This window comes from Perna viridis, chromosome 7, assembly GCF_037379345.1.
Source record: "Perna viridis isolate PV_CMFRI_1.1 ecotype Kerala chromosome 7, ASM3737934v1, whole genome shotgun sequence".
Lineage (NCBI taxonomy): Eukaryota > Metazoa > Mollusca > Bivalvia > Mytilida > Mytilidae > Perna > Perna viridis.
The window spans coordinates 47,276-335,633 of record NC_142451.1 but is presented as its reverse complement, the minus strand read 5'-3'; the positions used below and the strand labels follow the sequence as shown (position 1 = coordinate 335,633).

The 288,358-nt window shown below is 33.3% G+C and overlaps 5 protein-coding genes and 6 long non-coding RNA genes across 58 annotated transcripts; 8 read left to right on the top strand and 3 right to left on the bottom strand.

Annotated features, from left to right (window-relative positions):
- The first annotated feature begins 4,270 nt into the window (after positions 1 to 4,270).
- On the top strand, positions 4,271 to 19,889 carry LOC148610849 (uncharacterized). 12 transcript variants are annotated; one of them, XR_015923997.1, is made up of 7 exons: positions 8,637 to 9,249; positions 9,827 to 9,890; positions 11,589 to 11,733; positions 14,591 to 14,715; positions 15,420 to 15,519; positions 16,444 to 17,797; positions 18,134 to 19,889. It is a non-coding gene; the product is annotated as an uncharacterized LOC148610849 (long non-coding RNA). The 12 variants fall into 12 exon arrangements; XR_015923995.1 differs by lacking the exon at positions 11,589 to 11,733; XR_015924000.1 differs by lacking the exon at positions 9,827 to 9,890 and having other exon boundaries at positions 9,049 to 9,249.
- Positions 19,890 to 30,211: 10,322 nt separating this feature from the next.
- Positions 30,212 to 40,073, top strand: LOC148610848 (uncharacterized). Of its 3 annotated transcripts, none has more exons than XR_015923988.1 (5): positions 30,212 to 31,019; positions 31,560 to 31,629; positions 34,033 to 34,136; positions 34,397 to 34,582; positions 37,164 to 40,073. It is a non-coding gene; the product is annotated as an uncharacterized LOC148610848 (long non-coding RNA). The 3 variants fall into 3 exon arrangements; XR_015923989.1 differs by lacking the exon at positions 37,164 to 40,073 and having other exon boundaries at positions 30,212 to 30,543; positions 30,818 to 31,019; positions 34,397 to 35,221; XR_015923987.1 differs by lacking the exon at positions 37,164 to 40,073 and having other exon boundaries at positions 34,397 to 35,221.
- A 16,213-nt stretch (positions 40,074 to 56,286) lies between these two features.
- Positions 56,287 to 165,332, top strand: LOC148610844 (uncharacterized). 9 transcript variants are annotated; one of them, XM_088590585.1, is made up of 5 exons: positions 60,551 to 62,606; positions 63,219 to 63,474; positions 65,147 to 65,202; positions 162,924 to 163,006; positions 163,957 to 165,332. In XM_088590585.1, the coding sequence occupies exons 2-5, from the start codon at positions 63,227 to 63,229 to the stop codon at positions 164,869 to 164,871; spliced, it is 1,302 nt and encodes a 433-aa protein (XP_088446711.1). In that variant the 5' UTR covers positions 60,551 to 62,606; positions 63,219 to 63,226; the 3' UTR covers positions 164,872 to 165,332. The 9 variants fall into 9 exon arrangements, with proteins under 9 accessions (XP_088446714.1, XP_088446719.1, XP_088446711.1 ...); XM_088590587.1 differs by having other exon boundaries at positions 60,551 to 62,984; positions 63,282 to 63,474; XM_088590588.1 differs by lacking the exons at positions 60,551 to 62,606; positions 63,219 to 63,474 and adding an exon at positions 56,287 to 56,385 and having other exon boundaries at positions 163,957 to 165,329.
- On the top strand, positions 69,703 to 102,396 carry LOC148610847 (uncharacterized). Of its 8 annotated transcripts, XR_015923968.1 has the most exons (8): positions 69,703 to 70,719; positions 74,193 to 74,382; positions 75,495 to 75,581; positions 79,767 to 79,853; positions 81,520 to 81,598; positions 94,710 to 94,826; positions 95,492 to 95,704; positions 100,910 to 102,396. XR_015923968.1 is itself a non-coding variant. In XM_088590594.1 (4 exons), the coding sequence occupies exons 1-4, from the start codon at positions 70,611 to 70,613 to the stop codon at positions 77,088 to 77,090; spliced, it is 477 nt and encodes a 158-aa protein (XP_088446720.1). In that variant the 5' UTR covers positions 69,703 to 70,610; the 3' UTR covers positions 77,091 to 78,514. The 8 variants fall into 8 exon arrangements, 2 of the variants coding, with proteins under 2 accessions (XP_088446720.1, XP_088446721.1); XR_015923967.1 differs by lacking the exon at positions 100,910 to 102,396 and having other exon boundaries at positions 95,492 to 99,126; XR_015923969.1 differs by lacking the exons at positions 69,703 to 70,719; positions 100,910 to 102,396 and having other exon boundaries at positions 73,772 to 75,188; positions 95,492 to 99,126.
- On the bottom strand, positions 102,846 to 106,125 carry LOC148610846 (uncharacterized). Its single transcript, XR_015923990.1, has 3 exons — positions 104,690 to 106,125; positions 104,167 to 104,279; positions 102,846 to 103,281 (listed from the first exon to the last, which is right to left on the bottom strand). It is a non-coding gene; the product is annotated as an uncharacterized LOC148610846 (long non-coding RNA).
- LOC148610845 (uncharacterized) lies at positions 130,345 to 153,816 on the bottom strand. Of its 14 annotated transcripts, none has more exons than XR_015923979.1 (11): positions 153,582 to 153,816; positions 148,753 to 148,898; positions 147,588 to 147,758; positions 146,893 to 147,029; positions 145,335 to 145,449; positions 143,163 to 143,281; positions 137,642 to 137,832; positions 136,842 to 136,951; positions 134,391 to 134,490; positions 133,471 to 133,600; positions 130,345 to 132,016 (listed from the first exon to the last, which is right to left on the bottom strand). It is a non-coding gene; the product is annotated as an uncharacterized LOC148610845 (long non-coding RNA). The 14 variants fall into 14 exon arrangements; XR_015923980.1 differs by having other exon boundaries at positions 147,605 to 147,758; XR_015923978.1 differs by having other exon boundaries at positions 147,659 to 147,758; positions 153,582 to 153,813.
- Positions 165,333 to 180,482: 15,150 nt separating the features above from the next.
- LOC148610843 (beta-1,4-mannosylglycolipid beta-1,3-N-acetylglucosaminyltransferase brn-like) lies at positions 180,483 to 191,779 on the top strand. Of its 2 annotated transcripts, none has more exons than XM_088590584.1 (3): positions 180,483 to 180,535; positions 185,984 to 188,659; positions 191,072 to 191,779. In XM_088590584.1, exons 1-2 carry the CDS (start codon positions 180,498 to 180,500, stop codon positions 186,921 to 186,923), a joined length of 978 nt encoding a protein of 325 aa, XP_088446710.1. In that variant the 5' UTR covers positions 180,483 to 180,497; the 3' UTR covers positions 186,924 to 188,659; positions 191,072 to 191,779. The 2 variants fall into 2 exon arrangements, with proteins under 2 accessions (XP_088446710.1, XP_088446709.1); XM_088590583.1 differs by having other exon boundaries at positions 185,984 to 188,913.
- Positions 191,780 to 209,936: 18,157 nt separating this feature from the next.
- On the top strand, positions 209,937 to 215,924 carry LOC148610842 (uncharacterized). The gene is made up of 3 exons (XR_015923966.1): positions 209,937 to 209,995; positions 210,612 to 210,714; positions 214,951 to 215,924. It is a non-coding gene; the product is annotated as an uncharacterized LOC148610842 (long non-coding RNA).
- A 30,634-nt stretch (positions 215,925 to 246,558) lies between these two features.
- LOC148610841 (uncharacterized) lies at positions 246,559 to 259,511 on the top strand. 2 transcript variants are annotated; one of them, XM_088590581.1, is made up of 3 exons: positions 246,559 to 246,654; positions 257,692 to 257,802; positions 258,247 to 259,511. In XM_088590581.1, exons 1-3 carry the CDS (start codon positions 246,631 to 246,633, stop codon positions 259,180 to 259,182), a joined length of 1,071 nt encoding a protein of 356 aa, XP_088446707.1. In that variant the 5' UTR covers positions 246,559 to 246,630; the 3' UTR covers positions 259,183 to 259,511. The 2 variants fall into 2 exon arrangements, with proteins under 2 accessions (XP_088446707.1, XP_088446706.1); XM_088590580.1 differs by lacking the exon at positions 246,559 to 246,654 and adding an exon at positions 254,561 to 255,899.
- Positions 259,512 to 277,681: 18,170 nt separating this feature from the next.
- LOC148610840 (uncharacterized) lies at positions 277,682 to 280,690 on the top strand. Its single transcript, XR_015923965.1, has 3 exons — positions 277,682 to 277,727; positions 278,689 to 278,706; positions 280,548 to 280,690. It is a non-coding gene; the product is annotated as an uncharacterized LOC148610840 (long non-coding RNA).
- On the bottom strand, positions 279,725 to 286,866 carry LOC148610839 (galactoside 2-alpha-L-fucosyltransferase Sec1-like). Of its 5 annotated transcripts, none has more exons than XR_015923964.1 (3): positions 286,775 to 286,866; positions 283,317 to 285,052; positions 279,725 to 281,671 (listed from the first exon to the last, which is right to left on the bottom strand). XR_015923964.1 is itself a non-coding variant. In XM_088590577.1 (3 exons), the coding sequence occupies exons 1-2, from the start codon at positions 286,797 to 286,799 to the stop codon at positions 284,082 to 284,084; spliced, it is 996 nt and encodes a 331-aa protein (XP_088446703.1). In that variant the 5' UTR covers positions 286,800 to 286,866; the 3' UTR covers positions 279,728 to 281,671; positions 284,063 to 284,081. The 5 variants fall into 5 exon arrangements, 4 of the variants coding, with proteins under 4 accessions (XP_088446703.1, XP_088446704.1, XP_088446702.1 ...); XM_088590577.1 differs by having other exon boundaries at positions 279,728 to 281,671; positions 284,063 to 285,052; XM_088590578.1 differs by lacking the exon at positions 279,725 to 281,671 and adding an exon at positions 282,785 to 283,063 and having other exon boundaries at positions 284,063 to 285,052.
- Positions 286,867 to 288,358: the final 1,492 nt, after the last annotated feature.

The following is a 288,358-nucleotide window of genomic DNA, read 5'->3' as shown; positions in this document are numbered from 1 at the left end:
AATAACGTCCAATAACTTTCGATAACGTCCAATCTTAAGAAAACATAACTATATAAAATGAAACAGTGAAATGAACTCAAGAGATATCAATAAAAATGAGGCTTGATGAACCATGCAAATTTCCAAAAGTTGAGGTACACTAATGGGTGGAAATATGCTCCTAATTTTCCTGAAAAATGATTACGTGTACTTGCTGAAAAAAGGCGTTAACCCTATAGTTTAATAGCCTAAACATTTAATTTTATATGACATTTTTGATCATTTTATTTACATTTTTTGAAGATTTGGTGGGTGTACATTGGGACAGGCATCACAAATAAAAAAAAAGATCATATATATAAACTTATATTCCTAATTTTAGTTGTAAAAGTAAAACCTTGAGTTTAATGACTTGCCATTACTAAACAAACACTAAAAATATAATATGGTAATGTTGTTGTACTACATTAGGTCTTTAACGAAAATGCAGATTGGTTACATGCAGTTTCCAAGTTTCGAAATCCAGCCTAGCAGGGGGTCAAAACATTCCTTAGTGTACCTTTGTTTCGTTTGTTAATCCCAAGTCATGCAATAGAATACCGCTATTGGGTTTCTGTTGTCTCCATTTTGAAACAAAAAAAAAAAAAAAAAAAAAAAAGAAACGGTATTGATGATACGGGTTTAAATTTATCAGGAAGTTACCCAGGCTGTGGATGGCATATGTCAATTTTCGTTTATAAACATTTCTTGGTCATCACAAGTTCATATTTTTGTAGAAATAATGTTGGGTTGTAATTATGAAAATGGTTGGAATACGATAAATTACATAGACAACACTACAATATTTAAGATGAAGGAAAATAGATCTTTGGTTTGTTCAGTTTTAAGTTCATTTGCTGAGTGAAACTTAAATATTCATTCTTAGTCATTTTTCATACAAAAAAATCAATGTTCTATCTGATATATTATTATGGGTCTAAATCTGCTTTGTTTTCGAACAGACGGTCTCTTAAATTAATATTAGTACCAAACAATGCTTTTTGGTCAGTATTATTTAGTTGCTGTACTGGGATATCAAAATCGGTATAACCTCTGTTGTAGGTACGGATATGTTGATAATTACGTAATATTTTTAGATAAATAGACGTGTATAGAATTACAGAAGTTTACTTTGCCCTTCAGTTTATCTCTGATATGGATTTAAAGTTTGCATTAATCATTTCAATTGACATGTTCAATGAATACTTAGTATTTACAATCAATTATGCTTTGATGTGTGAACAATATAATTCTATTTACTTATCTCGTCCAAATGTTGGCAATAAAGAGTCTTATTGATATTTAAAAGGATTAATCAAGGGAACCAAGGTTATAGCCGTAATCAAAAGAATGTAATCCTCTTCTTTTCTATAAAAGTTGCTCATAAAAAGTTAAGTTCGGGGTGGACAGACGAGGAAAGGAAAACTATGACCTGTTGAATAAATCAGTTTCCATGGTGCAGATGGATACACCATAATGATCCACGAGTTCATGATGACAACTATAAAACTTCTGTAGTGATGACTTCAATCTTGTAACAACATACCCCTGTTCCAGAAGCCTATTTGTTAGAGTTCTAGCCGATACAAAAAGTCTGCGTAGTTTCGGAAAGCTCTGGCATAACGTATGAGTTGTGATATGAACACTCCATACGCAGGTGCTGAAGGGATGTTGCCACAGATGAAAACACTTAATACAGCAACATGAAATCAATCAAATCACATTATAATTGACCTTACATATTTAGTCTTTAAAAATCAAACCCTCTCTAAACGCCGTATCAAAAGCTGCACTAGATTATTTCATGATAATAAAAATAAAGAAAACAACAAAAAACAAAGCAATAATAACAACAATACAAAATAAAACAAAAACGTAAAACAAATAAATAAAACCTATCTAGACAGTACAAGATGTCAACATTGAAACGATATGCAGTGAGACAGCTAAAAGACTTTTCAAACCTAGTTGTTGTTGATTGTATGAAAAAAGTACATCACACAAGCAGTTTCACATAATACCGGACTAAATAATACTTTCAAGTACATCTAAAAGGGAACTTGAAAAAGCTGTAAATCCCAGAAGCTGTATTACTATTATGTTCCGTTTCTGCACATTGAGACAATTGGTTCTCTTTTCCATCCAACAGGCACACGTTCAAAATTGAAATGAACATGGGTACTGACCATTATTGTCATAGCTTGGTCATCAAATGACAGTGATTCACACGGTTCATATACGTGACTGTAATAGACCACAACGTATCTCGCAACTACATTAGGTGAGTTGGCTGCCTTTTCTATGTTTACAACTTCTTAGTAGATATCAGACGTCTGACCACTAATTAATCACTGGATTCCTTTCTATAATAATTTTCAATCGCATAATGCACACTTGCTTCAATTAGCATGTCATTTAGGAATAAAATTTTGCTCTTAGTTCTTTTGATACGTCTGAATCTGCTTTTGTTTTTGTAGTTTATGACACACATGCACAATTTTGATAAATCAAATATGGTTTTGTTTTTGAATTATATTCACAATGAGGTATGATCGGACTAGCAGCCGAATTAAGAATAAAAAGAACTTCGTAAATTTTAGTAAATTTCAGATATGTATGTAAGAGTAATCAAGGGAACCAAGGTTATAGCGGTAATCAAAAGAATGTAATCCAGGGACAACGACCAGACATGGAAAACAGATATAGACAACAAAGAACATAAAGTAACTAAAATCATACATACAAAGTAACAAAAGTAAATGAGCAACTCGGACTCACTAAAAACTGGGAGCATGGACCAGGTGCACCGGTAGGGTAAGCGTCCTCTGCTTTTCTAGAAACACCCGCCGAGTTGCTCATAAAATGTCAAGTCCAGGGTAGACAAACGAGGAAAGGAAAACTATGACCCGTTGAATAAATCAGTTTTCATGGTGCTGATGTATACACCATAACGATCCACGAGTTCATGATGACGACCATAAAACTTCTGTAGTGATGACTTCAATCTTGTAGCAACATAACCATGTTCCAGAAGCCTATTTGTTAGAGTTCTAGCCGATACAAAAAGTCTGCGTGGTTTCGGCAAGCTCTGGCATAACGTATGAGTTGTGATATGAATACTCCATACGCAGGAGCCGAAGGGATGTTGCCACAGATGAAAGGAAACTTGACAATTCTGAATGAAAAGTCATCACGTTTGTCGTAAAGTTTGGTCAATAGTTTTCCTTTACCTTCGATTTCTAAGTGTAGGTCAAGATATGAGGCTGACCTCACAGTGTCTGTAGTATCTTTTATCTTAAGTTCTTTTGGGTAGATGCGATGTATCAAATTTACACCAACATTCTCTTAAATAGAATATTTTGAGAATTTTGATAGTCTTTAGTACAGGCATTTTTACTTCGTTCCACATCTGGAACATATTTGCGATTTTTTTGTTTCATTCCCTTTTCTCAGCGTTATATATATATTTGTATATTTGTACACATTTTGTATTATGGTCACCCCTGGTCACTTATTTCACGTTTTGACCATGTACCTAGTTACTTGTACAGTCACAGGGAAACGTTACACAAAATTTTGAAACGTGCACTGCAAAAGTAAAAAAGTGATGTATTTGCTTCGCTGTCCAAACTGTGACCTCCAATATATTTTCACAATGGTTTGAACGAACACAGGGGTGACATTACAAAAAAGCATTTACTCCCTATAAATCATTGTTTGAAGTTGTCAAACTACTAATTTAAACCAAATGTAAATCCGAATCGTGGAACAAAATACGATCAGGAATGATCGCAGAGAGTGAAGCGAAATCCAAGTCTTATATTCTCATGGATTTAATAGAAAGAGAAGGCAAGGAATCACATTCTAGAATACATAAAAAATAAGGCATTCTAAGGACAAATACCAGACGAGAAAACAGACACACGCATTTAAGAACATGAAACAAACAAAACAACATTTACGAAGATACACAATTAAATAATCAAATCTGACTTTAAAACGGGGAGCATGGACCTGGTGTACCGATATCGTAAGCGTCCTCTTAAACACCCACCGAGTTGCTCATTAACAGTTAAGTCCGGAGTAGACGAACGAAGAAAGGATAACTATCAAATGGTGAGCAAATCGGTTCTCATTACGCAGACGGATACACCGTAACGACCCAGGAGTTAATTGCCATAAATCTTTTGTATATCTTCATTCTTGTAGCAACATGACCCTGTCTCATGAACTATAATTGTAAGAAGTCAATACAAAATGTCTGCGTACTTACGGAAAGGTCCGGCATAACGTTTGAGTTGTGATATGAAAAACCCATAGAAAGGTGCGGTGCTGAAGGTGGCCTGCCACGGTTTGGAGGAAAGTGAAAATAACATTAAGTTCTTCTATGGTTTGAATAACTTATTTTTATCATCTGTGTTCAATATCGATGCAATTCTAATACATTTAAGAAGTTCATTGATATTGTTTTGAATTGTGATTGTGCCATTTACTATCTTCACACACAGTTTATGTATAAGATACTAAGGAAGGTCATAAGGTGACTTAACAGTTGCTTACTGATATTTCATTAATGCTCAACATATTTGGGGAATAGTGCAATCCTCTCGACTTAAACACGTTTTGTTTATATGTGCTTTATCGCCATGACCCTTTAATCCTATTACTATTACGTTTGGTAGATTCCTTTAAACTTTGTACATATAATGTATATCAATAAATATATAATACACTGAAGCAGCAGTTCACGTGGTCAATACATCTTGGATTTGCGACAGTGATACATTTTACATATACATTTATATTCCATCTTACAGTGTTTGATGAGTGGTTTATAATAAATTGGAGCATTGGTTTTCAGAAATTGTACTCCATTTATATAAATGGAAACAAAATTATAATTGGCTTTCTACGGGGGAGTTTTGGTTCAAACACCAATATCCCTATTTAAAAATTATTTAGATTAAAAAAAAAGGAAAATAAAAGGTGGAAATTCCAAAATGTCACATGACAGTGAATGGGTATATATGTTATACTCATACTTAATTTTACACATGGCAACAGTGTAAGAATATTCTAAAATTAAATATCACGTCGTTCTGTTTTGTTTGTTAAACGGAACGATCAATAAAACGAGAATGAATTGCGGATTATTCATTTTCTTTCTGAATAAACATTAAATTGAGTACTTCTTTGTAAACATTTGCATCTCAAATCATTGATTCATTGTCGTTACTTAAAAAAAAAGGATTTTTGTTTGACAAAATTTCTTTGTAATGCATTTCTATTAAAAACATTTGCGCACATTATTGATACCTGTATTTCGAAATGCATTTAAAAATTCTATTCAAATCTAGTACAATCTTCACGAAGTTCAACAAGTATCATATGTACTTTAAATTGAATCATTACCTTTAGATTGAAATAAAAAGTGAATAGTATATTGTGAATTCTTTATTAAAGCTGTTTTATGCTCCAAGATCAAACACTAAACGAAAATAATCTTTTTGACTTCCACAATCATTGTTTTCCAAAAGATTAATCAAGGGAACCAAGCGGTATCCATCTGCACCATGAAAACTAATTTATTCAACGGGTCATAGTTTTCCATTCCTCGTTTGTCTACCCCGGACTTGACTTTTTATGAGCAACTCGGCGGATGTTTCTAGAAAAGCAGAGGACGCTTACCCTACCGGTACACATGGTCCATGCTCCCAGTCTTTAGTGGAGTCCTAGTTCCTCATTTGCTTTTGTTACTTTTATATGTATGATTTTAGTTACTTTTGGGTTCTCTTGATTACTCTTTCTTTATTTTCTGCCATATCGAAGCACTTAATTTAACCACCATACAAATTAAGAACTTTGATAAAGTATTTTGGAATCCCATATTTTATACCATGCCGCCTAAAGGTTGATCCATTTGATGTTAAAACTGCTTGAAATATTGTTGCTAAGTTAAATGTATAGCTTACATTTGTATATTTGTATATTTTAAGATAGTCATATGTGCTTCCAAATACAGAAAATGTAAGATTTTCACCTGGTATATAGTTCAGGTCATATTAGAGTCAGTAGTAGGCTAAGGAGGTTATCATCTTACCAAGTTAATATTTCATTAGCTTAAAAAAAAGCAATACAAAAATAGAGGCTTCTTTATAACCAACATTTCTCGGTAGTTGATTATTCAGGGGGGCAAAAAAAAAAAAAAAACAAAACAAAACAAAAAAAAAAACAAAAACAAAAACAAAAACAAAACAAAAACAAAAACAAAAAAACGCAGATAATGTATCAATGATACTTTTCAAACAAGATGCACTCATAGAATATCTTAGATGATTTGATCACAAATAATCTAGATCGCGGAGACTAAGAAACGGAGCAACCAATACTCTTGTTTAGATTAAAATTCGATTATGAACAAAGCATCTACAGAATGTAATCAATCGCTGTCGAAATGGTCTCAATTTTATAAGTAACAGTATGTTGATTTCTTTGCAATTATCTAGACACACTTAAATAGATACAAACATATAGTTCTTGGTAGAGATTCCTCATACTTTGTAAGAAATAATTCCAAATATACAGAGGAAGATGTTTACAAAATGCTTGAATTTTTAATCGACAACATATTTGTCCAGTGTGGTGGACGTGTTTTTCAACAAACGGTCGGCATTCCAATGGGAACAAATTGTGCCCCTTTACTAGCTGACCTATTCCTTCACTCTTATGAGGCTGACTTTATAGCTGATCTGATCAGAAAGAAAGAATATTGTTTAGCTAGATCCTTCAATATCAGTTTCCGCTATATAGATGACGTGTTATCTTTAAACAATCCTAATTTCGGGGATTTGATACATCGCATCTAACCCAAAGAACTTGAGATAAAGAATACTACAGACACTGTGAAGTCAGCCTCATATCTTGACCAACACTTAGAAATCGAAGGTAAAGGAAAACTATTGATCAAACTTTACGACAAACGTGATGACTTTTCATTCAGAATTGTCAACTTTCCTTTCATCTGTGGCAACAACCCTTCGGCTCCGGCGTATGGAGTGTTCATATCACAACTCATACGTTATGCCAGAGCTTGCCGAAACTACGCGACTTTTTGTATCGCGCTAGAACTCTAACAAATAGGCTTCTGAAACAGGGTTATGTTGCTACAAGATTGAAGTCATCACTACAGAAGTTTTATGGTCGTCATCATGAACTCGTGGATCGTTATGGTGTATCCATCAGCACCATGAAAACTGATTTATTCAACGGGTCATAGTTTTCCTTTCCTCGCTTTTATCTACCCTGGACTTGACATTTTATAAGCAACTCGGCGGGTGTTTCTAGAAAAGCAGAGGACGCTTACTCTACCGGTGCACCTGATCCACGCTCCCAGTTTTTAGTGGAGTCCGAGTTGCTCATTTACTTTTGTTACTTTGTATGTATGATTTTAGTTACTTTATGTTCTTTGTTGTGTATGTCTGTTTTCCATGTCTGGTCTTTGTCCCTGGATTACATTCTTTTCATTACCGTTATAACCTTGGTTCCCTTGATTACTCTTTAATCATTACAGATATATTCGACTAATATATTTGAATGATATTAAACAAAATGCGCTAAATCGCTATATTAAGTGCAAAATAAAAATAAACTCGACACCAGATTTTCTATTACACTTTGATTCGAATAAATGAAGTGTTCAATGATATGTGAATAAAGATATGTAACCATTTAGGACACTCGATTTCAAGGTAGAGCTCTTTAGTAGTATTAATCTCCCATTTACACTAAATAGCCCCGGTATTTTACGTTATCACCTTTTACTATATATTTTTAATTTTCAACACTTTCAGATAATTGAACACAGGTATTCTTTGTAGATCAAGGATACTATCATATAAACGTTTAAGTCCAGATTATGTTCAGCCTTTTTTCAATTCATTCATTATTTCAAGGGGTTTGGACGTGAAACAAAAACAAATCAATTTTGAGCATGGGACTGTACAGATGATACAGTTCTGAGACCGTTCTTGAGCGTGGTTTTCTGACATTTTTAGCAGAGAAGGCTTTACAACTGTTTTTATAGAACAGTTCTTGTAGAACTCTGATAGTTTTCTTACAGCTGGTTCTCACAGGATAGTTTTTGTAGAGCACAGACAATTCTTGCAGAGCTGGCGTCACTAAAAAACAGTTCTTGTTAGACAAGTTTTCACAACTGTCATAGAGCTGGCTCCAGTTGGTTTCGTCTCGCAGATCTGACTTGGTAGATATGGTTGGAATATAAATTACATTGTTGTTAATAAGAGTTTATTTTTACTCTGATCATTTTGATACTGCTTAAATCAAGAATACTTGAATACATTAAATTTACCTTAGCGTCATTTTCTGCCGATACTCTTCTAATAAAAAATATTAAGAAAATAAAAATACAGATTTTGTCCGAAAATACCCCCGCAAAATCTTTACCATTTCCTTACCAGCAAATCATATAATTATACGTATTCAATTTTAGTGAATTAAAAAAAGTAAAAAATCAGGTCTAAGTGAATCCTTTGTATACCTTTTCATCTGATTTTCAACAAAGAACATTAAATAACCAAAACAATACGTACAGAGAAACAAAAGCAAATGAGTAACTCGGCCTCAACTAAAAATATACGTTTTCAAACGAGTAAAGAGTAATCAAGAAAACCTAGATTCTAGCGGAAATCAAAAGAATGTAATTGAGGAACAAAACCAGACATGGAAAATAGACACACACAACAAAGAACATACATAATCAAAATAAAACATACAAAGTAAAAAAAAGCAAACGAGGAACTCGGTTTTCGGAATTAAATAATTGTAATGGTTGAAAAAGATTCGTAAGCCATGCAGTACTATCATTTATTATTGTTATTCATAGGCATTTTAACAAATGCTACTGTATATATGAACTTATGTAAAAGTAAATTCTTCAAGTATACTGCATCATTGAGTATACAAAATGAAATATGTAGCTGCAACGAAAAGATTAACTGACTTATTCCTTTACTGGCTAATAACTGTTTATTATAAATGCATGTATTGGTTCGCAGACATTAAATAGGCGTGGCAATGCTGAATATGTCACCAAATAAAGAAGCTGTCAATATAGTTTGGCATTTTAAGATTACGTCGAGCAACGAGACGGATAAAACTAAAGTTGGACTATTTTACGGCAATTATTATAGATATCCTCTTAAAGGTATTAAGGTAAGTATATAGTATATATGTTCATGGACATTCTAGTTTCATTTTTGAATTAGTTGTTTGGCATTTAATTAATGCTATGTAAAAATATTATTTTGAAGCCGGAAAACACAACCTTTTGCTGAGTGATTGGTTCATAGTATCTTACAAGAAATTGTACCATCAAATTTTAAAATAAAAAAATATTTAAATAATAATTTGTGATGAACAGATGACATTTACACAATGCAAGTTTCATACTGATTTTATAAAAAATACAGTTTTTAAAAACAAAGCCAGAACAGTGATCTTTTTTACAATGATTTATTTCAAGAAATAAATATGCCATTCAATTTATTATTGATATTAATATGTAAATATGTATATTTAATGTCAATTTACACTAAAACTGATCAGATCAAATTTAGGTATAATGCTTCATAATGCCAACATATATCATTTTGTATGTGAGTTAATTCGAGATTTAAGTTCGAGATAATTTTTCATTCAATTTCGAAGAGTATTATTGCCATTGTAATGTTTTTTTCTGCAAAAAAGTTAACGCAAAAAATGCAAGTAACATAATTCTCTTGCTTATTAGATTGGTTCTCTTACAACACTTTCTGAAACCTATTTCATAGCTCTGGGATTCTGCTACTTACATTGTGAGTTAAACCTAATGTACCGGAAGATACTTTGATTAAGTTTATTTTGTTTTAACAATATGGAAATTATGAGTACTAAGTCAATAAAGAGTTTTGTTTTCAACTTATAACGTAATAACTCATAATGACCTACTGATGTATTTGAGATGTAAAAAATAATGGGATATTCTTTATGAAATCCTTGTCATTTCGTCAGTTTTTTTTTCTAAAAGATTAAACCTACTTAGACAAAACCTTCGAAAAAAATCCTTTTTCCGCAAACAATTCAAATGCTTACATCTCAAAAATGAGTACGCTGATCCTTTTCTTTTTTATTCTTAAAATGTTTTAGCACAAAATGTCTTAATAGTTTTACAATCCTCTAAAATATTGAAAATTCATGATATTCTTAAATAGACCAGCCAGCGAAGATCCTTAAATCAAAGATGCATGTAGTCATCTAGAATAAAGTCTGGCCATTGTAGCGATTCAAGGGCAGATCCGAAAATTAAACAGGGCAAAACTGAGCAAAACATTAAGTCAGATCAATGTCTCTAAAATAAACAAAAATATCCGCAAGCACCCTAACCTACACTGCTAATCAATGCATGCATCAATTACCAGTTTACATCAAAGTGTTGTGGTCACGGCCCATAAAGTGACATGACACCTTTCTCTGTAATTGATACAACCATGTTACAATAACCAGGATTTATTAGAAACGCATGTTGCTTAATTGTATACATGTACCATTAATTATCGACCGAGTGCATAAAAGTTCACTCTAGGATTCTTGTTTCCATTAATAAAGATACTAATGCCATATAAATCAAATGACAAGTATTCAATATGTTGCCAATTAGTTTTATAGGTTTTCAACAAATTAAATCAAAGGCATCTCAAGGTATTTGGATTTTCTATTATTTGGTTAATCCAGTTTTTTAAAAGTCCCTAGAATAAGCATATAAAATTATAACAATGTATCAAGAAAGATAACTCTAGTATATTAACTCGTGTACTCACAGCGAAAATTGCAATTACAATATGAAAATTTCCAATGAATTATATGTTCTCATTATTCTAAAGAAAATTGAATATCAAACTGATTGGCACATATTAATCATACGTTCTATAAATGCTTGCCACAGGCAAATTCATGCAGATATAACAAATATGCATCTACATGGTTCGAAGGAAAAAAAAGTTAGACATAGGCATAAGCAGTTAAAATGTCGGTAAACTAAGCTAAACAAATAAGCAAACTAAAAATATCAAAGCAAACAAAACGAACCCGATGCTTACCAAGCACTGACGTGCTTGAAACACAAACAATCGTCTCAGAATTAGTATGGCATACATCAAAACATGGTTATACCTGAATGCAAAATAAGGATGCACATAAATTACATGAACCTATATTAAATTGTATTTAGATAACTTGCTGTTTTCATTCATTTATATTTACACTTAATGGTTTTAAATATAATCTCTTTTAAAAAAAAATTACTTTTTAATTAGTTTAAAATAATTTCGATATTTTATAAGTTTTATCAGTCAGTGGGTCAATCAATCAATCACTCAACTCAGATATACTGTACATATGCAATAAAGAACAGTCAAGTGATGAACTAACCATAGATAAGCATGGTGACACCAGGAACAAAATATAGTAGAAAAAAAGTTATATAGATTCTTCAAACAAGTTGAAAATGTTTTCAGATTGACATGAAATTCAAAATGTCTTCCATGTCCCATAATAGCAACATCAAAGTCCAATTTCAAAGAACAATAGAAATGACCACCTGATTTAAACAAACAATGAAAATGAATGGAATAACTCAACTGACCTTCAGTGCTAAAAAAGGTAAATTACAAGTTCACTCCGGCTTACGATCAGAACCTTAATGTGCATATCAAAATAAATAAAAGCACATGTTTCATTCAATGTATTAGGGAAGCGAATTCACTATAATTATGAAACATTAATCAAATAACACAAAAAAAGTTTAACAAAGTATGTTATTAAATAATCAATAATGTTGATAAATTAAGTAAGGTCAACTATACACATCACTGTAAATTAAAACAAAACCATTTAAAACAATACATATTAAGATATCAAATCCACTCTTTCAAAAATACACATAATCGTACTGCATACGATTTGAAAGGAAACAATTCAATTCAATTTATACAGAACAACACACATTTCAAAGCTCCAGTATCAAGGAAACTTATTTATGTATGGTTATATAAGTGATCTTACATGTATACTTCCAGATAGATATTTTTGGTCAATTATGAATAACAACTATTTGCAAAATTGTGACAACAACACGGAATTATAATATAAAATAAAATAGCTAGAAATTAAAGTAATAAAAATAAAATACAAAGCTTACTTTAATATGAGGTGCTTAGGGCTATGAATATCCTAATTCCCTTTGGCCTCATAAAGGTCACGCATCAACCTGAATATAAAATTACAAACCATAAATGCAATAAAAAGCACTATTCAATAAGTCATGACAATACGTATCAATGAAATAAAAAAAATAAAAAAAACTTTGAATAGTGATATAATCATTCTAATGAACCGAAGATCTATCCCTCTAATGGTTTTATCCACTTTCACTTAACACTTTTATATTATGTGCTCTGATGAAAAACTCAAGTCAAATAAAATACATATTAAATAGAGTAACCAAGAGAACAAAGGTTATAGCGATAATGAAAAGAATGTAATCCAGGGACAAAGACCAGACATGGAAAACAGACATACACAACAAAGAACATAAAGTAACTAAAATCATACATACGAAGTAACAAAAGCAAAAAAGCAACTAGGACTACACTAAAAACTGGGAGCATGGACCAGGTGCACCGGTAGGGTAAGCGTCCTCTGCTTTTCTAGAAACAACCATCGAGTTGCTCATAAAAAGTCAAGTCCCGGGTAGACAAACGAAGAAAGGAAAAATATGACCCGTTGAATAAATCAGTTTTCATGGTGCAGATGGATACACCATAACGATCCACGAGTTTATGATGACGACCATAAGACTTCTGTAGTGATGACTTCAATCTTGTAGCAACATAACCATGTTCCAGAAGCCTATTTGTTAGAGTTCTAGCGCGATACAAAAAGTCTGCTTAGTTTCGGCAAGCTCTGGCATAACGTATGAGTTGTGATATGAACACTCGATACACAGGTGCCAAAGGGATGTTGCCACAGATGAGAGGAAATTTGACAATTCTGAATGAAAAGTCATCATGTTTGTCGTAAATGTTGGTCAATAGTTTTCCTTTACCATCGATTTCTAAGTGTAGGTCAAGATATGAGGCTGACTTCACAGTGTCAGTAGTATCCTTTATCTCAAGTTCTTTTGGTTAGATGCGATGTATCTAATCCCCGAAATTAGGATTGTTTAAAGATAATACGTCATCTATATAGCGGAAACTGAGATTGAAGGATCTAGCCAAACGATATTCTTTCTTTCTTTTCTGATCAGATCAGCTATAAAGTCAGCCTCATAAGAGTGAATGAATAGGTCAGCAAGTAAAGGAGCACAATTTGTTCCCATTGGAATGCCGACCGTTTGTTGAAAAACATGTCCACCACACTGGACAAATATGTTGTCTATTAAAAATTCCAGCATTTTGTGAACATCCTCCTCTGTTCATTTGGAAGATGATTTGGAATTATTTCTTACAAAGTATGAGGAATCTCTACCAAGAACTATATATTTGTATCTAGATCTTTTTTGGAAAAAACAAGAATGTATAATGTGTTTAAGTCGGGATTTTAACTGAGTAGGGTGAATAGAAGTATACAGTGTTGAAAATCTCTATTCTTCATACTCAGTTAAAATCCCGACATAAAAACATTATACATCGTTATCGTTATGATGTATCCATCTGCACCATAAAAACCGATTTATACAACGAGTCATAGTTTTCCTTACCGCGTTTGTTTATCCGGGACGTAACTTTTTATGAGCAACTGGGCGGGTGTTTCTAGAAAAGCAGAATATGCTTACCCTACCGGTGCACCTGGTCCATGCTCCCAGTTTTTAGTGGAGACTGAGTTGCTCATTTGCTTTTAATACTTTGCATGTATGGTTTTAGTTGCGTTGTGTTCTTTGTTGTGTATGTCTGTTTTCCATGTCTGGTCTTTGTCCCTGGATTACATTCTTTTGACTACCGCTATAACCTTGGTTCGCTTGATTACTCTTTGAATGAAATCGAAATGAATTAAACCATAATTTGAGCATTATTTCTACTGTAATTGTAGCCATTATCACATAACAAAAAAGACGATCCGTATCGATTCGTCCGTATTGAGAAACAGTAACTTCTAATTCACATTAGAAAAGAAATGTCTGTTTATAATCGCATGACCGTATAACAGTCTCTCTTATAATGGAAAATGCTGATCGTTTCATAAAATGAATGATTGGATTCGTTTCAGTCCAAATTTTATTTCATATTATAAGTAAAAAACATACATTTGTGTACGCCTCTAAGGTAAAGTGTTTTATGATGTCTAATTATTTTTTACATATCTGTATTTTCCGTTTGAAAATGGCTAATAGTTGACTGTTTTACTCAAAATGTTTTAGATATCAGTTATTGGTTGAAAAATACTCAAAATCTTCTAAAATAATGACTACTGATTATTTTTTGTACTTGTTTTTTATGCTAATGTCACGGCTGATTTACAGATTATGGCAAATAGCATGCAGATGTTTTTAATCATCACTGGTATACCTACCCCGCAATGCAAGAGGGAGGTTTAGCGCGCTGTAAAACCCAGATTTAACCCACCATTTCGTTTGAAATGTCTAGTGTAATATATATTTTTATTTTGGACTTAATTATGACTCGGATTAGTGTTCGGTAATTTTGCTGTTACCCTTATTCAACGATGTATAATGTGTTGAATTTAGTTATAAATGAAATTGTTTTTCTCTTGAATTATGTTATACATAATATAACGAGAATGGATATGGTGGATATATAAAAGAGAAAATAACCCAACTGGGATAAAAAGATGTCAGCTGTAGGCTATCCATTGGTCTTCAATGAGCGACGAGGCAACCCTTACACTACAGAGCAGAATGCAGCTGATAAAAAATTAACATAGTGCACATAATGTACATAAGTACATAAGTACAGGAAAAAAGTTGCCTTTATAGACTCCGGCAAGTTACGAGAAAACTGAATGAGAAAATGAGACAAATTAGAAATAAAACGAGAAAAGGTATAGTGAATATGTCAAAGAAACAAAAACCCCATCGGGATGAAATTGTCTGGCCAGGGCCACTCATTGGGCTTCAATGAACGACGAGGACAGCTGGTCCCAATTTATCATTATAAACATGTACAGCGAAAGAGTTGCCCCTATATACTCAAGTAGCATAAAACATAAACTTAAAGGGAAAACGAATAAGTTATACAGAGGCAAAAATTCCTTGGGGCAGGAGAAAAACATGCAGCTGAATACATACATGTTTTTTAACTATATAAAAGACATTTGTTTTCAATTTGTAGATTTGCAGTACTGATTCTTTACGTCATGGATCCTTTCTTTTGGAAATATCAATTCAAAACAATATTCGGCTGCTTTTATTTTAAAGTCTTCTAAACAAAGGTATTTAATACAATTACCAAGCTGATAAAGTTTAGACAAAAGTCATAAGCAATGGTCAACATAGAAATTCCTCGTAAAAAAAATAAGTATAAAACCAGAAAGTTTGAAGCATTTGAACAGTATGCTACAAAACGAAAACAATGAACATGAGAGTTATTTATCTTAACAGATGGTTTCATTTTACATGTGATATTGTGATGATATCTTTCAACACATTCGCGTTATTTTTCTTTATCGATAATCTGTACTTGTTCCTATGATTTAGTTGACAGATACTTTTCTATCTTTTGCACATAACAAGATCTTCGAAAATATCCGTCAAAACATTGCGAGTGATTGTGACGTCATGAGATCGTCTTTAGATTTTGAATGAAAATGACATCACGCACAAATAGTTTGTAGTTGCGCTTCTAAATGTTTAACTTAAAGTACAGTAAATGATCATAATGTAATAATTTGATTACATATAAACGGAATAGTAGTTACTTTCGATTTTGATACTGACAATATCATGTTGAACATCTTATCTCGTGCTCATGCTCTCGTCGAGATATTACTGTCTACCCATAAAAATACAGGTATTCACACTTACTCAGCACATTAGACTTGCGGGATCTGTAGTTTTTCCCTAAGGAAACTTCTAATTACATAATTGTAATTCATTGTATTTTCAGTGTGAATAAAATATTGGATAGCTTATATAGTTAGTCACTTATCAGCCCAAATAGAACTAAACCATGTGGAGAAATGACCCTGTTACATGTAATAACTACATGTACGTACGAAAAAAAAATTAGGGGAATATATCTAATTGATTATTGGTTTGCAATATTTGCGATATTCTTCTTAATGAAATTGTGTTGTAATTAGCATTTATATTTCAGAAATAAACTCATATTTTTTAAACTAGGCTTTCTATTTTAGCCCTAGGTTTCCGAAATTCATGCCTTGAATTAAGCAGCTAAACCATGGAGATATAGTTGTTTATGCATTGGTTTGCTTCACACAAATATCAATAAAGTAAAAGATCTTCATGCAACGTAAAGATAAGTACACAATGCTTATGATTTTCATGATAGTTATTTAAATGCATACACATGTACACACTTCACTATAATTACCCAGCAGATTTCCCATTATCTCTTTTGTTGTAAATATAACCAAGATAAACAAATGCCCGACCTTCACGTGTTACAAAAGAAAAGAAAGGCATCATTGTAAATATACTTTTAAATATAACAGGAACATTTTTTTAAGTTGCATTTCTTTGTTATCTTTTGGATCGCGGATATTGTCAAACAAACTTCTTAGGATGAAGCCTTTGATAATATCATCACTACATTGTTTTACGGTCGACCGATATGAAGTTTTGTCTCGCATCGAGACAAGATACCTTCAAATAGATTCCCCGTCTGACCGGATTGACTACCTACCGAACTTAACATTTATTAATTGAAGAGTTATGGATCTTTTGTCAATCTGTATCTATCTGAGCAAGTCAAAGGCAAGCTAGGTTATATGTTTCACTACATTATTTTCTCAATTACAATTATAAATCACAATGTCATCGTGTGAGAGGTTTGTGAATACACATAAATACATTTCATTTACTTTGACTTCTTCAAGTATATTTTGTGTATACAGGTCGTCTATGTCTCCTGCTTCAACGTTCAGGTCATGCACTTGAATTTGAATTATCCAATTCTTGAAGCTTTGGTATTGTTTGCCGATATTTATCATTTTCATGTTTACATCACATTTAAGATACATTCGATGGCATTACAAATGTATATGTTATATAAAAAATACGTGTGCTTCATGATCAGAACTTTGTTAAATAGAAAGTGTTGTAAGACTCATGACATTTCAAATTTTTGTAGATTAATCTAATATTTATATCAACACATATTGAAAGAAACCGTTTTATGGTGGTACAGAATTGTTGAGATTTGGTAGTTGCATTTCTCTGATTAATGGTAATGTGTGTTCAAAGGTGTGCAGTTCTATATAAATGTGTCGTGTTTGTGAAAGTCATTTTTATTCTATTTTGTGGGAAAGTTAAAGTGGAAATACAAGTGAAAAGATAATGTGAAAGTGCTTATTAACCATAAAGAAATGAAATTATTGGCAGTGATTCACCATCTGGAAATGAAATATTCGTTTTTCCTTTAGCTGTCAGTTAAACGAAATCAAATAAGGCGTGTGACACTCTCATTTGTACAACACACGTAATAGAAAATTTGAATGATCAACTCTATTATAAATAAACAAATGAAAGGTAAGTCTTTTATAAAATACATCTTTGCAGTTTGGTTTTGTTTGAATTGTCTGTGCTGGTTTTTTTTATTTGTTCTTTTTTTTGTTATTTTCTCTGTTTTGGGTAAATCTATGTCTTTTTTAATTTTAATGTCGCGACATTGTCTTTGTTTGTTAAAATTTCATGATTTGAAAAAGATGAAAGGTTTTTAACCATGTAAGCTATCAGGGCAAATAAAATAGTCGTTAAATGATTGAAATAGTTACTCGCTGTAGGAATAAAACATAAGTTCAAACTTGTACGTGTTTTTTGTTTTGCTGAGTATACCCATACTAAACTTTTTTTTTATATTTACAGATGAAATACAGATATATTGGAGTGAAGAATTAGATCGGCACCATAATGAAATAATCGTCGTCCAATAAAGTCAAATATAAATTTCGTGTGCAAAAGTCAGGGAAACCACGGTTATATCCGATTTGCTCTATTGGTGGTACTTATAGTGTTGTGTTTTATTTTCCAACTATATACACATATTGATGCCGCCTTCCCCTTAGAATACTATTCAAATGTGCTTAATGACCAAATTCAAAACTAGTTGTATGTTATATACAGGTCTACTACCTTAATCAAGCACATGTACACAAAAGAATAAAACACAATAGAAAAGAAAAAGCAAGAAATCATATGAAAGCATGAAGAAGAACTTAAATATAAAAAAAAACAAAAACAATAAACAATAAACAATAGCAAACCTAAAATATATCAGTTTAATGTTGTTTAAGGGTTTGATACAATATAAATCTTGCAGATTTGATTTATCAGTTGCAAATGGGATATTGAAGTTGAACAACGCCTTTTTACTCACTATAACATTATAAATACCAGTATGTTGTGATAAGCAAAACTCTTTACTATTGAGGAAAGTTTCTACTTTTGGTTTCTTTTCAATTATAAAGTAGCACGTGTCTTTTGTTGCACCCTGCTTTCTTTTGAAAAGCTTTCTGCCACATTAACACCATGTATATTAACGTTATGCTTAAGCTTTATGAATGTTGCAATAATATGAATTTACAAAAGCAAATTTACAAAAAAGACTGAAGAGAAATAGACTGTACCTCAGTTGAAAGAAAACCAATGAATTAAGTAGAAAACGTTATTATCATTGAACAATGAAATAAAACACAATATAACAACACTAGAAAAAAATTATAGGACATCTCATAGCCGTAGATGACAGTTTTTAAATAATATTTTTTGACGAAATCGACAATATAGGAAGAAAATAATACTTAATATCATACCATAATGGCTAAAACGCGAGTTCTTCATGTCCTTTAAAAGATTCGATTAATGATCAAATGAAATTAGTTCCTATATATCCGCAAGAACACAGGTCGAATTTCTCTAGAGAGGTGCGTTCACCAAGGGTAAAGCGGTAGGACGTATTTCTGAAATGCGTTTGTTTTTGATATTCTGTATTTTCCAATGTTCACGGGGCACATTTAAACCGTAGATGATAAAATATACACAAAGTAAATGTGTTCTATTTAAAAGGAGATATCTGTATTGTAATAGAGAAATTTTAGTATGTTGATAGATTATTCATTTAACCATTGAATAATTGTTACTGCGTCATATTAGGCGCAATTCGGTTTTCCACTGTTAACCAAGTCCTGCACGCGCACAATTATTTTAAACGATTAAAATTATATCATTTGCTTCTTAAACGACTTTGGAAATCAATACTTGTGCATATCAATCTTTATCAAAAAAAGATTTTTTTTTGTACGTAGACCAAAGAAAATACATTACTAAGATAATGCAATTCAAAGTAAAATTGAAACATCTTGCACCAAGTGAAAACAAGCACATGTTTTGCTGTCAATAAGTTGCTAGATGTCCGCTTATTTTTGAAATTTCGAAATCCAATGAAAGTGAAGCAAACATTTTTTGTGCATGCAATTATGAATTATGAAACCAGAAGAACTCGACAGAACATGGTTTTATTCAGATTTAATTTCCCTGTCAGTTTTTTTTTGTTTTCTGGTTTTTACATTAATGAACACCAGAAAAAATAGTGTGGACGACATATAAAAAATCTTGACAATGGTGTCTGTTTTTTTTAATGGTTGTCAAACAATTTCTGTGTACTAAATTCTAAACAACGGGTATGAAAGTGTTATAGCTCTAAAGATAAAATACATATAAAACACAATGAAGGAAACAGATAAAATTCCAAGTCGTAAAATGATACCTTATTTTTATTTTATATATTGTATTTGCGTAAAGTTTTGGAAGAGCTCTGGATAACACTTCTTTCAATCTTTCCCAAAATATTGTCGTGCGTATAGGACTCAAATTCCTCACAGCATTAAAACATATTGCGTCAGTCATAGAACAGATATAAACATTGAATTGGTAAATGGACAATTGAACCACACACGACTCTATTCACTACACTGCTCCATCGGATCAGATTGATACAGGGAAGTAACGTAAACGTATAGAAAGGTCTAAAAACTTCCCAACGAGGCTAAAACTGTCAAATGTGCACAGCAAATTTTCGGTTATTCCCTGCGGGATTTGAATATATCCGATCTGACATCTATGGCAATACCGCGTGCACAAAGTCAAGCACCCTCTACTGTATAAAGATATAACATACTCTGTCTGGATCATTGCTCTTCATAGGATATATCTAGGGTTATAACTATGTTCACGATGTAAAGTAGTACAAGACTGCTGAATCTCGGTATTGTTATGTAGGATAGAGGATCAAAGACTAGTCGAGATAACAGACACACACGACAAAGAACATTAAAATGAACGAAACATGTGTTAACAAGTCAATATCATGCATACGTCTCAGAATGCGTCGACTCCTTTCACTGCACTGCTCCGACGGATCATAATTTATACAGGGAAGATAACGTTTGGATGTAAATGTCTGAAAAATTCTCGGCAAAGAAAGTTCTGTTAAATTTTTGTAAAGCAAATATTTTGTTGTTCATACCGCTGTGACATCTATGGCCATAGATATATTATGATCAGATAAATCCATGGAGACAATGGACATAACATTCTTTAGATGAGATGTCCTTTACTACCATACATCTGTACTGAGTTATACCCTAATATAAATATATATATATATATATATATATATTATATTATATACAAACGTCTCAGAATGTGACGACTCTATTCACTACACTGCTCCATCGGACCAAATTGATACAGGGAAGATATGTAAACGTATAGAAAGGTCTGAAAAATTCCCAGCTATGTTGGAACTGTCAAATTTTTGGTCGTTCCCTCCGCGGGACTCGAACTCGTACCGCTGTGACATCTATGGCAACACCGCCTGCACAAAGTCCAGCGAAAGCTATGTTTTTATATAGCCTAGCTGGTCGAGTGGTCTAGGGCGCTGGACTTTGTGCAGGCGGTGTTGCCATAGATGTATAATATTGATTTGTTGTGACATGCATCATTAATTTGAACCTCTATCCTACATAATAACATCTAAATGAACTGTCCCGTACTACCATACATTGTGTACTAAGTTACAGCCCTAGATTGATCCTACGAGGAGGAATGACCCGGCCAGGGAAAGCTATATTTCTAGAAAGCCTAGCTGGCTGAATGGTCTACGGTGCTGGACTTTGTGCAGGCGGTGTTGCCATAGATGTCACAGCGGTACGAGTTCGAGTCCCGCGGAGGGAACGACCAAAAATTTGCATCGCAAATTTGACAGTTCTAACATCGTTGGGAATTTTTCAGACCTTTATATATATATATATATATATATATATATATATATATATATATATATATACACAGATGCAAAAAATTCTTGAAGATTTGTAGATATTTTCTTCTGTACTTACATAAAAAGAGTTGTGAATGCACATTATCATCACAAAATAACCATTTCCCTTTGTCTTTTTTGAAGAAAAAAATCATTCTCATACGCGATAGGTTACTGTCTATTTTTTTTTCACTTACCTCAAATGATATTTTATTGAGATAAATACTACATAATTTGGGACTTAAACATATAAATTCGATTTTATTGTAAATAGAAGAACAGTGACTTTAAAATTCATTGTTAAATATTGCAAAATATTAACTCACTTTATTTAATTTCAACACCATTAACTATTTGGCGAATTTCTTTTGTTATGACGTTGAAATTGAATAACTCAAGTTGATATTTTGCAATATTCAACTTTCACTCATTATGAAACCTATAATAGAATAGTATTTTCTTATCAATTACATAGTGGTGTGCATGAAATACTTAATCGTGCGCACAAAGTTAAATTTCCAAGGTATGCGTACAATTATGAGGTCGTGTGGACTTCATAAAAAACTAAATCGTGAACACGAATTTTCCTCAACTAGGAACGATAATATGTCATCTATATAGCAAAAATTGAGAACAAAGGATCTGCCTAATTGCTGTTCCTTTTAAAGATCAGATCAGCTATAAATTTGGCATCATAGGAGTGAAGAAATTGGTCAGCAAGTAGAGGAGCACAATTTTTTTCCATTGAAATGCTGACTGTTTGTTGAAAAAAAAAAAAAACGTGTCTTCGGTGTATTTGGAAATGATTTTGAATCGTTGTTTACACAGTATGAGAATTTTCTACCAAGTACTACTTATCTGTATCTAGATGTATTATCTTTTCAGGAGTAACAACGACATGTAATGTTCTTGGGTTGGGATTTTTACTTATGTATGGGGAATAGAAGTAAAACAGGTTAAAAATCATAGGTTTTAATGTTTTCTGATAATTTTGAATGGAGGGTTTCCAGAGGATCTTTTGAATTTTTCAGGATCAAGATTCATCAAAAACAAAAAAATTAAATAAATAAAATAAATAAATAAATACAAAATATATATATATATAAAATTAAAAAGTAAAAACAGTATATTTTAAGGAAGTTTTGAAATTGGATAACTTGATCTCATTGTATTGACAGACGGACTTGAATATAATTTTTGCGCCATTTTATTCGTACTAATAGATATGGATTTTAGTCTTTTAGTTTAAACATATAAATCAGTGACAACCTCTCAAAGGATTTCATCCAATAGAAAGGTTTTCTGTCAAGATTGACGTCTTTAAAGATAATTCAGTTGTATGCCTACAGAATACATGAGTAGAACAACCAATCGCACGATAATGCATACAGTATTTGAGTTTAATAAAATTCTTTGCGACGCAGATAAACTTTTTCGTGAATAAACAATTCATACATTGAAAGTTTTTTCAAGTTTCCAGCTGTCGTTTAGAATAAGGTAAGCCTTTTTTATACGACTTAACTGATATACAAGAGGTAGTACATGTTGTTTGTTTAACAAGACGTTTCAAAATACATCACAAAAAATGGATTATTTAATGAATTGATTCAACATTTTTTTATTTGCCATAAGCTTTTCATTGACTTGCACCGGACAAAATGTTCACTTCGACAAATTTACTACTATTGTTGAATGACATCCAGACTTTTCAATTAAAAATCAATGACTATCTGAAGTAAGATACACTCAGGAAAACAGATGAATACCTTTCACCACTGATGTAAAAAAAAAAAAAAAAAAAAAAAAATTATACTTTTATTTACACTAGTTGATTTATATAGTAACTATTTGACGCATACAATGCATATTTTTTTCCGTCTGTTAAATGTGGTTCTGTTGTGCTTTGTAATTAATTACAAGTTTATCTTCAGTGCCCGACGTACATGTGAGAAAACAAAGTTAGATAGTCACGATTAGGTACAGGCACGTATTTTTCCGTGTAAAGAATCTTTACTTCAAGCTACGCATTAAAAAATTATAAGCAACCAAAAAATTGTTGTCTCCCGTTCCGTAAAGTAGTGTTTTTTTTTAACAAGAATTAACTTAATTAAAACACGTTTATATACAATGCGGTGATCATCGAAAGTATTCCGATGTCTGCTGCACCATAATATTTTCTTTATTAGTACTATAGGTAGAACATAATAAGCATGTATATGTATAATTCATTGTTGATAAACTAATTACTTTAAGCAAAGTCTACTGCATATAAATTATGAAGTTTTATATAAATGAGAAAAATAACAAATGAACTATTTCATTAAAACTTGTCATTGCCAATTGTATCAAATTGATGTAGGAAAGTTTGAAATAAATGCATCTATATATAGGTGTTAACTTTGCCGTCTTTAGCGGGAGATTCTCAGTATTTCATCATACATTCCGTAATATCCAACTGTTCTATCTGTCTCCATGTGTGAACTTAAAGGTTGCCGCTTTCGGAATTTTCGGTATTCATTGGTCACAATGATGAGAAAAAAAGGGATGTCATGAAGCTCAGAAATAGCAAACTTCAATTTTATTTCTGAAAACCAATTTAGTGTTGTAAAGTATAAAATTAATCTATCAGAAATTATAGCGTAGTTTTTTAAACCAAAAGATATGTCGTAAAATTGATGCTAGGTCAAATCTCCATTTTTCGGAAAATTTTAAGAGGGAAAGGTCTTTCTATTGAGTTTCCGAACATTAACGCCTGTGCAAATTTCCGCTCAAATGCATAATTAAATTGTCATATACCTTAAAATCATGTTAAACAACTATTTTCGTTTAAATGCCAAATGGGTATTCATACCACAAAACCTCAAATGGTTCGCCACCGGGCCACGCTTATGTAATCTAACAATTCACGATGTATTGTTGCGCCTCTCAAAATCCACGACACGGGACACACCTGCCTTTGTTTTCAAGATTCCAAGAGGCGGATAACAAAATTTTGAAAAAAAAACATGACTTTAATACAAACGTAACACAGGCTGCAGCTGATTGAAATAAAAAAAAAAACTTTATTTAACACAAAATATAGACGCTAAAATTTATATAACATTTTAAACAACGACCAAAAGATGAACTGCTGACAACAAATAGCACGATATGACCCAATATCAACTTAAACCTCTCTTAACAAGTACTGAAATTACACGTAGATATTTACACATGACCATTGAGAATTAAATGAACGATGAGGCAAAGCAATTCATCAGGAAACATCACAAGCATTGATACAAATACTGGTCAGTATTGGCGTATTTAAAAAAAGCTTACACTGAATATGAAAGAAATGTTGGAAATTTTAAAATTACATTATATACATGAAATTCCATTGACAGGATTTTATACACACAAAACAGCGTAAAAATTGAACATCTGTATATAAACTTTGCAATATCGAACACATGCAGGTACATGCTTGATATGTGTACATTACACATATACATGTATTTGGAGAAAGTAGTCTTCACAGAAATATTTTCAAATTCACTATTCTTAATCATTTCATTAAGATAAATGCAGCTTGTTTTTGTTCATGCAAAAATAAGAATCAAGAGAGAGTTAAATCTTTATTTGCGGTTAATATTAAAACAGTGTTTCCAACTTTGCCGGATCATATTGGGAAATGGACTACATTGCTACATTTATTAGAAACAAAATTATCTTTTGAAAGTGTGTTACTGGTTTCTATACACTAATGCTTATACATGTGACAGCTGTTTAAAAGCCTCTCAATCAACGCAAAAATAAATTAAAACGGAGAACACCGAGAGTCTTATACCGATACTAAAACAAACAAGTATTAAAAACAAACGGTGTAATTCGGTTACACGGGTGGCCAGGTTTGAATCATGTGACAGTTGACTAGGTCATATGATACATGTACATGTTAAGTTATTTTTATAAGCGATTTTTTTATGAATTTGAAAATTTGTTAGTTAATGGACGTAGAAACCTAGCTGCAGCGTTAACCCAAAAATTCTTTTTCCTGTAAAAAGAATGAATAATGCACACTTTCAGTTTCAATCTTTTTTGGTTAACGCTGGGTCTCACTATGAAATAACTTGCAAACGAGTGACAAAAAAGCTATTTTATTTACTGAATAGCTTCAAGACGGTTTTCGTGCAAGCGTTCCGCAATCGTTACTTTTTGAATTAAAGTCTTCATGCATAAAACTGAGAATATCAACATAAATTATATGATCATTTAGCTTTCCGAAATTTTAACAATTATTTACCAATTATACCAATAGGCAGAGCAAGGCCTTATGGGCCCAAATCCTTTAATTTTTCGATCAAAGTTTACATATTTTTTATTTTAACAAAGAATTGTTCTACATTTTTACCTGTAATTATAGTCTATGTACGAACACTTAGACTTTAAATTGCAATTTATTACGTCAGTATTGACAAATAAAATCCAAAAAATAATTTGGTAATTCCACCTTTTTTTCTGCCTGAAAATGATCCGCTCATTATAAGAGAACTGATATTTCTGACAATGTATAATATATGAAACTCATCTCAGAATTTGTTTTCGCAGAATCATTTATATTTTGGAATTTTTAATTAGAAATGTGTTAAGAAAGAAAGTTAATATTCGACTTGTTCTGTTGTATCTGGATAATAAGTTACTAGAATATAACTATGATACAATTAAAGTAACAAGCTTGATGGTGATTTGAATGGATACAACTATTCACCATGAAAATAAGGTAAATCGTGGATAACTAATATAGAGACAGGGTAAGAAAAATCAATACATGTACAAAGGATGAAATAAATGAAAAGAACACATATAAATTTAAATTTGACTGACCACAATGGAAGCTACCATATACGATAAGGCAACTGAGATTGAATGATCTTTGTATTTGTGTCCTCTGCTTTCCTATTTTTCACCAAAAAAATTTAGTACTATAATAAAAGGTTTGATTATCGCCACTAGTCGGATGTCAATTTTTTTTTGCAAATGGGCGCTTATTGTTTTCTACTTTTGTACCCACCTGATATCGAGCTAATTTTTTGTATATAGTATATATGATAATAAGTCTTTAAGTATTTGTTGGTAAGGTAAAATTCCCATGAAATATTTAGGGATCATGAGTGATTTTGAAAATTACTGTGCTGTCAAATGAACTCTCATTTTTTACACGCTTGTGTGCTTTAAATCCTAAATAAATATTACGAAACTTTGTTGTAATTTTTAACCTGGAGCATATATTTCATCGATACTAATAAAAACAGTATTGTATGATGACGCCTCCTAGATCAAGATTTCCTGTTTTTATGTGAATAAGGTAAATTCACTTTCAGTTAAGCTAAGTTCACTTTTTTGTGCGAAATGAAAGGAAATTAACTCTGCGACTTGAGTATGTAACCATCAATGTAAAAAGTGATGTGGACAAAAAATCAATTTATTAATTATTGTTCTCCAATGTCCCCTCATAATATTTGAATAATTGGTGCAAGTGAAAACATGTCGATCGTATTATAGTTCTACTTTCATCTGTATTTACATGTATGCATTTTTAATGCTGTTACAATATTAAGTAGACAGATAGAACATATTTTTATATGCCTTTATCTAATTCTGTCGATTTCGGATGCTTGTAAACTATTTCCATGTTGTCTGCTTTGCTTACATTTATGGTTTGAAATGAATGATTCCGCCCTTGTGCCCCTCAACAACAGGAACAATAGTTTTAAATTGCGGTTGACAAAAGACAATTGCTTGATATGTTGGATCAGTGTAAATCATTCTGGATATAATTTTCTAGTATATCAAGTTTATTTACTTCCAACATAGAAACTCCCGCTGGAAAAGATCATAGGATCTGGAACAGGGTTATGTTGCTACAAGATTAAAGTCATCACTACTCAAGTTTTATGGATGGATTCGTTCTTTTTTATGGTGCACGCATCTGCACCATGAGAAACGATTTATTCATTGTGTCATAGTTTTACTATTACCTCGAACTTCACATTTTATGAGCACCTCAGCGATAGTGTTAAGAAAAGCAGCGATCGCTTTCCCTGACGATGCACCTGGTCTATGCTCCCAGATTTTAGTGGAGTCCATGCTTGCTCATTTACTTTTGTTACTTTGTACGTGCTATTTAATTATTTCATGTTCTTGGTTGTTTTTGTATATTTTCCCTGTCTAGTCTTTTTTTTATACTCCAAGATGTTGCGGAATTCGGGCTGCTCATTTAGTTATGGATTCTCCTCATGGTCTCTTATAACGTTTTGGCTACTATTTAGCTCATTTTTTTATTCATAAAACATACAATAAAACGTGTTCTTTTAAAAACAAATAAGTGAAAATGAAAATCTGGATACTTATCTTTTTTATATAAATAATTGTTATGCGAAAGTCACTTAGAATACTAAAAACTATTTGTTTCAGATTTCATACAATCATATAGTCTACAAATACAGCCACAACCAAGTATATAATACATATAAGAAGTTTACTGGGATGTAGCAACTCTACAGTTTTACTTGTTAATGCGTTGCTATGTAGATCAACATTAAATGTTAATTCAAGGATACATGTATATGCATATTTAAGTCTAAGATACACCAAACTCTCTCTATATAAATATATAATTATACATTGCACGTACAATGCCTTAAATGGAAATTATAATATATCATAACTAGAAAACATACATTTAGAAAATGTCAGCAAGAAAATATTATTGATATGAGTGTTGAGCAAATAATTTACAAGACAAGAAAATTATAACTCATAACACCAAAGAAAAACACAATAAATAAGCAAGAATGAAATAATAATAATAACAAAAACCAAAAAACAAAAAACGAAAAAACAAAAAAACAAAAAAACTAAAAAATTAAAACAAAACGAAATAAAAAAAATGTCAAAATGTCGCCTAAGATTAAATTATTATTGATTTGGATTTTGAGCAGAAAATTTAAAAGACAAGAAATTTATAACTCACAACACAAAAGAATAATAAATACATAAGCAGGAATGAAATAAAAAAAACAAAACAAAAACAAAAAAACCCCAAAAAATGAACACAAGAAATCAAACACAAAAAACAAAATTAAACAAAACAAAACAAACGAACAAATACACTTAAGAAACAAAAACAAGAACAAATTAATTCAAAGCAAAACAAGCAAAATTCATGACCAAAACTAAAATACAGGGATAAGTTATAGTACCTTGAAAACACTTTCCGTGTTTGTTTGAAAGTAAGAAATTATGCGGTAAATGAAGATTTATATAAATGTTAATACTACAACTTGTTTAAGGAATTAAATAAAAAAAAATAATAACACAATCTAAACTATACATGAAATAGATGTTTGCATTTATTATTGTTTTGTGTAAAATTCTATTTTATTACAAAAAATTCAATGAAGGGGAGATAACACTTAATTAATTTGCAAAAAAGAAAGATGCCAGAAACATTTATTCTTTGCTTGCAAGAATTTCATCTAAATATTTCAAATCTTGATACGGAGACGAAATGTAAATAAGCTCGTGCGATCATTCTTTCCAAAATTAAGCAAATGTAAAATCAGCATAAATAACAATGCAAAAATCAATTCACATTACTACAAACATCATCATATTGTTGATCTTTTTCAAGCTTTTGATTTGATTGGCCAGAATGTATAAAAAATCTCAATCGTCAGAGAAATCTAATTGAAGTAATACTTCTTAGAACAATTACATACCAAGAACCAATATATTATGCGCATATAAGTATATAATATATTTTTTTCAATACAGGATATCAGATACAAGTTATCATACTTTCTTTGCAAGTAGATATACTTTATTGAATTTATTTATTCATAAAAACGAAGAATATAAACAAAATGTAAAACAAACATATATCTTTTATAGTATCAACTTAATCGACATACTGTACATTATCAGAAAACATCATAACTAACATCATCGTATTGTAGGTTTTGAAACTAGATTTTCATTTCCAAATTTATATTATGAACGAGTAAACAAGCAAAAAGGTATAAAAATCATTACCTTCTATAAATTAACAGTTGCTCCCATTCACTGAAGTGACCGAATTAAAATAGCAAGAAAAAAAAATTATATATAATGAAAGTATCAGCATGTTATTAATATACCTATCCCTATTTCCTCTAGATCGCTAAAGGCAATTAAGAATATAGTGACATGTACATTATGTACCACAATGTTATTTCCGAAGGAAAGTCATAAGTTGATGTTGATTTGTTGATAAAATACATCTAACCTATTCAGATCAATTTCAAATGTCAAATACAATCTCAAAATATACCAGTCAGTAATACTGTCTGTATTCATGAAAATTCTTTTCAAAAGTTTGTAAAATTGATTAATATCAAGGATAAACATCGAATTTTAAACATTGCAAAAATAAAGGAAGTCTTGGACAAGTTATCATCTTTTCCATGTACATATCATTTGTTTGAAAAAATGGATATTGAATACTTAATTTGGGATACGCTTGTAAAAATACCCCCCCCCAAAAAAAACAAAAAAAAACCAAACAAACAAACAAACAAAGAAACAAAAAAAAAACAAAAAAAAAAAAACAAAAACAAACAAAAACAAAAAAAAAAAAAACAGAAAAAAAAAAACGCATGTCATTTGAATTGCTTTGCCATATTTCAACTTATTCACAAATCATTTTCAATCTTCACTTTATTCCTCTTATTTCAATTTCTCACACTCATTCTATGAATTGTGGTATATAATATATGAAAAAGAGACAAATTATTTATCGTCAACAGTTTGCAGAATAAAGGAAACTCCATCAGAATATCAGAACACAGTTACATCTTAATTAAGTTTATGAATAAATAAATGAAGGCAATAATGAAGACTAATGACAAGTAGTACAGCGTCATTGCTACATTGAGTAAGTTTGTAGAAGATTTGAATATGTAAACACAATACTTCAGAACAATACAATACCATTTAAACCTTAATTGATCAGAACATATATTTGGGTATTAATAACTTGCCTTTAAGTTTTTTTCACCAAAGAGATAGGGCACTAACATAATCTTTTTTTTTCAAAAACATGAAGAAACTAGTGTTATTAAAACGAAATAAATAATGGAAATTCATTTTATCATTGTTTTACGATGGGCTTGACATTTTTCAACTATTTTAAATTATGTTTCATACAGTCATAATATGTCCTCTGATATATGATAAACCAGAAAGACATAAATATCTTCATCCTCAACAGTTGGCAGAATAAAGGAAACCTCCATCAATCTATTAATGTACAGTAACAGCTGATTTTAGTTTATCAATAAATCATTGAAAGCAATACTGAAGAATAATGAGCAGGAGAATATCGTTTTGTTTTCTCGTGTGAAGTCATGGGTAAGTTTGCAGAAGATATGTTTATAAAACCCAATAATTCAGCACAATAGCATACAATCCAAACTTAAATCTGTCAGGAAAGTGTTTGTGTACTTGTAACTAAACTTTGAAAGGATGTTTTGTTAATCAAAGGGAGACAATGCTGACAGTAATTACCAAAAACATGTTGGATGTCTGAGACAAAATATCATCCTGTTTAAGTATTTATTATTATATTGTGATCAAATTTAATATTTAATACTCAAAGAAACAAAAAATTGCAAAGAAATTGAGAAAAAAAAAAGAACAATACAACCATACTGAAACATTTAGCTTATGTTATATAAACTGAATATACTTATTGCTTATGGTCCCATAAATCAAAACTAACATCATTGTTATGTGGACATGTTTGAAACTGTCCCTTTATTTCCTTATTGATAAAATCAACAAGTAAAATAGAAAATGGTTAAACATCTTCATTATCTACAGATTTACCATTATCTGCAAACAATCTAGAGAATATCAAATATACTGTGTTTTTATTTCTACAATATTCAGATCGCGAAAAGCAGTAACGGTTATGGTTACATGTAGCACATTGTAATTACCTCGGGAAAGTCATGAATTGGTAAGTTGTAGACAATTTGTTGATAAATATTCTCCTACAATACATAACACAGATTTCATTCTAAAATATCGTTTACAATCTAAAAATATACAAGTCGGCAATGAATATTGTCTGTATTCATAATTTACATCTTTAAAACATCAACTTATATAAAATGTAAAGTATCAAGAACAAATAACTAATACAAATGTTTGAAAAAATAAAGGAAGTCTTAAACAAGTTATCATATTCCTCAAATACATACATTTTAATTGTGTTAGTAATTTAAGTGATCATGATTTTTTATATCTTTTTATTCATGAATTCTCATATCTTGACCTACACTTAGAAATCGATGGTAAAGGAAAACTATTGACCAAACTTTACGACAAATGTGATGATTTTTTATTCAGAATTGTCAACTTTCCTTTCATCTGTGGCAACATCCCTTCGGCTCCCGCGTACGGAGTGTTTATATCACAACTCATACGTTATGCCAGAGCTTGCCGAAACTACGCAGACATTTTATATCGCGCTAGAACTCTAACAAGTAGGCTTCTGGAACAGGGTTATGTTGCTACAAGATTGAAGTCATCACTACAGAAGTTTTATGGTCGTAATCATGAACTCGTGGATCGTCATGGTGTATCCATCAGCACCATGAAAACTGATTTATTCAACGGGACATAGTTTTCCTTTACTCGTTTGTCTACCCCGGACTTGACTTTTTATGAGCAACTCGGCGGATGTTTCTAGAAAAGCAGAGGACGCTTTCCCTACCGGTGCACCTGGTCCATGCTCCCAGTTTTTAATGGAGTCCAAGTTGCTCTTTTTCTTTTGTTAATTTGTATGTATGATTTTAGTTACTTAATGTTATTTGTTGTGTATGTCTGTTTTCCATGTCTGGTCTTTGTCCCTGGATTACATTCTTTTGATTACCGCCATAACCTTGGTTCCCTTGATTACTCATTCAGATCATTTAAATGATCCACGGACAAGTTATCATCTTATCCTTGTAGAATTTCATTTGTTTGGTATTGAATTGAATGTTTTATACTCATTGAAGCGAAAAATGTAAACAAATGTAAACCCCTGGTAATAAACTAGAATAAATCATGGAGCTCTTCAACATGTGTCAAATACTATTCATAGTAGGGCAAAATTATTAAGTAGCTCCTTTAACAGAAGTCGAAGGGCTAGGTCATAAGATTCACTACGGTTCTTAATTACAATTATAAATCACACTGCTACCTCGAGAATGCGTTGAAATTACCAAAGTTTTTTTTTTTTTTATTGAAGTTCACATATCCATGTCTGGACAGATTTATTTTTATCATTTACCGGAAGTTGGTGTGTTTGATATATTTTTTTTTTTCAAATCACATTTTAATTTGATAATGACTGTGCTCTTGTATGAATGCCATGGCCTGGAATTTTTAAAACGCTTTTTATCATACTATCTTGAATAATATGTGTTTTCTGTATGAGGTACACGAATATCCGTACCCAGGTCCGGCTAAATAAATATGATTATTTTCGATTAAAATTATATCTATTATTTGGAAACGTCTTGCTATCGTGCTAATGTGTTCAGACAAGTGTACTTTTATTTCTTTACATGAATCATTGCTTTGTAGTATAAGGTTCGAGAATTCATCCCGGCGGTTTAAAAATATTGATTTTTATGGTTTTTGTTACCGAATTTAATTTTGTCATTTTCAGTTATATTTCCACTAATTATAAGTTTTTTTTACTTCGTTGGCATTACGCTACACGATTGATTTCCCCCACTTTGAATTGTTTTTTGACACATATCGGGGAGCTTCATTATTATTATGAGATTATTACCAGATTATACTCACTTGCATCATGGCGGATGCTGCTTTCAGAGCAAAACATGCTTAAATTTCCAGAGCACAAGCTGTCACTCCCTGTTTTTGTAGGAGTTCATATTGCTACTTCCTTAGTTTTTTGTGTGAAGTCTTGTTTCCCTTATCTTTAGTTTTTATGTGTTATACGGTTTTATACAGTTCGCTTCATTGTGGATGTAGATCGTTTCTTTCTCACGTGTTCCTACTTAAGGCCATTGTTTTGGATCTTAACGTCCCACTGATGACTCTTCGGTACTTTTTTGTCGAAATTTTTACTAAGTATCAAGATGTAAGGCATTGTGTATATATTCTTGGCCATTTTTTTTGCAAATTTAATCTTTTTATAAAATTGTTAACAACCAGGGACAAATAACTATTACAAAACTTTGAAAATTATTGGATGTCTTATTCAGAAACATCATTTACCACTTATAGTAATTGGGTTAATCATTTTAAATCATGACACTGTACACTTCATTAGGGCTATGCTTGTACAATTGAATCGACATATTTAAACTTATTTGTAAAACATAATCCCTGACTTCTTCTTAAGATCAATTTCGCAGAATTATTCAGCCAGAAAGGAAACCATAGTAGGCAATGATGAAGAATAATGACAGGTAGTTAGCATTATTGTTCCTGCCAAGTCATATATTGGTAAGTTTGCTTAAAATTTAATACAATCCAAACTTAAATCAGTCAAGTAATGTTTTTGTCTGTATACGTTTAAACATTATCAAATAATTTACAATCAAGGGGGGAGAAGTCAGCATCATATTGAAATACATACAAGTTGCTTGTGATGAAAATGAATGTTTTAACATAAAGAATAGGAAAAAGTAAATAATATAAGAGTATTTATGTACAAACCGTTGCAATAATATAGCATTATTGAACAAATTATTATCGTTTTTTAGATCTTCTCATATCTTGACCTACACTTAGAAATCGATGGTAAAGGAAAACTTTTGACCAAACTTTACGGCAAACGTAATTTTTAAAATTAATGGTTTTAACAAGAGGAATGAAAGAAAAACTGGCTCGGACGTCGCCCAGTATAAAAAGGTCTGAATCTGACAGCAGATCGGACACTCTGTTGTCTTGTAAGTATGTGGTGTCCCCAGATGGGAATCTTAGCACACTCACATCTGGTATGGAAAGTGCCCCGACCAATTCAACTAAAAGTACCCAATCACACGTTCAGTCTGCAGACCATCTATTCCAGTACAAAAATTCTGACTATTTTAAAATTATCAAACCATGTTCTATCACATTAAACGATATATTTGACTACAACGATGACGAACCACATTGTACCATATCAAAATGTGGAATTAAAAATTGCAAAACATGCAACATTCTTATAACCGTCCCTTACTTCTCCAGTTCCCTTACAAGCAAAACCTTCCATACAAGACGTCACGATGACTTAAGTTGCAAATCAACAAACTTAATATATGGATTAGAATGCAACTTATGTGGTTAAATATATGTCGGAGAAACGCAAGAACAATTAAATAAAAGAATGTGCGGTCATCGTTCGGGAATTAACACCACCAAATTCCCGACAATTTATCAACACTTTAATCAACAATATCATTCAATCCTCTCCATGAAACTTCGTATTTTAGAAAAAAATTACCATTCTACGAAAAGTCCCGTTCTAAGTAAAAACTATCGTAGGGAAAAGAGAAGTACTGGATACGCAGACTAGGTACTGCAATACCTTACGGATGCAATGACAACATCAAAAGTATAGGAAAGCCAATATAAAGATAACATAAATGTGATGAATGTATTTGACAAAAATCCAAGACGGGAAAGGAGTCATGGCCATCGCCACTATACGTCACCTAAGTTACATGATGTCTTCATAGATGGTCTCCTTACTTTCATACAAAACCCTCTTGGCCTTCATCACATTAGAACCAAACTTTATTCTATACCTTTCACTCTACTACACTCCCTTTACAAAACAAGTCTTGACACGCCTGTTTCTGACCCCACGTCATCATTATACAGACTTGTTGCCATCATTTTGGATATTGGTTTCCACAGATTCTTTAAACCAGTTTGTGTGAAAAGTCAAGATGAAGAAAAACGATCATTTCTTCCACTACCGTTTGTCAACAAAGATATAGATGCATATAATCCATCACAAAAACGTTACCAACAAAATTCCCCCATATTTCAAAAACAAATCCATACCAATTATTTCATATTCCTATACTTCACCCATCGCATCCAAAATTTTCAATTATAAAAGGCTATTGCAGAACCTCGAGATTGAGGACTTCAAGGCTAAACCACCTGACTGTTCTTGCAAAACCTCTCCATTCAAATATGGTCCTTCTGGTCACGTCGTTACGGGAGATTTAACTATTATCGAAAACGAATCTCTGCGTAATATCCTTTCTAAAGGTCCCAAGTACCGTAAACCACGCTCCATAAATTGGAATTATAACTTTAAAGTTCTTATGGATGCCGTCGAGGACTATGCAAGAAAATGGATAAAACGAGAACAAGAAGACATTGATTATCTGTCAGAGTGGTTAAAGGCCGTGAGGTCTTTAATTTTGAAACGAATGAAGGTTTTAAGTAGGTCAATGAGTGTCAAGGCTACATCAGTTTTCAAAGACCCCGATGTAGCAAAAACATTGTCTACTATACATGACAAGTATGTTGTCGTACCAGCAGACAAAGCCCAAAACAACATTGTTTTTGTCTGCAAAACTTTTTATATCCAATGTTTATTATCAGAAGTAGACGTAGAAAATAATAGCAGTGATAGGACCTACACTGCTACCACTCTCTCCAAAGAAGAGATTGTGGAAAACCATAAATCTCTGCTATCGTCTTTTGATCTCTCTACCAAGGACGATGATTGTGATTTACCGTCTATGTACTGGATTCCTAAACTTCACAAGAATCCATACAAACAATGTTTCATAGCTGGATCTGCAAAATGTACCACCAAAACTCTTTCAAAACTTTTAACTTCTATACTCACAACTGTCAAAGAGGGTCTACAGTCCTACCACAACACTTGTAACTCCCGTAGTGGTATTAATTCAATGTGGATCCTGAACAATTCGAAAGATCTTTTGGAGACAATCAGTTCAAGACTATTAACTGAATATAATAGCATTAAAGCCTATGATTTTTCAACACTGTATACTTCTATTCCCCATACTCAGTTAAAATCCCGCCTTAAAAACATTATACATCGTTGTTTTTTCTAAAAAAGATGGTACACCTAGATACAAATATATAGTTCTTGGTAGAGATTCCTCATACTTTGTAAGAAATAATTCCAAATCATCTTCCAAATATACAAAATACAAAATGGAAAATTACCCAATGGATCATTTTGGAGGCATAAAAATTTAATTTTCTGTTGTTATGCTTAACCACAGGGCTGGTGGCATCAGTTATTGTGTTTCCTGTGGATATATGTACATGCGAATTTTATTCATTTACAAGTATGTCAACCACACCTAACTTCACATTAAAATAATGTTCACACTTATCAACAACTTTACTAAACTTATTGTGTGTTAGATACAAATGTATACGGACATACAGGACACACTCTGGCACACCATGAACCTTCCTGACTTACTGGACTCCAAGACACGATCCGATTCAAAGAACTCGGTTGTTTTATTTTGTTTTATTTGGCAGGGAAAGACAGAATGCTACATTTCTGATAAGGGCAGTTCACCTCTTCAAGTAATAAAACAGTCGTTCCGATCGACGATTAAGATGTGATGTACATTAAGCAACAAAATGTTAACATATTAATCGTAAGGGACGTATCATTTTTTGTCTGGGAGGGGGGTTGGTCAGAAAGTAGGGCATATCACTGTTTTCTTTTGATGGAAAAGGAGAGTACAGGTTTTTATCTATATCTATAGATGGTGATCATTTCTCAAAACTTTCCTAATTGCTGAGATGCAAATGATATAAAAAGACTCATGACAGTGTATAACTATATAAAAAGTCTTATATTTGCATGTCCTCATTGTAATGAAGCTACCAACAAATATGACATGGCTACCAATATTGGAACACACTCGGTATCTGTCCACCCATCATATTATTGACGCTGAATGTTTACTTTGGGTATACCGCAATTTACATATCTGTACAATAACTATAAATGAAAAAGAGGGATAAAGTATTTTCCCTAGCTTGAAGAGGGGGGACCTAAAAATACCCCTATATTTAGGCGAGGGGTTCTTTTTTTTCTCCAACTTTCAATTCTAAATGACTACCCCCTAGGCTTCCCAGCTAAAAAAAATGATACGTCCCTAAATACATATGTAGGTATATTACATAGGCAAATCCCAATCCCCACTCAGCCTCTATGACGTATATGTCATATATGTATTTTCTTCAAGTCTTTGTAATTTGCTTTGTATATAATGTATGTGTTTTATGTTATGTTTCTAAAGTTGGTGATGGTGAATTGACATGTGTAATACTCTTTGACAGTAGCTGTTATATCATCATATCTGCAACTTCTGTCTCTGTGTTAGATGACAGGTAATGATCTTACAGAGCAGCCATTGGTTTATTTAACAACAGAAAACTGATTAAATCAATATCCCTAAATTATAGAAATTCAACCTGCCTTGATCAGCTTCTCATTAATTTTAATTGTACATTTTTCGTCATCGCCCTTTCATTTCTTCAATCAGTACACCCCAAAATAGACATAGTTTTTTCTGCTTTTTGTACTACACTTCATTCTCATTGCAGGAAATGTTGAAATGAATCCAGATCCTATAATTAACTCCTCAAAGTTTTCTATTAGCTCCTCCAGTAACGACAACTCCCTTTCACTATGTAACATTAATATACAAAGTATTCGGAACAAACTAGATTTTTTAAACATGTTCTGTGAGGATTTTGATAGCATAACCGTAACGGAAACACACTTAGATCCAAATATAAAAGATGAAGATACACTTCTAGAATCCTTTTCTAAATCCGTCATCAGAAAAGGTCGTAATAACTTTGGTGGCGGTATATTAATATATACTAAAGACGACATTCGTGTAAAAAAACTGAATATTTTAGAAAATGATATCGACGAAACACTTTGGGTTGAGATCAGCGCAAAGGGTCAAAGATTTGTACTCTGTAATATTTATCGTGCCCCGGGAACTGATCTTGATTTTTTTACACGATTAAATCATGCGATAGGGTTGAGCTACCAGTTCATTGAAAACATTGTGGTCACGGGTGATTTTAAATTCGGATCTATTTATGATTGATAACAATAGATTTGTTGACACAATAAATCTCTTCAATTTTACAAATGTGATTAACAAGCCTACTAGAACAACTGATAATCGAAGATCTTTATTAGATCTTATTATTATAAGCGACACAGTATCGTACACCATTGCCGATGTCTTTGATATTCCCAGATCTGTAAGTGACCACGACGCATGTATTGTATATTTGGTATGTCCAAGCAAAGATCCTGTCTCTTGTCTGGCTTTACGACCAAACTGACAAACAAAGATTTGCCGAGAAACTAGAGGCCTTGGATTGGGATACACTCCTTCCCGATGGCGCAGATGTGGATGTTATCACAGAAATGTTTACGGAAACATTTCTGTCCATCGCGAAGGAGTGCATTCCAACCAAAGAAGTTATCATTAGAAAAAAAAAATGATAAATTTTGGTTTATTAACGAACTTAGAAAAGAAATTAGAAAGCGTGACCGTTTTAGAAAAAATGCGTTGAAATCAAAAATTGAAAGTGATATTCTGAGGTACAAGAAGCAGAGAAACAGAGTCAATAATTTAAAAAAAGCTGCCATAGCAAAATTTGAAAGTAATCTTGATAATTATATCTTAGATAATGTAAATAATCCTAAAGCGTATTCGAAGATTGTGAAAATGCTGATAAAATCAAACAAAGGTGCAAATTCTATCCCGCCCCTTCAAAATATAAAAAAAACGATGATGCATTAAGTGACATAGTATACACAGATGATGAAAAATGTACATAACTGAATAAATATTTTTGTTCTATCTCAAAACTAGAGGAGGAAAACCATCAGTTATCAGATTTCGAAAGTAAGACAAATAGTTGTATTTCAAATATTAGAATAGATGAAAACGAAATCGTTGATATATTAAAGATTTTAAAACCCAACAAAGCATCGAGACCAGATATTGTTAGTCATAGGATGCTCCAGCTTTGTCCAGAAAAAGTCGCTATCCCCTTAAAGAAAATTTTTAATAAATCAATCCAGCAATGCAAATACCCAACTAGCTGGAAGATGTCAAATGTTACTGCTTTATTCAAGAAAGGAGACCCCTCTTTGCCTTCAAACTATAGACCAATATCGTTAATAAGTTGTGTTGGCAAAGTCATGGAAAGAATTATATTTAAACATGTATATAATCATCTATATAGTAACAAGCTAATTTATCAGTACAAATCTGGTTTTCTGCCAAAATACTCTACCGTGCATCAACTTCTTGAGATATGCAGTAACATTTTAAATTCTCTTGAGAAAAAAAAACGAACTGTGATTGTTTTTTGTGAATTTTTGAAAGCGTTTGATAAAGTTTGGCACAAAGGTTTATTAAAAAAGATTAAATCATATGGTATTTCAGGAAATTTATTCAGTTGGTTTAAAAGTTATTTAGATGGTAGACGTCAAAAAGTAATGTTGAATACAGCATCCTCAGATGATTGCCATCTTTCAGCTGGTGTTCCACAGGGATCTGTACTTGAACCTCTTCTTTTTATTGTATATCCTTGACATCCTTGTGCAGACTTTTCGCAGACGACACTACCTTCAATTACTCAGATTCTGACAGTGAACAGATCCTTTCTGTAATCAGTCACGATCTGAGTGAATTGGATGAATGGTCCAAAAAGTGGCTGATGTCCCTTAATCCAGATAAAACCGAAATTACGATATTCTCCAATTATGAAACTCCCAACTTCACGTTTTCCTTGAATGGAACAGACATTCAAATCAAAAACCAACATAAACATTTAGGAGTAACATTTAGCAGTTTAAAAGACATCTAAATATTCTTCGGAAGTTGAAGTATCAATTTACTAGAAAGACTTTAGGGAAGTTATTTTTAATATATATAAGACCTTTACTTGAATATGCACCTGAAGTTTGGGATAATTGTTGTGTATGTAATACCTCCAAATTCGGAAGACTTCAATTAGAAGCAGCGAGAATCGTCACGGGTTTACCTATTGTTACAAAGATAGAAAAAAATATATCAAGAAGTTAATTGGGAACCACTAGTTGTTAGACGCAAAAGAAGAGAGTTACACATGATTTATAACATTGAACATAAAAATGCTCCATCTTATTTACTTGACATAATACCACCCAAAATACAATCCCTTACTAATTATCCCCTTAGAAACGGAGATGACATATTACAGCCATTTTGTAGATTATCTGTAACAAGCGAGTCTTATTTCCCTGCTACTATTAAAGAATGGAATTAACTTGATGTATCCACAATTAGACACTATTTTTAACTTTAAAGTTAAAGAAGGATACACACAAACCATTAGTGCCTAATTATTATTCTATTGGTGAACGAAAATTGAATATTATTTGGACACAATTAAGATGTTCTGCTTCTTCTTTAAACCATGACTTATATAGAGTCAATATCGTAAGTAGTTTTTTATGTAGATGCGGAGATGTTGAGGATGCTCATCATTTCTTTCTTGACTGTCCCTTACACGAAAACCTTAAGTAATAACATTAGTTGGCTGCCCGATGATTTGCCATTGAATGCAAATCTTTTGACTCAAGGAAATCCAAATTTAACTTATGATCAAAATGTTCGTTTAATAAAACATGTCCATAGATATATCAAAGAAACTAAAAGATTTTCTGTTGCTTGATGAAATAGTGATATTCCTGTGTTTTCTTCACCATCACCACATTCCTCTCAACTCTCTTATTTTTTCTTTCCTTTTCTCAAACTCTTCTCTTCTATGTCTTATTTTTCACTTTATTTTTTATCTAGTATTTGAAAAATGTAATTGATGCATGCTCGGTTTGACAAAATATTGTATATTGCTATTGTATATGGGAGAGGACCTCGTAAGTATGTTTTTATGTTTTACTTTTGTAAACAAAATTAACAAAAATACCTCCTATATATGTGATTCATAGATAAATGGGAATGATAAATAAAAAAAGCCACGTTTAAAAAGGAAACTACAAAATGAATACAAATAAAATACCAAATAATAGGGCAACATTTTTGCATCGCGGCCTTGTCAGAATTGATAAAAACATAAAAGAATCGGCCTTCCAACCCGAATATAGAAGTAAATATTCTTGCGGTTGTTGAACAATAATAAAATACAATATTAGTTCGTAAAATTGTAAGGACACTTAATCTTTGAATAAAACTGAAAACATGTACATGCCACTCTCTTCATGTAGTGAATCATAACAGCAGGACATTGAAGGTGGACGTGTATATGCCTTATAAATGATAAATATGACATGGGATCATATTAGTTTAATCGTGTCCGTTCGTTCGCCAGTTTGAAAAGAAAGTTAGTATATGGTCTTAATTTCTACCTAAAATTACAATTCTGGGGCTTACTATTTGGTTGAAAACCAATTTCATCATTTGGAATGCTCATATAAAAACTACAGATATTTACAAGACAAAATGAATATATTTAAAAGTGTTATACTATTGGTAAATGCACCGATACCATCCCCGGACACTCTCTTTCTAAACCTACTTTCCACCGGATTAATAATACCACTAATGATTGTGTCCTAGATATCTATTTCGATAACCATGACTCAATCAAACAGAATTGTGATTTTAGGTTTATTCAAGAGGAAATTAAACCCAATATCTTACAAATTGATAATAACAAAAGTTGGCCGACTCTTAATGATTTGTTGTCACTTGTAGCTTTTGTCTTGGGCTCTCTAAACACACTCGCTACGGTTTACCTCATTTACAAATTCCATATTATCGCTGCGGCATTAACATTTCATAAACCGTTATGCGCAGAGGATTCTTTTATCTTCACTTTCCCTACCACCGAGGCACCATGAATAAATCAATGGGCTCAAACAATCCGCTATAATATTGAATGGGATCACGAACTGTTCGCAGGTTCCTTTTTGATACTATTAGGAATCTGCATTTTAATTGAATATAATATCAAAATGACTCCTCCCAGACCATGATTTGTTTCGAAATTATAGATGGAAAACAATGTGCTTTAGTGTCATTCCTAACATTTCCGGTTTGTACTACTTCTTATCATTTTAATCTACCTGATTCAGTCGACAATTTTCAGTTAATAGGATCGTTTCCCTCGAGACTTAGTGTAGAATGGGCAAATTTTACAGTTATTGACAGAACATCCAGTCGTTCGATACGTGTTCCATCAATAAAAAAAAAACATTTCATATTTTAATTCTATAAAATCAGAACCATACTATCCCATCCATTTTTCGCCTGTATAGTAGCAACTCACAGTGCTATAAGATATCCGATTCAATGGAACGAGCCAAAGAAAAACCCGACCGATATTTCCAGTGATAATATTTTTTGTTAAGGGAAATAATGGTGACACTATGTCCTTAAAGATAAGTCCGCCAATGTACTCAATCTATCCATCTTTACATTCTGTTTACATTCTGACATAAATTAGCTTTAATTTTTTTTTTCGTTTGATTTTAAATTTAATAATAATAGTGTATACATTGTCATATTTTGTGGTTTCTCAAGCACTTCTAGTGAGGATTTACAGTTTGTTTTGGGTGATTTAAAAAAAATATTTATCCTAGAAAGATGGAAAGGAATACTTACCTTTCATTCATTTCCTACTAACAAATGGGTATGCTTCCATAGCGCCAGATTTCGGTCGACATATGCAAATGCCGCCCTACTTCTTTGTTGATGAGTATATTCCGTACATAAAATAAAATAAAAATATATCGGGACGAAGTTGATTTATTTAATTACAGACTGACAGTTTTTCCGAGTTGCAATTACCCATCTTGTTTGAAATCACATCGGCGTGAATTATATTTTAAAGAAGATAATACACAATTTCCAAAACAAACAAAACTTAAAGATTTGATTTTTATCCCAGGATGATAATTACTTTCTACACGTTCTTTCCTTACTACATTATGGATGGCTAGCCTTTGACTACACAATTAATAGACGTTATACTTTTCCTATACTCATATTCATAATACAAAATATACTTGTAATTGATTGTACATGCACAAGCAACGAATATCGTTCTTGCGCATACTTGTCATCGCTGATTTTACTTGTGGTCTTCTACAAGGAGTCTGTTCATTCCTGAACACGCTCCGAGTAGGTGGTATTGTACGCAGTTGCATCGACACTCGTTCAAGTGTTGTAATTTCATTGACGACATCCAATTTATGTTATTATTTATATATTTGTGTTTGCCTATGTGACATTATTACAAATATTGTTTATTCTATCTTGTTAACTTGTACTTCTTCACACTAAAAAAAAAATAATAATTGTTCTTAACATTTATCTTATATATGTATATATACCTTAAGCTGTCATTTATGTTGTTATTATAGATTTATTACATGTACGTTGATGATTTTATGGATTCTTGTGTTTGTAAACAACTGAGGACATCTGTTAACTAAAAAGGGGGTGTTTTGTGATACAAAATTTAGGTTTCGTGTACTTAACAAAATATATTAACTAGGTCAGAAAAACAAGAACGAGCAATTTCATTACTTGATTAATCCCACTAGTCATTCTTTCGAAATAGATCCAGATACAAGTTATTTCAGAATTGACATGATGGCATTAATAATATGTCCAGCTAAATTAATTTCTTATTTTAAGTCATCACTACAAATGTTTTATGATCGTCATCATGAACTCCTGGATCGTTATGGTGTATCCATCAGCACCATGAAAACTGATGTATTCAACGGGTCATAGTTTTCCTTTCCTCGTTTGTCTACTTGACTTGACTTGACTTTTTATGAGCAACTCGGCGGGTGTTTCTAGAAAAGCAGAGGACGCTTACCCTACCGGTGCACCTGTTCCATGCTCCAAGTTTTTAATGGAGTCCAAGTTGCTCTTTTTCTTTTGTTACTTTGTATGTATGCTTTCAGTTACTTTATGTTCTTTGTTGTGTATGTCTGTTTTCCATGTCTGGTCTTTGTCCCTGGATTACATTCTTTTGATTACCGCTATTACCTTGGTTCCCTTGATTACTCTTTCAAAGAATTAATCTGAATAATTCGAGTGGAAGCATAGGAATTTCTATGATATTGTTTCATTATATTTTCTACCATTACAGTCAAGACTTGGACTGATTGTGGTGATAAAACGTGAACGTTTCAGAAATTAAAGGCCGAAAAGGGGGACTAAAAGCATGCATTGTCCATGTAGGGACTTTTGGATTGATTTTGCAGGTTTAACTAGAACCATGTTGCAGTAAGGGCCAAAAAGCGACTGGTTCTGGTCAAATGTGTCCATGCTTGTTCCAACTGTTCAGGGTTTGACCTCTACGTACGTATCAAGCTGTTCCCTGAGAAGTACTTTATTTCTCTAGAGGCATTATTTATATCCGATTAATTAATTTGATTAGATTAATATTTTTGCTATTTCATTTAATTACATTTAACTTCATCACAAGCTATGCTTTTGCCATATGCATATTTGCATATCAGCATACTCATATATTCATCGGGTATGGTGACTTCCAATTTGCAGATTCACTTGTCTATACCAGGTTGAGCAATAGTGTAATAAGTTAGATACATTTTTTTTCAGCTCCACATGTCTTTAAAGCACAACTCCTTCTAAACGCTTAAGGCATTTTGATGAACTTTTATAGGATTCGTTGCATATTATATGTAGATGTACATGAAGGAATATAATTGCTGTCGGAGGACTCCAAAGGGATATAATCCAAATTAAGTAAGCACAGCTCCTCCTAAACCCCTCTTGGGATTTTATGGGAAATTTTTATGAAATTTTATGGGAAGGTGCGGCATCATGTGTAGATGTGCATGAAGGAATATAACAAGTCAGAGGACGCCAAAAGGAGATAGTCCAAACTAAGGGTCTTGCATGTTAAAACCTTGTAAACACAACACCTCTGAAACCAAGTGCATGACGAAATTTGAATCTAAAGGGAGATAATTCAAATTAAGGTCTAGGTTCAGGAAGGCGTATGTCCATAGAATAAAATTGTTAGGTGCAGTAAAAGAAATTAGAAATAGTAAGGCAGTGGCATTGGTCCAGTTAAAAAAAATGACTGGACCGAAAACTTTCAAGTGGACCGACAAATGTGGACGGCCAGGGGTCTGGGGGCCTCTTAAGTCAGACGCTCTGGGATAAATGAAGCCAAATCATGCATTCTAGCACTATCCTGACACTTTTTTTTTCACTTTTAAAGACTTTGGAAAACACCATTGTTTTGTTAGATTTGAATTAAAAAAAAAGATTTTTTGGTGATTTTTTTATTTTCTTTATTCTCTAGAATAAAAAAACAAAAGTTTGTCAAGTTCCTCTTCATTCATTTTATCATCCGCATCATCCTCCACATCACTACATTCTGATTCATTCTCATCTATTTCATCATCAACTCCTTTAGAGGGTTGGATAATCAGTCCATCTACTACAGCCTAAAATAATAAAAAAAATATATATTGAGGTTAAGTAGTTTTCCAAAATGTCACACAATTTATATCATTCATTCACTAAAATTGAGAAATATGTCATTTGATAATCCAGAGGTACATGTGGCATTTAGACTTACGAGATTAGAAGAGATACTTAGAGGTTTTTAAGATAATATGGGCTGATATTTCTAAAATGTTATTATCAATATTGATAGAAGACCTATAGATCATAAGATATAAATTTGTTGTTTTCACATATTCCCTTTTTCCATTCATTTTTTTCTGAATGTTCACAAAATGTACTGATTTGTAGCTATTGAATATTAAGATACATGGCAAGTTTAAGTTCATTTGCTTTCTTAAAATAAATACAACCTCCTTTACAGGGTCTGCCTCTGCACTGTCTGTGGTATTGGAGGTGGCAAAGTCATCTATATTGTTTGGGCTTTAGGTAGCAGGGCCATCAGCCACACCATCCTCTACATCGTCTATTTCAGCGAAAGCTGGGACATGTGTACGTTTTCAAGTCCTATATATTATTCTTTATGCTACGTCATCTACTGCGCCTGAAAGCATACAGTTCCTTGCTAGGTGCAATAATTGGGCTATATGAGATTAAGTTGTTTGATTGTGTTTTCAAGAAATCAAGGGGATCAAACTTTTTACTAGGATTATACAATAGCAAATGCCATAATGGTCCACACTTTACTACCTGTAAGGTATGAAACAAGTAAAACAGTGTAGTAATAGATAACACAATATGTTGAAACACACCAGATTGTAACATTTCAAGAGCTCATGATGTTTGTCATAATTAGCAATTTGGTTTAAAACGGGGTTTCATTATTTTTTTATTAAGCATCAATAGAAAAAGAAGTATTGCCAGAGTTCAAGAAAAAATGAATTTGCTGAACTGATCAGGTTTAATGGTATCTTACAAAATTAACATAATGGTTACTTAAGAAAGCCAGACATAGGATCGTCTCGTCTCGTTTCACTTTTTTAGATCGTTTTAACTAAATTTATTATCAGATTTTGAGAAAATAATGCACTGAAATCGAAAGAGTTCATATCAGGTGGATACAGCAATAAAGGTTGGCATGTCAATTGTTTTACACTTAGTTTTCATTGTTTTGTTTTCAAACGGAGGATGATATATATACATGTCTGGTGCTTCAAATTTTTATTGGATAAGAATCTTTTCTGTGGCCATAAATAATGGAACATACTCTTTCGGTTTAATGGTCTTATGCACAGAATAATTAAGGGAACCAAGGTTATAGCGGTAATCAAAATAATGTAATCCAGGGACAACAACAAGACATGAAAAACAGACATACACAACAGAAAACATGAAGTAACTAAAATCATGCATACAAAGTAACAAAGGCAAATGAGTAACTCGAACTCCACAAAAAACTAGAAGCATGGACCAGGTGTGCCAGTAGTGTAAGCGTTCTCTGCTTTTCTAGAAACACCCACCAAGTTCCTCATAAAAAGTCCGGGGTAGACAAACGAGGAACGAAAAACTATGATACGTTGAATAAATCAGTTTTCATGGTGCTGATGGATACACCATAACGTTCCACAAGTTCATGATGACGACCATAAAACTTCTGTAGTGATGACGTTAATCTTGTAGCAACATAACCCTGTTCCAGAAGCCTATTTGTTAGAGTTCTAGCACGATACAAAAAGTCTGATATAGATCTATTAATTTTGATGCAAGACATTTGAAACACCAGGAAAATGCTCTCTGTATGCCCATTTTTGTTTTTTGTTTTTCAAATGGTTCAAGTCATGACCCTAGCTTCACCCATAGCCATCATTTTATGGTATGAATCCTTTTGTACAACTATTCACTTACACCCAAGTTAACTGTCTCACCACAGAATGCAAATAGATGTTAGAAATAAAACATGTATAGAAAGTTGAAACAAAAATCTTAGAGCCCTTACTGGGAAGTGGACATATTTAGCTAACCTGTCCTAAAAGACCTTAATAGCTATTGCTATCACTTGGTGTCCATCGTCGTGTGTGTCTTAAACAAAGTTTTCAAAGTTTTTATTTTTCAACTTTAGACACTGCACTTCCAAATAATCTCATAAATACATTTGTTCCAATACTTTTAGATCTTGTTTAGTAACGAAAAGCATGAAAAGTACCTCTTTTGAAATGTTTACAGCACTCGAATTCCTGTAAGACATTGTTTTCACACGCTATAGCGAAACTGTTTACTGTCAAGTTATTGGAATTCCACTGGGGACCATTTGTGCACTACTTATTCGGCAAAGGTCCATCCCATCATGCAGAAATATTTTACTTCCCGCCAGACTTGAGCTTAACCCAGCTATTGTTTTAGTTATTTGCAAAAATCCTATGGGGCATGGTCCCTTGACCCCTTGAAATTCATATAAATTTAAGTGATATCTCCATATCTGAATTTTCAAGAGGAAAATTATATTAAATTTTCTTTTAAATTTGACCAAACATTTTTAAATGATTGTTTTTTGGGGGCATGGTCCCCTTTGGCCCTTATTTGAACAATGTAAGAGATATCTGAAATCTGATTGAAAATGAAAGAACAATTAAAATCTGAACAAAGTTAAAAGGTTGATTTCTTTGGGAGGTGGGGGGGGGGGAGGCAGCCCTTATAGTTAAAAAAAACTAAGAGATATATCCAAAATTAAAAAGCCCAGGCGGAACTTTTCATCTGAAATCCAATAAAAAAGTCAATTATCAAAAATTTTAAAACTTTTTTTTTGGTGTGGCACATTGACCCTCTATAACTTGAAAATGGCCTTAGATATCTGAACACAGCCAGGGATTTTCATAAAGAATGAAAGAAAAATATATTCCAAAATAAACAAGAGGCTCCCAGGAGCCTGAATCGCTCACCTTGTTGAGTTATGACTTTCAAAGGCAATAAATTTAACAGGACGTTGTCCAACAATTTTGACTCAAGAAGTCGTTGGTAGGACTTATCATCAGGATCATTGGAACAATATAATTTCTTTTTAATCTCTCACAGTTTTCAAGATATTGACCGAAAACAGTTTAAAAAAGTCATTTTCCCCTTTTAAGGGCAATAACTCTTACAAGGAATCGTCTTACAACTTTATCCTTGAAGACTTGTAGTCCTAATAATAAGGTTCATTTTAACTTTTGAAAGAATTTGACTAAACCTGACGGTTTTGGAGATATATACGAAGAACTACTGTCTGAACACTTTTATCTAGTCAGAATTTAGCTAAACCTAATGGTTTTGGAGATACATGCTAAAAACTACTGTCTGACTCCTATGTTCTATTTTTGTAACGACGGTCATGTTTTTTTTTTCAACAAATAAAAAATCCCCTCATTAGTTCTATGCAGGTTACCCCCAAGGAACATTTATACCAAGTTTGGTTTTAATTAGACAAGTAGTTTTCAGAGGAGAATAGTTTTGTATAATTGTTAACGACGACGATGAACGACGACAACGGACACCAAGTGATGGCAATAGCTTACTTGGTCTTTGGCGAGATAATCTAAAAAAGTTTATTTTTTGGGGGTGTGTGGCCCTATTTTGTACCCCATTGACTCCAAATCGGTTAATGATAAAAAAATTTTAACAGAATTTCAAAAAGTAACTGACTGACATCTGAAACTTTCCTATCAATTCTAACGGTAACACCAATTTTCTCCCTTTTTAGCCCTTTATTTCCAAAATTGGTGGGGCAAAGACCTTTCAAAACTATCTTGCCCTCTACCATCTATTTAGGAACAGTGTGTAAAAACTTCAAATATTTTGTCTTAATCTTTTTTAAATCAGTTCCTACATGTTGAAGCTTGTCAAAAATAAATTCTGTGCCCACACTTGTCCTAAGTTCAACATGTTGCAGTTCTATCATGCTGCACTTAGCAAAGCTATGTATTTGCATTTGAGATAATCTGTAACATTTAAGAAAAACAGAAAATGCATTGTAGTATTGGTGTATCATAATATTGAGTTAGTTAACAGAAAATACAGGTAAAAAAACAGTCATATATTTTAACCTCCCTGCCGCGATAAATTAACTCCCGTTATGATATTTTACCCCCTGCTGAGATATTTAACCCCCTGCTCCCATAAATTAACCCCCTGCTGCAATAAATTAACCCCCTGTTTGATATTTTAACCCCTTACTGCGATAAATTACCGCCCCCTTATGATAATTTAGACCCATGCCGCGATATTATAACCCCCTGCTGAAATAAATTAACCCCACTGTTATGACATTTTAACCCCTTCCTGCTATAAATTAACCCCCTGCTGCGATAAATTAATTCCCTGCTATAATATTTTAGCGCCCCCACTGCGATATTTTAAACCCCATGCTACGATGAATTATACCCCCTGCTGTGACATTTTAACTCATCTGCTGCGTTAAATTAACCCCCTGTTATGATATTTTAACCCCCCTTTTGCTATGTTTTTACATCTCCTGCGATAAATGATCACCCCCCCCCTTTGTAATGACATTTTAATCCGCTACTGCGATAAATTAACCCCCCTGTTATGATAATTTAGCCCCATGCTGCGATATTTAACCTCCCTGCTTCGATAAATTACCCTTACTTTTTATGACATTTAAACCCCCTCCTGCGTAAAATTTAAACCCTGCTGCGATACTTTACCCCTCCCCCCTGCTGCAATAAATTACCCCCCCCCCTGTTATGATATTTTATCCTCCTGTTGTGCTATACTAACTGCTGGTCTGTGATAAATTTACCCCCTACAGGGGGGTTAAAATATCATAAAGGGGGTTATGTCAAAATTACTCTGGGGATCAATAATTCATACGATATATTGATCCCGGAGTTAAGATATCATATGATATATTAACCCCGGGGTCAATATTTCGCGGGGGTCAAAATATCATATAACACCGGTATAAGAATTTGAACATTCAGTATCATACAATAGATCGTTAACAAAGACAAATACAACAATACTGACAAAAAGCACGCCCTGTCTCACTCCTTCCCCGTGCAGGTCCGGGTGTTAAAAGAATAGGCCTGCAGAAGCGCTAAGCTCGTCGTAAAAGGCGACTAAATAGTGCTCAGAACCCTAGCCGGGGGCTAGGGCGCTCTGTCCACATAGCAACTGGGATGTGTGCCCCAGGTGGTGGAATGGGGTACCCCTGGCGTGTTACATGCTGGGGTTGTCAGGCTATAATACGGAAAACCTGACCACAAACCATAGTTGTGCACCGTGTTGGGAAATATGCCACGTTCCTCGCACGTTAAAGAACCCTACTGTGGTATTCTCCCCGAGTAGGAACCATAGGGCTCCGCCACAGGAGGCTAATTTGCCCGACCCTACCCACCTCTCCCTATTTTCAGTGGCAATCAAAATTTGTCGACCCCATTGTCCTTGTGTCCCATCCCTTTTTCATTTCATCATCATCATTTCATGTTCATTTTATCATCAATTTCATGTTCATCGTCTGAATATAGCTGAAATATTGCTGCTCGGACGTTAAACCCCAACAAACAAATAAACAAAAAATGTCTCACTCCTTCAAGAATTGTGAACAAAAGTGACTAGTGTATATTTACTCACAATAATACTATGAGTATGAATGTGACAGTCGTCAATGATCTGCCTTAATTTGCCTTTAACCCGTAACTGAGTGAACCTGTATCCCATATTGTAACTGATGCTTTCCTGCAAACTATGAATGCAACATATAAACATTTCTAAATTATAATGCTAGCTGTGCTCTGGGAAACATTTTATTGTTATACTATGCACCAGTCTACTTATAGACAGACCTGAATTAACTTTATATCGGAATTCTGATTTTTCAATGCCAGTTTTAACGTTATGATTCGTTTTTTACTGTATATTTACTTCTGATTTTGCTATTTTCTGCTTTGTTTCTTGACCTTGGAAAATTAGGTCTGTTAGTAATTGAGAATTTTGTCTGAATTCTTGGTCTTTGTCATAAACCCAGGAATATATTACACTTTACAGATCGATGTCATTGAGGTGCACAAAGGTAAACACAGTCTTATTCAGTAAAATTTAAAAATAATAGGTGAAACTAAATGATGTTGATTGTGGGTAGTAAAGAGCTCAAATGTAAATATGTGCAATACTTGAAAAAATGCATGTAAAATGCATGCTTTAAGATGTCCAGAAAGCTTTAGATCCTCACTTGATTTCATTATTCTACATAAACTGGGTTTTTCTCAAAATGTTTATTTTTGCACCAACTTGTATGTTAAAATTATGAAAAAAATGAGCAAAAACAGGTACATATTTTGTATACATCACCACAAGTAATGGCAAGGTATTATTTGATACCCTAAGAAAAATTTTGCAGTTGCGTGTCTGTCTGTCCATAAGTTGAATTTTCAGATTAATCCAAAGTACACTTTTCAAGTTATGCAATTTTTCTCTCTTTGCAATCCCCCCTTTTTTTCACCTGTATCCGGGTGAAAAATTGGGTGAGAATCTTAATGAATTCTTTTGAAATGTTGCACAGTTGTTTAGAAAAGCATTGTTCATGCTTCATTATATATATATATATATATTTTGTGTAAGTAAAAAATGAACTTAAAATAAATACATATGTACAAACATCAATAAAGACAGAAAAATACCTACAGAATGGCAAACAGCACAAAACCAAACGAAAAGGGCCCCGAAAGCAGTCTACATTTACTATGACAAAAAAGTACGTACAGAAAGGTAACAGGTAAACCTTGACAGGGGCAATGTAATGATATTGACATTACAATTAATTGCAAGAGACCGCCTTTATACCTGCATCTGTTAATCCCCTTATTAACACGTACGTTTATTCTAAAGTATTTTGAAGATACATGGACAATTTGCAGTATATATATACATGTAAATAAGTAACCAGATATCAACCACACTGGTAAAACTGGTAAACATTCATTTCATTGCATACATACTTATTGATCCTTAGCAATAATTTTGCATGAGTGCATTTACGATCACATATATTTAGTATTTATTTTTTTCTCTCTCTCGTAAAAAAAGATATCAATCTGACTTTATTATTTGAAAGTTTCAAATAACAAGAGCATGATGACGTGAATTCAAGAGAAGCATCGTCTGATGAAAGCCACATTTAAGGTGAGACAAAGCGAATTCGCTCATCGTGGCATTTTTATAATAAAGATGTAACATTTGTTCTATTTTGAATTCTTGCTACAAATAGTCCAAATAAAACTTAAACAAATAGAATGAATCAGTGCTTCATTTTTCAAGGTGATATACATGTATTGATATTATTAATATTTCTTATATAATGGTCTGCTAGAACAGTTATTCTAATTCGACAAAACTTCTTCGACTAGAAAACTCCAGCAACTCTTACAATTTCAGACTCAGAATACAACCCGAAGGACCAATATAGCCTTTTTAACAGATTTTAGTATTTTTTCGATGTATGAATTTGTATATATAGATTCAAACAAGGAAAACGAATCCCCTAAAGAATTGAATATTTTCATTTCAATTTTCGATTAATGCTCGGTAATTTTGTTGTTACCCTTATTTGAATAAAAACAATTTTCCGAATTTCGGTATGATATGAACATGCTTCGAGTTGTTACTTTTCATTTGCAGATATTTAAGAATTGCAAGATTTTTATAAACATTTTGTACAAGAAGTTTTTAAATTTATCAAAATTGGTTACTCATTCAAAATGCTGTAATATTTGATCGACGACAAATTTGTCCAGTGTGGAGTACGCGTTTTTCAATAAACGATCGGCATTCATTCTTATGACGCCGACTTTATAGCCGATCTGCCCCCCACCCCCCCCCCCAATAAAAAAATCATTAATTAGCTAGATCTCTTCATCTCAGTTTCCGCTATATAGATAACGTATTATCGTTAAACGATTATAGAGTAATCAAGGGAACCAAGGTTATAGCGGTAATCAAAAAATGTATTCCAGGGACAAAGACCAGCCATGGAAAACAGACATACACAACAAAGAACATAAAGTAACTTAAATCATACATACAAAGTAACAAAAGTAAATGAGCAACTCGGACTCCACTAAAACCTAGGAGCATAGATCAGGTGCATCGGTAGGGTAAGCGTCCTCTGCTTTTCTAGAAACACCCGCCGAGTTTTTCATAAAAAGTCAAGCGCCCGGGGTAGACAAAAAAAGGAAAGGAATACTATGACACATTAAACAAATCAGTTTTCATGGCGCAGATGGGTACACCGTAGCGGTCCACGAGTTCATGATGACGACCATAAAACTTTTGTAGTGATGACTTCAATTTTGTGGCAACATAACCCTGTTCCAAAAACCTATTTGTTAGAAGTCTAGCGCGATACAAAAAGTAGTTTCGGCAAGCTAAGGCATAACGTATGAGTGGTGAGATAAACACTGTATACACAAATAGTGAAACAAGAATAAACAGTTAATCAGAAAACTTAAAAAGCCGCACAAACACTCTGATATACTGACTATCTTATAGAGACTGTTCTAACATACATTCATTCATGGATGAAGAATGATGTAGTGGAGTGTAGGAAATGATCAGCAAGGAGAGGAGTGCAATGTGCCATATTATAATTTCGAAGAGTTTTGTGAGTGACCTATATATTCTGAATTTGGTTAACTTTCAGTTTTATTGGGCATATGGTTGGTAGAAAGGACCACGGGAATTCGAAAGCTTTCAACCAAACAAAGGTTCATTTTATGCAAAAATTCAACATATTGTATTGAGTAGAAGCAATAATAGAATAGATTTGGAAAATGTATAAACTTTTCCTCTACCATGGACGACTTCTTATGAGCAACTCGGCGGGTGTTTCTAGAAAGCAAAGGACTCTTTCCTTACTGGTGCCGCTGTCCATGCTCCCAGTTTTCTTTTTAGTGGAGTCAAGTTTGTTACTTTGTATGTATTATTTTGGTTACTTTACGTTCTTTGTTGTTTTTTTTCTGTTTTCCATCTCTGATCTTTGTCCCTGGAAAACATTCTTTTGATTTCCGCTAGAATCATGGTTCCCCAAATTACTCTTATACTATATAATAAAGAATTGTTAATATCTATTTTTAAACAATACTTAATTATATGACCATCATTTTTGCAGTTGTTCCAAAGAGCTTAGGTTAAACGATTTTGTCATGACCTTTTCCTCCAAATTCCAAACTAAATAATATTACAAATGAAACGGCAAATTTTAAATTTAGGTAAGGTCACATATACTTATTCACGATAAGAATTTCGATAAAAATGGAAAATATAAAACTCTAAGTCAAGAGACTAGGTTTTCTTGTTTAATTCGAATAAAACGTTGAAACAAAACAAATTATAAAAAAAGAAACAACAACCAAACATATATTTTTACTGCAAAAAGAAAACAAATATTGCACAGACATTGCAGACAGCATTTATCACTTAAGGTTTTTGTAAGTCATTGTATATGAACTTAGAATGATCAAATTGATAAATAAATCAATAAATATGTTCATTTCTACAAACTTATATGAAATAAGAAAGGTAACATTTAAAATTGAGTAAACATATTAAATCAGTATGTTTTGTTTGTGTTTTTTATTCGTAATTCGCATTTGGTTCAGAAAACAAAAATATATAATCCACTGAAATCGAAGAAGTGTTGATCGTAAAATAAGATATAAAATATGAAATCCAAACCCACCAAATAAAATGGGAAAAAAAAGAAAGCAAAATGTAGAATTAAACAACTTATCAATATAATAGTTACAAACAAGGAAAAAAGTAAAAAAAAAAAAGGTTAGGGTTAACAAGGTAGAAAAGTATGTCTCATCTATTGAAGGCTACTTTAAACCCGTTATTTGTGACATTGAATAATAAAAGCTAATCATAACTGCTTTGATGACTCTCTTTGAAATCCAAAACTATTCCCCCATTTAACTAAATATATAATAATAATAATCAAACACATCTCTTTCTATACTTGCATCTGTTATCTCCTTGTTTTAATGTAATTTGAATATCCATGAACAATTTGCAGTTTATAACTTATTAAACACACTACTATAACATTCATTTCGTTATACTTATTGTACTTTTGCAATATTTTTGGCATGAGTGCGTTTATGAGCTTATATTTTAAGATTTTTCCCAGTAAAATAAATAACCCAATTTGAGAATTTTTTTAAAGAAGAAATAAAGACTGGTGAAAGTAGTATTTAATGCAAGTAAGACTAACTAATACCGTGTACCAAATCCTTTTCAAAACATTTGACTCTCTCATCGTGGCGTATCATGATCATAGTAAAGACGTAACATTTGTTTGGTTTTGATCTGTTTCTACAAAAAAATTAAATAAAAACTTCAACATGAGTAGTGAAGAAATATCACCCTGGTATCTTGATAGAAGTGTTAGTTTTACCAAGATTTCATTCTTACAAATATTTATGGATAAGTTCTAGTACATTTTCTTCAAAAAGTAATCAAGGAAACCAAAATTCTAGTGGAAATCAAACTATAAACGATTAAAAAAAAAATAATAATACGATTGATGAACACTTAACATAGCTATAAAGTATATACACAATTATTATTGTATTGTACAATTTGTAAAAACAAGTAATTTAAAACTTATGAAAAATAATGATTTTCGATGGATGGATTAGGTATGATCAGTTTATCATCAGAGACGTAAAATAACGTTATAACCTAGCTGAGGTTAATGTCTTATTTACTCATTTACAATGGGCATGAAAATATTTTTTGACATCAGACACAATTTTATAACGTACTTGCTGCCTTTAATTACCAATATTTACTTAAATAAAAATGTTAACACAATTAGTAATTAAAATCGTTGAGATAAAAGTTACTTAAACATCCAAGCTCATTTTCACTTTGCAGTGAAAAAAGAACAAAAAATATAATACACAACATTTATGTCTTATACCTCCTGAAACTTGTAACATTCCCATTTAACCGTGTTTCATGTCCGTGTATCGTGTGTTTCGTTGGATTGTGTAACGTGCAGTGTGGGATTCATTTGCGCGTGCCTATCGTGTGCGTGCTTCGTGCTTCATTCTTAATAGATTTCCTTTCCTCTTTCGACTACCCCGGACTTGACTTTTTATCAGCAACTCGGCGGATGTTCCTGGAAAAGCAGAGGATGCTTACCCTACCGGTCCACCTAATCAATGCTCCCAGCTTTTCAGTGGATTCCGAGTTGCTCGTTTGCTTTTGTTACTTTTTATATATGATTTTAGCTACGTCATGTTCTTTGTTGTGTATGTCTGTGTTCCATGTCTGCTCTTTGTCCTTAGATTACATTCTTTTGATTATCGCTATAACCTTAGTTACCTTGATTACTCTTTCATGTCTGGTCTTTGTCCCTGGATTTCATTCTTTTGATTACCGCTATAACCTTGGTTCCCTTGATTACTCTTTTAGTGTATCAAGCAGCGTTCTTCTTTGTTTCCAATGCAAAAATTAGTGTTCCTTTAACATTGGAATTTGGAATGAAAACATGTCATTAAGAATTACTACATATATAAATTAATTGCTTTCAGACAATTGTAAATTTTAAATGTAATAGAATACTGCAGAATTTTATATTGGCCTTGCGAAATTATAGGGCATTCATATTTGTTCGAGGTTTTTTGTCAGATTAAATTCAATATTTCAAAACTGATAAAACAGAATCAAACATGTAATAGCCAGTTCAAAACGTTTTTGTTAACTTTCTCAAACGTCAAGTTTACTAATTAATGGAAATGGAAATGTGCCATGTATAATTAAAACGTATACTTTCCATATAAACAATTCAATATTTTTGTCAGACAAAAAAGTTAAAATTAAGCATATTTTACCCAAACTTTATTAAAATTTAATATTTTTATACTCAATGACATCGTTTTTGCATACCATGTATAATGAATATGGACACTTTTCATAACAGTGAATATTTTTGTTGTAAACAAATAAGATGTTATCATATTATTTTTATTATTATTTACAATATTTGTAAAGCGCCAATCTAAACTACATTTACTCTAAGCGCTTTACAGCATATAAATGATATACAATGCAAAGTAATCAACACCTAAAATTATACAAGAGAATGAAAATAAAAATATTATTCAGAACCATAGTTATGTATATAAGATATCAAAAAAAAAAGACGAACACAAAAAAAAAAAAAAAAAAAAAAAAAAAAATACAAACTATGTGATTAAAGTATAATTAGGTATTAAAACTTTATTTAAATAGTATAAAAATATAATACAATTACTGAATCGAAAATGAATTTTAAAAAAAATGGCAAAAGTCAAAATATTTAGGATATAGATTATATATTAACATTTAATCATTTAATTGAAAGAGTAATCAAGGGAATCAAGGTTATAGCGGTAATCAAAAGAATTTAATCCAGGGACAAAGACCACATATGGAAAACAAACATACACAACAAAGAACATAAAGTAACTAAAATCATACATACAAAGTAACAAAAGTAAATTAGCAACTCGGACTCCACTAAAAACTGGGAGCATGGACCAGGTGCACTGGTAGGGTAAGCGTCCTCTGCTTTTCTAGAAACACCCGCCAGTTTGCTCATAAATAGTCAAGTCCGGGGTAGACAAACGAGGAAAGAAAACTTTGACCCGTTGAATAAATCAGTTTTCATGGTGCTGATGGATACACCATAACGATCAACTAGTTCATGATGACGACCATAAAACTTCTGTAGTGATGACTTCAATCTTGAGGCAACATAACCCTGTTCCAGAAGCCTATTTGTAAGAGTTCTAGCGCGATACAAAAAGTCTGCGTTGTTTCGGCAAGCTCTGGCATAGCGTATGAGTTGTGATGTGAACACTCCATACGCAGGAGCCGAAGGGATGTTGCCATAGATGAAAGGAAAGTTGACAATTCTGAATGAAAAGTCATAACGTTTGTCGTAAAGTTTGGTCAATAGTTTTCCTTTACCATCGATTTCCAAGTGTAGGTCAAAATATAAGGCTGACTTCACAGTGTCTGTAGTATTCTCTATCTCAAGTTCTTTTGGGTAGATGTGATGTATCAAATCCCCGAAATTAGGATTGTTTAAACCTAATAAGTTTTGAAATACGTCTTGAAATAAGAATTAAAAAAAATAAAAAATGTTACCATTTAATAAGTAAAAATCCAAAACATAACATTACTGTGTTAAAAATACCATTGATAAAATAGAACATCAATAAAACATGATGAGTTTTCAGTCTGGATTTAAAAATGTTAATATTGTCTAAAACTCGTAGTTCACCGGAACCTTTTGTTCCATAAAGTGGAAGCTGCCTTGTTGAACCTACGATCACCGTACGATTTCGTTTTCAAGTGTCACAGAGTTCTGGGAGCGTAGTGATTTTGATGGGCGGTATAGAGTCAGAAGCTTTTGGAGATATGCTGGAGCTATACCATGCAGTGCTTTAAAAACGCATGAGTTTGTATTGACACCAGAATTGAACAGGTAACCAGTGTAGGTCAATTAAAACAGGTGTTATGTGGTCATATTTCCTGTGTCGTGATATCAATCTGGCGGCAGCATTCTGAACTCTTTGAAGTTTGTTCTAGGCACTATATTTCACACCAAATAAAATTGAATTGTCTTAATCCAATCTCGATGTTATGAGGAAACACGCTAGTGTTTTGCAAGCACTGTCCTAATGTACCAACGAATTCGGTCAATCTTTCTGATTTGAAGTAAACATGACTTGGATACAACGTAAATGTATTGTTCCATGCTTAATGACTTGTCTAAGTGTACACCAAGGTTCTTTACACAAGTTGCATCTGACACTATCGTACCATCAAGAGCTAGTTGACACTTCTTAAATTCCTTGAGTCGATGTTTCGGAGCGAAAATTAATTCAGTCTTATCTTGGTAGAGCTTTAATAGATTGCTCTTCATCCATGAGTTGTTGTCGCCAGCACAAGCTTCAAGTCGTGTGAATATTTCGGACCAGTTGTCAGTTGGTTCAATTACTAAATATACCTGCGAATCATCAGCGTAACAATGATAAAGCATTTCATGTCGTCTGCAAATTTCTCCGATAGGCTTGGAAAACATACAATAAAGTCTTGGACCCAAAACAGATCCCAGTGGATCGTCAAAGTTCAATTAATTTCAGCGTCTGCACTATCACTCCCGATCTGTGTCATACTGAGACCATAGCGGATCGTTTCAATCTTGTTAATGAAGAATGTGTTAAACTTGTTTTCTTAATCGTAACGACACTTATATTTAGGTAGAACAACTTCGTTGGAATTGCCAATTAAATTGTTTGTAAGTTTACCAGTTGTTTTTGATCATTTCCACATTAAGAGAATTTGAATTAGAAATAGTCTTTTTAAGTTTCGAAAAGCTTAATAGTAAACGTTCAGCATTTAACTTTGTAAATCAATTTATATCAATTTGTAAATCGATTGTCAAGCCTGTTTTTCTCATTCGACGTTCCGCCTTCCGGCACTCACCTTTTGAATCACGAAGGTCTGGCGTGTATCATTCACTATTATTTCTAACCGTGATAATTTTCGAAGCGGATATCTAAAATCGTTTTTAACTTGGAATTGTAAATGTTTACTAGCTGTTCCACTGATCCTGAAGACGTGTTGAAAGCAGAACGTTGAATGTCAGATTTAAATTGCGGCTATAACCATATCTTTATACATCCGACACGAAATAGTCTCTCGCTTTTTTGGTGGTTTTGAGATTTTGAGACGTGCAGATACTGCATAGTGATCACAAGTAGGCGTACCTTTATTATCGCAGATACCCGGATCGACGGTAGCTTTAACATCCTAGGGCAATGCCCCCTTATTATTAGCACATCTAAGGTGTGTCCATGCATGTGGGTAGCACCGTTGACATGTTGTAAGAGTCCATGATCCGATAGTATTTGTAAGAAAAATTCTGCGCATCGCCGTCATGTGAATCATTGACGTGATAATTTAGGTCGCCCGCAATGATTAATTCTTCTGGTTTGACGACAAGTGGGTCCAGAAAGTCTGACCACTGTTAGAAAAAAGGTCGAAAGTTTTAGTTTGTTAAATTTTGATGTAGGTGGTCGGTAAATAACACAAAGTCAACCACGGATGTCTTTAGAGCTAAGGATGCATTCTAAAAGCTCAAAGTGTGTAAACGTTCCTGATGGTTTAACAATGTCTAGGTTGATATTGCTATTATAAACAACGCGACTCCACCTTTCCGCTGTCGAGGAACACTATGAATTTTATGAGTATTTAGGAGGAGCTAAGAAAGTACAGTCTTGCCAATATTTGTCCCGTGCCATGTTTCAGTTAGTGCCAAAATTTCTATGTTGTTATCAAAAATAAAATTACTTAATGACAGAGTTTTGATTTTCACTGATCTTACATTAAGATAATGTTCACTTATTTTCTGTGGAGGAGTTCTAGGTATCTTGATTAAATTGTTCAAATTTAATGCTGAAACAGGACATTTATTATCTGTTTCCCTAGACGTGACTCGTGTTTGAATAGAAGCTTTTGAATTGCTATATTCTTATTGGTCATTGGTCTTTAGTTCTATTAAATTGCTATAACATACACCGGGGCCATGGTATTTGAATTTGGTTCGTTTGTTGGTATTTAACGCCCGAGCAGCAATATTTCAGCTATATTCAGGCGATGAACATGAAGTTGATGTTAAAATGAACATGAAATGATGATAGAATGAAAAATGGGATGGGACACAAGGATAATGGGGTCGACAAATTTTGATTGCCACTGGAAATAGGGAGAGGTGGATAGGGTCGGGCAATTTAGGCTCCTGTGGCGGAGCCCTACGGTTTCTACTCCGGGAGAATACCACAGTAGGGTTTTTTGACGTGACATCTTTCTCAACACGATGCACCACTATGGTTTGCAGTCAGGTTTTTCGTGTTATAGTCTGACATCCCCAGGATGTAGCACACCAGGAGTACCCCATTCCACCATCTAGAACACACAACCCAGTTGATCTGTAGACAGAGTGCCCTAGCCTCCGGCTAGGTTATGTGCACTAATTAGTCGCCTTTTACGACAAGCTTAGCGCTGCTGCAGACCTATTCTTCTGACACCCGGACCTGCACGGGTCATTTGAATTTGGAATCCTATGAATCTATTACAGTTCGTATTTGACGTTGAACGTTTTTGCCTCCTTTCTTTCCTCGCCTTATGCGATTGAAGGGTTTCACGAGTGCTGGACTGTATTGGCAATTACGAGTTGTGCATGGACGGTGCACAGTTGATTTTGTGTAGTTTATAAATAGTCTGAACACACTCAATGAATTCATGGCTGATTGATTACTATATGTTGTTTACTAATGGAAATAATGCATTTCACTCTAAATTGTCAATTGATGCCATCAGATTTGGAATATTAGTTAAAATAGCTGAATTATTTTAATGTCGAGTATATTTTACCAACAGATTATGAAATTGTCATATTTTTATTATCCGTGAACATTGAAAATGTGTTCCCAATGACCCATATACAACAAATATGGAAATTTCTGACATTAAAATTCCTTTTTCATATTCAGAGGAAATAGATGGTATCGCATCGGTCAAAATACTTTATAACCTAAACATTATGTATATATTACCCCAACTTTATTAAATTTCGATATTTTTTTCTCGCCAAATTTTGATTCACATACTCTTTACACTACGTTGTCACATGATAAATTGAAATTTCGTTTGAACGGATTAATTCGTAAATCCTTTGCTGATTTGAAAAGATATGTTGTTCTTGATACAAATCCATATATTGTTTTCTAAATCATCACAGGTAAAGTATGCTATACAAAAATAAGTTTTGCGATATGCTTGATTTCCTCATTGATAACAATTTTGTCACATTTGGAGGAGCTATTTTTCAACAACATGTTGGTATTCCATTGCGCACTAACGTGTTCCTCCCGTAGCCGATTTGTTTTTTATATTCGTACGAGACTTAATTTCTTCAAAATCTCGTAAAGAATAAAAATAGAAAAGATACTAAATCCTTTAAGTTTACATGTAGATAAATAGATGATGCATTGTCTTTCAACAACCCTCTTTTGGTTACCGTTAATATATCTACCAGAGCTCGAGATAAAGGAGATTACAGAAACAGGCTGTTCTGCATCTTTTTTGGACCTGCATCTCGATATGGTGTTTATAATTCACAATTGGTTCGCTACGCTGGTGATACTAACTACTCTGATACTTCATGAACGCCACGAATACCTGTGTTACAGACTCCTGAATCAGGGGTATGAAGAAATTTGTCTCAAAAGGTCTCTCACCAAATTATTTTATAGATATCAGTGCTTCGTTGAAAAATTCTAAGTTTCTTCTAAAATAATAACAAATGATTGTTTTTTTTGTAAATTGTTCTTTGTGCTGATGTGGCTTCAGATTTACCAATTTGTACAATAGCATGCAAATGCTATTTAATCACCACTGGTATATTCACGCCGTAATGGTAGAGTGAGGTTTAGCGCCGTAAAACAAGATTTAACCCATCATTTTGTTTGCAATACCTGTACCAAGTCAGGACCATTGCAACAACATCTGCTCCGTTGGTGTAACATCTATTTTGCCAGATTTATTTTTGACTTGACTTGATTATGGATCGGATTATTGTTCGGTAATTTTGTTTTTACCCTTATTCACAATCCTAGACCAATAAAAAATGTTTTCGCAAGGTATTTTAAAAAATATTTTTACACTTCCAGACCAATGTTTTCGCAATGTATCATGTAAGATAAAAATAGGCATTACTATAAATCAAAAACATATGAGCATTATGAAATTATTTACCATCTATGTGTTTATTAAAGTATAAAACACATAAATGTAAAACTACATGTACGATGTAGCAATCAATATATTACAATATTTCAGAACAGACATACACTATATCATCTATTATATTAGTTTCGTTTCCCAAGTTTATTTCCGAGATATACCAACAACAGAGATGAATATTCACGGCAAACAAGATCATTCGTGTATCGTGCTTCGTGCAACGTGTTTCGTGTGGCTTTCGTGTATCGTACGCGCGTGTACGTGTTTCGTGAGAATTGTGTGCGTGTTTCAAGTACTTCGTGTGTTTGGGATTTGGAACGTTACATGCTTCAGGAGGTGTATATGTATCGACTTTAAATAAAGCTTTTGACTTGACTTTGACTTCCGTTTGCATTTTGTTTTACAGTAAAAGTTCATTCATTGATTTCATTGAATTATCGCCATATAACTGTTTTTAAATTTGATATAAACTAATTGTCATTTTCATTTTTGATTTCCAAAAAAATATTAAAAAAAAACACAATACACAAGTATATAAAAATAATGGTAGTGAAAATTGAAGTTTAATGATTTTATTTCAACTTCGTTCATACATTTCACTTTTATCTTTCTATTAATTCAAAGTGATAAAGATACAAACAACGAATGTTTTGTTAAATTTACATTTAATAGTCGGTCATTGTTTCATTGTACATTTTTCATATGTGATGTTCAAATATTAAAAACATTTGTAAAAATGCATATTACATGATAAACAAAATAACGCTATTTTTTAAAGCCTCGACCTCCCTATCGTCATTGTGATATTTTCTGTCTCGACTTCAAAACTAAGATTATTCTGTATTATTCCTAGTTATCATATGTAGATAATATTCATATGTTTAATAAGATGAATCCATAAATGGAACAATATCCTCAAGTTAACAATGGAAATCTAAGCGTCTTGTAATTATAGAACATATCAAATACTTTCTTTTTTTCTAAACATCTAAAGCATATGATTTTATGAATTCTATGATTTTGTACAAAATCTAATCAGAAGTGAAGTATATGAAATCAACAGTTACGTGTCATTATTACTTAAAAACAAAATTTTCGTCTTGTCTATTCACTTGTAAGATCATTAAACATTTAGAAGACTTATTCTATATCTTTCAGGATGGCTGCCTGCTTCTATCACAATATACCAGAAACAAGAAACCGTATTGGAAGAGGTAGGTTTAGAGCGCTTTAAAACCTGGTGTTATCCGTCATTTTTAATCGAAAATGCCTGTATCCAATCAAGATCTTTGTATGAAGAAATTTTATACTGGATACAAAGTAACACGTCTAGCCTCAATTTTAGCTTCTAAAGGATTTCATACAATATATATATATATATATATATATATATATATATATATATATATATATATATATATATATATATATATATATATATATATTTGCGCCTTTGCCGTTTTGGGAGAAAAATTTTACTCTAAATATATGACTTTAGGCGAAACTTTGATTTAGGCGAAAAAAGTGGTGTCGCCCTTATTTTCAAGTGTGTAATTTAAGTTCTTTTACATGTTTTTATGCCTTTTCCTTTTGCATGTGAGTACCCAGTGTGCCAATTTATAACATATCTTAACCTGAAACTGATTTAGTCACGCGTTTCGATTTAATGCCCTTTCATCTGCATACCTGCCTATATCGTCAATACGTGAATAATCGTCGTTGAGCGAACTTTACAAATTCATTAATTTCTTTCTTATTTTATATATATATATTGTAGAGACAGTTGTTAACCGATGTAAAATACAGAATCACATTTTGGTAATGATTTTTTCCAAATAAACACAAAAACAATAACATTTTATTAAACACATAAAGTTTCAAAATGTAACATATACTTTTTGGTGCGTATATCGGATTACAACACAATTTGATTGGTTGGAAATATCTAACAGACAAATGACGTTTAGTCCTTATTTGGACATAGAAATTATTAACAAAATTTACTATAATGTACTATGTTGACCTAGTTAAACAAAATTTATAAAATATTGACGTGTTTTGTTTACACATAATTTGCTTTTTGTCCTTGTTTTCTGACAACAAGATGTTATGTCATAGATATGTTACACCTTTTAGTAGATACAGAAAGAAATGTTGAAATAATCAATAACGAAAGGAATGTCATTAAACAGTTTAATCATCAAACTGCATAGCGTTTTGATATGTGAAGAAGTAATTGAAGAGAAATGTTTGTCAAAATATTAGCTACTTCTGTCATATAAGATAAAGATATCTTAGAAAATTAATATTATTCTCTATCAAGGCTACCGGAGATGACAGGTGTATAAATAAACTGAAATATTCAACCAATTGCTACATTGCGGGCTTTGTAGGAGTCCATTGTTTAGTAGGAAAATTCTCACTTTATTCAATAACCACGGAGAAAAAAAAAACTTGAGATCGATGACTCGGTGTCGTTACAAGCAGATTTATTGAGGTATTTATGAATCACAGGGGCGTCGTTTACTGTCGCATTACCATTACTGGTAACGTATAAGAGATACAACAAACGATTCATAATACTAGGGTTGATACAACCCGGGGATGTATATGCCTCTACTTTAGATAACTACGTATCAGACAACGATCCTTCACAAGTTTGATTGAAAGAATTTCAAATCTTCTGCCGTTCCCAATATAAATGTAAATGGGCATTTGTATTTAATTAAGTTTTTTTTTGTTGGAATAAAAATCTTGCACTTATTGCATTCCAAACTTCTTTAATTCTTTTTTTGATTTGATGAATAATAAAATGTGATACTGATCAGATAGGTATAATCAATAAAGCATTCGCTTTCCACAAATATATCAAGTATGATATCAATTTGAACAATGGCAAACACAATTTTATAAGATCGTTTTTTCGATTTATGAATGATAAAATTCTATAACCAAGGCTAAACATACATTAGTCGTTGCAGTATATGTAATAAAACATTTCGTTAAGGGTTAAGTATTATTTTGGTTATTGCATGTCCTTCGTTGTTTGTGTCTGTTACTGATGTCTGCTTTTGTCCCTGGTATACATTCTTTTGTTTTCTGCTGGAATCTTGGTTCTCTTGATCACACTTCCTTTTGAACCAGAAAAATATCAAATTCAAGTCAACGAATTATGATGTTGATTGATAATCGTTAGGAATGTAATGGAGAAATAAGTAGGATAAATTCCCTGATCATGTTTTGTAATGCATTATTATCAATGTATCAGACTTTTCTTGTTTATTATTCGAGTTTTCTTGTAAGGCATACTTAATAAATCATTCGTCTAAGCTATTGGCTTAGTGATGACAACATTAATATGAAAGAATCATTTTTGTTTGTTCTGATTTTTTAAAATATTATTATTTACAATATTTGTATAGCGCCAATCTAAACTGCATTTATTCTAAGCGCTTTACAGCATATAAATGATACACAATACAAAGTATGTAGTAATCAACACCTAAAATTATACAAAAGAAAATGAAAGGAGAAATATTTTTCAGAACAGTAATTATGTATCTTAGATATAGAAATGTGTAAAACCACAAAAGAAAAGACGAACAAAAAAAAAAAAAAAAAAAAAAAAAAAAATACAAACTATGTAACTAAAGGATAATTAAGTATTAAAACATTATTTAAATAGTATAAAATTTTTAGACGACATGACAAACTTTATCATTGTTACGCTAATGATTCGCAGATATATTTAGTAATTGAACCAATTAACAACTGGTTCGAAATATCTACACGACTTGAAGCTTATGTTGAGGACATCAGCTCATGGATTACTAGCAATCTGTTAAAGCTCAACCAAGATAAGAATGTATTACTGAATCTAAAAATTATAGCAAAAGTAAAAAATATCTAGAAAATAGATATTTTGATCATTTCAATGAAATAAGAAGAATTAAAAACAATAAAAACAAATATTTCCATTTAAATAAAATAAAACTCCGAAACATAAAATTACTGTGTTAAAAATACCAGTGATAAAATAGATCAATAAAATCATATTGTAACAGATACAAACCCCTGCGAAACTATGTTTTGACTAAAACCCCGTGCAGGTCCGGGTGTTAAAAACATAGGCCTGCAGCAGCGCTAAGATTGTCGTATAAGGCGACTAAATAGTGCTCAGAAACCTAGCCGGGGGCTAGGCGCTCTGCCCACAGAGCAACTGGGATGTGTGCCCCAGGTGGTGGAATGGGATACCCCTGGCGTGTTACATGCTGGGGTTGTCAGGCTATAATACGGAAAACCTGACCGCAAACCATAGTGGTGCACCGTGTTGGGAAAGATGCCACGTTCCTCGCACGTTAAAGAACCCTGTTGTGGTATTCGAAAGGAGTAGGAACCTTTGCGCTCCGCCACAGGAGACTAAATTGCCCGACCTTACCCATCCCCTCTTTTTCCAGTGGCAATCAATCCTATTATCCTTGTGACCCATCCTTTTTTTTTCATTTCATGTTCATTTTATCATCCATTTCATGTTCATTGTCTGAATATAGCTGAAATATTGCTGCTCGGACGTTAAACCCCAACAAACAAACAGATGTTTTGACTAAAAGAGCACAATGTGAAGATTTATTTCGCCCTACTCCTGAAAAAAAAAATGCAGGATGTTTATATCATGCCGTTGTGTTCCAAAATTTACTGATATGTAAAGTATATTAATTCTGATATAAGGTTTAGCATTGCATTAGCAACATGAGTTTATGTTTAATATCTAGCTAAGAATGGCATACAGTAAAAAGGTAACAATTATTAACCCATAATTATTACATGCACAATACGACAAGCTTTAAAGAGTTCAAAATGCTACCACCAGATTGATGTCACGGCGCAGGAAATATGACCATATAGCACTTGGTTTAACTGACCTACACTGGTTATCTGTTGAATTCCAATGAAAATACGAACTTATCTTATGCTTTTATGCTTTATAGCACTGCATGGTATAGCTCCAGCATATCTCCAAAAGCTTCTGACTCTATATTGCCCATCAAGATCACTACGCTCCCAGAACTCTGTGACACGTGAAACGTCAAGAGTGAAAACGAAATCGTACGGTGATCGTAGGTTCGACAAGGCAGCTGCCACTTTATGGAAGAATCTTCCCAGTAAACTGCGAGTTTAAAACCGTCAGTATTCTATTATTACACATTCGTTAAACTCAACTGCAATAAATTTAAAGACGATATCTAATGCTTGATTGCACAAAAACATTGCGTTTTCATGAAATTATAAAAAAAAATATATTGTATCATTTTCATGAGTTAGGAGAATCCTCTCCTCAAAATACGCTCTTTCGGGTGAAACATATTTTTTTACAATATATCTGAACAGCTTTTAAATGTAAGCATAAGTATCATACATATACACAATTCAGCACAGATTAACTGCAATGCACATATTATTTTAGATAACTTAATGCTTTAATGCACAGAAACATTGCGTTCTCATAAAATTTTCAGATGTTTAGAATGGCTGAAACCGTTAACGACAATATGTTTTTGATCAATAAAATGTTGGGTTTGTATCTTAATATTGATGCGTTCGAGGTCATGATTCTTGGAGATGACATACATGTAGTGATAAAAAAAATATTTGTTTGATCCGAGTGACTTTCTTAAAAGATCCCATACCTGTGCATTAGATGTTGTGAGTTTCATAATAAATCAATAGGCGTAAGCTTTAAAGTATATCTTGTACTAGAAGTTATGCATTGATTTGTTGACGGATGTTGAGAGATATGAGGTCGATGAATACATGATTGCCCGGGCATGTAATGGTGAATGAGAAAGAAATTAAGATCATTCTATTACTAATTTTTTATGTAGGAATAAATTATCATGAGCCGCAGCTATATTTAGTATTTCCTTTTCTTTACATTATCCGACATTTTTATGTGATGAGAAAATCAAACTTTTAAATGTAAGCATAATTATCTTACATTTACACAATTCAGCAGAAATCAACTGTAGTTATAAAAAATCTATACTACGTTTGATCTGAATGAATTCTGTGAAAAGATTTCATATCTGTGCATTAGTTTTTTTTTGTGGTTTTCTTCATAAAACAATTGGCGTTAACTTTGACTTATATCTTGCTCTAGAAGTAATGAATTGATATGTTGACGAATATTGACAGAAATGAGGGTAATGAATACATAATTGTCCGGACATGTAATGGTGAATGTGTTAGAAATTAAGATCATTCTATTACTAACTTTCTTTGTAGGAATGAATTATCACAAGCCGTAGAGATAATTAGACTTTCTATTTATTTACATTATCCCGTTATGTGTGTTAAATGAGAAATTCAAACTTTCATCTGTTATGAATAAGTAATTATTGTTTTTTGGCTTCGAAAACATTTTGTAAATTTTGAGATGAAAGTAGCAAGAATGTATACACTATGTACAGAATATCAATTTTGCCGAACGAAGTAATTTTATTAAATTGCATACATGTATTTACTTTAAATTTTAATCATAAAAAAAAACATTTTACAGAGGGCTGCTCTATCAGTGTATACAATAATTTCTCTCAAAACAAGTATCGGAAAGCGAAGGCATAATATGAATATCCTCTATTTTTTAAGGACTTGGGCGAAATCTTTTCTCAAAGTAGACTCTTTAGGCGAAACAAAGATAAGCATGGACATTTCAACAACCCTTGTATTAAAACGTAAGTATCCGTCTTTTACATTACAACAGAAAACAACTGCAAACCACTTTCTTAAGGAATTTTTATGTGTTCATGACAGTTCGGGATGTTCTGAATCGCCAACATATATGTGTAAAAATTTTTGTGATGTTATGAAATAACATCATTAAGTAATGGTAAGTTTATAAGATAACGACAAAGCTGTTTTTTGTTTTTTTTTACATTGGCAAATATGAGTTTATTTGATAGAGTAATTGCTAAGAGTTAGGGACAATTCTTCGACTATTTATTCTCTTTTTTCCCCCACTAAAGCCCTAATGAAAACACTTTCTTTATGAAAATTATCTGACATTCCTACTTTTTAGTAGAAGATGGCATTTGACGGGTAGTAAATAAATCAATGCTTATTGCTTTTGAAAATAAAATTTTGTAGTCACACTATACCTTTTTCTTAGAGAAACTGAATTAAAGAATAAAAATAATAATAATAAGTATCCGTCTTTTACACTACAGCAGAAATCAACTGCAAAGCCCTTTATTTAGGAATTCTTATGTATTCATAACAGTTTGAGATGTTTTGAATCGCCAACATATATGTATAATTTTTTTTGCACTGTATGAAATAACATCATTATATAATGGTAAGTATATAGGAAAACGAAAAAGCTGTTTTTTACATTGGCAAATATGAGTTACTTTGATAGAGTAGTTTCTGAGAGTAAGGGACAATGAGAAATAGAAATCAATAACAAAACTTTCTATAATAATGTACTATGTTGACCTAGTTAAACCAGATTTATAAAATATTGACGTGTTTTGTTTACACATAATTTGCTTTTTGTCCTTGTTTTCTGACAACAAGATGTTATGTCATAGATGTGTTACACTTTCAAATAGATACAGAAAGAAATGTTGAAATAATTAAAAGTGAAAGGAATGTCATTAAGCAATTTAGTCGTCAAACTGCATAGCGTGTACAGTCGATATGTGAAGAAGTAATTAAAGAGAAATGTTTGTCAAAATATTAACAACTACGGTCATATAAGATAAAGATATCTTAGAAAATTAATATTATTCTCTATCAAGGCTACCGGAGATGACAGGTGTATAAATAAACTGCAATATGCAACCAATTGCTACATTGTGGGCTTTGTAGGAGTCCATTGTTTAGTAGGAAAATTCTCACTTTACTCAATAACCACGGAGAAAAAAAACTTGAGATCGTGACTCGGTGTCGTTACAAGCAGATTTACTGAGGCATTTCTGAATCATGTAGGCGTCGTTTACTGTCGCATTATCATTACTTGTAACTTATAAGAAATACAACAAACGATTTATAATACTAGGGTTGATACAACCCTGGGAAGTATATGCTTCTTCTTTAGATAACTACGTATCAGACAACGATCCTTCACAAGTTTGATTGAAAGAATGTCTAATCTTCTGCTGCTCCCTATACACATGTAAATGGGCATTTGTGTTTAATTAAGTTTTTTTTGTTAGAATAAAAATCTGTCGCGTTATTGCATTCCAAACTTATTATTTCTTTTTAATTTGATGAATAATAAAATGCAATACTGATCAGATAGGTATAATCAATAAAGCATTCGTTTTCCACAAATATATCAAGTATAATATCAATTTGAACAATGGCAAACACAATTTTATCATATTTTTATTTTTTTCGATTTATGATTGATTAAATTCTATAACCTAGGCTACACTTGCATTTGTCGTTGCAGTATTTGTAATAAAACATTTCATTAAGGGTAAAGTATTATTTTGGTTATTGCATGTCCTTCGTTGTGTGTGTCAGTTACTGATGTCTGCTTTTGTCCCTGGTATATATTCTTTTGTTTTCTGCTAGAATCTTGATTCTCTTGATTACACTTCCTTTTGTGCCAGAAAAAATATAAAATTCAAGTCAACGAATTATGAGGTATGCAATGGAGAAATAAGTAGGATAAATAATGTTTTGTAATGCATTATTATCCACAAATTCGTACTGATATAGTTATTTCTTTGTAATCAAATGTATCAGACTTTTCTTGTTTATTATCGGGTTTTCTTCTAAGGCATACTTAATAAATCATTCATCTAAGCTATTAGCTTGGTGATGACAACACCATTTTTTTTAGTTATTATTTACAATATTTATATAGCGCCAATTTAAACTGCATTTACTCTAAGCGCTTTACGGCATACAAATGATATACAATACAAAGTATGTAGTAATCAACACCTACAATTATACAAAAGAATGTGAAAAGAGAAATATTTTTCAGAACAGTAATTATGTATCTAAGATATAGAAATTTGTAAAGTAAAAAAAGACGAACAAAAACAAAACATAATTATAAATTATGTAATTAAAGCATAATTAATTATTAAAACATTATTTAAATAGTATAAAAATATTAGATAGAAATTTTCAGACAACATGACATGCTTTATCATTGTTACGCTAATGATTTGCAGATATATTTAGTAATTGAACCAATTGACAACTGGTCCGAAATATCCACACGAATTGAAGCTTATGTTGAGGACATCAGCTCATGCATGACGAGCAAGCTGTTAAAGCTCAACCAAGATAAGAATGAATTACTGAATCTAAAAATTACAGCTAAAGTAAAAATATCTAGAAAATATATATATATTTATCATTTGAATGAAATAAAAAGAATTAAAAACAATAAAAAATGTTTCCATTAAAAAATAAAAATTCAAAACATAACATTACTGTGTTAAAAATGCCAGTGATAGAATAGATCAATAAACTCATATTCTAACAGATACAAAACCCTGCGAAACTATGTTTCGACTAAAATAGCAGAATTTGAGGATTTATTTCGCCCTTATCCTGAGAAATAAATGCAGAATGTTTATATCATGCCGTTGTATTCCAGAATTTACTGATATGTAAAGTATATTAATTCTGATATAAAGTTTCGCATTGCATTAACAATATGAGTTTATGTTCAATATCTAGCTGAGGATGACGTACAGTAAAAAAGAAACAATGATTAACCCATAATTATTACGTGCACATTACGACGTTACGGCACATTCTGCCCTTTCATGGTTTCTCTCGTATTTACAAAGAAGGACTCAACAAGTATCCGAGGAAGCCATCCAACCCAATTCGATCAAATTAAACTTTGGCGTTCAGCAGGGACCTGTTTTTGGGTCCAGAGTTCATTGTATGTTTTCTTAGCCTATCGGATACACTTGGGCAAAGATTGACCGAATTCGTTGTTACATTACGGACAGTGCTTGCAAAACTCTAACATCGAGATTGGAATACGGCAACTCCCTTATACATGGCGTGAAATCTAGTAGCTTGAACAAGCTTCAAAGAGTTCAGAATGCTACCGCCAAATTGATATTACGGCGCTGAAAATATAACCTAATAGCACTTGGTTTAATTGACCTACACTGGTTACCTGTTGAATTCCGATGTCAATACATACTGATCTTATGCTTTTTTATAGCACTGCATCATGTGCATGGTATAGCTCCAGCATATCTTCAAAAGCTTCTGAGTCTATACCGCCCATCAAGATCACTACGCTCCCAGAAATCTGTGACACTTGAAACGCCAAGAGTGAAAACGAAATCGCACGGTGATCGTAGGTTCGACAAGGCAGCTGCTACTTTATGGAACAATCTTCCCAGTGAACTGTGAGTTTTAAACTATAAGTATCCTAATATTACACATTCGTCAAACTCAACTGCAATAAATTTAAAGACGGAATCTAATGCTTGAATGCACAAAAACATTGCGTTTTCATGAAATTATAAAAAATATATTGTATCATTTTCATGAGTTAGGAGAATCCTCTCCTTAAAATACGCTCTTTCGGGCGAAACATATTTTTACAATATATCTGAACAGCTTTTAATTGTAAGCATAAATATCATACATATACACAATTCAGCACAGATCAACTGCAATGCATATATTATTTTAGATGACTTCTAATGCTTTAATGCACAAAAACATTGCGTTCTCATAAAATTTTGAGATGTTTAGAATGGCCGAAACCGTTAACAACAATATGTTTGATCAATAAAATGTTGGTTTTGTATCGATTCGTTCGAGCTCATGATTCTTGGAGATGACATACATGTAATGATAAAAAAAATATTTATTTGATCCGAGTGACTTCTCTTAGAAGATCCCATATCTGTGCATTAGTTTTTGTAGGTTGTTTCATAACAAAACAATAGGCGTTAACTTTCAAGTATATCTTGTACTAGAAGTTTTGAATTGATTTGTTGACGGATGTTGAAAGATATTAGGTTGATGAATAAATAATTGTCCGGGCATGTAATGGTGAATGTGCTAGAATTTAAGAAAATTCTATTGCTAAATGTCTTTGTTGGAATGAATTATCACTAGCCGTAGAGATAATTAGATTTTCTTGTTATTTACATTATCCCGATATGTGTGTGTAATGAGGAATTCAAACTTTCATCTGTTATGAGTAAGTAATTATTGATTATTGGCTTCGAAACAATTTGTAAATTTTGAAATGAAAGTAGCAAGAATGCATACACTATGTATAGAATTTCAATATTGCCGATGAAAGTATTTTAACTTGATTGCATTTAAATTTTAATTATATCTTAGGGAGAATCATCGTTCGTTACAATATGATAATTTCTACTTGATTAAGATAAAAAAAAAAATCAATTTACAGCGGGAAGCTCTATCAGTAAATACAATAATTTTTGTCAAAATAAGTATCGGAAATCGAAGGCATGATATAAATATCCTGTATTTTATTAAGGACTTGGGCGAAATCTTTCCTCAAAATAGACTCTTTTGGGCGAAACAAAGATGAGCATGAAACTTTCAACAACCCTTGTATTAAAACGTAAGTATCCGTCTTTTACACTACAGCAGAAATTAACTGCAAAACACTTAATTAAGGAATTCTTATGTGTTCATGACAGTTTGAGATGTTCTGAATCGCCAACATATATGTATAAAATTTTTGCACTGTATGTAATAACATCATTATATAATGGTAAGTTTATACGAAAACGAAAAAACTGTTTTTACATTGGCAAATATGAGTTACTTTGATAGAGTAGTTTCTAAGAGTTAGGGACAATTCTTGCACTATTTATTTTCTTTTTATTAAAGCCCTGGATTCGTAATGAAAACGCTTTTTTATAAAAGTTATCCGACATTCCTAATTTGTAGTTCAAGATAACATCTGACGGGTAGTAAATAAGTCATTGTTTAGTGCTTTTGAAAATAGAATATTATATTCTCACTATACCTTTTCTTTAGAGAAACTGATATAAAGAAAAAACATGGACTTACTCTATATGTGCAGAATCTCGATGTTCTTGTTCACAAAAAGTATTTTGTCAATGCATATTTATCTTACTTTTCAACCATTGAAGGGTTAATCATTGTCTCTTTCTACTAAAGGTTATTCTTAGCTAGATATTAAACGAAAACTCATGTTTTAATGCAATGCTCAGTTTTATATCATAATTAGTGTATTTTTCATTTCAAAAAATTCTACAATACAATAGCATCATGAAATTATCCTGTATTTTTTCTCAGGACTTGGGCGAAACAAATACTCAAACTGTGTTCTTTTGGGCGAAACATAGTTTCGTAAGGTTAATTGCATACATGTATTTACTTTAAATTTTAATCATATCGTAGGGAGAATCATCGTTCGTTACCATATTTTTAAGGTAAAAAAAATCATTTTACAGCGGGCAGCTCTATCAGTGTATACAAAATTTCTCTCAAAACAGGTATCGGATAGCGAAGGCATGATATGAATATCCTGTATTTTTTCTCCGGACTTGGGCGAAACAAATACTCAAACTGTGCACTTTTGGGCGAAACATAGTTTCGAAGGTTAATTGCATACATGTATTTACTTTAAATTTTAATCATATCATCTTTCGTTACCGTATTATTAAGGTAACAAAATCATTTTACAACGGGCAGCTCTATCGTTGTAAACGATAATTTCTCTCAAAACAAGTATGGCAAAGCCAAGGCATGATATGAATATCCAGCATTTTTTCCGGACTTGGGCGAAACAAATACTCAAACTGTGCACTTTTGGGCGAAACATAGTTTCAAAGGTTAATTGCATACATGTATTTACTTTAAATTTAAATCTTATCATCGTTCGTTACCGTATTATTAAGGTAACAAAATCATTTTACAACGGGCAGCTCTATCGTTGTAAACGATAATTTCTCTCAAAACAAGTATGGCAAAGCCAAGGCATGATATGAATATCCAGCATTTTTTAAGGACTTGGGCGAAATCGTTCCTCAAAAAAGGCTCTTTTGGGCGAAACAAAGATGAGCATGAAAACTTCAACAACCCTTGTATTAAAACGTAAGTATCCGTCTTTTACACTACAGCAGAAATTAACTGCAAATCACTTTATTAAGGAATTCTTATGTGTTCATGACAGTTTGAGATGTTCTGAATTGCCAACATATATGCATAAAAATTTTTGCACTGTATGTAATAACATCATTATATAATGGTAAATTTATACGAGAACGAAAAAACTGTTTTTACATTGGCAAATATGAGTTACTTTGATAGAGTAGTTTCTTAGAGTTAGGGACAATTATTCCACTATTTATTTTCTTTTTGTTTTTTATTAAAGCTTGGGATTCGTAATGAAAACACTTTTTTATAAAAAATATCCGACATTCTCAATTTGTACTTCAAGATAGCATATGACGGGTAGGAACTAAATCACTGTTTAGTGTTTTTTTGTTTTGTTTTTTTTTGTTTTTTGTTTTTTTGTTTTTTTTTGTTTTTCAAATAAAATGTTGTAGTCACACTATACCTTTTTCTTAGAGAAACTGAATTTAAAAAAAAACATGGACTTGCTTTATATGTACAGAATCTCGATGTTGTAAACAAAAACTATTTTGTCACCGCATATTTATCTTACTTTTCAACCATTTTAGTGTTAATTATTGACTCTTTCTACTGTATTTCATTCTTAGCTAGATATTAAACACAAACTCATTTTTTAATGCAATGCTCAACTTTATATCAGAATTAGTATATTTTTCATTTGAGTAAATTCTTAAATACAACGGCATTATATAAATATCCTGTATTTTTTCTCAAGACTTGGACGAAACAAATACTCAAAAACTGTGCTCTTTTGTGCGAAACATAGTTTCGTAAGGTTAATTGCATACATGTATTTACTTTAAATTTAAATCATGTCATAGGGAGAATCATCTTTCGTTACCATATTATTAAGGTAAAAAAAATCATTTTACAGCGGGTAGTTCTATCAGTGTATACAATAATTTCTTTCAAAACATAATCGGAAAGCGAAGGCATGATATGAATATCCAGTATCTTTTTAAGGACTTGGGCGAAATCTTTCTTCAAAATAGACTCTTTTGGGCGAAACAAAGATAAGCATTAAAATTTCAACAACCCTTGTGTTAAAACGTAAGTATCCGTCCTTTGCACTACAGCAGAAATCAACTACAAAGCTCTTTATTCTGATGTGTTATTGAACAGAAAATAGGCATATTCATGACAGTTTGAGATGTTCTGAATCGCCAACATATATGTATAAAATGTTTTGCACTGGATGTAATAATATCATTATATAATGGTAAGTTTATAAGAAAACGAAAAAGATGTTTTCTTCATGGGAAATATGAGTTTATTTGAAAGTGTTATTACTAAGAGTTAGGGACAATTCTTTGACTTTTTATTTTCTTTGTTTTCTACTAAAGCCAACGATTCGTTATGAAAGAGTATACAAGGGAACCAAGGTAATAGCGGTAATCAAAGTAAATGAGGAACTCGGACTCCACTAAAAACTGGGAGCATGGACCAGGTGCACCGGTAGAGTAGCTTTTCTAGAAACACCCGCCGAGTTGCTCATAAAAAGTCAAGTCCGGGGTAGACGGACGAGGAAAAGAAGCCTATGACCCGTCAAATAAATTAGTTCTCCTGGTGCTGATGGATACACCATAACGATTCACGAGTTCATGATGACGACCATAAAACTTCTATAGTGATAACTTCAATCTTGTAGTAACATAACCCTGTACCAGAAGCCTATTTGTTAGAGTTCTAGCGCGAAACAAAAAGTCTGCGTAGTTTCGGCAAGCTCTGGCATAACGTATGAATTGAGATTTGAACACTCCATACACAGGAGCCGAAGGGATGTTGCCACAGATGAAAGGAAAGTTGACAATTCTGAACGAAATGTCATCACGTTTGTCGTAAAGTTTGGTCAATAGTTTTCCTTTATCATCGATTTCTATGTGTAGGTCAAGATATGAGGCTGACTTCACAGTGTTTGTAGTATCCTTTATCTCAAGTACTTTTGGGTAGATGCGATGTATCAAATCCCCGAAATTAGGATTGTTTAAAGATAATACGTCATCTATATAGTGGAAACTGAGATTGAAGGATCTAGCCAAACGATATTCTTTCTTTCTGATCAGATCAGCTATACAGACAGCCTCATAAGATTGACGGAATAGGTCAGCAAGAAAAGGAGCATAATTTGTTCCCATTGGAATGCCGACTGTTTGTTGAAAAACACGTCCACCACACTGGACAAATATGTTGTCGATTAAAAATTCCAGCATTTTGTAAACATCTTCCTCTGTATACATTATTTTATAAAAGTTATCCGACATTCCTTATTTGTATTTCAAGATAGCATATGACGGGTAGTAAATAAATTATTGTTTAGTGCTTTTGAAAAAAAAATGTTGCATTCACACTATACCTTTTTGGGAGAAACTGATATAAAAACATGTACTTGCTCTAAATGTGCAGAATCAAGGTGTTGTTATCAACAAAAAGTACTTTGTCACTGCATATTTATCTTACCTTTCAGTCATTTCGGGTTAATCATTGTTTCTTTTTACTGTATGTCATTCTTAGCTAGATATTAAACATAAACTCATCTTGTTAACAAAGTGCTAAACCTTATACCGGAATGATTATGAATTTCGCTTTCAATAAATTCTGGAATAGAATGGCATTATATAGATATCGAATTTTTTTTCAGGATTTTGGCGGAAGAAATTCTCAAATTATACTTTTTTGAGTTGAATTATGGTTTCATAAGGTTGAGTAACTGCTAGTATAAAACATTGTAAGTATCAGATTAATACACATTCAGTGAGCTCTTCTGTAATCAATTGAAATACGGTTTCTACTGTTTAAATGCATAGAAAGAGTAATCAACTGAACCAGGATTCCAGCGGAAATCAAAAGAATGTTATCGATTACAATCAAAACTGTGAGCATTGACCAGGTGTACTGGTAGGGTGGGCATCCTCTGCTTTTCTAGAAACACCAACTTGGTTGCTCATAAAAAGTCAAGTCCGAGGTCGACGAAAAAAAAGAAAAAATAGACGTTCAACAAATAGGTTATTATGGTGCAGATAACACAGTAACTATCCACGAGTACCTGATGACGACCATGTACTTTGTTGTGATGACTTCAATCTGGAAGCATCAGTAACCATGTTCCAAAAGTCTAACTGTAAGAATTATAGAGTGATACAAAAAGTCTGTGTAGGAACGGCAAGATCTGACTTATGATTTGTGATTTGTGAACTTTATACGCAAATACTGAAGAAATGTTGCAAAGAAAGTTTAAAATTGAAAAGAAAGTTGACAATACGGAAAGAAAAGTCATCGCGTTTGTCGTATTCTTTGTCAATATTTTCCTTTACCATCGATTTGTACGTGTAAGTCAAGATATAAGGCCGAATCAACAGTGTCGGTAGTATTCTTTATCTCAGGTTCTTATGGGAAGATGCGATGTATAAACTAGGACTGTTTAATGACAATAAATCACCTTTTTAACGGAAACAAGAGCATCTGATAAAACTATGTTATGTTCTTCGTCGGTCAACTATTATCTTTCCTTTTTGACTAGTTTGAGAAAATCTTTTGTCGTCCCTTTTATGGTCATTGGACTGTTGGAAATATTAGATACTAATAGCACGTCACATGTGACTGTTTGATGCACAGTGTGTAAGTTTGTTTACCATGTATATTGATGCTTAATTGTGTGTGGTTATAGGTGGTCTGATCCCATCAAATATTTAGAGGGAACTTCTGATAAGTTATCAACTGCTAATCTCACTGTTAATCTCGAAGTTTGAAAATCAACAGTTGACTACTTAATGCATACTATAGGTCAAGGATTAATCAAGGGAACCAAGGTTATAGCGGTAATCAAAATAATGTAATGCAGGGACAAAGACCCGACATGGAAAACAGACATACACAACAAAGAACATAAAGTAACTAAAATCATACATACAAAGTAAAGTAACAAAAGCAAATGAGCAACTCGGACTCCACTAAAAACTGGGAGCATGGACCAGGTGCACCGGTAGGGTAAGCGTCCTATGCTTTTCTAGAAACACCTGCCTACTTGCTCATAAAAAGCCAAGTCCGGGACAAACGAGGAAAGGAAAACTATGACCCGTTGAATAAATCAGTTTTCATGGTGCAGATGTCAAGAACATGTCTAACCCTTATTGTTAAAGTTGAAGCAATTGTTCAGTTCGTTACTCCAACGCAAATAATGAGGTATATGGTCATGTTTGATTTCTATAGAAATTTGTTTTCTAATTTTGCTACTGCCGTTGAACATTTAACACAACTTCTTAGTTTTAGTGAGAATCCCATCTTTCGGTCGAATGGCAAATGCCAGATAACTGTTGAAAATATAAAATCACTGTTGACTAGTTTTCCGGTCTTAATATCTCCAGATTAAGAAAATGTTTTCATACTTTTTGTAGACGCAAGCGACGTTTATGTTGGAGCTGTCCAGTGCAAGGAGAGGCCAGATCTTCTAAACCAACCAATTCCATATTTTAGGTAGAAATTAATATTGAAAAAGAATGTTTTACAATATTATAAGCTTTATAGCATTTTGATTTGTATTTAGGGGGTGTTAGAATGCTATATATGTTTATTACATTCAAGGTGAATATATTTTAGCTACTATTATACTTGTTTGATTATTATTGCTAAATACAAAAATAGTAATATTGTAAATATATTATTTTAATAAATGATTTTTTCTAGACTTTATAACCAAACAAGTACTGTTTTTCGCGACTCTTTAATGATGCATTACAATGATGTAAATTGGTCCAGAACTTTCGTAGTATTTTTAGAACATTTTTGACTTTGTACTTAAATGCTGGATTTCTTACACTCAAATTAATTTAATCGACTCATCAGTGTTTTTTTTTTTTTTTTGTTTTTTTTTGGGAGTGGGGGGGAGCTATTTTATAAAAGTGCTTTAATTCTTTAAATACTAGACTTATATACATACATTTGTACCTTGAATTAAGTGTTGAATAGTACATTGGACTCGATGGATATTAACATTTTCAATGAAATTTTTAATCATGGAATTTGTAACGTTTTATTTAAATGATTGAAATCGTAATTTTTCGCTTGTTGACTGAACTTTTTGACATTTACTAAAAAACTAACTATGTGGTATTCCATTGATATAATCAGAAATCAATGGGTTAGAATTTAACATTTAACACCCTGCCTGTAAAAAACATCACATAAAAACAAACTTGCTGAAGTATTTGATGACATTTCACTTGTCATTCTAATCACAACATGTCTACACTATAATTTAAGGAATGAATAACTGGTCTCTGTAAATACAACCTTAATGTAATTACTGATGACAGATGACTGAACGCTCCCCAACAGACCATATTTTGATTAGATACTTGAAATTATTTTTTTGCACATAGCAAAGCTCATCTGCACTATAAGTGTTACAATTTTGAATGAGACCCACCTTTGAAATTTTTAAACATGCATGTGTGCCAGATTTTGTTAAGATAGCTGCTTGCCTTAATGTTGATGTTGTTTTTATAAAACAACAACATTATACTGGCTGTTCTTTATAGCTGGAAGTCGTGAGAATAGAGATTTAATATATGCTATAAAAATATATTATTGGGCCAAGTACCAGTGAATGAAGCTCCCTAAACCTAAAAGACCGTTTGCATTTTTAGGGTGTTTTGTGAGGTTAACTTTCTTTCCAAGTTTAACTCATATCCGTTCCCTATAAAAGTCGACCACACTGATAGTATTGGTATTGCACATTTTGTCAGTGCATTCGATCTGCTAAAAAGCTATGTACAAGTGCCATTGACAAAGACAGCTTGTGAGATATCAGACGGCTTGTTTTAGTATAAAATCATGCAATTTAATATAACAAAACGCACCACTAACATTAAGAGAATTATTAATGATGTTTTGAAGGATCTTAATACATGTATCTTTGTATAAGGTAGTACAAGCATACGAACTGTGCTACGATCAATCGAACCATCCGTGTTACTTTTTATTAACCCAACATCAGGGACAAAACAGAGGTGATATTAAGCTTGTTTATATTTACATTTTCAATATATCATATCTGCCTTGATTTTGATTTTACTTTAACTATAAAAATAAATGTTATGTTTCAATGTGAAAGTGGTTGTTAGACGAAACGGTTCAAATCATTGACATCAAACAATATTGTAAAACTTTTGAACAATATGCGATATTTCGTATACTTCTCACCAGATTACTAAATTACATTTCGCACACGGAAATTATACCATTTTTCATGAATCGTACAGTCAACCTTACATGTTAAGTTGACTCTTAAATGAATAAATTTTTAAATATAGGCAAAAATATATATTAACAATAATCAGTCCTGCCTTTCTTTATTTTATGACTGTTATGACTTTTTATTGTCTGATAATTTCAATCCTGCCTTTTATTTTAAATTTGATCGTAGCAACATCCTGCAATGAATATTAAATTGTAGTTTTCTTGAGTGTACAATACAAAGTTTTGTACAAGACCCTGCGTAACCCGCTTGTTGTTAACACACATAGTATTTGTTTTCACATTTTGAAACACCATTTGCATATACATGTCGTTATGCCTGTTTTGTTTAAATCTTCGGCCGACCAAGATTGCAAGTATACTTGCAAATTATGATGTCCTTGTTGAATTATAAAACTTACACTGCAATCGGCCCTCGTGTGCGTTTCAAGAGTCAATAACAGTTAACCTTTTTACGAAATGATTTTTTCTGTAACTTGTGTACTAGACCAAATATTGAACTGATTTTCATGTCTAAGCAATAGATAAGAAGTTTTGATTAACAGTCTCAAGTAAAGCAAGCAATTGAATGAATGACAAATTTTGAACTCAAATGTATTGGTAGTAACGAGATAGTAAAATTCTACCTACAACTATGAATTACGACACACCAGTCAACTATTATTTAGGGTTGTAGTAAATCAAACACATACGTTCATTGTTGAACTGAAATGCAAAGCTTAAATGTTGATTGACAGCCATTTCCTTCCAAAAATAAAAATAACGAGGCTTGCAATGATATGAAATCACTCATCATTCATATCAAGGTCAAATTGTAAACTAGTAAAACACCTAGTACGTTACAAAAGAGGGTATCTGGTAATAAGCACTATGGGGAGTGAAGTTTATTTTGCCTTGCACTGTGATATTAATGTTACAAGTTTCAATTCAGACCAATATTAGATTAAACTTGTTCAGAATTCAAAAGAATTTCTACAAAAGAGCGTTTCATATAACTGAATAAAATGTATGTTTTAGTCATCATTTTATTGATTTAGTTAATATTTATAATATTTTTATTGACCCCTTATGGGATAAGTAAAGAAACAAATACAATATAAAAAGAAACACTATATCATATTAAGCTATTGAAACATAGAAATGAAATAAAAAATGATTAAATACGTATGCACTTAACCAATGTGGACCTCATTTTCACACTTCTAAAGACTGCTTCATTAAATCTACAACAACGGGTAATTCACCCATATCTTAATTTAGAATAAGAATAGGTTTATCAAAAGAGTCAAGTTGGCGAAATTTATTGGGAATTTATCTGACGAAACTTTTTTTTAATTTGCCCTTAACCCCTCATTTATTTTGCAATTGAAAACTCATTTAAAACTTTGCATATTTGTCAACTTCTCTTTTAACGGTGTATATTTTTATATCTACCATGTTCCAGTTCCAAGTTATGATCACTAACGCGGAACATTGTTAGCATCTTTATACTATTAAATGTTTACTTTTAAATAATCTGACATTGGAGTATTTTGTTAGCAACATACCTTTGTTCAAGAGGCATAATTGTATGAAGTCTAAAGTGGTGCCCGAATGATGGAATGGTGTACCCTAGGCATGCCACATGCTGGAGTCGTCAGGCAATAATACGGAAAACCTGGCCACAAACCATAGTGGTGCAACGTGTTTGAAAAAATGCCTTGTTCCTCGCATGTTAAAGAACCCTTCTATGGTATTCTATCGGAGTAGGAACTATTGCGCTCCACCACAGGAGGATGAATTGCCCAACCCTACCCTCCTCTCCCTATTTCCAGGGGCTATCAAACTTTGCCGACTCTATCATCCTTGTGTCCCGTCCCATTCTTCATTTCATGTTCATCGCCTGGATATACCTAAAATGTCGCTGCTCAGTAGTTAGACTCCAACATTAAATCTATCAATCAATCAATCAATCTTAAGATAGCTATACTTCATGAAGTACCGTTTACCTATCATACATGCTCTTCACACTCGATTTGTACCGTGCTCTTACCATGAAAGTGCGCTTTTTACCCAAAACATCACAGCTGTTGTAAACCGTACAATTAACATGACCATAATAACGTGCATTCTTATGACATATGTTGAAAACCTTTTTCTTTACAATGAAATACATATACCACATGAAAAAAAAAAACAACATAATACCACTGAAAACAAACATGCTTTTTTGATCAGAGGCGGTTTGTATCCGCACATTCAATGCTACTTGAAAAAAAATTGCCTATCCAAAACATACATTTTCATCATAACTGCTACAGATAGTACTTCTGAAATGTTCATAGTACTTTCCTGCCCAAGTAATATTCGTTCATCGCATCTTATTGGAAACCTACTATAAACATGGCCATTTCGCGTGAAATAGCACTTCCTACCCAAAATTATAAATGGTAATTGATAATGACGGTATATGGCAACATTATGTGCAAATACGTTTTCCTACCAAATAAATGAATGCTCATCACATCTGATTGAATGTACTCTGAATTTGGCCAATCTACTTACGAACGTCGCTTTTCTACCTAAATTATACATGCTCACCATATTTGATACTTTAAATATGACCTTCCTACATCAGATCCGATTCAAACGCTACTCTTAAAATGGTCACTCTATTTGGAAAGCAATTCCATACCCTTAATGTGCATGATTATTGCATATGGTACTGTTAACATGGCCTTACGTTTAAAATAACAGTTTCATACGCATAATTATTCCTGCTCATGAAATTTTATTCGAATATTACTTTAAACATGTTAATTTCACTTAAACAAAACTATCCGACCCAAAACATATATGCTCATCAAGTTTGATGCAGACTATACTCTTGATGTAGCGACACTAATTGACAAAGCAACTTTCTACCCCCTAATGTACATGCTTATCACATCTGTCGCGTATTGTACTCTTTACACGTCCTTATTATATAGCATGTTTACACAAACAATCACCTGATTTTAACCGTACTTTTGGCATGATCATACTACTTGAAGCAGCACTTTCCTACAAAAAGCATCCTTGCTTATTACATCTGATTCAACACCTACTCTTAACATGGCCAAACAACTTTAAATAGCACGTTCCTTGGTGAGATAAAGTTTTTGTACACATGGTAATTGCATCAGATTAGAACTTTAATCTAAATATTTCGATAGCACTTTTAAACTCAAAACATGCATAATTATTAAATCTGACGTAAAGTGAACTATATTCCTGACTTGATAACACTCTTCGAAACAGCGCTTTCTAACTCAGAATCATTCATGTTTATCAAACTGATTTGAACTCTTCTCTTATCATAGCTTTACCGTAAACTAGCACTTTTCAACCCAAAACATAAGGCTCATACCGTATTATTAACATAACAATAGCACGTTCCTACTCAAACATCCATCCTGATTTCATCTTATGTGGGCTGTACTTTAAATATGGCCATACTACTTGACAGAGCTCTTTCTTACCAAAATCATAATATCACATCACATCTGATGATGACCGATCGCTCAACACATCCATACTACTGAAAACTCATTTCTTTCCATATCATCACATCATATTCTAATCGCATTCTTAGCATAGTCATTCTCCTTCAAATATTAATTTAATCCAATTCAACCTGTTTATTATATACTCTATACATAGCTATACTACTTGGAGTAGTACTTCCCTACCCAAATTATTCATGCTCGTAAAATCTAATTCGAACATCCACTTAACACGACCTAACAATTCAAAAAAGAAAGTTATAACCCTGTTTAAAGCTGTTTATTCGATCCGATCTGATTCAACATGACCATATCACTTGAAATAAACTCTTATTGATAACATTGTCATACTATGTGAAATAGCACTTTCCCACCGAAAACATCACATCTGATGTGGACAGTACACACCATATGGCCAAATCACTTGAGATAGCACTTAACTACCAAACACATATGTGATTCTCGCATCAGTTGCCGACTTCTCTCTCAATATAGCCAAAGAACTAGGAATGGCACTTTCCTACCCCAAAATATTCATAGTCATTACATTTTCTCCGACTTCTACTGCTGACATGGACATGTAGCTAAAAATAGTACTTTCCTACTAAATTCATACATATTCATACATGTTCTTATATCTGATTTGTATCGTCCTCTTGATATAGCGAACCATACCTTATGTACTCTAAACCTTGAGTGGCAACGTAAGAACGGGTTTTCATACGAAAAGTGTATTTGTTGATTCCATCTTTTTCGTATGTGCTCAAAATATATCGGTACTATTTGAACTAGCGCTTTCCTACCCAAAACATTTACACTCACCACATCAAATTTGTACCGTATTTTTAGCATAGCCATAATACCTATCATAGCATTTTCCTACTCAAAATATACATGTTCATCTTATTTGAGGCGGACTGTACTATAACTATTGCCATACTACTTCAAAGTGCAATTCCTAACCAAAATCATACATATCCATCATATGTTATTCAAACCCTACTATTAATGTAGCCATACCACTTGAAAAAGCACTTTCCTACCAAAATCAAACATGCTCATTACATCTGATTGTACTGTACACTTAACATGACCATACTACTTGAAATGGCAAGTACGAAGTCATCACATATAATACGGAGTGATGGCATAAATTGGCTTACTACTGAGACTAGTAGTTTCTACTAAAAAGAAACTATCTGATGTGAATTGAACTCTTCATATGGACATACTACTTGCAGTATCACTTTCCAAATCAAACATATACCCTCTTCACATCTGAAATAGACTGTACTCTGAACATAGCCATACTACTTGAAACAGCATTTTCATCACAAAATTGTACATGCCCATCACAAAAGACGCCAGCAGCACTCCTAATATATATAGCCAAACTTCTTCAAACAGCACTTTCCAACATAAATATATATGTTCATTATATTTGATACATTTGTACCTAAATCATACATGCTCATCATATCTATTTCGAACCCTATTGATAACATTGTCATACTATGTGAAATAGCACTTTCCCACCGAAAAAATCACATCTGATGTGGACAGTACACATCATATGGCCAAATTACTTGAGATAGCACTTAACTACCAAACACATATGTGATTCTCGCATCAGTTGCCGATTTCTCTCTCAATATAGCCAAAGAACTTGAAATAGCCCTTTCCTACCCCAAAATATTCATAGTCATTACATTTTCTCTGACTTCTACTGCTGACATGGGCAGGTAGCTAAAATAGTACTTTCCTACTAAATTCATACATATTTATACATGTTCTTATATCTGATTTGTATCGTCCTCTTGATATAGCGAACCATACCTTATGTACTCTAAACCTTGAGTGGCAACGTAAGAACGGGTTTTCATACAAAAAGTGTACTTGTTGATTCCATCTTTTTCGTATGTGCTCAAAATATATCGGTACTATTTGAACTAGCGCTTTCCTACCCAAAACATTTACACCCACCACATCAAATTTGTACCGTATTTTTAGCATAGCCATAATACCTATCATAGCATTTTCCTACTCAAAATATACATGTTCATCTTATTTGAGGCGGACTATACTATAACTATTGCCATACTACTTCAAAGTGCAATTCCTAACCAAAATCATACATATCCATCATATGTTATTCAAACCCTACTATTAATGTAGCCATACCACTTGAAAAAGCACTTTCCTACCAACATCAAACATGCCCATTACATCTGATTGTACTGTACACTTAACATGACCATACTACTTGAAATGGCAAGTACGAAGTCATCACATATAATACGGAGTGATGGCATAAATTGGCTTACTACTGAGACTAGTAGTTTCTACTAAAAAGAAACTATCTGATGTGAATTGAACTCTTCATATGGACATGCTACTTGCAGTATCACTTTCCAAATCAAACATATACCCTCTTCACATCTGAAATAGACTGTACTCTGAACATAGCCATACTACTTGAAACAGCATTTTCATCACAAAATTGTACATGCCCATCACAAAAGACGCCAGCAGCACTCCTAATATATATAGCCAAACTTCTTCAAACAGCACTTTCCAACATAAATATATATGTTCATTATATTTGATACATTTGTACCTAAATCATACATGCTCATCATATCTATTTCGAACCCTATTGATATCATTGTCATACTATGTGAAATAGCACTTTCCCACCGAAAAAATCACATCTGATGTGGACAGTACACATCATATGGCCAAATCACTTGAGATAACACTTAACTACCAAACACATATGTGATTCTCGCATCAGTTGCCGACTTCTCTCTCAATATAGCCAAAGAACTTGAAATAGCCCTTTCCTACCCCAAAATATTCATAGTCATCACATTTTCTCTGACTTCTACTGCTGACATGGGCAGGTAGCTAAAATAGTACTTTCCTACTAAATTCATACATATTTATACATGTTCTTATATCTGATTTGTATCGTCCTCTTGATATAGCGAACCATACCTTATGTACTCTAAACCTTGAGTGGCAACGTAAGAACGGGTTTTCATACAAAAAGTGTACTTGTTGATTCCATCTTTTTCGTATGTGCTCAAAATATATCGGTACTATTTGAACTAGCGCTTTCCTACCCAAAACATTTACACTCACCACATCAAATTTGTACCGTATTTTTAGCATAGCCATAATACCTATCATAGCATTTTCCTACTTAAAATATACATGTTCATCTTATTTAACGCGGACTGTACTATAACTATTGCCATACTACTTCAAAGTGCAATTCCTAACCAAAATCATACATATCCATCATATGTTATTCAAACCCTACTATTAATATAGCCATACCACTTGAAAAAGCACTTTCCTACCAAAATCAAACACGCTCATTACATCTGATTGTACTGTACACTTAACATGACCATACTACTTGAAATGGCAAGTACGAAGTCATCACATATAATACGGAATGTTGGCATAATTTGGCTTACTACTGAGACTAGTAATTTCTTCTGAAAAGAAACCATCTGATGTGAATTGTACTCTTCATATGGCCGTACTATTTGCAGTATCACTTTCCAAATCAAACATATACCCTCTTCACATCTGAAATAGACTGTACTCTGAACATAGCGATACTACTTGAAACAGCATTTTCATCACAAAATTGTACATGCCCATCACAAAAGACGCCAGCAGCACTCCTATTATATATGGCCAAACTTCTTCAAACAGCACTTTCCAACATAAATATATATGCCCATTATATTTGATACATTTGTACCTAAATCATACATGCTCATCACATCTATTTCGAACACTATTGATAACATTGTCATACTATGTGAAATAGCACTTTCCCACCGAAAACATCACATCTAATGTGTACAGTTTCCTTTACCTAGCTGGGGAGGGGACATTTTGTATACTGGTACATCCATAGATAGTATTCATGACATAATATTTTACAGTGAACAATATTTAATTCTTTTTTTTTTCTCTAGGGCGTTTTGCTCTCTCTGAGGTGTGTTGACTACTCAAATATTGTGTTATTGTATTAATTTGAAATGTACATTATGCTTATGTACTTAATCTTTTTCAATGTAGAAAACTGGGATAGGGAATGGTGTGATGTGTAATAAAAATGTTGAGGTATAGAACTTTGCAAGAGATCTTAAATGGATAAAATTGTGGCCTTTCAATCTATCAATTCAAACATTAATTGATACTCATCTCACTTTGTTTTAAACTTATAAAAAGAGATTTGATATAAACATCCATATGTTACGAAAAAGATAAAAATGGACCAACAGTGTTGCTTCTTATTGACTTTAAGATCACATTATGATTTACTTTAATGATAATAGCTGTAAGGCTAATCATATTTGCATAATTAAGAGCGTCCTGATTATATTGCTAGCTGCCTTGAGAACGTCGAACGATTTCTGTTAAAGCGCTTTTAAGTGGCTTTTTGACCAATTAAATTTTATTTGTTAAATCATTTTATACAGTACCTTATGATGGACAATTAATTTTGATTCACCTTTACCTAGAATGATAGGAAAGTTTTGATATAATCATAATAAAAGCAAGGAAATATCCGATATTTACGAGTGCATTTATGCACTCTTGATTTGTTGATTGTTCACAATAATAATTCTAAATGATGGAAATAGACTATAAATATGGGCTGGATTATTTTGGTTTTGCAACTGGCACACCTCGTGAGCTGACGAGACTTTATTGATGTTATTTTTATAAACTATAATGTAGAAAATGGATTTAGAATGTTATGAATCTGAATTAGATAAGCCTGTATGCACCAACTTTAAATCCTTTGAATTTCAAACGGTTCAGTACAATGTCAATTAATTGACAATCGAATGGATGATTGAATTATGTGAAGAAGAATCAACGGATAATGTAGCACTTCTAGCAGTGAATTATATTGATAGGTACATGTCATTGATAGATATTGATCGGACACAACTGCAACTTTTGGGGGCTGTTGGATTACTTGTTGCATCAAAACTAGGGAAAACAGATCCAATAAAACCACAAAAACTTATTTCATGTGCAGGAAATTATTTCACCCTGAAAGACATGTATGCAATGGAATCATCAGTTTTGAGAACACTGAACTGGGGATTGTTATCCGTTACACCTACTGATTTTCTGATCATTTTTTGAATTTAATGACAATTGCAGTTAATTTGCGAGACAAGACATGCTCAAAAATTCATTTACGTATGCAATTTACTGAAATGGGATTTATTATGCACAAACCATCAGTGATAGCCGCAGCAAGTGTTGCAGAAGCAATTAATGGGCTTAAGAAAAAATTCGATTCCGTTGACGAATTGTTGTAGACTTAACGTGACGTAGGGGGTATAGATGGTGATTGCTTGTAATTATGCCAGGAGCAAATTAAACGTATATTATCAATTAATTTACAAGAATAACATTCGACTTGCCATCAAAATTCTATGAAAAGCTCTAATTTCCTGAGCTACACTTCGAAATCGATGGTAAAGGAAAATTATTGACCAAACTTTACCACAAATGTGATTACTTTTCATTCAGAATTGTCAACTTTCCTTTCATCTGTGGCAACATCCCTTCGGCTCCTGTGTATGGAGTGTTCATATCACAACTCATACGCTATGCCAGAGCTTGCCGAAACTACGCAGACTTTTGTATCGCGCTAAAAGTCTGACAAATAGGCTTCTGGAACAGGGTTATATTGCTACAAGATTGAAGTCATCACTACAGAAGTTTTATGGTCGTCATCATGAACTCGTGGATTGTTATGATGTATCCATCAGCACCATGAAAACTGATTTATTCAAAGGGTCATGGTTTGCCTTTCCTCGTTTGTCTACCCCGGACTTGACTTTTTATGAGCAACTCGGCGGGTGTTTCTAGAAAAGCAGGGGCCGCTTACCCTATCGGTGCACCTGGTCCATGCTCCCATGTCTCCTATTCGTCGGAATATCCCAAAACCTGAGTTTTATCACATTAATTCTCTAAAATCTTCGTTTAGGAGAAAAAAATCTGCACATCCGGTCCTTAGACGTTGCCAATATCGCGTTTACATGATTGATTGTATGGCAAAAATAATGACCGGTAAAAATATTTAGTTTGTATTTTTTTTCTCCAAAATGCATGTCTCCCTCCTAACAAGTTGGGGAGTAATTGTAGGTATTAGGCATTTCAATAAAAAAAGGAGGCGTCATTAATATATAATTAATGTACAGAAAAGAAGACATTTGAAATATTTAGTGTATCTCAATTTAACCATTTAATTGATGATACAAACTTGAATGAAAATAATGTGCGTCAGTTAAAACAAAATCTCCTCTATAATTGAGTTAGTCGAAGTTTGGGTTTTCAAATACTTGATACATAAAGTAGAAAATACATAATTCTAAATATTTGCTTTCAATCGTGTGACTCGAATATCCACGTTAATTGATAAAAACAAATCTATTCATGGATAGGATACACAAGGATGTGGTTCATATTTTGTAAAATGTCCTTAGATTTGTTTGAACAAGCGTACAAACAAGACGGGGTTTAGATTGTTAAGCGCCTTTTATCTATCTGACCCATGTAAATAAATATGCCATAAAACGACTATGAAGAACAAAACTATTTCAGAGTTGTAGGCGTAACTATTTAATTCTATAATGAAGTGACATGTCACCACATGGATAAAATCTCATAGACATGAAAGATTGCGGTCTGCATTATATCACGCCTTGTGAATAGAGGTAAAATGTTTTTAAACAAATGTTTGTTTACAATTATTGAATGACGTCATCTTGTCATTAATTGCATCGCAAATCCAATGAGATAAAATTTGTTTTTGCTGTCTTACTACATTAGTTATATCGATAAAATGCCCTCTATATCTAGCGAAAAATGCCATATTTCAAAGTGACTTTTTAAGATGAACATTTACGCATTTCAGACTGAAATATGTCATAACTGTATGGTCGTCAAAAATAGATTCACAATAGAAAGAATAAATTGTTTCGTACGAGTATGTAAAATCGAAGGATGTATGAGTTACAAATCACCTTATTTTCGATCGAAAAAAAAAACTGTCAATAAGGGTTGATAATAATTGATTACAACTTAATATATGAATAATATTTCAGTCAAATTATTATTGCCATTACATGAGTTCGGACATTTAATTAAATGAATTACATATATTTTGCAATTGTAATTAATCGAATTACAATTTAAATTTAACGTCATGAATGCCAAGTATAAGTAAAAAAAATCTCCTGTACATTGAACCAAACATAAAGACCTTTTAACAATGTACATCGCTCACAAAAAAATGATTGATTACTTGTACAATTAAAGCACTATCTGTGTATTACAATTCTAACATCGTTGCTGAATTAATTAATCAATTCAATCACTATTGAATGTTATTATTTTTCGAAACGGTCACTGAGGTGCTTTATTCAGCCTAAATTTATATTTTGGTCTTATTTTGAAAATCATTTGTAAATAGAAACACTTACTCAGCACGAAAATCACTGTCTGTTTTTTTTTAAATCAAATTTCATATAAGTAAATTTTTGAAAGAGAATTTAGAAAAACGAAATCAGATCAAAATTTTCAAAAAGTTCATCTTGGGGGCCGATGCCTAAATGACCCATTTTAGGTTAGAATTTGATTTTGAAAAATATAAATTTTTTCAACAAAAATCCCTGTCTTGTGTTGTTGAATACAAATTATGAAATTTATATTATATATTTGTCTTCCATAAACAGAATTCTTTTTGTTTGCAGAGTCGAGGAAAATGACACTGTCTATTTGGAACATTTGTTAAAAAAAAAGAATTGAAAATGAAGAAACTGAAGCAACTGGGATAGCTATCTACTTCATTTTATGCTAAAAAAAAACAGGTAAATTGAAGTACAATGTTGAATAGATAGGACAAATGGCTAATAGAAACTTATATTTATATCCTAAAAAAAAAAGAATACTTATTGTTTTATATAAAGGCCTGATTTAAAATATACTGTAAAATTATGTTTCTAGCACATTTCTAGGAAAGGTTTCCCTAAAGTCCTGAGCGAAATCTAGAGAATATTTGCATAATGGCGTTGCTTTCTAATATTCACTAAAACATAAGTTCTTGTATACCCTAATAGGGCTGCTTTTTTCTATATAGCATTTCTTCTTATCAAACAATCAATAATGTACTTTAGCATCGTCAGATCATAATTCGAATTTCACATTACATACAAATGTCAGTTAATGTAAACAGGGATATTATAAATGTCTCTACGAAGCGTGATATCTTTTTCACGACACATTCTACATTACATGTCCTGACAATTATGTATTCACAAAACTCAGATTCGTCAAAATGAATATCAATCCATTTTTTTTCTGGTACAATTTAAAACCATTAAAATACATACACGCAATTTTAAATATTCTGAGTTTGTCCCCAATGCACAGGTTTGAGAGATATGGATTTCATATATATATATATGTGTATATCGTCAAAGATCAATTGTGAATAAGTGTGACACTGTTTGTTTCATATTTTATTTTATGTTAGGATGCACGATGATCATAGGATTTGTTTGTGTGCCGTCCTCTCAATGACTGGAAAATGTCCTTCCCGATCTTTTATATAATGGATTAAACGACAAAGATAGTTGTATCGTATAGACAGATAATGATAGAAATTCTCCATTTATATTATTCCACAAGACAGCAGAAAGATGGCACACATTGCACCAGTTGTGAACAACACACGGATTTTGCCTAGGTATAAACGAAAGTTTTCTGTTCAATGATCATATTGATTATTTGAGATATACATTTGGTTTTGTTTGTTACCAATTTAATTCTGATCACAAAGAATACTTCAGTTTTGGAAAAAAACAATAATGAACTCTGCAGATTAAAGTATTCAGAAGACATTTTTTTTAATCAACAAATAAAAAAGATTTCTTTTCATAATGTTGTAAAGAAATCATTGAACATTTTGAACATAATGTAAGTTACCTCTTACCTAGATAGCTGGGAAGGGAAATGCTTCGATATGATTATAATATTGACATTGAAATATTCAACATCCTAATCTTAATAGCGGGATGCATTTATTAATTAATACCTAATTGTGGGTTCAAAATAGTTTTTTTATAAGCCATCAAGAAGGCTTTGTTTGTTAACTTACTTCATATTGTTTTATTAGAGACATTACTGTTCAATGATATTGAAGTTTGCTTTAAATAATAAGGGTTAGTTTGTTTATTGAACAAAGGTTAAAGTGTATACCTTTTTTCACTAAACCTACATAGCCATTTTTTAATTAAGGTATGGATTGCTTTTAAGTATAACTTCTTTTCTGACGGTGGAATCATAGCTAAAATATAGTCAAGCACTGACTCTTCCGACATGAAATAGCATGAAATGCCTACTATAGCAAAAAATCGTCTAATTTGCGACACACATTATTCTTAATACAATCGAACATATATTGGAATGAAGGAAGGCTCAAATTATTGGCATATACAATATTTTCCTCCCGTCAAAACAGCATTTTAATAAATTTAGATTTGGACCACAATTCTTCAAATATCTTGCAGGTGGATGATAATTCAATTTAACTGTCTTCAGAGAGGTGTTTTCTTCTATACTCCATTGATGAAGTGCTGTATTCTCTAGTCCAAAATCAATATATTCGTTGATGCCGAAATCCTGTACACCTTGTACATGTACAAAATGGCTGAGAGTAAGCTACATACCAGTTCTGAAATCTTGCAGCCCGAATATAAGCGTTTTCCATTTATGATAGCTTTTATCAATTTTTTCAATAATTAAAAATTCTGGAATCTTACATTTAATGTTTAATCGAACTTATTGAACAATTTGGACATATTGTAATTTTATAAGTTATCCCCTACATAGAAAGCTGGGAAGAGAAATAATTCGGTAGAAGCATATTATAGACATTAATATGTCCAAAATCATCGTCATAGCTGCGAGATGCATTTATGTAATTCAACCTCGTTGTGGTATCATAAAATCTATTTTTTTTTGGTCTTAATTGTACATTCAGCCACATCGATTTGTTATTTCAAATGTTGATAGAGTACAGAAAATTCTTCCCATTTTATTGTATATGAATGAATGGAGAATATGGATGGGGAGTGGATATTGTGCATATTGAACGGAAAAGAAGGAATACTTAAAAAAAATGTATACCTTAATTATAAATGGCTATGTAGATTTAGCGAAAAAAAGTATAAAGAATGTAGAATACCAGCGTTTTTTATTGACAAATTTGATAGAAGCTATTATAATTAGAACATTTTTTTTTAAATAATAATAATCGAGCTACAGGATTTCACAATAGGTATGTAGCTTACCGTCAGCCATTTTGTAAATGTACAAAGTGTACAGAATTTCAGTAATTGTATGCGTACATTGGAAATCTATCGATTTGTGATTTCAAATATTGAAAGAATACAGAAAATTTCCCATTTAATGGCATATGGATGAATGGAGAATGCGGATTGGGGATGGGTATTTATATAGGGGGGGGGGTGGAGAATTTGAATGGAAAGGAAGAGAAATTGAACGGGAAAGTATTCATTAATATGAAATTACAAATGATAATTTAAATGTTGAAAAATAAAATAACTGATAAGAAATATGCAATTGGGATTTCATGAGGGTGGGGGGTTTCTATGGGGGCGGGGTGGGTTTAAGGACAATTGGGAATGGGAAGATTGTAAATGGTGTAAATGACAAGTTTATACCATTCAAGAGCTGGATGGTCTTTGTTTGCTTAATGGCTCTTTTTTAGATTGAGTTAATATATCAATAACTACAAATATATTTCAAAGAGACGGGTAGGAGTATTTTGTTTTATTTTATTGCAAAGTTTGCAATCTGTGTTTTTAATACATTAATCTCAAACTAACATCAACTTTATCAAAGCAAATAAAGAACGATAACTCTTCATGTACCTTATCTCAAAATGGAAATAAAAATCTTAGGTTGGCTGTGTAATCTGTAACTAATTCTTAATAGACCAGTTCCAATTTCAACACAAATCTAGCTAGCTTAGTGAGTGATTTATAGAGCTCTCTTGGTAGAAACCTGTTTTACATTATACCAATTTGTCCTACTTAACTAATAATTGGAGTATCATATACTTTTACTTAAAAAAAACAAAAAGACTTTTAATTTTAAACTTGTTATAAAAACAAAAGTAAAGTGATTGCACTTAAAATTGAAATTGGCTAGGCAAATAAGTCTTGCTATAATAAACTATTAATATGTCTTGCATAGTTTACCAAGGTAACAAATCGAAACAGCACTGAGTAATAACAGCTGGCTGTTTAAATGAAGCCCATCTGCACAAAACTTCCCCTGTTGTACCTCCTTTGTCTTAAAGCTTGAAAAGTGCCAAAATGCTCCATTTACTTGATAATTTGAAAACTTTTAAAATATAAGTTTATCGCTTGTCTACAACAATTAAATTGCAGAAAGAGTATTTGTACTTCTAAAAAGCTGGATCCTGTTTAATACTTGGAATATTGCCATATGGTTAACCTAATGCGTTAATAAGAAATTACTATCAGTAATCCCTTTTACAAGGTCATGAACCTACAGCTTACATAGAACATTAGAGCTAATCTGAGAAAAAAATCTATTTGTTTTGTTTTCCTTAAGGATATTCACTGCTGTGTTTAAAGATTATAAGGATTTTAGAGGGTTGTAAAATCTGTTAAGATCTTTTTATGCTAGAATGTAGAAAAAAAATGATGGGTCAGTGTGCTTCTTTTTGAAACATAAGCCTTGGAAAATTTCACATGATTTTCCATAGGTTTTGTCTTAAAAGGCTTTATACGCAGAAGAAATAACAAGAATTTCATAAAAAAATGTCGAAATATTATGTTAAGATGTGTTTAATCAAATTATGAAAATAAAAGTGGGGATCACTAAGTAAAAAATATCAATGCAATGAAATGGGTAGAGGAGTACAACAATCTGACATAAAAATGACTGGACATGAGCAGTGAACATCTTTATAATGCTATGTCATGTCATATGATGTGTTAATTCATAATTTATTATATTGTTTTCTTAGTATTATGATTCAATGTAGGTACTTATCTCCAAGTGCAATTGATTTTTATACACCGTATATTAATAAAAACAAATATTATTGAAGAATCCTTTATTGCTCTAACTTGCTTGTAACTTGTAATTTTTTTTACTCTTTAAGTTATACAACTTAACTTATAAAGAGTAATCAAGGGAACCAAGGTTATAGCGGTAATCAAAAGAACGTAATCCAGGGACAAAGACCAGACATGGAAAACAGACATACACAACAAAGAATATAAAGTAACTAAAATCATACATACAAAGTAACAAAAGTAAATGAGCAACTCGGAAGAAAATGATCATATTCTGTACCATAAAGACTTATAGTTCATACGTATTTTGTTATGGTCTTCTAACTTGTTATATTTAATATATTCTATTTTGTCAGGTTACTTATGTATGAATATTTTGAGTGATTATCAACATTTGACTCTTGTAGTTCAATCCATCATATTTTTTAAGTTAGTAAGATTTATGTCATTAGATCTGGATGTTGGAAATATTGATAAATGGTATACATATTAGTTTTACTGGCTTTCATATACAACTTGGCACTCCTTACTGTGTTAAAATATCATATTATACCAAAGTGATTGAGATGAACATCATCAAAACATTAAAATCTGTTGATTGTCATAAACACTTGTGATACCTTGAGATCTGTATATTCTTGTTTTTCCTTTTGTATTTATCTGTATGTACATGTACTTAATTTACTCAAAATGAACATGCATTGAAAGCTAAATGAATCTGCTATAATACGACATAAATTTTATTGTTACATTTATTCACTAATATATATTTATATGAAATCAAAATTGTTAACAAAAATTGCTTCCTTCTGTTTATGTTGACTTGCAAACGAAAAACTTGAATATCGTTTGATTTGGATTTCAACTTTTGTAAAGACTGCTGACATAATTGAATTGTACTATGCAGGAGACTTTCAGAAATGTTATTCTATACATGCAATGTCATGTTGACGTGTGCATTGACTATAGGTGTTGTCCCACTTGATATATTCAGCGGCACTACCGCGATCTCACCCGACGATGTATTGCCTGGTCAAAGGCCATGTGAGCTATTGCCATCAATTGGCGTCCGTCGCCGTCGTCCGTCGTCGTGGTCGTTAACAATTTTTTTTAAAAATCTTCTCCTTTCTCAGAAACTACTTAGCGGAATTATATGAAACTGCACAGATGTTCCTTTGGGCATCTTTCACAAAAGTTGTGTTTAGATTGTTGATCCGTCAAACAACATGGCCGCCGGTAATGAAAATAGAACATAGGGGTTAGACTATATATTGCATATATATTTTCATTTTAATCTGTCAAGCCATTTAGGAGTTATTGCACTTTTTTCGACGTTTTTTCTTTCATTTTTTTAATGTTATTTCTTTAAAAAAATTTCTCCTCTTACCCTACTTGATCGATTGGAATCAAACTTAGTATTGATGTTCCTTGGGGTATCTTGCACAAAAGTTCTGTTTAGATTTTTGATCCGTCAAAAAACTTTGTCACCGTTACTAAAAATAGAACAGGGGTCAAGCTGTAGTTTTTCAATATATCTCAAAACCCATTAGCCAAATTATAACCGAGTAAAACTGTTCAGCATGATGAGATCTACCTGTGGTCCTTTCGTTATTTTCATCTGTTAAGCCTTGTATTGATCCTTATGATCAGTTCCATCAAAGTCATCGTAGGCCAAAATTATTAGTTAACCTCGTGATAAATGTATTGCCATTGAAAGACAAAATTTAACCAGGTGAGAGATTCAAGCTCCTGGGAGCCTCTTGTTATGTTTGTCATAGAGCTTGAGGTCGACACATTGACATAAACTTCTTTTCTAGTGTTAGAAACATCAGTAGCTGTGGAATGAACGCCATGTTGATTAGTCTGTGACACAACATTAATGTCCATTGCCTGGTTAGCGTACGATGGCACTGTAGCACCACAATCCGAAAATCCATCTGACTGACTTAATTATAAAATACAAATAGAGGCGAACATGCTTAGGATTCTTTAAGGGGGTTTATCTTAAATCCACTATAAGTAAAACTGCTTGATAGTAAAACTTGATATTGCTTTATCAGATAATATGCTCAATAATTGTAAACTACAATTTCTAATATAATTGAAGATTTATAAATGCACGAAGCCGGACTTGTCTCCAAGTTCTGAGAAAGTTTGTGTTCTGTGATTCAGAATCATCTTTTTTTTCAAACCACAAAAAAAGATGAAAGGAACAGTTTTTAATTCAATGCAATTGATGTATGTTCTTTTGTGAATTTTGTATTATTTTTTGTTTCTGTTTATGAATGTGCACAAAGCCAGACTTGTCACCAGGTTCTGAGAGATTTTGTACTTGATTTAGGACCATCTTTCTTCAAACCACAAACAAGATGAAATGAACAGTTAATAATTGAATACAATTGATATATGTCCCTTTATGAAATTTATGTTTGTGAATGTGCATGAAGCCTATCTTGTCTCCAAGTTCTGAGAAAGTTTATATCCAGAATTTTTTGCCCTGGGTTGCGATTTCTAATAAAAGTATTTAAGAGAAACCAGTGGAGTAATTTACATGTTAGTTGTTTTATATACATGTATTATATTTGATTTATAACAGAAAAAGTTTCTTTGATGGAATATTGGTTGATATGTATTTTCTTTTGAACATTTTGGATTGCTTTACAAAGAAATAAGTGTTGAAAGATGTTTTGAAATAATAAAAAAGGATATTTGGACTAAACAGAAATTTAATCGTTGTAGTCTTTGATTTACTGCTCAAAGTATATGATATTGGAAAAGTCATGAACTTCAAGAACTCTATATGTAATTATTGTAATATTGTTAATAATGATTGTGGATAAATGAATTTAATACGTTATTCAGTTTATGATGCAATAAATTGTATTTGATTTTATATTAGTATTGATAACATTACTAAAAGTATTTTTATATACAAAATATACATTCTGCCTACCTATTCTGATGCCATGATTATTATATGAACAGTTTTTTTTTTCTTCAGAAATTCTGAAATTAATGCATTTGTATACATTATTTCAATCACAATGTGTAAAAAAATGTAGAATTGTAATGTAAAATTAGCTGTGATGTAACTTTTTAGCCCGTGTACTACCATCACATACATTATAGTAACTGCTGTGCTTTACAGAACTTGCATTTTTCATTTATTTATTTATTTTTGTAATACATGAACTATTATGTGGTGAATATAATGTAAAGAATATTATAGTACTGTTAAAATTGGGATGTTCATTTATGATTGTTATTGTAAGCAGTACAGTTCAAGTGGTGGAACATGTCCATTCAAGTCTTTTGTAACTGTACATTTCTCCAATCATCTAATGAACACTGTGAAACTTGAGACCTGCTTTACCTAGACGCCATTGTTTCACCGCAATTAAGTTCTGAAACAGCAAATTTCTCTTATTGTCGAAGAAACTATTATGCAACAAGTAATTAGTCAAACGACGAGTAAATTGTCATGCTTTCAAGATGGAGTAATTCATAATTTAAACTAAAACAAGTTTTCCGTGAAAAAACTAATTTCATTTTGGTTGTAGCGCTACTGCAACATTTTTTATGAAGTATTGTTACTGATGAAAATAAGAGTTTCATTACTTCTATCAACTTACTAGATATATGGAATTATACTGGTTTTATATTTGATTTGTGATCATAAACTCAGATGTTTTAATGATTTTGAATATTTACATTTTTTTTTTTCAAAAAGTTATAAAAAAAAAATCCACAAAGATCATTTAGCTAATGATCCTACTTGCCATCTCCCTTTCATATAGAGAATAATATTCTAGTCTTATCATCTTCATATGTTTTACCAACTTTCCCATTATTTGACAGTTGACTCTTACAAGAAGAATGAAAATATTCAAATTGTTTTGTCTTTAAATAAATCTGTGATCAGTTTTGTTCTTTCCAACTGATGAATCGCAGCCTCTCTTTTCTTCGTCTTCTGTTTTACAGAAGTGTACATCTGCACAATAAAAAAGACGCGATCCTAATGTATATGTACTATTTTTTTTACAGTAAGACCAAATGACACTTTTATTTTGTGATATGTTATTTTTAGTCAAAGGGCTTTTCAGTAGCATCCAAATTACCATGTATTCTTAAATCTCATTCAGTGTCATAAAATACTGCACTTCATTTTGAAGGACTCAGTGTCAAGCTCCTGAAATTGGAAATAGGAAAATATAAATCGTTGGAAATGTTAACATCTGAAAATATCTTCCTGTATTTGCATTTATAAATAATAATCACTAGAATTATTGACACCCTGTCATTTTTAACAGATCTGTTGTACATGTACGATAACAATTGCAAATGAAGTTATAAGACTCCAGTTACTGTCACTTATACATGTGGCTCCAACCCAGTAATGTTTCATACTGATATTTGTTAAAACTCCACGTGGAACTGGGTAACTGTAGAATAATATTAACTGATAAGGGGTACCAAAGTTTTCCTTTAGTACTGGTAAAGTGTCCATAGTAATAGTTTTTAAAATAACCAAACGATCTGTATCATTCTTAGTTCAAGTATATCAGGATATCTTAAAAGCTAAATATAGACTTTTATATACAAAATAAATGAGTTACACAATTGTTCAATTTAAATTGTAGTATTATAATGATAATGTTTTATGTCTTAAACTCATATATATTTTGTTCCGTACGATTTCTTACGAAGCCTGACTTGTCTCGAAGTTCTAAGGATAGAACGACTATATTGTAAATCTTTTCTGCAGTCATGTTTAATAGCAGGTCTTATTTCCATAAGCAAATGTTAACTAGTCATGAAAGCATGTGAACATTTTCCTTATGTTGAGTTTATATGGAAATGTTATTTGAAAACCACTTCGGGAATGTAATAAGAGATTACATGTACATGTATTGAAGTATATGCTACTACATGTAATATGGTTTTTGAATTTGTTAACTGTTCACAATGTACTTTCGCCTTCTTCATAATATTCGCACTTCAGTTGATATGTGTATTTTGTTCTTAGAATAAAAAAAATTGATCACTCTGATTTATTTAAGCTTATCCTGCTTACGTCGCCTTTATATGAAAATCCACTTAAAGCCCATGTTGTGGTAGTTTACGTGTTATGTATCAGAGATATCAATCGATAGGGGACGAAGTCCGTGTACGGTATATACCACAAATCTAAAATATAACATAAGAAGTACTGAAAGCCTGATTTCAGTCTTACAGGGAGTAATATCCGGTGTAACTTTCCACAATTTATGGATTAAATACTGGCCAAATGACCAAATAGTTCTGAAAGAGAAAAACAAACTGAATGTAGAGTAAGGTAGTTTCATATCTTAACTTACGCAAGGACTCGTTTGTTGTCATCCATACCTTAATTAAAACTTCCTCCTTTTACATCTCGGTCAGTCTAATATATTAAGTCATATAAGTTGATATCTAGTACTCAGACGTGTTGAAATCAATACACCAAATGGCATAATATACCTAAACCATATTTAATAAAAAAAATCGAATAGGTCTGCAATAGACATGTTTTCACAAAAAATCCATACATAAAGAAAGACAAAAGATATTTCACTTACAGTTTTGTAGCGTGGGTTTCTGTATTGTTTTCCTATAAATGACTTGCAATGGAAACAACTAGTATTTTCTGATATAAATATTGATACCAAATGTAGAAATGGTGAGAAATCCTTTTACAAGATAGCATCAGGAACACTAAAATTTACAATACACAAACGTAAAGAAATAGAAAGTTACACACAGAAGAAATCACTTAAAAAAATAAAGATCTTTATGAAATTGAAATTGATGTGTTGTTTAATCATTCAGTATGTGTTGGTAGAAACATGTTTTCTGGACGATAAATTTGTTCTACAATGTACAAGTTTAAAACAAAAGGAAAGCTGGGATAAGTTTTGGTTTGGGTTGTTACTTAACTGTAAGGAATAAGGGACCAAAACAAGCATTTTCAAGACATCCAATCAATAATTTTATTAAAAGTGTATATATTTCTTTGACATTGTACCTCAAGGTGCCATTCAAAAACAATCTACTGGAGTTTGCAGATCGAGCGTCAAATTTAAATTACCACGGATTTTACCTAATGGTACATAAATAGTAAAGCCAGGACCTACACACAATTTTCTCACAAAAAAAACACAAAAAATCCACATAAAAGACAAAACAAAATAAAAATAAAAACAAAAAAGAAGAAACAAAAGCCCCCTAAAAATAAAATAAAACAAGTTTTAAGTTGTGCTTGAAAGCAAGTCACATACAAGTTCCCTCATGTTCCACACATGATCACAGAATCAAAAAAAATTAAATTCAATGTACAATGTCAAGCCTATATACCACGTTTTATAAAATTTAGATGAAATTTACATTATTTTCCAGTGGGGCATATTAATTTAGATGGCGGCCATTTTAAATGGCAGCCATCTACAATAATCCAAAATATGGAACTCGTTCACACTTAGATGGTTTTATATATCCTTCAAATCTGATGAATATATTACAAGTAATTTTTTCCTACATAAAGGAGAAGCATTTGAAAAATCACAAAAATCAACCAAATTGTATAATGGCTATTTAAAGGAAACAGAACGCATCAATTCTCATGAGCATTAATGATTTTGAGTAGGAAAATGATATTTCAAGTACTTAGGCCATATTAAGAAAACGGTCAGCATCTTAAGTTATGGGCGTGCATGATTTTAGCAGGAATACGTGATTTGAAACAGTTTGGCCATGTTAGGCTAACAATGCTTAGATGATATGATAAGCATCCATTTTTGGGTAGATCTCCGTCATACGTGCATGTCAGAGGTACGGTTTGCGTCAGATATGATGATCATATACGTTATTGGTAGGTAAATGTTATTTCGAGTCGAAAGGTCATATCAAAACTAAAGTACGAATCATACGTGATGAGCATGTATGATTTAGGTAGGAAAGTGCTATTTCAAGTAATATTTTCATACTTACGCTTCATATCAAATCATATGTGATGTGCATATACGATTCCAGAAAGAACGTGATGTTTCAAGTACTATGATCATGTTAAGAGTTCTATTCGCATCATATATGATTGGTATGGAAAATTAAGATACGGAAAGGGTATTTCACACAGTATTATTATTTTTGGAATTGAGGGGTGAACAGTACGCATTGATTGTCATGATCATTAATGACTTTGGGTAGGAAAATGATTTTTCAAGTACTTTGGCCATGTTAAAAAACAGTTGGCATTTTAAGTAATGGGCATGTATAATTTTAGCAAGAATAAGTTATTTAAAACCGCTTGGCCATGTTAGGCGTACATTTCCTATATGAGGTGATGGGCATGCATTTTTGGGTAGTTTTTCTGTCAAACGCGCATGTCAGGGGTACGCTTGCCTTCCGATGTGATGGTCATGTACGTTATTGGTAGGAAAATGTTATATCGAGTCGTAAGGTCATATTAAGAATACAGTACGAATCAGATGTAATAGGCAAGTATAATTTAGGTAGGGAAGTGCTATTTGAAGTAGTATGGTCATATTTAGGGTACATATCAAATCTGATGTGAACAGCATGTATGATTCTGTTAAGAATGAGCTATTTGAAGTAGTATGATCATGTTAAGAGTTCAGTTCGCATCGTATGTGATTGGTATGGAGAATTAAGGTACGCAATTGGTATTTCCCACAGTATTGGTATCTTTGGAATTGTATAATGGCTATTTAAGTGAGAACAGTATGCATCAATTGTGATGAGCATTATTGATTTTGGGTAGGAAAATGATATTTCAAGTATTTTGGCCGTATTAAGAAAACATTTTGCATCTTAAGTTATCGGCTTATATGATTTTAGTAGGAATAAGTTATTTGAAACAGTTTGGCCATGTTAGGCAAACACTTCTTATATGTGATAAGCATGCATTTGTGGGTAGTTTTTCTGTCATACGTGCATGTCAGGGGTACGGTTTGCGTCAGATGTGATGATCCTGTACGTTATTGGCAGGAAAATGTTATATCAAGTCGTAAAATCTAATTACAGATAAATTACTAATCAGATATGATGAGTATGTGTGATTGAAGTAGGAAAGTGCTAGTACAAGTAGTATGGTCATATTTAGGTTACATATCAAATCAGAGGTGATAAGTATGTTTGATTCTGCTAAGAATGAGCTATTTCAAGTAGTATGATTATGTTAAGAGTTCAGTTCGCATCATATGTGATTTGAATGGAGAATTAAGGTACGAAAATGGTATTTCACAGAGTATTGTTATCTTTGGAATTGTATAATGGCTATTTAAAGGAGAACAGTATACATCAATTGTCATGAGCATTAATGATTTTGGGTAGGAAAATGATACTTCAAGTACTTTGGCCATATTAAGGAAACGTTCGCATGTTAAGTTATGGGCATATATGATTTTAGCAGAAATAAGTTATTTGAAACAGTTTGGAGATGTCAGGCGTACAATGCTTATATGATGTGATAAGCATGCATTCTTGGGTAGTTTGTCTGTTAAACGGGCATGTTAGGGGTACGGTTTCCCTCCGAAGTGACTATCATGTACGTTATTGGCAGTAAAATTTTATTTCGAGTCGTAAGGTCATATTAAGAATACAGTACGAATTAGATATGATGAGCATGTATGATTTAGGTAGGAAAGTGCTATTTGAAGTAGTATGGTCCAATTTAGGATACACATCAAATCAGATTTGATAAGTATGTTTGATTCTGCTAAGAATGAGCTATTTCAAGTAGTATGATTATGTTAAGAGTTCAGTTCGCATCATATGTGATTGATATGGAGAATTAAGGTACGAAAATTATATTAGACAGAGTATTGTAATCTTTGGAATTGTATAATGGCTATTTAAAGGAGAACTGCACGTATCAATTGTCATGAGCATTAATGATTTTGGGTAGGAAAATAATATTTCAAGTACTTTGGCTATATTAAGGAAACGTTCGCATGTTAAGTTATGGGCATATATGATTTTAGCAGGAATAAGTTATTCGAAACTGTTTGGAGATGTAAGGCCTACAATGCTTATATGATGTGATAAGCATGCATTCTTGGGTAGTTTGTCTGTTAAACGGGCATGTTAGGGGTACGGTTTCCCTCCGAAGTGACTATCATGTACGTTATTGGCAGTAAAATTTTATTTCGAGTCGTAAGGTCATATTAAGAATACAGTACGAATTAGATATGATGAGCATGTATGATTTAGGTTGGAAAGTGCTATTTGAAGTAGTATGGTCCAATTTAGGATACACATCAAATCAGATTTGATAAGTATGTTTGATTCTGCTAAGAATGAGCTATTTCAAGTAGTATGATTATGTTAAGAGTTCAGTTCGCATCATATGTGATTGATATGGAGATATAAGGTACGAAAATTGTATTTCACAGAGTATTGTAATCTTTGGAATTGTATAATGGCTATTTAAAGGAGAACTGCACGTATCAATTGTCATGAGCATTAATGATTTTGGGTAGGAAAACGATATTTCAAGTACTTTGGCTATACTAAGGAAACGTTCGCATGTTAAGTTATGGGCATATATGATTTTAGCAGGAATAAGTTATATGAAACAGTTTGGAGATGTTAGTTGTACAATGCTTATATGATGTGATAAGCATGCATTTTTGGATAGTTTGTTTTTTAAACGGGCATGGTAGGGGTACGGTTTCCCTCCGAAGTGACTATCATGTACGTTATTGGCAGTAAAATTTTATTTCCAGTCGTAAGGTCATATTAAGAATACAGTACGAATTAGATATGATGAGCATGTATGATTTAGGTAGGAAAGTGCTATTTGAAGTAGTATGGTCCAATTTAGGATACATATCAAATCAGATTTGATAAGTATGTTTGATTCTGCTAAGAATGAGCTATTTCAAGTAGAATGATTATGTTAAGAGTTAAGTTCGCATCATATGTGATTGATATGAAGAATTAAGGTACGAAATTGGTATTTCCCACAGTATTGGTATCTTTGGAATTGTATAATGGCTATTTAAGTGAGAACAGTATGCATCAATTGTGATGAGCATTATTGATTTTTGGTAGGAAAATGATATTTCAAGCACTTTGGCCGTATTAAGAAAACGTTTGGCATCTTAAGTTATCGGCTTATATAATTTTAGTAGGAATAAGTTATTTGAAACAGTTTGGCCATGTTAGGCATACACTTTTTATATGTGATAAGCATGCATTTGTGGGTAGTTTTTCTATCATACGTGCATGTCAGGGGTACGGTTTGCGTCAGATGTGATGATCCTGTACGTTATTGGCAGGAAAATGTTATATCCAGTCGTAAAATCTAATTACAGATAAATTACTAATCAGATGTGATGAGTATGTGTGATTGAAGTAGGAAAGTGCTAGTACAGGTAGTATGGTCATATTTAGGTTACATATCAAATCAGATGTGATAAGTATGTTTGATTCTGCTAAGAATGAGCTATTTCAAGTAGTATGATTATGTTAAGAGTTCATTTCGCATCATATGTGATTGATATGGAGAATCAAGGTACGAAAATTGTATTTCACAGAGTATTGTAATCTTTGGAATTGTATAATGGCTATTTAAAGGAGAACTGCACGTATCAATTTTCATGAGCATTAATGATTTTAGGTAGGAAAATGATATTTCAAGTACTTTGGCCATATTAAGTAAACGTTCGCATGTTAAGTTATGGGCATATATGATTTTAGCAGGAATAAGTTTTTCGAAGCAGTTTGGAGATGTCAGGCGAACAATGGTTATATGATGTGGTAAGCATGCATTCTTGGGTAGTTTGTCTGTTAAACGGGCATGTAAGGGGTACAGTTTCCCTCCGAAGTGACTATCATGTACGTTATTGGCAATAAAATTCTATTTCGAGTCGTAATGTCATATTAAGAATACAGTACGAATTAGATATGATGAGCATGTATGATTTAGGTAGGAAAGTGCTATTTGAAGTAGTATGGTCCAATATAGGATACATATCAAATCAGATTTGATAAGTATGTTTGATTCTGCTAAGAATGAGCTATTTCAAGTAGAATGATTATGTTAAGAGTTTAGTTCGCATCATATGTGATTGATATGGAGAATTAAGGTACGAAATTGGTATTTCCCACAGTATTGGTATCTTTGGAATTGTATAATGGCTATTTAAAGGAAAACTGCGCGTATCAATTGCCATGAGCATTAATGATTTTGGGTAGGAAAATGATATTTCAAGCACTTTGGCCGTATTAAGAAAACGTTTGGCATCTTAAGTTATCGGCTTATATGATTTTAGTAGGAATAAGTTATTTGAAACAGTTTGGCCATGTTAGGCATACACTTTTTATATGTGATAAGCATGCATTTGTGGGTAGTTTTTCTGTCATACGTGCATGTCAGGGGTACGGTTTGCGTCAGATGTGATGATCCTGTACGTTATTGGCAGGAAAATGTTATATCAAGTCGAAAAATCTAATTACAGATAAATTACTAATCAGATGTGATGAGTATGTGTGATTGAAGTAGGAAAGTGCTAGTACAGGTAGTATGGTCATATTTAGGTTACATATCAAATCAGATGTGATAAGTATGTTTGATTCTGCTAAGAATGAGCTATTTCAAGTAGTATGATTATGTTAAGAGTTCAGTTCGCATCATGTGATTTGTATGGAGAATTAAGGTACGAAAATGGTATTTCACAGAGTATTGTTATCTTTGGAATTGTATAATGGCTATTTAAAGGAGAACTGCACGTATCAATTGTCATGAGCATTAATGATTTTAGGTAGGAAAATGATATTTCAAGTACTTTGGCCATATTAGGGAAACGTTCGCATGTTAAGTTATGGGCATATATGATTTTAGCAGGAATAAGTTTTTCGAAGCAGTTTGGAGATGTCAGGCGTACAATGCTTATATGATGTGGTAAGCATGCATTCTTGGGTAGTTTGTCTGTTAAACGGGCATGTTAGGGGTACAGTTTCCCTCCGAAGTGACTATCATGTACGTTATTGGCAATAAAATTCTATTTCGAGTCGTAATGTCATATTAAGAATACAGTACGAATTAGATATGATGAGCATGTATGATTTAGGTAGGAAAGTGCTATTTGAAGTAGTATGGTCCAATTTAGGATACATATCAAATCAGATTTGATAAGTATGTTTGATTCTGCTAAGAATGAGCTGTTTCAAGTAGAATGATTATGTTAAGAGTTAAGTTCGCATCATATGTGATTGATATGGAAAATTAAGGTACGAAATTGGTATTTCCCACAGTATTGGTATCTTTGGAATTGTATAATGGCTATTTAAAGGAGAACTGCACGTATCAATTGTCATGAGCATTAATGATTTTGGGTAGGAAAATGATATTTCAAGCACTTTGGCCGTATTAAGAAAACGTTTGGCATCTTAAGTTATCGGCTTATATGATTTTAGTAGGAATAAGTTATTTGAAACAGTTTGGCCATGTTAGGCATACACTTTTTATATGTGATAAGCATGCATTTGTGGGTAGTTTTTCTGTCATACGTGCATGTCAGGGGTACGGTTTGCGTCAGATGTGATGATCCTGTACGTTATTGGCAGGAAAATGTTATATCCAGTCGTAAAATCTAATTACAGATAAATTACTAATCAGATGTGATGAGTATGTGTGATTGAAGTAGGAAAGTGCTAGTACAAGTAGTATGGTCATATTTAGGTTACATATCAAATCAGATGTGATAAGTATGTTTGATTCTGCTAAGAATGAGCTATTTCAAGTAGTATGATTATGTTAAGAGTTCAGTTCGCATCATATGTGATTTGTATGGAGAATGAAGGTACGAAAATGGTATTTCACAGAATATTGTTATCTTTGGAATTGTATAATGGCTATTTAAAGGAGAACTGCACGTATCAATTGTCATGAGCATTAATGATTTTGGGTAGGAAAATGATATTTCAAGTACTTTGGCCATATTAAGGAAACGTTCGCATGTTAAGTTATGGGCATATATGATTTTAGCAGGAATAAGTTATTCGAAACAGTTCGGAGATGTCAGGCGTACAATGCTTTATGATGTGATAAGCATGCATTCTTGGGTAGTTTGTCTGTTAAACGGGCATGTTAGGGGTACGGTTTCCCTCCGAATTGACTATCATGTACGTTATTGGCAGTAAAATTTTATTTCGAGTCGTAAGGTCATATTAAGAATACAGTACGAATTAGATATGATGAGCATGTATGATTTAAGTAGGAAAGTGCTATTTGAAGTAGTATGGTCCAATTTAGGATACACATCAAATCAGATTTGATAAGTATGTTTGATTCTGCTAAGAATGAGCTATTTCAAGTAGTACGATTATGTTAAGAGTTCAGTTCGCATCATATGTGATTGATATGGAGAATTAAGGTTCGAAAATTGTATTTCACAGAGTATTGTAATCTTTGGAATTGGATAATGGCTATTTAAAGGAGAACTACACGTATCAATTGTCATGAGCATTAATGATTTTGGGTAGGAAAATGATATTTCAAGTACTTTGGCTATACTAAGTAAACGTTCGCATGTTAAGTTATGGGCATATATGATTTTAGCAGGAATAAGTTATTTGAAACAGTTTGGAGATGTCAGGCGTACAATGCTTATATGATGTGATAAGCATGCATTTTTGGATAGTTTGTCTGTTAAACGGGCATGGTAGGGGTACGGTTTCCCTCCGAAGTGACTATCATGTACGTTATTGACAGTAAAATTTTATTTCGAGTCGTAAGGTCATATTAAGAATACAGTACGAATTAGATATTATGAGCATGTATGATTTAGGTAGGAAAGTGCTATTTGAAGTAGTATGGTCCAATATAGGATACATATCAAATCAGATTTGATAAGTATGTTTGATTCTGCTAAGAATGAGCTATTTCAAGTAGAATGATTATGTTAAGAGTTTAGTTCGCATCATATGTGATTGATATGGAGAATTAAGGTACGAAATTGGTATTTCCCACAGTATTGGTATCTTTGGAATTGTATAATGGCTATTTGAGTGAGAGCAGTATGCATCAATTGTGATGAGCATTATTGATTTTGGGTAGGAAAATGATATTTCAAGCACTTTGGCCGTATTAAGAAAACGTTTGGCATCTTAAGTTATCGGCTTATATGATTTTAGTAGGAATAAGTTATTTGAAACAGTTTGGCCATGTTAGGCATACACTTTTTATATGTGATAAGCATGCATTTGTGGGTAGTTTTTCTGTCATACGTGCATGTCAGGGGTACGGTTTGCGTCAGATGTGATGATCCTGTACGTTATTGGCAGGAAAATGTTATATCCAGTCGTAAAATCTAATTACAGATAAATTACTAATCAGATGTGATGAGTATGTGTGATTGAAGTAGGAAAGTGCTAGTACAGGTAGTATGGTCATATTTTGGTTACATATCAAATCAGATGTGATAAGTATGTTTGATTCTGCTAAGAATGAGCTATTTCAAGTAGTATGATTATGTTAAGAGTTCAGTTCGAATCATATGTGATTGATATGGAGAATTAAGGTACGAAAATTGTATTTCACAGAGTATTGTAATCTTTGGAATTGTATAATGGCTATTTAAAGGACAACTGCACGAATCAATTTTCATGAGCATTAATGATTTTAGGTAGGAAAATGATATTTCAAGTACTTTGGCCATATTAAGTAAACGTTCGCATGTTAAGTTATGGGCATATATGATTTTAGCAGGAATAAGTTTTTCGACGCAGTTTGGAGATGTCAGGCGAACAATGGTTATATGATGTGGTAAGCATGCATTTTTGGATAGTTTGTCTGTTAAACGGGCATGGTAGGGGTACGGTTTCCCTCCGAATTGACTATCATGTACGTTATTGGCAGTAAAATTTTATTTCGAGTCGTAAGGTCATATTAAGAATACATTACGAATTAGATATGATGAGCATGTATGATTTAAGTAGGAAAGTGCTATTTGAAGTAGTATGGTCCAATTTAGGATACACATCAAATCAGATTTGATAAGTATGTTTGATTCTGCTAAGAATGAGCTATTTCAAGTTGTACGATTATGTTAAGAGTTCAGTTCGCATCATATGTGATTGATATGGAGAATTAAGGTTCGAAAATTGTATTTCACAGAGTATTGTAATCTTTGGAATTGGATAATGGCTATTTAAAGGAGAACTACACGTATCAATTGTCATGAGCATTAATGATTTTGGGTAAGAAAATGATATTTCAAGTACTTTGGCTATACTAAGTAAACGTTCGCATGTTAAGTTATGGGCATATATGATTTTAGCAGGAATAAGTTATTTGAAACAGTTTGGAGATGTCAGGCGTACAATGCTTATATGATGTGATAAGCATGCATTTTTGGATAGTTTGTCTGTTAAACGGGCATGGTAGGGGTACGGTTTCCCTCCGAAGTGACTATCATGTACGTTATTGACAGTAAAATTTTATTTCGAGTCGTAAGGTCATATTAAGAATACAGTACGAATTAGATATTATGAGCATGTATGATTTAGGTAGGAAAGTGCTATTTGAAGTAGTATGGTCCAATATAGGATACATATCAAATCAGATTTGATAAGTATGTTTGATTCTGCTAAGAATGAGCTATTTCAAGTAGAATGATTATGTTAAGAGTTTAGTTCGCATCATATGTGATTGATATGGAGAATTAAGGTACGAAATTGGTATTTCCCACAGTATTGGTATCTTTGGAATTGTATAATGGCTATTTGAGTGAGAGCAGTATGCATCAATTGTGATGAGCATTATTGATTTTGGGTAGGAAAATGATATTTCAAGCACTTTGGCCGTATTAAGAAAACGTTTGGCATCTTAAGTTATCGGCTTATATGATTTTAGTAGGAATAAGTTATTTGAAACAGTTTGGCCATGTTAGGCATACACTTTTTATATGTGATAAGCATGCATTTGTGGGTAGTTTTTCTGTCATACGTGCATGTCAGGGGTACGGTTTGCGTCAGATGTGATGATCCTGTACGTTATTGGCAGGAAAATGTTATATCCAGTCGTAAAATCTAATTACAGATAAATTACTAATCAGATGTGATGAGTATGTGTGATTGAAGTAGGAAAGTGCTAGTACAGGTAGTATGGTCATATTTAGGTTACATATCAAATCAGATGTGATAAGTATGTTTGATTCTGCTAAGAATGAGCTATTTCAAGTAGTATGATTATGTTAAGAGTTCAGTTCGAATCATATGTGATTGATATGGAGAATTAAGGTACGAAAATTGTATTTCACAGAGTATTGTAATCTTTGGAATTGTATAATGGCTATTTAAAGGACAACTGCACGAATCAATTTTCATGAGCATTAATGATTTTAGGTAGGAAAATGATATTTCAAGTACTTTGGCCATATTAAGTAAACGTTCGCATGTTAAGTTATGGGCATATATGATTTTAGCAGGAATAAGTTTTTCGACGCAGTTTGGAGATGTCAGGCGAACAATGGTTATATGATGTGGTAAGCATGCATTTTTGGATAGTTTGTCTGTTAAACGGGCATGGTAGGGGTACGGTTTCCCTCCGAAGTGACTATCATGTACGTTATTGACAGTAAAATTTTATTTCGAGTCGTAAGGTCATATTAAGAATACAGTACGAATTAGATATTATGAGCATGTATGATTTAGGTAGGAAAGTGCTATTTGAAGTAGTATGGTCCAATTTAGGATACATATCAAATCAGATTTGATAAGTATGTGTGATTCTGCTAAGAATGAGCTATTTCAAGTAGAATGATTATGTTAAGAGTTAAGTTCGCATCATATGTGATTGATATGGAGAATTAAGGTACGAAATTGGTATTTCCCACAGTATTAGTATCTTTGGAATTGTATAATGGCTATTTAAAGGAGAACTGCACGTATCAATTGTCATGAGCATTAATGATTTTAGGTAGGAAAATGATATTTCAAGTATTTTGGCCATATTAAGGAAACGTTCGCATGTTAAGTTATGGGCATATATGATTTTAGCAGGAATAAGTTATTTGAAACAGTTTGGAGATGTCAGGCGTACAATGCTTATATGATGTGATAAGCATGCATTCTCGGGTAGTTTGTCTGGTAAACAGGCATGTTAGGGGTACGGTTTCCCTCCGAAGTGACTATCATGTACGTTATTGGCAGTAAAATTTTATTTCGAGTCGTAAGGTCATATTAAGAATACAGTACGAATTAGATATGATGAGAATGTATGATTTAGGTAGGAAAGTGCTATTTGAAGTAGTATGGTCCAATTTAGGATACACATCAAATCAGATTTGATAAGTATGTTTGATTCTGCTAAGAATGAGCTATTTCAAGTAGTATGATTATGTTAAGAGTTAAGTTCGCATCATATGTGATTGATATGGAGAATTAAGGTACGAAATTGGTATTTCCCACAGTATTGGTATCTTTGGAATTGTATAATGGCTATTTAAAGGAGAACTGCACGTATCAATTGTCATGAGCATTAATGATTTTGGGTAGGAAAATGATATTTCAAGCACTTTGGCCGTATTAAGAAAACGTTTGGCATCTTAAGTTATCGGCTTATATGATTTTAGTAGGAATAAGTTATTTGAAACAGTTTGGCCATGTTAGGCATACACTTTTTATATGTGATAAGCATGCATTTGTGGGTAGTTTTTCTGTCATACGTGCATGTCAGGGGTACGGTTTGCGTCAGATGTGATGATCCTGTACGTTATTGGCAGGAAAATGTTATATCCAGTCGTAAAATATAATTACAGATAAATTACTAATCAGATGTGATGAGTATGTGTGATTGAAGTAGGAAAGTGCTAGTACAAGTAGTATGGTCATATTTAGGTTACATATCAAATCAGATGTGATAAGTATGTTTGATTCTGCTAAGAATGAGCTATTTCAAGTAGTATGATTATGTTAAGAGTTCAGTTCGCATCATATGTGATTTGTATGGAGAATTAAGGTACGAAAATGGTATTTCACAGAGTATTGTTATCTTTGGAATTGTATAATGGCTATTTAAAGGAGAACTGCACGTATCAATTGTCATGAGCATTAATGATTTTGGGTAGGAAAATGATATTTCAAGTACTTTGGCCATATTAAGGAAACGTTCGCATGTTAAGTTATGGGCATATATGATTTTAGCAGGAATAAGTTATTCGAAACAGTTTGGAGATGTCAGGCGTACAATGCTTTATGATGTGATAAGCATGCATTCTTGGGTAGTTTGTCTGTTAAACGGGCATGTTAGGGGTACGGTTTCCCTCCTAAGTGACTATCATGTACGTTATTGGCAGTAAAATTTTATTTCGAGTCGTAAGGTCATATTAAGAATACAGTACGAATTAGATATGATGAGCATGTATGATTTAAGTAGGAAAGTGCTATTTGAAGTAGTATGGTCCAATTTAGGATACACATCAAATCAGATTTGATAAGTATGTTTGATTCTGCTAAGAATGAGCTATTTCAAGTAGTATGATTATGTTAAGAGTTCAGTTCGCATCATATGTGATTGATATGGAGAATTAAGGTTCGAAAATTGTATTTCACAGAGTATTGTAATCTTTGGAATTGTATAATGGCTATTTAAAGGAGAACTACACGTATCAATTGTCATGAGCATTAATGATTTTGGGTTGGAAAATGATATTTCAAGTACTTTGGCTATACTAAGTAAACGTTCGCATGTTAAGTTATGGGCATATATGATTTTAGCAGGAATAAGTTATTTGAAACAGTTTGGAGATGTCAGGCGTACAATGCTTATATGATGTGATAAGCATGCATTTTTGGATAGTTTGTCTGTTAAACGGGCATGGTAGGGGTACGGTTTCCCTCCGAAGTGACTATCATGTACGTTATTGACAGTAAAATTTTATTTCGAGTCGTAAGGTCATATTAAGAATACAGTACGAATTAGATATTATGAGCATGTATGATTTAGGTAGGAAAGTGCTATTTGAAGTAGTATGGTCCAATATAGGATACATATCAAATCAGATTTGATAAGTATGTTTGATTCTGCTAAGAATGAGCTATTTCAAGAAGAATGATTATGTTAAGAGTTTAGTTCGCATCATATGTGATTGATATGGAGAATTAAGGTACGAAATTGGTATTTCCCACAGTATTGGTATCTTTGGAATTGTATAATGGCTATTTGAGTGAGAGCAGTATGCATCAATTGTGATGAGCATTATTGATTTTGGGTAGGAAAATGATATTTCAAGCACTTTGGCCGTATTAAGAAAACGTTTGGCATTTTAAGTTATCGGCTTATATGATTTTAGTAGGAATAAGTTATTTGAAACAGTTTGGCCATGTTAGGCATACACTTTTTATATGTGATAAGCATGCATTTGTGGGTAGTTTTTCTGTCATACGTGCATGTCAGGGGTACGGTTTGCGTCAGATGTGATGATCCTGTACGTTATTGGCAGGAAAATGTTATATCCAGTCGTAAAATCTAATTACAGATAAATTACTAATCAGATGTGATGAGTATGTGTGATTGAAGTAGGAAAGTGCTAGTACAGGTAGTATGGTCATATTTAGGTTACATATCAAATCAGATGTGATAAGTATGTTTGATTCTGCTAAGAATGAGCTATTTCAAGTAGTATGATTATGTTAAGAGTTCAGTTCGAATCATATGTGATTGATATGGAGAATTAAGGTACGAAAATTGTATTTCACAGAGTATTGTAATCTTTGGAATTGTATAATGGCTATTTAAAGGACAACTGCACGAATCAATTTTCATGAGCATTAATGATTTTAGGTAGGAAAATGATATTTCAAGTACTTTGGCCATATTAAGGAAACGTTCGCATGTTAAGTTATGGGCATATATGATTTTAGCAGGAATAAGTTTTTCGACGCAGTTTGGAGATGTCAGGCGAACAATGGTTATATGATGTGGTAAGCATGCATTTTTGGATAGTTTGTCTGTTAAACGGGCATGGTAGGGGTTCGGTTTCCCTCCGAAGTGACTATCATGTACGTTATTGACAGTAAAATTTTATTTCGAGTCGTAAGGTCATATTAAGAATACAGTACGAATTAGATATTATGAGCATGTATGATTTAGGTAGGAAAGTGCTATTTGAAGTAGTATGGTCCAATTTAGGATACATATCAAATCAGATTTGATAAGTATGTTTGATTCTGCTAAGAATGAGCTATTTCAAGTAGAATGATTATGTTAAGAGTTAAGTTCGCATCATATGTGATTGATATGGAGAATTAAGGTACGAAATTGGTATTTCCGACAGTATTAGTATCTTTGGAATTGTAAAATGGCTATTTAAAGGAGAACTGCACGTATCAATTATCATGAGCATTAATGATTTTAGGTAGGAAAATGATATTTCAAGTATTTTGGCCATATTAAGGAAACGTTCGCATGTTAAGTTATGGGCATATATGATTTTAGCAGGAATAAGTTATTTGAAACAGTTTGGAGATGTCAGGCGTACAATGCTTATATGATGTGATAAGCATGCATTCTCGGGTAGTTTGTCTGGTAAACAGGCATGTTAGGGGTACGGTTTCCCTCCAAAGTGACTATCATGTACGTTATTGGCAGTAAAATTTTATTTCGAGTCGTAAGGTCATATTAAGAATACAGTACGAATTAGATATTATGAGCATGTATGATTTAGGTAGGAAAGTGCTATTTGAAGTAGTATGGTCCAATTTAGGATACACATCAAATCAGATTTGATAAGTATGTTTGATTCTGCTAAGAATGAGCTATTTCAAGTAGTATGATTATGTTAAGAGTTCAGTTCGCATCATATGTGATTGATATGGATAATTAAGGTACGGAAATTGTATTTCACAGAGTATTGTAATCTTTGGAATTGGATAATGGCTATTTAAAGGAGAACTGCACGTATCAATTGTCATGAGCATTAATGATTTTAGGTAGGAAAATGATATTTCAAGTACTTTGGCTATACTAAGGAAACGTTCGCATGTTAAGTTATGGGCATATATGATTTTAGCAGGAATAAGTTATTTGAAACAGTTTGGAGATGTCAGGCGTACAATGCTTATATGATGTGATAAGCATGCATTTTTGGATAGTTTGTCTGTTAAACGGGCATGGTAGGGGTACGGTTTCCCTCCGAAGTGACTATCATGTACGTTATTGACAGTAAAATTTTATTTCGAGTCGTAAGGTCATATTAAGAATACAGTACGAATTAGATATTATGAGCATGTATGATTTAGGTAGGAAAGTGCTATTTGAAGTAGTATGGTCCAATTTAGGATACATATCAAATCAGATTTGATAAGTATGTTTGATTCTGCTAAGAATGAGCTATTTCAAGTAGAATGATTATGTTAAGAGTTAAGTTCGCATCATATGTGATTGATATGGAGAATTAAGGTACGAAATTGGTATTTCCGACAGTATTAGTATCTTTGGAATTGTAAAATGGCTATTTAAAGGAGAACTGCACGTATCAATTATCATGAGCATTAATGATTTTAGGTAGGAAAATGATATTTCAAGTATTTTGGCCATATTAAGGAAACGTTCGCATGTTAAGTTATGGGCATATATGATTTTAGCAGGAATAAGTTATTTGAAACAGTTTGGAGATGTCAGGCGTACAATGCTTATATGATGTGATAAGCATGCATTCTCGGGTAGTTTGTCTGGTAAACAGGCATGTTAGGGGTACGGTTTCCCTCCAAAGTGACTATCATGTACGTTATTGGCAGTAAAATTTTATTTCGAGTCGTAAGGTCATATTAAGAATACAGTACGAATTAGATATTATGAGCATGTATGATTTAGGTAGGAAAGTGCTATTTGAAGTAGTATGGTCCAATTTAGGATACACATCAAATCAGATTTGATAAGTATGTTTGATTCTGCTAAGAATGAGCTATTTCAAGTAGTATGATTATGTTAAGAGTTCAGTTCGCATCATATGTGATTGATATGGATAATTAAGGTACGGAAATTGTATTTCACAGAGTATTGTAATCTTTGGAATTGGATAATGGCTATTTAAAGGAGAACTGCACGTATCAATTGTCATGAGCATTAATGATTTTAGGTAGGAAAATGATATTTCAAGTACTTTGGCTATACTAAGGAAACGTTCGCATGTTAAGTTATGGGCATATATGATTTTAGCAGGAATAAGTTATTTGAAACAGTTTGGAGATGTCAGGCGTACAATGCTTATATGATGTGATAAGCATGCATTTTTGGATAGTTTGTCTGTTAAACGGGCATGGTAGGGGTACGGTTTCCCTCCGAAGTGACTATCATGTACGTTATTGACAGTAAAATTTTATTTCGAGTCGTAAGGTCATATTAAGAATACAGTACGAATTAGATATTATGAGCATGTATGATTTAGGTAGGAAAGTGCTATTTGAAGTAGTATGGTCCAATATAGGATACATATCAAATCAGATTTGATAAGTATGTTTGATTCTGCTAAGAATGAGCTATTTCAAGTAGAATGATTGTGTTAAGAGTTCAGTTCGCATCATATGTGATTGATATGGAGAATTAAGGTTCGAAAATTGTATTTCACAGAGTATTGTAATCTTTGGAATTGGATAATGGCTATTTAAAGGAGAACTGCACGTATCAATTGTCATGAGCATTAATGATTTTAGGTAGGAAAATGATATTTCAAGTACTTTGGCTATACTAAGTAAATGTTCGCATGTTAAGTTATGGGCATATATGATTTTAGTAGGAATAAGTTATTCGAAACAGTTTGGAGATGTCAGGCGTACAATTCTTTTATGATGTGATAAGCATGCATTTGTGGGTAGTTTTTCTGTCATACGGGCATGTCAGGGGTACGGTTTGCGTCACATGCGGTCATCATGTACGTTATTGGTAGGAAAATGTTATTTCGAGTCGTAAGGTCATATTAAGAATATAGTACGAATCAGGTAAGATGACCCTTTATGATTTAAGTAGGAAAATGCTATTTAAAGTAGAATGGTCATATTTAGGGTACATATGAAATCTGATGTGATAAGCCTATTTTATTCTGGTAAGAATGTACTATTTGAAGTAGTATGATCATGTAAACAGTACAGTTCGCATTATATGTGATTGGTATGGAGAATTAAGGTACGAGAATGGTATTTCACCTAGTATTGCTATTTTTGGAATTGTATAATGGCTATTTTAGTGAGATCTCTACGCATCAAGTGACGTGAGAATTATTGATTTTGGGTAGGAAAATGATATTTCAAGTCCTTTGACCATGTTAAGAAAACGGTTGGCGTCTTAAATTATGGGCACTAATGACTTTAGCAGGAGTTATTTATTTGAAACCGTTTGGCCATGATAGCCGTACAATTCTTTTATGATGTGATAAGCATGCATTTTTGGATAGTTTTTCTATCATAAGGGCATATCAGGGGTACCGCTTCTGTCAGATGTGATGATCATGTATGTTATTGACAGGACATTGTTATTTCGAGTCGTAAGGTCATATTAAGAATAAAGTACGGATTAGATATGATGAGCATTTATGATTTAGGTAGGAAAGTGCTATTTGAAGTAGTATGGTCCAGTTTAGGATACATATCAAATCAGATGTGATGAGCATGCATGATTCTGGTACGAATGTGATATTTCAAGTAGTATGATCATGTTCCGAGTTCAGTTCGCATCATATGTTATTGGTATGGAGAATTAAGGTACGAAATCGGTATGTCCCACAGTATTGGTATCTTTGGAATTGTATAATGGCTATTTAAGTGAGAAGAGTATGCATCAATTGTCATGGGCATTATTGGTTTTGGGTAGGAAAATGATATTTCTAGTACTTTGGCCATATTAAGAAAACGTTTGGCATCTTAAATTATCGGCTTATATGATATTCGTAGGAATAAGTTATTTGAAACAGTTTGGCCATGTTAGGCGTAGACTTCTTATATGATGTGATAAGCATGCATTTGTGGGTAGTTTTTCTGTCATACGGGCATGTCAGGGGTACGGTTTGCGTCACATGCGGTCATCAAGTACGTTATTGGTAGGAAAATGTTATTTCGAGTCGTAAGGTCATATTAAGAATATAGTACGAATCAGATAAGATGACCCTTTATGATTTAAGTAGGAAAATGCTATTTAAAGTAGAATGGTCATATTTATGGTACATATCAAATCTGATGTGATAAGCCTATTTTATTCTTGAAAGAATGTACTATTTGAAGCAGTATGATCATGTTAACAGTACAGATCGCATCATATGTGATTAGTATGGAGAATTAAGGTACGAGAAATGGTATTTCACACAGTATTGCTATCTTTGGAATTGTATAATGGCTATTTAAGTGAGAACAGTACGCATCAATTGTCATGAGCATTATTGATTTTGGGTAGGAAAATAATATTTAAAGTACTTTTGTCATATTAAGAAAACGGTTGGCGTCTTAAATTATGGGCATGTATGACTTCAGCAGGAATAAGTTATTTGAAACTGTTTGGCCATGTTAGGAATACAATTCTTTTATGATAAGATAAGCATACATTTTTTGTGAAGATTTCTGTTATACATACATGTCAGGGGTTCGGTTTCCGTCAGATGTCATGATCATGTACGTTATTGATAGGAAAATGTTATTTCGAGTCGTAAGGTAATATTAAGAATACAGTATGAATCAGATATGATGAGCATGTGTGTTCTAGGTAGGAAAGTGCTATTTGAAGTAGTATGGTCATATTTAGGGTACATATCAAATCTGATGTGATAAGCCTATTCTATTCTGGTTTGAATGTGCCATTTCAAGCAGTATGATCATGTTAAGGGTACAGTTCACATCATATGTGATTGGTATAGAGAATTAAGGTACGAAAATTGCATTTTACACAGTATAACTCTCTTTGGTATTGTAAAATGGCTATTTCAGTGAGATCTCTACGCATCAATTACCATGAGCATTTTTGATTTTGGTAAGGAAAATGATATTTCAACTACTTTGACCATGTTAAGAAAACGGTTGGCGTCTTAAATTATGGGCACGTATGATTTTAGCAGGAATCAAATATTTGAAACAGTTTGGCCATGATAGCCGTATAATTCTTTTATGATGTGATAAGCATGCATTTTTCGGTAGTTTTTCAGTCTTACGGGCATGTCAGGGGTACCATTTCCGTCAGATGTGATGATCATGTATGTTATTGGCAGGAAATTGTTATTTCGAGTCGTAAGGAAATATCAAGAATACAGTACGAATTAGATATGATGAGCATGTATGATCTAGGTAGGAAAGTGCTATTTGAAGTAGCATGGTTAAATTTAGGACACATATCAAATCAGATTTGATGAGCATGTATGATTCTGGTACGAATGTGCTATTTCAAGTAGTATGATCATGTTAAGAGTACAGTTCGCATCATATGTTATTGGTATGGAGAATCAAGGTACGAAAATGGTATTTCACAGAGTATCGCTATCTTTGTCTGTTATACGGACATGTCAGGGGTACCGTTTCCGTCAGATGTAATGATTATGTAAGTTGTTTGTAGGAAAATGTTATTTCGAGTCGTGAGGTCATATGGACAGTACATTAGGAATCAGATGTGATTAGCATATTTGATTTAGGTAGGAAAGTGCTATTTAAAGTAGTACGGTCACATTTAGGGTATTTCATACCACAGTATTTTATCTTTGGAATTGTATAATCGCCATTTAAAGGAGAACAGTATGCATCAATTGTCATGAGCAATATTGATTTTGGGTAAGAAAATGATATTTCAAGTACTTTGGCCATATTAAGAAAACGTTTAGTATCTTAAGTTATCGGCATATATGATTTAAGCAGGAATAATTTTTGAAAAAGTTTGGCCATGTTAGGCGTACAATTCTTATATGATGTGATAAGCATGCATTTGTGGGTAGTTTTTCTGTCATACGGGCATGTCAGGGGTACGGTTTGCGTCACATGCGGTCATCAAGTACGTTATTGGTAGGAAAATGTTATTTCGAGTCGTAAGGTCATATTAAGAATATAGTACGAATCAGATAAGATGACCCTTTATGATTTAAGTAGGAAAATGCTATTTAAAGTAGAATGGTCATATTTATGGTACATATCAAATCTGATGTGATAAGCCTATTTTATTCTTGAAAGAATGTACTATTTGAAGCAGTATGATCATGTTAACAGTACAGATCGCATCATATGTGATTAGTATGGAGAATTAAGGTACGAGAAATGGTATTTCACACAGTATTGCTATCTTTGGAATTGTATAATGGCTATTTAAGTGAGAACAGTACGCATCAATTGTCATGAGCATTATTGATTTTGGGTAGGAAAATAATATTTAAAGTACTTTTGTCATATTAAGAAAACGGTTGGCGTCTTAAATTATGGGCATGTATGACTTCAGCAGGAATAAGTTATTTGAAACTGTTTGGCCATGTTAGGAATACAATTCTTTTATGATAAGATAAGCATACATTTTTTGTGAAGATTTCTGTTATACATACATGTCAGGGGTTCGGTTTCCGTCAGATGTCATGATCATGTACGTTATTGATAGGAAAATGTTATTTCGAGTCGTAAGGTAATATTAAGAATACAGTATGAATCAGATATGATGAGCATGTGTGTTCTAGGTAGGAAAGTGCTATTTGAAGTAGTATGGTCATATTTAGGGTACATATCAAATCTGATGTGATAAGCCTATTCTATTCTGGTTTGAATGTGCCATTTCAAGCAGTATGATCATGTTAAGGGTACAGTTCACATCATATGTGATTGGTATAGAGAATTAAGGTACGAAAATTGCATTTTACACAGTATAACTCTCTTTGGTATTGTAAAATGGCTATTTCAGTGAGATCTCTACGCATCAATTACCATGAGCATTTTTGATTTTGGTAAGGAAAATGATATTTCAACTACTTTGACCATGTTAAGAAAACGGTTGGCGTCTTAAATTATGGGCACGTATGATTTTAGCAGGAATCAAATATTTGAAACAGTTTGGCCATGATAGCCGTATAATTCTTTTATGATGTGATAAGCATGCATTTTTCGGTAGTTTTTCAGTCTTACGGGCATGTCAGGGGTACCATTTCCGTCAGATGTGATGATCATGTATGTTATTGGCAGGAAATTGTTATTTCGAGTCGTAAGGAAATATCAAGAATACAGTACGAATTAGATATGATGAGCATGTATGATCTAGGTAGGAAAGTGCTATTTGAAGTAGCATGGTTAAATTTAGGACACATATCAAATCAGATTTGATGAGCATGTATGATTCTGGTACGAATGTGCTATTTCAAGTAGTATGATCATGTTAAGAGTACAGTTCGCATCATATGTTATTGGTATGGAGAATCAAGGTACGAAAATGGTATTTCACAGAGTATCGCTATCTTTGTCTGTTATACGGACATGTCAGGGGTACCGTTTCCGTCAGATGTAATGATTATGTAAGTTGTTTGTAGGAAAATGTTATTTCGAGTCGTGAGGTCATATGGACAGTACATTAGGAATCAGATGTGATTAGCATATTTGATTTAGGTAGGAAAGTGCTATTTAAAGTAGTACGGTCACATTTAGGGTATTTCATACCACAGTATTTTATCTTTGGAATTGTATAATCGCCATTTAAAGGAGAACAGTATGCATCAATTGTCATGAGCAATATTGATTTTGGGTAAGAAAATGATATTTCAAGTACTTTGGCCATATTAAGAAAACGTTTAGTATCTTAAGTTATCGGCATATATGATTTAAGCAGGAATAATTTTTGAAAAAGTTTGGCCATGTTAGGCGTACAATTCTTATATGATGTGATAAGCATGCATTTGTGGGTAGTTTTTCTGTCATACGGGCATGTCAGGTGTACGGTTTGCGTCACATGCGGTCATCATGTACGTTATTGGTAGGAAAATGTTATTTCGAGTCATAAGGTCATATAAAGAATACTGTATGAATCAGATGTGATGAGCATGTATGATTTAGGTAGGAAAATGCTATTTCACGTAGAATGGTCATACTTAGGGTACATTATCAAATCAGATGTGATGTGCATGTATGATTCTGCTAAGAATGAGCTATTTCAAATAGTATGATCATGTTAAAAGTTCAGTTCGCATCATATGTGATTGGTATGGAGAATTAAGGTACGAAAATGGTATTTCACAGAGTATTGCAATCTTTGGAATTGTAAAATGGCTATTTAAGTGAGGACAGTACGAATCAATTGTCATGAGCATTAATGATTTTGGGTAGGAAAATGATATTTCAAGTACTTTGGCCATATTAAGGAAATGTCGGTATCTTACGTTATGAGCATATATGATTTAAGCAGGAATAAGTTATTTGAAACAGTTTGGCGATATCAGGCGTACAATTCTTATATGATGTGATAAGCATGCATTTTTTGGTAGTTTTATCTGTCTAACGTGGATGTCAGGGGTACGGTTTGCGTCAGATGTGATGAACCTGTACGTTATTGGCAGGAAAGTGTTATATCGAGTATTAAAATCATATTACAGATACATTACGAATCAGATGTGATGAACATGTATGATCAAAGTAGGAAAATGCTATTTGAAGTAGCATGGTCATACTTAGGTTACATATCAAATCAGATGTGATGAGCATGTATGATTCTAGTAAGAATGTGCTTTTTCAGATAGTATGACCATGTTAAGAGTTCAGTTCGCATCATATGTGATTAGTATGGAGAATTAAGGTACGAAAGGAATATTTCACACAGTATTGTTATCTTTGGAATTGTATAATGGCTATTTAAAGGAGAACTGTACGCATCAATTGTGATGAGCATTAATGATTTTGGGTAGGAAAATGATATTTCAAGTACTTTGGCCATATTAAGAAAACGGTCGACATCTAAAGTTATGTGCATATATGATTTTAGCAGGAATAAGTTATTTGAAAGTTTGGCCATGTTAGGCGTTCAATTCTTATATGATGTGATATGCATGCATTTTTTGGTAGATTTTCTGTCATACGGGCATGTCAGGGGTACGGTTTCCGTCAGATGTGATGATCGTGTACGTAATTGTTAGGAAAATTATATTTTAAGTCCTTTGGCCTTATTAAGAAAACGGTTGGCATTTTTAGTGATGAGCATGTATGATTTTAGCAAGAATAAAATTTTTGAAACAGTTGGGCCATGTAAAATTATTATATGATGTGATAAGCATGCAATTGTTTGGGTAGTGTTTCTGTCATACGGCCATGTTAAGACTACAGTCCGCATCAGATGTAATGAGCATGAATGAGTTCCGACTCGAAAGTGCTATTTCACGGACTATGGCAATGTTAAAGGTACAGTTGGGATCTGATATGATGAGCATACTTTGGTAAGGAAAGTGCAATGTTAGTAGTATTGGCTATGTGAAGAGTAGGCTTCGAATCATCTGTTTAAAAGAGTTTGGACATGTCAAGCATACAATTCGCATCAGATTACATAACCAGGCTATATTTTGGTTTTGGGTAGTTTTTCGGACAAACGGCCATTTTAAGCGCAGGATCCGCATCAGACGTTATGAGCATGAATGGGTTTTGACCGGAAAGTGTTATTTCACGGACTATAACAAAGCAAAGAGTGCAGTTTGCATCAGATGTGATGTGCATATTTTGGTAAGGGAAGTATGATTCCAAGTAATATGACCATGTGAAGTGTAGGTTTCGAAAAAGGTGTGAGGGAAATGAATGATTTAATGGATGTATAGAAGGGTAACATTTGTATCCATTCAAGATCCTTGATATTGTTCAATTTTTCACCGCTTTAATTACATATCACAACTTTCTAGGTATATGCCTTTAAAAAAAAAAAAAAAAAAAACAAAAAAAAAAAAAAAAAAAAAAACGCTTTCTTAAGAACAGACGCATGATGTATCCTTCTGATTTAAACAATAACACAATATTTGAATGGCTAGATTAGTATACAACATTTTCCCTCCCAGGTTTTCTAGGTTAAGTGAACTATATTTGACATTACGCGTCACTTAGATTTAAACAGTGATTTGAATTTGAGGAATAGTCATAAGCTACAACCTTCAAACAAAAACAGTCCAAGTCATTAAGCAAGCCATTTTGTATCAAATATTTACTCTTCATATTACATAAAATAAGAAATTGAATATTATTTCAAGATTACCTACTGAATTATGTTACACATGCCTTATTTTTTGGTTGATAAGGAGACAAATTAAGTTTATTTTTTTTACATAATTAAGTCCATTTTTCAGTTAGTGAAATACTTAGACTTACCATTTTTATACGACTGCAAAACAAATTTGGATGTATTATGTTAAAGGTGTGTAGTTGGAGTCTGTAGACAATTTGATTTCCGTAATTTAATACGGGTTTCCCTTGTATAGGTACTTCTAAGTTGGTACATGAAAGTTTAACACATATATGTCCACTGTGGTGGACGCCTTTTTTAACAAATGGTGGGCATTCCAGTGGGAACAAATTGTGCTCTTCTACTAGCTGACCTATTTCATCACTCTTATGAGGCCGACTTTATAGCTGATCTGATTCGAAAGAAAGAATATCGTTTAGCTAGAACCTTTAATTTCAGTTTCCACTATATAAGTGACGTATCATCTTTAAAATTCCTAATTTAATATTTGATACATAGCATCTATGCCCCACCCACCCCCCCCAAAAAAAAAAAAAAACTTTGAGATAAAGGATACAACAGACCTTGACCTACAGTTAGAAATCGATGTATGATCAGATTCTAAAATTACAGTTATTTAAATGGTTGAAAATTTTACCATTATTTCTTTTCTCAGCTCTTCGCTTCACACAAAATTACTAGAAGATTTTTGTTGTTTATTTTCTAGTGATATTTAACTGAACTTTTTAGTGCCACCTGGGGATAGAACTACTTTGATTTGTGTATGACTACAATTAAGGCAAAGTCTTCTTTCTCCTTCTGATGTTATTTTTTAGTGTAACAGAAATGGCCAAATAATTTGGATTGACAAATTAATTCACTTTAAGACATTAGAGTTAAATAACTTTGAGGCCTATCGAAGGACTAACTGAAAACACTGCCATTGGTATTTGACCACTTATTGGTCAATTTGCTCAAATTTCTTTGTTGAAAATAGGGTAACTTTGCTAAGGGTTTAAAAAAAAAACGTGGATGGATTTTGGTAAGTGTTGTTCAAAAGTAAAGGTAAAAGATAGGGGAATGGCAACATATATTTTTTCAATTTATTTAAAATAAGTGGAATACAAATACTTTCAACTATTATCATTACACAATTATCAAGTATCATGATACTTGCGAGAAACATACTTTAAATTATATAAATAACCCCATTCCCTCAAAGTGTTGTAATACTTTAAACAAATGCTACTACCAATTAATTTAATGTTAATTCCAGTAAGTAGTTAAAACTATCACGAAAGAAACTAGAGGCTCAAGAGAGCCTGAATCGCTCACCTGGTTAACCATTTCCTTATTTGAAAAACTTGAGGAATGAGACAGGCTAAGTTAAAATCAACTAAATTGTCAAATGCAGGAAATGCTTTTCATAGCATTTTCATGGCCTGAACCAGAATTTTGCTAAAGGCAACATTTTTTTTTTTTTTTTCAAAAACCCGTCTTAATCCGAACGGTCAATTTGTGTGGGATACCCTAAGGAACATGTATGCTAACTGTCATTGAATTCTGTAAAATGGATTTTGAGAAGCAGATTTTCAAAGTTGCATATGCGAAAATATAAAAAAAAACTGTTTCAGGGGCCGTATGACCAATCGTTTTGAAAATTTTGGTCATAGGTCTGTCTCATAATGCTAAACAATATTACCCAGACAGAAATTTGCTAAAGGCAACGATTTTTGAGTTATTTGCAAACAATTGCCATCTGAACCTATGTTCTATTTTTAGTAACGGCGGCAATGTTTTTTCATGAATCAACAATTCCAACAACCATTTTGTGTGGAATACCCTAAGAAACATAAATGCCAAATTTCATTGAATTCTGTCCAATAGATTTTGAATAGATTTTCAAAGTTGCACATACAAAAAATCAAAAAAAAAATCTGTTTCCGGGGCTGTAACTCCTACATCAGTTGACCAATCATTTTGAAAATTTTGGCATAGGTCCATCTCATGATGCTGAACAATTTTATTTGTGCCAGATATTTGCTAAAGGCAACGATTTTTGAGTTGTTTGCAAAAAACTGCAATCTGACCCCTATGTTCTATTTTTAGTAACAGCAGCCATGTTTTTTCAATGATCAAAAATCCCAACGATCATTTTGTGCAAAACACCCTAAGGAATAATCATGCAAAGTTTAAAACCTGTCAGTTTAGTAGTTTCAGAGGAGAAGATATTTTAAAATTTGTCCACGACGACGACGGACCCCAAGTGAGCTAAAAAGCATCGTTATAGAAATATCCTTATTGTGACATGAATCGCCATTCATACAGAAGTTTGAAGGTACCAGAAGTTCAGCAGTTTTTTTTCCACACTCATTTGTAATATGCAATCTATCAAAATTTCATATTCTATGTATTTTCTAAAATAAAATAAACCTATTTTTTTTAAACTTCTATCCTTAAAAATCTGAGAGAAAAATGCTCATTACAAACTGTGTCAGTATACCAATCTGTTATTCCAAAGTTCTTCTTCCTTTCATTTGAACAGGGTACGTGACTGATCAACCTAATGCCGGAAAATAAATGCTATTTTTCCTCCATTCGCCTGGGTGAACAAATAGGAAAAGTGTTTTTTTTTTTTTCAAAAAGTACATCCATTTTATGACACAAATAAATATTTACAAAGGTCTAATACTATAGTTTGACCCTTGTCTGGGAATATTACAATCACTGAACACATCAAGGAAGACAGCTTTTTTCCCTCCTGAAAAAAAGAAATAAATTCAATGCAGTTCAATCCATAAATAACGAAAACTGAACAAAATAAAACCATATTACTTATGGCTGTCATGAACTTGTAGTGAATCCATCTGCACAATGAATACTTATTTGTACAAAATGCCAATAGTTTTTCTTTCTTTTTTCTTCTTCCCTGAATTGACTTTTTATGAGCAACTGAGCGGGTGTTGCTAGAAAAACAGAGGATCCTTACCATATCAGTGCACTATGGTTATGCTTCCAGTTTTTGTGGAGTCTTAGATGCTTATTTACTTCTGTTTTACCTTGCATGTACAGTAGTCCCACTCTTGAGAGAACAACCCATTTGCAACATAAAAGAGGCTTTACAAAAGGGGTGGTCTCTATAAAGGAATTGATCTGAAAATCAAAATGGCTGAAAATATATACAAAATGTTCCTTATGTAACAGATTTGCTTTTCTTTTGTAGGACCTTTATGTATAATCCAGATAATGTCTGTTACATGTTTTATGAATATTAAAATGCCTTTTATTATCTGTTTAAAATGCAAGTATGACACATTAAAATATAACAATGTATTTAAACATAAGATGCATTCATTAAAAGAACTTGAACGTGTACATTGTATCAGATTTACTTTGAAAAATGAACTGATGTCAGACTGTTTTCATAATTAAAATGTTCTCCTTTTTCCAAATAATATTTTGAATTTGCATTTTACACACCTTAAAATCTGCCGCCAGCTTCCTCAAACTGTGACCCTTTTCAGTTAATTTAATGACTTTAACTTTGTTTTCGAGTGTCAACACTTTCATTTTTTTTTTAAAAATGTCATCTTTGTTTACCAATTGTGCAATCACAGAAGTGTAACTTTAACCTTTCAGGTCAAACTATTGAACATCCGGTCTCAAACTTCTGGTTTATCATTGTTATCAAAGTTGTCAATAAACAACAGCATGGTTGTTTTTGAGAGGACAAAGGATATTTTTGGCCGAAAAAAGGTGGCCTTCAAAAAGGGGTTAATTAGTATATAAAAGAGTTAATGCAAGAGAAATATGGCCAGGAGAAAGGAGTGGTCTTTCAAATGAGGGGCCCTAGAAAGGGGGACTGCTGTATAATATTTCAGTGATTTTTTATTCTTGGTTGTGTGTCAGTTATCCATGCCTGTCTTTGTCTCTGAATTACATTCTTTTAGTTTCCACTATAATCCTTGAACTCTCTCATCATTAGTTTGATAAAGAAGTGTATTTCTTATAAAAAACATATCCCCAATACATAAACAAAACTGTAAAATTTACTTATTTTATTCATCTCTTGCTTTCTAACCTACTAGGTAAATTAAGCAATGAAAAACACATTTTTTACTAAAATGCAGTTCTTTTTTCTGGAAAAGTAGAAAATCAACATTTTAACTACACAATTTGATTGTGCTTTATATGCTAACAAATAAAAATGCTTACAAAAATCTCTTAAGAATGTTATTTTCAAACAGTTTCCAAATACATAAACCTATGGTGCTGCTGCAGGGCACAGTTGTTCAGTTTAACCTAAACAACCTGGCAACTGACATCTATCATTGATTGCTTGATCCTATAAAAAACAGATAATTACTTTTAATACATGAAATAAAACACAATTTGCCAAAATTATACCACAATACTTGAAATTCTATGCATTATGCTATGCAAATTAGGCCTCAGACTGAATCATGAACAATTTATGGTTTACTGCAAGAAATATCACTAAAGTATGATAAAAGAAGATATTCCAGACCTGTCAACAACTACAATATTCGTCATAATAGAAATTTGCATTAAAATTGTTCTACAACATGGCAAACATGAATAAATTTGATATTAAGTGACCAAAATCCTCAAAAATATATATTATTTTTAGAAAAAATATCAATTAAGAATAGCAAAAATGCATTAGGTGAGTGATTTTTACTTTCAAATGTAAGTGTGCACACATACACAGAAAAATTCTATATCAGCCCAAACACAAAAATATGTTTGTTTGCTGTTTCTCAACCCAATGATTTAAAGCTTAGGTCAGTAGGTAGGAAAAAACAAATTCTTCTATTGAAATTATCAGAGAGGAAGAAATGCATAAGGAATGTAACATAAGTGAGGTAATTAGTTAGTCTCGTATCCATGATGATTTATTATTATTTTATCCATAATTTTATGTTGCTTATGATGTTATATAAAAAGTGTGTATCAATTATATCATTGATATGTTAATTTGTAATTATATTGTAATGATCAATATCTTGAATTATGATACATGTACAACTTTCATGCATATAGAATGTTTCAAGAAATTTGATTTTAACTTAAAAAACCTAGACCAATCCACAAAGATTGGGAAACTGTCAAACCTTAAAGTCAAAAGCACATGTTTTCTACTTTCACTTTGGTGGTGTTGTGCTGCAGTACTCCTTATCAACTGGACACACCTCCTCTTTCCTGTCTTTGAATCTGTATATAAAAATCACACATTTTATCTACTTGGATACATCTTTAAATATGGCTAAAATTCAAGTTAAAAATTACATGCAGCTGTTTAAAAAAAAAAAACATAAAAGGAACTCTGACTATTTTATTAGCCTCCATGTTTTGACGTAGACCCGCTCAAGAATATCAATACAATACTTGTACCTATTACTACAGGCAAAGTTTGCGATAAATTTTTTAAAAAAATCTTGAGTAAATGTGATATGTTTTGAAATACCTTACAAGTTTTTTTTATAACTTCCATGGGAAATAAGGTTGTAGCCGACAAAGAAGTTGGTTTGTTAAGGGCAAAATTTGGCCTCAAAAACAAAGTCTACATGAAGAAACTCTAATACCGTTTCTCAAGCTCTTTAATGTGTTCTATAGTTGATTTGATTGGTTTATGGTAATAATTTGAACATATAAGCCCTTCAAACTTGACCGAGATTGGAAAAATCTGTTAAAAAGGCTGGAAAACACCAAATTTTGTGTAGTTTATTACTCTTTGAACAATGGCCACATGCATGTTGAATCTCTTGCTTCATATATTTTGTGTATAATTGTCAGTTGCAACTCGTGTAAAAATATCTTGAGTCAACAGATGTGTGGCAACTTCCGCTCCACACAAAAATCACCGTAAAAATTGCAGAAATGTTCAAGGTTTTTGTAGAAGTCTCATAAATGCACACTGTTATTTCTGGAATAGAATCATAAATCTTGTCAAAAACATCTTAAATTCAGTGTTTGCCACCATTTTACTATACTGCTATTACTTAGAAATCAGATAATCAAATTTTCAAAAAAGCCCAAATTAAGAGGCAAAAAAGGGTCCTTACCAAACATTCTCCTTTATAGGTATAAATTCTGAAAAAAAAACTCCCATTACTTTCTATGCTTAGCCATCACAAAATCAACACCCATATTTTTTTACCATTCAAAACCTGGATTTTTCATATATTGTTTAGATAAAAAGATATATAGTTTCATCTTATGCCGCTGTCAAACTATATGGTCATGCAGAACTTTTTGGCAATTCACATGGCTTGTTTGTAAACAATGTATTTCAGCACTGTGTTTCTATACAGGACATCCCTATTCTTTAGATCTTTGGTGAAAAAAAATATTTCAGTTCTTGAAAAAAAAAAAATAAAAATTACTAGAAAAATGAAAGTACTGTAAGAAAAAAGTTCAAACCAAGCAGTGTTATTCAATGGTCTAAGTTCTGGCACTCATTTCCTTACCTCAAATTTTTCTCCCCAAAATGGGCAGTGCTTGTTGATCTCATGAATATTTAGTGGTTTTATACCTATAAGGGAACAAATTCCATCAAACCTAAATATTTTTCAGTAAATTACTCATTTTTATATTCAAAGACCAAATATTATGCTTTATTTAGTATCTTGCCTCCACTTGTGGCCAGAGTAAATTTTATATTATTCAGCAAAACTTTCAGGGGTTGAACATTTTTTTGGGAAGACCCGAGCCCTGGACTTTTTCATCTTTTGTACACTAAGCCCGAACAATGTTATGTCAAGTCCCAATCAATATAAATGCAATTTTGTTATCTGATATTCTTATGTATAATTCTAGGTTTGCAGGGAAGAAGACACAGTGTCAATTGATTCCATCTCCACATCTGATGCCTTGTCATCAGCTTTCCATTTCTGCATTTTTTTTAACCGTGAAATTATAATTGAGCAACGATCTTATCCTCAAAAAATTTTCAACAAAATTTGATCTTTATCATTCCAGCGCTTGATTAATAAAATTTGTAGCATGTCAAAAAATGTGTCTGATCAAGCGCAGTTGTGATTCAGACTTGAGAATGACTAATCAATAGATCGATCTAGTAAATACCCATTCTAAAAATAAAGTTATTACTATTTATAGGTCAGGGAATAGATCAAGAAACATGGTCCAAATAATGACAACGAAATCTTTCAAAAATTAGTTCTATTTTTTTTAGATTTGCCATGCCCGACAGACTTATTTCATTGAAAAACGACAAGTCCTGAGGTGCATTTTTTTTAGTCCTGGGCATCGGGCTTTAGGAATTTTCAACCCCTGACTTTTCAATTTAAAAAAAATTCTGTTGATTTCTTGAAGAAAACCACTTAACCAAAAAAAAAGGCACAAGAATATCTGGTAATGATAATCAAATATTGTTTCTAGAATTTTACAATGTAATTTCATGACAAAATTTTAAAAAAGGGACACTATGCTGTTCACTTGAAAAAATACAAGTTTAGGAATGGAAACACACCCCACAATAAAGGGCTTACACATACAAATTCTGAAGTATATGAAATACAAGTGACTAATTTTGTGAAACTAACACTGGATGAATATGATCTTGTGACTAAATCTCCAACAAGCAAACATTCAACAGAAATTCCAGTCTCCATGACATCTGTGCAGTTGTTGTGTACAAATCAGGCAGCTAAGACTGAAGTGGAAAATGTGCTGAGAATAAAATCAAGACTGCACAAGACAAATCTTTACATTAATCTAACTAAATAAGTTATTCAGAAGTACTTTGATATATGAAAGCCATATTTATACATGTAAAAAAAGAAAGTTTTTCAATACATGTAAAATAGAGAGTTTTGGAGTTTTTCAAATGTCTATGGTAGAACACATGAAAATAGCCCCCCCCCCCCAATTTTTTTTTTGAAATCCTTAAAAACAAGAGAAACCTACATAAAACTTTTATTTTTATTCACTGTCAAGAAATACAGTTATGAAATTACTATAAAAAGTAGATATGGAAAACAGAAATATGAGCATATGATGTAAATGGTGCATGATAAAAAAAAATAATGAAAACAAGGGAGGTAATTAAATAGACCATTTTTCAACTGATTGATTATATGAAAAATAAATCCTTTCTAAAATTGAATTAGAAGGAAATTTATAGTAAAAACTTTTATTTGTGCCTACAGATCTGAAAGAAAGACAAATAGAACTGTAACAATAGGAAAAAATAGTGACATGTAGAATAAAGTATTTAGGGAGCACATACAAATGTCACCGAAGTAAAAAGGTTACTTAGACAGGATTTATTGAAAGAACAGAAATGCGATTCAGCTTGAACAGAAGTGGCAAAGTGTACTAAGTGCAAATACAAATCAAAAACCTTTAACTTGTACGAAGACGTTGAAAGCAACAAGCATGGTCGTCGTGCAGCCAAAATACATGTAAATGTAGGCAGGCAAGTGGGTCTTCAACACACACCAATAGGTACATCAAGTTACCATCAAGTTTGTATGGCATCAAATATCCCCCCTCCATCTGTATCAGGTATGCAGTATAGATCAAATTAAGTGGCTAAAATAACAGAAAAGAAAAATGAAGACATGAAAATGCAGAGAGAAAAGGTAAAAAGGGTGAAAAGACTACATGGCTAGGATCCTAAGACAAAAAATGTCCAGGCCGATGGAATCTATATCAGCAGAATATATTAAGGTATTGGAAAAACGCCATTCCAACTAGCAACACAGTCTAACTTCTCTGTAACTGACAATGAAACATTCAAACATTATGTTGTAGCCACAATTCAAAAATCAAAGCTGTGCTCATAAAAAAGAAAAAGCATACAGTAAACCAGAGGCTCACGTGAGCCTGTATCGCTCATCTGGTTTAATTACTTGCTAAATATTTCATATAATTTTGCGTAAATTTACAAGGAATTTTCCTTAGATGAAGATTTTCTTGCAATTTAAAGCATTGGTAAACAGGAATTATTGCATGGGACAGGTTGGAAAGGGGACATAATGCATAGTTTGCAACCCCAACATACTAAAATCCGGAACCAGGCCTTTAAAAATGCAGAAATTGCCATTGTTTTGCGGAATCCATGAAATTTCTGCAAAACACAGCGTTTCTTAGCCTCCAACATGATTACTTTGCTAAAACACTAATCTTATTAAACTAGGCATTTCACATCCAGTTTTGTATGGAAATATAGTTTACAAGGCACATAAATGCAAACAATGTCCATCAAATCTTAAGAATTATTTAAATAGACTGATTCATAAAGGATATAAATTCGACATTGTTGTCAGATCATTAAATCTTGTATTTGTAGGAAAAAATATTGATACTCTTATTAGATCATTACATTATAACTTAATCATTCATATTTTAGCATTTTAGTCATTGCACAACTTCTTGCTAGACCAACATAGTCTATGATGTTGCAGTTCTAAATCCTTTGGAAGTTTTGTAACTGATATTTTTTGTGTTGGGAGGCTTGAAGATTTGTCATCCTTATTTGTGTCCTGAGCTTGCTTTCAGTAACTGTGAGCATTCATTGTTTATACCTCATTTGTTTGTCTTCTATGTTATTGTTAATAATTGTTGAGGTACTTTTCTAATGAATTGGATGTATTTCAGGTTGATTTTTACTGTGTGTCTAACTTTGTATTTATTTTAGCCTTTGACCATATAGAGGGGGAGGGTTTGGATCCAACAAAACTAGTTTAACCCCGCTGCATATTGTTTGCGCCTGTCCCAAGGCAGGAAATATAGTCACTGGCATGTAGTTGTCTTTTTTTAAAACATTTTAGTTTCTTACCATAAATGATAAACTGATATAGTATTGAGGAAGGGCCGGACCTTTTTCGGGATGCTGGGATCAAAGGTTTTTAAGCTCAGGATTTCGGGATTTCTGAGAATTAAGCCCGGGATTTCCGGAAATAAATCCACCGGGAATCGGGATTTTAGCAGTTTTTAAGTTCCTTTGTTGTTTGGGATTTCGGGATTTAGTAAAAATAAAGTCGGGATTCCGGGATCAGACCCCCTCCAGCCCCCCCTCAGTATTGTGTTCACTGATTTATCCACTTTGTTTTTATTGGGGCAATTTAGAGCTTGCTACATGGAGGAAATTTCCCACTTGTTGAAGATCATGTGGCGACCTCTAGATGTATATTTTCTCGAGCGGAAACTTTGGTTAAGTTAAGATCCACAGTGGCAGCCATTTTGAAATGGCAAAAGAATCACAAGCTTTCATCTCCTCATGCCAACGATCATTTGTTTCCAGTTTTGTTTCATTTGGTCAAGCGGTTTCCGAGAAAAAGATTTTTACATGTTTTTCTCATAGGGTCCAATGTTAAAGTAAGATCCTCAGTGGCGGCCATTTTGAATTTCCGATTGGCACCAAAATCACAAACTTACATCCCTTCATAAAAGTGAACATTTGTGTCAAGTTTTGTTTAATTTGGTCAAGCGGTTTCCGAGAAGAAGATTTTTACATGTTTTTCCCATAGGGTCCAATGTTAAACTAAGATCCTCGGTGGCGGCCATCTTGAATTTCTGATCGCCACCAAAATCACAAACTTTCATCCCCTCATACCAGTGAACATTTAATAGTGTCAAGTTTTGTTTAATTTGGTCAAGTGGTTTCCGAGAAGAAGATGTTTACATGTTTTTCCCATAGGGTCCAATGTTAAACTAAGATCCTCGGTGGCGGCCATTTTGAATTTCCGATTGGCACCAAAATCACAAACTTTCATTCGATCATATCAGTGAACATTTGTGTCAAGTTTTGTTTAATTTGATCAAGTGGTTTCCGAGAAGAAGATTTTTACATGTTTCTCCCTTAGGGTCCAATGTTAAACTAAGATCCTCGGTGGCGGCCATCTTGAATTTCCGATCGGCACCAAAATTACAAACTTTCATCCCCTCATACCAGTGAACATTTGTGTTAAGTTTGGTTTTATTTGGCCCTGTGGTTTCAGAGAAGAAGATTGAAATGTAAAAGTTTACGGACGGACGACGGACGCCAAGTGATGGCAAAAGCTCACATGGCCTTTGGCCAAGTGAGCTAAAAACTAAATTAACATGCAAGACAGTATTGGAAATGAACAAGCCTGGGCAAGAACTGCGAGATGGGTTTGAGCTTAATGAAGTAACCACAGATCCAGACAGTAGTGCATATAATGCTGCAGAAAGCATGGTCAACAAAGGTCTTACTTCAACTGAACCAGTACATTACCTCAACAAAAGACCCATGTCAGCCAACCATAGGAAGTATGTGACAAATCTGTCAAGTGTGTGTGATATAATGCCAGCTCGCTTGAAAACCCCCCCAAAAAAACACCTCCATGGGCTGTTTGCTTCTGACATAGCAGCAAGGTGACAAGCAGAATACATGACACTACAAAATTCCTGATGGGGCTCTATCAAAACTATCATATGTTACTGATGCCATAGTATCATAGTGAACTGTTCCTGTGGTAACCATTCAAAATGTTAACTTTATTTATTTGCATGTTCAAAAATTAAGAAATCTAAGACTTGGATTGAAAAAAATGCTTACTTAAAGCAGGGAAATTTTGAAATTGAATCAAATGAGAAGTCCAAACATGTTTTACAACAAATTATAAACTACCGCCTAGATAAAGTGATGCTTGCTACATATAAGTTGAGCCCCTTAATCACGCTATTAGAAGTACTGTACCAGCAAATATAAACTATGCGAGAAATTTTTCCAGTTGAATCCATACGCCAATCCATAAAGTCAACAAGGGCACTGGCAACTCTATCATCAGACTGTGTGTAGTCTGATCAAATCAGGGTCAACAGTGGCCAAGTCACTGAAAACCAGAGGCTCCTAGGAGCCTGAATCGCTCACCTGGTTGAATTTTGCCTTTCAAGGGCAATAAATTAAACAAGAAATTCCCCAACAATTTTGACTCAAGAAAACTTTGATAGGACTTATCATAAGTATCATTTCAGCAAATGAAAGTTAAAATCTATCATAGTTTTCAAGACATTGGCTGAAAACTGAAAAAATAAAAACCTGTCATTTTCCCCTGTCAAGGGCAATAACTCTTATAAGGAGGCATCTAACAACTCTTATGCCTGAAGACTTTTGTAGTCCTACAAATAAGGATCGTATCATATTTTGAAAGAATTTGGCTAAACCTAATGGTTTTGGAGATATATGTGAAAAACTACTGTCTAACCCCTTTGTTCTATTTTTATTAACGTGGACCATTTTTTTTATGGATCAAAAATCCCCACATCAGTTCTATGCAGGATACCCCAAAGAACACTCATTAGAAGTTGGGTACCAATTGGTCAAGCAGTGTCAAAGGAGAAGATTTTTTAAAGAAATAACATTAAAAATAGGAAAAAACATTGAAAAAGAGCAATAACTCCAACATGGCTTATCATATGAAAATGAAATTTTTTTAAATCAGCTAAACCTACAGTTTTGGAGATATTTGCAAAAAACTACTGTCTGACCCCTATTTTCTATTTTTAGTAACGGAGGCCTTTTTTTTTTGATGGATCAAAAATCCCCACTTCAATTCTATGCAGGATACCCCAAAGAATATTCATACAAAGTTTGGTACCAATTGGTCAAGTAGTGTGAGAGGAGAAGAGTTTTGAAAAATTGTTTAACGACGACGGACAAGTACGACGGACTCCAAGTGATGGCAATAGCACATATGGCCTTTGGCCAGGCGAGCTAAAAATGGCACTTTGAAGATATGGGTTCCCAGAAAACACACCTATACTAGCTGAAACTGACACACAATACAAAAAAATTCTTGTCACCATAGAACAACACAGTTTCAGCCTTCTACCCAAACTAGAAGCTCACTAGCAGAAATGTAACAGTAAAGAAGAAACTTATAGTTTCATGATGCCTCCAAGTGATGGCAATAGCACATATGGCCTTTGGCCAGGCGAGCTAAAAATGGCACTTTGAAGATATGGGTTCCCAGAAAACACACCTATACTAGCTGAAACTGACACACAATCCAAAAAAAATTCTTGTCACCATAGAACAACACAGTTTCAGCATTCTACCCAAGCTAGAAGCTCACTAGCAGAAATGTAACAGTAAAGAAGAAACTTATAGTTTCATGATGCAAACATACTTTGTAAGACAGCAAGCAATCTAAGATCACTTGGACGAGATCCAGAGTGCCCAGGCTATCCTGGTAACTGTTCAGCCAACATGAAATGGAGTGCTACAATAGGCAATGAAGAGAGGTATTTTGAAATACTGGGTGATATGCTAAATGACCATTTATATTTGGACAATTAACAACAGATGGTGATAGTCATACGTTCAGAGGATTTAGCCGGAAACAAGAAGAAAATTTAATTATCATACCTGAGAACCGTCGCAACACCAGATACTTAGCCAAATCACAAATGCGAGACTGTGACAATGCTAAATTTAATGAAATGATGCTACAGTTTGTAACTAAAACAGATTGCACAATGCTAAAAAAAAAAAAACGATTTGCTTTTGACTTAAGCAACAGCTGCACAAAGGGTTCAACTTCGCTCTTAGTCTTAGGGAGTTTGCAAGAGATATGAACAAACTTGTAAACAGATTTAGCTATGCAACAGATAGTATCATTGCGTGTTATACAAGACATTGTTTAGAAAAGTACAAATCATACTCCTATGTATGTAAAGGTACTGAGCAAGATCACTGGGGCAAAGACTTTATGCCAGATGTGGAAGCAAAATGCTTGTACATGACAGAGGATGATAAGAGACTTGGGTGTAATATAATCAACATTAGATTTGGTCGGACAAACTTCGTTAAGACTCGTTTTGGGACAGTGACACTTAAGTGTGAGGCTGTAAACCGAGGCTATGGAAAGTCAGATCCAAAAGAATCCACTCACCTGAGGATCTGTTCTGCTCCTATTAATTCAAACTACTGTCTGACTACAAGTGCAAGCAGGATTAATCATGGACTAGGGGAATCTTGCCACTTCCGACAAATTTGTATCCAGTCACCAAGCTGAAAAGACAAAATGAGAAATATGAATATGATAAACAAAAGACACAAAAAATGAAAAAAAGTTAAGAATTGTTTCTACAATCAGGAATTTTACAACTTATGACTCAATACTGGATGAGCCTGGAACATATAAACAAGAGGCTCCCAGGAGCCAAAATCCCTCATCTGTTTAAATTTTTGCTTTCAAAGGCAATAACTGTAACAAAATGGTGTTGGACAAGTATGACTCCATGAAGACTTTGTTAGGGCATATCATGAGGATCATTTCGTCAATCAAAAGTTTCATTCTATCTATTATAGTTTTCAAGATATTATCATATTTTTTTTTAATTCAAACTCATATTAAGTATTTACATTTCATGTCATTTAAAGACATACAATTTGTGTTATTACTAAGAGCACTGAAGATGAAATGTGTAGATTTCAGATATTTAATATCACAAATCTACATGTATTTACCATATTTGACTGCACAAGGCAAACAATAAGGGCATCTTGCCATATTTGACTGCACAAGGCAAACAATAAGGGCATCTTGCCATATTTGACTGCACAAGGCAAACAATAAGGGCATCATGTTAATATAGTATTAATGTATGGCTTTTTCTGTATTGGCCCTGTTACATGCCCGAGGTATTAATAATGGCCATTACAGCCATCCGAGGCTATTAATAAAAAGGGCATATTACAGGGCCAATATGGAAAAAGCTTTGCATTGATACTTTTTTTAACCAACTTTATATCTATTACTGAAACATATGATTTCACCTTAATTTGAAATAAGTCTGTATCTCGATGAATCAAATATTTATGAAAATAAATCATGATGGTGTTGTTTCTAATAATCCCCCCCCCCAAAAAAAAAAAAAAAAAAGAAAATAATAATTAATCTCTAGTACAAGATTAAACATACCTAATAATTCAATATACTCAGTTCCAGTACCATCTTTCAACAACTTTAAATCTCCTAATCTAATTACATGTAATTGAATTAGATCACTCTTACTTAAAGTTGTCACTTATTAAAGGTAAGAAAAACTATTAATGCATGGCTGTGATTTCCTAGTGACCGGCTGTAGGAATTTCCAAATCGTAACTACCAGTTGTAAATGATGGGCATTTCTATACATTTTATGTTGGATAATAAAATTCTATAAAACTTTTAAAGTTTGGACAAACAGAGAAGACAAGCAATAGTTAGAATTGCAAACTAATTCTTGGTCTATTTATTAACAATTGACATTATTTCTATCTTACATCTACTCCACATGATTTTTCATTGATACATGTAGGAATTAATACACATTTGTACATATATGTAAATAAACTAAACTGGTCATTGTGCCCTGTACAAGTAATACAAATGTACACTCTCCCTTGCATAACTACTATTTATCCTGTCACATAATATGTGTCTGAACAAGGTTTAATTTAATATATTTACATGTATCTTCATATGTAGACTGCTCTATTTAGGTTACAGACCACCAATTCAACCAATGAGCATTTGGAACGTACGCAAAAATAGTTCTACGCAGAAATTACCCCTGTTCCTCATAGTGCTGTGAAAATAGTTCTCATCTCATTTAAAAAATTTAAACAGTTTCTGAAAGGAAAACCATTTCTGTACATTTTATAGGCGCATTTTGCTTCTTGTGATGTGAAGCCTAATCTCCATAATGATTTCTAAATATACCCCTATCTTGTGAAAACACTGGGATTTCCCATGCTATTTATAGACACTTCACTTCCGGTGACCAGTACTGCACTGCAAGCCAGCTAACCCCACATGCCATTCAGAGGATTGTGAGCTGGCATATGTAGAATCATGCTGATATATAGTCCTCTGCAGGTTAAAGTTAAGGTAAAGTCCAGAGAAGCCATTGAATATTGTGAAATTAGCATAGAAGCCTATGTGAAGTGGAATTAGTGGTTTTTAGCCTCTACTGTTATTGGATGAATATATATATAATAAGGTTAAGATTACGTTTTGTAAAAATAAATTCATCTTTTCTGATAGTTTTCAAGCCTTTTCCTATTTTTTTTTACTTACATTTATTTCAAACAGTGAATGTGATTTTTAAAAACTTCAGGAAACACATGGATGTATGTACAGGTACGTGTATCTCCGTTGTTCCACTGTTGCTGTTGTCAAGAACCTACCTCGCCTTGGAAAAAAATATAACTCCAAATGTATTATCCACATCAAAGCATAGCTTTTCCATGATAGGAAAGGCAATCATTGTCTTATTTGCAGCTGTCAGCTGTGTCTGAATTTTGTTTATGTTACATGATATGTGTAAAATATTCCCATCATCCATCGAGAACTGTAATAGGATACAAGAGCACAATTATTCGTAATGCATTTTCCATAGGGTACCTATGTAGTTTGAAAATTAATTTCAACAAAACCACACAAATTAGCAGAAAATGGGTTTCAGTTCCTAAAACTAGAAAAGCATACTTTTTATTTGCACAAAAAAAAAGTATATGGTCATGCGGCAAAAGTTGATCGAAATTTCAGTTGTTATGGACTCTTGAAAATTCAGCACAAAATACACTGGAAAAAAATGAAGCACCTAGATTTCATTTATGAGAAATCATTTCAACCCTATAACAAATTATTAATTATTACCAAAATAAAATCAATCATAAATGGGTAAGTTTTGAAATGAAAATAAATTTCAAGCCATATCCAACCAATCAGGTACCACCTTGTATTCAGTACTCAGTACCATGTTGGAGTAAAAAAGTTCCCGGTAGAATGTAAACAAATAATTGCGCATTTGTATCCTATCAAAACATGAAGCGGTTAAGAATCAGTACTCAAGTTCGCATTTATAAAGCACATCTTAACACAAGTACAGAAACCAAGTTAGGTGAAAATCCGTTAAAGTTTAGTCGAGATATTCCCTTTTTAGGTTGGAGTGCGAGTTTGCGGCCAGTGCTGAAAAATTTCCACAGAAAGCAAAAATCAAAAATTAAAAATGGAAAATTTCTTGTTAAAATATCTTAGAAATTATTCTCACTTATGTTTTCCAACACTTTAAGCAATACTCCTTTTATGCATGTACAAGTTGAAATCTAAATTTATTAAAGGTAGAATCTACCCTTTTAATAGTAAAAATACAAAAAAAAATGGAAAAAAGGTTCAAAACTTTCTAAATTAAGTGAAATGAAGATCCACTTTCTAACTTTATCATGTAATTTTTAATCGTTGGTGATAAGAGGTACCAGAATGACAGCAACAAATTTTGCTTGTCATCATAATAACTATAGAAGAGCCATGAGATCATCAAATGGCATCTTTGAAGAATTTTATATGTTTGAAGGGGGGCACCTGTTGTTTATCCTGTAAACAGTGCAAAGACTGAACTTTTCACATCAACCTGTACTGCAAAACAAGTGTATAAAATAAACTTGCATCAGAGCACATCAACACTTATCAATGCTAAATTAACAGAGTCAACATTTCAAATTTATAAAATGTCAGGATTCAAAAAAGGAAATAAATACACATTTAAATCTGGGAATTTACCTCACAAAAAAGCAAGGACTACACTTTCAACAGTGAAAAGTGACTTAGAAACACCTAAATACATTAGACTTACAAGGAAAACTCATGAACTGGTTGTTAATGATCCATACACTGATCCTGAGGAGAAGGCAGAGCGGTCCAGTTGTGCGGCCAAGTTACTGCGACCAAAATCTAAATCTGTTCCTGTTGCTAGGAAATCTAAGAAAGGAGCTAAAAAAAAAGGTAGGACATGTAATAATAAATAACGTAATTAACTTACAATCAAACAGCTTATTAATGTAGATTAAAAAAAAAAAATAAACAATATATGCCATATGTGCACAATTTTCAAACTATTTAGATTTTCCTTAAAACTTGCTAATTTATTTCCAAGAACACAAATTCTTGCACTTTGTATAGTAATTAACCTTTATTTAAGTTATAAAGTAGGAAAAAATCAACTAGATATCAGCCAAATGTACATAAATGCTCCATTAAAAAAAAATATTAAAATTAAGGGGGAGATAACTGTAAATTGCATTTGAATATAGAAATAACTTTAGTGTTAGTAGGACATAAAATATGGTTTCTTCTCTTATTTTCAGGTTGAATTCTGATTCCCACAGAGTGCTGTGCCTTTACAAGTCAGAAAACATGTGGAATTGCGCATTTAGAGAGCATATGATGAAAAGTCCAGACTGTGATGGTATTTTACTATACGATTTGGACAAAGAAGAAAAAAGAGGTTTCTCATCAAGATTTCGACTTATTTGCGCATCGTTTAAATACTTTTCGAAGATGTATACACAGTATGAGGAACTTGAAACCGGCAGACCGGGTAGAAAACCCTCAAAACTAACAACTGGTGTACTAGTTGGCCTGAGTCAGACTCCAATTTGTCCTACAAGCTTGTGCAAAATCTTTCTAAGTGGCAATATCTCAACTCCAGCAGCCTCTAGCCTGCAAAGAAGGACAAATAAAGTATATAAAAACATTGTACAAGTTGTAAAAAAAGATATGAAAAGAAGAAGGGAAGAATTAGTTGAAATAAACCGCCTCCGAGGAAAGAAAAATCCAAGATGTATTAGTGTTCAAATGGATGGCATGTACAGCAACAGACCAAACCCAGGAATTGGACGCACACCGTTCCAACAAGCTAATCAGCTGAAAATGTAACAAAAAAACATAAAATTGTTAATTTGGTTGACAAAAATAAGCTCTGTTCAGAGCATTCTTCACTAGATATTGATTTTTGACTAAGGCCAACTCCAGTCTGAATGTACTGATGAATGCAGTGCTAATATTCCAATGGTGAAGAGCATTGGTGATGAATATGCATGGGCCAGGGAGTGCCTTGAAGACCTTTTAAAAGACAACATAGAAGTAGACTATTTAGTTACTGACCCAGACAGTTCAGCTTACAGAGCTGCAGTTGATTTGTATGAGGAGGGAAAATCAAAAACTGAGCCTCAGCATTTCATTGATACCAGGCATTTGTCGGAAAATATGCGGAAAAGTGTGGAAAAAGACAAAAGTCTCCTAAAAATCATGCCAGCACGGACACAAAAGCAATGCCAAAAGCTACTGAATAACTTTGCAACAGACTTAACTGAAAGGTGCAATTCTGAAGTTGCTGTATGTACTAAGCAATTCGGAGGAAATTTTAAAAGAGTTAAATCAAAGATGTCTCATACAGTTGATGCAGTTATACGGTGCTACATGGGAAAACATGACTTATGCAAGAAACATTCTTTTGTATGTGGCAAGAGTGAGTGGCTCAAGAAGAGAAGTCTACTACCAAAGACATTCAAAATCATGCATACCCATGAAAACATGGATTTTATTTGTATCGCAGTAAATAAGTGCCTCGGACCAAAAGCACTTGAGAAGACCAGGCTTAATATGAACACTAACTTTGTCGAGGGTGTGAATCATAACATAAGGCGTTCCTTACCTTCAAATGTAATGTACAAAAAGAACTATTCTGGAAGGGCACACTCAGCCATCCATAGTGTAAATCTTGGTCCAGGTGAATCCATCCTTGAGTTGTGTAGTGCCTTACACTGTGACATTCCAGTTGGGAGTACAGCTTACCAGGCTCTAAAAAGTGTGCAGAAATTAGACATTTTACAAAAGCAGCATAAGCAAACAATGGAATACAAGAAATATAGAGGTGAAAAACGTGAAAAACTGTACAAACTCAGGGATGTCATTAGAAGCCAGCAGCCGGCAAAAATCGCCGCCTACTCTTTCAAACGTCGCCGGCTACTTTCGTACCCCACAAAAATAAAATTCATGAAATATTCTTCAAGACCCTCTTTATATAATATACTGACAATATTCATCCACAAATATTAAAGATTGCACTTGAATGACGCATCGGTGTGACTTTAATGTATTGTTCGGTTGCTAAAATAAATAGTCCGCGTTTTTTCCCTGTTTCTAAATATAGACTTTCTTATTTTTACTGAACTAAAAATACTTCGTTTCCGGTCAGCAAAAAGCAACATGTCGGGCCGTAAAAGGTCAAAGCCTGTGACACAGGGACAATCATCTATTTGTAGTTTTTTGTCACCAGGGCCAGCTAAGGCCAAAAAGACAGACAGTGACAATGGTAGATATAAATTAACAATCATATTATTGATGATATTTAATATCTTATTTTAATTCGATAAAATACTAGCAAGGTCATTGGGTATGACAAGTGCCATTTTTGTCAAAACAAAATTTTCAACAAGACTGGATCGATTGATGGTTCAAGCGTGTAATGAGAGAAAAGATTGATATGGGAGTGGTTAATTATGCTAGTTAGCAAAACAATTTAGAAAAAAAAAATAATTAAAAGCTCAAATTATTTATAATTACTTTGTTGTCACTTGTCTTAAGTGGAAAAAAGAAGGGTCTATGCAATGGGGAACTTTTCAATAATAAACAATTTGTTCAAAATTTTAAAAAAATATCACATTTTTTAGGCTTAACAAACAGAAACTTGTATAAAAATTGTAATCTTATTGTCCTGTACAATGGCCCAGGAGAGCCCTAGAATGCAGGATATTGCACCATTTACCCCAGAGCTTACGGGGGCCGCTCGCGGCCCCCGGACCCCCTGCCATAATGGGCGGGTTCGCCACCTACTTTATCTAATTAGCCAGCTACTTAAAAACTTAGTGACATCACTGAAACTGTATGAAAAATTAAGTGAAATTATTGCGTATGAGAAAAACTCGCTACTGAAAAGTGAAAAAGAACAGAAACCTTCTTCTCGAAACAAACACACAGACCATTCCTACAGTGTAAAAAAAAGAAAAGGAGAATTTCTGTTAGAAAATAGTTTTTATATTAATAAAATGAAATATTAAACAATATGGTTTGTGTGATTTTGAGCAGAGGCCTTGACTTTTGCAGTGAATTCTCTCCTGGTTAAACTCATGTTGTTATATGGCTATGTGGTCTGGCTTGACACACAGTTTCTCATGGCAGATATGGCTGCACTCTTTGTCATTAAAAGATTTTTGAAAATCATCCCTTGTGATCCTATGCCTTATCATGTAGGAAAGCATGTGTGCAGTCTCCCTTTTGCCCTCTCGATCAGGCCATTTCACTACTAGGACCCCATAACCTGACTTGGACTTCCGTGCCCCTATCCATTCAATGCATCCCTTCTCATTGCCCATTAAAATAGCCTTTTTGAAAAACTTTTTCTCAATATCAGCCCAAAAAGCATCAATTTTGAAAAAAAAAAGAATGATCAAAGTCACCACAGAGTTTGCAGGAAAGCTAAGCACCAAAAAACAGTGATGAAGAAAAAAAGTGAATTTGATAGTAAACATTCTCTATGGGATACAAGAACGCAATATTAGTAATGCATTTTCCATAGGGTACCTATGTAGTTTGAAAATTAATTTCATGTAGTGTATGAACCACAACATATCAATGCAAGTATGATGGCATTCGATTGTTTTCTTGTAAAAAAAATGCCATCCCTTTAATACTGTCCTATCATTCTGACATCTGGAAAATCAATGAAGCGTTCTTCTCCTTAGCAAAAAATCCCTATCACTATCAGTATCTTAACACCCTTGCGTTTTAACATTGCCTAGAGAAAAAGAGGCAATGGAAATTAAGATAACCATAATCCATATTGGAGGGCTTGGCCTCAGGTCACCAAGAGGCTTATCTCTAAATCAATCCTTTAGCTAATATGGTCCACATACAAAATTAGTCCATATTTCCTCTGACCCTGCAACTCTCCTCTTTTTCATTTGGATATTGATATGTAGGGTTGGGTCAGAACGATGTGTTATACAAAAAATTGGAGATTCAGCGGTACCACAGAGTACAGCCCTTCAACCGCTTGCAATGACTTTCAAGTTGAAATTGTGCATGTCACACCTACCTAGTTCGTGGATCGTTATGGTGTATCCATCTGCACCATGAAAACTGATTTATTCAACGGGTCATAGTTTTCCTTTCCTCTTTTGTCTACCCAGACTTGACTTTTTATGAGCAACTCCGCAGGTGTTTCTAGAAAAGCAGAGGACGCTTACCCTACCGGTGCACCTGGTCCATGCTCCCAAGTTTTAGTGGAGTCCGAGTTTTTCACTTGCTTTTGTTACTTAGTATGTATGATTTTAGTTACTCTATCAGTGTGAGAAACCATTTTTCCCCAACTTGCCATTCTGGCTAGTGGAATACTGATCTTGCTAGTCAAATATAAATTCAACTACCCACATTTTCTTTTTTTTTCTGTACTATCATCTTTTTTCTCTTGGATTTGACTATCTCCTGTCTTTCTGCAACTATCTTTTCATTTGTTTTTAAATTTATCAAAAACTTTTCCATTTTCGAATATACCCTCCCATTTAAGTTTTTCAAGTACTTTACAGTAACAAAATAAGTACTCCATTTCTTGTTCATTTTTATTTTAGCAATAAACAACTAATTTGCAAGGTAACAAATCTTAAATTACCAAGATAATTTCGTTTAAATACTAATACGAGATCAGGACCGTCACCTAGGTTTTGGCGCATCCCATTTACCAGAAATTAAAATGGCAGATCGTAAACAATGCTTTACAAGTCAATAAAATTGTGCATATCATGCCAAAATTCACTTGAAATATTCAAGCTAAACTTCTTAAAATGAAGGGAACATATTTATAATGTATGATGTTAAGGGATGTTTTACTAAGTAACCTGTTGGCTGGTTAACTTTCCTTGGACCTTGCCAATCAATTGATGGTCGCCAAATTGACGAGTGTAAGCAAATGAGAACTCGCCAAAATACACATCTACTCGTATTTGGCGAGCGGTTGTTTTCCACACTGCTCTATGTTCTTTGTTGTGAATGTCTGTTTTCCATATCTAGTCTTTGTCCCTAGATTACATTCTTTTTATTACCAATATAACCTTGGTTCCCTTGATTACTCTTTGATTCTGGAATCATTTTCCTGTATGCTAATACCAAATTAACTATACTCGGCGTCACATAAATAACATACTGTTAAAATTTGAATAAAAATATTTTCTTCGACTTTATTGACACCAACCGTCGTTTAAATTGTCTTAAATGACTTGCTCATTCGTTTAGCCAAACAGCTTCTCAAAAACAAGTCGCTTATTAGCTTAAATCATGCGTAACAAATCCTTACGGGAAAATCCCATACTAATATCCGCCATGTTGGTTTTTACGGGACGATTTGTTTACAAACGAAGTGCGTAAGTTCCCGTCGAACTCCGGTGACAATCGTCTGCTTGATCAACTTCTCGGTATTATACGTTGTTCGCGTAAAATAAATCCGAGATATCCGAAATAACGCCGAATTGCATTCTGTGTTCTTCGGTTTTTGGACAAACCATTTAGACGTAAACAACATCTCCTAGCAACCCGATCACTGTAAACATGGCCGACTTTTTACAATGTAAATATTGCCACCTAGAATTAAAATCTGACCGGAATTTAACGATTCAATGTTTAGGGAGAAGCCGTTTGGCTAAACGAATGAGCAAGTCATTTAAGACAATTTAAACGACGGTAAGTGTCAATAAAGTCGTAGAAAATATTTTTATTCAAATTTTAACAGTATGTTATTTATGTGACGCCGACTATACAAGAATTACATTATGGAAGGAACAGAGCAGAAACGATTTTTAAGACTGGAATCTAACAGAATATTTCAAAATTCCACAGAAAACTCACGTGTGTACTACCCTTCCGTTCCAAAAGTAACATGCTCTCTTTTACGGTTCAAAAATTTTAAAACATTTTAAATGTCAACAAAACAGGGTCTCAAATGGAAAATGATCAAAACTTCAAAAAAAAAAAAAGGTAATTTTTGTAGCAAATTTGGTATCAGCATACAGGAAAATGATCCTGGAATCAAACTAGGTAGATATGACATGCACAATTTCAACTTGATTCTTGAAAGTTGTTACAAATACAAGCAGTTGAAGGGCGGTACTCCGCGGTACCGCTGTTTCTCCAACTTTTTGTATGGCACATCATTCTGACCCCAACCCGACATATCAATATCCAAATAAAAAGAAGAGGGTTGCAGTGTCAGAGGAAATTTGGACCAATACAAAATGACCTGAAATGTTTTTAAAATGGACGTCCTTGTTTTGAATGTAGGTTAGTGAGATCTTACCGCTGATGAATCTGCGAGAGCGGTGTACATTTTGTAAGTCAGCAAAAATTACACTATGACGATTTCAAAAGTTGTACAGAGCTTATATTTCCTGTTTGATTTATCGACTTTAAATAAGGTTTACTTGACTTGATTACCTGCCTGTACTGCCATTACACATTCAAATCGTCTCGGGTCTTAATTATCCTCAATTATGAAAAGGTCCGATAAATTCCTTATAGCAAAAGGATGGTTACCTGTTTGGAATGACTTATGTTCGGATAACAGTCAGAAAAAAAAAACGCATATGGGTGTGGCTATCGTTCGAGGTTCTGTTGTGGAACATTCAAGTCCCAAATAATCGTAGAATTTTTCATGAGAAAATTTTGCTCTTCAATCCTTTGAATAAGTGTCTTTCTTTATTGAAATGGTGGTAAAATCTCAACGAAAATGCTGCTGTTGATAATGTATTACACTTACCCTAAAAATGAACCTCTTTTTCTGGTTCCCCCAACATATCCATGTTTCAAAACAACTTTTTTCACTTGAGTATTATATAATAAGGGCGAAATTTGATGGGGAGAATTTTTTTTTCATCAAATTAAACTTAAAATACAACTGACCAATCGATTGACCAGCAAAAAATTACACTATATAACCTCCGATATTAAAAAAATGCCTCATAACTTAATCAATATTTTCGACCAAACAAATTCTACTAACGTCGGAAAATATCGTATTCGCCCAAAACGGCCAGGGCGCATATATATATATATATATATATATATATATATATATATATATATAAATTGCATGAGAAAAATACTCCGTCGGTAATATCATAATCAGGGTGTTTACTGTATACCAAATAATTGTTGATTTTTGTTGTGACTTGCCTTAATGTTGAAGAGTAATCATGAGAACCAAAGTTAAAACGGTAATCAAAAGAACGTAATCCAGGGACAAAGACCAGACATGGAAAACAGACATACACAACAAAGAACATAAAGTAACTAAAATCATACATTCAATGTAACAAAAGCAAATGAGCAACTCGGACTCCACTAAAAACGGGGAGCATGGACCAGGTGCACCGGTAGGGTAAGCGTCCTCTGCTTTTCTAGAAACACCCGCCGAGTTGCTCATAAAAAATCAAGTCCGGGGTAGACAAACGAGGAAAGGAAAACTATGACGCGTTGAATAAATCAGTTTTCATTGTGCTGATGGATACACCATAACGATCCACGAGTTCATGATGACGACGACCATTAAACTTCTGTAGTGATGACTTCAATCTTGTATCAACATAACCCTGTTCCAGAAGCCTATTTGTTAGAGTTCTAGCGCGATACAAAAAGTCTGCGTAGTTTCGGCAAGCTCTGGCATAACGTATGAGTTGTGATATGAACACTCCATACGCAGGAGCCGAAGGGATGTTGCCACAAATGAAAGGAAAGTTGACAATTCTGAATGAAAAGTCATCACGTTTGTCGAAAAGTTTGGTCAATAGTTTTCCTTTACCATCGATTTGTAAGTGTAGGTCAAGATATGAGGCTGACTTCACAATGTCTGTAGTATCCTTTATCTCAAGTTCTTTTTGGTAGATGCGATGTATCAAATCCCCGAAATTAGGGTTGTTTAAAGATAAAACGTCATCTATATAGCGGAAACTGAGATTGAAGGATCTAGCCAAACGATATTCTTTCTTTTTGATCAGATCAGCTATAAAGTCAGCCTCATATGAGGGAAGGAATAGGTCAGCAAGTTAATGAACACAATTTGTTCCCATTGGAATGCTGACCGTTTTTTGAAAAACACGTCCACCACACTGGACAAATATGATGTCGATTAAAAATTCCAGCAATTTGTAAACATCTTCCCCTGTATATTTGGAAGATGATTTGGAATTATTTCTTACACAGTATGAGGAATCTCTACCAAGAACTATATATTTGTATCTAGGTGTACCATCTTTTTTGGGAAAACAACGATGTATAATGTTTTTAAGTCGGGATTTTAACTGAGTATGGGGAATAGAAGTATACAGTGTTGTCAAATCATAGGTTTTAATGCTATTATATTATGATTGTCTCCAAAAGATCCAGTATATAGACGGTAAATCACAATCATCGACCTTGGTAGAGAGACCAACAGAGGATAGCACAGATTTATGGTTTTCCACAATCTCTACTTTGGAGAGAGTGGTAGCAGTATAGGTCTTATCACTGCTATTATTTTCTACCTCTGATAATAAACATTGGATATAAATCGTTTTGCAAACAAAACAAATTTTGTTGTGGGGTTTGTATGCTGGTAGGACAACATATTTGTCATGTATAGTAGACAATGTTTTTGCTACATCGGGATCTTTGAAAACTGATGTAGCCTTGGCACTAATTGACCTACTTAAAACTTTCATTCGATTCAAAATTAAAGACCTCACGGCCTTTAACCACTCTGACAGAGAATCAATGTCTTCTTATTCTCGTTTTGTCCATTTTCTTGCATAATCCTCGACGGCGTCCATAAGAACTTTAAAGTTATAATTCCTATTTATGGAGCGTGGTTCACGGTACTTGGGATATTTAGAAAGGATATTACGCAGAGATTCGTTTTCGATTATGGTTAAATCTCCCGTGACGACTTGACCAGAAGGACCATATTTGAATGGAGAGGTTTTGCAAGAACAGTCAGGTGGTTTAGCTTTGAAGTCCTCAATCTCGAGATTCTGCAATAGCCTTTTATAATTGAAAATTTTGGATGCGATGGGTGAAGTTTAGGAATATGAAATGATTGGTATGGATTTGTCTTTGAAATATGGGGGAATTTTGTTGGTACCGTTTATTAATTGCATCTATAGCTTAGTTGACAAAGGTAGTGGAAGAAATGATCGTTTTTCTTCATCTTGACTTTTCACACAAACTGGTTTAAAGAGTCTGTGGAAACCAATATCCAAAATGATGGCAAAAAGTCTGTATAATGATGAGGTGGGGTCAGAAACAGGAGTGTCAAGACTTGTTTTGTAAAGGGAGTGTAGTAGAGTGAGAGGTATAGAATAAAGTTTGGTTCTAATGTGATGAAGTCCAAGAGGTTTTTGTATGAAAGGAAGGAGACCATCTATAGAGACATAATGTAACGTAGGTGACGTATAGTGGCGCTGGCCATGACTTCTTTCCCGACTTGGATTTTTGTCAAATAAATTCATCACATTATGCTATTGTTATATCGGCTTAAAAGGTTTCCTTTACTTTTGATGTTGTCATTTCGTCCGTAAGGTATTGCAGTACCTAGTCTGTGTATCCAGTACTCCTCTCTTTCCCTACGATAGTTTTTACTTAGAACGGGACTGTTCGTCTGATGTAATTTATTTCTAAAATACGAAATAAAGTACATAAAGTAACTAAAATCATACATACAAAGTAACAAAAGTAAATGAGCAACTCGGACTCCACTAAAAACTGGGAGCATAAAATGGATACACTTTGGAAAACGAATTGTTCTAATTTTTTCTTTAACACGCTCTTGATTAAATATTCGTTCTATGTGTAGCGTTTTATTTTTGTCCTTCCGTAGACTCGTCAGGTTGTTCCTTGTTCGCACCAAACAGACAATTTATTTCATTTTCACTCGTTGAAACTAAATTGGTTGCTTGAATATCGAACTTACTGTTGATAAAGTGGGAATTCATTTGCCATTGGGCACTTTGTATTCTCTGATTTTGTCTGGAAAGAACGAGAAATATGGGTTATAGTCAACAAGGTTCTCTTCGATGTCAGTATTCTTTTTTTCATATCTCGGCAATGCATCGGAAATTTGCACTTTTAAATAAAAACTGCTTAATCATTGACATCCATCGTTCTAATGTAGCCTATTAAAATTTGATACATTCTACTTCGAATGAATTTCCTCTCAAAAAGTCAAAGCAATGTTAGATGATTTCTACCATGCGTAACAGTTTTATTTTTTTTCTGTAACAAACAGGTTTGAATTTCCGTGCAAATATTCAACAAGTTTTTCACTTTGGGCTTTATCTTAGTTTTTGCGTATCGTATCCATAAATCGTCCAATTGGTTTCCCCTACTTTTTTCGCAACATAAATACCTGAATTATCCGTATTAACCTTTTCAGCTACGGGGTCTCTTAATTCCCTTGATTACTCTTTTACATTTATAGCACCTTTTGAATCTCATCAGAAAATGGAACTATTATAATCGCAACGGCGATTGTACGAACTTTCGGAATAACTACGACCTCATTTGACGGATTTAATAATTTTATTGATACTTTTCGATTAAGTCGAAGAATTACCACCGACGTTTCCATCAACGGCCCTTTGCCATATGAATACTTGTTTTTTTTTTTACACATACACCCTGTACATCTACAGTTACGTAATTTGGTGCTCTTGTAATCATGATTGTCTCATAAAGGTTGTAAACTTAACCGTTTAGGGATCTTTACATTAGCATTATTCATCTTGTAATTTTTGCAAGATCTATTACCATATTTTCATATTCAATTACCAAAGTTTTTTCGGTTGGGCTGGTTTCCATGATTTTGCTGTATATTCATTTTGCATACACATTGTCATCTTTTTAATACTGTCGCAATTGCCGTTCCTATTAAAATCAATCTTTTGGTGACTTTGCCTCTTACACATGTAACATTGGTCCCTACCAATCCTAAGAAGACTACCATCTTTGAGATGTATCTTTGGTGTTTATCTTAGAAATTAGCGTGGTTGGCATTTGAATCTCCTCTCTAAGTTCAGAAACCTCTGATTTTCGGTCCAAAACATTTGACTGGCCACTACCTACATGAAAATCATCCTTACCAGATTTCTTGTCACTAACGCGCTTAGTTAGAATTTGGAGTTTAAAGTTTAAAGCCCTCTGCGTTTTACCATGTGATAGAACAATATTTTGAAAATTTCACTGTGCTTAACACACTAGCCCCATGACCGCTAAATGAACTACACTCAAATCATTTTGTTTGAGCCCCCTTTAGAGTTGAACCATGTCAATGCAGGTCCCCGGAGATAGAGATGAAATGCGGCAATCATGAGTTTATCGTCATTTAGCCTATGTAATAAAACAAACTATTCAAACTCATCAAAAAACGTTTGTTCGTTATCGTGCAAGTATCCTAAAAAATCATTGCACCTTGCTAATCGTTCCATGATTGTGTGAATTATTTTTCAAACAAATAACCTACACATGTAGCTATAGGAAATTGAAATACGTCACAAATAGTCGTAGACAATAATTGCAGTGATAAGACCTATACTACTTCCACGCTCTCCAAAGAAGAGCGCTCTTTTGGTCTCTCTACAAAGGATGATATTTGGGATTTACAGTCCATGTACTACATTCCTAAACTCCACAAGAATCCATACAAACAACGGTACATAGCTGAATCGGCAAAATGTACCACCAAATCTCTTTCAAAACTTTTAACTTCTATACTCACAGCTGTCAAAGAGGGTCTGCAGTCCTACCACAAATCTTGTTACTCCCGTAGTGGTATTGATTCAATGTGGATCCTGAAAAATTCGAAAGATCTTTTGGAGACAATCAGTTCAAGACTATTTTCAGAATATACAGTCCCAGTATGGAATAAATCTCCCACTTGCCCCATACCCCAATGTCCTATACCCCATTCCTCATTGCCCCATACCCCATTCCCCACTGCCCCATTCCCGATTCCCCATAGCTCCATCCCCCATTGCCTCATCCCCCATTGCCACATTACCATATTTCCTATAGCCCATTTCCTATTGTTCCATCCCCCATTGCATCGACTTTTTTCTGTAGTCAAATGCCTTTACCCATTCCGAAACGATATAGTAAAGTAAATGTTTGATCAAACACATATAATGGATAAGGATGGTAAAAGTTTTTTTGCAATCAATATTGATTTTAGAATCTCGCTGGCGAGTTCGAGAATTACCAAAATCACGCGATATTTGCATTGTTTACATGTATTATCGACACTCAGAGCTACATGAGAAATAATCATGCACAATATTCTTAAAAATATAGATATATGTATAAATTGTGAATGAATTAGTTTTTTTAAATTATTCTTAAAAATGTTAAAATTGTCTAGATAAGGTTTTTGTTGATTGTTGTTCTACATATTTTTCAAACCAAATTCTTGAACATGAGATATTTTTCCAAATTAAATGAGTACCAACACATAAAATTATCTTAATGGTCTTAAATAATAGATGACGTATTATCTTTAAACAACCCTAATTTCGGGGATTTGATACATCGCATCTACCAAAAAGAACTTGAGATAAAGGATACTACAGACACTGTGAAGTCAGCCTCATATCTTGACATACACTTAGAAATCGATGGTAAAGGAAAACTATTGACCAAACTTTACGACAAACGTGATGACTTTTCATTCAGAATTGTCAACTTTCCTTTCATCTGTGGCGCCCCGTGCAGGTCCGGGTGTTAAAAGAATAGACCTGCAGCAGCGCTAAGCTTGTCGTATAAGGCGACTAAATAGTGCTCAGAAACCTAGCCGGGGGCTAGGCGCTCTGCCCACAGAGCAACTGGGATGTGTGCCCCAGGTGGTGGAATGGGGTACCCCTGGCGTGTTACATGCTGGGGTTGTCAGGCTATAATACGGAAAACCTGACCGCAAACCATAGTGGTTCACCGTGTTGGGAAAGATGCCACGTTCCTCGCACGTTAAAGAACCCTGCTGTGGTATTCGATAGGAGTAGGAACCTTTGCGCTCCGCCACAGGAGGCTAAATTGCCCGACCTTACCCATTCCCCCTTTTTCCAGTGGCAATCAAAATTTGTCGACCCTATTATCCTTGTGACCCAACCTTTTTTTTTTTTTTTTTTTTTTTTCATTTCATGTTCATTTTATCATCCATTTCATGTTCATTTTCTGAATATAGCTGAAATATTGCTGCTCGGACGTTAAACCCCTACAAACAAACAAACAAACTTTCATCTGTGGCAACATCCCTTCGGCTCCTGCGTATGGAGTATTCATATCACAACTCATACGTTATGCCAGAGCTTGCCGAAACTACGTAGACTTTTTGTATCGCGCTAGAACTCTAACAAATAGGCTTCTGGAACAGGGTTATGTTGCTACAAGATTAAAGTCATCATTACAGAAGTTTGATGGTCGTTATCATGAACTCGTGGATAGTTATGGTGTATCCATCAGCACAATGAAAACTGATTTATTCAACGCGTCATAGTTTTCCTTCCCTCGTTCGTCTACCCAGGACTTAACTTTTTATGAGCAACTCGGCGGGTGTTTCTAGAAAAGCAGAGGACGCTTACCCTACCGGTGCACCTGGTCCATGCTCCCCGTTTTTAGTGGAGTCCGAGTTGCTCATTTGCTTTTGTTACTTTGTATGTATGATTTTAGTTACTTTATGTTCTCTGTTGTGTATGTCTGTTTTCCATATGTGGTCTTTGTCCCTGGATTACACTCGTTTGATTTCCGCTATAACCTTGGTTCCCTTGATTACTCTTTGAAATGTTAAAATTGTTAAAATAAACATTAGACATGGACTATGATACATTTATTTCAGTCAACTTTCCCAAAAATGTCACATTTCTACAGATCATATGGGTGCGAACAATTTTAATTTCAATAATGGTCCAAAATATTCAAAATGGCAATATTAGTATCCGGATGGTGATTGCAACACTCATATTTCAGGCAGAAATCTTCAAAATGACATATTTCTGCAAAGTGTATGTGTGATAGGTCTTTTAATATACCTATTAGTCTAAAATTAATGTAAAAAATGTCAAAATTGTCTATATCATTATATGTTGATGGCTGTAATACATATTTTTCAGACCAAATTCTTGAAAATGAGACATTCTTTGCATTGAATGAATGGCAACTTAAAATTTCCTTACTGGTGTTATATTATTGTTTTAAATGTTAAAATTCTCAAACAAGTATCATGTGTGATGCTTTGACAATTCAATTTCAGTCAACCTTCCCAAAAGTGGCATATTTCTGTGCGAACAATTTAATTTTCAATAATGTTCCAAAATTATTGTTAAAAATATTCAAAATCGCAATGTTAGTATCTGGTTGGTGGTTGCAACACTCACATTTCAGTAAAAAATCTTCAAAATGACATATTTTTGCAAAGTGTATGTGTGCAAACGGTCGGCATTCCAATGGGAACAGATTGTGCTCCTTTACTTGCTGACCTATTCCTTTATAGCTGATCTGACCCGAAAGAAGGAATATCGTTTGGCTAGATCCTTTAATCTCAGTTTCCGCTATATAGATGACGTATTATCTTTAAACTATCCTAATTTTGGGGATTGGATACATCGCATCTACCCCAAAGAACTTGAGATAAAGGAGGGGTTTGAATCCCGCTGATACAGCGACCAAATTTGCATCGCAAATTTGGAAGCTCGCATTGATTCTTCAGTTGTGTTGTAGTTTAGACGTGATGTGTGTATATATTCGTATTTAATATATAAACGTCTCAAAATGTGACGACTCTATTCGCAACACTGCTCCATCGGATCAAGGGTAGATAATGTAAGCATAGAATAAAATGAAAAAAATCCCATTGATGTTAGAACTGTCAAATTTGCAAAGCAAATTTTTGGTCGTTTCCTCCGTGGGACTCGAACTTGTACCTCTGTGACATCTATGGCAAAACCGCCTGCACAAAGTCCAGCGCCCGAGACCACTCGCCCTGCTACGCTATATAAAATATAGTTTTCGCTGGCCGGGTCATTCCTCCTTGTAGGATTAATTTAGGGCTGCCACTTAGTATACGAAGTTTGGTAGTACAGGCAGCTGATCTAGGTGTTCTTATGTAAGATAAAGGATCAAAACTAAGGATACATGTCACAACAAATCGATATTATACAAATGTCTTTGAATGTTACAACTCTATTCGCCACCCTGTTCCATATAGGAAAGATAATGTAAACTAAATGAAGGGTCTGAAAAATTCCCAGGCGGTGCAGGCGGTGTTGTCATAGATGTCACAGCGGTACTAGTATAGAATAGTAAATGAACGTTTTTTAGTTGTTAGACAACTTTTTAAGATGCTTTCCTAAATGATTTTCACCAGACAGGTTAGAATACGGTTAATTTCTAATTACTATAAAGTAAATACAAGCTTAAATTGATTTTCAGCACATAACTTCAAAGAGATAAATAATAATCAGGACTTGTCAGTCTTTCAATCGCCTTTAAAAATACAAAAAAAATAAAATTAAAATTCCTTTCAGTTTGCCAATTTCACTATTGTATTTATTTTGTTACAATAATATGATTCTTTTGAATATGCGATTAAACTTTGTCTATACATTTGTGTTGTGAATGAAGAATACTACCTACTCTTTGCTTCAAATACTTTTGACATACGTTATTGAGATATACTTATCTAGGTCAATTTATTTGTTTCCCATGGTTGGACAATAAACTTATTGTATCAGTAAAACTAAGACTATTACATCTCATTAACAGGTAATAGTATGAGGAGAAAAACATACAGCTGGATATATTTTGGAATGTTTTTATTGGCTATACTGATTTATTTTAAGAATGTGGTAAGCTCTCATCTATAACACTTCACTGCAAACTAAGCAAAAGCAAACTGGACATCTTTAGCTTTGAAAATGCAAAAGGTTATCACCCACCTTTTTATTATGTTTAAAGAGTAATCAAGGAAACCAAGGTTATGGCGGTAATCAAAAGAAAGCATTCCAGGGACAAAGACCAGACATGGAAAACAGACATACACAACAAAGAAAATAAAGTAACTAAAATCATACGTACAAAATAAAATAACTCGGACTCCTTTAAAAAGTTGGAGCATGGACCAGGTGCACCGGTAGGGTAAGCGTCATTTGCTTTTCTAGAAACACCTGCCGAGTTGCTCATAGAAAGTCAAGTCCGGGGTAAACAAACAAGGAAAAGAAAACTATGACTTTACATTATGATGTACCTACATATTCATACTACATTGTAAGTAAAGACAACATGAATACAACTAGGAACATGATATTCATAATTCGGAGACAAACACTAAATCAAGAAAGCAGACAAAATACCATATATTATTCAAATTAATAAACAAAACAAAAATATACCATATATTATTCAAATTAATAAAAAAAAAAACCAAAAATATACAGGAACTCAAAAGCAAATGAACAACTTGGAACCCTCTGGAAACTGGCAGGATTGATCAGCTGCTCTACTACGCAACCTGATTTTCAAGAACAAATTGATTATTTAGCGTCAAAACCGCGTTTAAACAAAAGAGGAAATCTACGACATTGTAAACAAAAAAGATACAGCAATATTTTTATGTAAGTAAAAAGGTAAGTTTACCATAACTGTGAAGATGAAGTACATCTCAAACATTCGTATTCAGGACCTGAAATTATTTCATGATATGATAAAACATTATATGATACTTTGAAGAAAAACTAAATTAAATGAGTACTTATGTTTTTCGTTATATGAATTCATAGTTGACTTTTCTTTATTAAAGGATCCATATTTACCGAATCCAAATATCGATGTCAATCTTTTGCGCATAAATAGAAGCGCTGGTGCTGATCTTAGAATCATAGTTCTTACTTTAAATCGACCAAAATCTCTTTTGCGACTACTTCGGTCGCTGAACAGTGCAAACTACTTTAATGACACCGTTGTTCTGGAAATATGGATTGACAGATCTTTAAGCGGAAATATTCATAATGATACACTTTCAACTGCAAGTGAATTTGAGTTTACCAAGGGCAAAAAATATATATATAAGCACACAAAAAATGTCGGATTGTATGGTCAATGGATGGGCACATGGCAGCCAACAGAAAGTACAAAAGAGATAACAATCATTTTTGAAGATGATGTATCTGTTTCCACTTATTTCTACCAGTATCTAAAAAATGTACATAAGAAATATAATCACAGATTGGACATAAATGGATTTTCGTTGCAGATTAATATTAAACATGGAAAACAAGATGGATTCCTAAATGTGTCCTATGATAATATTGTATTTTTATATCCAGTTTTAGGTACAAGCGGATTTTCCCCTAAGAAAGAAAACTGGATAAAATTTGTTGATTGGTATAAGAAGAAAAATAAATATACTTTACCACTAGTTCCTAAAGTATTTAAACCTACGCAGTGGTATACAAACTTTATTCATGAAAAGAAAACACACACTATGTGGACAATATGGCATATACATTTCGCCAACCTTCACGGAGAGTGGACGCTTTACCCTAATCTTAGATTTAAACGTGCTTTTTCGGTAAATTGGATGGAAAAGGGGCTACATTTGGAACAAACGATTCAACGAACAGATAATATTCAACTACAAAATCACTGGGACATGCGTTTGGACGACTTACCTGAAGATCCTATCTTAATTGATACTGATGGTAATCAAGTTTGAGCATTCGTTGTAGCTTAATAAACCATCAACCAATGAAAGTTACCATTAAATTTATTTTTGTAAATGTAATTTGTAAGTTTATTTTAAAACGAATTAGCTTCGAAGATTACGCTAAATTTTAGAAAATTTAATAAAGGGTTTCTGAACAAATGTGGTTGACTTAATTTTGACTTGCAAAAAGGCGTTTGCAGAATTATAAGTAGTCCTTTTTGTAATTTCAAAACGATTGTTTTGCAGTTACAAAATTTCTTAACCTGTACGTAAATACCCATAATACTTTCTTCCACATCAGGTTAAAAACTTGTAAAATAGTCGATCTTCATAGACAATAAAATAAATGCAATAAATGTGTAACGTTACTTTATATTGCTTCCAATCAACCGGATATAATAAAAATCTACTATAATAAATAAAAACAAATTAACTGACAAAATTATAAAACAATTGAAATTTATTTTAAAATGAAAATTGTTTGTATAGAAAACACAATCAAATAAATCAAATCAAAAAGACTCAAGCCATCAGTACATCAAGCCATCGGTACATCAAGCCATCGACACATCCAGACATCGGTACATCCAGCCATCGGTACATCAAGCCATCAGTACATCAAGCCATCGACACATCCAGACATCGGTACATCCAGCCATCGGTACATCAAGCCATCGGTACATCAAGTCATCGACACATCCAGACATCGGTACATCCAGCCATCGGTACATCAAACCATCGACACATCCAGACATCGGTACATCCAGCCATTGGTACATCAAACCATCGGTACATCAAGCCATCGGTACATCCAGCCATCGGTACATATATAGAATTTACAGTTTACAATATTCACCAAGTACAGTATCCCCAACAATTTAAGATTATCAAGCATGTATGAGATTGTGTGATTCTTTTGTAAAGTTTTATTTACACTAATAAAATATTTCAGTTTTCAGTAAAAAAAAACACATTTTGATGATTAAAACGCATAATCTGACAATTTGCTGAAGATAAGTATAATAGTTTTTTTTTTTATCAGATTTCCCACTTTACTCCAAAACCATATGAAATAGAAATCTTTTAATAAATCAGTTTGTTTTCCGCGTTCATTAAAGGCATCTTGCGAAAGCATAATACAGGTAAATTGCTATCATTAAGTCTCTGTTTGAGAAAACAATATTTAATTGGTATGCACATATAGTTAATATAAAGTTCGACTCTTGCTATATGATTACTAATATTTGGATTCACACCTAGCAGCCATTTAGAGAACTTATTATGAGCATTTAGCAATATTTTACATTTTCTCTGTACTCCCACTTCGGCACCATAGTACAATGAAGAAATTGAAGCATCCACTGAATCAAACAATTAAAAACAAGGTTACACAAACATTGTAAGACTAAGTTCGAATCCTTAATGTTCTTCGGTCTGTTATAAATACCCCTAAATATTTATAAAAAACTGGTTACTTTCATATGTTTATTTTCAAAACATCACTTTTTTTCGAAAAATATCCACCATTTTTTAATACAATGTGATTTGATTTTTCTATGTTTACAGTCATATTTCACTTATCACAATATTTTTTAAACAATCTGAACGGCTCTAGCGATAAACTGGTGTAACGGATATAAGCGCTAGATTTTGTACAAAAAGAAGCAAATAACCTATGTATGAAAACATCTTTACTACCACCAAATTCCATTTCAACAGCACAGTGGAATTAACCACGGTCTTATGGTACACGCTTGTCTATTAATCAAGCATTTGTTTTAATTTTTGCTCTTACATTGATATATATGTTTAATAATATGCTATTCATTCCACCATGTGAATCTTTACATAATAATACATAAAAAAGTAATGCCATCAACGGCTCCACAAATGCACAATACAATACAATATTTTTTTTAATAAATACTTCATGATAATATTAGAAAGAATACAAATATTATTTATGGTAAACTAACCACTTCGAAAATCTTCTTGATTTTCTATTATTAGCTAATTCTGACTATAATGATGATCTTTTGCATTATATACCAATAAAACTTCGCAAGATTTAAATGCTGATGATGACAGGTTATTTCTTTAAGCACATGTATATCATTTTAACAATAGTTTTGTTTTTGCTAACCCTTTGGTTGATGCCACTTCTGGTCGACCAAAGGTCACGTGGGTATTTACCAATCTAGTAGTTAGACTTTCTGACCATGAATTATTTCATATATTATTTATCGAAAAGTGCATCTTTACAAATTTAATCCTTAAGTACTTACACTACGAACTGAGAAAAATAAACTGTAAGTGCATTAAGTGGACTGAAAAGGGTACACATGTCCTGTTCTGCCATTGCGTCACATTGAGTTAATTCTGTGAGTCAATAAATAAATGCTTTAAGTTTAGAAGCAAATATTTTTGAAAGATATTATAGTGGAGTCTGAGTTTTACTTTTGTTACTTTGTATGTATCATTTTTGGTTATTTTATGTCCTGTTGTGTTTGTCTGTTTTCCATGTCTGGTATGTATCCCTGGATTAAAATCTTAAGATTCTGCTGGAATCTTGGTTCCCTTGATTACTCTTTTAGGAGGGCACTAAGCAGACTTAGTTATACAACTTTGTAAGGCCATTTGTGAAGTTTTGGTATCCATTGAACGGAAGAAAGAGCTATTGTTTCATGATCTTAAGAAATACAAAGCACGTTAAAACAAAAAACTTGATTGTATTCAGTGTATTTTTCCTATTTTTAGTATTGAATATCGAAAAGAAAAGAAAAAAAAAACCGAATTGACAATGATAAAAAAAATCATTAAAATCCTAACATAAGGATACTGGATATGGTGAATATGGCATAAAGACATTAACATCCAATATACATGAACGACGGGGAAACCACTTGGCAGGCTGCAGTTGGCCACAAAACAACACAACATGTATACACAGGAAAACCGAAATAGTTACCTGAATATACTACAAACCCTAACCATAACTCTAAAGCAACATCAAGTAAAGAAGATAGATGATCTGAACATCTAATCGTTAACAGAAGAACGTTATACTTTCAATTCTAAACTTGAAAATCATACATTAACAAACCACAGTTAAAGTAGCTTACTAACGTATTTTAAAATTGCTTCTAAAAGAGAAGAGGACGCTTACCCTACCGGTGCACCTGGTCCATGCTCCCAGTTTTTAGTGGAGTCCGAGTTTGCTCATTTACTTTTGTTACTATGTATTATTTTAGTTACTTTATGTTATTTGTTGTGTTTGTCAAAGTTACATGTCTGGTCTTTGTCCTTAAAATACATTCCTATGATTTCCGCTAGAATCTCGGTTCCCTTGATTACTCTTTAAAATGTATCTTTTTTCTAATTTCAATGCACTAATATGATAAAAAAAATTTAAAATGTTGTGAAGACGCCATTTTAACGTAAAATAAGAAGAATATATAAGTAAACAATAGCCACATTTAAAAAGGAAACTAAATTCAAATAAAATACAAATAAAACGCAAAAAATAAAGAAAAGTTCTTAAGGTTCGTAAGTTTACTTTGGAGCTATTAAGTGATATATTATGTGACAGGACAGTGGTTAGACATTCTTGATTAAATAATGTTAGTCTTTGAGAAAGGGAGGAGAGTGTAGGGACATTTTGAGACTTTATAACTGATATTTTATCGTGTTAACTTTTGATTAAATTAATATGTGTAATGGGTAAAACAACTATACAAAATATGATAACAGGTACAAAATAACTCCCAATACATAATGATATTGCAATGTGGACAACAGATAATAAAACAAATTACAACCACAAACTTGTATAAATCAAAAAGGTGTTACATGTACACATGACATACCCATATACATAAACAACCATTAAGATGACAAAGGTGCATGAGGAAAATGGTAGTTGTACAGGTTCATTTACAATTAAGAGGGTAATATCAATAAATAAATGACAAATTAAAAGGGAGGAAATAAACATGATAAATTAATCATAACATAGACATGAACAGGGGGTTTGACCAATACATAGTTGTTTCATATAATCGTTAGTATATATAGGGAGATAAGGAACTTAGAAAAGGGGACTAAGAAGGACCTTATTAAAGAGAGAACTTAAGAGATTTAAGTTCAAGAGGGTTCGCCCTCAAGAAGGGAGTCCTCTGACTATTTCTCTCTTCTTATTGTTTGTACGTTGCTGTTGTATTGTGATTGCTGAATAGCAAAAGTACCAGTCGTACGTCTGCTTATTGATCACGGCCATTAAAGGTAACTAGAACAGATCTTCATACTGTTATATTTCATTGGGTTTTCAAACCGGTTAGACGTGATTTCTAACTGTTTCATTTGTGAAATATGAAATTCATATCGATCAATCAAATTGTAAACACTTCTGTAGTAATAATGTTAACAAGGACAGATTTTAACCCTGACTTCGAAACAGATTACATCTGGCTCGATAATAAAATAAGGGTAACAACAAAATCCGATCCACAATCAAGGTAAGTCCCAGATAAATCTGACAAAATAGATATATCAATTGGAGTAGCTGGTACCGCAATGGTTCTAACTTGATGCAGCCACTTCAAACAAAATTGTTGGTTAAATCTAGTTTTTGTAGCGCAGCGTGAATGAACCGGTGGTAATTAAATAGCCTTTGAATTGTATCGTGCCATAATCGGTAAATCAGTGGTGACATCAGTGCGAAGAATAATTTACAAAAAGCAATCATTACTCTTTCATTTAAAAGTAAATGAGCATTTTTAATCAAGGACTGATATCTGAAAAAGAAACTGGTAAGAGACCTTTTGAGACGCATTTCCTCATATCCCTGTAATACAGATATTTGTGGTGTTCAAGGAAATCAGAGAAGTTAGTACTTGCTGTAGGTGAGCGAATCAATTGTGAAATGTAAAAGCCATATGCAGGACATGAAGACAGAAAGGCTTGTGATGCTAGGGATTAGAAATAAAACTATTATATCATTTTTGTATGGCTTACTTCCCTTTGCTGGCGCGAAAAATTCCAAACTTTTGACATCAGATCAGCTCAAATTCTGCCATAAAAGAATCAAACGCTATATTTAATAAAAAACTATCAAATAGTGCTGTCCGCAGCAGTTTTTGGTAAACATCCCAAAAATTTTATAATTTTAGCAGCCCGAAATGAAAGGCGGACCTTCATTTGATACATCGCATCTACCCAAAAGAACTTGAGATAAAGGATACTACAGACACTGTGAAGTCAGCCTCATATCTTGACCTACACTTTAATGGATGGTAAAGGAAAACCATTGACAAAACTTTACGACAAACGTGATGACTTTTCATTCAGAATTGTCAACTTTCCTTTTTATCGGTGGCAACATCCCTTCGGCACCTGTGTGTAGAGTGTTCATATCACAACTTATATACGTTATGCTAGAGCTTGCCGAAACTACACAAACTTTCTGTATCGCGCTAAATACGCTTCTGGAACAGAGTTGTGTTGCTTCAAGATTGAAATCATCACTACAGAAGTTTTATGGTCGTCATCATGAACTCGTGGATCGTTACGGTGTATTCATATGCGCCATGCAAACTGATTTGTTCAAAGTGTCATAGTTTTCCTTTCCTTTTTCGTCTACCCCGGACTAGACTATTTATGAGCAACTCGGTATTTCCAGAAAAGCAGAGGACGCTTACCCTACCGATGCACCTGGTCCATGCTCACAGTTTTTAGTGGAGTCCGAGTTGCTCATTTACTTTTGTTACTTTGTATGTATGATTTTAGTTACTTTATGTTCTTTGTTGTGTATGTCTGTTTTCCATGTCTGGTCTTTGTTCCTGGAATACATTCTTTTGATTACCGCTATCACCTTGGTTCCCTTGATTACACATAACAAAATAGTGCATTATTGTATCCTTATTGATTTGGTCTTAGTTTGTTTATGACTCCATATCGCCGATATTCTTCTTAAACATGCCAGTGCAAGCTAAAAGAAAGAAACAAAAAGACTTTCATTGTATTGTATAGCAGGTTTTTGAAAGGTCATGAAATGCCACAAAAGCGGCACCTCCAAGACACTTTTTTTCTGACCAGTATGATTATTTGTGTCAGCGACAATTATTTTTTTGAATAGCTTTTTAGCCATTGACCTGGATCACTTTTTTAATAGTACCAATGTGTCGGAAGAGTTCTTAGCAAAGTTAAGCTGTCGTAAATTAAAAGCCAATAAAATTATTGAACATTCTGGCAGGTAAATCCGTATCCTTCACACAGACCTTTTATGAATAAAAAGTTTGTGACTGCATTCTGGGATAACTTTTGATTTGAAGCCTGGCAGGTAATAAGAATAACTTGACGAAAGAGAGGATACTTCAATTTCTTGAACCGGCCTCTCGGGGAATAGCATTGACGATAGCGATTTGTTTTACCCTTTTGTTTACCAACCTGCCATATTTCATATTGAAATAGTTTTTCGTTTCAAATGAACTAAAACAAAGTAGGGGACTTCGTTAGTTTAGCTCTGTGTGTTCAGTTTATGTTCCCTAGTTTTTGAATCTAATGATAAAACAAAATGCCGTTTGCTACATTGATTTAGGTAGTGGAGCAAACCCTGAGGCGGATCCAGGATTTTTGATTAGTGGAGGTGCACAGAATTTTTGAAATGTTCTTCTAAAGTGGGTGCAATGTATTTATCTTTTGTGGTAAAATTAGGGAGAAATAAAAGTTTCAACCTAAAACCACCTAAATCTACCCCTGACAAACTGTGCTTTGCAAATTTTAGGGGGACCCACGCCCGCCACACCCCGCCTGAATCCGCCCCTGAAGCCCATGTGGTTACTCCATGTATAAGCGGCAGATAATTGAATTGCCAAGACTCCTTGTTTCTTTTTTTTTATAGATTTTATAATGAGATAAGATTCGGAATTATATATAAAAAATAAATATATCATTAGTACATTATATCACTTTAGCCCTATTCAACTATTTATTTATTAATCCCTGTTCTTCACGGGATACAAAAATGAATTATAGCGAAACGGTGTTCCCTAAAGAAACAGATAAATAAAGAACCATAAGAATTTTTCTTAGATCACCAACATATTATCATAATGAGTCAAATGAGACACACTATTTATGAAGTCATTGTGTTTTGGATAAAAATGAAATGTTGTTGGTCAAAGTCGAAATGTTTTATCGGATCTATACAATTAATGCAATCACAATCTTTCAGTTTGTCTTCTTATAAGTAAGAAACAAACATTCCCATTAGTTAAGCATGTGTACTTCTTTTCAAATGTTTTGGTACACTTATGATTTCTCATTTAGTTAAACCACTGATCCAACCCTCTCTTTTTATATGCCTTAATGTTTTATTAACTACGTGCACTAGATTGTGCCTTTGGAATAATCCTAAAACATGTAGCCGTTTTTTTGCTGCCCTCTTGTGTTGTTTTAATAAGTAATCATTTTAACAGTTCAATGTTTAATTTCTAATCTCCTACTGCTAGCTTATGTAGACAATTAATTGAAAACAACTGAATTCAGGGTTTAAGGCCAATGGTAAAAATAAACAATACCAAAGCTTGAAATAATAAACAACATTACTACTAGGAGCTACTGACATGCAAGCTACAAATATTAATTGATTGGTTGAGAAATTTTTATTCAACATATAAATACTGCCATGCCTGCAATATATCTTCTACACCATAGTTATGCACACATAAGTATTGATTTAGGTATCTTAATTTTATATAGTATGCGGAAATGTGTTGTTCATGTATCAGCGTAAGATTGAGAAAAGTTGAAATAACTCCTATATATGCATCGTCTATCGGAAATTGACTCACAAAAGGGAAGGATAATGATATACTTTTGATAACCTGTGATGTTGTTATAATTGCTCCACCGTAAAGATAATCTGGATAGCACTTAAAAGGATAATCTTTTTCTGATACATAACCTTTTGTATCTTTTTTGTTTCTCACCGGGTGCCAATGCTGCGTTAAAGAACCATACATTTTCCCGACTTCGTTACGTTTTGAAAGATCACTTATGTATTTTAGGACATTATTTGTATTCACAAATTGATCATCATCAACAAGCAAAACAAATGGGATATTAGAACAATGCATATGAACCCACCTGTAAGTAAATATTGTTTTAAGTGTTAAATTTCTATACACATCAATAAAGGAACCTTGAATTATGTCATCAAAACGTATGATTTCTTGTCTCATTAAAACACTAACATTATCATCCAAACCAATGACGAAATAAATGAATGCATTTTCATATTTTTGTGAGTTTCCCCACGTACGTCTGATAATTTGTCGGTGTTTTATATGGTTAGCTGCAGATTTAATAATGATTAAGAGGGGTTTGCCATGCGAGCAGGGTCTTTTCGGACTCTTTAATACATGCAAGAATGACGATAAATCATACGCTCTGTAGCTTCGTTTATATCCATTTTTTAATAATTCCGGTAAAATTGCACTTGATTTTTCTGGGAAGTAATCATTAATTTCACATGTATGTTGTTTATGTCCGTTTTGAATTAAAAATATCCCCAAAACAAATAGAAAAAATAACCCAGAAAGTTTTTTAGTCCAATATGTCAAAAAATACATGCCCTTGTTAAAAGTAATTTTAATGTTAACTTTTTTTTTATTTTTACATGAGCCAGTAGTTTTTTGTTTTCAGTATGGTAGTATGTTTTGATGCACCACTTAAGAGTGTGTTGTCTTTTGAAATTTCCTATCATTTGTTGCCTAATTGCACACTTTTCATAAATTCATTTAATGAAGCCGTTTCAGATGTATTCCATTTCCACCGTATGATTTTTCGTAAAGTGTTTTGCCAATACTTTGAGACACTCTTTAACTAATTTTCATGACGCAAACGGTTTGCCAGATTCGAAAAAAAATAGCCTGTTAATCTTTTAACCTTCAAGCATTTTTATGATTAATTATATATTCGTATTTGTTTTTTGACTACTCATTGTTTTTTTTTCTTTTTTATAAAATTTGTTTGTTTGTTTTTGATTTAATGTTTGATATATTTTTTTCTGATTATTGTTCTTAAACTTTTTGCAAAAAAAAAAAAGAAATTTGGCTTCCGAAACACGTTAAAGTTGAATGTTTAGATATTCCATTTCCAATATATTTTTATATTTTGCATAGTAAGCCACAACTTCAATATTTTTTATAAATGTTTCTGCTACAGATATTACGCTTATGTAGGATACTCTCGGCATTTAAAACTATAAATTCGTGATTGTTTTAACGGATTAGGCTAGAAAAGGTTCACACAAGAGCTTCACAACACATATATTATGAGGAAGGTGTCGTTTTTGTTAGGTATTATGATAATTGTTTCTACAACTGTGTTCCACAGTTCGACACTTCAGCAATTTGTAATACTCGTGCACATTTTTTTATATCATATATCGTAAATTGTGTTTCGTACACCGTGTATCGTACATCATAATGTGTGTTACGTACATCGTGTATCATAAAGATAACATCGAACAATATATGTTTTTTCCTACATTTTAAAAGAATGATTTCATTTTCTATTAAAGATAATTATTCCAGCTTTAATGTTGTTATCTAACTGTTGTTGCACCGGTTACATGTTCAAAGTTTCTAGTGGAGTGCGAGTTGCTCACTTGCTTTTGTTACTTTGTATGTATGATTTTAGTTACTTTATGCTCTTTGTTGTGTATGTCTGTTGTCCATGGCTCCGTGCAGGTCCGGGTGTTAAAAGAAAATGCGTGCAGCAGCGCTAAGCTTGTTGTTAAAGGCGACTAAATAGTCATCAGAAACCTAGCCGGGGCCTAGGCGCTCTGCCCACAGAGCAACTGGGATGTGTGCCCCAGGTGGAGGAATGGGGTACCCCTGGCGTGTTACATGCTGGGGTTGTCAGACTATAATATGGAAAATCTGACCGCAAACCATAGTGGTGCACCGTGTCGGGAAAGATGCCACGATCCTTGCACGTTAAAGAACCCTGCTGTGGTATTTGATAGGAGTAGGAACCTTTGCGCTCCGCCACAGGAGGCTAAATTGCCCGATCCTACCCATCCCTTCCTTTTGCTAGTGGCAATTTAAATTTATTGACCCTGTTGCCCTTGTGTCCCATCCCTTTTTCATTTTATCATCATCATCATCATCATATCATGTTCATTTTATTATCGATTTCATGTTCATCGCCTAAATATAGCTGAAATATTGGTGCTCGGGCGTTAAACCCCAACAATCAATCAATCAATCAATCAATCTGTTTTCCATGTCTGGTCTTTGTCCCTGGATTCCATTTTCGAACGAGAGATTGAAAGTTTGAAGTTAAATGACAATTTAATTTTGCACTGTTCCTTATGTGCGTTTGTGTTTGTCTTGCACAATTTCGTATAGATATCGGTATGTTTTATCCCATAAATGTTCCAGGGAATAAAAACAGAAATGAGAACTTGTCACATTAACCAATCATACAGGATGTGTAGACATAGGGTTATTTCCAACCTTAATTTATGATACATTTATGATTACCTACCACCGAAGATAGAGAAAGTTCTTGCAATGGTTCATGGGCAGAGTAGTCTGTCATTTGGCACAGTTTAAGAAAATAAGTTTTCAAAATTATGAAAATGCCATTTTACCTGATGCAAATATAAAGATACATATTTTCTTTAAATTCTTTCATTTTTGTGAAGCTGTGAAATGTGTTTTTTGCCGTTTTACACATAACAAAGTCTATGTTGCCACAATACTAAAACGTTCCCCTTAAAAGTTTAATGGTCATGATATTGCCATCTTCCATCGTAAAAAAAACAGGCTTGTTAACAATTTTGTTGTTTCCCGTTTCGTTTTAGGTCTTCCCTGATCATGAACTTTCTGTTTCTTGTTCTAATCATCGGATTCATGCCTTAACTAAGAAACATGCAACTCATATTAATTTTTTTTTATTTGTTTTATTTCACGGTGTTCCCTGCATGAAGTATTGTCTGCCTCACGATTTAGGACATGAGTAATCAAGAAAACCAAGTTTATAGCGGTAATTTAAATAATTTAATCCATGGACAAAGACCAGACATGAAAAACAGACATACACAACTAAGAACATGAAGTAACTTAAATAATATATACAAAGTATATGCATATGGATACACCATAACGATCAACGAGTTCATGATGACGACCATAAAACTTCTGTAGTGATGACTTCAATCTTGAAGCAACACAACTCTGTTCCAGAAGCTTATTTGTTAGAACTCTAGTGCGATAGAAAAAAGTTTGTGTAGTTTCGGCAAGCTCTAGCATAACGTATATAAGTTGTGATATGAACACTCTATACACAGGTGCTGAAGGGATGTTGCCACCGATAAAAAGGAAAGTTGACAATTCTGAATGAAAAGTCATCACGTTTGTCGTTACGTTTGGTCAATGGTTTCCTTCACCATCGATTTCTAGGTGTTCAAGATATGAGGCTGACTTCACAGTATCTGTAGTGTCCTTTATCTCAAGTTCTTTTGGGTAGATGCTATAAATCAAATTCCCAAAATTAGGCTGACTTCACAATGTCTGTACTATCTTTCATTTCAAGTTATTTGGTGTAGATGCGATGTATCAAATCCCCGAAATTAGGATTGTTTAAAGATAATACGTCATCTATATAGCGGAAACTGAGATTAAAGGACTAAGCTAAACGTTATTCTTTCATTCGGATCAGATCAGCCATAAAGCCAGCCTCATAAGAGTGAAGGAATAAGTCAGCAAGTAGAGGAGCATAATTTGATCCCATTGGAATGCGGACCGTTTGCTGAAAAACATGTCCACCACACTGGGCAAATTTGTTGTCGATTAAAAATGCCAGCATTTTGTAACATCTTCTTCTGCATATTTGGAATATGATTTGGAATTATTTCTCACAAAATATGACGAATCTCTACCAAGAACTATATATTTGTATCTAAGTGTACCATCTTTAAAAAAAAAAAAACAACGATGTATAATGTTTTCAAATCAAGATTTTAAATGAGTATAGGGAATAGAAGTATACATTGTTGAAAAATCATTGGTTTTAATGCTATTATATTCTGATAATATTCTTGAACTGATTGTCTCCAAAAGTTCTTTCGAATTTTTCAGAATCCACTTTGATTTAATACCACTACGGGAGTAACCCGTTTTGTGGTAGGACCTCAGACCCTCTTTGACAGCTGTGAGTATAGAAGTTAAAAGTTTTGAAAAAAAAATTGGTGGTAAATATTGCAGATCTAGCTTTGTCAAGTTGTTTGTATGGATTCTTGTTGAGTTTAGGAATGCAGTACATAGACGGTAAATTACAATCATCGTCCTTGAGAGAGAGACCAAAAGAGGATAGCACAGATTTATAGTTTTCCAAAATCTCTTCTTTGGAGGTTGTGGTTGCAGTATAGGTCTTATCACTGCTATTATTTTCTACGTTAACCTCTGATGATAAACATTGGACGTAAAACGTTTTGCGAACAAAAACAATGTTGTTGTTGACTTTGTCTGCTGGTACAACATATTTGTTACGCATAGAAGACAATGATTTTGCTACATCGGGGTCTTTGAAAACTGATGTAGCATTTGGAGTCATTGACAAATTATGACACAGAATAGTCGAGAAAAGCGACAAGACTGAGGACTTCTATTTGGAGGACAGATTTAAAGTGCCCATCTCATTTATAAAGCATCTTATATTTTATTTTACTGTCCTGCTATCTTGTATATGTATATTGTTTCTTCTTGGTCTCTTGTTTTAGGTTATCTACTTTGATTTGCATGTATCTGAAGTGTATTTCGATTTAAAGGATATCGTTTTGCATAAAGCGTTCCTGATTAAAACAAGATTCCACCAAGCAACACACTAGTTGTGTATATTCCCCAATATTGTCCACTAAAAAGTAGTTATCTACTTTTGTAATATTTTGTTGTTATCCTGAATTCAGAAGAAATAAAGTTGGGGTTCTTTATCAGAATTTTTCATTTTGCTTTGAAAATCTTGACGTCATATTATTTTTTGTCATTTTGTCACTCTATTGACGAACACAAAAAGTTGTAGTAATTATATTATTACAGGCTGAACATATGCCTTCCTTATAGGATATTTTAATAGTGTCCTCGCGTTTTCATAGAAGGCCTGTATACACATCACGAGCACAGCGATAACGGGTATACTCAATCAGTCTGTGATGTTGATATATTGCCACAAAATTATTTCATTCGATACTTTTTTGGTTTAAAACTTGCTTTCAATTCACATAATATAAATTTTATATCTTTATTTTTTTTTATTTTGTTGTTCTAGTTGAAATGTAGATCGTCTTTGGTTTCTGTTTTAGTTTTGTTCAGACCATGTACATGAATTTTCACGTATTTTAATTGTTTCATTATTGATGTTCAGTAACTTTTGGCCATTATAAAGGTAAAGAGCTAATGAAATACCTCAAAGTTTGTTTAAGAACCCTGCAACTAAAACAAACACACATTACACAAGTATGTTCGCGGTCGAAAAATAAAATAAATGGCTCGGCAACAAGCAGTTTCCACTCGATAAAAGACGTGAAAGAGAGCAGAATGTCATCTCCACTCGTATGAAAGCTTATTAATTTTTTAACAATTTGATAGGGGCATATAGGTGAGTCTTAAATTGTATTGCGTCCTTGAAGATATTCAAGGTTGCATAAAATTACGATATATATTTGGTCTGGGCTTTTGACAATTTGTTGAATAATGATCAATGAAAGAAATAATCTGTCAGACCACCGGACTATCGAGCAGACCCTATATAGATTTGTAATAAAATGAATGTAAACCAAGGTCATACTTAAATACCTCAATATATTCACATATAAATCTGTTCACAAATGTAAAAATGAGAGCAACAAAAAAAAAAAAAAATACTGTTTTGTTAACCTTAATAGGTAATTTAGTGGTTTTTTTCGATGTCCCAAAAAATCTGGTAACTCACAAAAAGATCGGTGCCAGAAATATGTGACCTGATATTAGGTTTCGGAAAGTCTGTTGCGTCATAAACATTTGTTGTTGATCATTTTCTGTTGTAAACGTTCTACAAAGGTTTTATTTTAAAATTATTTAAATTATAAATTAATGGTTGCTTTTGAAATATTTGTTTTAAAAAATTGTTGAATTTCTCAACAGGTTGCCGCGAAAGTTTGAGTGTGACCTCCTTTTTTGTGCGAATTTCTATGTGTGCCAAGACATGGTTATACATTATTCCATTGTATATTTTACCGTAATGACTTGCAGATAATCTTGTTTATTAACGTTCATTCAGTTTTATTTGTAGTGTTTTGTGAAAGGCCGTAACTGACAACCTTCAGACAATGCAGAATAAATCCTTCAAAACCCCATCACCATTCCGCACTGTGAATGATCACAAGCACAAAGGTTTTACGCATTAAATCTCTTAGAGATCAAGGCACTATACTTTCGTAAACCACAATACCCAATTGATTACTATATCTGTTATATAGATTTTGAGGTAAATTCTGAACGTTTTGTTTTGGATTGATTGTTATTTCAAACCACCAGAGATATCAAATATAGTTACAGATTTATTTTCCCAAATACATTGTCTTAATTAATCTCACGCGAAACATTGAAATAAATCACTACCTTCTAAATACTAATTAAAATATTGTCAGCATGTTTCTTCTACATAAGGTACAGATGATATTCATGGAATAATTATTTCTCTATTAATGAAATATTTCAAATTTAATTAAAAAATGTAGGAAAGTAGACAGTATAAAAAAGAAAGTATTAGGTAGAAAGTACCAATAATATTGAATTTTGAAATATAATATAAAACTAAAATATATCTATCGCATAACCTTATTATATTTTCCTTTAAATAGAATTATTTTGACAGGCGTATAGTTTTTTTTATTCTGAATTTCTACTGTTGAAATCATTGAAAGCCGAAGACTTATTTGTATTTAGTTTGCTACTTCCGGCTAGATCAATATGATGCACAGTTATAATAATTATCTAATTATTTGAGTAATTATTCAACTTATTACAGCGTAGAAATCGTAAGCATCATATTTTTAGCGCTGAATGTATGTGTAAGTGATAAGAATGAAGCTTTTACTCTAACCATTTTATATGCTATTGAATGGGAGTTAGGGAATCATTCTTGTGAATTCACATTGTCACGTGACGAGACTTACAAGCCCTACTGCTAATTTCTGAACTTGTTACTTATATATGCCAGCCAATCGGGGTTATGTATCGGGGATTGGTTGGTTTTATATGCGTTTCTTTTCTTTGAATTTGAACTGCAGTGATTTTTGGTAATTTTAATATTATCCTATTTTCAAATGAACATTTATATATCATGTACAACTATTACCTTATTCATAATTAAAAAGATTTAAAAAAAAAAAGAAAAATTACAAGATTTAAATATGCTCTACTTTTAAATAAACATAACTATTAGTATTTATTCAATTGTTATGCATTTGAAATAATCCATGAATACCAGTCTTTGTTTAGTCCATGATTTGGTCTATTTAAGAACATAAAATTGGCCATGCATTTCTAAAAAAATATAATGATAACTTTGAAACTAAAATAAGAAAAATGTCAATCAAATTGAAAAGATGGCGTATTTTTATTTGGTATGTCTTAATGAATTCGTAAATGTTGAAAAAATTTTTTTGGTAATATTAGAAGTGAGATGATTCACAAAAGTGTTAAATCATTGTCTTTAAAAAAGGCATAAATTGGGACATCATGAATAAGTAAAAAAAACTTTAACAAATATAAAAACATATAACATTCAACATCAACTTAAATAAGGAATAAGGGTTTGGGAGGTTGAAGAATTCATGATTTTGCAAAACTGAAGGTTTCAGCTTCAAGAATCATTTATGAGCAGTCTATAAACTTGTTCTTTTTATGTCATATTGTAAATAGTAAATATGGGTGCATATAGAACCTTTTTCCATTTTGTCACCAAAGTAAGGGATATGTCGTCTGTGCAAAATAATGAAAATAGCTCAAGTTGAAGATTTTGCATATTGGAATATTTTTATTAGTAGTACTGTCCTGTTAATATTCTCACTCTCTCTTTAACTGGATCGGTCTGCGCCTCCTTTTTCAGTAAAACCACGTTTTGATGAAAGTATATTAGATATATCTTTTACTATATAACTATGAAAGAGAAAATCACTCAAAATGACATCGTATATTTAATAATGTTTCTTTTTAATCAGCTTTCTTATACTATTGTAATGATTTTGTTTTAATTCTTTTATGAAGATGAAAATAGTGGTACACCGAAAACTGATATAAGACTTTATTCCTGAAAAAAAAAGAGATACATTCGATGCCTAATTGTATTCCTACGTAAAATCTAAGTCATTTGTGAGTATTGCACTACTTAAATCTGACCCACTAAATATTTGACGTTACTTCTCCTAACCCTGTCCACTGGAATGGTAGTGAACAATTATTTCTAAAGCTGGAAGGTTTGATGGTAGTGTCATTCCTTGATGTGTTCTGAGCTAGCTTTCAGTAACTGAGAGTTCTTTAGGTAGAAATCTTGTTGTTCTTTATAAGGTGGTAATTGGAAAGGATTGGATGTATTATTGACTTAATATCATGATGTTTTTGTTCGTTGTTTCAGTTCATTTGTGACCTTAGATTGAAGGGTGGTGAGTTTGAACAGAAGTTTAGATGATCTCTGAAAGAATTTTATTTTTCTATTTTGTATTTCTTTGTAACGATTATATGGTTCACTTGTTACGTTTAATCATATCTATTACTATTTTGAGACATTTCATGTGTTTTGATACTATTTTGGGATTAAATATATAGAGGAGGATGTTTACAAAATGCTTGAATTTTTAATCGACCACATATTTGTCCAGTGTGGTGGACATGTTTTTCAACAAACGGTACGCATTCCAATGGGAACAAAGTGTGCTCCTTTACTTGCTGGTCTATTCTTTTACTCGCATAAGGCTGACTTTATAGCTGATCTGATCAGAAAGAAAGAATATCATTTGGTTAGAACCTTCAATCTCAGTTTCCGCTATATAGATGACGTATTATCTTTAAACAATTCTAATTTCGGGGATTTGATACATCGCATCTACACAAAAGAACTTGTGATAAAGGATACTACAGATTCTGTTAAGTCAGCCTCATATCTTGACCTACATTTAGAAATCGGTGGTAAAGGAAAACTATTGACCAAACTTTACGACAAACGTGATGACTTTTCATTCAGAATTGTCAACTTTCCTTTCATCTGTGGCAACATCCCTTCTGCACCTGCGTATGGAGTGTTCATATCACAACTCATACGTTATGCCAAAGCTTGCCGAAACTACGCAGACTTTTTGTATCGCCCTAGAACTCTAACAAATAGGCTTCTTGAACAGGGTTATGTTACTACAAGATTGAAGTCATCACTACAGAAGTTTTATGGTCGCCATCATAAACTCGTGGATCGTTATGGTGTATCCATCTGCACCATTAAACTGATTTATTTAACGGGTCATAGTTTTCCTTTCCTCGTTTGTCTACCCCGGACTTGAACTTCATGAGCGACTCGGCGGATGTTTCTAGAAAAGCAAAGGACCCTTTCCCTACCGGTGCACCTGTTCCATGCTCCCAGTTTTTAGTGGAGTCCGAGTTGCTCTTTTACTTTTGCTACTTTGTATGTATTATTTTGGTTACTTTATGTTCTTTGTTGTGTATGTCTGTTTTCCATGACTGGTCTTTGTCGCTGGATTACATTCTTTTGATTACCGCTGTAACCTTGGTTCCCTTGATTACTCTCTCATAAAAAGCTCTTAAAAAGCTTTAAGATCACTGCAAATGAGAAGCATACAGTTGGCGTGGTTTGTATTATGTGGAAAACAATAAAGCTGTGCTATCCTCTTTTGGTGTCTCTACCAAGGACGATGATTGTGATTTACCGTCTATGTACTGGATTTCTAAACTCCACAAGAATCCATACAAACAACGTTTCACGGTTTCAGTGGTGCACCTGGTCCATCCTCCCAGTTTTTAGTGGAGTCCGAATTGCTCATTTGCTTTTTTTGACTTTGTATGTATGATTTTAGTTACTTTATGATCTTTGTTGTGTATGTCTGTTTTCCATGTCTGGTCTTTGTCGCTGGATTACTTTCTTTTGATTACCGCTATAACCTTGGTTCCCTTGATTACTCTTTCATAGCTGGATCTGCAAAATGTACCACCAAACGTCTTTCAAAACTTTTAACTTCTATATTCACAACTGTCAAAGAGGGTCTGCAGTCCTACCACAACACTTGTTACTCCTGTAGTGGTATTAATTCAATGTAGATCCTGAAAAAATTGAAAGATCTTTTGGAGACAATCAATTCAAGACTATTACTGAATACAATAGAATTAAAACCTATGATTTTTCAACACTGTATACTTCTATTCCCCATACTCAATTAAAATCCCGACTTAAAAACATTATACATCCTTGTTTTTTCAAAAAAGATGGTACACCTAGATACAAATATATAGTTCTTGTTAGAGATTCCTAACAGTTTGTAAGAAATAATTCCAAATCATATTCCAAATATATAGAGGAGGATGTTTACAAAATAAATGCTTGAATTTTTAATCGACCACATATTTGTCCAGTGTGGTGGACATGTTTTTCAACAAACGGTACGCATTCCAATGGGAACAAAGTGTGCTCCTTTACTTGCTGGTCTATTCCTTTACTCGCATGAGGCTGACTTAATAGCTGATCTGATCAGAAAGAAAGAATATCATTTGGTTAGAACCTTCAATCTCAGTTTCCGCTATATAGATGACGTATTATCTTTAAACAATTCTAATTTCGGGGATTTGATACATCGCATCTACACCAAATAACTTGAAATAAAAGATACTACAGACATTGTGAAGTCAGACTCATCTCTTGACCTACAATTAGAAATCGATGGTAAAGGAAAACTATTGACCAAACTTTACGACAAACGTGATGACTTTTCATTCAGAATTGTCAACTTTCCTTTCATCTGTGGCAACATCCCTTCGGCACCTGCGGATGAAGTGTTCATATCACAACTCATACGTTATGCAAGAGTTTGCCGAAACTACGCAGACTTTTTGTATCGCGCTAGAACTCTAACAAAGAGGCTTTTTGAACAGGGTTATGTTACTACAAGATTGAAGTCATCACTACAGAAGTTTTATGGTCGTCATCATGAACTCGTGGATCGTTATGGTGTATCCATCTGCACTATTAAACTAATTTATTCAATGGGTCAAAGTTTTCCTTCCCTCGTTTGTCTACCCCGGACTTGACTTTCATGAGCAACACGGCGGGTCTTTCTAGAAAAACAGAGTACGCTTACCCTACCGGTGCACATGTTACATGCTCCCAGTTTTAGTGCAGTCCGAGTTGCTCATTTGCTTTTGTTACTTTGTATGTATGATTTTAGTTACTTTATGTTCTTTGTTGTATATGTCTGTTTTCCATGTCTGGTCTTTGTCCCTGATTACATTCTTTTGATTACCGCTATAACCTTGATTCCTTTAATTACTCATTCACTAGCTCCCACGTACTCTTTAATTTTGTAAAAAAAACATGGATAACATTCGAATGTGTATTAGCTATATAGCGATTCAATTCATTCCGGGAGTGAATGAACATCAAATTCGCATTTAAGTAAAGGTTTTTTTTTGTAAGAATCAGGCCAAATCGGAAAAATCAAAACATGCATCTAAAAAACCTTCCAATCTGACGATAAAATTTCACTCAAGGATGTTTTTTTTTATTTAAGTAGACCATTATTTGATCGAAGTATAAATAGATTTGCTCATATTTTTTTTTCAATTAAATGAGGTTTTTGACCCTTGAAATGTTCACATTCATTGCATGAACCTATAACCAAATATGATAAAAGTGGAGTTTTAATAAATGGACGGTCCGTGGTAAAACAATCAAATGGAGTCTAAGAGATTTGTTTCTTATTTTTATATAATGGGATGGTATTTATTGTCATTTTCAAATTTTAACTTTTTGTTTTCATATTTCATCATGTTCAACTTAATTTTATTCATTATACGATGACACGTCCTTTCATCTTGTGCTGGTATGTTATCGTTATGTTATGGTACTGAATCATATCCTGGAAAAAATCATCTTGATTGGAAATATCACTTTTTCCTTCATTCCATCTAAAAAAGCATTATAATATTTGTCTTACATTACCAAAAAAGTATCATTAAACAACTATATTGTGACATTAATCAACGTAATAAGGCAAGTAAGGTAGAGGGCTCGTGATTGTTTATAAATAAACAACTGACAGAATGCTTTTTCTAAGCAAATATTTCAGTGTCCAAGATTTTCACAGCCTAAGATTTTTGTCGCATATTGAAGCACAAAAGGCATTTAACGTCCATTTACGTTGTTCACATTTTATTGTTTTTTTTTTCGACACGTCAGAGTGTATGTCAGTTAGGTAAATCTCGACATGAAGACCTTTGTCTGTTGATGTGACATTAAATCATTTTAATTACAAAATAATGATACTAATGTAATAAGATTGAGCAAGATTTTATAATAACACCAAAACACTAAATTGAAGCTTTAAGTTGCTGCAACAAGTTTATAAGTTATATTTCATTTACTGATTTTTGATTACATTATACCAACAAAAAGTTTTATTTCTTCTTAAAATTTCTTAGTTAAAATATCATTGGATCACAATAAAAAAACATAATATACTTGTTGTATCAATACAGTAAGATATATGATCATTATTAGTTCAACTTTTTTAATAAAGGCTATTTTTACCATTTGAATTATTGGTAAAGTGTGAGTGAGAAAATGTGCAACTGAATACGTTACACTGGCAAACCGACCTTAAGCTAGTTCGAATAACCAAGTTCGCAGAATTTATTAATTGCTGTGTGAACATGGTAAAAAATTTTTCAAAATTTTTCAAAAATAAAGAGATTTAAGATATATTTCTTTGACACAAGGAGAGAAATCAAGTTTAAATTCTGAATAAAACAACTTTTATAATTGCTTTAAATCAATTTTCATTATTTTGTTCTTTCAGTGTACTTCTTATAACATGGTACTGTATTCTATCGATATTTGTCATCACTGATGAAAAATTTTTGTTCTTGTATAACGGTGATGCGTTCAGAAACTTGTCTGATATATCGAACAATATAACAAAAGAAGTTGTTGAAGACAACGGTAAAATGAAGAAGTCGCCAGTTATACGAGAGCCATTACATTTTGATTGCAGAAACCGTGATTGTATATCCTACGAGCTGATAATACTTGTTAAATCATTTGTGTTAAATTATGGTAAAAGGATGGCCATAAGACATACCTGGGGGAATGATAAACGGTACCTAGTACGAACAATATTCATTCTAGGAGAATTGCCAACTGAGGATATTTTACTCGGCAAAGAATTAGATTTATTCAATGATATTCTATTGTTGGGCATAGAAGATAGGTATGACAATTTAGTGTACAAAACGGTTTATGCTATGAATTGGATTAGAGAAAATGAAATTAAATCACGTTTTTTTCATTTTATTGATGATGACCGAATTCTAAATGTAGATAACTTGTTACTTGCTGCAGATAAATTGTTATCTTTTAGTGACATAAAGATCATTGGACACAAAATAACATGGTCAAAACCAAGAAGAAAACCCCTGAAAGGAAAGAATGTTATAACTATTGGTGAATATCCATACTTTTATTATCCACCATATATAATTGGTGGAACAATGTTAACAAATTTTATTACTATTTTAACTATTGTTCAAGGTTTTCCATTGGTAAAACTAATTCCTGTAGAAGATTGCTATATTGGAATGGTTTCATATGCAATGTCAATAGACTTAGTTCACGAATCTGGGTTTTGTCCGACATATGTGTCTTCTAGCTTTATGCATAAATACATTTCATCACCTGGATATGATCAAACATATAAAATGTTACATGCATGGGACAGAATGCACAAACTAGTACTGTAAAATCATCTAAATGTAATTTTCGTTTAAATTTGAATTCTTGATACTGTTTCGGTTACAACATCCCTATTTATTTTATCTATTTTAGACGTTTTGTCGTTTATTAAATCTTTATCAAAACTCAATGAGAACAAGTCTACAGTTTTCCCATTGAACAGACTGACCAATACAAAGTGTGTGTGTGTGTGTTTTAATATGCATGGTAAGCGACATCCAATAGTTGTTGATGTCTTTCATCATACCTGAAAACATGAGTTTACTCTTTCATCAAATAACTTGTTTACGAAATGACCTTAAAATACATTTATATATCCCCCCAAAAAAAATCAGTACCAAAGAATCAAAAACAGAATGACAATCAAGGATTCCAAGTACATTAGCAAAGATTTGGAAACGGAAGAAATTAAATGATCAACACATACTATGAAGACATCAGAAAACGTACACTAAGAATGTTCATTTAATATAAGAATAAGGCGGTGAAATGCGGTAAGCGTCAAATTATGCAGGTTGGTTGCCAATCCGACTTTATTTCGTTTAATCAAATTGTGATGACCACCATTAAAATTTGTAGTAATGCCATTTACAAAACCAGATGATACTTTTGTATTTATTAAATAAGGGTAACAACAACATTACCGAACAATAATCTGATCCACAATCAAGTCAATTCCAAATTCAGTGTACAAGTCAGTGTACAAACCATAAACATCCAGAAATTATACCGTTATGTTTAAAAAAGCTAAAAAAAGTCAATTAAATGTTTTCATAAACAAAACCAAGATAAATTTTTAAATTTATTTTGAAAAAAAATAAAAACATTACAAAAATAAAGACACAATTTCCAAGTAACAACTTCTCTATGTCTCTAAAACAATCTATAAAAGCATATTAGGTCAATGCATTCTACTGTGCAATATGAGGGGTTTACTCAGAGTTCAAAATATAAGTATGAAACTTATTGGACATTCACTCTTAACATAATATTACAGCTTCATATCTTTAATCCTTGCTATTAAATTATATAAATATCTAACACTCGTTGTATCGTTGAATTATACTGGCTAGTAGGATTATCAAACTATTTCTCCAATTACAGTGGCATACCTTGTCTCAGCTCTCCATTGAATTTTAGTGTCAAAACATAACCTACTTGTTTAGTTCATAGTTGTAACTATTCGTTGTATCTTGACGTACATGCTATTCAATTAATCATTCAATCAATTATAAAAAAAATCCGAAGAATAAAATGCATTTTTAAAAAAAAAGTAATCAAGGGAACCAAGATTCTAGCGAAAACCAAAGGCATGTTATCCAGGGACAAAAAACCAGACATGGAAAACAGACACAAACAACAAGGAACATTAAATAACCAAAATAATACATACAAAATAATAAAAGTAATTGAGCAAATTCTGTCCTTAACATAAATGATACCATTGGTATAAATCGTACCTAATCTAATCTAGAGTTTATAGTATTGCTGACAAACTGCCAACTGAAACGTCGCATAGCATCATTTACTTAATTTATTATTCAATTGTTTTTTTATGGATGAGCGGAAATGTGAATGAATATGATTTTAACGTTTTTACTACAAAATACTAATTTTATCCGAACTACGTATTGTGCCTATGCGTTATTATGTCAGAGTTCTAGGTACTCCAATTACGAAATTTCACGACAATTTCAAACTACGATGCTACGTGGAAAGAGAAATGTATTATTTGCTATTTTAGGCATGTTTACTATAGGATTTTTTTTCTCTTTACACTTTAAACAAAATAACGACGATCAATGTAAATTGAAAAGTCAGGTAAATGCGTCCTCTGGTTCAGATATACTTTTAAATATGGAAGATTTGACTTATATTGTAAGGACAGCAAAAGCAATGGACAAAAGACCTGTTATGATAACTTTAGTCAATGATGGTTATTACCAACTAGCCTTTAATTGGTTATGCCATACAAAAACAATGGATATTCATTCACAAGTGAGTATTTTTCCTTGCTTTATTCATTGCACTTTAGTGTTTTCATTTCTCTTTATATGTGCCCTATCAAGAGCAACAACGATAAATGCAAAACCTAAAAGAGGGGTGAAAGATAAATGCTAATAGTGGAGTCCGAGTTGCTCATTTGCTCTTGTTACTTTGTATGTATGATTTTAGTTACTTTATGCTCTTTGTTGTGTATGTCTGTTTTTCTATATCTGGTCTTTGTCCCTGGATTGCATTCTTATGATTACCGCTATAACCTTGGTTCCCTTGATTACTCTACCAAACGATTACAAAACATTGAAAGAGTAATCAAGGGAACCAAGGTTATAGTGGTAATCAAAGGGTAATCAAAAAATGTAATCCAGGGACAAAGACCAGACATGAAAAACATACACAACAAAGAACATACAGTAACTAAAATCATACATACAAAGTAACAAAAGCAAATGAGCAACTCGGACTCCACTAAAAACTGGGAGCATGGACCAGGTGCACCGGTAGGATAAGCGTCCTGTGCTTTTCTAAAAACACCCGTCGAGTTGCTCATAAAAGTCAAGTCCGGGGTAGACGACAGAAGAAAGGAAAACTATGACACGTTGAAAAAATCAGTTTTCATGGCGCTGATGAATACACCGTAACGAAAGATCAAATAAAGCTATAAAATACGCGATAAGACTTTTTGAATACATCAAGCACCAACATAATATAGGTATAAGAACAACAACGCGGGTAAGTCTGTTTTCCAGAAAGTATCATGACAATTCGATGGTCGTGGAACCTGTAAACAAATCAAGTAAAATACGCATGAACTATTTAATCGTTCACGAAACCGAAACATAATGGTCGAGAGAGAAACCTGTAAAAATCAACGAAAATAAGCATGAACTGTTCACTCTCATTCACTAATATGACGACCAATCATTAAATATACAATCAAGGAATAACAATATTGTTATTTAAACATTAATGTGTTAGGCGATATGAGTAAATTTTATTAATCATCATCAGAAAAACCAGTAGCCTAAGAGATTAAGGACAACAACTCAAATTACAGAAGAGCTTTGAATGTTACATTAGATAAAAAAAAAAAAACTATTCAGATATTCAATTGCATCATACATAATATTGACATTCACCATTGACGCCTGCAAGGCAGGTATTGACCAAGGTCATTACAAATAATTCTAATAGGCTGTCTAAAAATAATTATTTCTGATACCCACACCTTATTGAGAAGTATTTGACAAAATGATTATAGACGAAGGATTTCATGATAGTATTAATATATCTTCTTTATTGTTTGACCATTATTTTTCTCAACTATTCCCGTGGCAATATTACGGTGGCCATTTAAATAACAATTTACCGGAACAAATCACGCCGTAATTGAAGCGGTAAATTTTGATTTAAGTGCGCTTTTAAAACCTGGTTGAAACAGCATTTTCATCAAAAAAGATTATGTACCTAATCATGATCAAAACGGAGGTATCCAGCTTTCCGGTTTTCGTTTTGATATATCTATTTGTTTTAGGATGGCAGAGGACACTTACCCTACCGAGGCAAATGGTCTATACTCCCAGTTTTTAGTGGAATCCGAGTTGTTCATTCACTTTAGTTTACTTTGTATAATTTTGGTTATTTTATATTCTTTGTAGTGTGTATCTGTTTTCCAAGTCTGGTCTTTGTCCCTGCTTACATCCTTATGATTTCTGCTAGAATCTTGGTCCCTTGATTACTATTGTACAGACTTTCCTTATCCCTTTGATTGTTCCTTTTGTTTATAGCCGACAGGTTGCAATGTCTAGGACGCTGTTTTAGGAGTATTTAAGGCATAAAATAGAGATTTATGTTTGTTAATGTTTACAGTTCTAGTTATGGGAAATAACTACAGCATGAACGTTTTTCTTAACAAAATTTGTTAGTTAAATATCATTAAACATTGTGAAAAAAAAATCGACGTTTGAAATACTTACATATGTGTAAGAAATTAAAGTACCATGCTCCCATGACAATATATATCTCCCAATTTTTTTTTATCTCTATTGTTGATTTAAAACTTATTTTAGAAAGTAAATTAACAGATTTCGCTTAATTAAAACACGTGTCTGTTTTATAAGGAAACATTTTTATTTCATACATGTTTTTGTTGTAGGTTTTAGTGATTACTACTGATCCTAAAGTTAAAATGCAGCTTAGAAACGTATCAACAGTAATAAGAATAGTTGTCATCCGGAAGAGTCCTATAAAAGGGGACCAGGAACACGGACATGCCGGTTACATAAAGCTGCTACTCTGGCGAACACAAATATTGACTGAGTTGTTAGACAATGGCATACCTATACTTCTTTTCGAATTTGATTCATTGTGGATTAAAAACCCTTTACCTTTATTTCGTTTATATGAAAATAAAGCAGACATGATGTGTGTGAAAAACTATAAAAACCCTGGTACGGTTAATGGAGGATTTTTTTATTTATTTCCTACGCCTAAAACAAGGACAGTATTTCATAAATTGCTGGACATGTTGAATGCTTTATATACAAGATACAGCACGCTAAGTTTAGATTGCGAATTACCAACAAATGATAATGACCAAGAAATGCTGTCAAGACTTGTACGAAGAAAATATGCTAACATCAAAGTTATTATTTTACCGTACTCAGATTTTGCTGACGGTGTCTGGTATGAAATGGAAGATATAAAGAGAACTTTAGTAAAACCGTATATTATCCATAATGACTATATTGTAGGAAACAAAGCAAAGATATTACGATTTAAAGCGTGGGGGCAGTGGTTTGTAAACGATTTAGCCAATGAGGTATGCAATTTCACAAAAATAAAAAAATATTTACACTGTTTACTTATGAATTTATTGATAATTTTCTTGCATGTGGTCCGTGCTCCCAGTTTTTAGTGGAGTCCGAGTTGTTCATTTGTTGTTACTTTGTATGTATGATTTTAGTTACTTTATGTTCTTTGTTGTGTATGTCTTTGTTCCTGGATTACATTCTTTTGATTACTGCTATAACCTTGGTTCCCTGAAAAATCAAGGTTTTAATGTTATTATATTCAGATAATAGTCTTGAAGTGATTGTCTCCAAAAGATCTTTCGAATTTTTCAGGATCCACATTGAATAAATACCACTACGGGAGTAACAAGTGTCATGGTTTGACTGCAGACCCTCTTTGACAGTTGTGAGTATAGAAGTTAAACGTTTTGAAAGAGGTTCGGTGGTACATTTTGCAGATCCAGCTATGACACTTTGTTTGTATGGATTCTTGTGGAGTTGAGGAATCCAGTACATAGATGGAAATCACAATAATCGTCCTTGGTAAAGAGACAAAAATGAGGAAAGCACAGAGTTATGGTTTTCCACAATCTATTCTTTGGAGAGTGTGATAGCAGTATAAGTCTTATCACTGCTATTATTTTATACGTCTACCTCTTCTACCTCTGATAATAGACATTGGATGTAAAACGTTTTGTACAAGAACAATGTTGTTTTGAGCTTTGTCTGCTGGTACGACAACATACTTGTCTTGTATGTAAGACAATGTTTTTGCCTACATAGAGTCTTTGAAAACTGATATAGCCTTGGCATTCATTGACCTACTTATAACTTTCATTCGTTTCAAAGAGTAATCAAGGGAACCAAGGTTAAAGCGGTAATCAGAAGAATGCAACCCAGGGACAAAGACCAGACATGGAAAACAGACATACACAACAAAGAACACAAAGCAACCAAAATCATACATACACAGTAACAAAAGTAAACTAGCAACTCGGACTCCACTAAAAACTGCGAGCATAGAACAGGTGCATCGGTAGGGCACCCGCCGAATTTCTCATAAAAAGTCAAGTCCGGGGTAGACAAACGAGGAAAGGAAAACTATTATCCGTTGAATAAATCAGTTTTCATGGTGCAGATGGATACACCATAACGATCCACGAGTCATGATGACGACGATAAAACTTCTGCAGTGATGACTTCAATTTTGTAGCAACATAACCCTGTTCCAGAAGCCTATTTGTTAGAGTTTTAGCGCGATACAAAAAGTCTGCGTAGTTTGGGCAAACTCTGGCATAACGTATGAGTTGTGATATGAACACTCCATACGGAGGAGCCGAAGGGATTTTGTCACAGATTAAAGGAAAGTTGATAATTCTGAATGAAAAGTCATCACGTTTGTCGTAAAGTTTGGTCAATAGTGTTCGTTTACCATCGATTTCTAATAGGTCAGCAAGTAAAGGAGCACAATTTGTTCCCATTGGAATTCCGGCTGTTTGTTGAAAAACACGTCCACCACACTGGACATGTTGTTGATTAAAAATTCCAGCATTTTGTAAACATCTTCCTGTGTATATTTGGAAGATGATTTGGAATTTTTTCTTACAATGTATGAAGAATCTCTACCAAGAACGAGATATTTGTATCTAGGTGTACCATCTTTTTTAGAAAAACAACGATGTATAATGTTTTTAAAGCCGGGATTTTAACTGACTATGGAGAATAGAGGTATACATTGTTGAAAAATTGAAGACCTTACGGCCTTTAACCAGTCTGACAGAGAATAAATGTTCTCTTGCATTTTCTTGCATTGTCCTCAATGGCATCCATAAGAACTTATAATTCCAATTTATGGAGCGTGGTTCACGGTACTTGGGACCATCAGATAGGATATTACTCAGAGATTAATTTGGGTAAATCTCCCGTAACGACGTGACCGGAAGGACCATATTTGAATGGTGAGTTTTTGCAAGAACAGTCAGGTAGTTTAGTCTTGAAGTCCTCAATCTCGAGGTTCAGCAATAGCCTTTTATAATTGAAAATTTTGAATGCAATGGGTGAAGTATAGGAATATGAAATAATTGGTATGGATTTGTCTTTGAAATATAGGGGAATTTTGTTGGTAACGTTTTTGTGATGAAGAATGTTAGCCAAGTTAATTGCATCTATAGCTTAGTTGACAAAGGTAGTGGAAGAAATGATCGTTTTTCTTCATCTTGACTTTTCACACAAACTGGTTTAGATAGTATGTAGAAACCAATATCCAAAATGATGACAACAAGTCTGTATAATGATGAGGTGGGGTCAAAAACAGGAGTGTCAAGACTTGTTTTGTAAAGGGAGTGTAGTAGAGTGAGCGGTATATAATAAAATTTGGTTCTAATGTGATGAAGTCCAAGAAGTTTTTGTATGAAAGGAAGGAGATTATCTATGGATACATCATGTAACTTAGGTGGAATATAGTTGCGATGGCCATGACTCCTTTACCATCATGGACTTTTGCCAAATAAATTTATCACATTTATGCTATTGTTATATTGGTTTGGAAGGTTTCCTACTTTTGATGTTGTCATTGCATCCGTAAGGTATTGCAGTACCTAGTCTGCGTATCCAGTATTCTTCTCTTTCCCTACGATAGTTTTTACTTAGAACGGGACTGTTCTTAGGATGGTATTTTTTTCTAAAATACGAACTTTCATAGAGAGAATTAAATGATCTTGTTGATTAAAGTGTTGATAAACTGTAGGGAATTTGGTGGTGTTAATTCTCGAACGATGACCGCACATTCTTTCGTTTAATCGTTCTTGCGTTTATATAAGGGAATTGATATGGTGAATATGTCACAGAGATACAACCACAGGTATAATATATATCGTCTCAAGGCCACCAATTGGTCTTCAATGAACGACAAGGAACTCTTGCACCACTGGACGGGTTGGAGCTGGCCCGAAAACATTATACACACACACGTAAAGTGCGTTTTCATATCCAAAATGGCAATCTTTATACTAAAAATTACGATAAGAAGGATGATTCCCCATTGTTAATAATTTTTTTTAGATGATGACGCCCCATGGTCACCATCACATGGTGTTTACATATCACCATTTGTTCGATTTGCCTATATTTGTAACCATGTTTCGGATTGTAACCAAAGGTAATTTAATATATCCGAGAGGTCCATATGAAGGTTTTTCATGTCATAAGCTCGTAATAACATACACAAAATTTGTCCACCGATACGAAGAACTCATTCTCGAATATAGATGTACTTGGACATGATTAATACATGCAAGTACCTTTCACCCTATATTTTATCGTAATATTCTTCACAAAGCACGGAAAGTCCAATACTCACTCAAAAAATTGACAAAACCTTTAAATAGGCAAATTCGTAAGAGAAGAAATTCTGATTTTGTTGTCTAGTGGTTAAAGATATCATTCTTTCGGTATTAACATTGATATATCAAAAGTGTCTTTGCATAAAAACTAACACACTGTATCCAAAAGCAGTTTTCGGCATGACACGGGGTGTGTTTTAATTTGTACAACTTATGATAAACCGTGTTTCGCAACTTCGTATGGAAACGTGGGATTGATATTATATACTGTGAGGACATAACTTTTAACGTGATGACCTTCCAATCTGTATTGTCAACTTTTCTTTGGATTTTTCATATCACAACTCATACGTTCTGTCAGAGCTTGCCATAACTACACAGACTTTTTTTTACCGTGCTAGATTCTTATAATTAAGCTCCTGACACAGGGTTATGTTGCTGCAACATTGACGTCATCATTACAGAAGTATTGTGGTCGTCATCATGAACTCTGGCAACGTTATGCTTTATCCTTATGCACTACCGATTTACCTGTATTAATCATGTCATAGTTTTCCTATTCTCTTTCGTCTACCCTGGATTTGACTTTTTAAGAGCAACTCGGTGGGTATTTTTACAAAAGTAGAAGACGCTTGTCCATTCGGTGTACCTGGTCCATGCTCCCAGTTTTTACTGTTTAGACTGCGAGTTGCTCATTTTCTTTTTTTTGTATGTATTATTTTGTGTATTTTATGTTCTTTATTGTCTGTTTCTGTTGTTTATGTCTAGTCTTTGTCCCTGGATAACGTTCTTTTGATTTCTGTTAGTGTCTTTGTTCTCTTGAATTACATTTTTTCAGGTTTAAAATGGTCTGGAGCTGGTAAGTCAATTAACAGGTATTGGGTTAGGGTTAGGGTTAGTGCTTTTACCTGTTTATATTACATATAATGATCTACATTTTGTTCAATGCATTTACCTGTTTATATTACATATAATGATCTGCATTTTGAACAATGATAGTCTTTTATAACGTTCTACTTTTCGCTTTTGCCAGAAATCATCTATGTACTTCATTGTTTATTTTACCGGTAATCGGGAATGGAACTATGTAAGTCGCAGAACGATAACTCTGTAATTACCGTAAATGTACTAGTGAGAATCCTGGATCTCAAACCGGCAGTCGATATATATTTTCTCATCTAGTATTTTCCACTAAACTGTCCAATTCATACATTTAATCATATTCAACTGTTAAAACGACATTTTTCATTAACTCTTATAATATTTGAAGCTGACATTTAAAGCTTTTCATTGTTTTATTCACTTTTTATTTAATCTATCTATCTTGGAGACTTTTGAAGATTTTGTCTAAGGGTTTACAACCAAACTCACAACAAATTGGTGGCAGAGGAAAAAAAAACATTACGCTACATATTAAAAAAATTGCACGAAGAATATATTTGAAACTCAATGAACATTTTAATTGTAAATTCTACACATTGCACAAAGAGTAATTGAAACTCCAAGTGCATTTCACAAATAAATGTTCACACATGACTCAAAGAATATTTTGAATTCAAAGTGCAAAAATATTATTTACATCAAAAAAAAAAAAAAAATAATAATAATAATAATTAATTTTTTGATAGAAAAACAAAAAAAGTAAATAAATTGAAATTCACAGTGTTCAAAGTTCCCAAAATATTTTTTTCTCATTTTTACTACACACAGAGAGTAAATTTGAAACTTTAAGTGTGAATTTCCAAAAATATTTGAATTTATTTACACAAAGTATATTAGAAGCTCAAAGTATGAATTTCCAAATCTTTTTGAATTTATTGGACACAAAGAGTATTAGAAACTCAAAGTGTTGATAACCAAAAATAAATTTAAACAGTATACGGCTACACAAAAAGTATTTGACACTCAAAGTGTAATATAATTAATTGATTTGAAGACACCAAAAGAATTTGAAATTCAAAGTGTGCATAAATAGGGTATAAAATTACTTACCACCTTTGCTTTAGCCATGTCAGGTATCCATTTATTATTTATGCACCTGAGAAATAGGAAACACAGTTACCACCCTAATATTCATGGCCTGTAGGTTCTAGTGGTAACACTAGGGAAGCGAGGCACATACTGGTAGTTCTGATAATTCAAATAAGGAAGCTAGACCTATGAGTAGTTTTGATAGTTCAAATACAACTTTGAGGGAAGGGGGTGTATTAGGAAATTATGACACATGCAAATAGCAGTTTGAATAGAACAGTGGAATCAGCTGTCAAGGCACCCCTTCAGACTGAACAATTGATTGACTTGACGAATCGCTCTACCAGCATGATCAGCACTGAGTCAATACCAGTCCGAAGCTCAAAGAGTGATGGTGTTTTGTTGGAACCCAGTAGACTAAACTAGGAAAGTGATGAGCTAAACTGAAAGCAAGGATACAAGAACTTGAGACAGAAAAACAGAGACATATTTTTTCAGTCAAGAATCCAAGATTAGCCCACCACAGCAAGGTTTGAACCAGCCAGATCATTTATTATCCATCGAACACCAGGATAATATCAACTGTCAATATCCACCACAACACCTGGATAATAACTATCCAAACAATCAACATCATTACGAATGCAAGAACAGTCCTATAGAACCGAGGTAGCATCAGGAAAGGTATCCACTAGGAACGCATCATTACCGGGATATTAACAATATGACAGTTACTAGACAGAGTCCGGATAATGGCTATCCACAGTTGACACGAGGCTATCCAAGAAAGTATGCGTCAGAATCAGACCAGGGAAGTAGCAATGCATATTACCGGGAAAGTAGTTATCCACAGAATACAAGTATGACAAATGGATATCGGAATCAATATCCATCAGAGTCTAGAAGTTATCCTGCAAATAATCCCAAAGAAAGGACACATAATTTGGATCATGAGCCAGCCAAAACAGGACAATACCAAGGACCATATCCTACAAGGACTCACAGCGGAAATTGGAGATACTACAGTGGCACAGGTACCCCAGAAGCAATACTATACCAACAACCTAGGACAGAGTCATCAACTAACCAGGACACATACAAGTCAAGACTGCAGTATTCTAACGGAAAAGGTGACTGGAAGTCTTTCATGGTACAGTTTGAAATCATAGCGGACAGCAATGATTGGGGCCTAGACAAAAGGCGAATGATATAATGTTAATACTTAAAGACGAAGCACTACAGTTTGCAACAAGGCTCGCCTCAGATGTCAGGGCAACTTTTGATTTGCTTAATGCAGAAATGGGCAGACGGTTTGGTGATAGCAATTACCCTGAAACCTACAGACGAGAACTTCAATCAGTCAAGAAGCAGTATAAGGAGAGCATATATGAGTATGCTTCAAGAGTTGAAAACATGGTCAGGTAAGCATACCCTGGACTGGAAAGAAGCTTATTTAACAACCTCAGCATAGAGCACATGCTATCCGGCCTACCAGACCAGAATATTATGTATGATGTCTTCACAAGGAGACCAACAACAATAAATGAGGCCATTAATTTAGTGACCTTGCATATGATTTGTAAGAGTAATCAAGGGAACCAAGGTTATAGCGGTAATCAAAAGAATGTAATCCAGGAACAAGGACCAGAGATGGAAAACAGACATGCAAAACAAAGAAGATAAAGTAACTAAACTCATACATACAAAGTAACAATAATAAATGAGCAACTCGGACTCCACTAAAAACTGGGAGCATGGACCAGGTGCACCGGTAGGGTAAGCGTCCTCTGCTTTTCTAGAAACACCCGCCGAATTTCTCATAAATAGTCAAGTCTGGGGTAGACAAACCAGGAAAGGAAAATTATGACCTGTTGAATAAATCAGTTTTCATGGTGCTGATGGATACACCATAACGATCCACGAGTTCATGATGACGACCATAAAACTTCTGTAGTGATGAGTTCAATCTTGTGGCAAGATAACCCTGTTCCAAAAGCCTATTTGTTAGAGTTCTAGAGCGATACAAAAAGTCTGCTTAGTTTTGGCAAGCTCTGGCATAACGTATGAGTTGTGATATGAACACTCCATACGCAGGAGGCGAAGGGATGTTGTCACAGATGAAAGGAAAGTTGACAATTCTGAATGAAAAGTCATCACGTTTGTCGTAAAGTTTGGTCAATAGTGTTCCTTTACCATCGATTTCTAAGTGTAAGTCAAGCTATGAGACCGAAATCACAGTGTCTGTAGTATCCTTTATCTCAAGTTCTTTTGGGTAGATGCGATGTATCAAATCCCCGAAATTAGGATTGTTTAAAGATAATACGTCATCTATATAGCGGAAACTGAGATTGAAGGATCTAGTCAAACGATATTGTTTCTTTCTGATCAGATCACTTGTAAAGTCAGCCTCATAAGAGTGAAGGAATAGGTCAGCAAGTAAAGGAGCACAATTTGTTCCCATTGGAATGCCGACTGTTTGTTGAAAAACACGTCCACCACACTGGACAAATATGTTGTCGATTAAAAATTCCAGCATTTTGTAAACATCTTCTTCTGTATATTTGGAAGTTGATTTGGAATTATGTCTTACAATGTATGAGGAATCACTACTAAGAACAATATATTTGTATCTAGGTGTACCATCTTTTTTGGAAAAACAACGGTGTATAATGTTTTAAAGTCTTATCACTGCTATTAGACCAGATGTTTAAACAATAAGAGGCTGGAACTGTCGGTCAAGTGTCAGCTTTCATTGTAGATGAGAAACATGTTGTAAAAGCACTTTAGAAAGTACTTTGGTGAATTTCGATCATTTGTTTACAGAGGAGAATACGAGGGATTCCGATTGTTTGCTGATAATTGAAAATATCAATCAACACATCTTTACGGATTCCGATTCTTCAAATTCTGTCAACCGACATAGAGATGGTGGTGAACCTAAATTTTAGCAATGCAAGGAGAATATTGTAATAGATATAGTGAGCTGTTACCATTAAGGTGCCAATAATGATCAATGGACTAAGGAGGAACGCAGTCATTGACACAGTGACAGAAGTGACGATATTGAAAACGGAACTGTTTTATAGTATACTTGAAGACAGAAGATCCAAATTAGAGAAACTTATGAGAAACCTTATTATAGCCGAGCAATGTAGGAAGGTGGATATGAGCGTATAGCATCTTTTGACGTCAAACTAGGGAGTGAGGATTTTAAGTTGGAGATATATGCGGCCCCTGTAGGTGATAACGTACTCCTTGGGTGTGATGTAGTAGATGAATTGGACATCACCAAGACAAGGAATACAGATAGACGGAGATTGGCTAGAATGTCAAGTAAAAAGGAAGACGAATGTGACTATAGCCAGAGTTATACTGAATGAAAGTACCACCATTCCAGAAAAATCAGATGTAATACTGTCTTGAAGAGCATCCAATTAAATTAAAGAAGGAAAAACTATGTACATAGAGATCTTCATCCGGTCATATGTTATAAACCAATAGCAGAAACATCACTGAATGCACAAAGAAATCAGAATGGGGACCATGAAACGACATGTAAAATACACAGGAATGGACAAAGGATATTGTATAGAAAGCTGAACCAATAAGCATCCCAGAACACTGGATTGATAACATGAAGCTTCAAATGAGACAACAAAACTTGAAAGACAAAGGAATAAAGCCGATATTCCTGAGCTGCCAGAACATCTCAAAGTTCTATATGGTAGAGCAATAAAAGATGTAAAGGACAACAACATTAAGGCGAAGCTGACAAAGATATTAGCCAACTACAATGTGATTTTGCCACTTCCAAATCTGATTTAGGGACATGTTCTTTTATGAAGCACAATATTGATACTACCGGAGCTGCTCCCATCAGACAACTATTAAGGAGAACCCCCATTGGTTTTGAGAAAGAAGAACTTCAATACTTGAAAGATCAACTCAAAAGTGGAGTCATACAACCATAAAAGTCTGCGTAGGCATCACCAATAGTTCTAGTGCGGAAAACGAATAAATCAGTTATCATCGACTATAGAAAATTAAACGATGTCTGTACCAAAGATGCATATCCTTTACCGCCAATACATATGTGCATTGATTGCCTATCTTCAGCATTACTATTCAGTTTTTTAGACTGTCAAAGTGGCTACAGGCAGTTAGAGGTGGATGAGGCAGACAGACAGAAAACGGCGTTTATCGCAAAATATGGGCTATATGAGTATAAAAAGATGCCTTTCGGTCTATGCAATGCCCCTAGCACCTTCCAAAGATGTATGAAACTCATTTTAAGAGGCCTTCAGTGGCACACACTACTGATCTATGTAGATGATATAATCTTCAGCTCAGATTATGAAGAACATCTTGAGAGACTCGAAGAGATCCTATGTAGACTCAAGGTTACAGGTCTAAAATTGAAACCATCCAAATATGAGTGAAATTTTATATTTAGGACACATTGTTGGAAAAGATGGCATAAAACCAAATCCAAAAATTATACAATCGATCGAAGAGTGGAAGGTACCATGTAATATGAAAGAAGTACAACAATTTATTGGATTGTGCAATTACTATAGGAAGTTCATCTTTCAGTTCAGTGACATTGCATCACCTTTATCACAGTTGACTAGAAAGGACAACCCCTTCGAGTGGACAGATGCCTGCCAAGAGTCATTCCAGAAACTGAGAAGTGCATTAACATCAAGATACAAAATACTGTACTTTTTGTGGATCTGAAGAAGAGACAATTCAAATTTTATGAATGTAGAATTATAAAGTGTTTTTGGGATATTGTGTCACATTATATGAAGAATTTTTATCAAGATTTTCAATTGAACAAATCAAGTATTATTTTAGGGTACACTGGTGAGACTCCATTTCTTAATTATATTGTTATTGTTATAAAAATATACATCTACCAATGAAGGTTGAAAGAGAAACTTCCAAACATTATAGAACTAAAATCAACACTTCACTATTTACAAGATCTAGAAGAATTCATTGCAGTAAATAGCAATAAAATTCTGAACTTTGAGAAAAGATGAACCCCTTTTAGATATATTTTTCCATAATTATCATGCCATGTAAATATATATACAGGCAAAACTTTTCTCTTGTATATTTTTTTACCTAAGCAGACAGTGTGAAAGCTGGGAGAGATTGTGAGTGAAAGGCATTTTTTCGTCTTCCTTTTACTATGTGTTATTTGTATTAAATTTATACTAAAAACTGATAGTCAGCCATGCTTTCTTTTTGTGTTAATACCTCAAAACACCCTAGTCAGGTGGTGGTGTAGGGGATTTTGTAAAATTCTGACTATGAAAAACAAATAAAATATAAAAAAAATGAAGTTGGACAGAATTCAATTCCGATACAGCGTCACGAGGAAGGAACCAATTTTGAAAGTGATTTATTTAAATCTGTTTGCAGTTTACTAGATTTACCCGAGACACGAACTCCATACCACCCAGCTTCCAAAGTATGATTGAGAGGTTCAGTAGAACCCTCGGAGGCATGATAAAAAAGTTATCAATGCTACCGATTGGGATATCTACATAAACCTGCTATTATCAGCCTATCGTAACGCACCACACCGAGCAACAATTCGCCAAATTTTATGATACTTGGCAGAGAGGTCGGCCTACCTTCAGATTTATTATTCCCACTTCCTGTTCAATCAACAGATGAAGATGAAATTACAGCAACTACAGCCTATACAGAGAAGCTCAGTCATTTTTTTAAGAACACATATGATATTGCAAGACACCATCTAAAGAAGAACATTGAGAGAGCGAAAAAGACCATGACGCTAGACTGACAAAACACCAATATACAACCGGTTTCCTTGTGTACAAGTTTGACAAAACCATTCAACATAAGTTCAAATCTCCTTTGGTTGGTCCCTATCTAGTTACAAAGGTCCTCAGTCCTGTTATATACGAGATCCGCCATAGGTCAAGAAAGGAAGTCGTTCACCTATCATTGCTCTAAGTGTACCTATTCAGGATCAAAATTCAACGGTATAAAACACATGTTCCCAACCATCAAGTTCCATACATTTTTAACAAGTCCAGTTCAAAGATCCAACAGAAGGTAAATAGAAACACCATGCAGAAACAATGTTGGCTCTAGCTCATGAGGAACACTGTTTAATCAGCAAGGGCCCATATAGAGTAACTGTTGGTGTAGGTAAATACATTTCCAGAAAAATTCTCCAGCAGTATCAGGAAAACAAAATTGCTAAACAGTCTAAACCTAAGTCTGTTAAGAAACAAAATCTAGAAGAACCAGAAGGAGAGGAACACTTCGTATCCGATTATGAAGAAATCATCGATGAGGAGATTGTGGAGGAAGTTTTCGTAGACAAAGAGAACCAAGACTTAATCAAACTCAGGAAAGATTTGACCTCAACCAGTACCAAAACGTCAATTGGATTTTGGACATTTCCACCGACATTGAGTTTCTGAATTTGTTGAACACTGTTTTATGTTTTATGTTTTATAGTATATGAAATTGACGTGTCGTTAATATTTATTTTGTATTCTTAATATATACGGTGCGTTCAACATGTTCAAATAAAGCCACAATATCAATTTCATGCAAAATATTTATTATGATGTGACGAATAAAATTTTTGATTATTTCCGAGAACAATTTTATTAGGTTTCATGTAAATTATTATTTATCATTCGATGCTTGTTACATTATATCTGATAACTGCATGTTTTCTTTACGATTCTGCTGACAGAATCACTAATTTGACGGAGGGCAGTGTAGTGTGTGTTACTTTCAACGATCATTATTTAGTTAATTTGTCATTCTGATTCGTACATCGTGTATCATAAAGATAACATCGAACAATATATGTTTTTTCCTACATTTTACAAGAATGATTTCATTTTCTATTAAAGATAATTATTCCAGCTTTAATGTTGTTATCTAACTGTTGTTGCACCGGTTACATGTTCAAAGTTTCTAGTGGAGTGCGAGTTGCTCACTTGCTTTTGTTACTTTGTATGTATGATTTTAGTTACTTTATGCTCTTTGTTGTGTATGTCTGTTGTCTATGGCCCCGTGCAGGTCCGGGTGTTAAAGGAAAATGCGTGCAGCAGCGCTAAGTTTGTCGTTAAAGGCGACTAAATAGTCCTCAGAAACCTAGCCGGGGGCTAGACGCTTTGCCTACAGAGCAACTGGGATGTGTGCCCCAGGTGGGTGGAGGAATGGGGTACCCCTGGCGTGTTACATGCTGGGGTTGTCAGACTACAATATGGAAAACCTGACCGCAAACCATAGTGGTGCACCGTGTCGGGAAAGATGCCACGTTCCTTGCACGTTAAAGAACCCTGCTGTGGTATTTGATAGAAGTAGGAACCTTTGCGCTCCGCCACAGGAGGCTAAATTGCCCGATCCTACCCATCCCTTCCTTTTGCTAGTGGCAATTAAAATTTTATTGACCCTGTTGCCCTTGTGTCCCATCCCTTTTTCATTTCATCATCATCATCATCATCATCATCATCTCATGTTCATTTTATTATCAATTTCATGTTCATCGCCTAAATATAGCTGAAATATTGTTGCTCGGGCGTTAAACCCCTACATTCAATCAATCAATCAATCAATCAATCAATCAATCTGTTTCCCATGTCTGGTCTTTCTCCCCGGATTACATTTTCGAACGAGAGATTGTCAAATGACAATTTAATTTTGCACTGTTCCTTATGTGCGTTTGTGTTTGTCTTGCACAATTTCGTATATATATCGGTATGTTTTATCCCATAAATGTTCCAGGGAATAAAAACAGAAATGAGAACTTATCACATTAACCAATCATACAGGATATGTAGACATAGGGTTATTTCCAACCTTAATTTATGATACATTTATGATTACCTACCACCGAAGATAGAGAAAGTTCTTGCAATGGTTCATGGGCAGAGTAGTCTGTCATTTGGCACAGTTTAAGAAAATAAGTTTTCAAAATTATGAAAAGGCCATTTTACCTGATACAAATATAAAGATACATATTGTCTTTAAATTCTGAAGCTGTGAAATGTGTTTTTTGCCGTTTTACACATAACAAAGTCTATGTTGCCACAATACTAAAACGATCCCCTTAAAAGTTTAATGGTAATGATATTGCCATCTTCCATCGTAAAAAAAAACAGGCTTGTTAACAATTTTGTTGTTTCCCGTTTCGTTTTAGGTCTCCCCTAATCATGAACATTCTGTATCTTGTTCTAATCATCGGATTCATGCCTTAACTAAGAAACATGAAACTCATATTAATTTTTTTTTTCATTTGTTTTATTTCACAGTGTTCCCTGCATGAAGTATTGTCTGCCTCACGATTTAGGACAAGAGTAATCAAGAAAACCAAGTTTATAGCGGTAAATTAAATAATGTAATCCACGGACAAAGACCAGACATGAAAAACAGACATACACAACTAAGAACATGAAATAACTAAAATAATATATACAAAGTATATGCATATGGATACACCGTAACGATCCACGTGTTCATGATGACGACCATAAAACTTCTGTAATGATGACTTCAATCTTGAAGCAACACAACTCTGTTCCAGAAGCGTATTTGTTAGAACTCTAGCGCGATACAAAAAGTTTGTGTAGTTTCGGCAAGCTCTAGCATAACGTATATAAGTTGTGGTAGGAACACTCTACACACAGGTGCTGAAGGGATGTTGCCACCGATAAAAAGGAAAGTTGACAATTCTGAATGAAAAGTCATCACGTTTGTCGTTACGTTTGGTCAATGGTTTCCTTTACCATCGATTTCTAGGTGTTCAAGATATGAGGCTGACTTCACAGTGTCTGTAGTATCATTTATCTCAAGTTCTTTTGGGTAGATGCTATAAATCAAATTCCCAAAATTAGGCTGACTTCACAATGTCTGTACTATCTTTTATTTCAAGTTATTTGGTGTAGATGCGATGTATCAAATCCCCGAAATTAGGATTGTTTAAAAATAATACGCCATCTATATAGCGGAAACTGAGATTAAAGGACCAAGCTAAACGTTATTTTTTCATTCGGATCAGATCAGCCATAAAGCTAGCCTCATAAGAGTAAAGGAATAAGTCAGCAAGTAGAGGAGCACAATTTGATCCCATTGGAATGCGGACCGTTTGCTGAAAAACATGCCCACCACACTGGGCAAATTTGTTGTCGATTAAAAATGCCAGCATTTTGTAACATCTTCTTCTGCATATTTGGAATATGATTTGGAATTATTTCTTACAAAATATGACGAATCTCTACCAAGAACTATATATTTGTATCTAGGTGTACCATCTTAAAAAAAAAAAAAACAACGATGTATAATGTTTTCAAATCATGATTTTAAACGAGTATAGGGAATAGACGTATACATCGTTGAAAAATCACTGGTTTTAATGCTATTATATTTTGATAATATTCTTGAACTGATTGTCTCCAAAAGTTCTTTCGAATTTTTCAGAATCCACTTTGATTTAATACCACTACGGGAGTAACCCGTTTTGTGGTAGGACCTCAGACCCTCTTTGACAGCTGTGAGTATAGAAGTTAAAAGTTTTGAAAAAAATTTGGTGGTAAATATTGCAGATCTAGCTTTGTCAAGTTGTTTGTATGGATTCTTGTTGAGTTTAGGAATGCAGTACGTAGACGGTAAATTACAATCATCGTCCTTGAGAGGAAGACCAAAAGAGGATAGCACAGATTTATAGTTTTCCAAAATCTCTTCTTTGGAGGTTGTGGTTGCAGTATAGGTCTTATCACTGCTATTATTTTCTACGTTAACCTCTGATGATAAACATTGGACGTAAAACGTTTTGCGAACAAAAACAATGTTGTTGTTGACTTTGTCTGCTGGTACAACATATTTGTTACGCATAGAAGACAATGATTTTGCTACATCGGGGTCTTTGAAAACTGATGTAGCATTGGGAGTCATTGACAAATTATGACACAGAATAGTCGAGAAAAAGCGACAAGACTGAGGACTTCTATTTGGAGGACAGATTTAAAGTGCCCATCTCATTTATAAAGCATCTTATATTTTATTTTACTGTCCTGCTATCTTGTATATGTATATTGTTTCTTCTTGGTCTCTTGTTTTAGGTTATCTACTTTGATTTGCATGTATCTGAAGTGTATTTTGATTTAAAGGATTTCGTTTTGCATAAAGCGTTCCTGATTAAAACAAGATTCCATCAAGCAACACACTAGTTATGTATATTCCCCAATATTGTGCACTAAAAAGTAGTTATCTACTTTTTCAATACTTTGTTGTTATCCTGAATTCAGAAGAAATAAAGTTGGGGTTCTTTACCAGAATTTTTCATTTTGCTTTGAAAATCTTGACTTCATATTATAATTTTTTGTCATTTTGTCACTCTATTGACGAACACAAAAAGTTGTAGTAATTATATTATTACAGGCTGAACATATGCCTTCCTTATAGGATATTTTAATAGTATCTTCGCGTTTTCATAGAAGGCCTGTGTACACATCACGAGCACAGCGATAACGGGTATACTCAATCAGTCTGTGATGTTGATATATTGCCACAAAATTATTTCATTCGATACTTTTTTTGGTTTAAAACTTATTTTTTTTTATTTTGTTGTTCTAGTTGAAATGTAGATCGTCTTTGGTTTCTGTTTTAGTTTTGTTCAGACCATGTACATGAATTTTCACGTATTTTAATTGTTTCATTATTGATGTTCAGTAACTTTTGGCCATTATAAAGGTAAAGAGCTAATCAAAGAACTCAAAGTTTGTTTAAGAACCCTGTAACAAACAAAAAAACACATTACACAAGTATGTTCGCGGTCGAAAAATAAAATAAATGGCTCGGCAACAAGCAGTTTCCACTCGGTAAAAGACGTGAAAGAGAGAAGAATGTCATCTCCTCTCGTATGAAAGCTTATTATTTTTTTAACAATCTGATAGGGGCATATAGGTGAGTCTTAAATTGTATTGCATCATTGAAGATATGCAAGGTTGAATAAAATTACGATATATATTTCGTCTGGGCTTTTGACAATTTGTTGAATAATGATCAATGAAAGAAATGATCTGTCAGACCACCGGACTATCGAGCAGACCCTATATAAATTTGTAATAAAATGAATGTAAACCAAGGTCATACTTAAATACCTCAATATATTCACATATAAATCTGTTCACAAATGTAAAAATGAGAGCAACAAAAAAAAAATACTGTTTTGTTAACCTTAATAGGTAATTAAGTGGTTTTCTTCGATGTCCCAAAAAATCTGGTAACTCACAAAAAGATCGGTGCCAGAAATATGTGACCTGATATTAGATTTCGGAAAGTCTGTTGCGTCATAAACAATTTTTATTGATCATTTGTCTGTTGTAAACGTTCTACAAAGGTTTTATTTTTTAAATTATTTAAATTATAAATTGATGGTTGCTTTTGAAATATTTGTTTAAAAATAATTGTTGAATTTCTCAACAGGTTGCCGCGAAAGTTTGAGTGTGACCTCCTTTTTTGTGCGAATTTCTATGTGTGCCAAGACATGGTTATACATTATTCCATTGTATATTTTACCGTAATGACTTGCAGATAATCTTGTTTATTCACGTTCATTCAGTTTTATTTGTAGTGTTTTGTGAAAGTCCGTAACTGACAACTTTCAGGCAATGCAGAATAAATCCTTTAAAACCCCATCACCATTCCGCACCGTGAATGATCACAAGCACAAAGGTTTTACGCATTAAATCTCTTAGAGATCAAGGCACTATACTTTCGTAAACCACGATACCCAGTTGATTACTATATCTGTTATGTACATTTTGAGGTAAATTCTGAACTTTTTGTTTTGGATTGATTTTTATTTCAAACCACCAGAGACATCAAATATAGTTACAGATTTATTTTCCCATATAAATTGTCTTAATTAATCTCACGCGAAACATTGAAATAAATCACTACCTTATAAATACTAATTAAAAATATTGTCAGCATATTTCTTCTACATAAGTTACAGATGATTATCGTGGAATAATTATTTCTCTATTGATGAAATATTTCAAATTTAATTAAAAAATGTAGAAAAGTAGACAGTATAAAAAAGAAATTATTAGGTAGAAAGTTCCAATAATATTGAATTTTGAAATATAACATAAAACTAAAATATATTTATCGCATAAACTTATTATATCTTCCTTTAAATAGAAATATTTTGACAGGCGTATAGTTTTTTTTTTTTTATTCTGAATTTCTACAGTTGAAATCATTGAAAACCGAAGACTTATTTTTATTTAGTTTGCTACTTCCGGCTAGATCAATATGATGCACAGTTATAATAATTATATAATTATTTGAGTAATTATTCAACTTATTACAGCGTAGAAATAGTAAGCATCATATTTTTAGCGTTGAATGTATGTGTAAGTGATAAGATTGAAGCTTTTACTCTAACCATTTTATATGCTATTGAATGGGAGTTAGGGAATCATTCTTGTGAATTCACATTGTCACGTGACGAGACTTACAAGCCCTACTGCTAATTTCTGAACTTGTTACTTATATATGCCAGCCAATCGGGGTTATGTATCGGGGATTGGTTGGTTTTATATGCGTTTCTTTTCTTTGAATTTGAACTGCAGTGATTATTGGTAATTTTAATATTATCCTATTTTCAAATGAACATTTATATATCATGTACAACTATTACCTTATTCATAATTAAAAAGATTTAAAAAAAAATAAAAAATTACAAGATTTAAATATGCACTACTTTTAAATAAACATAACTATTATTATTTATTCAATTGTTATGCATTTGCAATAATCCATGAATACCAGTCTTTGTTTAGTCCATGATTTGGTCTATTTAAGAACATAAAATTGGCAATGCATTTCTAAAAAAAATAATGATAACTTTGAAACTAAAATAAGAAAAATGTCAATCAAATTGAAAAGATGGCGTATTTTTATTTGGTATGTTTTAATGAATTCGTAAATGTTGAGATGATTCACAAAAGTGTTAAATCATTGACTTTAAAAAAGGCATAAATTGGGACATTATGAATAAGTAAAAAAACTTTAAACAAATATAGAAACATATAACATTCAACATCAACTTAAATAAGGAATAAGGGGTTTGGGAGGTTGAAGAATTCATGATTTTGCAAAACTGAAGGTTTCAGATTCAAGAATCATTTATGAGCAGTCTATAAACTTGTTCTTTTTATGTCATATTGTAAATAGTAAATATGGGTGCATATAGAACCTTTTTTCCATTTTGTCACCAAAGTGAGGGATACGTCGTCTGTGCAAAATAATGAAAATAGCTCAAGTTGAAGATTTAGCATATTGGAATATTTTTATTAGTAGTACTGCCCTGATAATATTCTCACTCTCTCTTTAACTGGATCGGTCTGCGCCTCCTTTTTCAGTAAAACCACGTTTTGATGAAAGTATATTAGATATATCTTTTACTATATAATTATGAAAGAAAAAATCACTCACAATGACATCGTATACTTAATAATGTTTCTTTTTAATCAGCTTTCTTATATTATTGTAATGATTTTGTTTTAATTCTTTTATGAAGATGAAAATAGTGGTACACCGAAAACTGATATCAGACTTTATTACTGAAAAAAAGAGATACATTCGATGCCTTATTGTATTCCTACGTAAAATCCAAGTCATGTGTGAGTATTGCACTACCTAAATCTGACCCACTAAATACTTGACGTTACTTCTCCTAACCCTGTCCACTGGAATGGTAGTGAACAATTATTTCTAAAGCTCGAAGGTTTGATGGTAGTGTCATTCCTTCATGTGTTCTGAGCTAGCTTTCAGTAACTGAGAGTTCTTTAAGTAGAAATCTTGTTGTTCTTTATAAGGTGTTAATTGGAAAGGATTGGATGTATTATTGACTTAATATCATGATGTTTTTGTTCGTTGTTTCAGTTCATTTGTGACCTTAGATTGAAGGGTGGTGAGTTTGAACAGATAAAGAACTTTAGGTGATCTCTGAAAGAATTTCTATTTTGTATTTCTTTGTAACGATTATATGGTTCACTTGTTACGTATAATCATATCCATTACTATTTTGAGACATTTCATGTGTTTTGATACTATTTTGGGATTTGATACATCGCATCTACCCAAAAGAACTTGAGATAAAGGATACTACAGACACTGTGAAGTCAGCCTCATATCTTGACCTACACTTAGAAATCGATGGTAAAGAAAAACTATTGACCAAACTTTACGACAAACGTGATGACTTTTCATTCAGAATTGTCAACTTTCCTTTCATCTGTGGCAACATCCCTTCGGCACCTGCGTATGGAGTGTTCATATCACAACTCATACGTTATGCAAGAGTTTGCCGAAACTACGCAGACTTTTTATATCGCGCTAGAACTCTAACAAAGAGGCTTTTTGAACAGGGTTATGTTACTACAAGATTGAAGTCATCACTACAGAAGTTTTATGGTCGCCGTTGCTCTTTTCCTTTTGTTACTTTGTATGTATTATTTTAGTTACTTTATGTTTTTTGTTGTGTATGTCTGTTTTCCATGACTGGTCTTTGTCGCTGGATTACATTCTTTTGATTACCGCTATAACCTTGGTTCCCTTGATTACTCTCTCATAAGAAGCTCTTAAAAAGCTTTAAGACCACTGTCATATGAGAAGCATACAGTTGGCGTGGTTTGTATTATGTGGAAAACAATAAAGCTGTGCTATCCTCTTTTGGTGTCTCTACCAAGGACGATGATTGTGATTTACCGTCTATGTACTGGATTTCTAAACTCCACAAGAATCCATACAAACAACGTTTCACGGTTTCAGTGGTGCACCTGGTCCATGCTCCCAGTTTTTAGTGGAGTCCGAATTGCTTATTTGCTTTTTCTACTTTGTATGTATGATTTTAGTTACTTTATGATCTTTGTTGTGTATGTCTGTTTTCCATGTCTGGTCTTTGTCGCTGGATTACTTTCTTTTGATTACCGCTATAACCTTAGTTCCCTTGATTACTCTTTCATAGCTGGATCTGCAAAATGTACCACAAAACCTCTTTCAAAACTTTTAACTTCTATATTCACAACTGTCAAAGAGGGTCTGCAGTCCTACCACAACACTTGTTACTTCTGTAGTGGTATTAATTCAATGTAGATATTGAAAAAATTGAAAGATCTACTGGAGACAATCAGTTCAAGACTATTACTGAATACAATAGCATTAAAACCTATGATTTTTCAACACTGTATACTTCTATTCCCCATACTCAGTTAAAATCCCGACTTAAAAACATTATACATCCTTGTTTTTTTTCAAAAAAGATGGTACACCTAGATACAAATATATAGTTCTTGGTAGAGATTCCTCACACTTTGTAAGAAATAATTCCAAATCATATTCCAAATATATAGAAGAGGATGTTTACATAATGCTTGAATTTTTAATCGACCACATATTTGTCCAGTGTGGTGGACATGTTTTGCAACAAACGGTCGGCATTCCAACGGGAACAAAGTGTGCTCCTTTACTTGCTGGCCTATTCCTTTACTCTCATGCGGCTGACTTTATAGCTGATCTGATCAGAAGGAAAGAATATCGTTTGGTTACAACCTTCAATCTCAGTTTCCGCTATATAGATGACGTATTATCTTTAAACAATCCTAATTTCGGGGATTTGATACATCGCATCTACACCAAATAACTTGAAATAAAAGATACTACAGACATTGTGAAGTCAGCCTCATCTCTTGACCTACAATTAGAAATCGATGGTAAAGGAAAACTATTGACCAAACTTTACGACAAACGTGATGACTTTTCATTCAGAATTGTCAACTTTCCTTTCATCTGTGGCAACATCCCTTCAGCACCTGCATATGGAGTGTTCATATCACAACTCATACGTTATGCAAGAGTTTGCCGAAACTACGCAGACTTTTTATATCGCGCTAGAACTCTAACAAAGAGGCTTTTTGAACAGGGTTATGTTACTACAAGATTGAAGTCATCACTACAGAAGTTTTATGGTCGCCATCATAAACTCGTGGATCGTTATGGTGTATCCATCTGCACCATTAAACTGATTTATTCAATGGGTCATAGTTTTCCTTCCCTCGTTTGTCTACCCCGGACTTGACTTTCATGAGCAACTCGGCGGGTGTTTCTAGAAAAACAGAGTACGCTTACCCTACCGGTGAACATGTTCCATGCTCCCAGTTTTAGTAGAGTCAGAGTTGCTCATTTGCTTTTTTTTACTTTGTATGTATGATTTTAGTTACTTTATGTTCTTTGTTGTGTATGTCTGTTTTCCATGTCTGGTCTTTGGCCCTGGATTACATTCTTTTGATTACCGCTATAACCTTGATTCCCTTAATTACTCATTCACTAGCCCCCACGTACTCTTTAATTTTGTAAAAAAAAAACATGGATAACATTCGAATGTGTATTAGCTTTATAGCAATTCCATTCATTCCGGGAGAGTGAATGAACATCAAATTCGTATTTAAGTAAATTTTTTTTTTGTAAGAATCAGGCCAAATAGGAAAAATCAAAAACATGCATCTAAAAAACCCTCCAATCTGACGATAAAATTTCACTCAAGGATGTTTTTTTTTTTATTTAAGTAGACCATTATTTGATCGAAGCATAAATAGATTTGCTCATATTTTTTTCAATTAAATGAGGTTTTTGAACCTTGAAATGTTCACATTCATTGCATGAACCTATAATCAAATATAATAAAAGTGGAGTTTTGATAAACGGACGGTCCGTGGTAAAACAATCAAATGGAGTCTAAGAGATTTGTTTCTTATTTTTATATAATGGGATGGTATTTCATTTTCAAATTTTAACTTTTTGTTTTCATATTTCATCATGTTCAACGTAAGTTTATTCATTATACGATGACACGTCCTTTCATCTTGTGCTGGTATTTTATCGTTATGTTATGGTACTGGATCATATCCTGGGAAAAAATCATCTTGATTTGAAATATCACTTTTTCCTTCATTCCATCTAAAAAAGCATTATAATATTTGTCTTACATTACCAAAAAAGGTATCATTAAGCAACTATATTGTGACATTAATCAACGTAATAAGGCAAGTAAGGTAGAGGGCTCGTGATTGTTAATAAATAAACAACTGACAGAATGCTTTTTCAAAGCAAATATTTCAGTGTCTAAGATTTTCACAGCCTAAGATTTTTGTCTCATATTGAAGCACAAAAGGCATTTAACATCCATTTATGTTGTTCACATTTTATTGGTTTTTTTCGACACGTCAGAGTGTATGTCAGTTAGGTTAATCTCGACATGAAGACCTTTGTCTGTTGATGTGACATTAAATCATTTTAATTACAAAATAATGATACTAATGTAATAAGATTGAGCAAGATTTTATAATAACACCAAAACAATAAATTGAACCTTTAAGTTGCTACAACAAGTTTATTAATTATATTTCATTTACTGATTTTTTATTACATTATACCAACAAAATGTTTTATTTCTTCTTAAAATTTCTTAGTTAAAATATCATTGGATCACAATAAAAAACATTATATACTTGTTGTATCAATATAGTAAGATATATGATCATTTTTAGTTCAACTTTTTTAATAAAGGCTATTTTTACCATTTGAATTATTGGTAAAGTGTGAGTGAGAAAATGTGCAACTGAATACGTTACACTGGAAAACCGACCTTAAGATAGTTGGAATAACCAAATTTGCAAAATGTGTTAATTGCTGTGTGAACATGGTAAAAAATTGTTAAAAACGCTGCAGTGGCCATTTTTCAAAAATAAAGAGATTTAAGATATATGTCTTTGACACAAGGAGAGAAATCAAGTTTACATTCTGAATAAAACAACTTTTATAATTGCTTTAAATCAATTTTCATTATTTTGTTCTTTCAGTGTACTTCTTATAACATGGTACTGTATTCTATCAATATTTGTCATCACTGATGAGAAATTTTTCTTCTTGTATAACGGTGATGCGTTCAGAAACTTGTCTGATATATCGAACAATATAACAAAAGAAGTTGTTGAAGACAACGGTAAAATGAAGAAGTCGCCAGTTATACGAGAGCCATTACATTTTGATTGCAGAAACCGTGATTGTATATCCTACGAGCTGATAATACTTGTTAAATCATTTGTGTTAAATTATGGTAAAAGGATGGCCATAAGACATACCTGGGGGAATGATAAACGGTACCTAGTACGAACAATATTCATTCTAGGAGAATTGCCAACTGAGGATATTTTACTCGGCAAAGAATTAGATTTATTCAATGATATTCTATTGTTGGGCATAGAAGATAGGTATGACAATTTAGTGTACAAAACGGTTTATGCTATGAATTGGATTAGAGAAAATGAAATTAAATCACGTTTTTTTTCATTTTATTGATGATGACCGAATTCTAAATGTAGATAACTTGTTACTTGCTGCAGATAAATTGTTATCTTTTAGTGACATAAAGATCATTGGACACAAAATAACATGGTCAAAACCAAGAAGAAAACCCCTGAAAGGAAAGAATTTATAACTATTGGTGAATATCCATACTTTTATTATCCACCATATATAATTGGTGGAACAATGTTAACAAATTTTATTACTATTTTAACTATTGTTCAAGGTTTTCCATTGGTAAAACTAATTCCTGTAGAAGATTGCTATATTGGAATGGTTTCATATGCAATGTCAATAGACTTAGTTCACGAATCTGGGTTTTGTCCGACATATGTATCTTCTAGCTTTATGCATAAATACATTTCATCACCTGGATATGATCAAACATATAAAATGTTACATGCATGGGACAGAATGCACAAACTAGTACTGTAAAATCATCTAAATGTAATTTTCGTTTAAATTTGAATTCTTGATACTGTTTCGGTTACAACATCCCTATTTATTTTATCTATTTTAGACGTTTTGTCGTTTATTAAATCTTTATCAAGACTCAATGAGAACAAGTCTACAGTTTTCCCATTGAACAGGCTGACCTATACAAAGTGTGTGTGTGTGTGTTTTAATATGCATGGTAAGCGACATCCAATAGTTGTTGATGTCTTTCATCATACCTGAAAACATGAGTTTACTCTTTCATCAAATAATTTGTTTACGAAATGACCTTAAAATACATTTATATATCAAAAAAAAAAAAAATCAGTACCAAAAAATCAAAAACAGAATGACAATCAAGGATTCCAAGTACAGTAGCAAAGATTTGGAAACGGAAGAAATTAAATGATCAACATATACTATGAAGACATTAGAAAACGTACAATAAGAATGTTCATTTAATTTAAGAATAAGGAAGTGAAATGCGGTAAGCGTCAAATTATGCAGGTTTGTTGCCAATCAGACTTTATTTCGTTTAATCAAATTGTGATGACCACCATTAAAATTTGTAGTGGTGTCATTTACAAAACCAGATGATACTTTTGTCTTTATTAAATAAGGGTAACAACAAAATTACCGAACAATAATCTGATCCACAATCAAGTCAATTCCAAATTCAGTGTACAAGTCATTGTACAAACTATAAACATCCAGAAATTATACCGTTATGTTTAATAAAAGCTAAAAAAAGTCAATTAAATGTTTTAATAAACAAAACAAAGATAAATGTATAAATTTATTTTGAAAAAAAATAAAAACATTACAAAAATAAAGACACAATTTCCAAGTAACAACTTCTCTATGTCTCTAAAACAATCTATAAAAGCATATTAGGTCAATGCATTCTACTGTGCAATATGAGGGGTTTACTCAGAGTTCAAAATATAAGTATGAAACTTATTGGACATTCACTCTTAACATAATATTACAGCTTCATATCTTTAATCCTTGCTATTAAATTATATAAATATTCTATATATAACACCCGTTGTATCGTTGAATTATACTGGCTAGTAGGATTATCAAACTATTTCTCCAATTACAGTGGCATACCTTGTCTCAGCTGTCCATTGAATTTTAGCGTCAAAACATAACCTATTTGTTTAGTTCATAATTGTAACTATTCGTTGTATCTTGACGTACATGCTATTCAATTAATCATTCAATCAATTATAAAAAAAACCAAGAATAAAATGCATTTAAAAAAAAAAAGTAATCAAGGGAACCAAGATTCTAGCGAAAACCAAAGGCATGTTATCCAGGGACAAAAACCAGACATGGAAAACAGACACAAACAACAAGGAACATTAAATAACCAAAATAATACATACAAAATAATAAAAGTAATTGAGCAAATTCTGTCCTGAACATAAATGATACCATTGGTATAAATCGTACCTAATATAACCTAGGGTTTATAGTATTGCTGACAAATTGCCAACTGAAACGTCGCATAGCATCATTTACTTGATTTATTATTCAATTGTTTTTTTATGGATGAGCGGAAATGTGAATGAATATGATTTTAACGTTACTACTACAAAATACTAATTTTATCTACGTATTGTGCCTATGCGTTTTTATGTCAGAGTTCTAGGTACTCCAATTAAGAAATTTCACGACAATTTCAAACTACGATGCTACGTGGAAAGAGAAATGTATTATTTGCTATTTTAGGCATGTTTACTATAGGATTTTTTTTCTCTTTACACTTTAAACAAAATAACGACAATCGATGTAAATTAAAAAGTCAGGTAAATGCGTCCGCTGGTTCAGATATACTTTTAAATATGGAAGATTTGACTTATATTGTAAGGACAGCAAAAACAATGGACAAAAGACCTGTTATGTTAACTTTAGTCAATGATGGTTATTACCAACTAGCCTTTAATTGGTTATGTCATACAAAAACAATGGATATGCATTCACAAGTGAGTATTTTGCCTTGCTTTAATCATCGCTGTTTAGTGTTTTCATTTCTCTTTATATGTGCCCTTTCAAGAGCAACAACGATAAATGCAAAACCTAAAAGAGGTGTGAAAGATAAATGCTAATAGTGGAGTCCGAGTTGCTCATTTGCTTTTGTTACTTTGTATGTATGATTTTAGTTACTTTATGTTTTTTGTTGTGTATGTCTGTTTTCTATATCTGGTCTTTGTCCCTGGATTGCATTCTTATGATTACCGCTATAACCTTGGTTCCCTTGATTACTCTACCAAACGATTACAAAACATTGAAAGAGTAATCAAGGGAACCAAGATTATAGTGGTAATCAAAGAGTAATCAAGGGAACCAAGGTTATAGCGGTAATCATAAGAATGCAATCCAGGGACAAAGACCAGACATGGACAACATACACAACAAAGAACATACAGTAACTAAAATCATACATACAAAGTAACAAAAGCAAATGAGCAACTCGGACTCCACTAAAAACTTGGAGCATGGACCAGGTGCACCAGTAGGTAAGCGTCCTGTGTTTTTCTAAAAACACCGGTCGAGTTGCTCATAAAAGTCAAGTCCGGGGTAGACGAAAGAGGAAAGGAGAACTATGACACGTTGAACAAATCAGTTTTCATGGTGCTGATGAATACACCGTAACGAAAGATCAAATAAAGCTTTAAAATACGCGATAAGACTTTTTGAATTCATCAAGCACCAACATAATATAGGTATAAGAACAACAACGCGGGTGAGTCTGTTTTCCAGAAAGTATCATGACAATTCGATGGTCGTGGAACCTGTAAACAAATCAAGGAAAATACGCATGAACTATTTAATCGTTCACGAAACCGAAACATAATGGTCGAGAGAGAAACCTGTAAAAATCAACAAAAATAAGCATGAACTATTCACTCATTCACTAATATGACGGCCAATCATTAAATATACAATCAAGGAATAACAATATTGTTATTTAAACATTAATGTGTTAGGCGATATGAGTAAATTTTAGTAATCATCATCAGAAAAACCAGTAGTTTAAGAGATTAAGGACAACAACTCAAATTACAGAAGAGCTTTGAATGTTACATTAGATAAAAAAAACCTATTCAGATATTCAATTGCATCATACATAATATTGACATTCACCATTGACGCCTGCGAGGCAGGTGTTGACCAAGGTTATTACAAATAATTCTAATAGGCTGTCTGAAAATAATTATTTCTGATACCCACACCTTATTGAGAAGTATTTGACAAAATGATTATAAACGAAGGACTTCATGATAGTATTAATACATCTTCTTTATTGTTTGACCACTATTTTTCTCAACTATTCCCGTGGCAATATTACGGTGGCCATTGGAATAGCAATTTACCGGAACAAATCACGCCGTAATTGAAGCGGTAACTTAAGATTTAAGCGCGCTTTTAAAATCTGGTTGAAACAGCATTTTCATTAAAAAGATTATTAACCTAATCAGGATCAAAACGGAGCTATCCAGCTTTCCGGTTTTCGTTTTGATATATCTATTTGTTTTAGGATGGCAGAGGACACTTACCCTACCGAGGTAAATGGTCCATACTCCCAGTTTTTAGTGGAATCCGAGTTGCTTATTCACTTTATTTTGCTTTGTATAATTTTGGTTATTTTATATTCTTTGTAGTGTGTATCTGTTTTCCAAGTCTGGTCTTTGTCCATGGATTACATTCTTATGATTTCTGCTAGAATCTTGGTCCCTTGATTACTATTGTACAGACTTTCCTTAAGCTTTTGATTGTTCCTTTTGTTTATAACCTACAGGTTGCAATGTCTAGGACGCTGTTTTAGGAGTATTTAAGGCATAAAACAGAGATTTATGTTTATTAATGTTTACAGTTCTAGTTATGAGAAATGACTGCTTTCTCTCAAACTACAGCATGAACGTTTTTCTTAACAAAATTTGTTAGTTAAATATCATTAAACATTGTGAAAAAAAAATCGACGTTTGAAATACTTACATATGTGTAAGAAATTAAAGTACCATGCTCCCATGACAATATGTATCTCCCAATTTTTTTATCTCTATTGTTGATTTAAAACTTATTTTAGAAAGTAAATGAACAGATTTCGCTTAATTAAAACACGTGTCTGTTTTATAAGGAAACATTTTTATTTCATACATGTTTTTGTTGTAGGTTTTAGTGATTACTACTGATCCTAAAGTAAAATGCAGCTTAGAAACGTATCAACAGTAATAAGAATAGTTGTCATCCGGAAGAGTCCTATAAAAGGGGACCAGGAACACGGACATGCCGGTTACATAAAGCTGCCACTCTGGCGAACACAAATATTGACTGAGTTGTTAGACAATGGCATACCTACACTTCTTTTCGAATTTGATTCATTGTGGATTAAAAACCCTTTACCTTTATTTCGTTTATATGAAAACAAAGCAGACATGATGTGTGTAAAAAACTATAAAAACCCTGGTACGGTTAATGGAGGATTTTTTTATTTATTTCCTACGCCTAAAACAAGGACAGTATTTCATATATTGCTGGACATGTTGAATGCTTTATATACAAGATACAGCACGCTAAGTTTAGATTGCGAATTACCAACAAATGATAATGACCAAGAAATGCTGTCAAGACTTGTACGAAGAAAATATGCTGACATCAATGCTATTATTTTACCGTACTCAGATTTTGCTGACGGTGTCTGGTATGAAATGGAAGATATAAAGAGAACTTTAGTAAAACCGTATATTATCCATAATGACTATATTGTAGGAAACAAAGCAAAGATATTACGATTTAAAGGGCGGGGGCAGTGGTTTTTAAACGACTTAGCCAATGAGGTATGCAATTTCACAAAAATAAAAAATATTTACACTGTTTACTTATGAATTTATTAATAATTTTCTTGCACGTGGTCCGTGCTCCCAGTTTTTAGTGGAGTTCGAGTTGTTCATTTGTTGTTACTTTGTATGTATGATATTAGTTACTTTATGTTCTCTGTTGTGTATGTCTTTGTTCCTGGATTACATTCTTTTGATTACCGCTATAACCTTGGTTCCCTGAAAAATCAAGGTTTTAATGTTATTATATTCAGATAATAGTCTTGAAGTGATTGTCTCCAAAAGATCTTTCGAATTTTTCAGGATCCACATTGAATAAATGCCACTACGGGAGTAACAAGTGTCATGGTTGGACTGCAGACCCTCTTTGACAGTTGTGAGCATAGAAGTTAAACGTTTTGTAAGAGGTTCGGTGGTACATTTTGCAGATCCAGCTATGAAACGTTGTTTGTATGGATTCTTGTGGAGTTGAGGAATCCAGTAAATAGACGGAAATCACAATAATCGTCCTTGGTATAGAGTCAAAAATGAGGACAGAGTTATGGTTGTCCACAATCTCTTCTTTGGAGAGTGTGATAGCAGTATAAGCCTTATCACTGCTTTTATTTTCTACGTCTACCTCTTCTACCTCTGATAATAGACATTGGATGTAAAACGTTTTGTACATGAACAATGTTGTTTTGGGCTTTGTCTACTGGTACGACAACATACCTGTCTTGTATGTAAGACAATGTTTTTGCCTACATCGGGTCTTTGAAAACTGATATAGCCTTGGCACTCATTGACCTACTTAAAACTTTCATTCGTTTCAAAGACTAATCAAGGGAACCAAGGTTATAGCGGTAATCAAAAGAATGCAACCCAGGGACAAAGACCAGACATGGAAAACAGACATACATAACAAAGAACACAAAGCAACCAAAATCATACATACAAAGTAACAAAAGTAAATGAGCTACTCGGACTCCACTAAAAACTTGGAGCATAGAACAGGTGCACTGGTAGGGCAAGCGTCCTCTGCTTTTCTAGAAACACCCGCCGAATTTCTCATAAAAAGTCAAGTCCGGGGTAGACAAACGAGGAAAGGAAAACTATTACCCGTTGAATAAATCAGTTTTCATGGTGCAGATGGATACACCATAACGATCCACGAGTCATGATGACGACCATACAACTTCTGTAGTGATGACTTCAATCTTGTAGCAACATAACCCTGTTCCAGAAGCCTATTTGTTAGAGTTTTAGCGCGATACAAAAAGTCTGCGTAGTTTCGGCAAACTCTGGCATAACGTATGAGTTGTGATATGAACACTCCATACGCAGGAGCCGAAGGGATTTTGTCACAGATGAAAGGAAAGTTGATAATTCTGAATGAAAAGTCATCACGTTTGTCGTAAAGTTTGGTCAATAGTGTTCCTTTACCATCGATTTCTAATAGGTCAGCAAGTAAAAGAGCACAATTTGTTCCCATTGGAATGCCGGCTGTTTGTTGAAAAACACGTCCACCACACTGGACATGTTGTTGATTAAAAATTCCAGCATTTTGTAAACATCTTCCTCTGTATATTTGGAAGATGATTTGGAATTTTTTCTTACAATGTATGAAGAATCTCTACCAAGAACAAGATATTTGTATCTAGGTGTACCATCTTTTTTAGAAAAACAACGATGTATGATGTTTTTAAAGCCGGGATTTTAACTGACTAGGGAGAATAGAGGTATACATTGTTGAAAAATTGAAGACCTTACGGCCTTTAACCAGTCTGACAGAGAATCAATGTTCTCTTGCATTTTCTTGCATTGTCCTCAATGGCACCCATAAGAACTTATAATTCCAATTTATGGAGCGTGGTTCACGGTACTTGGGACCTTCAGATAGGATATTACTCAGAGATTAATTTGGGTAAATCTCCCGTAACGACGTGACCGGAAGGACCATATTTGAATGGTGAATTTTTGCAAGAACAGTCAGGTAGTTTAGTCTTGAAGTCCTCAATCTCGAGGTTCAGCAATAGCCTTCTATAATTGAAAATTTTGAATGCAATGGGTGAAGTATAGGAATATGAAATAATTGGTATGGATTTGTCTTTGAAATATGAGGGAATTTTGTAGGTAACATTTTTGTGATGAAGAATGTTAGCCAAGTTAATTGCATCTATAGCTTAGTTGACAGAGGTAGTGGAAGAAATGATCGTTTTTCTTCATCTTGACTTTTCACACAAACTGGTTTAAATAGTATGTAGAAACCAATATCCAAAATGATGACAACAAGTCTGTATAATGATGAGGTGGGGTCAAAAACAGGACTGTCAAGACTTGTTTTGTAAAGGGAGTGTAGTAGAGTGGGCGGTATATAATAAAGTTTGGTTCTAATGTGATGAAGTCCAAGAGGTTTTTGTATGAAAGGAAGGAGATTATCTATGGATACATCATGTAACTTAGGTGGAATATAGTGGCGATGGCCATGACTCCTTTACCATCATGGACTTTTGCCAAATAAATTTATCACATTTATGCTATTGTTATATTGGTTTGGAAGGTTTCCTACTTTTGATGTTGTCATTGCATCCGTAAGGTATTGCAGTACCTAGTCTGCGTATCCAGTATTCTTCTCTTTCCCTACGATAGTTTTTACTTAGAACGGGACTGTTCGTAGGATGGTATTTTTTTTTCTAAAATACGAACTTTCATAGAGAGGATTAAATGATCTTGTTGATTAAAGTGTTGATAAACTGTAGGGAATTTGGTGGTGTTAATTCTCGAACGATGACCGCACATTCTTTCGTTTAATCGTTCTTGCGTTTATATAAGGGAATTGATATGGTGAATATGTCACAGAGATACAACCACAGGTATAATATATATCGCCTCAAGGCCACCAATTGGTCTTCAATAAACGACAAGGAACTCTTGCACCACTGGACGGGTTGGAGCTGGCCCGAAAACATTATACACACACACGTAAAGTGCGTTTTCATATCCAAAATGGCAATCTTTATACTAAAAATTACGATAAAAAGGATGATTCCCCATTGTTAATAATCCTTTTTAGATGATGACGCCCCATGGTCACCATCACATGGTGTTTACATATCACCATTTGTTCGATTTGCCTATATTTGTAACCATGTTTCGGATTGTAACCAAAGGTAATTTAATATATCCGAGAGTCCATATGAAGGTTTTTCATGTCACAAGCTCGTAATAACATACACAAAATTTGTCCACTAATACGAAGAACTCATTCTCGAATATAGATGTACTTGGACATGATTAATACATGCAAGTACCCCCTTTCACCCTATATTTTATCGTAATATTCTTCACAAAGCACGGAAAGCCCAATACTCACTCAACAAATTGACAAAACCTTTAAATAGGCAAATTCGTAAGGGACGAAATTCTGATTGTGTTGTCTAGTGGTTAAAGATATCATTTTTTTGGTATTAACATTGATATATCAAAAGTGTCTTTACATAAAAACTAACACACTGTATCCAAAAGCAGTTTTCGGCATGACACGGGGTGTGTTTTAATTTGTACAACTTATGATAAACCGTGTTTCTCAACTTCGTATGGAAACGTGGGATTGATATTATATACTGTGAGGACATAACTTTTAACGTGATGACCTTCCAATCTGTATTGTCAACTTTTCTTTGGATTTTTCATATCACAACTCATACGTTCTGTCAGAGCTTGCCATAACTACACAGACTTTTTTTACCGTGCTAGATTCTTATAATTAAGCTCCTGACACAGGGTTATGTTGCTGCAACATTGACGTCATCATTACAGAAGTTTTATGGTCGTCATCATGAACTCTGGCAACGTTATGGTTTATCCTTATGCACTACCGATTTACCTGTATTAATCATGTCATAGTTTTCCTATTCTCTTTCGTCTACCCTGGATTTGACTTTTTAAGAGCAACTCGGTGGGTATTTTTACAAAAGTAGAAGACGCTTGTCCATTCGGTGTACCTGGTCCATGCTCCCAGTTTTTTATGTTTAGACTGCGAGTTGCTCATTTTCTTTTTTTTTTGTATGTATTATTTTGTGTATTTTATGTTCTTTATTGTCTGTTTCTGTTGTTTATGTCTAGTCTTTATCCCTGGATAACGTTCTTTTGATTTCTGTTAGTGTCTTTGTTCTCTTGATTTACATTTTTTCAGGTTTAAAATGGTCTGGAGCTGGTAAGTCAATTAACAGGTATTGGGTTAGGGTTAGTGCTTTTACCTGTTTATATTACATATAATGATCTACATTTTGTTCAATGCATTTACCTGTTTATATTACATATAATGATCTGCATTTTGAACAATGATTGTCTTTTATAACGTTCTACTTTTCGCTTTTGCCAGAAATCATCTATGTACTTCATTGTTTATTTTACCGGTAACCGGGAATGGAACTATGTAAGTCGCAGAACGATAACTCTGTAATTTCCGTTAATGTACTAGTGAGAATCCTGGATCTCAAACCGGCAGTCGATATATATTTTCTCATCTGGTATTTTCCACTAAACTGTCCAATTCATACATTTAATCATATTCAACTGTTTAAACGACATTTTTCATTAACTCTTATAATATTTGAAGCTGACATTTAAAGCTTTTCATTGTTTTATTCACTTTTTATTTAATCTATCTATCTTGGAGACTTTTGAAGATTTTGTCTAAGGGTTTACAACCAAACTCACAACAAATTGGTGGCAGAGGAAAAAAAAACATTACGCTACATATTAAAACAAAATTGCACGAAGAATATATTTGAAACTCAATAAGCATTTTAATTATAAATTCTACACATTGCACAAAGAGTAATTGAAACTCCAAGTGCATTTCACAAATAAATGTTCACACATGACTCAAAGAATATTTTGAATTCAAAGTGCAAAAATATTATTTACATCCAAAAAAAATAATAATAATTAATTTTTTGATAGAAAAACAAAAAGAGTAAATAAATTGAAATTCACAGTGTTCAAAGTTCCCAAAATATTTTTTTCCCATTTTTACTACACACAGAGAGTAAATTGAAACTTTAAGTGTGAATTTCCAAAAATATTTGAATTTATTTACACAAAGTATATTAGAAGCTCAAAGTATGAATTTCCAAAACTTTTTGAATTTATTGGACACAAAGAGTATTAGAAACTCAAAGTGTTGATAACCAGAAAAAATTTAAACAGTATAAGGCTACACAAAGAGTATTTGACACCCAAAGTGTATTACAATACATTGATTTGAAGACACAAAGAATATTTTTAATTCAAAGTGTACATAAATAGGGTATAATATTACTTAGCCCGTTTGTTTTAGCCAAGTCAGGTATCCATTTATTAATTTTGCATCTGAGAGATAGGAAACAGTTACCAACACCGCTGTATTCATGGCTTGCAGGTTATAGTGCTAAAACTAGGGAAGTGAGGCCCATACATCCTACTTGTAGTTCTGATAATTCAAATAGGTAAGCTAGAACTATGAGAAGTTTTGATAGTTCAAGTTCAACTTTGAGGGAGGTGTTAGGAAATTATTCTGAGACAAATGCAAATAGCAGTTTGAATATAACAGGGAGATCCTGTTAAGGTTCCCCTTCAGACTGAACAATTGATTGACTTGACGAATCGCTCTACCAGCATGATCAGCACTGAGTCAATACCAGTCCGAAGCTCAAAGAGTTATGGTGTTTTGTTGGAACCCAGTAGACTAAACTAGGAAAGTGATGAGCTAAACTGAAAGCAAGGATACAAGAACTTGAGACAGAAAAACAGACATATTTTTTTCAGTCAAGAATCCAAGATTAGCCCACCACAGCAAGGTTTGAACCAGCCAGATCATTTATTATCCATCGAACACCAGGATAATATCAACTGTCAATAACCACCACAACACCTGGATAATAACTATCCAAACAATCAACATCATTACGAATGCAAGAACAGTCCTATAGAACCAAGGTAGCATCAGGAAAGGTATCCACTAGGAACGCATCATTACCGGGATATTAACAATATGACAGTTACTAGACAGAGTCCGGATAATGGCTATCCACAGTTGACACGAGGCTATCCAAGAAAGTATGCGTCAGAATCAGACCAGGGAAGTAGCAATGCATATTACCGGGAAAGTAGTTATCCACAGAATACAAGTATGACAAATGGATATTCGAATCAATATCCATCAGAGTCTAGAAGTTATCCTGCAAATAATCCCGTAGAAAGGACGCATAATTTGGATCATGAGCTAGCCAAAACAGGACAATACCAAGGACCATATCCTACAAGGACTCACAGCGGAAATTGGAGATACTACAGTGGCACAGGTACTCCAGAAGCAATACCATACCAACAACCTAGGACAGAGTCATCTACTAACCAAGACACATACAAGTCAAGACTGCAGTATTATAACGGAAAAGGTGACTGTCTTTCATGGTACAGTTTGAAATCATAGCGGAAAGCAATGATTGGGGCCTAGACAAAAGGCGAATGATATAATGTTAATACTTAAAGACGAAGCACTACAGTTTGCAACAAGGCTCGCCTCAGATGTCAGGGCATCTTTTGATTTGCTTAATGCAGAAATGAGCAGACGGTTTGGTGATAGCAATTACCCTGAAACCTACAGACGAGAACTTCAATCAGTCAAGAAGCAGTATAAGGAGAGCATATATGAGTATGCTTCAAGAGTTGAAAACATGGTCAGGTAAGCATACCCTGGTCTGGAAAGAAGTTTATTTAACAAGCTCAGCATAGAGCACATGCTATCCGGCTTACCAGACCAGAATATTATGTATGATGTCTTCACAAGGAGACCAACAACAATAAATGAGGCCATTAATTTAGTGACCTTGCATATGATTTGTAAGAGTAATCAAGGGAACCAAGGTTATAGTGGAAATCAAAAGAATGTAATCCAGGACCAAGGACCAGAGATGGAAAACAGACATGCAAAACAAAGAAGATAAAGTAACTAAAATCATACATACAAAGTAACAATAATAAATGAGCAACTCGGACTCCACTAAAAACTGGGAGCATGGGCCAGGTGCACCGGTAGGGTAAGCGTCCTCTGCTTTTCTAGAAACACCCGCCGAATTTCTCTTAAAAAGTCAAGTCCGGGGTAGACAAACTAGGAAAGGAAAACTATGACTAGTTGAATAAATCAGTTTTCATGGTGGTGATGGATACACCATAACGATCCACGGGTTCATGATGACGACCATAAAACTTCTGTAGTGATGAGTTCAATCTTGTGGCAAGATAGCCCTGTTCCAGAAGCCTATTTGTTAGAGTTCTAGAGCGATACAAAAAGTCTGCTTAGTTTTGGCAAGCTCTGGCATTACGTATGAGTTGTGATATGAACACTCCATACGCAGGAGCCGAAGGGATGTTGTCACAGATGAAAGGAAAGTTGACAATTCTGAATGAAAAGTCATCACGTTTGTCGTAAAATTTGGTCAATAGTGTTCCTTTACCATCGATTTCTAAGTGTAAGTCAAGCTATGAGGCCGACATCACAGTGTCTGTAGTATCCTTTATCTCAAGTTCTTTTGGGTAGATGCGATGTATCAAATCCCCGAAATTAGGATTGTTTAAAGATAATACGTCATCTATATAGCGGAAACTGAGATTGAAGAATCTAGTCAAACGATATCGTTTCTTTCTGATCAGATCACTTGTAAAGTCAGCCTCATAAGAGTGAAGGAATAGGTCAGCAAGTAAAGGAGCACAATTCGTTCCCATTGGAATGCCGACTGTTTGTTGAAAAACACGTCCACCACACTGGACAAATATGGTGTCAATTAAAAATTCCAGCATTTTGTAAACATCTTCTTCTGTATATTTGGAAGTTGATTTGGAATTATTTCTTACAATGTATGAGGAATCACTACCAAGAACAATATATTTGTATCTAGGTGTACATCTTTTTTGGAAAAACAACGATGTATAATGTTTTAAAGTCTTATCACTGCTATTAGACCAGATGTTTAAACAATAAGAGGCTGGAACTGTCGCCAAGTGTCAGCTTTCATTGTAGATGAGAAACATGTTGTAAAAGGCACTTTAGAAAGTACTTTGGTGAATTTCGATCATTTGTTTACAGAGGAGAATATGAGGGATTCCGATTCTTCGCTGATAATTGAAAATAACATATCTTTAAGGATTCCGATTCTTCAAATTCTGTCAACCGACATAGAGGTGGTGGTGAAGCTGAACTTAAGCAATGTGAGTAGAACACTGTAATAGATAGAGCTGTTACAATTAAGGTGCCAATAGTGATCAATGGACTAAGGGGGAACGCAGTCATTGACACAGAGGCAGAAGTGACGGTGTTGAAAACAGAGCTGTTTTACAATATACCTGAAGACCGAAGACCCAAATTAGAGAAACCAATGAGAAACCTTGTAGCCGAGCAAGGCAGAAAGATGGATACGAGTGGTATGGCATCTTTTGATGTCAAACTAGGGAGAGAGGATTTTAAGTTGGATCTTCATCCGGTCATATGTTATAAACCAATAGCAGAAACATCACTGAATGCACAAAGAAGTCAGAATGGGGACCATGAAACGACATGTAAAATACACAGGAATGGACAAAGGATATTGTATAGAAAGCTGAACCAATAAGCATTCCAGAACACTGGATTGATAACATGAAGCTTCAAATGAGACAACAAAACTTGAAAGACAAAGGAATAAAGCCGATATTCCTGAGCTACCAGAACATCTCAAAGTTCTCTATGGTAGAGCAATAAAAGATGTAAAGGACAACAACATTAAGACGAAGCTGGCAAAGATATTAGCCAACTACAATGTGCTTTTGCCACTTCCAAATCTGATTTAAGGAAATGTTCTTTTATGAAGCACAATATTGATACTACCGGAGCTGCTCCCATTAGACAACTATTAAGGAGAACCCCCATTGGTTTTGAGAAAGAAGAACTTCAATACTTGAAAGATCAACTCAAAAGTGGAGTCATACAACCATAAAAGTCTGCGTAGGCATCACCAATAGTTCTAGTGCGGAAAACGAATAAATCAGTTAGATGGTGCATCGGCTATAGAAAATTGAACGATGTCTGTTCCAAAGATGCATATCCTTTACCGCCAATACATACGTGCATTGATTGCCTATCTTCAGCATTACTATTCAGTTTTTTAGACTGTCAAAGTGGCTACAGGCAGTTAGAGGTGGATGAGGCAGACAGACAGAAAACGGCATTTATCGCAAAATATGGGCTATATGAGTATAAAAAGATGCCTTTCGGTCTATGCAATGCCCCTAGCACCTTCCAAAGATGTATGAAACTCATTTTAAGAGGCCTTCAGTGGCACACACTACTGATCTATGTAGATGATATAATCTTCAGCTCAGATTATGAAGAACATCTTGAGAGACTCGAAGAGATCCTATGTAGACTCAAGGTTACAGGTCTGAAATTGAGACCATCCAAATATGAGTGAAATTTTATATTTAGGACACATTGTTGGAAAAGATGGCATAAAACCAAATCCAAAAATTATACAATCGATCGAAGAGTGGAAGGTACCATGTAATATGAAAGAAGTACAACAATTCATTTGATTGTGCAATTACTATAGGAAGTTCATCTTTCAGTTCAGTGACATTGCATCACCTCTATCACAGTTGACTAGAAAGGACAACCCCTTCGAGTGGACAGTTGCCTGCAAAGAGTCATTCCAGAAACTGAGAAGTGCATTAACATCAAGACACAAAATACTGTACTTTTTGTGGATCTGAAGAAGAGACAATTCAAATTTTATGAATGTAGAATTATAAAGTGTTTTTGGGATATTGTGTCACATTATATGAAGAATTTTTATCAAGATTTTCAATTGAACAAATCAAGTATTATTTTAGGGTACACTGGTGAGACTCCATTTCTTAATTATATTGTTATTGTTATAAAAATATACATCTACCAATGTAGGTTGAAAGAGAAACTTCCAAACATTATAGAACTAAAATCAAAACTTCACTATTTACAAGATCTAGAAGAATTCATTGCAGTAAATAGCAATAAAATTCTGAACTTTGAGAAAAGATGGACCCCTTTTAGATATATTTTTTCCATAATTATCATGCCATGTAAATATATATACAGGCAAAACTTTTCTCTTGTATATGTTTTTAGCTAAGCAGACAGTGTGAAAGCTGGGAGAGATTGTGAGTGAAAGGCATTTTTTCGTCTTCCTTTTACTATGTGTTATTATTTGTATTAGATTTATACTAAAAAATGATAGTCAGCCATGCTTTCTTTTTGTGTTAATACCTCAAAACACCCTAGTCAGGTGGTGGTGTAGGGGATTTTGTAAAATTCTGACTATGAAAAACAAATAAAATATAAAAAAAAATGAAGTTGGACAGAATTCAATTCCGATACAGCGTCACGAGGAACGAACGTGGTGATGAAATTCATTTCAAGGTTTGGTGTTCCACTGGAGGTTCACACAGACGAAGGAACCAATTTTGAAAGTGATTTATTTAAATCTGTTTGCAGTTTACTAGATATACCCGAGACACAAACTCCATACCACCCAGCTTCCAAAGTATGATTGAGAGGTTCAGTAGAACCCTCGGAGGCATGATAAAAAAGTTATCAATGCTACCGATTGGGATATCTACATAAACCTGCTATTATCAGTCTATCGTAACGCACCACACCGAGCAACAATTCGCCAAATTTTATGTTACTTGCAGAGAGGTCGGCCTACCTTCAGATTTATTATTCCCACTTCCTGTTCAATCAACAGATGAAGATGAAATTACAGCAACTACAGCCTATACAGAGAAGCTCAGTCAATCTTTTAAGAACACATATGATATTGCAAGACACCATCTAAAGAAGAACATTGAGAGAGCGAAAAAGACCATGACGCTAGACTGACAAAACACCAATATACAACCGGTTTCCTTGTGTACAAGTTTGACAAAACCATTCAACATAAGTTCAAATCTCCTTTGGTTGGTCCCTATCTAGTTACAAAGTTCCTCAGTCCTGTTATATATGAGATCCGCCATAGGTCAAGAAGGGAAGTCGTTCACCTATCATTGCTCTAAGTGTACCTATTCAGGATCAAAATTCAACGGTATAAAACACATGTTCCAAACCATCAAGTTCCATACATTTGTAACAAGCGCCAGTTCAAAGATCCAACAGAAGGTAAATAGAAACACCATGCAGAAACAATGTTGGCTCTAGCTCATGAGGAACACTGTTTAATCAGCAAGGGCCCATATAGAGTAACTGTTGGTGTAGGTAAATACATTTCCAGAAAAATTTTCCAGCAGTATCAGGAAAACAAAATTGCTAAACAGTCTAAACCTAAGTCTGCTAAGAAACAAAATCTAGAAGAACCAGAAGGAGAGGAACACTTCGTATCCGATTATGAAGAAATCATCGATGAGGAGATTGTGGAGGAAGTTTTCGTAGACAAAGAGAACCAAGACTTAATCAAACTCAGGAAAGAGTTCGAAAAAGAAAAGAATGTATTAAAAAAGTTGAATTAACCTAAACAAAGAGCCTTTGAGAGAGAGCTTAAAGAACAGAAGGAAGCGTCCGAAAAAGAAAAAGAGGAACTCAAAAGAGCAAGCACGTTCGAGGCAAACAGATTCGGAGAGTTCATTGAAGACAATGACAATTTGACAAAACAAAACTCTGAGATGAAAGACTCCATTAGAACACTAGATAAAGAACTCAAAGACAATAAACAGGTAATTTGTGATGTCTCTGAAAAAAAGAGAAACTGATATCAAAATACTTGAAGATGAAGAGCCCCCACGGAAAATTAAAAGTAGTTTCAAAGTCAGGATGTTGACCTCAACCAGTACCAAAACGTCAATTGGATTTTGGACATTTCCACCGACATTGAGTTTCTGAATTTGTTGAACATTGTTTTATGTTTTATGTTTTATAGTATATGAAATTGACGTGTCGTTAATATCTATTTTGTATTCTTAATATATACGGTGCGTTCAACATGTTCAAATAAAGCCACAATATCAATTTCATGCAAAATATTTATTATGACGTGACGAATAAAATTTTTGATTATTTCCGAGAACAATTTTATTAGGTTTCATGTAAATTATTATTTATCGTTCGATGCTTGTTACATTATATCTGATAACTGCATGTTTTCTTTACGATTCTGCTGACAGAATCACTAATTTGACGGAGGGCAGTGTAGTGTGTGTTACTTTCAACGATCATTATATAGTTAATTTGTCATTCTGATATTCCCCGCAGTATTTTATTCCACGAACTTGTCCGTGTCACTTGACGTTTCATGAGCGTTCCTTGTTTTGCGTAGAAATTTTGCTTGAACGCAGTGATTTTACCTATTTACATTACATATAATGATCTACATTTTGTTTAATAATAGTCTTTTATAACGTTCTACTCTTCGCCTTTACCAGAAATCATCATGTACTTCATTGTTTATTTTACCGGTGAACAGGACATGGAACTATGTAACTCGCAGAACGGTAACTCTGTAATTACCGTAAATGTACTAGTGAGAATCCTGGATCTCAAACCGGCATCCGATATATATTTTCCCATCAGGTATTTACCACTACACTGTCCAAATTTATTCATTTAATCATATTCAACTGTTAAAACTACATTGTTCATTAATTCTTATAATATGTGAAGATGACAATTAAAGCTTACATTGTTATTTTCATTTTTTATTTAATCCATCTTTTTTGGTGACTTTTGAAGATTTTGTCTAAGGGTTTACAACCAAACTCACAACAATCTCATCTTCTCTCTCACAATAATGGTGTTATTAGAACTTAAGATTTTATTGATTACAATTTTATTTGATAGATGTATCAACTATGATGGAAGTTAACAGTCATTAAACATTCAAATCAAGAAATTAATTCACAGTTATTTATTACGCGTAGGTAAATAAAGATCAAACAAGTTTTCAGAATTTTTGTACAATCAAACTAAAATCAGTAAAATGCATGTTAATTATGTATTCATTCAGCTATTATTTCTCTTAAATGGGAACTCTAAGAATTAATGCTGATACGGGTTAGAGTTTCATGCGTTTACAGCTTATATTTTATCCTGGTAGATATTTACCCTATTGTGTTTGATAAGCTTCCATTTCATTCCATATGCACAGGAACATTGTGATAGTCTTCCTCACTTTCTATTTATATCAGTGGTTTAATGCCCTCAAAACTTATTTAAAATTACTTTTCATTTGTGTGTTTACCTCACATTGAATATTACAATTTTGATCTGTTTTGGCTTTTGGTAAAAAATTCTGATTTTTTTTTATGTTTCTCTTAAATAAGGTCTTTTTTATTTTAATAGACTTTTTTTTACTTCGTCTCATTATTATTCGTTGTTATTGATTGTTACAAGATTCATTCTATCTTTTGCATTCTTAGATAGCACTTTGGAACTTGACATGCTGTGAAAAAAATTTGAAATACAAAAAAAAAAAAAAAGATTGACACATATTTAGAAGTGCTAATATTAAATATCTTTCAAATTGTATTATATTAAAAAATATTATTCAATCCTATTGCTACCAGTCTTCATTTCCTGACAAATTGTTCTTTCCAAAAAGGGCCGTACTAATGACGTCATGCATGTTTACTGAATTATACCAACAGTTATGTTTTAAATTATTTCTCTTTGATTTTTCTATGCTATAGGAAAGCACCATTGTTTAACAGAATAATTTAATTGTTTTGATGTAGTGCACAAATAAAATGTATTGTTACTAAAGTTACTGTGTTAAAAGTAGTTGTTTTTCGGTAAAGCATTTTGTAACTTTTCAATATTCACTTTAGTATTTGAATTGTATGCATGAGATTAGTCATAACTTCTGTATCTTATGATATCAGAGGCGAACTTTATTCAGCTTTACATCCAGCCGACCGAGAGTAGAGATTCTGACCATTTGACATTTGAGAATGCTATCTTATATGTCAGGATCATTAGGCCACAGTCAGTAGCGCGGAATTTGAAGTTCATGTTTCATCAATCTAATAAGTTTCAACAAACGGTCGGCATTCCAATGGGAAGAAATTGTGCTCCTCTACTTGCTGACATATTCCTTTACTCCTATGAGGCTGACTTTATAGCTCATTCGATCCGAAAGAAAGAATATCGCTCAGTTAGATCTTTTGATACATCGCATTTACCCGAGAGAACTTGAGATAAAGGATACTGCAGACACTGTGAAGTCAGCCTCATATCTTGACCTACACTTAAACATCGATGGTAAAGGAAAACTATTGACCAAACTTTACGACAAACGTGATAACTTTTCATTTATAATTGTCAACTTTCCTTTCATCTGTGGCAACATCCCTTCAGCAGCTGCGTATGGAGTTTTCGTATCATATGATACAGATTTGTATCCAAGGTTATAACGGTAATCAAAGGAATGTATTCCAGGGACAAAGACCAGACACGGAAAACAGACACACACAACAAAGAGCATAAAGCAACTAAAATACACACAAAGTAACAAAAGCAAATGAGCAATGCGGACTCCACTAAAAACTGGGAGCATGGACCAGGTACACCTCTGCTTTTCTAGAAACACCCGCCGAGTTGCTCATAGAAAGTCAAGTCCGGGGAGGACAAACCAGGAAAGGAACACTATTAGCTAATACAACGTATAATAAATTAAATATTTTTTGTGTTCAAATTAGATCTTGTCATTGTCGTACTTCGGTTGTTGTAAAAAGTAAAATGCTTTTTTTAGGTAACTATGGTAAATTTATGTCTTGAAATACTTCGAAATAGATCTAGGTAATCTTTTCAGTAGTTTTACTACAAGTCACCCTTGACCGGGAACGAATTACGAGGAAGGACTTTGTTTACTCTCTTGTCGTTTCGAAAATATTAAGTTAGTGAGGAATAAAAACCAGATGTAAATATTTCCCACTATTAAAAGCTATCCATGCATTCAGGTTATTTTGCAGGTCGTAATTACAGTAAGGAATTTATTAAATAGTGGTCTTAAACAATTGATTTCTGACTGTTTTAATAATATGTTGTAAAAGCTGAAAAAAAATGAAATTATTAGAACTTAAAAGGTCCCTTTATCAATTAAATAAAGTACGAAATGTTTATTCAATGATAGTACTACACATTTAGTATCAATAAAGTTCCAACTAGTCTTAACTGAATCTTAACAAGTTACAGCCATGCCTTGAACAGCCCAATAGTTTCACCGTGTTTTGACAATATTCAAGAGTTCAACCATTCCCTGTCTCATATAATCTAGAATAATGTCGGCCAATATCCTGCATGGTGTGTGCCACACTATTAAAAAAAAATGATAGACAACCAACTATATAACACTACAAGTGGTAAGCATCTGAATAAAAAGGCTAATCTTAAGTGAAAGTATGACTTTGACTGTTGTATGTAAATATACAATTTTTTCAATTAATGTTATTGTGTAATCCTTTGATAGAATCACTGAAGAAACATTTGCTCATTGCAGGTATAGAGTTCAACAAACATGTTCAATATTTGAATAAAATAGGGCACCTATAGTGACCTAATCTTGAGTTTAATGGGACTCAAGGTAATAAAGCAAATGATCCAATGTAACTTATTATTTCATTGTTTTTGACAGCCAAAAGCTAACCAAATACAATGTATCCAAGTCTATCTATTGAAAGAAAAGTAGTGTCCCTGAATACTATACACAAAAATTAAAACATATTTTCAATCATGTGGTCAAAGCCAAGGTCAGAACATGGTTATCATTGTATCACATTACTTTTATTGTAAGCTACCCATTGACGGCAATGATCAAATGTTTTACTAAAAGGTTAAATTAAAGAACTGCCTAATACTTTTTAATAATTATTTTTTTTAATTAATAAAATATATCTATATATTGCCTTGTGTGATCATTCAGCATGACTAAGATGTAGAAAATAACTGATTTTGACTAGAATGTCAACATCAATTTAGTAACAGTATATAAATTTATTGTTAAAAACACGTGATGACTTTTCATTCAGAATTGTCAAGTTTCCTTTCATCTGGGGCAACATTCCTTCAGCAGCTGTGTATGGTGTGTTCATACCACAACTCATACGTTATGCCAGAGCTTGCCGAAACTACACAGATTTTTGGTATCTCGCTAGTATTCCAACAAATAGGCTTCTGTAACAGGGATATTTTGCTAAAGATTGAAGTCATCACTACAGAAGTTTTATGGTGAATCCATCTGTTGCATGAAAACTGATTTATTCAACGGACTAAAAATTTGTTGATGAGCAACTCGGCGGGTGTATCTAGAAAAGCAAAGAACCTTACCCTACCGGTGCACCTGGTCCATGCTCCAAGTTTTTTATTGTGGAGTCCGAGTTGCTCATTTGCTTTTGTTTTCCATGTCTGGTCTTTGTCCCTGGAAAACATTCTTTTGATTACCGCTATAAACTTAGTTCCCTTGATTATTATTTTACAACATACATAGTAGGTAACTAAGCTTTTACGGAGAAAAATGAGTTTTCTGAAGGCTATGATCATTAAATAAATTAATTCAAGGATAACAAAAGAGATTATACCGCGTGGTTACCGCAATTAACAAAAGCTTTGTTCGAAGTCAAAGTGTGATCCCGTTTTTGTACAAGTTTTGTTTGTTGTGTTTTCAAAAGGAGAATGAGAAGCATGTCCGGCACTTCAGCTTTGTTTCTGTTCTAGAATCAAAGATTTGGTTTTATCATTAACTAGCGTACTCAACAATCGCTTAATGTCTGGTACTGAAAATACAATTATGTGAAAATTTTAATTAGAGTCACTCACATGTTGAAACATGTCCTCCTTTCAGTATTAAGTTTGATCGTAGAATATGTATAATATGCAGGAGCAGCTACATTTGTAATTGTTCAGTTGCCGTTTTGATATTTGTCCATGTCAATTTTGTTCCGAAAGTTCAGATAAATTACATGTTTTATTTGTGTTTTAAATATAAAATCAAACGACAACTGACACAAAGGTTTAAGAAAGTTTTGGTATTTTTTGCCGATTTTCCTCTTAACGAAGTATCTTACATATACTAAATTTTCTAATATACATGTGATGAAATCTTCCATAAATGTTGAATCTAATTTGATTTCTTTGTCAACAGATTTTCCTATAATTACATGTAAAATTATATTAGTGTTCTTGCTTCTTCTGGCATAACTTCAAAAGATTATTAATTATACAATCAAATGTAATGTACTTTAGGGAAATTTGTTATTCATTTGCAGTTGATGACTGGATGGGAACGACTGCTCTAGAACTATAAACCTTGTAATCCTAAGTACAATATGTTCCAATGAAGATAACTTAACGAAGGGAGAACAAAAGCATTGAATGATTTACAAGACGGTTACTCCATTTTAATCCAACAATCCGACAAATGTGGTGCATTAGTGATTATGGACACTGAACACTATAAACTTATAGTAGAAAATCAGTAATTAGATCAATACTTTTACTCAAAGATAGAAGGACACTCTGGAAGGTATGCAAATTAGTTTATTTATTTGATGAGCGCCAAAATAAAAAGTAGGACGATTATCGCATATTTTTAATGAGACCTTGTTGCTTTGAAAGGCTACCCAAATCCACAAATCCAAAGATATTCGAAACAGTATGCGGTTCAAATAATTGAAATATATACGATTACGAAAACCACAAGATCTAAAGTTATACCATAGAATGGGAAAATCATAGTAAGCTTTTTTTGTCACAATTCTTTACACTAATATTCCTCATGAATAAGGAATAAAAGCGGTGCAATTTTGGATAGAAAGCCATCCAGAGCAAATAAATCTTTTTTTCCCAAAGATATTACTATTGAAGGACAACACTTTATTCTTGAAAATAACACGTTCCTTTTTAATAAACAATTCTACTTGCAAACCAAAGGAACTGCTTAAGAACTGAAATTGCACCAACCTATGCAACACGTGTTATTTTCTCTCCAGAAAACAAATGTATAATTCATTGAGACATTCGTTAAGATTTTACATTTATAATCAACAAAATTGGAAATGATTTCTATAAAATTGACGATGGAACCTGAAATAGCCATCAGCGTCCCCTTCTGAATGAAGAAGATTGAGAATAACATTATAACAGATTTATATTGCGATATTTGAATTTAAGACCGTCTCACACAAAAAAAAACATATTTCATTTGGTCTTGTTAGGAGATTTTGATCGATCCCGAGTTGCAAACAGTACGCCTCAACGCAGTTAAGGCTTATCTAATTAAAAACTAGCAAGAAAACTTCGTAATTCTTGCAGAACGATAAACAACCATAATTCCTAAGAATGCAAGTTTCACGAGACGCCAAACCAACGGAGACATCAATACCGTTCGCAATTACGGCACGATTATAGGAAGAATGCACAATCATTACTGATTACCAAGGTTATAGCGGCAATCAAAAGAATGTAATCCAGGGATAGAGACCGGACATGGAAACAGACAAACACGGCAAAGAACATAAAATAATCAAATTAATATACACAAAGTAGGAAAAGTAAATAAGCAACTCGGACTCAACTAAAACGGGGAGCATGGACCAGGTACACCGGTAGAGTAAACGTCCTCTGTTTTTTTTCTATAAACCCCCGTCGAGTTGCTCATTAAAGTCAAGTCCAGGGATGACGAAAAAGGAAAGAAACCCATGAAACGTTGTACAAATCAGTTTTTATGGCGCAGATGGATACATCGAAACGGTTCACGAATTCATGATGACGACCATAATACTTCTTTAGGGTTGACTTCAATCTTGTACAACAATAACCCAGTTCTAGAATCATAATTGTAAGAAGTCTAGCGCGATACAAAAAGTTTGCGTAGTTGCGGCAAGATCTGGCATAACGTATGAGTTGTGATATAAAAACTCCATACATAGGTGTGAAGGAATGTTGCCACAGATGAAAGGAAAGTTGACAATACGAAATGAAAACTCATCGCGTTTGTCGTAAAGTTTGGTCAATAGTTTTTCCTTATCATCGATCTTTAAGTGTAGGTCAATATATGAAGCTGACTTCATAGTATCTGAAGTATTATTAATCTCAAGTGTTTTATTATGGTGGGGGGGGGGTAGATGCGATGTAAGAGTAATCAAGGGAACCAAGGTCATAGCGGTAATCAAAAGAAGGTAATCCAGGGACAAAGACCAGACATGGAAAACAGACATACACAACAAAGAACATAAAGTAACTAAAATCACACATACAAAATAACAAAAGCAAATCAGCAACTCGGACTCCACTAAAATCCCCGAAACTAGGATTATTTAACAGTTATACGTCATCTATATTGGGATCCTTATATTAAAAGATCTAAACAATGTGCCATCTTTTGGATCGTATCGGCTATATAGTTAGCCTCATAAGATTGAAAGAATGGGTCACCAATTAGAAGAGTACAATACGTCCCAATTGGAATGCCTACTATTTGTTTAAAAACCCGTCCATCACACTGAACAAATATGTCATTTTCCTCATATTTGAACGATAATTTAAAATTGATTGTTTACAAAGTATGAGGAATCTCTACCAAGAACTACATGCGTTTATCTTCGTGTATCTTCTTTGTTTGGAGTAAAAACGATGTGTAATGTTTTTGAGTTGGGATTTCAACTGAGTATTGGGAATAGAAGTACAAAGAGTTGAAAAATCAAAGGTTTAATGCTATTGTATTCTGATAATGATTTTCAATAGGGGGTTTCTGGAAGATTTTTTCAGGATCCACATTGAATTAATACGTCTACGGGAGTAACAAGTGTCATGGTAGAATTGGCGACCCTCTTTGACAGGTGTGAGTATAGAATTCAAGTTTTTAAAAAGTTTGGTGGTACAATTTGCAGATCCAGCTATGTAGCGTTGTTTGTATGGATTATTGTGAAGTTTAGAAATCCAGTACATAGACGGTAAATTACAATAATCGTCGAATTAATACATCGATGAACTGCAGTCGGAAAATGTTTCCTACAGTGCAAAATATCCTTCGAGCCAGGAATTTTACATTGGTCAGACCGTTGACTATCTTTTCAACAGATTAAGTGTCCGTAAACAACACGCATCGATAGATTGCCATTATGCTTTTCATATTACGCGATGTGGTTGTATCTGTATTTCGATGCAGATCCTCTACTGTCTTACCCGACACTATCAGATGTTGTATAATCGTAAACGCTGTACCGTTATACATCATGTGCTTCTTAACTTACGAGAAAGTATCACCCAGTTAATAAAAGATATGTTTTATAGTCTAGTTGGTCAAATGGTCAAGAGCGTTTGACTTAAACGTCAGGGCAGAGAAATGGGTTCGAATCCCGCTGAAATAAATACATAAGTCTATGGTACACCAAAACTCTGGAATCGATGCCATGCTGCAAATTTGATCGCTTCTTCGACGGGATTCGAACCTTTAACATGAATAAGTGTGTATGACTGCTCATTGCATAATCAAGTGACTATTGAGACGTATAAGATTTTTTCATTGATAGTAAAACATTAGTACACGAGTCTCGATATATTGATCTTCGTGTAGAGATATAACTCAAAACGTTGACTTATTATATAACTTATTTCTTTTATTAATTCCGTTTTAATATAATATATGGAGATCCTTTATCCAAGTTCCTGCTGCTACACTCTCTGTGCATCGTTTAAGATCGTGTTCTGTTCCGCAATTAAGAATTGCATTTGGTTAAATTCGTCGAGAAAACGGTTTATTTATCTAAAATGTTCTTACAGGGAGTAAAGGCGTTCTGTTATATTGCTCTTTTGCTCGTTAAAACGTCTGTTAAAAGGTTGTTTGGTGTTTGGATTTGCACAATTTGTCACCAAAGGAGCAAATCTCGTCTGGGGTCAAGCTGGGCCAAGATATTTCTGCCTGTATTTAGAGATTTCACAAACTGTGGCTGTCTCAAACCAATGATAAATTGTTCTGATACATTTTGGATATTGTGGAGTTTCTTTCGTTAGAGATCCAGTGCTCACGAATGGTACTATGTAGGTTTTTAACTCAAGAATGGTTTGTAAGGACACAAAGAGATTTGTTACTCTTTTCATTATATTGTACTGTTTAAGGCTACTCCTTGGAATATTGTGATTATTTTGGTAGCTTAGCTTGTATCAGATTTATACCTCCATCTTCTTCAATCATTTTATTTGACCAAGACATTTCTGTGAAGATTCTCTTCATCTGAATAATTGCGCCGTAGACTAAGTGCTTGACTACATGGTAAACTATTAGTCAAGTGGGAAGAACGACAGCTCATGGGCATAAGGTATTGATGGGTGTCTGTTGGTTTGGACTATAAGTCTGTTAACAACTCAGACCCACACGGAAAACCAAATGATCTCATACTGCGCACATTCGGCCAGCTAGGCTATATGAAATAAATCTTTTACCGGCTAAGTGATGTTTTTTGTATGGCTGTTCCATTCTCCTTGTGACTTACTACATGATGTATGTTAGTACAGACCAGCTCATTGTCATGTAGGATAGAGGATCAAATTAACGATACATGTCACATTAAATAAATATAACACATTCGTCTTAGAAGGTGACAAATATATTCACTTCACGGCTCTATCTATTCATGGACTGACTGTAGATCAAGCGACTGAGAATGTTTTAATGATCAAGATACGAAATGTATAAGTTTGACTATGATACTTCAGATCATTGTGATATTATTACTTTTTATGTCTGCCCTTGATGACTTATTTCAATAAAGATGAAAAGGGCTTTGACTTAATCTGGGCGGTGTTGCCATACATGTCAAAGCGGCACAAGTTCTAGTCCCATAGAGGGAATAACAAAACTATGAATAGCAATTTTTGACAGTTCTTCTGACCCTTATATATTGTATTTTAAAACGAGATGGTACTTGTTCAAACTTGTCGACTTTGCACCTGAAGTACATGTCTATATATACTTTTACAAATGTACAATGGAAAACGATTGGCAAATGTAATCAAACACTTTCAGAAAGTTTCATTTTTTACGTGACATGTCCGAAAGTGTTAATACGTCTTTTTTCTTAAAAAATTGCGGTCACGATCATCGCATTTACTAAATCTGTATTCACAGTTATTCAATACTGTGACTTCAAGTACCAATTTAAAGATGACATATTTGAAAAATACGCGACAAAAAGTAACTTTGAATTCATGGGATAAAGGATGTTTTTTAAGAGTAATCAAGGAACCATGGTTAATCAAAAGAATGTAATCAAGGCACAAAGACAAGACATGGATAACAGACATACACAACAAAGAACATAAAGTAACTAAAATCATACATACAAAGTAACAAAAGTCAATGAGAAACTCGGACTCCACTAAAAACTGGGAGCATGGACCAGGTGCACCGGTAGGATAAGCGTTCTCTGCTTTTCTAGAAACACCCACCGAGTTGCTGATAAAAAGTCAAGTCCGGGGTAGACAAACAAGGAAGTGCAAACTATGACGGGTTGAATAAATCAGTTTTCATGATGCTGATGGATACATCATAACGTTCCACGAGTTCATGATGACCACAAAACTTGTGTAGTGATGACTTCAATTTTGTAGCAACATAACCCTGTTCCAGAGCCTATTTGTTAGAGTTCTAGCGCGATACAAAAAGTCTGCGTTGTTTGGGCAAGCTCTGGCATAACGTATGAGTTGTGATATGACCACTTCATACGCAGGAGCCGAAGGGATGTTGCCACAGATGAAAGGAAAGTTGACAATTTTGAATGAAAATTCATCACGTTTGTCGTGAAGTTTGGTCAACAGTTTTCCTTTACCATCGATTTCTAAGTGTAGGTCAAGATATGAGGCTGACTTCACAGTGTCTGTAGTATCCTTCATCTCATGTTCTTTTGGGTAGATGCGATGTATCAAATCCCCGAAATTAGGATTGTTTAAAGATAATACGTCATCTATGTAGCGGAAACTGAGATTGAAGGATCTAGCCAAACAATATTCTTTCATTCTGATCAAATCAGCTATAAAGTCAGCCTCATAAGAGTGAAGAAATAGGTCAGCAAGTAAAGGAGCACAATTTGTTCCCATTGGAATGCCGACCGTTTGTTGAAAAACACATCCACCACACCGGACAAATATGTTGTCGATAAACATTCCAGCATTTTGTAAACATCTTCCTCTGTATATTTGGAAGATTATTTGGAATTATTTCTTACAAAATATGGGAGAGTAATCAAGGGAACCAAGGTTATAGCAGTAATCAAAAGAATGAAATCCAGGTACAAAAACCAGACATGGAAAACATACATACAAAAGAAAGAACACAGAGTAACTAAAATCATACACACAAAGCAACAAAAGTAAATGAGCAACTCGGACTCCACCAAAAACTTGGAGCATGGACCAGGTGCACCGGTAGGTTAAGCGTCCTTTGCTTTTCTAGAAACACCCGCCGAGGAATCTCTACCAAGAACTATATATTTGTATCCAGTTGTACCACCTTTTTTGGAAAAACAACGATGTATAATGTTTTTAAGTCGGGATTTTAACAGAGTATGGGGAATAGAAGTATACAGTGTTGAAAAATCATAGGTTTTAATGCTATTATATTCAGATAATAGTCTTGAACTGATTGTCTTAAAAAGATCTTTCGAATTTTTTAAAATCCGCATTGAATTAATACCACTACGGAAGTAACAAGTGTTGTGGTAGGACTGCAGACCCTCTTTGACAGTTGTGAGTATAGAAGTTAAAAGTTTTGAAAGAGGTTTGATGGTACATTTTGCAGATCCAGCTATGAAACGTTGTTTGTATGCATTCTTGTGAAGTTTAGGAATGCAGTACATAGACGGTAAATCAGAATCATCGTCCTTGGTAGAAACAATAAGAGAATAGCACAGATTTATGGTTTTCCACAATCTATTCTTTGGAGAGAGTGGTAGCAGTATAGGTCGTGTCACTGCTATTATTTTCTACGTCTACCTTTGATAATAAACATTGGATATAAAACGTTTTGCAGACAAAAACAAAGTTGTTTTGGGCTTTGTCTGCTGGTACGACAAAATATTTGTCATGTATAGTAGACACATGATATGAGACTGACTCTACAGTGTCTGTAGTATCCTTTATCTCAAATTCTTTGGGGTGGATGCGATGTATCAAATCCCCGAAATTAGGATTTTTTAAACAATAATACGTCATCTATATAGCGGAAACTGAGATTAAAGGATCTAGCTAAAATATATTCTTTCTTTCGGATCAGATAAGCTATTAAGTCAGCTTTATAAGACTGAAGGAAATGGTAAGCAAGTAAAGATGCACAATTTGTTCTCATTGGAATGCCGACCGTTTGTTGAAAAACACATCCATCACACTGGACAAATAAGTTGTCGATTAAAAATTCCATCATTTTGTTAACATCTTCCTGTGTATATTTGGAAGATGATTTGGAATTATTTCTTACGAAGTATGAGGAATCTCTACGAAGAACTATATATTTGTAACTATCTTTTTTGGAAAAACAACGATGTATAATGTTTTTAAGTCGGGATTTTAACTGAGTATGGGGAATAGAAGTATACAGTGTTGAAAAGGTTTTATTGCTATTATATTCAGATAATATTCTTGAACTGACTGTCTCCAAAATATTTTACGAATTTTTCAGGAAGTAACAAGTGTTGTGATAGGATTGAAATAGTACCTTTTTAGGACAATTCTTAGGACAATTCCCTCTAATATAAAAGAACAATCAAGGGAAGCAAGGCCACAGCGGCAATCAAAATAATGCAACCCAGGGAGAAAGACCAGACATGGAAAACAGACACACACAACAAAGAGCATGAATTAACTAAAATCATATACATAGTAACAAAGGCATATAGGCAACTGGGACTCCAACCAGGTGCACCGGTAGGGTAAGCGTCCTCTGCTTTTCTAGAAACACCGCCGATGTTTTCATAAATGTCAAGTCCGGGGTAGACAAAGGAGGAAAAGAAAACTATGACACGTTGAATAAATCAGTTTTTCATGGTGCAGATGGATACACCATAACGATGCACGAATTCATGATGACGACCATAAAACTTTTGTACTGATGACTTCAATCTTGTAACAACATATCCCTGTTGCAGAAGCCTATTTATTAGAATTCTAGCGCTATACCAAATGTCTGCGTAGTTCTGGAATAACATATGAGTTGTGATATGAAAACTCCATACGCAGTTGCTGGATTTTAGGATTGTTTAAAGATAATAAGACATCTTTATATCTGAAACTGAGATTAAAGGATCTACCTAAACAATATTCTTTCTTTTGAATCAGACCGGCTTTAAGTCAGCCTCATAGGAGTATAGGAATAGGTTAGCAAGTAGAGGAGCAGAATTTGTTCCCATTGGAATGCCGACCATTTGTTGGAAAACGCGTCCACAGAACTAGACAAATATGTTGTCGATTGAAAATTCCAGCATTTTGTTTACATCTTCCTCTGTATACCTGGAAGATGATTTGGAGTTATTTTAAACAAAGTATGAGGAATCTCTACCAAGAACTATATATTAGTATCTAGGTGTACAATCTTTTTTTGTTTGAAAAACAACGATGTATTATGTTTTAACGAGCTTGTAATATTGTTTTAAACAATAACTTATTCTGTTAAAATAAACAAGCAAACTTTCACTATAAAAATGAGAAGATACAAATAAAAACATTTTAAATTGGCGCTGCGTGAAATTTGAAAAAAAATAAGTGTTTTTTAAACGTATGAATTCCATTTATCTTCATATTATTAATATTACCTTAAATATATTTACTTGTTTTTTTCTTATTTCGTCACCAGTCATGCACCAGCGATTAGTGATACATTTGCATACAAAATGAGATTAAAATGCATATCAAAGGTTTGTTGCTGAATATTAAGAGCTTTGCTTTCGAGCCTTTTCTCTAAAATATCTTTTGTACTCTGCATACTATTTGTTTTGATTTTTTTCTTCTGTTTATTTCGTCAATTGCGCATGGAAGAACCTTTCGGTGATAGATACGACTCCCTTTTCCGATAGATTTGGTTTTGAATACTTCTTTTATATAGCTAATATTTGGATTAAGAACTACGTATATATTTAATTCCAAAGCTGCTGATGAAAGGTAACTTTTTGAAACATATGTACAACATATGTCGAACTCGTACCGCTGTGACATCTATGGCAACACCGCATGCACTAAGTCCAGCGCCCTAGACCACTCGACCAGCTAGGCTATATAAAAATATAGCTTTCGCTGGCCGGGTCATTCCTCCTCGTAGGATTAATCTAGGGCTCTAACTTAGTACACGATGTATGGTAGTACGGGACACTTCATCTAGGTGTTATTATGTAGGATAGAGGATCAAATTAATGATGCATGTCACAACAAATCAATATTATACAAACGTCTCAGAATGTGACGACTCTATTCGCTACACTGCTCCATCGGATCAAATTGATACAGGGAAGATAACGTAAACTTAAAGAAGGGTCTGAAAAATTCTCAACGATGTTAGAACTGTCAACTTTGCGATGCACATGTTTGGTTTTTCCCTCTGCGGGACTCAAACTCGTACCGCTGTGACATCTAGAGCCTTAGATTAATCCTACGAGGAGGAATGACCCGGCCAGCGAAAGCTATATTTTTATATAGCCTAGCTGGTCGAGTGGTCTAGGGCGCTGGACTTATTGCTTGTGGTGTTGCCATAGATTTCACAGCGGTACGAGATCGAGTCCCGCAGAGGGAGCGACCAAACATTTGCATGGCAAATTTGACGGTTCTAACATCGTTGGAAATGTTTCAGCCCCTATATATATATATATATGATTGTCGATGCCACTGCTGGTGAACCTATGGTCTCCTAGGGTATTCATCATCCCAATAGTCAGACTTGTTTGTCCCAATATTATATCGGATTTTTATTTATTTTATTTATCAAAATTTGTTGTCTTGAAAATTTAAAAATGCCTAAAACAGTGAGGCTTCATTCGTAATATACATAGAAGAACTCATTCAAAATAAATATAAATAAGTACCTTAAAACTTTTGAATAGAGTATCATAAAAGAGAAATTAGTTGTTGCCTACAATGTTTTTAATGTTCTATATTGTATTGTCTTAAAGTGCTTTGCTATTTTTTTAATTTGTTTTAGTGTTTATAGTTTTTGTGTGTGAAAGCCGCAGGGAAGATTAGCATGTAAACTAACTATGTAACCCTCTTGAAATTATTATTGTCTGATTTTTTATCTCTCAACTCAAAGCAGACTCTTGAATACCTCATTCATCTAATAATACAATTACTCCCATCGCATTACATGTAAATGTTATGCAATAAATTAACAATTTATAAGAATATTCGCACTTTTTGGATTTGTAGTTTTTCTTTACATGTTTGCAAAATAACAGCATTTTGAGTAAGCGGCAGATTTTACGGTTTCACTTTCGAAAACTTGGCATCGACGTTTGGGGAAATCATTTGATATAGAAATAAGGTTATTCCGATTAATAGATCGATAAATCTAAAGTTGTTGTTGTTTTTCCGTAAACAATTTCGCATTTTGCGATTTGTATTCTTTTATTCTCTTTTTTTTTTGGGGGGGGATGTTTTTAAATAATCCACGAGACATTGAATGCTGTCGTAAACAGTGTATGGGATATTTGCGGTTTTGAAGTAAAGGAATGTGTAAATGCCTTGCATATTGATAATGTTAAAAAAGGTGATAGTTGTATCTATGTCTCGCCAATGCGCTCTTTGTCATGAAGATAATAGTACAGTTTAAACATATTTTACTTGCGTAATTATGCAAAAGGGATTAGAAACAAGTTAGACAAACTTATTAAGTCTTCTCCCATATACAGTGTGTAACAATACATATTGAAAGCTTGCAAAAACAATACAATAAATATATAAACATAATATTGACATGATATAACTAGCAAATATTGTGATGATGTGATGATGTATGTGGTTGTTTCAAAATACTTACAGTATCAATGATACTGATTATACAATATGGAACCTCTTAGATCCTTTTATATAATTATATACATGACTAAAACTTGTTGTATTTTGCTCATCGGTAAGAGCCGGGTGACCACACGTTAAGGTACTTAAATTTACTCGGCAATTTTCTGTAACCAATTTAAATTAATAAGGAGTCTGTTTCTAATATCAGAATAGTGAGGACATTCAAAGAAAAAATGATTTGAATCTTCAATGCTAGCACCACATCGGCAGGATGGAACAGTTATAATGTTAACTCTTGAGAGATCATAATTTAAAACGTATTTGTGTTAAAATAATGTTTAATTTACAATTTCCAAACTCGAAATATTTAGGAACTCAGTTTGTTGGATTTGATTTACTCCTATTTAATTCATTTTTAAATTTACCTATAGATTCAATGTTACGAGTAGACAAATTGAGTTTATTCCATAACCGTATAGTTGATGGTAAAAACGAGTCTTGTGTCAAAAGACAGTCGACAAAAAGGATGTATCAAGTCATTTCAATTACGTAAGGGTTAAACTGTTGTACTCTGAATTGTTGGTGGGATCAAATTGTATAAATATTCTCGAGCATTATTATGTTGAATACTATAGAACAACTGTAGTTTTCTTCTTTCACGTCTTTCTGCTAGAGTTTCCCATCCGATTTCACTATAAATGATTCGTGCACTAGTAAAGATTGGAAGTCAAGTTACTATTCGAGCAGCCTCTAACTGCAATTGTTCAAGTTTATTGCAATAACCCAGGCCCATATTGTCCCACACTTCACATGCATATTCAAATAACGGTCGAATAAAAGTAAGATATAGTGATTCAAGATTCTTTCTTCCTAAACTATACTTAAGTCTCCGTAATACATTTAAATGTTTCGATTCATTTTTGATTATGCATTCAACGTGATTATTCCATTTTGCATCGTTACTAAATGTTACACCTAAATGTTTATGCATATCTGTAACTGGCATATTTTTATCATTAAATACAAAGTTTATTTCGGGAGTTTCAATATTAGAAAACAACATAATTTCCGTTTTGTCAGGATTAAAAGACATGAGCCATGTTTTGGACCAATCTCTTAGCTCTCTGGGGTCATGACTAATCACTGTCTCTATGTGTGATAAGTCACGATCAGAGTAGCTCAGAGACGTGTCGTCTGCAAATAGTCTACATAAGGACAAAAGATTTTCAGCAATATCATTGATATATATTATGAATAACAGAGGACCTAAAACTGAGCCTTGAGGCACACCAGCTGTAACGTTGCAAGGTTGTGAAGACGATTGTTTGATTACCACCCATTGTTTTCTATTGTCTAAATAACTTTGAAACCAATTCAATAAATTTCAACATATACCATATGACTTCATTTTGTGTAATGATGCCATACTTTATCAAAAGCTTTTGAAAAATCGCAAAACACAAAACAACTTACCTCCTTATTTTCTAAAGAATTTAAAATACAATTATAAATTTCTATTAGTTGATGAACTGTTGAACATTGTGGAAGAAAACCAGACTGATATTCATAAATGAGCTTATTTCTTTGTAAATGGTTAAACACATGTTTATAAGCAATGCGTTCCATCACTTTTCCAACACAACTTATCAGGGATATTGGCCTATAATTAGATGGAAGAAAATTGTCTCCTTTTTTGAAGATCGCAATTACATTTGCAATTTTCCAGCTGGTAGGAAACTTACATTGTTCTAGGGATTTCTTAAATATAATTCTTAAAGGAATTACTACTTTTTCGGGGCATATTTTCAACTTTCTATGACTTATCATGTCAGGGCCAGATGCTTTATGGGGATCTAATATTTTTATTATGTCTACGATTTTAGATTCATTTATTTCAAGTTCTGTTAAGAAAATATTTGTCTTTTCTTCAAAATCAGGAAGAGGACGTCCAGAGAGGAAATTAGACTGAAGTATTTATTAAGCAAATGACATTTATCGTCGTCTCCATATGCGATATCACCAATATTTTCGTCATTAATAATATTTTTAAGTGGGGGTATTTCACCAGAGCCCTTTTTGAGTTAGCAGCATTATTGAGTATAATATTATCCAAACTTTTTTCGAATTTTTCTTTTAAGTATTTTTTAAGATTATTTATTTTGTTTCTTTGCTTTTTGTATTTATTAATGTCAGTTTCTCTTTTAGTTTTTAGGACCTTTATACGAAATCGGTCCCTTTTTCGAATTTCCTTTCTCAGCTGACTATCAAACCACAGTTTATCATTATTGCGTATCTGAACTAATTTTGTTGGGATACTCTCCCTTGCAATACCAATAAACCTTTGGGAAAATGTTTTACACATATCATCGACATCCTCGGTGTTAGACAAAAGTTCGTCCCAATCAACATTATCAAGTTGTGACGAAAAATGTTCTAAATTAATATTATCATATTGCCAAATTTCTCTTTTGAATGATTTTTGTACATATCTTGGACATTTTAGAAATATTATTGGGGCATCATGATCACTTGTTTCTGATGGTACTTTAAGTACATCTGTTAATGAATATTGAATTGTATCACTTATTAATATTGGGTCTAGCAGTGTTCTACTGTGATCAGTCACCCTTGTCGGTTTATCAATTACATTTTTTTGAATTGAAGAGATTCATTGTGTCATATAATCTATTATTGTGGAGCCTAAATAAATTCGAGTTCAGATCACCAGTTATCACAATATTTTCGTTAAATTGGTAACTGTGCTCTATTGAGTTGTTTAGCCTTGTCCAAACGTCAGCGTCCGTCCATTCTGGTCGATAAATACAACAAAGTACAAAACATTGACCTTTACCTTTTATCTCTACCCATAATATTTCGTCAATGGGGTTTTCGAGTTCACCTTTTCGTATCATTGATATACCATCCTTTACAAAGATCAGTATACCGCCACCGGTATTGTTACGATCCTTACGGATAATATTATTAGAAAAAGAATGGAGCTGCAAGTCATCATTATTGACACTTGGATCTAAGTGAGTTTCAGTAACGGTTACTATATCAAATTCATCTGTGAAATTTTCTAGAAAGTTGACCTTATTTCTCAGACTTCGGATATTGATATTGCATATGGAGAATATGGATTCGTTAACACTAGAGGTAGATCCACTTTCCGAATTTGGACCCGGGTTTGTTTCAATATTGCCAATAATAAGGACGTGGTCTAAAAAAAACAATAGGAAAATAATATTAATGTTGGGACTTAAGCTTTGGAAAATGCAAAGATAGACGACGAGAAATGAACACCTAAAATTTGTAAGTAATATTTCTGTCATATAATTATCATTAGTTTTAGAGGTATAACAAACTGTCTTAAATGAATAATCACGAAGATTGAAAAAGCCAATAGCCGCCCTATATTGTTCAATACAATTACCCTTTTGGTCTCACTTTAAGAAAAATACACACAAGCAGGCGGCTAAACGGCAAAAACAAAAAACAAACAATACTACGCAACCACACACATCATCAAATTTCACGTAAGTAAAATTCAAAAAAGAAATACAAATTATAACTAAACAAAAATAAAAAAAAACACGGTTTGCATTGTAAATAAGTGTCGTGAAGCCTTCTTGGGAATTTGGATAATATTCTAATATCATCGTCGAAAAATAAATATACTTAACTTTTACTTTTACTACGGTTTTTGTGAAGGTACATACTATGATACTTTACAGTATTAGGTCTGACTTTAAATTGTTATAAGTTGTTCAAATATAAATGAAAGACGCAGTTAATGTACAATGATTAATAAATTCAAAAGAACAAAAACAAACTTTTCTTAAATCAAAGCCACTTGATAACTATAATATATTATTCTAGTAGTTCTTTTATTTTGATATAAATATCATATATATTTTACACATCACAATTGGTTATTCAACTGACCACTATTTTTTTTCAAATACCCGTAACGTTGTGAGACCCCCCTAATTTAACTAAAAGAGGCCATCTAAAGGATTGAAATAAACAATATTAAACCATAATGATAAGTTTGTTATTTGTAAGATTGAAAGCATATTATTTAGTGAAAAATTTCATAAGTAGTTGATAAGCCTAACGATAATATATGAGATTGAAGAGATTAAAAAAAAGCGAGGGAGAAATACCAACTGCCATCTCTCAATGTCAATTAATTGTACACGTACATTTTTGATAGGTATTCAATGACACTTCTTTCGATTGTGTATTGAAATCGATCAGTATAGTACATCTTGTCATGTAACATTGAAAAAGGGTCAAGGTATATATTTATAGAGAACAAAAAGAGAGAAATAAAAATAAAGTGTGCTTAAATACAGGTAATAAGTCTAATAAACACTAGACTAGTTTCGTTAGTGTTAAGAGTACACAATAATTGATTGTAGTTTTATATTTATTCATGTGGTGATATTTAATATGGAATGATTATAAGGGAACAAATAATTACTTATAATTATTTTGATTATAGTCATCCTAATTGCAATTAATTGATAGATAAAAAAATTGAAATGAAAAAATTAAATTACTATTTGCGAAAGACAGCATTACAAAAGTTGAATTTACATGAGGTAAATATTCACAACTCTATTACTTAAACCATAATTAGAAAAATAAATATATAAACGTATATCAACTGTTAATAATAGCAGTCTTTATATTAGTATTTCGAAGGCATTATAAGTTGTAAATTATAGTAGGCAGTCATTTAAATTCGAAAAATAGAGACAGCAAGTTAATTTAACAATTTTGTTTGATTGGATAGTTTATCCCCCGTTTTGTTGAGAGTCGTTATCCTCATTGGTATCCGGATTGCGGCCAGATTCTGATCGAGCGTGGCGAGCTGATCGGTCAATACCTCTTTCAAAGTTAGAGATGTCCTTAAAGTTTTTTTACGATTTCTTTCCTGCTATCTTCAAATCTTTTAACAAAGATGCGTCCATCTGATGTCCAATATGCGTGTATTTTGTCATTGTATTTCAACTGAGAGAGTTTTTTGGTCAAGTCCGTTTTAAATTTGGTAAGATTTTCAGTAATGAAAATACCATCTGCATTGTTTTTCAAATATTTCTTATTTGAGTAGGCCATAGCCCTGTTACGGTAGGACATGAATCTTACAATTACTTGACACTTTCCATATTTGACTTTACCGATGACATGACTACGGCTTATATCACTGGCCGATAAGTTCAAACCTAGTTGTCTGTTGCACAAATCAACGATAATGTCATCCGTATTAACAGGTTGAACTATTTTCCCCTTTGGTCGACAGGTACTGTGATGTTGTAGAACCGGAGACTGGTACGTCTAGAGTGCTGTTCTTGACTATCTATTCTGTTTTCAAAATCTTGAATTTTTTTATTAAGCGACCCAATCTCTAATGTGTTTGAATTTTCTCTGACCTGTAGATCAACTTTTTGAATCCATACAAATTGTTTTTTCTTTGTGATTGTTAAGTAAATGTTCATGTTCATCGATAGCACATTTGATTGGCTCAATATGTGTAGATATGCATTTTTGGACCTGGTCTTCAATGAGTGGGGTTAGGGTCTCACCAATTTTTTTCTGCTAGTAGAGGAATTATCTGTTTAGGACGTCAGGGCAGGTGAGCTCTTCAAAGACCTTGTCAGTTACTGTTTTCCTTGCAGATGATGTCTTTTTTTTTTCGATATCTCGAAGGTCCCCTACAGAGTTCCGACGCTTGATCTGTCTCATGTTTTGTTTTTGAGTAGCAGGAAGGTGATCAGGACTGTCTGGGATAGATCGTTTATTCGATTTAGATGATGATAAACTGATAGTAAAATGAGAATTAGACACCAGCATGTCAGGATCATGTCCACTCTTTTGAACAAAGGAGGCGGCCATATTTGATGTTTGTTTTGATTAGACCGTGCAACAAAAATCTTTTCAGGAGGACTTTTAAATAATTTAAATGTGTATAGAATTGCAATATTTATACTAAACCGACAGTTAATTATCTAAGTTTCAACTTTCAAACTTCCATCATGTACGTTATCCAACAATTATTCCCAATAGGATAGGAGAGCAAAATTTAGACGTCCATATCTAATAGGCGCATGCCCAAAAGATAGTACAGGTGGCCTATACAATGTTAATCTTTATTGCAGACATGCCAAAGGTGTGAATGTTTGTCCTTTGTGCAGAATGACATGTTATTTTCACTGTTTGCTGTCATTTCTCTTCAAACGATTATTCAGACTTAATTGACAATTTCTAATGAGACACTCAGAATACAATAAGGCATGCATCCTACAACAAAAAGTAACAATAAGATTACACCCACTAAATCAGTGAATACAATAAGTGAATAGTGTAATTGGTAATATTGTTAAAGGCCTTATAAACAAAAATGTTGATTTCATCTGTACATACAAGATAATTTACCCTAAGAGGTACTGATGTAATAATGAGGTTTGTAGAAAGGGTGCCAAAATATCATTTCCCCAAACGTTTTGCTTAAAAATATGCTGTATCACTTAATTGAAAACCTTGAATATCCTCATATACATTTTATAACTAAATTACAAGCACCATGCTTTTTCCCTAAATATCCACACAAAAATACGAAAGGAATTTAAATTAGCAAGATTAAAAAACTGACCGATATCGTTTTGATCTACCAAGAACACAACGCCAGTCTAATATGACTACATCTGGGTATTTCACATCAGAATCATGATCCTATTAGCAAGAAAGCTTTATCTATTGGCCCAAGTCTTCGATCCGCAGGAAATCAGAAAACGCCTCCATGAAAACGGCTTACCTTTCCAACTTTGGTATAGTACTGAGAAGTCAAAATAAACATACCAAAGTCCGATTGTGTAATAAAGTGAGGAACTGCAGCCTACAAAATTCAAAGCGAGTGAAAGCAATGAGTCAAGAGCTGATGGTCGTAAACGCTCATGTAGACGACAGAAAGGGATGTTCAAAGAAAATGTGTCCTTTAGCTCGACCTTTTTAGCTGGGAAGTTTGATAATATATGGTGTAATATTCTACGCCCAAAATATATTGGTTTCCACAGACTCTTTAAACCAGTTTGTGTGAAAAGTAAAGATGACAAAAAACGATCATTTCTTCCACTACCGTTTGGCAACAAAGGTATAGATACAATAAATTTGGCTAACATCCTCCATCACAAAAATTCCCCTATACTTCAAAGACAAATCCATACCAATTATTTCATATTCCTATACTTCACCCATTGCAATTATAAAAGACTATTGCAGAACCTCGAGATTGATGACTTCAAGGCTAAACCACCTGACTGTTCTAACAAAAACTCTCCATTCAAATACGGTCCTTCCAGTCACGTCGGTACGGGAGATTTAACCATCATCAAAAACGAATCTCTGCGTAATATCCTTTCTAAAGGTCCCAAGTACCGTGAACCACGCTCCATAAATTGGAATTATAACTTTAAATTTCTTATGGATGCCGTCGAGGACTACGCAAGAAATTGGATAAAACGAGAACAAGAAGATATTGGTTCTCTGTCAGAGTGGGTAAAGGCAATGAGGTCTTAAATTTTGAAAGGAATGAAAGTTTTAAGTAGGTCAATGAGTGCCAGTGCAATATCAGGTTTGTTTCAAAGACCCCGATGTAGTAAAAACATTGTCTACAATATATGAAAAATGTGGTATCGTACCAGCAGCCAAATGCCCAAACCAACATTGTTTTTGTCTACAAAACGTTTTACATCCAATGTTTATTATCAGAGGTAGACGTGGTCACTCTACCAAGGACGATGACTGTGATTTACCGTCTGTGTACTGGATTCCTAAACTGCACAAGAATAGCTGGACCACCAAACCTTTTTTTCAAAATTTTAAACTTCTATACTCACAGCTGTCAAAGAGGGTATGAGGTCCTACCACAACACTTGTTACTCCCGTAATGGTATTAATTCGATGTAGATCCTGAAAAATTCAAAAGATCTGTTTTAGACAACCAGTTCAAGACTATTATCATAATATATTATCAGAATATAATAGCATTAAAACCTATGATTTTTCAACACTGTATACTTCTATTAACCATACTTAGTTAAAATCCCGACTTAAAAATATTATACATCGTTGTTTTCTCCAAAAATGATAGTACACCAAGATAAAAATATATAGTTCTTGGTAGAGATTGTTCATACTCTGTAAGCAATAGTTCCAAAATCATCTTCCAAATGTACAGTGTAATATTCGATACACAGCGAACATAACATAATATGTATCATGTGTCTCGATCCCAGTGGGTGTATGCGGGTCTCGTGTTAACTTGGTATGTGATACAGATTTTGACACAAAGCATATACACTAAAATATTATCTCAATCTTTGATATATAGGTAATTAATTATCACATTACCATAACATGAATCCAGAATGAATTTAGCAGGTTGCTGTGATTGTTCATGTTAATATTTTAAAGCTCTTATTATAATTGAGGTAGAATTTACCTTATATTTTTGTTTGAATATTTCACCCATTTTTTAACAGATAATTGTATAATTATAAAGATTATATTTGGATGTACCATACGTTCATGAAAAAATGAAATTTATTAAAACCGTAATAAAAGAAATAATTAACTGACATCTTATAGATTAAAAAAAACATAGAAGACATTGATTTCCCTTTCTTTTGTCGGAATAAAACAACTCTATTCCAATTACACTTTTCTGCAAATTATCTTCATCGACAAGATGTAATGTTGATTGAAAATGTGCTTGAAGTTATACCACATATATAGTTTAATGTAATTCAAAGAAGTTTTACATCATGTTTTTCTTTATTTTCTCAAAAAATATTTTTATATAGGTGTCTGATAACGGATAAACATGCTCCGTGTATTTAACGTATTTCTATTCTCAAGTATAGTTTACATTCGCAACATTTCAGGTCCTACCAACACGAGTTTATAAACGCATCTTTGCATCGACTGCATGCTTATTGCCATTAAATGCTGCATGCGTATTGTGTCTCTTTGTGTTATTGTTATATTCGGAAATAGTGAGTATTATGTAATAATAATTTTAAACATGAAAAAAATGCTTCATTAGTGGCACTTTAAAATTATCATAAGCTTATACAAGTTTCAAACTTTTTTATATCTTCGGTTCTAATATTGTGTAAATTTCTGCATCCTGACCGAGTGTAAATTACAACCTACGTTTGTTGTGTAGATACAAAATGATTTATAACAGTTCAGTATATAAGTTATATTCAGGTAAGTATGAATATAAAAATAATTGTTTTTTTTTCTAAATCAATGCACTTGAAATGCATTTTTGAATTTATTTCAATGTTTTCTTATAATTAAAAGAATTACTTTTCGTTCTTTGATTTTTACTTACATGCTAGATTTCAATAAATATAATTTTTATTTGTAACAACAATTTTTATCTGTTTTTTAAACAAAAAAAAAATGCTTACATCGTACTCTTATCTCATTAGCCATTAGAACATCCAGAAAACCCTGATATCAACATTAATTTATCTGAAGTAGTGCAAGAAAATAACACTGATTTACGAATAATAGTTCTTACGTACAACAGATTTCAGTCCCTTCGGCGATTACTCCATTCTTTGAATAATGCATATTACTTTAACGACAAGATCGTTATTGATATATGGCTTGATCGGTCTACAAATGGAGAAGTTGACAACAAAACATTAGAGGAAGCATTAAACTTCCAATTTGATAAGGGTGTTAGAAACGTGTTTACCCATAAACACCATGTCGGTATATACGGTCAATGGATGGGAACCTGGCAACCAAATTACCAGACACAAGAAATTGCAGTTATATTTGAAGATGACACATCAGTTTCTCCTTGGTTTTATCGATATCTCCGGCTCGTCCATAGACAGTACGGTGATCGTGACGAAATCAACGGCTTTGCTTTGCAAGTAAACGTAAAACATGGATCAGCAAGTGGACAACTTAATGTATCTACAAATAACGTTGTGTTTTTGTACCCAGTCATTGGAACATCTGGTTTTTCCCCGAAACGGAACAACTGGATTAGATTTCGGACATGGTACAAAATTATGTCTAAAGAGCCATTTATTCCATTAGTCCCAGAAATAAAGAAACCAAATGGATGGTACACTGATTTTGTTTTCCGGAACAGAACTGACACCATGTGGGAAATGTGGCATATATATTTTGCTTATCACAATAAAGAATGGACATTGTATCCTAATTTTGGTTACAATCTAGCACTAACTCTTAATTGGAAAGATAAAGGTCTTCATTTCGATGGCAAGAATAAAGGAGGTGACAATATTAAAACAGTGAAAGACTGGGATGACAGATTTTGTTTCCTACCAACAAATCCAGTCTATATTGATACAAATGGTATTGTTATAGCAAATTCAGAAATTTAAAGTGGGTAGAAAAAAATCTAATGGTGATAAAGCAATTTTTTAAATACCTCAACTCAAACATATGGTGGGTAGAAATCACAGCTAATAACCATAAAGAAACTTAATAAAAAAAATACCAGTTTTATATATTGTATATTTCGATATGCTGTACACGTGTTTCAAGGAGTAGCGTCTCATCAGCAGCATTAAAATCAAATATGTAGGAAGATCATAGTCAAAATATCATAGTCAAAGTATACAAGAAGTACTTATAACCAAACCTATCGAAAGAGGAAGCCAAATCCATCACCGAAAGGTTCTACCATATGCAATAAAAGAAATGAAGCCTCGGTGTTTTACGTATTTTAAAATTTGGAGTACTGCAAGATTTCATAAATAGGGTAGATAAAATATGTTATTATTTGGGGGAGTGAAGTCGACTTTATAAATAACTCGTCGGAATATTGCTTTAAAAATGAATCATAAAGTCGAACAAAAATAAATAATGTTATCATAGTGCCAAACATTATATTCATGAATAATCTTATCATGAAAACGTCATATTAACTGTTTGTATTTATATTTATAAGAAAACAAAACAAAATATCTGAATATTTCCTTAACATATTGAATATGAAATACATGCAAAGTTCTTGTATGAATAATGAAAATGAAAGGAGATCATAATATGAAAGAACAACATGATATACATGATCCGGTGACAACAATAGACCGAAAACACAGACACGGTACAAATTAATGTCACAATTACAAGTCAGCCTACACTTACAGATCGATGGTAAAGGAAAACTATTGACCTAATTATACAAATGTAACTTTTTTGTTTCGTATTGACAACTTTCCTTTCATCTGTGGCAACATCCCTTCAGCACCTGTGTATGGAGTTTTCATATCACAACTCATAAGTCATGCCAGAGCTTGTCGTAACTACACAGACTTTTGCATTGTGCTAGACTTCTAACAAATAGGCTTCATAAACAGGGTTATGTTGCTACAAGATTGAAGTCATCACTACAGAGGTTTAGTGGTTGTCATCATGAACTTGTACCTATGTCATAGTTTTCTTCTTTTCTTTCGTCTACTCCGGATTTGACTTTTTATGAGCAACTCGGCGGGTGTTTCTAGAAAAGCAGGGAACGCTCACCCTATTGGTACATCTGTTCCATGCTACTAGTTTTTAGAGAAGTCCGAGTTGCATATTTATTTTTGCTAATTTGGATGTATTATTTTGGTTGATTTATGTTCGTCTGTTTTCTATGTCTGGTCTTTGTCAATGGATTTCATTCTTTTGATTTCCACAAGAATCTTGCTTCCCCTGATAACTCTTATTTTTTTTTTCAAGGATTTTCTCTCATTTTTACTATCCATACAAATAGATCGTCTGTTTCCTGTGTACATGTTTAGGTCGTGCTTTTGAATTTCGTTGTATTTGAAGTTTTCGGTATTTTTTGCCGATATCCATCTTTCTACTTGAAAACAATTGCGGTAATTAAAAATTTTTTTGTTTCTTCATAATCTTACTTCCAAGAAGAAAGCAGAAACAAAAAATTGAACCGTTTAAACCAAATTTTTTTCGTTTCCTGAAGTATGATCATTTTACCAGAGATTGCTAAGGAGTAATCAAAAGAATGTAATCTAGGGACAAAGACCAGACATGGAAAACAGACATACACAACAAAGAACACAAAGTAACTAAAATCATACATACAAAGTAACAAAAGCAAATGAGCAACTCGTACTCCACTAAAAACTGGGAGCATGGACCATGTGCACCGGTAGGGGAAACAACCGCCGAGATCAAGCATAGTCACTGTTCACGTGAAAATAAGTACCCACAAAAAATAAGTTGGTATACCGTAATGGGGATTTTTTTTCTTATGACTCGATCTAAAACTAATAAATAAATAAACTTTATGGATTTATTTGGTGCTTAATTTAAGAAATTCATGTCTGTCAAAACATGATATTTTTTTCTGTGAAATAAAAAACTTTTTGTTTATACATATTGACAAATATTCGTGTTTTGATAAATTTCCAAATCTACATTATATGAATGTGTGCTAGCAAATCCTACTGGACCCACTCCTGTACATCATTACGTACTGATTTTGATAAAGGCTAGATTCTATAGTAAACACCATATATTTAGAATGTTAGCTTCTGTTGAAGCAAATAAATATGATTTTGGAACTTCAATGACAAAATGCATAGCGCTTTATAGTTTATTTCTAAATTTCTTAGTGAATTAATTATTTTATAGATACAGTCCCAGTATGGGATAAACTTCCAACTTGTCCCGTACCCCATTGCCCCAAGCCCCATTCCCCATTGCCCATACCCGATTGCTCCATCCCCAATTTCCCTATTACCCATTTGCTATAGCGCCATCCCCCATTCTCGCCGAGTTTGAGAATTACCGAAATCACGCGACATCTGCATTATCGCCATATATGTATAAGTCTAAAGGAATCTGCCAACCAGCTAACTAAATGGGAATCGGATCGTCCAGTCATGACGATGCAGCATAAACAAAAAAAATTATATAAGTCTAAAGGATTGTACAACGATACCGATAAAGATGTTAATACACTATAAAAAATTATATAATGTGCAACATTTTCTGTCAACAAATGACCTTCTTCAGTGCCTTAAATAAACTGAGTGTGAAGGTCATTTGTTGAGTGAAACTTTTGCTCATTATATATTTTATTGTAGTGTATTAACAGCTTTATCGGTACATATAAAATTGTGAATGAATTTAATTTCTAAAATGATTCTTAAAAATTGATATTCTTGTTTTATTTCAAATTTGTAATCACTTTTTTCCAAATGTATACATATTCAGTCCCATTGCCACAAAATAACATACTTCTGTAAATTGTATGCATGCAAACAAATTCAATTTCAATAATGGATTGATATTATTGTTTAAAATGTAACAATTGTCAAAGTAAGCATCATATTTTTATTTTAATTTCAGTCCAATTTCTCAAAAATGACATATTTCTGGAGATTGTAAGAGTGCAAACAATTTTAATTTCAATAATAGTCCAGTGTGTGACTGTGACACATTAATTTAGTCCAATTTCTCAAAAATGACATACTTCTGCAGATTGTAAGGGTGCGAACAATTCTAATTTCAATAATGTTCCAAAATTATTGTTTAAAAAACTAAAAATGGCAATATTAGTATCCGGTTGGTGGCTGCGACACTCATATTTCAGTCAAAAATCTTCAAAATGACATAGTTTTGCAAAGTGTATGCGTGTGAACACTTTTAATATGACTATTAGTCATAAAATTATTGTAACAAATGTTAAAATTGTCTACATCAGTATTATGTTGATGGCTGTGATACATACATTTCAGACCAAATTCTTGAAAATGAGATATTTTGTGCAAATTAAATGAGTGTGAACACTTGAAATTACCTTTAAGGTCCTATATTATTGTTTAAAATGTAAAATTTGTCAAAATAGGCATCATATGTGTGGCTTTGACACATTAATTTTAGTCCAATTTCTCAAAAATGACATATTTCTGCAGATTGTATGAGTGCGAACAATTTTAGTTTCAATAATGGTCTAAAATTATTGTTTAAAAAACTAAAAATGGCAATATTAGTATCAGGTTGGTGGTTGCGACATTCATATTTCAGTCAGAAATCTGCAAGTGACATATTTTTGCAAAATATATGTGTGCGAACACTTTCAATATACCTATTAGTTTAAAATAATTTAAAAAAGGTTTAAATTGTCTACATCAGTTTTATGTTGATGGCTGTGATACATATATTGCAGACAAAATTCTTGAAAATGAGATATTTTGTGCAAATTGCATGAGTGTGAACACTTGAAAGAGTAATCAAGGGAACCAAGGTTATAGCGGTAATCAAAAGAATGTAATCCAGGGAAAAAGACAAGACATGGAAAACAGACATACACAATAAAGAACATAAAGTAACTAAAATCATACATACAAAGTAACAAAAGTAAATGAGCAACTCGGACTCCACTAAAAACTGGGAGCATGGATCAGGTGCACCGGTAGCGTCCTCTGCTTTTCTAGAAACACCCGCCGAGTTGCTCATAAAAAGTCAAGTCCGGGATAGACATAAGAGGAAAGGAAAACCATGACGCGTTGAATAAATCAGTTTTCATGGTGGTGATGGATACCTCATAACGATCCACGGGTTCATGATGACGACCATAAAACTTCTGTAGTGATGACTTCAATCTTGTAGCAACATAACCCTGTTCCAGAAGCCTATTTGTTAGAATTCTAGCGCGATACAAAAAGTCTGGGTAGTTTCGGCAAGCTCTGGCATAACGTATGAGTTGTGATATGAACACTCCATACGCAGGAGCCGAAGGGATGTTGCCACAGATGAAAGGAAAGTTGACAATTCTGAATGAAAAGTCATCACGTTTGTCGTAAAGTTGGTCAATAGTTTTCCTTAACCATCGATTTCTAAGTGTAGGTCAAGATATGAGACTTACTTCACAGTGCCTGTAGTATCCTTTATCTCAAGTTCTTTTGGGTAGATGCGATGTATCAAATCCCCGAAATTAGGATTGTTTAAAGATAACACGTCATCTATATGGCGGAAACTGAGATTGAAGGATCTAGCTAAACAATATTCTTTCTTTCTGATCAGATCAGCTATAAAGTCAGCCTCATAAGAGTGAAGAAATAGGTCAGCAAGTAAAGGAACACAATTTGTTCACATTGGAATGTCGACCGTTTGTTGAAAAACACATCCACCACACTGGACAAATATGCTGTCGATTAAACTTTCCAGCATTTTGTAAACATCTTCCTCTGTATATTTGGAAGATGATTTGGAATTATTTCTTACAAAGTATGAGGAATCTCTACCAAGTACTATATATTTGTATCTAGGTGTACCATTTTTTTTTGGAAAAACAACGATGTATAATATTTTTAAGTCGGGATTTTAACTGAGTATGGAGAATAGAAGTATACAGTGTTGAAAAATCATAGGTTTTAATGCTATTATATGCAGATAATAGTCTTGAACTGATTGTTTCCAAAAGATCTTTCGAATTTTTCAGGATCCACATTGAAGTAATACCACTACGGGAGTAACAAGTGTTGTGGTAGGACTGTAGACCCTCTTTGACAGTTGTGAGTATAGAAATTAAAAGTTTTGAAAGAGGTTTGGTGGTACATTTTGCAGATCCAGCTATGAAACGTTGTTTGTATGGATTCTTGTGAAGTTTAGGAATCCAGTACATAGACAGTAAATCACAATCATCGTCCTTGGTAGAGAGACCAAAAGAGGATAGTACAGATTTATGGCTTTCCACAATCTCTTCTTTGGCAAGAGTGGTAGCAGTGTAGGTCTTATCACTGCTATTATTTTCTACGTCTACCTCTGATAATATACATTAAACGTTTTGCAGACAAAAACAATGTTGTTTTGTGGTCTCATATTATAGTTTCAAAATAAGCATCATATGTTTGGCCGTGACACATTAATTTCAGTCCTATTTCTAAAAAATGACACATTTCTGCAGATTGTAATGGTGCGAACAATTTTAATTTCAATAAAGGTCCAACTCTTTAAATTGCTTGCGGAAAAAGGCGGAACAATTTTTTGATTGACTAATCAGAGTTATTCATTCCCTATTGCCCTATTCATATACCCCATTTCCAATGCCCCATTCCCCATTGTCCCAATCCCCCATTCCCCATTAAAATGGGAAGTTTATCACATACAGGTACTATTGTAGCAGTAATTTTTCGAATATTCCTTGTGTAAAAATTCGATATTTCATACTGTAAGATAAATTCGGTTATTTCACCTTCGGATTTTTTCCGCTAAACTCACAAAAAATATAAATATTCCAATTACAAAAGTTAAAATCATCTTGAAAATAGCAATACATTCAAGAAAGAAATCTTCATAATTGATAAAACTATCAATTAGTTATCATGAATAAGCAACCTATATCTACTCCTTCAAAGAATGCTTGTATGTGGTGTATTTTGTTTGTCCCAGATTGCCAGAAATCGGTCATAGTCTACTGCTTCTCCTTGTTTTGATCGTTTGTCCATCTCCAGCCTATTAATGGTCGTCATCATGAACTCGTGGATCGTTATGGTGTATCCATCAGCACCATGAGAACTGATTTATTCAACGGGTCATAGTTTTCCTTTCCTCGTTTTTCTATCCCGGACTTGACTTTTTATGAGCAACTCGGTGGGTGTTTCTAGAAAAGCAGAGGACGCCTACCCTACTGGTGCACCTGGTCTATGCTCCCAGTTTTTAGTGGAGTCCGAGTTGCTCATTTATTATTGTTACTTTGTATGTATGATTTTAGTAACTTTATGTTCGTTGTTGTGTATGTCTGTTTTGCATGTCTGGTCTTTGTCCCTGGATTACATTCTTTTGATTACCGCTATAACCTTGGTTCCCTTGATTACTCTTATAAATCATGTTTGAAGTATACGAACTCATCTATGTTAAATTTGCATGAGTAATCAAGGGAACCAAGATTCTAGTGAAAATCAAAAGAATGTAACCAAGGAACAAAGGCCAGATATAGAAAACAGGCACACCTACAACAACGAACACAAAATACCAAAAATAACACATACAAAGTAACAAAGTAATGGGCAACTCGGACTCAACTTCCAGCTGGGAGCAGGAACCAGATGCGCCGGTAGGGTAAGCGTCCTGTGCTTTTCTAGAGAAACACCCGCCGAGTTATTAATAAAAAAGTCAATTCCAGGGTAGACGAAAGAGGAAAGGAAAACTATGACGCGTTGAACAAACCAGTTTTAAAGATCTTCGAGTTAATGATGACGACCATGAAACATTTGTAGTTATGCATTCAGTCTTGTAGCACCATAATCCTGTTCCAGAAGCTTAAATTTAAGAAGTCTAGCGCGGTACAAAAAGTAGGTGTAGTTACGGCGAGCTCTGTCATAACGTGTGAGTTGTGATATGAAACCTCCATACACAGGTGTTAACGGGATGTTGCCACAGATGAAAGGAAAATGGATAATTGTAATTGAAAAGTCATTGCGTTTTGATTAAGAGGTTTTACTAAACGGTGTTCCTTCTTTTGGATCAGTTCACCTATAAAGTCAGCCTTTCTGTATATGTGAAAGAGTAATCAAGGGAACCAAGGTTATAGCGGTAATCAAAAGAATGTAATCCAGGGACAAAGACAAGACATGGAAAACAGACATACACAACAAAGAACATAAAGTAACTAAAATCATACATACAAAGTAACTAAAGTAAATGAGCAACTCGGACTCCACTAAAAACTGGGAGGATGGACCAGGTGCACCGGTAGGGTAAGCGTAATCTGCTTTTCTAAAACACCAACCGAGTTGCTCATAAAAAGTCAAGTCCGAGGTAGACAAACGAGGAAAGGTAAACTATGACGGGTTGAATAAATCAGTTTTCATGATGCTGATGAATACATCATAACGATCCAGGAGTTCATGATGACGACCATACACGAAACTTCTGTAGTGATGACTTCAATCTTGTAGCAACATAACCCTGTTCCAGAAGCCTATTTGTTAGAGTTCTAGAGCGATACATATAGTCTGGGTAGTTTCGGCAAGTTCTGGCATAACGTAATATTTGTGATATGAACACTCCATACGCAGGAGCCGAAGGGATGTTGCCACAGATGAAAGGAAAGTTGACAATTCTGAATGAAAAGTCATCACGTTTGTCGTAAAGTTTGGTCAATAATTTTCCTTTACCATCGATTTCTAATTGTAGGTCAAGATATGAGGCTGATTTCACAGTGTTTGTAGTATCCTTTATCTCAATTTCTGTTGGGTAGATGCGATGTATCAAATCCCCGAAATTAGTATTGTTTAAAGATAATACGTCATCTATGGAATGGGTCAGCAATTAGAGGAACACAATTTGTTCCCTTTGGAATGTGACCGTTTGTTGAAAGAGTAATCAAGGGAACCAAGGTTATAGCGGTAATCAAAAGAATGTAATCCAGGGACAAAGACAAGACATGGAAAACAGACATACACAACAAAGCACATAAAGTAACTAAAATCATACATACAAAGTAACAAAAGTAAATGAGCAACTCGGACTCCACTAAAAACTGGGAGCATGGATCAGGTGCACCGGTAGGGTAAGCGTCCTCTGCTTTTCTAGAAACACCAACCGAGTTGCTCATAAAAAGTCCAGTCCGGGGTAGACAAACGAGGAAGGGAAAATTATGACGGGTTGAATAAATCAGTTTTCATGGTGTTGATGGATACACCATAACGATCCACGAGTTCATGATGACGACCATGAAACTTCTGTAGTGATGTTCCAGAAGCCTATTTGTTAGAGTTCTAGCGCAAAACAAAAAATTGCGTAGTTTCGGCAAGCTCTGGCATAACGTATGAGTTGTGATATGAACACTCCATACGCAGGAGCCGAAGGGATGTTGCCACAGATGAAAGGAAATTTGACAATTCTGAATGAAAAGTCATCACGTTTGTCGTAAGGTTTGGTCAATAGTTCATCTTTACCATCGATTTCTAAGTGTAGGTGAAGATATGAGACTGACTTCACAGTGTCTGTAGTATCTTTTATCTCAAGTTCTTTTGGGTAGATGCGATGTATCAAATCCCCGAAATTAAGATTGTTTAAAGATAACACGTCATCTATATTGCGGAAACTGAGATTGAAGGATCTAGCCAAACAATATTCTTTCTTTCTGATTAGATCAGCTATAAAGTCAGCCTCATAAGAGTGAAGAAATAGGTCAGCAAGTAAAGGAGCACAATTTGTTCACATTGGAATGTCGACCGTTTGTTGAAAAACACGTCCACCACACTGGACAAATATGTTGTCGATTAAAAATTCCAGTAATTTGAAAACATCTTATTCGGTATATTTTGAAGATGATTCGGAAACAATGTATGAGGAATCTCTACCAAATATTATTTTTTGTTAAGGCATACCATCGTTTTTTAAGTAACAACAATTTATCATGTTTTTGAGTAGGGATTATAACTGCTGAGTATCGGGAATAGAAGTAAAAAGAGTTATAAAATCATAGGTTTCAATGCTATTGCATTCTGATCAAAATCTTGAATTGAGGGTTTCAAACAGGTCTTTTGAATGTTCCAGGATCCACATTGTAATACCACTAAGAGAGTAACAAGTGTCCTGGTAGGACTGGATACCCTATTTGACAAATGTGATTATAGAAGTCAAACGTTTTGAAAGAAGTTTGGTGGTACATTTTGCAGATCCATTTAACTAGCGTTGTTGGTATGTATTCTTGTTTAGTGGAGTTTATGAATCCAGTACATAGACTGCAGATGACAATCGTCGTCTTGGGTAGAGAGACCAGTGTATGGTTTCGTTCAGAATAACTAATTCTTAGAGTTCCGTGCTCACTTGATCAAACATTCCATTTGCGAATATGTCAACACAGCTGCCGTTAATATTAAATTTGCCCTGAGTATGGTACATGTTAGTTGTGAAAATCAATATATTCTCTTTAACATCCAGTTTGCTTAGCATATATTTACTCTTTTTTGGCAATCTCGCAAAGGATAGTTTTTCTTGAATTCACTTTCCTGGAAATGACTTGGTATTTCTGTCTTAAAGACTTCATATGCGCTCGTATTCATTTCTACTACCGAATTGTTTCTTGTTTTACATATTTTAGTTGGAATGTTTTTTTTTTTTTGTATCTTTTATTTGTTTTTCAATAGCCTGGATTTTACAATCCTCCTAACAACCACCATCAGACTAAGGTGTTGGGAGGTTATATTGTTATATTACTACATATAGGTATTACAGACTATTTTTTGTTACAAACTTGCAGAAATAAGACTAATAATAACCCTAATAAAAATACAGGCACTCCCTATTATTCCCTATACACACACCCTTACACACACACATACTCACTGGCTTTCACTTATACATGTATATACTCAAAAATAATAACATTTTATAAAATAAAAAAGCATTTGACTGTCCATACAATTTTAATGATTCATTTAAAATAGAAAAGGAATGTCATTCTTGGAATATGCTTTGTAATGGAGCCCAGAATTGTTCATATTTTCTAGTAGTGTTGTTCTTATTTGCAATCAATATTTCGAAAGACTGATACTGCTTAATCTTTGACTTGAAACCAATAAATTTTGGAGTAGTCTCCTTCAACTTACACTTGTATAAGAAAGTTTTTGCTATAATAAAAAAAAAAATTGAAAAACAAATTTTTCTCTGTAAATCCTAGTAAAATCTGTTCTTTACTAAAAGTAAAGTTATCATCAAAATTTCTAATGTTTTGTTGAAAAGTTAACCAAAAGTTATAAGTGATATTACAGTCATAAAATAGATGCTCTAATGTTTCCTCTGTCACGCCACAGAAAGAACATAAATTTGTGGCTTTAAGTTTAATTTTGTATATAAAAAAAATGTTGGCAGTATCCTATTTAACAGTTTAAACTGAAAATTCTTCAGATATGTATCATGACAACATTTTTTTGGAATAATAAAATAGTTTGACAACTCTAACAGATCTTTCTCCCATCTTATAATTTTTTCATGTGGTTTGACAATTATTTGATTCACAAGGTCTCATAAATTTCAGCTTTTGGTTTTCTGAAATTTTGTCAATAAGTGGATCTGTGAGTGTAAAATTAGCTAAATTAATATCCCGGCAATGCTCCTTCACATTGCTTTTTATAAATCTGGGAATGTTTGATAGAAGTCTGAAGTATGTCAAAATATTGTTCGAATTTATCTTTTGTCTAAGTTGTGGAAAATGAAAAGAATGTCCTGTTGTCAAAATCTACAATATCTTTAAGATACTCAATACCACTTTCTTTCTAAACTAAATAGTCATTAAAATTTGTCACTGGTACATAGTTCAAAATAACCATGATTTCTTTAATACATAATTTTACAATAGGGCTTGCCTTAGATAGACTGCAAAGTGTGTCCTTCCAAAATTGATTTTTACGAAATTTGATACCTCTTTCAATTTATCTTGGTCAAAATGGAAGACTCTGTCACCCTCATATTTGTTTCAGCTCTAATAATAGAAGTGATTGCCGATTCCCATCAGGATTAGTCAGATAACGCTTAATCCATGATAAATTTAGATAATGAGTGAAAGAATCTAAATGAATCATGCTTAGCCCGCCTTGTAAAATATCACCAATAAGAGTGTTTAAATCTGTCTGTCTTCCCATTCCATATGAAATTATAAAACATGGTGTTTAGGTTATTTACATGAGATTGGACTAAGTTATGTAGTGAAGTCAAAAAATGTATCAGTTTTGGCAACGCCAGAGTCTTTACTACAGTAATCTTGCCTAGTAAAGTTAATTTCCTGTGTTGCCAGCTTTTGAGTATGGCTGAGACCTCTTTTATTTTTTTAGAAAAATTAATATCAACTATACAACTCATATCCATAGAAAAATCAATACCTAGAAGTCTGAAATTTGCATGTGACCAGAGAAGATTATAGTCTGGACAAAGTATATGGTCAGAATATTTTTTGTTCCCAATCCAAACTGCTTTAGTTTTTGAGGAATTCATCTTTAACCCAGATATGGATGAAAACATATTAAACAGTGAAGGGTTTCCTCTTATGATTGCTCGCTATCATCTAATGTAAGAAAAGTGTCATCAGCATACTGACTCAAAAGCATATCTTTTTCATTAACAGGGATTCCATGAATGTTAGGGTTTGACTCCAGTTTTAACGATAATAATTCCACTCCAATGATAAATAAATAAGGGGAAAGGGGATCACCTGGTCTACAACCCCTCTCAAGACTGAAGAAATTGTATAAGTGTCCATTATTAATTACACAACTCTTGGCGTTAACATAGAAAGTCTCGAACCATCTGCAAATCGATGGACAAAAATTAAAGCTATAAAGAGCCTTTTTAAAAAAATCCCAATTAATTGAATCAAAAGATTTTTCAAAGTCTACCAGAAGTAGTAGATCAGACTTATTATTTGACTCAAGTGCATCAAGTCGTATAATAGCCTAGTATTATCCCCAATAAATCTACCCTTCATAAATCCTTTTTGTGTGTCACTGATAATAAAAGGCAACACAGATTTCAGTTTGTATGCTATAATTGCTGAAGCTATCTTGATGTCCGTGTTTAAGAGACTAATGGGTCTCAAATTGCCAATAAATCTTCTGTCTTTTCCCTCTTTTGGTAAGCAGGTAATAATACTCTGGTATTGAAATTCTGACAATCTCCCACTCTCATATCCATAAAATAAAGACCGATAAACAAATGGTCCAAGATCATTCCAGAAAAACTTGTAAAAATCAACAGTTAACTCATCAGATCCTGGACTTCTCCATAGATTTTAATGCTTTGCTACATTCGTCATCATCTAAAAAGGATAATTAACAGTGGGGAATCATCCTTTTCATCGTAATTTTTAGTATAAAGATTACCATTATTGATATGAATACGCACTGTACGTGTGTGTGTATAATGTTTTCGGGCCAGCTCAAACCTGTCCAGTGGTGCAAGAGTTCCTTGTCGTTCATTGAAGACCAATTGGTGGCCTTGAGCCGATATATATTATACATGTGGTTGTATCTCTGTGACATATTCACCATATCAATTCCTTTATATAAACGCAAGAACGATTAAACAAAAGAATGTGCGGTCATCGTTCGAGAATTAACACCACCAAATTCCCTACAGTTTATCAACACTTTAATCAACAAGATCATTTAATCCTCTCTATGAAAGTTCGTATTTTAGAAAAAAATACCATTCTACAAACAGTCCCGTTCTAAGTAAAAACTATCGAAGGGAAAGAGAAGAATACTGGATACGCAGACTAGGTACTGCAATACCTTACGGATGCAATGACAACATCAAAAGTAGGAAACCTTCCAAGCCAATATAACAATAGCATAAATGTGATAAATTTATTTGGCAAAAATCCAAGACGGTAAAAGAGTCATGGCCATCGCCACTATATGCCACCTAAGTTACATGATGTATCCATAGATAATACACTTTCTTTCATACAAAAACCTCTTGGATTTCATCACATTAGAACCAAACTTTATTCTATACCGCTCACTCTACTACACTCCCTTTACAAAACAAGTCTTGACACTCCTGTTTCTGACCCCACCTCATCATTATACAGACTTGTTGTCATCATTTTGGATATTGGTTTCTACAGACTCCTTAAACCAGTTTGTGTGAAAAGTCAAGATGAAGAAAAAACGATCATTTCTTTCACTACCTTTGTCAACTAAGCTATAGATGCAATTAATTTGGCTAACATCCTTCATCACAAAAACGTTACCAACAAAATTCCCACATATTTTTAAAGACAAATCCATACCAATTATTTCATATTCCTATACTTCACCCATTGCATCCAAAATTTTCAATTATAAAAGGCTATTGCAGAACCTCGAGATTGAGGACTTCAAGGCTAAACCACCTGACTGCTCTTGCAAAACCTCTACATTCAAGTATGGTCCTTCTGGTCACGTCGTTATGGGAGATTTAACCATTATCGAAAACGAATCTCTACGTAATATCCTTTCTAAATGTCCCAAGTACCGTGAACCACGCTCCATAAATTGGAATTATAAGTTTAAAGTTCTTATGGATGCCGCCAAAGACTATGCAAGAAAATGGATAGAACGAGAACAAGAAGACTTTGATTATCTGTCAGAGTGGTTAAAGGCCGAGAGGTATTTAATTTTGAAACGAATCAAAGTTTTAAGTAGGTCAATGAGTGCCAAGGCTACATCAGTTTTCAAAGACCCAGATGTAGCAAAAACATTGTCTACTATACATGAAAAATATGTTGTCGTACCATCAGACAAAGCCCAAAACAACATGGTTTTTGTCTGCAAAACGTTTTATATCCAATGTATATTATCAGAGGTAGACGTAGAAAATAATAGCAGTGATACAACCTATACTGCTACCACTCTCTCCAAAGAAGAGATTGTGGAATACCATAAATCTGTGCTATTCTTTTTTTTGTCTCTATACCAAGGACGATGATTTTGATTTACGTCTATGTACTGGATTCCTAAACTTCACAAGAATCCATACAAACAACGTTTCATAGTTGGATCTGCAAAATGTACCACGAAACCTCTTCAAAATTTTTAATTTCTATACTCACAACTGTCGAAGAGGGTCTGCAGTCCTACCACAACAACTATTACTCCCGTAGTGGTATTAATTCAATGTGGATCCTGAAAAATTCGAAATATCTTTGGAGACAATCAGTTCAAGACTATTATCTGAATATAATAGCATTAAAACCTATGATTTTTCAACACTGTAAACTTCTATTCCCCATACTCAGTTAAAATCCCAACTTAAAAACATTATACATCGTTTTTTTTCCAAAAAAGATGGTACACCTAGATACAAATATATAGTTCTTGGTAGAGATTCCTCATACTTTGTAAGAATTAATTCCAAATCATCTTCCAAATATACAGAGGAAGATGTTTACAAAATGCTGGAATTTTTAATCGACAACATATTTCTCCAGTGTGGTGTATGTATTTTTCAACAAACGGTCGGCATTCCAATGTGAACAAATTGTGCTCCTTTACTTGCTGACCTATTTTTTCACTCTTATGAGGCTGCCTTTATAGCTGATTTGATCAGAAAGAAAGAATATCGTTTGGCTAGATCCTTCAATCTCAGTTTCTGCTATATAGCTGACGTATTATCTTTAAACAATCCTAATTTCGGGGATTTGATACATCGCATCTACCCAAAAGAATTTGAGATAAAGGATACTACAGACACTGTGAAGTCAACCTCCTATCTTGACCTACAATTAGAAATCGATGGTAAGGGAATACTATTGACCAAATTTTACGACAAACGTGATGACTTTTCATTCAGAATTGTCAACTTTCCTTACATCTGTGGCAACATCCCTTCGGCTACTGCGTATGGAGTTCATATCACAACTCATACGTTATGCCAGAGCTTGCCGAAACTACGCTGACTTTATGTATCGCGCTAGAACTCTAACAAATAGACTTCTGGAACAGGGTTATGTTGCTACAAGATTAAAGTCATCACTACAGAAGTTTCATGGTCGTCATCATGAACTCGTGGATCGTTATGATGTATCCATCAGCACCATGAAAACCGATTTATTCAACGGGTCATAGTTCACATTTCCTCCATTGTCTACCCCGGACTTGACTTTTTATGAGCAACTCGGCGGGTGTTTCTAGAAAAGCAGAGGACGCTTACCCTACCGGTGCAACTTGTCCATCTTCCCAGTTTTTAGTGGAGTCCGAGTTGCTCATTTACTTTAGTTACTTTGTATGTATGATTTTATTTACTTTTGTTCTTTTTGTGTATGTTTTCCATGTCTGGTCTTTGTCTCTGGATTACATTCTTTTGATTTCCGCTATAACCTTGGTTCCCTTGATTTCTCTTAGACAAAGTAATTGTAATTAAATCAATTACATTGAAAGTGATCGGGCCCATCTCTCGCTCTGCTTACCCACGTTATTATTATTTGATGTTTAGTCAACTGTTTCAGAAGCCTATTTGTGTTGATACAAACATTTGCGTAGTTTCGGCAAGCTCTGGCATAACGTATGAGTTGAGGTATGAACACTCCATACGCAAGTGCTGAAGGAATGTTGCCACAGATGAAACGAAAGTTTACAATTCTGAATGAAAAGTCATCACGTTCGTTGTAAAGTTCGGTCAATAGTTTTCCTTTACCATCGATTTCTAAGTGTAGGTCAAGATATGAGGCTGACTTCAAAGTGTCTGTAGTATCCTTTATCGCAATTTCTTTTGGGGTAGATGCGATGTATCGAATCCCTAAAATTAGGACTGTTTAGAGATAATGCGTCATCTATATTGCGGAAACTGAGGTCGTATGATTTAGCTTAACGATATTCTTTCTTCATGTCGGATCACATAAGCTATAAAGTCTCATTAGAGTGAAGGAATAGATCAGCAAGTATATGAGCACAATTTATTTATAGAGCTTTTAAAATTTGAAGTGACTTTCTTTAAAAAAGAGTTCACTTATTACCTGTGTACTACTATCACTTAAACTACTTGGGAGTTAATTATATTGCATTTATATGTACATGATCAATTTACACTTATGTGTTAAAAATGTCATGTCTGCTTTATTACCTCTGTCATTTGAACTTATATGCTGTATAGCATTTAGTTATGTTTGTGTATAATAAAGAATATAATAAATTAGATAAGAACTACAGGTCTTCTAGACAAATAATGTGACTACTTTGATATTTTATCCAAATATTTGAGCAATGTCCATCACCTGAGCCTCAGGAAAATACCAGCATCAATACGATTGCACTTGCATAGAAGATACATGTAGTACTAAAAATATTCCAAGTCTCACAAAATATCCAGGATGACAATTTTAGCATGTCCTGCTTTGTCCATTTAAAGTTGCATCAAAATCTAAATCCCGACTTTTGTCATGGTTCGTTTCTGTTTATTCATTATGATATAATAACTTTTCCATCTGATTATATTTGAGACAAGCCTTTTCTTTTTCTTTTTTGCAGTTTGGACAACAATTTGCCATTAAAGATTTTGAAAGTGCTGTTTCCGAAAGAGAGTTTCATCTAACCACAGTTTCAAAAATAACATTAAAATTAACAATTTGCATTTGCACGGTCCTTTTCCGGTAGGGTCAGAGAATATTACACCAAGCAGCACGAAAAACTGACTATGAATGTATATTAATTGCAAACAAATATTTGAAAACTTCCTTTCAATTTTCTTTACAACACATGCAGGGGCAGATCCAGACATTTCTAAAAACGGGTTCATATTCCGATCCAGCAAATTGATATGGTGTATCCATCAGCATCATGAAAACTGATTTATTCAACGGGTCATGGTTTTCCTCCCCTCGTTTGTCTACCCCGGACTTGACTATTTATGAGCAGCTAGGCTCCTTTTTCCAAGTCTGGTCTTTGTCCCTGGATTACATTCTTTTGATTACCCTATATCCTTGGTGCCCTTTATTACTCTTTGACAAATCGATGACTGATCGGAAACTAGTTGGTAATCGATGACCGTTCGCAATGTTTGTTGCTCAGACCGGTTCAGGTACTGTATGATAATAATCTTGAATTGATGGTTTCTAGCAGAGCTTTCGAAGTTTTCAGGATCAACATTGAATCAATACCACTGCGGGTGTAATAAGTGTCGTTGTAGGACTGGAGACCATCTTTTACAGCTGTGAACGTAGAAGTTGAAAGTTTGTACATTGTTTGTATAGTTTATTGTGGAGTTAGATAATCCAGTACATAGTTCTATTACATTGGTATGTTCGATAATAGGGTTGAATCGAACAAACATTTTTTATTAACAACCTGTATCGATCTTAACTTAAATTTACAATGATATTAAAAAGCTAAAAACGGACAATGAGAAACTGAAAAAACTCCATTAATATATCATTCAAGTGTAACAAATTTGATGCATTAACTCGCAGATTAACGGAACCGAGAAGTGTCTCTGATTTTTATCAACTATGATGTAAAGTACTCTTGCAAAAATAATGTTTTTGTGAAAATTTTGAAATAAAATACTTAGGATAATTTTTTTTATTAAATTTGTAATAAAATAAAAGAAAATACATAATTTTACATGATGTACGAATAAAAATTACAATAATTAAGTGTTGGTACGAATCGGGTAAATGGGAAAATCAGAAACATGCACGTCAAAACTCCCCCGGATCTGACAATGTGATATCATTCAAGGATGCTTTCTCTATTTTCAAAAGATCATATTTTGATCTCTGCATTATGCATCATTGGCTTTGTTCAGAAATTGTGCATTAGAATGTTAGATACATGAAGTTTTTGACAGAGTTATCTGCCCTTGAAATATTCATTTTCAGTGGTATTTCAATGAAACTATAACTCAATGCACCAACATGACATGGAAAATATTGTCTTTTGTCTCCGATTCTGATGGTGCAAATAGTCAAATTACACCATCAAAATGATGAGGTTTTGTCATACGATGTTTCAAACACTGCCTAATTCTGCGCCATGAAAACTGATTTGTTCAACGTGTCATAGTTTCCCTTTCTTCTGTCGTCGTCTAGAAAAGCAGAGGACGCTTGCCCTACCGGTGCACCTGGTCCATGCTCCCAGTTTTCAGTGGAGTCTTAGTTGCTCATTTGCTTCTGTAGCTTTATATGTATGATTTAAGTTTATTTACGTTCTTTGTTGTGTATGTCCGTTTTCCATGTCTGGTCTTTGTCCCTGGATTGCATTCTTTTGATTACCGCTATGACCTTGGTTTTCATGATTACTCTTACAAAGACTGACACTTAACTAAATATACTTCACGCATTGTTTACTTATTGCATATGACAAATGTATACTATTTCTTTTACCCTCGATAGTAGATAAAATGTCATTCTATCGAAATCACTGAAGCAGAACATGTTCCATAATTTAAAATGCTAGGTTTAAAGAAAAAGTTTACTGGAGTAGTTGTGGTATGTTTCGTTGCAATGATTATTACATTTAAAATTTTTAAAGACCAATATAAAAATGTAAACGATCTGTATGTGCTTGCTAGAGCTTTAGAAATCAATATCACAGCGTTAAACTAGTGATATAAGTGAAAAGGAAACAAAAACATAACTCAAATAACCACAACATTTCAACTATATATGATTGAAATATAAAGTTCCTTGGTACAGTTTAAATAACAGAATAAACATCTGTAAATGAACTCATAAAAAGTTCACTGTTAGCGCTTTCTGTGTCTTGATACTTCGGACAGTTAATGAACGTCGTTAACTTCAACATAGTGACCATTTACAATTTTGACGCAACGTCGTATAACATAATTCATTTAAGTAATAATTTATAATTTTTGTGCAGTTGCTTATGTCAGAATGTTTCTGTTAGTGTTTTATAATTTCGTTATGTATAATTTTATTTTTTTCTGTTATTTGGCATAGTGAATTGTTACTTAAATTCTTTTCTGGCATTCTCTTATCATAATTCTCTTATCATCAACAGCAATAATTGAAAACAATGTCTTTTACAAAACACTATAAAAAGCAAAAACAAAAACGAAAACGAAACAACAACAACAACAACAACAACAACAAAATCAACAACAAAATACAGTGAAATATAGTATTCTTGACATGATAAAATGATGCGATTTTGCTTTCTTGGGCTTTCAAATCCTATTATTTTTTGGGGGGGGATTAGTTGAAGTTTTTTCGTGTTTATGTTATAAGACTTAAAGTTTTTGTAAATGATAGATTAACAAGACAAATAAGAATTTTGGAGTCTTGTGAAATTTGTGTGTTACGTCAAAAATCAGTGTTTCAAAGAAATTTTTAAAGAATGGTTTTGAATTTCAAAAGTTTGTGATTGGTTTTTAGATGCAAGATTAGTGACCAAATCTTTTGATAATATAAATATTTTTTCTTGATATAGGACAAGTTGTCCACGCATGTGAGTAACACTATCTGCTAAGACATATGTAACAAGACACTTTTTTTTAAATCAGATTGATCAAATGCAAACATGTTGGCTACATTTGGGTTTTCAGGTTAGTCATGCAAGAACTACAAAATGTTTTGTAAGCACAGTAGGGAGACGTACTCCTAAATGTTATAGCATGGCCATCTTGATTTCGACAGAGGTGAATTTATAAAGACTGACCATAGACTATGTACAAAAAGTGCTTCATTTGAGAGAGTAATCAAGGGAACCAAGGTTATAGCGGTAATCAAAAGAATGTAATCCAGGGACAAAGACCAGACATGAAAAACAGACATACACATCAAAGAACATAAAGTAACTAAAATCATACATACAAAGTAACAAAAGTAAATGAGCAACTCGGACTCCACTAAAAACTGGGAGCATGGACCAGATGCACCGGTAGGGTAAGCGTTCTCTGCTTTTCTAGAAACATCCGCCGAGTTGCTCATAAAAAGTCAAGTCCGGGGTAGACAAACGAGCAAAGGTGAACTATGACCCGTTGAATAAATCAGTTTTCATGGTGCTGATGGATACATCATAACGATCCACGATTCTGTAGTGATGACTTCAATCTTGTAGCAACACAACCCTGTTCCAGAAGCCTATTGTTAGAGTTCTAGCGCGATACAAAAAGTCTGCGTATTTTGAGAATATTTTTCATAATATCTAAATTTTGTTGATGAAGCCAAGAAAAAGAGACTGAAAAAACAAACTAATACCTATAAAACTAATACACAACAAAGCACAAAAATGATGCTCAGAACTTTGAAGGAATGGTGCAGTTTATTAGATTTAATTGTTGTCAATATGAGTGTCTTGCAAGAATGCGAAAATGCTTTTTACCAGGCTGAAATCGTACTTAAAATAATTTTATATCATTGTGTATGTGTTTTTGAAGTTGTATGTCATGTACGACCTGCACTTTGTTGGGGCACGTTTTGGTATTCGCAACTTAGTTTGGCCAGAGTTTTCCCTCGTTTGTATATTCATCTCTGTCTTGTATCTTTTATGTCTACTTTGTAATTGATTATATCTACATGTTTTATCTGATAAGTGAAATCAAATATACCAGATTGGTCAGTGACTTGTTTATATCTACATTTTTACAAGTTTTCAAAACAGGAATACAAATACAATTGTTTGCCCTTTCTAAAATATCGCACATTAATGACAAACTCTAATCAATGAATTGTCTTAAGTATTAGTTTTGTATCATGAACTGGAGTTTTGTGTAATACTTGTCATCTCCGATAAAAGCTGTTGCTCTCTGGCATGTGCAGGTGTGCATCCGGAACTATTCAAAGCTTTAATGCAATTTGCATCACAAAACTAATAACCTTAGTGGCCGAGTAATGATCGACGGGATCATGATGACTACCATGAAACTTCTGTAGTGATGACTTCAATCCTGTAGCAACATAACCCTGTTCCAGAAACCTAATAGTAAGATCTCTAGGGCGATACAAAAAGTCTGTATAGTTACGACAAGCTCTGGCTTAACGTATGAGTTGTGATATGAAAACACCATACGCAGGTGCTGAAGGGATGTTGTCACAGATGAAAAGAATGAACCACGTCACCACGTTTGTCGTTGTTTGGTAAATTGTTTTTCTTTACCATTGATCTCTAACTGTAGATCAAGATATGAGGCTGACTTCACAGTGTCTGTAGTATCCTTTATCTCAAGTTATTTGGGGGTAGATTTGATGTATCAAATCCCCGAAACTAGGATTGCTAATACGTCATCTATATTGCGAAAACTGAGATTAAAGGATCTATTTTAACGATGTTCCTTCTTTTTGCATCAGATCAGCTATAAAGTCTCATAAGAATGAAGGAATAGGTCAGGAAGTAGAAGAGCACAAGTTATTTCTATTGGAATGCTGACCACTTGTTGAAAAACGCGTCCTCCACCCTGGACTAATATGTTGTCGATCAAAAATTATTTGGAAGATGATTTGGAACTAAAAAATGCATTTGTGTCGGGATTTTAACTGAGTATGGGGAATAAAACTATACAGTGTTGAAAAATCATAGATTTTAATGCTATTCTAGTCTGATGATAAACTTGAATTGAGGAACTCCGAAAGACCTTACGAATTTTCAGAATCCACATTGAATCAATAGCGCTTCGGGAGTAACAAGTGTTTTGGTAAGACTTAAGACAGGTGAGAGTATAGAAGTTAAAAGTTTTGAAAGAAGTTTGGTGGTACATTTTGAAGATCCAGCTATGTAACCTGTTTGTATGGATTCTTGTGGAGTTTAGGAGTGCAGTACATTTGTACATAGACGGTAAATCACAATCATCGTTCTTGGTAGAGAGACCAAAAGAGGATAGAACAGATTTATGGTTTTCCACAATCTCTTCTTTGGAGAGTGTGGTAGCAGTATAGGTCTTATCACTGCTATTATTTTCTACGTCTACCTCTGATAATAAACATTGGATGTTTTGCAGAAAAAAATAATGCTGTTTTGGACTTTGTCTGCTGGTACGACAACATATTTGTCATGTATAGTAGACAATGTTTTTGCTTGCTATATTGGGGCCTTTGAAAACAGATGTAGCCTTGGCACTCATTGACCTACTTTAAACTTTCATTCGTATCAAAATTAAAGACCTCACGGCCTTTAACTACTCTGACAGAGAATCAATGTCTTCTTGTTCTCGTTTTATCCATTTTCTTGCATAGTCTTCGACGGCATCCATAAGAACTTTAAAGTTATAATTCCAATTTATGGAGCGTGGTTCATGGCACTTGGGACCTTTAGAAAGGATATTACGCAGAGATTCGTTTTCGATGATGTGGTATGATTGCCAATGAGATAGTCATCCACCAAATGCCAAGCAAAGAACAATCTAACTTCAACTGGTTACCATATGGTCTTCAATGTTAGGCAAAATCCATACCATAAAAAGAAATCGTACAATTCCCTAAAATAAATGGTGTGAAACTATTCATAAAAGCTGAAAATCGACCTCATCTCATAGAACAAAAACGTAAAACGCATAACAATAAACATTAAAAAAAAACAACAACAACCACTGGAAGAGTAATCAAGGGAACCAATGTTATAGCGGTAATCAAAAGAATGTAATCCAGGGACAAAGACCAAACATGGAAAACAGACACAGAACTAGAACATGTTTTTAATTCAATTCAGTTATGACAGAATCATATTTATATTGCCGATATTTTTAGACAACCCAAAAACAACATATGGTATAAGTAAATAAGTACTTATAGAAAAAAATGCAGATACGGTGAAACCTTCAAGTAAGCTCTGAAAATCCCAAAAAAAGGAATGAAATCCACGGTTAAAGAACGATGATACCAAATCAAAATGAACTAAAAAGTCAAACAACGACACGAAACACCTCATTCGCCAATATTGACATTAGGGTGAAGTAATTATTTTCTACTGTGACCTGGGTGAACATATATGATAATTATATTACATTTTAAAAAGTATGTATCAAACAACCAGTCTTTTGAACCTATATGTAACCTTAAATTTAAACCATTTTATATAGAAACATTAAGATAATTAGGGATTATTAGTAGAACAAGACAAGAAACAGGTATTTGAAAATAGAAGTGTAGCAAGAGTAATCAAGGGAACAAAGATTCTATGACTCAATTAAAGGTCAATGTCCGAAAACATCGTATGTCTATAGAGTCATCGGTTAAAACATAAAAAAAATGATTTTGTATCGGGTAATTTTTTTTCAGTATATATCACCATGTTATTACCAAAAAAAAAGTATGATTTTCCTCAATCGTCGTTCTATTATAATCATTTCAGAAATCAATAGAATTATAAAGACTTTAGTAAGAGCATTCGCCTTTAAATTGAACAATTATAATCTGTTTTTGTATTATTGATAATTTTATCACTTTGATCTGTGTTAAAAAATTCCAATAACATGATTCTTTTTTACTAGCCAAAAATATAGCTATTAACAAAAACCACAAAAACAAAAACAAGCATAATCCCAAAAAACCCTGAAACCATCCGTGTGTACATGTTTAATAGTACATAGTACATGTTTTGCGTGTTTCCCAGACTTTAAGAGTTGTAGTGAAATGTATATATCTTTCTTAATTTTAATTATACATTAATTAGTATATACAACTATATAACACTGTTACAAAATAGGTAAAACAAACATACTGAAAACAACAACCGTGTTCGTTCGTTCCATGTCCCGTGTACCTTGTACCGTGTATTGTGTCCTTTCCGTGTACCGTGTTCATTGTAACATAACATATGGTAAATGTTAGTCATAAATCATATGGATGTAGTATACTTTCAGTCATAATTACTGTGAAATAAGCAAATCAAAACTGAATTCGCCTAATTTTGAAGTTTGATAGGCACGGTTTTGCAAAGACATGTTTTACCCTTTAAACCTTTTTGTTTGTAGAACGGAAATTTATCAAAACCTTTACATTCTTTGTTCACTAATACTGATTATTGGTCAAGACGTTTGGATCCTACCAAATGATTTGACAAGGGAAACACTTTTGAAAACTTTACATTTTTTCTACCTTGTTAGTTTCTTTTTTTTTTCTTACCTTAAGAATAAAGTCGAATATGTTTCTTTCAATATGCCATTTACTTTCACTCTCAGGCCAAGAAGTTGGATTCTGAAGTGTCGCGTTAATGATGCCCAATATTATTTGCCAGAATTTTTAACCATATCAAAGTACACAATTATTTTTACACAACATTTGCCACATGTACATAGTTCGATTTTACCACCTGGTCTTCTGTTCTGATCTTATATTCATTAAATAAACAACTACCAACATAAAGGGTTTGCAAAACACTAGTACGAGGAAGAAATCGCTTAACTGACAAGAACTACTAATTCATAACACAGTTTAAAGCATATTTGCATGAATTAACAAAAATACATAATTTTTTGTCCGCACTTTTCTTACGAAATATTTTTTTATTTGGTGTATATTCACATTGGCTATTTCTTAAAGGATCATAATTGTCACAGGTAATATGCCTTGTATATGTGAGAATATCTTTGAATAAAGAATATCTTCCGTTGATCTGTGGTCTTTTACACATTCATGACATATTTTTTTTATTTCATGATTATGTGTCCAAAATAATGTTATATTACAGCAAGTGTGAACAGTGCAAAAGGTCATCCCGAACAAAACGCTAGTTAATTCTTTAGGTGATTTTTATCATTATTTTTAAGAAGACAATTTAATAATTTCATCAATGCTGTTTTAAAACGTTTCTTTTAAGTTCAATCTTTCAATTTTTTTTTATGATACTTTACTTATTTTAGTAGTTTTACCTCTTAAAATATGGTAATATTACAAGCCAACCCAGTAATCCGGAAAATGATCTGTATAGTCTCCAAAGGCTTCTTTAAGAACAGAGTCGTCTTCCGCAGGGTTGTTAAAGTAAGTAACGTTTCCTCCGATCAACCATCCTGCCCACCAACCAAACGTCCCTACAGTCATGATGAAATGATCACACATTGTTATAATTGCTAAATCAATTTCCGGTGGATTATTTTCTATATATTTTACTTTGATATTACCAGGCATGTTTTTCTTTGTCCATAACATATCATCAGAAATTACTACAAAGAATACATTTGTATACATTGATTCGTACCAGTCGACAGCCTTTGAAAGATATTCTTTAGTTGCAACTTTAATTCCAGATCGTTTATCGTTCTTTCTAATATCTATTTTATCTCCCCTCCTGACATGAACTCCAACAAACTGCCATTTACTATCAATGGCATTATTACATTCTGTGGTAACTCTTTCAAAAATGAATTTAGCTTTCATTCGAATGTGCTGTTTAAAGCTGAATTCTTTCAAAATTGCATTTCGTTCGTTTTCAAAATACTTATAGGATTGTAAATACGTGACGAAGCTTATAGACTCTCTAGGTGTAAAGTCTACGATTCGCCTATCAAACCTGGCACCATGGCTTTCTTTCATTGTTTTTACAAAACGACATCTTGACCAGAACAAATATCGAGGAATAATATTTGCGTGAAGGTTGAATATTTGAGTAAGACTGCAATCATCAGTTAATTCTACCTCCATATTTTTCATCAGAGCCACAGCAAACGACGATGCATATATAAACATTTGATTACCTATTCTTCCAGCAAATTTAGGACAAACAGCATACTGTGTTACGGATTTTTTTCTAAAATGCATGAAGCAATCAATTGAAGTATTTGAAAATGGCACTTTGAATATTTCAAATCTGTGTCCAAGAATGCATAGTACACTCACGAAAAACATCACAATCACACATGTTTCTGAAAAAAAGAGTCGTATATAAACAAATATTGTTATACTTAGAATATAACGAGAATTGATATAGTAAATTTGCCAAAGAGACAACATCCCCACTCAAAATGAACAAGGTGGAATCCCTCACTCCGCAGGGCAGGCTGCACCTGCTCCCAAATATACTTTATACACATGTACAGCAAAGATGCCCTATATAAGAATACAGCATCATAACAGAAAAATGAAATGTAAAATGAAACAAGTCATATAGATGTCAGAAATTCCTGACTTGGGATAAAGGTGCTTTGGCATGACCACAACCCTTCCCTTTTCGAATCCTGCCACTGTGGGAAAATATTTCACAATTAAATACGTTAAAATCAATTCAAAAAGGTAGTTGTATTTTAAAAAAAGAGCTTCTTGTTATATTAGATGTTAAATAACAATTTTGCAATTTCGATATGCAATTCCAAATATTTCTCTAACCCAAGACATTTTTGTACTTCTAAAAAAATAGCGCTATTCTTAAATTCTCTTAAATTCCTATTATAAAATTCATTCGCTAGTGTTTTCATATCTAGTTTTTTTTTATGATATCGATGAATGTCAATAGTACCTTAAAAATAACGATGTAGCAATTTTTAATTTATGAAATATTTTAAGAATTTTGCAAAATTATTACTATTTAATATAGTGCATAAAGTCTTTATAACAAAGCCAACAATCTAGCTTTATTACCGTAGTTTATCATCCGGACATTAGTTTACGTATATTTGTTTATGTTGTAGTTTCTATGGATTTTTCAATACTTTATATAATTAATACAAAATTGAATACCTTCCTAGCGCTGTAAGTCGATTATCAACTTTCGGCTGTCCAGAATTCTGCATCTGTTTTTTTTCTGAAAAAGCTTGTTTAACATCTTTTTTACCCATAATTCTAATTCGACAACAGTGGTCAGTAATAAGATTTGTGACTTTTGACATTTTCCTTACCTTTTCAGCAATATACATTCAACGCCTGTATATGGTATTTATAATTCACTATAGATTCGCTACGCTAGAGCAAGTACTAACTACAAGGATTTCCGTAACGCCATAGGTTTCAGCGTAACAGACTCTTGAATCTAGGATACATTAGTTCTTGGTTGAAAATTACTCATTTTCTTCTTAAACAATGAGTAATGATTGTTGTTTATAAATTATTGTTTATATTGATATGACCACTGATTTACCTATTAAGACACTATAACATGCAAATGTTTTAATCACCACCGATATATTCACGCCTTAACGGAAAAGGGGGTTTAGCGAGCTGAAAAACCTAGATTTAACTAATCATTTTGTTTAAAATGCATGTATCAAATCAGGAGTACTGCGGTTCCAGCTACTCCGGTAATAAAATATCTATTTTGTCAGATTTATTTTTGATTTGACTTGATTATGGGTTATCGGATTACTGTTCGGTTATTTTTTGTTACCCTTATTCAATATTAAGAGATGTCAATCATTGATTGACAAAAAAAAAAAAAAATAAGTTAAACATATTAACTGTTTGAAATTCATCACAATTACAACTAAAACATCTTTTTTGGGATGAATAATGTCGCGTTTTACAGTGATTAATAGGTCGAAATAACGGGATAAACAAATACTTAAAGTGTATTCTCATTTAAACAAAATTTTAATTATATATTATATCTATATATAACCCTATCTATATTATATTTATGTTTACGTAAATTTCACCTTTCTTTAAACAGTAGAAGTTCATTTTCTAGTATGTAGCAATGCTTTTTACAGAAACAATAAAGGATGGCAATACTAATACATAAATCATCCATCCATTTAATAAATAAATGAATTGGTAATTGAAATTAAAAATGAAATTACTTAACAAATGGGTTTGATTAATGATCAGAGAGAGAGAGAGAGAGAGAGAGATCCGGAAACCGAAATATTCACGATACTTGACGATTTATCATTCAGAACTTGCCCGCAATATTTTGCATTTACTTATACACAGTTTGTGTTAAATGCCAAGATGACGAAAATCGATAATTTCTCCTACTTCCGTTTATCAACAAAGGTATAGATGCAATTAATTTGGCTAACACCCTCCATTAAATAAAGTCACGAACACAATTCCCCGCATTTTAAAGGCAAATCAATTCCAATTATTTCATACTCGTATACTTCACCTATTGCATTTAAAATTTTCAATTATACAATGCTATTGTAGAACTTCAAGGCCAAACCACCTATCTGTTCTTGCAAAACTCTCCATTCAGATATGATCTTTTCGGTTACGTCATTACGGGGGATTTAAACTTTATAAACTAGAGCTCAAGAGAGCCTGAATCGATCACCTGATTCAACAGAAGTTATATAATTATTTATTGTTCTATTGTCAACAAATAAAACTGGTACATTAATCATTAAGTGTAACACAATATAACTATTTACTATCAATACATAATATAGTCACTGCAATGTCTAACACAATATTAATAACTGCAATCTTTTGCAAAACATTGATTTTATAAAGTACTTACACCTCCAGTGGTCCTGGGTCGTGCTGAACATTTCGGTTAGAAATGTCAAAAGTACCACCTAGGGCATGGTCTGGATCTGCGTCTGGGTCTGGTTGGACATGTGCACTGTCTGGGTCTGGTTGGTCATGAATACTGTCTGGATCTGGCTGGTCATAACTACTGTCTGGGTCTAGGCTGCTTTCTGCTATGTCGAACCCACCAAAAAGATCTGTGTCAATGGGCTCTGGTAGGTCTCTGCATTCTACACAAGTGAAGTTGATAAGAGTTCTGCACCTAAGGGCTTGTCTATACTGGTCAATGCTAACACCAGTGTTGCAAGTACGATGCTGCCATCGGTCACATACATCACATGCAATTCCATGCTGACGCTTACTAAGTACCTGGTCACAAGAGATACAAACATCTGACATAATGGATGTTCCGGAAATAAATCAACACAAAGCTGGATTCAACAAAGTTTCAAAAGGCCAGGAGAGCAAATGTTTCTTAACGTTACACCCAGCGACTTTCCAGGTACTTGTTATGTGCTGATTACGAAATGATTTTTAGCACTAGCATGTTATAACGGCTCCTGTTACCTTCCATGGCCGTGGTCAATAAGCAGACGTACGACTGGTACTTTTATTATTCAGCAATCACAATACAACAGCAACGTACAAACAAAAAGAAGAGAGAAAGAGTCAGAAGACTTTCATGGCCGTGATCAATAAGCAGACGTACGACTGGTACTTTTATTATTCAGCAATCACAATACAACAGCAACGTACAAACAATAAGG

What these genes read in the sequence shown, in the direction of transcription:
- LOC148610839 (XM_088590577.1), bottom strand. Translation starts at nt 286,799, where the DNA reads ATGAACTTCTACTGTTTAAAGAAAG. An exon ending in CTTCTACTGTTTAAAGAAAG is followed by an intron (nt 285,053 to 286,774) that starts GTGAAATTTACG and finishes TCTTTTTTTCAG; the next exon opens with AAACATGTGTGATTGTGATG.
- LOC148610844 (XM_088590585.1), top strand. Translation starts at nt 63,227, where the DNA reads ATGATGCATTGTCTTTCAACAACCCTCTTTTGGTTACCGTTAATATAT. An exon ending in AAGAAACCGTATTGGAAGAG is followed by an intron (nt 65,203 to 162,923) that starts GTAGGTTTAGAG and finishes TCTCATTAACAG; the next exon opens with GTAATAGTATGAGGAGAAAA. An exon ending in TGATTTATTTTAAGAATGTG is followed by an intron (nt 163,007 to 163,956) that starts GTAAGCTCTCAT and finishes TCTTTATTAAAG; the next exon opens with GATCCATATTTACCGAATCC.
- LOC148610843 (XM_088590584.1), top strand. Translation starts at nt 180,498, where the DNA reads ATGTCAATCAAATTGAAAAGATGGCGTATTTTTATTTG. An exon ending in AGATGGCGTATTTTTATTTG is followed by an intron (nt 180,536 to 185,983) that starts GTATGTCTTAAT and finishes TTGTTCTTTCAG; the next exon opens with TGTACTTCTTATAACATGGT.
- LOC148610847 (XM_088590594.1), top strand. Translation starts at nt 70,611, where the DNA reads ATGAATATCCTCTATTTTTTAAGGACTTGGGCGAAATCTTTTCTCAAA. An exon ending in AACAACCCTTGTATTAAAAC is followed by an intron (nt 70,720 to 74,192) that starts GTAAGTATCCGT and finishes GCTTTTTTATAG; the next exon opens with CACTGCATCATGTGCATGGT. An exon ending in AACAATCTTCCCAGTGAACT is followed by an intron (nt 74,383 to 75,494) that starts GTGAGTTTTAAA and finishes TATTTTATTAAG; the next exon opens with GACTTGGGCGAAATCTTTCC.
- LOC148610841 (XM_088590580.1), top strand. Translation starts at nt 255,855, where the DNA reads ATGACAAAAAACGATCATTTCTTCCACTACCGTTTGGCAACAAAG. An exon ending in ACTACCGTTTGGCAACAAAG is followed by an intron (nt 255,900 to 257,691) that starts GTATAGATACAA and finishes GCAACATTTCAG; the next exon opens with GTCCTACCAACACGAGTTTA. An exon ending in TATTGTTATATTCGGAAATA is followed by an intron (nt 257,803 to 258,246) that starts GTGAGTATTATG and finishes TTATCTCATTAG; the next exon opens with CCATTAGAACATCCAGAAAA.